This window comes from Boleophthalmus pectinirostris, unplaced genomic scaffold (genome assembly GCF_026225935.1).
Source record: "Boleophthalmus pectinirostris isolate CB_2022bp ecotype Guang Dong unplaced genomic scaffold, ASM2622593v1 HiC_scaffold_14, whole genome shotgun sequence".
Classification (NCBI taxonomy): Eukaryota; Metazoa; Chordata; class Actinopteri; order Gobiiformes; family Gobiidae; genus Boleophthalmus; species Boleophthalmus pectinirostris.
Genome location: NW_026571047.1, coordinates 16,592,015 through 16,877,497, shown reverse-complemented (window position 1 = coordinate 16,877,497; position 285,483 = coordinate 16,592,015). Strand labels below are relative to the sequence as shown.

At 40.5% G+C, this 285,483-nt stretch overlaps 18 protein-coding genes, 1 long non-coding RNA gene and 1 pseudogene across 28 annotated transcripts; 10 read left to right on the top strand and 10 right to left on the bottom strand.

Moving 5' to 3' along the window:
- The first annotated feature begins 14,086 nt into the window (after nt 1-14,086).
- On the top strand, nt 14,087-22,061 carry med1 (mediator complex subunit 1). The gene is given in 17 exon segments (XM_055150128.1): nt 14,087-14,245; nt 14,879-14,985; nt 15,105-15,183; nt 15,295-15,349; nt 15,613-15,745; nt 15,832-15,860; nt 15,938-16,009; nt 16,102-16,176; nt 16,247-16,398; nt 16,486-16,597; nt 16,685-16,809; nt 16,883-17,007; nt 17,097-17,298; nt 17,376-17,471; nt 17,551-17,656; nt 17,739-20,478; nt 20,481-22,061. Coding segments are annotated over 17 exon segments (5,367 nt in total). The 5' UTR covers nt 14,087-14,124; the 3' UTR covers nt 21,519-22,061.
- Nucleotides 22,062-35,902: 13,841 nt separating this feature from the next.
- LOC110154160 (SH3 and cysteine-rich domain-containing protein 2-like) lies at nt 35,903-63,729 on the top strand. The gene is made up of 11 exons (XM_020918107.2): nt 35,903-35,995; nt 52,131-52,479; nt 52,925-53,019; nt 56,761-56,845; nt 57,708-57,820; nt 57,908-57,968; nt 58,755-58,810; nt 59,405-59,493; nt 61,238-61,289; nt 62,539-62,676; nt 63,617-63,729. Exons 1-11 carry the CDS (start codon nt 35,903-35,905, stop codon nt 63,713-63,715), a joined length of 1,230 nt encoding a protein of 409 aa, XP_020773766.2. The 3' UTR covers nt 63,716-63,729.
- A 14,472-nt stretch (nt 63,730-78,201) lies between these two features.
- LOC110154194 (60S ribosomal protein L19) lies at nt 78,202-79,822 on the bottom strand. The gene is made up of 6 exons (XM_020918154.2): nt 79,680-79,822; nt 79,085-79,191; nt 78,883-79,005; nt 78,674-78,794; nt 78,479-78,589; nt 78,202-78,384 (listed from the first exon to the last, which is right to left on the bottom strand). Exons 1-6 carry the CDS (start codon nt 79,682-79,684, stop codon nt 78,258-78,260), a joined length of 594 nt encoding a protein of 197 aa, XP_020773813.2. The 5' UTR covers nt 79,685-79,822; the 3' UTR covers nt 78,202-78,257.
- Nucleotides 79,823-80,683: 861 nt separating this feature from the next.
- On the top strand, nt 80,684-97,327 carry gpam (glycerol-3-phosphate acyltransferase, mitochondrial). Of its 2 annotated transcripts, none has more exons than XM_020918227.2 (21): nt 80,684-80,905; nt 82,938-83,054; nt 83,582-83,701; nt 84,371-84,444; nt 85,659-85,772; nt 86,633-86,767; nt 86,848-86,947; nt 87,037-87,170; nt 87,635-87,734; nt 89,062-89,274; nt 89,606-89,719; nt 89,837-89,922; nt 90,733-90,845; nt 92,306-92,376; nt 93,018-93,285; nt 93,354-93,508; nt 93,821-93,898; nt 93,969-94,106; nt 94,420-94,609; nt 94,694-94,752; nt 95,171-97,327. In XM_020918227.2, exons 2-21 carry the CDS (start codon nt 82,971-82,973, stop codon nt 95,285-95,287), a joined length of 2,463 nt encoding a protein of 820 aa, XP_020773886.2. In that variant the 5' UTR covers nt 80,684-80,905; nt 82,938-82,970; the 3' UTR covers nt 95,288-97,327. The 2 variants fall into 2 exon arrangements, with proteins under 2 accessions (XP_020773886.2, XP_020773885.2); XM_020918226.2 differs by having other exon boundaries at nt 87,034-87,170.
- A 63-nt stretch (nt 97,328-97,390) lies between these two features.
- On the top strand, nt 97,391-103,211 carry LOC110154366 (FERM domain-containing protein 6-like; annotated as a pseudogene).
- ghdc (GH3 domain containing) lies at nt 103,068-109,623 on the top strand. The gene is made up of 11 exons (XM_055150131.1): nt 103,068-103,307; nt 103,487-103,774; nt 104,192-104,388; nt 105,060-105,254; nt 106,090-106,209; nt 106,725-107,022; nt 107,844-108,033; nt 108,418-108,489; nt 108,581-108,714; nt 108,960-109,048; nt 109,128-109,623. Exons 1-11 carry the CDS (start codon nt 103,223-103,225, stop codon nt 109,347-109,349), a joined length of 1,890 nt encoding a protein of 629 aa, XP_055006106.1. The 5' UTR covers nt 103,068-103,222; the 3' UTR covers nt 109,350-109,623.
- A 633-nt stretch (nt 109,624-110,256) lies between these two features.
- On the bottom strand, nt 110,257-122,043 carry plcd3b (phospholipase C, delta 3b). The gene is made up of 16 exons (XM_055150137.1): nt 121,841-122,043; nt 120,612-120,667; nt 119,852-119,963; nt 117,835-118,063; nt 117,540-117,669; nt 117,228-117,453; nt 116,708-116,909; nt 116,485-116,629; nt 116,261-116,413; nt 115,991-116,128; nt 115,739-115,889; nt 115,252-115,368; nt 114,579-114,757; nt 113,853-113,988; nt 113,344-113,490; nt 110,257-112,291 (listed from the first exon to the last, which is right to left on the bottom strand). Exons 1-16 carry the CDS (start codon nt 121,926-121,928, stop codon nt 112,143-112,145), a joined length of 2,358 nt encoding a protein of 785 aa, XP_055006112.1. The 5' UTR covers nt 121,929-122,043; the 3' UTR covers nt 110,257-112,142.
- LOC129407841 (uncharacterized) lies at nt 113,331-114,843 on the top strand. Its single transcript, XR_008631732.1, has 3 exons — nt 113,331-113,465; nt 114,358-114,495; nt 114,569-114,843. It is a non-coding gene; the product is annotated as an uncharacterized LOC129407841 (long non-coding RNA).
- Nucleotides 122,044-122,880: 837 nt separating the features above from the next.
- acbd4 (acyl-CoA binding domain containing 4) lies at nt 122,881-126,647 on the top strand. 3 transcript variants are annotated; one of them, XM_020918286.2, is made up of 11 exons: nt 122,881-123,062; nt 123,491-123,619; nt 123,799-123,919; nt 124,002-124,086; nt 124,229-124,349; nt 124,457-124,528; nt 124,914-125,008; nt 125,194-125,353; nt 125,736-125,965; nt 126,040-126,093; nt 126,196-126,647. In XM_020918286.2, exons 2-11 carry the CDS (start codon nt 123,529-123,531, stop codon nt 126,319-126,321), a joined length of 1,155 nt encoding a protein of 384 aa, XP_020773945.1. In that variant the 5' UTR covers nt 122,881-123,062; nt 123,491-123,528; the 3' UTR covers nt 126,322-126,647. The 3 variants fall into 3 exon arrangements, with proteins under 3 accessions (XP_020773945.1, XP_055006108.1, XP_055006109.1); XM_055150133.1 differs by having other exon boundaries at nt 124,878-125,008; XM_055150134.1 differs by lacking the exon at nt 122,881-123,062 and having other exon boundaries at nt 123,489-123,619; nt 123,803-123,919; nt 124,878-125,008.
- A 96-nt stretch (nt 126,648-126,743) lies between these two features.
- Nucleotides 126,744-143,245, bottom strand: arhgap23b (Rho GTPase activating protein 23b). 2 transcript variants are annotated; one of them, XM_055150129.1, is made up of 23 exons: nt 143,111-143,245; nt 135,695-135,886; nt 135,132-135,162; nt 134,964-135,056; nt 134,807-134,885; nt 134,623-134,677; nt 133,396-134,485; nt 133,047-133,155; nt 132,935-132,974; nt 132,727-132,864; nt 132,325-132,633; nt 132,186-132,247; nt 131,788-131,873; nt 131,537-131,649; nt 130,772-130,924; nt 130,439-130,517; nt 130,288-130,361; nt 130,105-130,194; nt 129,748-129,873; nt 129,521-129,565; nt 129,355-129,448; nt 128,701-128,729; nt 126,744-128,629 (listed from the first exon to the last, which is right to left on the bottom strand). In XM_055150129.1, the coding sequence occupies exons 1-23, from the start codon at nt 143,117-143,119 to the stop codon at nt 127,706-127,708; spliced, it is 4,020 nt and encodes a 1,339-aa protein (XP_055006104.1). In that variant the 5' UTR covers nt 143,120-143,245; the 3' UTR covers nt 126,744-127,705. The 2 variants fall into 2 exon arrangements, with proteins under 2 accessions (XP_055006104.1, XP_055006105.1); XM_055150130.1 differs by having other exon boundaries at nt 132,325-132,630.
- Nucleotides 143,246-145,240: 1,995 nt separating this feature from the next.
- LOC110154369 (zinc finger protein 568-like) lies at nt 145,241-147,014 on the top strand. Of its 2 annotated transcripts, XM_020918361.2 has the most exons (3): nt 145,241-145,440; nt 146,004-146,212; nt 146,280-147,014. In XM_020918361.2, the coding sequence occupies exons 2-3, from the start codon at nt 146,047-146,049 to the stop codon at nt 146,378-146,380; spliced, it is 267 nt and encodes an 88-aa protein (XP_020774020.2). In that variant the 5' UTR covers nt 145,241-145,440; nt 146,004-146,046; the 3' UTR covers nt 146,381-147,014. The 2 variants fall into 2 exon arrangements, with proteins under 2 accessions (XP_020774020.2, XP_055006110.1); XM_055150135.1 differs by having other exon boundaries at nt 146,004-147,014.
- A 345-nt stretch (nt 147,015-147,359) lies between these two features.
- On the bottom strand, nt 147,360-149,146 carry cabcoco1 (ciliary associated calcium binding coiled-coil 1). Its single transcript, XM_020918362.2, has 6 exons — nt 149,069-149,146; nt 148,896-148,987; nt 148,360-148,529; nt 148,001-148,145; nt 147,609-147,678; nt 147,360-147,452 (listed from the first exon to the last, which is right to left on the bottom strand). Exons 1-6 carry the CDS (start codon nt 149,135-149,137, stop codon nt 147,360-147,362), a joined length of 639 nt encoding a protein of 212 aa, XP_020774021.2. The 5' UTR covers nt 149,138-149,146.
- Nucleotides 149,147-151,803: 2,657 nt separating this feature from the next.
- Nucleotides 151,804-154,691, top strand: adgra1a (adhesion G protein-coupled receptor A1a). Its single transcript, XM_020918363.2, has 5 exons — nt 151,804-151,868; nt 152,482-152,605; nt 152,714-152,865; nt 152,967-153,062; nt 153,467-154,691. The coding sequence occupies exons 1-5, from the start codon at nt 151,819-151,821 to the stop codon at nt 154,689-154,691; spliced, it is 1,647 nt and encodes a 548-aa protein (XP_020774022.2). The 5' UTR covers nt 151,804-151,818.
- A 2,688-nt stretch (nt 154,692-157,379) lies between these two features.
- On the bottom strand, nt 157,380-165,249 carry si:ch211-214e3.5 (zinc finger protein 518A). The gene is made up of 3 exons (XM_055150384.1): nt 164,920-165,249; nt 163,401-163,452; nt 157,380-162,845 (listed from the first exon to the last, which is right to left on the bottom strand). Exon 3 carries the CDS (start codon nt 162,823-162,825, stop codon nt 159,097-159,099), a length of 3,729 nt encoding a protein of 1,242 aa, XP_055006359.1. The 5' UTR covers nt 162,826-162,845; nt 163,401-163,452; nt 164,920-165,249; the 3' UTR covers nt 157,380-159,096.
- A 7,011-nt stretch (nt 165,250-172,260) lies between these two features.
- Nucleotides 172,261-180,934, bottom strand: fmn2b (formin 2b). Its single transcript, XM_055150558.1, has 18 exons — nt 179,595-180,934; nt 179,281-179,513; nt 178,725-178,897; nt 178,152-178,370; nt 176,813-177,720; nt 176,147-176,291; nt 175,638-175,725; nt 175,477-175,538; nt 175,084-175,175; nt 174,058-174,187; nt 173,841-173,987; nt 173,706-173,765; nt 173,059-173,179; nt 172,888-172,980; nt 172,767-172,818; nt 172,530-172,679; nt 172,376-172,457; nt 172,261-172,287 (listed from the first exon to the last, which is right to left on the bottom strand). Exons 1-18 carry the CDS (start codon nt 180,932-180,934, stop codon nt 172,261-172,263), a joined length of 4,122 nt encoding a protein of 1,373 aa, XP_055006533.1.
- A 1,913-nt stretch (nt 180,935-182,847) lies between these two features.
- chrm3b (cholinergic receptor, muscarinic 3b) lies at nt 182,848-184,892 on the bottom strand. The gene is made up of 4 exons (XM_020918367.1): nt 184,686-184,892; nt 184,123-184,418; nt 183,386-183,972; nt 182,848-183,275 (listed from the first exon to the last, which is right to left on the bottom strand). Exons 1-4 carry the CDS (start codon nt 184,890-184,892, stop codon nt 182,848-182,850), a joined length of 1,518 nt encoding a protein of 505 aa, XP_020774026.1.
- Nucleotides 184,893-188,111: 3,219 nt separating this feature from the next.
- On the bottom strand, nt 188,112-252,457 carry ryr2a (ryanodine receptor 2a (cardiac)). Its single transcript, XM_055150557.1, has 114 exons — nt 252,410-252,457; nt 246,565-246,684; nt 246,092-246,196; nt 243,805-243,879; nt 243,590-243,668; nt 243,345-243,457; nt 243,015-243,114; nt 242,851-242,947; nt 242,627-242,701; nt 240,769-240,925; nt 240,423-240,587; nt 239,197-239,318; nt 229,664-229,847; nt 229,451-229,586; nt 229,057-229,152; nt 228,847-228,965; nt 228,355-228,488; nt 224,985-225,226; nt 224,511-224,703; nt 224,084-224,288; nt 223,904-224,008; nt 223,725-223,828; nt 223,560-223,643; nt 223,162-223,321; nt 222,572-222,727; nt 222,397-222,492; nt 222,217-222,321; nt 218,216-218,390; nt 217,596-217,804; nt 217,139-217,315; nt 216,769-216,914; nt 216,580-216,697; nt 215,968-216,128; nt 215,718-215,877; nt 215,541-215,627; nt 215,322-215,453; nt 215,043-215,137; nt 214,786-214,961; nt 214,076-214,665; nt 213,594-213,794; nt 213,333-213,438; nt 213,001-213,138; nt 212,314-212,441; nt 211,965-212,110; nt 211,565-211,679; nt 211,355-211,487; nt 210,977-211,080; nt 210,544-210,679; nt 209,897-210,083; nt 209,605-209,713; nt 209,408-209,528; nt 208,892-209,061; nt 208,528-208,748; nt 208,368-208,458; nt 207,961-208,101; nt 207,730-207,893; nt 207,579-207,657; nt 207,408-207,497; nt 207,195-207,332; nt 206,980-207,057; nt 206,818-206,893; nt 206,634-206,757; nt 206,436-206,551; nt 206,255-206,319; nt 206,045-206,166; nt 205,743-205,792; nt 205,477-205,537; nt 205,157-205,395; nt 205,002-205,083; nt 204,796-204,926; nt 204,341-204,468; nt 204,066-204,258; nt 203,910-203,992; nt 203,634-203,791; nt 203,253-203,340; nt 203,075-203,167; nt 202,799-202,969; nt 202,660-202,719; nt 202,407-202,577; nt 202,261-202,373; nt 202,096-202,192; nt 201,912-202,018; nt 201,621-201,672; nt 201,467-201,517; nt 201,288-201,387; nt 200,981-201,060; nt 200,835-200,911; nt 200,660-200,733; nt 198,335-198,415; nt 198,063-198,151; nt 197,861-197,989; nt 197,466-197,570; nt 197,315-197,396; nt 196,997-197,155; nt 196,772-196,926; nt 196,434-196,649; nt 195,955-196,227; nt 194,136-194,342; nt 193,349-193,636; nt 193,191-193,261; nt 192,826-192,979; nt 192,659-192,754; nt 192,141-192,338; nt 191,464-191,594; nt 191,341-191,383; nt 191,080-191,213; nt 190,950-191,010; nt 190,641-190,787; nt 190,347-190,481; nt 189,457-189,613; nt 189,157-189,221; nt 188,876-188,976; nt 188,628-188,679; nt 188,112-188,443 (listed from the first exon to the last, which is right to left on the bottom strand). The coding sequence occupies exons 1-114, from the start codon at nt 252,455-252,457 to the stop codon at nt 188,348-188,350; spliced, it is 14,784 nt and encodes a 4,927-aa protein (XP_055006532.1). The 3' UTR covers nt 188,112-188,347.
- Nucleotides 252,458-252,862: 405 nt separating this feature from the next.
- mtr (5-methyltetrahydrofolate-homocysteine methyltransferase) lies at nt 252,863-263,495 on the bottom strand. Of its 3 annotated transcripts, XM_020918127.2 has the most exons (33): nt 263,349-263,495; nt 262,584-262,795; nt 262,143-262,232; nt 261,650-261,719; nt 261,386-261,478; nt 261,199-261,305; nt 261,052-261,111; nt 260,889-260,983; nt 260,721-260,821; nt 260,574-260,635; nt 260,430-260,497; nt 260,275-260,354; nt 259,855-259,967; nt 259,635-259,775; nt 259,314-259,499; nt 259,018-259,197; nt 258,816-258,932; nt 258,185-258,325; nt 258,029-258,118; nt 257,615-257,764; nt 257,437-257,541; nt 257,117-257,217; nt 256,986-257,053; nt 256,787-256,907; nt 256,191-256,272; nt 256,022-256,120; nt 255,455-255,530; nt 255,196-255,351; nt 254,868-255,067; nt 254,590-254,790; nt 254,302-254,494; nt 253,928-254,040; nt 252,863-253,272 (listed from the first exon to the last, which is right to left on the bottom strand). In XM_020918127.2, the coding sequence occupies exons 1-33, from the start codon at nt 263,389-263,391 to the stop codon at nt 253,183-253,185; spliced, it is 3,804 nt and encodes a 1,267-aa protein (XP_020773786.2). In that variant the 5' UTR covers nt 263,392-263,495; the 3' UTR covers nt 252,863-253,182. The 3 variants fall into 3 exon arrangements, with proteins under 3 accessions (XP_020773786.2, XP_055006398.1, XP_055006397.1); XM_055150423.1 differs by lacking the exon at nt 262,584-262,795 and having other exon boundaries at nt 263,349-263,386; XM_055150422.1 differs by lacking the exon at nt 262,584-262,795 and having other exon boundaries at nt 261,386-261,719; nt 263,349-263,485.
- Nucleotides 263,496-267,017: 3,522 nt separating this feature from the next.
- bms1 (BMS1 ribosome biogenesis factor) lies at nt 267,018-274,643 on the bottom strand. Of its 3 annotated transcripts, none has more exons than XM_055150445.1 (23): nt 274,528-274,637; nt 274,217-274,448; nt 273,638-274,013; nt 273,485-273,564; nt 273,224-273,412; nt 272,887-273,029; nt 272,422-272,543; nt 272,149-272,342; nt 271,662-271,804; nt 271,193-271,575; nt 270,962-271,063; nt 270,716-270,873; nt 270,524-270,605; nt 270,329-270,405; nt 270,078-270,260; nt 269,816-270,004; nt 269,363-269,543; nt 269,085-269,143; nt 268,889-269,011; nt 268,672-268,819; nt 268,395-268,570; nt 268,005-268,166; nt 267,018-267,328 (listed from the first exon to the last, which is right to left on the bottom strand). In XM_055150445.1, exons 3-23 carry the CDS (start codon nt 273,999-274,001, stop codon nt 267,104-267,106), a joined length of 3,483 nt encoding a protein of 1,160 aa, XP_055006420.1. In that variant the 5' UTR covers nt 274,002-274,013; nt 274,217-274,448; nt 274,528-274,637; the 3' UTR covers nt 267,018-267,103. The 3 variants fall into 3 exon arrangements, with proteins under 3 accessions (XP_055006420.1, XP_055006418.1, XP_055006419.1); XM_055150443.1 differs by having other exon boundaries at nt 274,162-274,448; nt 274,528-274,636; XM_055150444.1 differs by lacking the exon at nt 274,217-274,448 and having other exon boundaries at nt 274,528-274,643.
- Nucleotides 274,644-281,852: 7,209 nt separating this feature from the next.
- adoa (2-aminoethanethiol (cysteamine) dioxygenase a) lies at nt 281,853-284,774 on the top strand. Its single transcript, XM_020918164.2, has 2 exons — nt 281,853-282,410; nt 283,925-284,774. Exons 1-2 carry the CDS (start codon nt 282,081-282,083, stop codon nt 284,330-284,332), a joined length of 738 nt encoding a protein of 245 aa, XP_020773823.1. The 5' UTR covers nt 281,853-282,080; the 3' UTR covers nt 284,333-284,774.
- The last annotated feature ends 709 nt before the right edge of the window (nt 284,775-285,483 follow it).

Here is a 285,483-nt window from a genome sequence, read left to right as displayed (position 1 = left end):
CAGTTTTCTACCATAAAATCATATCCTAGCAACTATGGGCCTTGAATGGAAAATGTCTGGTACAGTGACCAGTTAAAGGAATTATATGACCAAAAAAAACCCCATTCTCTTTCACATATTCACTATCAGCTTACAATACAACAGATTTTAAACTTTTATCTGGTGGTGTCTTTCTTATTAAAAGATTAGAGGCTCATTAAAGTGGTATTATAAAAGTCAAAATGGCTGACCACCGGAGCCAAAAACATCAGAGTGAATGAGCGAGTGCATCAGTATCCACCAGGATGAATAAATCAACACATTCCCCTGAATTAATCTCTCTCAAGTTGAAATTTGATCACCGATGAGCTTGGACATCGCCATGGTAACAGGAATTCCACCATCGGCATTCCCACGAGAATTCCGGGAACCAGCTTTCTATGTTCTGACAGCATGACAACGCTTTGCACCATCTCCACTGATCACTGTCATCTACCTAGAAAGAAAATGTAGCAATTTTTTTACATTTTAAATCTACTTTTTTTTCTCTTTTCATTTTACACTGATTATGTTTACACGCTAAAATCTGATCATTATCTGAATTCTGGAGTTATCTCATTATTGAAATGTCTGTAAACAGTTAAATCTGACGTGAGTAATCTGATTTCTTTCTGATTGTTTGTATCTGTGCAGGTTTTGACAAGGAAAATTAAGCAAAAAAGGGCAAACGAATGCAAAAAAATACAAAAATGAAAGAGAAAAAGCTAAAGATCACAAGATTTATTAAAAAATTCTATAAAAAGTCTTCCATTTACAACAGTTACTCTAATCCATTGATTAACTAACACATTATCAGATGTTTTTGCCGATCAGATTTCTTTCGTGCATATAAACACACAGAAATAATCAGGTCTTGTTACTGCATTATCTGATTATTCTAATTTGTCTGATTTTTACTAACCATGTAAATGTGCCCAATGACAGACAGTTAAAATTCTGAGGCGTAACGCAGGTAGGGCTACTCTCCTCCCAGACACAAAAGACTCGGGACACTTTAAATCTTCCTTTTTCCAGATTGGCGGTCAGACGCGGCAGAGTTGGCACAGCCAGAGTGGTAGCGCCAGGGGGAATGCGGCGCCACATGGCACGTTGATGCCGAGGCCAGCTGGGGGAGGGTGGGGGATGGGGAGGGGCCAGATTGCGCAAAAAAAAAAAAAAAAAAAAGCTACGCGCTGGTAGTTATGTGTGTATGTGCATGCGGGGCTTTTTGCATCTTAAATTCCACAACATCTGTTCATATAGGCTGGTGGATGGTCTGCTTACAGGACTCTGTGTAATTGGAAGGGTGTGCGTGTGTGTGCCCGTAAAGGTGTGGAAGAAGAAGAAAAATGGTTAGGGGGGTCTTGTATGTAAGCAAGGTGGGGGGTGATGCTGGAGATTGCAGGCTAGCGAACTTTCAATTTTGCTACTCTTGGCTCAGCAGTGCCCAATGCATGAAATATGAAATACAGCAATGGTTTTGGGGGGGAAGACAAAAGGAAAAGGCTCAAATGGGAGAGATTGAATTCCCATCACATATGGCCGTTTTGCTCCGGGCTGATTTATGGCATCTGACGTGAGGATCACAATTTGTGCTTCATCACAACAACTGGGTTAGGAGTGATTCCAGCGTCAACTCGTTTGGCAAACTGCAGACTGGGGTAGCGGGGTGTCCTCAGGTTATCCATAGATCTAAGAGTAGCTTTTACCCGGTGTCTGGGTGGCATTTATGTGGAAGGAAGTGTAAAAAAAACAGATTATAGACATCATTTCCTAGAATTGGGGAATTCAAAGCAAGGGTGCTATTTGTGTCAATCCTGAATGCAAATAAATGTTAACTGAGTTCACACACAATGCATCCAAACTGTGATTAAAGTAGGACTAGACTAAAACTAAACCAGGGCTAAAAAAAAAACTGGACCAGTCCTAGTCTACATCAGGTTTAAACTGATCTCAAACAAGAACCAAACCAGAAAAAGTGAACACATCCATAGGGGGTTTATGTGGATGAGCATCTGGCAAAATTATAAACTGCAAACTTGAAGCCAAATGATTTGCTATAAAGTGATGATAAAGTTACATAATGTCAAGCATGTTTTACTATACATTTGTTGTAATTGTTGTTTTTAATAATGAATTGATAAAAGTAGTAAATTCAAATATTTAGTTTGTATTACTATAGTTGGTTTGGTTAGTGTAATTGCAGAAAACTAGTGTAAATTACTGTAATTGCAGAAAACTATCATATTTCTTCACAAAAAAAAGTATATTTTGTTATTTTGTTTCATTTATTTAAGATGGATCTAAGATAATAATGATACACACACACAAATATAAAAATAAAGCTGAAATAAGCATATCTATGATCTATCAAATTTCTCATAACAGTCAACTCAGTAAACCATTTTTTAAACCCTCCATGCCATCCCTGCCGGCACTTCTGGGATCGACAAGTGAAGGGAAGAAGAAAGTACCCCGCCCACCGCACATGTATCTGCCCGGTCTCCAGTGTTACCCCCTCCCTAACCCTGTACCATCCTATACCCGTGGCAGCCGACGGCCCTCACAGCGTGCCGTACCATCTGTTGCCCCCCCTCCTCCCCACAATCTGCCCCCTTACCCCTCCTCCCCCCATCCCATAACAACAAGCATCATCAGCACTGCACACTTCCACGGATCTGCCCTAAACCTGAAACTACTGACACTAAACTGTAACTTAAAGGTCCTATATTACACAAAAGTGACTCTTGTGAGCTTTAATCCATGTTAGAATGTTCTTACCTCATCAAAAACATACCCAGACTTGTGTTTTGTTGTTTATTTTGTGTTTATTATTAGTCTATCTACATCTCCAAAGCTCAATATGTTCTGTTCCACCTTGTGATGTCATGAAGTGGTAATTTTCAAGTTAACAGCGATCTTGTACTTTTGGATGAGTAAAGATTGGCAATTCCTGGGCTGAAATTATCCAGTGTATGTGTACAAAACATAACTTCAGGTACGTTAGATCAGAAAATAGCATAATACGGGCCCTTTAAATAAAAAGAAATCTAAAGTTTAACATGTTTTTAATGTCTGAAATGTCAAGTTTCATGTTGGTGGATATCATAGGCAAACTGCACTCATAAATGTTTAATCCTCTAATAGGGATGTAAGTCTGTTAAAGCTCCTCCAGCACCTCCAGGCTAAAAAGGAGCCACTGCCAAACGCCTAATTAAATGTTTTTAAACCTTTCCCCTTGGAGAGGACATAGAGTAGTCTCCCCCATAGAAGCAAGCGAGAGGTGGGTTAACGCACGCACCTTCAGCCAAATGCAAAACTGGACTCACTTGGAATCAATTGGACCATAACTTATTTTACCTTTAATAACATTTAGCCTTTTAGAAATTGGATGTTTGCTCGTTTGTGGAAGCAAAATTAATCCAACGTTAAACTCAAGATTGAATATTAAAAACTTGGGTCCTACACCAAGTCACGACCTGTACAATATGGCAGTGCAGAAAAAAAAAAAAAAAACTTGCAAGGAGAGTAGGAGAGATGCTGGCAACTGAAGCTCAGGGTCATTCCACTTGATTCAACTGATTAAAGCAACAAATTAAAATTTATACGCCACATTGGGCAAATTAGAAAGTGCCCTGACCTTAGAGGACAGTCTTCAGATCGACAGGAGAAAAATCTGTTGTATATAGTATCACACAATGATGAATAGTGAGAATGTTAGTTGAAGCTACACTTCAACTTTTCTGATAGAGGGTCTGCTTTCTTGCTTTCAACTGCTTTGTCAGAATTGTTTGACCGTAAAGTATTAAAATGATTTTTCTCCATAGAGATAAGCAGGCAATACCGAGAGCATAAATTATATGTCAGATCAATGGAAAGGCAATCGTTACAATAAGAATGCATGACTTTAAAGGTACTAAAAACACCCAGAATATTAAAAAACACAAAGGGCAGGAGTAGCTCAGTTGGTAAGAGCATTTGTCCACTGATCGGCGATGCAATTCCAGCTCCCACAGATGAATGCTGTCGTTGTGTCAATGGGCAAGACACTTAACCCACCTCGTCCCCAGTGTAGGCGTACACTGGTGTATGAATGTGTATGTGAATGGGTGAGACGTTCCTTGTTGTAAAGCACTTTGAATGCCTTGAAAGTGGCAATTTTCTTTCTCTCCAGTGACTAGGTCAGGAATCGGAATACACCGTTTGCAAAAACCCCGGAAGTGTGAGTTCAGGCACCAGTCAATCAGCGAAGAGCCATACATTCTGTGTTGGCAACAATTCCCGAGGTCGAGGATTTAAAGCCGGAACAAAGATAATATTTGGTGAATTTTATCAAGGGGAAAGATCTTATTGCCTTTCTTCCTACGAGATTTGGGAAAAGCTTAATATACCAGTTAGCCCCATTAGCAGCACATTACATATGTCACGACCAACAGATTGGTTAAATAAAAAAGTACCTGTCTATTGTCGAGCGAATGAATTCTAATGCTGCGAGGTCAGACGAAGTGAAACCGGCTGATGAATCAGGCTAATGAGTCAGGACCCTGCAACAGAAAAGTACATATTTAAGAGAAAACTGCTTCTTTCAATGTGTCGCAGAGCCCTAAACCTTATGCATGAACAATAGGCAAATTCTTCAGCTATAAGGCATTTCTGCCCAAGCCCAGCTCAAGTTCCGGAGTTGGGACATTGGGCACTTTGCTGCAGTGGTCCACTGCTCCTGACAAGGTGCCCTAGTTCAGAGGCACCTGAAGCATGGGTCAGATGCAGAGAACATTTGTATCTTAACCTAACTGGTTATATGAATTCAAAAGTATTCTATAATTTTCGGTTAGTATTTTTGGCTTGCAATAATTACATCTTTTAAGGACCCGTAAGTTCTGAATCCAGGCCAAAATGAAAAAATTAAATAAAAATCTTCTTGACTTCAAACTGACCATTCTCAATAACCATACTGCCCATCCAACAAAATTGAGATGATTACTTTCTATTAAAAAGACACTGAGAGATTCCATTGCTTCAAAATGGACAAGCCTTTGTTCGACTTTTAAAACAAATGAACAACTGCCAGTTAATTCTCACTGGAGGATTGGGAGATAAAGTGTTCCAGCAACAATACCAATGTTCAAAATGTTGAACTGGTGCCACGTTTTGGCGATAATAAACGCTCACATTAAAATGCACTTCATTCTGGCACAAAAGGATCGCGTTACTGGCATCTCTTTGGTTTTAAAATAATGATATCGGAAAGTAAAAGCTCGTCATGTGGGAGTGTGTTGGCGTGTGCGCGTGGGTGGGACAAAGCAGATTGTAGCTAAACAGAGGAGAGATGGATAGACAGGGAAAGGGCCACTGCTGTTTGCCCATTCATCTCAGGTATTCGCCCAAAGAGCTCAAGCATGACAGCTCATCCATCAGCCACCGGGGGAAGCAGCGAGTCCTGGAACCGGACCAAAAAACGGAATATATCCATCAAGGGCCCCTCTGTTCTCCCACCGCTCAGATCTGCAGTTTAAGAAAAGAAAAGTGAAGATAACATGACTTAGAGGAGTATCATGCAAAATACACTGACTATGTTGCTGAGGCTATATTTAATGCACAACAATAGCAAGAATATGGCGAAGTGTTGACATGATACAGTAATAGGTTACATAGGCAGATTTTACAGTATGGCACAGCTAACACTCTCTTTTTAGGTGTGAACGCTATGCATACTTAATATATCAATACAATCTTATGCAAACTATCATATATTGAAACACTAAGAGCTGCACTGGGTACCTTCAATTTTACCTGATAGACCAAATAACTAAATCTAACCAGCTAAAATGTTATTGGCTGCCTATAATTCATGTATTTCTCTTATTGATTTTGTCTGTGTCTATGTGTCTCTAAAGATGAGGTTCTGTTTTTGCCTATAGATCTCCACTTACTTCATTTTGTTTGTTTGTTTCGTTGTCTTTTAGCAAAGTTACTATAATCATAACAATGACGTCAGGTGAGATGGTCATATTATAAAGTTTCAAGTATGATTTGCAGCCAAACACAAGTCTCAGGAAAGAGGAAGAAAACTTCAAAATATTTAAAAATAAATGTTGCATACACACACACACACACGTTAATTTTCCATTCCCTATATTGATTTATATTTCTTGATCCTGACTTCAACCACAGAATGTACTTTCCTACCTTTAAACTAAACCCTAACCTTAACAAATTTTAACCTGTATCTGAACTTTCAACCATATTTTGATCTAACAAAAAAGGATTACCATCATGAGGACCCAAAGACTGTATAAAGTGGTCTAAGTGATTGTGACATCACCTGTAGCATTCAGCTCCAGTCAAATGAAGCTCACCGAGGCTTGCAGTTATAGAATTTGGGGTCAGTTCCATAATAGGAATAGGAATTTATTTATGTACAAAATAGCAAAATAAAAACACCTGTATTATTAATAATATTAATATGAACATTTTAATATCAAAATTATGTTAAGTGAATTGGAGTCAGAGTCGATGGAGCTGAAAGTGCCCCCCCATTTTCACTTCTTATTTGGAACGTGGCAGCTAGCAGGTTAACTATGTCCATTTATATATACAGTCATTGTGGAGACCTCATTTTTGCCCCCATACAGGTGACAGGTCCCATGATGTGTGTATATTTAGATTTTTGTCACCATAATTTGATCACTACCTGCCCATACAACCACATGGCCTGGTTTCAAAAAAGATAATTCAAACACAGGTCAGCCTCCATCCATTTTGCTTACTACTTCTTGTGTACATTTAAAGAAAACTATACGAATGCAACTTTGTAATAAGCAATAACGGTGGTTTGCGATCATATGAAACACGTCTTTGTAAGCTATGTACTGTATATATTGTTGCCAGTAATCCTATATGGGATTGAGGTGAGATCACATCTTTGGTGTGAAGGGCTCTGGCCAAAACAGTGTGAAAATTATAAATGTAAATATAAATGTATGTAATGTTATGGGGTTGGGAGCTGTGAAAACAAACTCCCAAGACAGTTTCCCGATATCTCACATGATAGATTCAATACCCTGGAAACAAACTAGGAATCTAAATGTGGCATACATTTTGCCACAAAGCAAGTCACTTCAAGGAGGAAAATAGAAACTAAAATCAATCACAACATTTGACAAGAATTTGATGTCATAATCTGCGATGGAGAGCCTGTGACTCTATGGTCAATTTGTGTTTAGAAAGAAATACAAACTGAAAACGCTCATACGTAGAAACTTTTCCCTTTTGAAAGGTGCACTATGAAACTTTTTTGGTACAGGGTCTGTCACCTGCTTCTCTCTGTGGAGATGTTGCCTGGAATTTTCCATAGTATGTCATTATGCTTATTTATCTCTATGGAGACAACAGGTGACACCATAGGGCCAAGTTACATATCAGATCTTTGGAGAGGCAAGCCCACACAGAGTAAGAATGCATGTTTTTAACTCAATAAAAACCCATGTTATTGAGTAAATGCAAGATGGATAAATGCAGTGCCGTACAGGGACATGCCAGACAAAGCAACAACATCTCCATGGGGACAAGCAGATGGTGGACCTTCCCCAAGAAAAGTTACACAGTGCACTTTTAAGAATTGGCTCCATTAACTTGCCATATCAATCTTGGATCTTAAAGTTCTTACAACCGACAACAAGTGTATCTGAAAAGTGACAATATTTCAACTTTCATTTTTGCTGAATGAAAAGACAATGGGATTTATGCCAGTATTTGATTCATGTGGATATGTGCAGCAGTTACAGATGTATTAACAGTGAACCAAATTAGAATGATGCAATGTGACTTGAAAGCAGCCTATTACTTCCACTACTCATACTGATCACCTTTTTAAAGTATCTTTCTAAACTCACCAAGCCTGATTATTTTCTAATTACACACTAAAAACTAGTACTTAACCCTATCCTGAAATCCTATACAGTAATTACTTATTATGTAATCTATCAAAACCCAATCAAAACAAGCCAAGAAGCAAAACCAGAGTCAAATGAAACTACATTATGGTGTTTAAAAATAACGCAATTTCATCTTGAGTTTACTGTGTACATCATTAGGCTAATAGTGAAAAGTTTTGATAAAGTTAGAAGTTTGGAGCAGTTTGCGGCCTAAGCCAATAAGCGTAATGAGGGAGGAGAGGGCCCTAGGTGTAGAGCGACGGAGCAGCTGTCGACCTAATTCCTTCTTAACGCGGCGCTTGTGCTCTGATTAAGAAAGCGATCCGGCCTCTCATTTTCTCCTGACACTGGCTAATGCTGTGTGTCTCAATCGCCTCTCCGCTCCCTCCTAAGACCAATCGGCTACAAGGCAACCTGTACAACAAAGATGGACTGAATGAAAATACCTGGATCATTGTGTGAGAAAAAAATCTATCAAAAACAATGACACATAAAACCAAGAGCAAATCATTTTCACAGCTATCCCAGCAGATGACAAAACAGTGTCAGGGACGCAGCAGTGATTTTGGCATGACGGATAACAACATTAGGAACGGAGGTTGGTGGTATTTCTAAATCAGTATACGCAGCAGAAAGATGAAAAATATCTTTGACTATATGGTCGTACCCTTACAATTAGGGGGAATACTGTCATGGAAATTAGGGCAAAGTCTTTTCATTTTAACATATTTGGGTTTACACTATATAGATGTGTAAGCGACAAATGGGTCAGGTCCCATTTTAATTCTACTCAATACTATTTTTAATGTGCGTGGGGTTGAGGAACGTGGTGCCCTTAGGTATTTTCTTATCCAAAATGACCAATGGTTCACTATATTTCAGCAATCTGGTGCCATATGGACAGAATAAGGCTGGTTCAGCAGATAAAACAAGACACTGACAGATAATTCACTTCACTTGAAAGCACTTGGAGAGCACAGACCTCCCCAATGCAGTGACCTTATCTTGTAATGGTAAAGATATAGAACTGAACTAGAGATCTTTTAGCTTCTTAAGCCACAAAAGCCTTAACTCACTATGGGAAATAAACAACTTAAATGCTGTCATTTTTGGTCTTTGTGATAACTTTTTATTGTAAGTTCTACCAAAATCTTCTCAGTGTTTTTAGGGATGTATGGATACTGGCATCAGGTATTGGCTTTGATCCAGAAAATAATACTGTGTTAGGTATCGATTCCACAATTGGTTCATCTCTGTTTATGTTAGAATATATATAAAAAGATATTACTCATTTTATTTATATAAGATGTGGATCAGAGTTGAATTATTTGTGTTTTAAGAAAAGAAATATGCACTTCTAGTCTAAGCACTGTAATACTTAATGCCAAAGTATCGACATCAGGACAGAAAAAACTAAACTAAACTGATTTCATAGCCTAATTTAATATTTCTTCAGCACTTAACTCTCAAACAACAAATGTGTGTGATAATATAATTCTCATGACATATTAATTTTAGCTTATATCATTCTAAATGCATGTTCATTTGCATACAGTGACTGATTTGAATAATATAGTGAATATGCTGGTAGAAATAACAATATGCATCCCTCATAGCTCCCGTCCCCTGCTCTGCTTTGTATTGTTTCACTAGTATTAGCATGCAATGAATGCCCAGACCTTGTTACCCTCTGTGAACCCATGCTCCTGACTTCACCGTTTAAAGTCAAACATCTTACCACTGGTTAAATGTGTGTTTTAAAATCCAACTGTGGCCAATTAGGAACACATTAATGCGTAATAAGTTGAATGAAGCTATAATCTTAACATGTCTCGTGAATACATGATTAAGGCTGTTCAAAATAGCCTTGGGTAATAAAATGGGATGAGACGCATAATAATTGTCTGCCAAGTAGCGTTTGGACTATTTCAAACAAAGGTGCACTCTTTGGAGACCGCAAGCTCGGAGCTCCTGTCAGCTAAATTTGACTTTCTTATTGAATTTTGAAAGTAAACACCCATTGGATTTTATGTTGATACAAGGCTTTTATCGGGATATGTGTAAAAGTGGCATTGAAGCTTGTGTAAATATAAGATCTGTGACACATTCGGACCGTTTGCCATGTGGAGTGTGTGTGTGAGAGAGGTGGCGTTGCTAGGGAGCACCAGGTTGCGCGTAGAACGGGAGAAAGCGCGAGCGATGGAAGAGGAGAAGAAAGAAGTGGAGCAATGCCAAGAAGATGGTCCCAGGAGAGAGGGGACGCAGCGAGACAGTCAGAAAAGGATAGCTGTGATGGGGTGTTTACCACAGAAGCAGGCTGCTATTAGACTATATGGAGCATTGAGGAGGTCATTAAGGATCAGTATTTTAAAGGAGGAGATGGTGATGAGGGAACAGCAGGAGATGTTTGGGAGGCAAAAGCCAATCTGCTGCTAAGGGGCCTGTTTACCTATGAAACTTCAGCCATCAGTCGGTCAGGGCTATTTACAAGAACGTCATTTTCTCACCTCTACATGCCAGCTATGATCGCCCCCCACTTTTTTTTTTTTTTTTACCTCTCGTCCTATCCTGCTTTTAAAAAAACAGGGATTCGTGTGAACACTCTATGCAAATGAGATGGTTATTACCCCACTGCTCATCAAGCCGCGCAGAGGAGACATTAATAGGCTGATGAATATGCATGTGAATTTGTTAATTAAGTTAATTATTCTGCTGAAAATGCATTCGTCTTCCAAGGACATCTTCCCCAGGATTTCAACCTGCTCTGCTCATTAGTCATGCGATATTTCATACAGTGGGAGGGAGATTGAAGGGGAGAGAGGAGACAATGCTGCTTTTAGAAAGTGGGGGAACAGTTGGGGTTGTAAAAGTACGGGGGTAAAAAATAATGTATTTTTTATGTCGCGATGGGATGCAAAGCCGTTATAGGGAAACCACATCCCGCTTTCAGGATATGGCACATTATTCTCAAAAAGCCGGAGTTACCCGTTTTATTCTCTCCCATTCTACCTCACTGGTTACTTCTCCCTAATTGCTTATTAAAACCCCCTTAAATGAACTTTTTGTGCCAACTTTCCAACACATTAATTAATTGTTGTAGCCAATTAAGTGCCGTTGTGCAAATGAGCCTCATCACAAATGGTCCTATAGGGCTCACCCCTCCTCTTCTCTCCACGCTTCCTCCGTCTTCCACCGGCAGCCGCCAGTCTTTCCCAGCTGCCCTCGCACTTCCAAGACGATGCGTGCCAAAGAAGCAGAAACTGTGTCCCAATAACGCTGCACTGTTCGATGGAGCGCATCCAACATCCCTGGTCTCAAACTTGTACGAAACTGTAGGTACAAAGCAAAAGTCTATTCAAATCACAACCACCAATTCAGAACTAATTTGTTGTTTACTGTCTGAATAATTTGGCTGATATCTTTGCATTTTTCACCAAGAGAGATGCTAGAAAGAGGAGGGTAGGTTACTTCAAAGCGCTCAATGCACTTGCCAAGCTGTTATACGCCTCTTGTGTTTAAACTATGAATGCATGAATAAAAAAAACTGATTTAACTTTTAGGACTAAAACAAAGATATTGGAAAACTCTGCTGACAACAGAAATTTAAAAAAGGATTTGAATCCACCAGGTGTATGTTTAAAAAGAATCAGAGTTCATTCTTAAGTTATATTCTATACTTAATATATGTTTACATCTATTAGGTCTGTTGTTTCTAAACATTGGGGACCTCTTGGCTATCCATATACCTGCTCTTTATTATGCTTTAAGAGCTGCTTTGACAAATTAGTTTCTGAAATATCAGATCAGTAAAGTTCTATCGTATCTTAATGCTTGTGCACAGTCTTTCTAGTGGCTATATTTCTTACAACATACGGTGTAATCCTTCATTCTGCAAAGAACAGAGTAAGGATGCCCACCTTTGAAACCTTCTTACTACATCATATTATAATGAAAAAATAATAACAGACCAAATTTAGTTCTTATTTATGCCTCATGTAAATTTTACAGTTCTGGCGTGGTCTTGTGTCTAGACCTTTATAAAACTGAAGCTTAGACATGTTATTCCTAGTTTAGTAGCTGTTGTTCTGATTTGGAGCAAGTTCTTAAACTAAATATCACCAATATGTGTCTGTACTACAGATGGGAAGAGATACAATATCCACAAGACGAGATGAGACTTTCTGGAACTATAAGGGGATGTAATTCACAAGCACTTAACCTCTTTTTTCCAATCCAAATGTAAACACATGGGGAAAAATCTACAGTCAGTGTGTGCACAATCTTGTGGTAATTTTCTCTTGTGACATCTTGCAGCACAAGATCTTGTCCCATCCCTAGCCTTACAAAATAATAAAGTGATCATAAAATAACAAACTGGTTTAGTCCAAATTTAATCCTTATTTTAGTAAAATATGTATGTAAATCTTAGTTCTGGTATGATTTTATCTAGGCCTTCTTTTAAATACACAATTAGCCATCTTATTCCTAGTTTTGTAACTGATGTTCCAATTTCATATCTGAATTCTTAAACCTGTAGCAGTGTCAGAAACACTTAAGGTTGTGTAAGGGTACCCTTACACTTGTCATGATTGATCCTGGTTTAAGCCCTGTTTAGCCCTGATGTAGACTTGGTTTGGTCCTGGTCTAGTCAAGGTTTATATAGGTTTAGTCAGAATTTTGATGTGGTCTAGGTGCAACTGTGAAAATGACCAAAACAAAATCAGACCACCACTGTTCTGCATTACAATGAGCAGACTCTGAACTTTCCATCTTGTGCTTGTGTTCAGCTCTGCCCACTGTACAGACATGGCACTGATGCACCCACCGGGAGGATTAGAGAGAGGTTTAGTGCCAACCTCACTCCCAGTGCCACCCCTTCCCTGGGCACTGAGGGTCCCTTTTGGCATGGCAAGGTGAACTAGCCTCTGATTGATGGGCACTGTTTCAGCCCCGCTACTGCACTCCCTAAGGCCTCCCTTTGCCTTTCTCCTACTGAAGTCTTGGCAGCGGTGCCCACCTCCTCTTGATGCCAGGCAGCCAGCTAAAACTCCTGGTGGGCACATCAATTACATAGCGGCACCTCCCCTCTTTTCCTCATGTCTATCTGCGGGTCTGGACTGACTCAGACGGTGCCAATCTGGTCTCTCTCCATCCCCACTGCTGTGTATGGTGCGCATGCTCACTTACTGTATATATCATGATTTCACAAACACAAGAATAAATGCACAGCTCCTCTCATGAGCAAGTCAAGCTTGGTGGGAAAATCCTCCCCAGAGAGCCCTCACTCATCCAGACCCAGCTGTGTAGAAGGCTCAGGTGTGCACTCTAAAGAACAAGGCAAGAAAAAATACATGGTTAAAATAGCCTAAATGGTCTGCTATTTTCCCTCATGGTTATTTTATAAAAAAGGAATAAACAGAGCAATTAAAAAAACAAAAACAAAAACAAAGAAAAAAATCACTATTAAGGTTATAATAAGGCATAGTCGCTCTTTTGAAGTGATTTAACACAATTATTCTAATTGTGCAGTGGATTTTTGGCGCTCCATTGCTTTTGGCAAAACATGAATCATTTACTCGCGGCGATGCAACGCCATCTGGAGTATTTATTGGACCATTGTCTCTTCCACGCAGCGTAAATGAAGCTGAGATGATAAACCATATACTAGTAGTAATTCCAATTATTACAATGCGAACAAAAAGCTTTCTCACTAAAATATTATATAAACTTATATATATTATTATATATGATAATTATATATATAATTATAATAATATATATAAAATCTAAAACTTTAAAGAAGTAAAAAAACGTTTTAGGTTAGAACCTAAACCTAAAGCTATGTTTTATTGCTCTGTTAAACTAAATCTATAGAACTGTGAACGGAAATGTCATGATTTAGCTACTTTTCAAATACATATACATTCTACAAGTGTAACGCAGTTTTCTTTCTTTTCTTACTGTAAGCGAGAGATAGACTATACGGTCATATATCAAAAGTCGTATTGCAAGTTGTATTTTTGTTTCATAAGGCTTGATTTAGATGCTAAAAATACATTAGCGGTTTATTAATATATAATAAAGTAAAGACAACCCACTTGACCGGCAAAACAGACAAACTACGGAAGCCCGGACGGTGAAGCGAAGCAGGGACAGGAAATCAGGGACAATGGCGGCGGGGCCTGGAGTTTCAGTGCAAAGTAACAGTCCAGCGAGAGAACTAACTCTCTCTGTCTCACAAGGAGGCTTTCAGACTCATGTAGATCGGACAAAAACCGAGGATGTTTCAGGTAAGAGCACGCGTAGAAGCTTTAGTGTTTTTCTTTTCTCGAAATTCAACCATCTGCCAGGGCTAGGCAAACAGCTTAGGCTAAAAGCTAATAGTTCTCATTTGTACAGTCCGCCTCTGTTTATTACACCGTTATATCTAGGCTGTGGCGTGTAATAGGTTATTTTATGCCTTTAAGCACCTCAGACACCACGAGTATTTTATGTACATCAAAAAGCTTTGTTTTTAGAACTATCAGCGATTTTCATCTAGCATTTGGTGCTAACATAACAATCCATGGTAACAGTTATAAGTAATGTAGTAAAATAGACTTGTTACATGTAATGTTGTTTCAGTGTTGTCACTAACCTGAGGCATGACAGTTATGTTATACTTTCCACATTTGTCTAAATAAAGGCAGGAGGAATCATCTTGACACTTTTCACATTTGTTTACTCAACAATTTGCACTGGACACAAACGTCCCCGTACGTCACTCTCCAGGACGCTGCCATATGTCTTTAAAAAATCTTTCGTTTTCGATTAACGAAGGAATTAATACAATATCTATCTATCTATGAAATTACCATTATTCCTATTACTCCATTGTATGTCAGAATATATAAACATGTTTTACCTTTCATCTGCCTGTATAGAAGCAGAGAAGCAGAGCCGTGTCACTGCGTTGCTGGAGAGGCTTCATGCCAAACATAATGCCTCACGACCATGGCAGGAGACATCCAAAGTAGTCCGGCAAGCAATGGTAAAAAAAAGTTTGTCTTTACTATCAAACTATAACTTCATTCAGTAGATTTAAAGCATATTTAAAAATAAACCAGTATAGCAATGGTATATTTTTTTCTCAACTTACATGTTTTACAGGAAAAACGTGGCGTTATGAATGCTGCAGGTCACCAGCTTCTGCTGACCTGTCTGGAGACTCTGCAAAAGGCTTTGAAGGGTGAGGCAGCTCAACAGAACAACAACTATTCATCCCATTATTTTCTATGTGAAGATGTATTCTCAGTAATACTATGAAATATTATAATAATACATGTTTTTTTTTTCTCAGTGACATCTCTGTCTTCTATGACTGATCGATTAGAATCAATAGCCCGTCAAAACATGTGAGTAATTGTTATCTTAATGTAAAATTCTTTTTAATGTTTTCTAGATTGTCAAATGGATAATGTTTTTAGACTGATAGGGACTGGCTTTCCCTAACTTTCAGAATTGAGTAAACTACTTGGATGACATTTTCTCTATAAAAACTTTGTCCACATGACATAATTTAGCCTTCTTTTCCAATAGTATGTTTTATATAATTATATTTAAGATCTAACCAGTTTAATATGAAAAGTGTCAATGTAATGGTGTCTACTTTGTGCAGGCTGGGCTCACATCTCAGTCCATCAGGGACAGAGTGTTACATCACATCAGATATGTTTTATGTGGAGGTCCAGTTAGACACCACTGGTCAGCTAGTGGATGTCAAGGTGGCTCATCAGGGAGAAAATCCCACGGTTAGTACAGCTCATGACAGTGTAATTACAACAACTGTACAACTGACAATAAACAACTGGCAACTAACATGCTTAAATGTTCTTAGAGTTGTCCAGAGCTGATTAGACATCTGCGGTGAGTAAAATCCAGTATTCTTAATCTGAAGAATGTGTATTTTGTTTGTTGTATTACATTTATGTTTTTTGCTCTAGAGAGAAGAACTTTGAAGAATTTTCAAAACATTTAAAAGGACTTGTTGAGTTATATAAACTGCCAGGAGATAAGTACGTTTTAACAGTTTTTTGGAAGTTTGTAAATGTTATGCATTGAATATGTGTAGAATGTCTGTTAAGATTATCATTATTATTTTTCTCAGCAAATTGAAAACCAAGATGTATATTGCACTGCAGTCTTTGGAGCTTGATCTCACAAAGATGATGCACATGTTCAGGTAAATTTTTACAATAAAGTTAGCATTTTAGCATATCTAAAACAAAACTAAAAAGTCAGTTTTGCTTTAGGTTGGCAACTAATGCTACTACAGTGGAGACTATTCTTCATGGCAGCGTTGGACTTCTAACAGCCAGAAGTGGAGGACATCTTGTTACCCTTCAGTGTTATGTGTCTCCTTATGACATATTTGAGGAGGACCTGGACTTAACAGACAGCAATGGTAAGGAAGGCAGAAATGAATGTGAAACAAAAGAGTATACCTTGGCTTGTTATTTATTTGTTTTTATTGTAACCTTTGATATTGCAGTTCCAAGATCTCTGGGTATTAGTGTGTCTGTGACAATTGAAGGAACATCTGCTATATACAAGCTTCCAATTGCTCCTCTCATTACTGGATCCCACCCAGTGGACAATAAAGGGTAAGCACACTAATTACATTTCTGTGTATTTTACAAACACATGTCAGAGTGATGAAGAAAAGCTGAAGTTTAAATTTTATGTTGTAGGACCCCATCCTTTTCAAATGTATCCAACTCCAACAGTGTGGACTTGCCTGCTTGCTTTTTCCTGAAGATGAACCGGCCGATGCCTTTCTCTTTGTCCTTTATTCAAAGATTAGGAAATGCTACTTGTAAGTTAAGTAATATTACAATAAACTATTATTGTACCACTGTCAGTTCTATAAATTTTTCTTTTGTTTTCAGCAATTCCTGTGTTTGAGAGCCCTCCGAGCCTGTCTCCTCTTTATCAGCTAATTGTCCAAAGCCAGCTTCAGCTCCTGGAAGAAGGAAATGCCTCATCAGTACCACACAGCATGCATTTTTATTCAGTAAGTGAATTCTGTATACAAAAGAAACATGTTTCATTTCTAGAAAGGTCTGTAGTCGCCTGATATTAAGCTGAATTAATTGTTTACAGGTTTTGCCAGATCAGCAGCATTGTTACTTCTTAAATGGAGATGCCCCAGTGCAAGATGGTCATTGTCTCCAAGGTGCTCTGGTGACCAAGATCCCTTTTCGGCACCCGGCTCAGGTGCCCCTTCTTCTGGATATCATCCGCCACCAAGCTGCCTACAACACTCTGATTGGTAGCTGTGTCAAACAGACATCTTTCAAAGAGGGTGATTAAGTTTAACATTTGTAGTCAAGTTTATATATAAAGATTGTCTTGTAATATGGGTTTCTGTAATATTTTCAGATACAGCAGGGCTTTTACAGTTTGAAGTGTGTCCTCTCACTGACTCCAGTTTTAGTGTTTCATTCCAACATCCAGTGAATGAATCTTTGGTCTGTGGTAAGTCAAATACTCACAGTTGAAACCATAAAATATGCTGTTTCTTGTTAATCTAACACTTCTTTTCCTTTTTCTCTAGTTGTAATGGAAGTAATTGACTCTCGCCAAGTATCCTGCAAACTTTATAAAGGCCTCTCAGATGCCCTCATATGCACAGATGAATTCATTACCAAAGTTGTACAAAGGTAAGAAAGCAATGCTAATTTATCCATTCAATATAGTGAGTTAAATATTTTCAGTTTATTAATACATTTTGTTTTATTGTAGATGTATGTCTATTCCTGTAACCATGAGAGCCATAAGGAGGAAGGCAGAGACCATCCAGGCAGACACTCCAGCTCTTTCGTTGATTGCACAAACTGTGGAAACTATGGTGAAGAACAACCTGCCACCTTCAGGCAGTCCCACCTACAACATGGCAGCTGGGGACCCCATGGGACTTCCAGGACTCACCGGAGGGAACACACCCACTGGAGGAGGACCTGCTGGAGGGCCTAACTTTTCCGGTCCAATTACAACTTTATTTGGAATGAGAGAGCGACAGAGTCAAGGAGGGGAGTGTATGACGCCAGGCGGGGCAACTGCACAGCAACAGTTGCAACAACAACAAGCTGGTCATGGACATTCAGATGACTACAACAAAGTCACCCAGAATCCAATACTCACAAGTCTGTTACAGATACCAGGAAATGTAGGCTCCAGTCCCAGTTCCCAGAATGCACCACAACCTCACCAAACTCCTCCCCCCACATCCTCCCCAGCTAGCAATACTAAGAATCATCCTATGCTGATGAATTTACTCAAAGACAATCCGATACAAGACTTAACTGCGCTGTATGGCCCAAGTACTTTGGAGAGGCAGAATTCTTCTGGCTCTCCACGCACTGAGGGAGTGGGTACAAACTGCCCTGGAAGTGGCACCAAATTTAAGAAAAAGCGACGACCGACAGAAAAGAGTGGGGTGATGCCAGGAGCAGCTGCTGGTCCGGGAGCAGGAGGAGTGGCAGGTTTAGGTGTCAAGGGTTCACTGCCTTCACATCTCCAACACCATCAGGCCACTCATGAAGATGATTTCCACCGTGAACTGCTCTCCATGGATGTGGATGCTTCTCAGAATTCTATATTTGATGTGAATCTTGCTGGTGATGGATTAGATACTCCCCATAGCATCACGCCTGCACCCAGCCAGTGTGAGACTCCTCCCTCTGGCCCCAGTATACCCTACCCCCAATCTCATGTTCAGTCCCAACAGCAACAACCCCCAGGGCCTGTGCCACCACGTATAGGGCGCCTCTCGAGCTCTGACAGTATTGGGCCTGATATCACAGAAATATTATCAGATTTACCTGACCAAACAGGTAAAAGCAGTGGAGGGACTCAGCTTCCATTGGGTGGTGGAGAAGATGCTGGCCCCCTTGGTACTCCCATCCGTGATTCTTCTAGTTCAGGTCAAGGAAGTGCAGTCTTTGATTCAGATCTTTTCAACACCAACAGCAATGAAAATCCATTCACTGATGCTGCAGACCTGATTGCTGAGGCAACAGCAACAGCAGCCACTCCCACCAGTGACTCCTCCTCCACAAACTTCTTTCCAGATGCTGCTGACTTTAACCCTGACCTCTTGGCATCTGGTCATGGATTTTCCCAAAGCTACTTTGATGACAGTTCACCAAGTGCTGATGGAGACATGGATTTAGTGAAGTTTGGTGGAGGTAGCCAGCAGAATACACCATCCGGGACCCCCCAAAACCCAACCCCACATGGTCAGAGCACGCCAGACCCTTCCCTCAAAGATCCCTTTGACATGGGTGGGATTGTTTTTATAGGCAGTGGTGGAGGTAAACCACCTTTGGGTGCTCCAGATTTAGGAGACACTCACAGTGGCGGGTCCCAGAGCCCTATAATGATGGGAGTGGGACTTGGAACAGGCAGTGATTTTAAAAGTGGTGAAGCTAAAGTGAAACCACAACCATCCGGGGTGACCCGGCCAAAGGATGAGAATGGGAGCAGTGGTAACAGCAGTTCAGTGATGGGGAGTAGCTCATCAGAAGGAAAACAAGTGAAGCGCAGTCGGACACCCTCTAGTGAGGGGAAATCTAAAGACAAACCCCCAAAACGCAAAAAACCTGACACAGATGGAAAATCCCCATCCCATAGTTCAGGGGGGCGGCCTTACACCCCTCCAAGTGGAGGCCCAGGCTCTGGTGGGAGTGGAGGAGGCTCCAAGTCACCTGGTAGCTCAGGGCGCTCACAAACCCCTCCACGGATTCCTATCTTAACTATCCAAATTGGAAAAGGGACAATAACAGGCAGGAAAAGCTCCTCCCACAGCGGAGATAGCTCCAGTAGCTCCACCACAAGTAGCAGCGGGGGAGGAGGGGTGACAGGGAGCAGCAAAAGCCACCACTCTCACTCGTCCTCCTCGGGAAAGATCAAAACTAAGGAAGGATCTACACAGGGCAGCAGCTCCAAACCAGGAAGTACAGGCTCAGGAGGAGGAAGTGGGTCATCCCAGTCCAAAAGCTCCTCTCAGGGAATGGGAGTAGGCAAACCTGGCTCTTCGCCAATCACCAAACATGGACTGTCAGGACCAGGGGGCAGTGGCAGCAGTATGGGCAGTAGCAGTAAAATCAAAACACAGGGAGGCAAACCTTCTGGGTCTCTCATGAATCCTGGAATCAAGCCCAACATCTCCCCATCCCACTCTCGCTCTAGTAGTTCAGGTGACAAAATGTCCTCCCCTATGAAGTCCCAAGTGCCAGGAACACCTCCATCGTCAAAGGCAAAATCCCCCATAGGCTCTGGGGGCAGTGGGTCTGGTGGGTCAAAGTCTTCCTCAAGTAGTGGCATGGGCTCTCAAAAACCTATGGGAGGGGGCTCTTCGAGTGGGTCCGGATCTTCCTCAAGCTCTTCCTCTTCATCTAGTGGCGCTTCTTTTCCCGGAGGCTCACAGTCTCAGTATGGAGGCAGTGGAGGGGGGAGTGGAGGGGGTGGGGGTGGAGGGAGCGGGGCAGCGGCAGCAGCAGTGGTAGCTCGAACAGTGGAGCAAACAATCAAAACAACTCAAACAACCCCAATGCCAAAGGAAAGTCCCCAAGTCGCAACAAGAAGCCATCCCTCACAGCTGTCATTGACAAACTGAAGAGCGTTGGAGGAGTAGGAGAAGATGGGTGCGAGATTGGGCCACAGGGAGGGACGACTGGTCCTGGGACCACCCCTGGGAGCGGACCTGGAAGTGCCCCTAGCGGTGGAGTTCCAAACATTGGCCCGTCTAAACATGGCTCCTCATCCCAAAGCGGAGAATACAAGCGTGAGAAGTCAGACAAAGAAGCTAAAGCTAAAGTATCTGTGTCGGGTGGAAACAGCGGGGATAAAAAGATGATGGACTCGAAAAGCGGAGGAGTGGGTGGGAGTGGTTTGGCGAAAATAATTATTAGCAAACCTGATGGTGGTTCGCCTAGCATCAAAGCTAAAGTATCCCTCCAGAAAACTAGCGAAGGGTCTGGGGATTCAATGCGTCCCCAGATTTCCAGCCTCAAAGCTTCTCCCTTGTTCAGTGGATCAACACCCAAACATGATCGCTCGTCACCCAGCCACAGCCGCTCCCCAGGGTACACCCCACTCAACCATGACAGCGAGAGTGAGTCCGGGAGCAGCTCTGTGGCAGAAAAGTCCCACCAAAACAGCCCCAGCTCAGATGACGACCAAACCATGAGGCCTCTTCCTCCACAGGACTACATGAGCTCAATGAGTTCAGGAGAGAAACACAAGAAGCATAAGAAGGAGAAAAAGAAGCAAAAAGAAAGGGAGCGAGAGAGGGACAGAGACAGAGATCGAGACCGGGATAAAGAGAAAAAGAAGTCCTCTATGTCTATAAGCTCCTCCTCTCACCCCATTAAAGCTGACAGTTGGTCCCGCTCCCCGATCTCTGCATCTGATTCTAATCTGTCGATGATGGGCTCCGACCGCCCCTCCAGACCAAGCCCAATGTACATGAGAAATGAAGATGATGACCTCATGGACTCAGCTCTAACGGGAAACCTGTGATTTTATATATCAAAAAACATCTTGTCTTTCTGTATATTATTTCTGTTAACGCCTTTTACTCAAGTTTTATTTATTCAACACTGGCCAAAATCTGGACTGCAAATAGGATTGTTCAAGGAATCATTAACATGTGATTTTAAATATTTAACTGTCTCATCTGAATGTTGTTGTATTACGTCATTGGAGATTGCCATGGCATTTTTTTGAAGTATGTCCCTGAACCCTTACAACCATCTCAGTTTTAACATAAAACAGTATATTTTTATGTCCTTGTAAATTGCATTTCTTTGCTGTTCCTATGGAGCTTTCATTATCATATCTGATAATGTTTCATTTCCTCTGTATGTTGACAAAAAAGTTTTTTAAAGTATTGTACAGCTAGAAGGATTCCATGTTTAGTTGCCTTGTTTTGCAGAAACAACCAGGATTTTTATACGTGCGCATTTTATATGTAAATGATTTTGAATGAAAAGATGATGATGTTACAGTTGTTTATTCTAAATGCTAAAATTATCAAAGCTTGAAATAAATATTTCAAAGCTCTTTGTTGAGATTATGTACAGTCCTACTATATAAATACTAAAATTGCAAAGCTGATCAATTCTGATGTATTACGTTTTACCACCAGATGGCAGCAGCACTGCATAATGTTCAGAAGACTAAGTGGAGTGTGATCAGCTAAGATGGATTTTACACATTTAATTGTTTAGAAATGAGCAATTTTTATGCCATAGTTGAAGTTGTTTTAGCAGTAACTCTGTATTATTATACTGATGAGTAAAAGACAGTAGTTGTAGGAAACCAGTCATACTAGAAACAATATGGTAGCTGTATTATTATTATTATTATTATTGGAAGTATCGGCAGAGAAAGAGGGGTGATTTATGGACGTTTATAAAGACAATAAACCCTTCACATTGTATTATTGGTATTGGTCGTTATGGGGAGACAGCCATATTAATTCAAGATGGCTCACCTTTTCAATTATTCATTCCTTTGGGGCAGTGGCTGTCACTTTTCATCCACAACAAGAAGGACGGATTCTGGGCATTGCTGTAGTCAATACTGGCCTATAAAACAGTATCTCATTACAGAAAATCTAGATGGTATAGCAGATTCCTTTCCGGTGAGAACATATGAAACCTTATGTAAATGTCAAATGTGTTGCCTTATTTAGCCTCTCTCCAGTTCAGCTGACTCTGCATTTTATTTTCCCATAGGCCATGTCATAGCGCTCAGCTCACAAATACATTGAATCTCTATAGGATACAAACTGCTTCGTGAATGGTGTGTCATCAACTATTTACATTATATTGGCTGGCATCTGTTCAATGCAGCTGGTTGTTACAGTGTTTGGGAGGTGTCCTATTGTAACTGCATTCCCAAAGGCACCATATGTGCTATGCTATTATGAGAGGTCATTCTATCATAGCCACTGCAAGTTCTCATTTTCCACTGGTCAGGTTGCTGAAAAGTATATATTCATATTCATCTGCGTTTCAGCTCTGTGTTAGGTGAAGGGCATACAGGGCATGTGGATGTCTTTGTTACACATAGAGGGCCTGCGGGTAACATTTAGCAATATTATCTGATGTAAAATTAAAAGCAGGAAGTACGTCGTTAAGTGGATTTCATGGTCTAATTAAAGGTGCCCTATGTGACATTTTTTTGTGGAGGATATGACACCTGCTATTGCTTTGCTTGCAAAACTGTCTACAATTTATTTCATTATGGGTGTGTTTATTCATTTGCTCGTCTCCATGGAATTTAATGCAGTGCTATTTCCCTACTGTGGAACATTCCAGGCAAAGGTGAGCGATCATATTTCATTACGGCCGCTGCTCTGGGCAATAAACGTGTACTGGTGCGCGGGAGCGCGCGGGCTCCAAACACCGACAAACACTGGCGCACTGTGGCCAGGCCAGAAGGGCAAGACGAAACGCGAAGCAAAAACTCATCAAAATGTATGCTACATTGTCGGCACAGCAGGCCTACAGCACAGAGCAGGTCTACAGGTCTACAGCACAGAGCAGGTCTACAGCACAGAGCAGGTCTACTGCGATATGTCGGCTGAAGTTTGTCAAATAAAATACCAAATAAATCTGTGTTTGCCACGATGTACGTTTGGCTTGGTAAATGTGAAGAGGGTGCTATAAATACCACTGTAAAACAAGAGAGAGAGAGAGAGAATGTAACTAGGAATTTGAAAAAAAAAAACTGGTTTAAAAATCTTACCCACTTTATTCACTTTAAAGTAGTTTTCTGTAAACATTTATCAGATAAAATGGAGACAGATTTATAAAAACATTGATATATATGTGTCAAAATAACTGTAAAATACAAATAAATGTAGAAAATTACAAAGATGGTCTTGATTTGGTCTCGATGGGCTGTGGTCTCGGTCTTGTCTCAATCTCGACCCTCAGAGGTCTTGGTCTTGTCTTGGTCTTGGGACCCTGTAGTCTCGGGCAGGTCTTGATTAGTGCTCTTGACTACAACACTAGTGCATATACTGGTGAATCACCATTCATTTAGATAGGGCCTGGTCTTATTAACCCGAAATAGATGCCCCAGTGAACCCAGTTTGAGCACTCTTCTCACCTTTTTCACCCCTGACTCATTTTCATGCCTGTATATGGCAGGTGAGAAACTCTAATGACACAGTAATGACACAATACAATTTCATTAGTGAAAATGAAAAGAAATAAAAGTAAAATGTATAATCCAACCATTTCATATGCATTTTAAATAAAGTGATGACATCTTTAACTGTTTTAAGACAGGCTGAAATGAAACAGAAAATGCTAAAGGAGAGCACTTCATTGTCTGCGGAGAGGGAAACATTGTGGAGAAAAGGGAAGGAGAATGAAATATCTCTCCACAAAATTCTCACCAACCTCTAGAAGTTTGAGAGAAGCTTTTGAGACCTGTATGTGCTTTGAGAAACGAAGCAGACACCAAGAAGAGAGTATCTGAACTGGAGGTTGAGAATAGAAATCTGCAGGAATGACTGAAAGAGCAGATGGAGTCAGCTCCAGCAGGTCCAGAAACAGCTAGATCAAGATCCGCACGTGGCTAAGGTCCACTGTGAGGAGCAAATCAAAGCTAGCAACCTCCTCCAAGACCAAAAGGCTGTTCAGATGCTTAAGGACATGGACGCTCTTGCAAGTCAGAACCAGGAGCTCATGTGCACAAGAAAACCATGAACCAGCTCACTGACTATATAAAGGAGCTGGAAATGGAGCAGCAAAAGTCATAGGTCAAATATGTGCAATCCAGAAAAGCTTTTGAGAAAAAAATGGAGTTCATCATAAGAAAGAACCAAGAGAGGGTAAATAATGCTTTTATTTTTGTATATTTTGGGCAAAGAAAAAAAAAGTTACACACTGCACCTCAAAAATAACATAATTCTAGGTTAATAAAAAATAAAACATTTAAAATAAACACAACTTTTTTGTTTTGTTTTGTTTTGTTTGTTCAAGATGAGTTTGCAGTTCAGGTGTAGTTATTAGGGATGTAACAACCAAAATATCATGATCATGATATTCCAAAGTCTCACAATAATACCATGGGCTGTCACAATATATCGAATTACAAGTTTCTTTGCTTAAATGCATTTTTTTTTAATATAGTAGCAATAGCTAATAAATATTATGGGAACTACATATCCCATGATTCATTTCAGCACAGACAAGTTGAAGTTTGAGATGTAAAAAGATGTTTTTTACTTGAATTCTTGGGATTATGATGGTGATAATTCACATTAAATTCTTGTCAGGGTATTTTAAAAGCAAAAAAAAAAAAAAAAAAAAAGCAAAAAAGTGTCCTATCTACGGTTATATAAGCTTCTCCAAAATATTGCAATAAAAAGAGATTTGGATATCATTATATAGTTATTATGAAGTGGTTCCTGTTATTATTAAATTAATATTTTTATTGATTATTTATATTAGTCAATGCTGTAGCAGGATGTGAGAAATAAACTTAATTCTATGACTTATTTCAGACAGGAGGTGTTGGATCTGATTTCACTTGCACTGAAGAACCACTGAGCTCCACTGAAGACAACACAGAACAAAAAGCAGGTTAGACCTCGACTGTTGCCTCCATGAAGATAGAAATGGTCTTCTTTGTAAAGTGAAATATTCAATCAAAATTCCTAGAAAGCTAAAGAATAATTTGTTACATTTAAGTTATTGTGGTACAAAAGCGCATAGTATCTTATGCCTGTCATTGTCTGAAAGTGTGTAATTTCTAACCTGCCTGCCCTATAATGGTCTGATTTGGTTATTTTAAAATTTAATCCCCATTTAACAAATTAATTCCACCACACTTTCAAAGCAGAAATATCTTATTGTACTCCCCAGTGTGGTATAATCTCAGCCTTTTTACATTCTTCTCCATCCAGCCTGCCTACATTCAGAGACTGCCAAGCACTTCATTACAGTTGGTGTGTTCACTTGCGCCAGGTCTTCCCAACCAATTTGTCAAATGCCAAACAAAATAAAAGAAACCCTGAAAGTGCAAGTTCCTCCTGCCTCCAATTCTCTCTCTTCTTCCTCCGTCAACCTTTTCAAACTGCTGATGGACTCTTTCTCGCAAGCGAGGCTAATTTGTTCATTGTGTATACCGCCACTCAAAACTTCAGCCTGGCTCTTATAGGACGCACTAATGCTGGGAGCAGATTCACGGTGGTCCCTCCTCTCTTCTTTTCATCTCTTATTTCCTCTTTCATCATTCTTGTAACACACAGCCAAGCTCCTCTGCAGGTTTGTGATGTGAGTAGAATTTGACTTTTCTTCCCCCCTTAATTAAAAAAAAAAAAAAAAAAAAAAAAAACGCTTCTTGTATAATGCACAAAGTCAAATGAGCCAAGATTTGGGATTGTAGCTTCTTCTATACTGTAGAGTTATGTAATAGGTCTTGAACAATTTGACAGAGGAAAAATACTGGAGGTGGTGTGTGTGTGTAGACTTTATTTGACAGGACATATGTAAGTTTAAATGGAGGTAAAGAGTGGGAAGAAACATTAATTAAACCACTGAGTCCTTTTCACAATGCTGGGGTTCTCACAAAGCCGTTATGTAAACTGCAGCTCAAATTCCTTGGACAATACAGGACAGTGATAGCCAGGCTGGTGCCACCTAGTGCCTCCGCTCAATTATGTTTCTCTCCAGTGACTAGGTCAGGAATCAGAATACACTAGACGGTTTGCAAGACCCCCAGAAGTTGTAGACTGCACACCAATCAATCAGTGAAGAGCTAAACCAACCCGAGTTGTGATAGAAGACTACATACGCTATCCTCCTTTGGATTTCCTTTGTCAAATACAACCTTCACATTTTTTATTGCACCTTTAATTCGCAAGTTCACCTCGCAGAAACGACAATGATCGATGACAGACATGTTCACTCTCTGCTTTGTATGCTGTTGTGCCAGCAATTACTTGGACACCACTGAGCGTTCCGGTGCATTACATACATCACAACCATATAGTTAAATAAAAAAGTACCTGCCTACCGTCGAGCGAAAGAATCCTAATGCTGCGAGGTCAGACGATTTCTACGAAGTGAAACTGACAAATGAATCAGGCTACGAGAGTGAATCAATGTCAGAGAATTTTCTTGCAAACCTTTTCTGACCTATTGAAGATTAAAAGTTTGAGAGTGCTGAGTGAGAGTGTATGCTGAGGTGACCTGCACTATGGTCAACATGATTGGGTCCCTACAGTTCTGTCTGAAGTAGGTTAGCTGTCAATGAGAACTTTTTGGAGAGCTATGAATGATGAAAGATGAATATAGTGGAGAACTTGAGCCACTTTAAAAACTCTAGACTGTATAAAGAAGTGGACTAAGGGAATGTGACATCATCCATAGCATTCGGCTCCAGTCAAATGAAGCTCTATCTATATTAAGAATAGGAATAGGAATTGATTTACGGACAAAATAGCGAAATAAAAACACCAACAGAGATCAGAGCGCTGGTAAATATGAACATTTTAAGACCAAAATGGCAAGACTCACTGCAGCAGTTACAGAGAGAGAGGTGACAATTTTTCAATATAATGTCAGTTGAAGCCAGAGTCGATGGAGCTGGAACCACCTCCATGTTCACCTCCTATTTGGAACGTGTTAGTTACGTCCATTTATATAAACAGTCTATGTTAAGAACACACCACAATAGACATAAAGCATTAGTATCTACATTAGTAGATACATTAGTACATTAGTATCTCTTACCCCAAACTCCTAACCCTAATTAATTAATTGCTAAGCCTGAATCATTAACAAACTATTTAAGTATAAGCGATTAAGTCTTTGTCCATACTTTATTAAGATAGTTATAATAAAGTGGTCCCACAATAGATTTCCAGATTAAGTAAGAGTATAAGATGGTGGTCGCAAGTTCATTGAGTTCAGTACATTGTAATTGACACCTGGAGCAATAACCTAGTGCTGCTTTTGCACAGTCATGACTTCTGAAGAGCTCTCTCCAATGAAAACCCCCCCTGAGCCTATCCAGCTGATATGCAAGGAATAAGAGCCAGCCATTTGCCACATAGTTAAGTTTTATGGCGCTAATGTCGTCCGCTTTTGGAGAAGTGGAGAGAGAGTGCTGATGAGAGAGAAGTGAAAGAAAGAAATGTATTCGAGTATCATTATAATACTTAAGTCCTGAAGATGAAGACTGAACACCTCGCAGTGAGTTAACTGGGCAAGATTACAGGAAAGTTAGTTGAGTGTTTTAAGTCTTGTCTTAAGACCCATATTTATTCTCTGTACCATGTGAGTTTTGTGGTCCTCTGTGATTTTCATTTATTTTTATGGTTTTTGCCTTTTTATTTATTGATTAATTTGTTTTCTTTTTTGATTTGACTAGTTTTATTGTCTTAAAGAGGACTAGTGGTGTTAAAGATGCACTAACTTTTCAGTTGGGGGTCAGTCACATTCTTGTTTCTATGGCGATGTCATTGCTCTGCTTTGAATGTTCCACAAATATGATATTAAAAACGTATTCAATTCCAGGTGGTTTTATTGCTCAAAAATACCTGGAAAACAGGCATTCTGATTGTGGGTAGGGTTGCCTTTCCCTCTCCTCTGACCAGTAACCTGGCCTGGTTTGGTCTCCAAGATCAGAGAAAAGTTTAATGCCATACTGTGAAACATTTCAGACAAAGCAATAACGTCTCCATGGAGAAAAGTAGGTGAGGAACCCTCCATCAGGAAAGTTACACAAAGCTTTAAATAGAGCTTTATTTTATATTCCCATTGTATTGTGTGTGTGTGTGTGTGTTTGTGTTTTTTATCTGTATTGTGCAGCATAAAGTGGATTGGACTGGAGTATTTTTGCTTTGAGTCCAGACTGATAGTGTCACTGTGCCATTTGTTTGTGGAGCATAGCATCACTGTCCAAAATAGCACAAATGAATAGACTGCAAGTGCAATATATTTGAACTTCCTGCCAGTGAAGTGAGCCATGAAATGTAGTTCCCTTGAGGGTAAGAATTGTGTTTTATAAAGACATTTTACTAGCTGGTTTTTGAGTGTATGATTTGTTGCAGTGACAGTATAATCCTGTGTATTATTTCAAAATGCTTAGCCAGAGTGTATTTTATCAGAGTTGCTGAGGGTGACTGCTGTAAAGAGCTGTAAAATGTGCTGCTGGCAAAACATCAGCAAAAGTGAAGGGAGCCGACCAAGCTCAGGTTCATATCCGCAACTTTACTTAAGCATCTTTTGGACTGTATACTGTTACTTTTAATGTACCTGGTTTGATCGTACGCAACATGAATCTAATGTAACACATATGGGCTATGCTGTGAGAGGTTGTGGATTCAATCCCCAGTTGGCTGGGCCTAGGTAGTATTTGGATGGGAGATCACTGGGAATTCCAGGCGCCTGTTGTTGTGTCCTTAGGCAAGACTCTTCATCTAAATTGTAATAAAATGGAGTGTATGTGAGTGTTGGTGGTGGTCAGAGGAGCTGATGGCACAGATTGGCAGCATTGCTTTTGTCAGTCTGCCCCAGGGCAGTTGTGGCTACAACAGTAGCTTGCCATCACTGAGTGTGGGGTGAATGAATAATGAATTGTAAAGCTTTGGGTGTCTTGAATGGTGCTATATAAATGCAATGATTTATTAATTAATCATATTTAGGCTGAGCTCTTCTCTCAAACAGAAAACACTCTGTTCCACCTTGTGATATCATGTGGTGATATCAATAGTACTCCACCATGTTTTAAAACTCCATGCACCTTTACTATACTCATTAGGATCATTTCTGCTTTGGAATTGCCCATCTCTACTGTCAAAAGGTAAAATGTAGCTGTTATATTGAAAAATGCTACTACATGACATTACAAGGAAGAGAGTGATTTGAGCTTTGGAGATGTAGACAGACTAATAATAAAGCATTACTTAAGCATCAAGCATGTGTGAATGAAACAAAACAACTACAGGTATGTTTTTGAGGAGGTAACAACATTCTAACATAGCTTAAAACTCAATACTCAATACTCAATTTTGGGTAACATAGGACCTTTAAATAAGTATTATTGTAATACTGGTTATAGCCTCCAAAAAAATGTGAAATGATTATTTTAGCTCTAGCTCCCATCCCTATAGTTCCTTGCGACAGTAGCAGTTATTTCTGTGGTAGTACGTCAGTAAGGCACACTACTGGACTCATTATAAAGAAAGTCCATTGTGACTTAAATCCCAGTGGTGTGAGTCAGCAAATGGCAGCGTTGAACACAAACTCCGGTGTCGTCTTGGCCCTGTGCCTGCACCTCGTTCTATCTCTCCGTCTGTCATCCTCCACTTCCTCTTTCTCTCCTTCACCAACACTGCAGCTCATCATCCATCTTCCTCTAATGTGTAATAATGTCACTGCATTACCACAGTGGAGATAGAAGGGAGCAATATATATGAGAGCTCTGCTCCTGTGTGGATTTACTCAATGTTCCTTATTCTCATTCACCCATGGGACTAACTACTGTTCTGTATAGCAGTAAAATGTCTTGAATGAAAGCAAGTGTATTTTATAATATAGAAAACCATTCCCTAATTAAGTATCACATCAGCAAAAAGTCAAGTTCTGAATGAATTATATACTGTAATATGCTTTGTGTATTTTTCTCAAATTGGGCAAGACATATGTACTTTGTCTTATTACTGAGTTTTAACAACATACTTCTTAGTTTTAACAGCATTATATTCAATAGCTATAAAAACCTTTGGTCTGGTTTGGTCCATCTGTCAATGCCAGTGTTATGTAATTGCCTGTAATGTTCACATGTTTAAGGACAAGGATGCACAAGTTTGATGTGTGCATGATCCCGAGCATGCATATTACATGACTTAATGTTTGTACCGCCTGATGTCTCATATGGAAGAATACTATTTCAGTTGATTAAATGCAACAATGAATGTAATTTTGTCCCATGAATCTTATTTTTTATTGCTCTTCTAACAACAGGGTCAGGGGACTACAGATGAAAATAGCATCTTGGGTAATTCTGACTTTTTTACTCATTTTTAATCATATCTTTTATGAAATTGCCCTATCCATTTTCAAATAAACTAATCTAATCTAAAAATGTCTCATTTCCTTTGTAGATCCTTTTGCCAAAATGGCCGTCTTATTGTCAAAAATTCTCAACCTCAATCATCAAATTTTTAGAAAAGTCTTTCTAAAAAAAAGCTATATTAAATCTATAGTTAATTCAAAACTTGTGAAGTGTCAATGTCAATATAAACTGTACCATATGCAGCGTACTACATTCAGACAGAAATCCTCATATGAGCTTCTACTTACACTGCCCAGACTATGGCTAATGCATGGGAAAGTGGGGCATGTATTCCAGGAGGAGTCGGGTGTACGCTGAAAAACTCTTCAAAGTGATAAATAAAAAACAAGGGCTGTTTCACACACGAGCTAACATTTGCATGTTGCGTCATGAAAGAGTTTTGTCCTTCTATCACAAATTATTAGTATTTGACCCAGATAGAGACACTGTTCTTTACATCAAACACTTTTGCATGAAGATTCTTGTATTTTTAAATGGCTCCATGCTTTGGTTCAAAGCTTTTATCTATAATGTGTGATGGGACTATTGTTGGTGCTCTTGGGGAAGTCTTTCTGCCTCAGATTGGTTTGGTCACTAATCTTAATAAGCATGTTGTGCTTCACAGGTTTCTGAATGACTCCGTCCTGTACTCTTATATGCTTCAATGAACTTTAAAGTTAAGTACATGAAAAACAACTCAGTCTAACAATGTTAATAGTCTTCCACCACATTTCTACCCACATGAATGTTAAATAACATTTGTTTAACTGTAAGTAGTCAGCTTGGTCACAGTTTTCCTCCTAAACCCAACTGCATGACCAAATACCATGGTGACCATCCTCTGAGACCTGCACAGCTCTCACAATACTGCATGAAAAGAAAGGACTGAATGAACAAGAGTTTTTGTTGTCATAGAATGAGTCATTTTATCTTTCTGAATTCACAAAGGAGGTTTAGAGAAGTGGAAAGGACAGATTTAAAAGAACATCTGTAAAAGAAATAAAAAGTATGTAAAAATATTGGTCAACTGGATTAAAAAAACTTCACTTTACTTGGAAATGATGAACAGAATGTTGCAGACATACTCTAACAGACTGTGTGAACAATCAAACATGACTGCCCATTGAAATGCTGCTGAAATCCCCATTGGATTAATGGTCTTTATCTTGGTCATTGATTGTCACTAACTGCACCAGGTCTGAAACAGGAATCTGCTTCGTTGCCATATTGATATCACCTTTTGGTACAATCTGCTGAGCTTTCTCTCAAGAGACCTATTGTATGTTTCCACCATCAGCAGTAACAGGTTTGACTGCAATATAATAATGGACCTGATATATTACTATAATAAATGTACAAGAAACACTTTATACTTACGCTGCGGGTAGTAGTAATGACTTTTTACGAGTTACATAATGAGAGGTTTATGTGTGTGTATATTTTATAATACCATGGAATTGGATGTAGTTAATTTTGTAAGAATTCATGCTAAAGGTGCACTGTGTAACTTGTCCGGTGGTGGATCCATCATCTGATTGTCTCCATGAAGATGTACCTAGAATGTTCCACAGAATGGCCATGAATTTATGAATCTCCATGCAGAGTTTCAAGACAAATTACAGGTTAGGTCCATATTGTGGACAATTTTAACAAAAGCATTAACATCTCCATGGAGATAAAAAGGTTGTGGACCCTCTCCAGAAAAGTTACACAGTGCACCTTTAACCACTATTTGCTACAACACTATAAGATGTTTTCTGTTATTAATAGGGATGTAACAATAACCGAAATATCGTGATATGGTATTATGGTGTTCTCATAATAATATTGTGGACATCACAGTATATCAAATTACAAGTCTCTTTGCTTAAATTAAGAGTTATGGTGCAGCAATAGCTAAAAAAAACGGAACTACATAAACCATGATCCTTTGCTCCACTCAGTGTAGACTACAAGAAGAAATAACAGTTCTAAGCATTTTTAAGTCTTAGTTCTTTGGATTAAGTCATTTTAAGGCATTTTAAGAAGAAAAACAGTTAACAGTTTTGTTAGCCTCCACAAAATATTGCAATAAATATTGTACTGTGAGATGTATATCTTGAAATTATTGTACCGAGAGATTTGGATATTGTTACATTCCTAATCGTGAGCCTCCACACCATATCATGAGCTTTCCCTAAAATCACAATAAATATCATACCATGAGGTTCATACCATGATGAAATCGTATCGTGAAACTTGGATATCGTTACACCCCTAGTTATTAATAATTAAATTACATTTTTTTCAATCCTTTCTCAAACACAATGTTATTTTATTTTTGTATTTGTCCTTCACACTATTATTACACTCCAGAGAGCTCTGTGTTTTTGGGATTTTGACATCCGCCCCAACCCCTCAGCCCCATATCTGTCATGCTCCAAGAACACAGCAAGTCTTACCAAAGCGTTTCATAATGGCAAAAATCTCTGGCCCCTTGCACTGTAAAAATGCTGAAGTCAGCTCCTCTCTCCCCCTCACTACACTGCCACTCGTTGTGATACACAGCTCTGTTTCCTCTGAAAATAGATGAAAAATTAAAGCAGCATAGATGGTGTATGATAACAAGTAACCAAAAGCGTAGTGATGTTCTTTAAATTAGTGTCAAATAAAAAAAAAAAAATAGGGCAGTGTATATGCTAATTTGAAAGGATTTATCATAACAAACCAGGTTTCTTGCATTGTGAAGACAGAATCCTAATCCATGCCATTTTTACTTAGCTCTCTTCCACTGATATCCTTGTAGTGTGTATTTTCGATGACAGCTTAAGAAATCCAGTATGACACCTGCAAGCTGCACAAGGAAACAAGAAACATATAATCAGGAAATATGACATAACATCTTTTAGAGAACAATTTTGAAAGCATAGTGGATACTGTAAGGGTTGTGTAGAATAAGTAGAGCGAAAAAAGTTATCTTCAAAAGATTTAATAAAACATGATGCAAAACAGATAAACAGTAACAGCAAGGACGTGACTTAATAAAAAAGTGTAGCTTTATTGTCTGATGTTATGGGTCTGTTGTGTAAATTGAATGAGGTTTGACGTCAGAGTTTTAAAACCGGAAACCATTTTGTAAACTATCAATTAGGTTTAGTACAAGCAGGTGGGGAAAGTAATTGCGTAATATAATTTGTAGAAGGTCAAAAAAACGCTTGTCCTGCAGTTATGATTAAACTCTAGAGAAGCATCTTATCAGTGTCTCTATGAGGTTATGATAAAACAATACTATAGTTCCATTTGCATAATTACTTTGGTGCTAATGCTACAACTGTTAAACAGCTTTGAGAGCGCTCCTGCTTCTCAAGGCCACCCACTGTAAAAACGGTACACTGTGTACTCTACAATGAATTTTTAAAAATGGAAAATCGAATTTGACTTAAACATCAATCTATTTTTATATCCTGTTTATTTAGAATTGTATGCGTTTGGCTTTGACGCTGGAGTAATTGGCAGCTGGTATGATTTCATTGTTCTCCTATACGCTATTCTTAGTGCACAACAGCGTAGCACAATACATAGCACACGAGCCATTAAAGTAACATGAGCTGACCTGATAATGAAAATTCAATTCAAGGCTCGATGCTGAAAGTAAACCTAATTAGATGAGAATAAAGCCATGTAGTTTTTCATTCAGCGATGGTAAATAATTATTGAAATATAAGCAGGCTGAGCAGAGAGGAGGGGAGCTGTCCTTGGTGCTGAATCAGCCACCCATGTTTTGGCTATGGGCTCTATAACTGTACAGGGACTCTTCTGTCTGTCGACTCCACTAAAGCTCCCAGACAATTCTCTTTTTATTACCAGAGGCGGGGTTTTTTTTTTTTATTTTTTTTATCAGTATTATTTATTTTTTATTCTAAAATGAGTGTCAAGAGACCACTTTCTTTTATTTTTTACGAATATGTATAACAATTCGCTGAAGATCTATAACACCAGCATACTGCAATCTTGTGAAACGCTTAAAGAAAAACTCAGTTAACTTAGTTAGTCTTAATAAATCATAAACATAAGCCTATATTTGTTATTAAAAATGCGTTTCGGGAGGAAAGAGAAACAGAGACAACTATGCTAGCCAACTCCAAAAGAACAGTGTTTTAACCTAATTTTTGTTTAGGGTTATATGGGGAAAACCTGATATTCAGTCTTCAGTTATGAATTTCGCATTCTTTTAACTTTATTTGACATTGTTTACATCTTATATTAGTGGTGATATCGATGGCTTTTCTTTCTAAATTGCACTATAAACATTTTCGACTTTAGTTTAGCTTTAGCATATCTGCCCGCCGATTACCTGGCAGTCTGTGGTCCCGCCCTTTTTCTCTACGTTTCACATTTCAGCCAATCACGAAGCTCACATCGTTTGCTGTAACACTCCTCGACCAATCAGAGCGCGCCGAGCACTTGCCACGGTGAAATCAAAGTTCGTGTAGGAGCGCGGAGGAACGAGCGCGACGGGAGGCAGCGGACGGAGCACTGAAAGAACTGGGACAACAAGAAGAGGATGCTGTTCGCTGTGTGTACCCCTTTTTGGCACGGACTGGCTTTAATTTAGGTCAAGTTTAAGAGAAAACGTAGGTGTAATCCGATCTCACGGGAAACCGGGATGTGGACTTCTTATACGAGAAAATGACTTCACTTTCCCAGCATGCTCCGTCTGAAGAATATGCTGTTGTAGCGCGTTTTGGACCCCTGTTGTGAGCCATTAGATTAGAACGCCTCTACTGTGGACTTATTTTTCTTCTAGTGCTGCTACTGTAAAGCAGTTTGATGCCAAAATGACGGAAATAAATGAGAAGGAGAATGAACCATCGCAGAACCGGGACCTCCAGAGAGCGCAGGCTACTGTCCCCAGTCAACCCGAGTCCAAGGTAAAGAAAATAAAACCGGCATTTTGTTTTTACATGCTTGTTTTTACACTTTTTTAACGTTTTTACCACCAATATTTCTGTAAAAAAATTCCACCACGACAATGTGTACTGGAAAGCATTCATTTGCAAGCCATTCGCATACTGTAAGCTGGAGTGCTTTGTGGTTACAGGACTTACATAAGAGTCGTAATCCTCTTACTTGTTGTATTACACTGACCTAAAGTTAGAGGCCAAGAGATTAAAACAAGGTGTTTTGTCTGGCAAATATTGATACTGCTGTTGTATAGTGTGTGTCAGTTGGGATGAAAGAAATGCAAAGGGGCATGGATTTTGGTCTATTTGTTCAAATTTAAATGATTAAAGTTATTATTTATATTTTGTAATCTATAGTGTCCAGTTACATACCTAAACAGCATCTGTGAAAAAGCCAATTGGATTAAGCTCACTGTATTTATAAGACCCAAATGGAATCTGACAGTTCCTTGGCATTTAGTTCTGCCAGATCTTTTTGCTTCATCAACAGTTTAATCATTAAATTAAGGATAAAGGCAACATAAAGTAAACATTGACAGAGTTTAAGTGTGAAATAAATATTCTACGATCATGTGAAGCATATCAGATCATGTTGCAGCTTTCATTCGCACTCTGACTCAAATTACACACACTACACAGAGTACTTTTTGTGCCAGGAGGTACAAAGACATCAAGGGAAGTGTGCATGATTAGCAGGCTAGCTTCCAACCAGGGCACACAGGGCAGCTGCTACAGTCTAGAAGTAGCTTACCATGATCAGGTGCAGAGAATAGCTTAAGTATTTCTCTGCATGTGTCATTTTACAGGAAGACAGGAAGAATCTATACCAAAGCCTCACAAAAATAGATTAGAAAATAGATTTAAAAGTTGACAGAATGTGTACAATCTTCTTACATATCACATAAATCAGAGCAGAGGAGTTGGGGTCCCAGGGACTTAGGGGCCCAGAATTAGACCCCCCACTTATTAATTCATATTTGATTGGGGCCCATGTGATGCTGCTTGCCCCAGGCCCCCAAACTTCTGTTGATTGGCCTGCATCAGAGCAATGTATAGACCTTTTAACCATTTAATAAAGATGGGGTTACAGCTGAAATGACAAAGTTTTAGGACCTAGTGACTAATGATCAGGTTCATGTTAGATATTTTTATTACATATTTTTTGACCAGTTCTGTATAACCAATAGGAAAATCAGTTTTTCCCCCAGCTGGGAGTATGATGTCATCACAGTTAGAAACTGAAAATAACCACTGTGACGTTAATAGCCTTTTAGGGAGTAACGATATCCAAGTCTCATGATATGATATGGTCACGGTATGAACCTCACGGTATGATATTTATAATGATATCGTGGGAAAGCTCACGATATGAAGGGGAGTCTCACGATTAGGAATGTAACAATATCCAAATCTCTTGGTACAATATTTGCACAATATAAATCTCATGGTACAATATTTATTGTGATATTTTGTGGAGGCAAACAAAACTGTTAACATGCAACTTTTTCCTCTTAAAATGTCTTGACAAGATTTAATCCAAACAACAAAGACTTAAAAGTGCTTACAACTGTTATTTCTTCTTGTAGTCTACACTGAAATGGAGCAAAGGATCATGGTCTGTGTAGTTCCCTCTGTCTTTTTTTCACTATTGCTGCACCATAACTCTTAATTTAAGCAAAGAGACTTGTAATTCAATATATTGTGATGGTCCACGATATTATTGTGAGAACTTTGATGATACGATATCACGATATTTTGGTAATTGTTAAATCCCTATAGCTTTAAGTAATATTATATTGAACTAAGTCAACATTTTATATAGTTATAATAGAATTATATAATAGAATTATAATGGTGTTTTTGCTAATACCCTGCAGCTCTAATCAACACATTTTATGACACCTAGCGACCTCCCCTGGGCTGTAAAACTGTAACTCTGTGTCAGACTCCACACTGCTCCTCATCGATCCCTCCTGATGAAATTTTGGGCATTGTTTTACCAAACACCTGACCCAAATCCCTCCTCTGGCCTGTGTCTAATTGAGAACATAGAGCAGCCCTATAATTGCAGCTGCAGCCTTCTTCTGCCATCACAAATCTTCCTCTTCGCCTTTGTCATCCGGAGGGACCATAGGGAGCCTGGACAACAAGGCTGGCTGGAGCGGCTCCTTGTTGTATCTATGTGAGAACAGACAGCAGCGCACAATGGGGAGGGTGGATTTATGGAGCCAATCATTTAGCAGATGTTTGCTGTGTCTTGCAACGGGCTGGCTCATAATTCACACAAATAGCCATGTAAAAAGAAAGAAAAAACCTGGCTGCGTCATTTGTGTGTCTAGTATGTTGGTTAAAGCCCCTTGCTGAGGACATTGATTTCATTACACCAGACTAAACATTTGATGAGGTCATTTCTCGCTCTTGTCAGCACCTTTTGTCTCAGTTCTGTACCCTCCTTTATAGCTCCCTTATAGTGTATTTATAACAACAACCTCTGATCCAGGAGGGTACAATGAGAAACAGTGCATAATATTCGTCTCTTCCTAAAGGTAAGATGAAATCATATAGTACTACTTCAAGGCCTTACGATATACAAAACTGAACTTGTTTGAGCTTGCCGTATTGTTTCCCGCATTCAAACACATAATGTACTTGTTTTTATGTATTTTGTTGCATCTATTTTGATTAATCCAACAAATTAGACCATATACTTCCTCTTGATATTATCTTGTGGTTAGGTCTGTCATGATAATTACTATATCGACTTATCATTCAGTGTAGCAAAGCTGGAACAATATATTTTTGGGCTCAGTTTTTATCATGTGTTCTGTACATTTTCTTTGCGTTTATGGGAAATTTTGTGTTATTTTTTGTGACTATCTTATCGTTATCTATGTGGCAAGATTTGAGCCATAGTGCCACAATAATAATAACTTCTCTGACATAAATATGTCACCATGTTTAACCAAATTCCTTTTTTTTTTTTATATATATTGAGGGGTTGTTGGTTTAACTCTTTAACTCTTGCCCTTGAATTTCAAATGAGCAGTTTGAAATGAATTGCATGTATAGTGAGTATACAGTGAGTGTGTTGTATGTATTGTGAGTGTGCTGGTTTTATGCACTTTTGTGTGATTGTTGTTGTACTTTTCTCTGTCCTCTAGATGATTTTACATCAACATGCCGAGGGACTGAAGATGGAAATTAGCCACGCTTTTAAATGTTCATTAATATGTGCTGTCCCTTTACAAATAAATAAATAAGAAATAAGATGCAAACTAAATACTAAAGTGTTAAACTCTGCTGTTTATTTATTGCAGCAGGTTTTTAATCATATTGTAGATTTAGAACAGTTTTTGTGGTTCTGCTCTTGAGTTATTGTGTCAGTGACATACAAACAGTGAGTTTCAGTATTACTGTTTATCATCTATATTTATTTCAGCAACATATTGCATAAAATAAAATAAAATGCTTAGCTGACAGATTTAACTTTTGCTATGGACCCTATATATCTGCATGTATGAGGAATTGCACAGACATATTTTATACCTGTAGCTCCAACTTTGATGTTAGCAGCTAATCCTTCTTGCCAGATTCAAACTGCTTATAGTATAGCTGCAGATGGAGTCGTTTGTGATTGCTTTGGTTTAACACAAAGTTCTACGCAATCATTTTAAGTTTAATGTAGTTGGAAATAGAAACTAACTGCAGCATTAACTTTTGACAAAGTTGTAAAAGATGATTATGATATACTGAGCATCGCTGTGGGACAGGTCCTGGGCCAGAGCCATAAAAAACTCAGGGTAAATGAGTTTTTATGAGTCTATCACATGGTTCTCGCGTCCTCCACTCCTAAGGTTAAGGCTCTATTTCTTTTTAAGGAGTTGCTACATCAAATAATGTGGTATAGATATTAAGACAGATGCCCTTCCTTATGTACAGTAATACTCTTCAGCGTTTGGGACAGATACAGATTCAGACTACTTTATTAATCCTACCATGGGTAATTAGTTTGAGCAGTAAAGAGAAATATAGTGACAAAGAAATACTCAACACATGGAGCAACTCTGAACAAAGAGGAGCTCTGAGGACTAAGAAGCACTCAATAAATACATGAAAAAAAAATTCATCAGTTTTATATAGCACTTTTCTGGACACTCAAAGACACTTTACAGAGCATTATTCATTCACTCCACACTCAGTGGTGGTAAACTACTAGTCACAGCTGCCCTGGGACAGACTGATGGAAGCAAGGCTACCAATTTGCACCTTCTGCCCCTCTGACCACCACCATCATGCACACACCACTTTCATACTAGGCCATGAGGGTGAAGTGCCTTACCTAAGAACACAACTGGTGCCTCACTGTGGAACCAGATTTTCCCAGTGGTCTCCCATCCAAGTACTAACCAGTCCGGCCTTGCTTAGGTTCTGAGATCTGACGAGATCAGGCTCTGACAAGTTGGCATGGCGATCATCACATAGAATTTAAAAAGACAGGCAAAACTTGATTATTTAAATAACAGTAATGGACAGAATCATGTATGTGTTTATTTAGTAGAGACTAATCGAGTAATAATGACTTCTTTGATCTAATATTTCTCTTTGGGGGGATGTTGGCATAAATCGGGGAAAAGTTACACATAGAAGTTGTTGCTAATCACTATGGGAATCACAGGCCTGTCGTGATAATTACTATATTGACAAATGAAAGCTGGAAAAATGTTTTGTCATTCTTTATTTTGGTCAGTGTATGTACTTTTTCTTTGTTATTTTTGGCGAAATGATAAGATTTGAGCTGTAGAAGGGTGAGTTAATAACTTCTGTGACTCATTATAGATGCAAACTAATGACTAACGTTTCATTCTGCTATTTATTTCTTACAGCTCATTGTTTCATATTTACTAAAGCAATATACTCACAACCTTAGACTTGAGACAAACTGAAATTTAGCAATACAGCGTGTGTTTTTATTGGTTTTATTGGTTTAGACATGTTAGTGCATGTCCAAAGCCGAGGACTTCGTGTGGCTGGTATAGGTTGAGGGTGTAATGATAAATGAAGCAACCGCATTTAGGGCAAATACTATAAATCACTGTTTTCCAAATAGTGGGTCAGGAACCAGAAGTGGGTCACTGTGAGGCCGGAAATATTTTCAATGTTCAGCTTATTTTCAGCCTAAATATGAATCACAGTTTAAATACATGTGGCACTGTGTAAGAGTTATTAAAGTCATTTGGAAAAATAACTTTGTTCTTCTATTAAAAGTAGGTCACGATAAAGACAAGATCAGGCTGTAAAAGCAGCAGTTTTCAAACATGTAACAACTTAATTGCCCTAAATGCTTTCTTTTTACATGCAACACTCAGAAACCCACTCAGAAATCCAGAGAACGATTTACAAAAAGCCTTCATTTCAAATATAGTTAGTAAGTTTTTCACAACTATATTCTCAAGACTGATCAGTGCTAAAAGCCAAGATGCAATAAAAAAGAATTAAAAAATGCAAGATTACTAGAGCGATGCAGAGGCGAAGTAACAAGAACAGAGGGGACCAATTTTAGCAGTGCTATAAAAAGAGGCAGGTGAACAAACAGCCTATTTTTACTTTTCAAAGTATGATGCAACTTTAAAGTAATACATTCAAGAAACTCAAACACCTGCAATCTGTCTATTTTTTATCATTTCTAATAGCTTTTCGTCATTTGAAAATAATGTAGTTTGGGCAATATTGTTTTTTTGTTTTTGTTTTTAAATCTACTTAAAGGAGAGTATACAACTTTTCTGATGGAAGATATGCTAACTGCTTTTCTACATGATACAAGGTGTTATTGCTTTGCCTGGAATATTCCACAGTATCGCATTACTCATCTATCTCCATGGAGGCAAGCAGGCTATGTAACAGTCACATCAGTAGAGACGATGCTTCATGTAGAATACATGTTTTTCACAGTTCAGGAATAAAAACTGTAATCAGATATATGCAAGACAGACAGAAGTTAAATGTCATATTGTGGAACATTGCAGGCAAACCAATAACATCTCCATGGAGACCAGAAGCTAGCAGACCATCTGCCAGAAAAGTTGCAGAGTGTACCTTTGAGCATTGATTTCAAGGGAGACATTAACAATTTAGGTGATCATGTTTTTTCTTTTCTGTCTTTGCGCAGGATTGGAAAACTGATCATAAGGAGGGTAGAACAGAGAACAGTGTATAGGGGAAACATGACTGTACAAAAACAGCAGGAAGAGCATGTTCTTACAGCATGGTCACTTCGGTCCAGTGTTGACCAAGCATTGTTTTGATGAATGATGAGAGCTTTAATGACTGTCCTTGATTGAGTCAGAGGAGGTTGTGCTGAGGAGGCAGAGGGCAGTGTGGTGTCAGGGGGAGAGCAGGGTCTTTGGGGAATAACTTGTTTTACTGACCTTAATATAATGTTCCTATACGGCAAGCTTCATCACACAAAGGCATTGGGCTAAAGGAATGGACTATTGCTATGTGTATTTTTTGCTGTTTGTGTGTGTGCGTGTGCGTGTGTGTGTGTGTGCGTGTGTGTGTGGGTGTGTGTGTGTGTGCGTGTGTGCGTGTGTGTCTGTGAAAAGCTATATTCACCTTCATCTTCAGACTAAACAAATTCAATTATTTTTCAATCTTTTTTAAATAAATCGTGAGGTACATCATCGTTGTGACTCATAATTCCTTTGTGAAACCTCTGTTATTAGCTGTCCTTTAATTCAGATTGATATTTTTTAATCATATTTACCAGAGTGTTTAGGTCTATAACTTATACTTTTTCACTTGAATTTAATCTGATGTCAACTAAAAATACATGCATGAAATGATTTCAAAGAGCCTACATTAAATCTATATTAAAATGTGGTTTCCTCACCACAAACACAGCTGGGGTTGTATTTTGTTTCATTCACACATGTTTAACTCACAAACAGAAAGCACCCCACTTTGTGCCACATTGTGATGTTATGTAGTAATACAGGAAGTGCTCCACTGTGTTTTCAAACTCCATATAACTTCACTAGTGTCATTTGGATGATTTCAGCCCTGGAATTGTCCATCTCTTCTGAACAAAACGGCTACCACTACATGACATCACAAGGTGGAAAAGAGCATTTTGAGCTTTGGAGATGTAGACAGACTAATAATAAAGAGTGTCAAAGATCTAATTTTATTTTTTATTTTTTGGAAAGAGAGCCAAAAGCACAATAAAGGACCTTTAATGATTATTTTAATTATCAATTAGCTGTGTTTAATCAACCTGTTATAACCCTATTATCATGACTAATTATGTAATTAGTTAAATACACACATTTTCCACAGTATAACGGTCCCATATTGTCCCCATTTGTTCTCTGAATGTCCCAAACATGAAAGGGCTGCTGTGGCAGTCACCTTATGCTGAGCCTTATTGTGTGTCTAAGCCTTTAAATGGGAGGATTTAGAAACGCAAGACTCTTCTGCTCAGACCCAGACCAGACAGCTGCAGGAGGCTCTGCTCTCACTGGGGTTTAGCTGTTCTAGTCACATGACAATGCTGAAAAATGAAGAGACTCTATGTTACAGGCGCACTGTTTAACTTTTTGGATGGGGGTCCATCAACTGCTTTTTTCTATGGACATGTCATTGCTCTTTCTGGAATATTCCACAGTATGACATTAAATGGCTCTACCTTACATTTATTAAATTACAGGTGGTTTTAAAGCTTAGAAATATCTAGAAAAACAAGCATTCTGACTATAAGCAGGTTGTCCCTCCGCAGATCTGTCCTGTCACTTGGTCTGGTTTAGTCTTCATGAAGATAGAAAGGTTTAATGCCACACTGTTAAACATTCCAGACAAAGCAATAACATTTTCACTGAGAAAAGCATTTGACGGACCCTCCACCGGAAGGTTACACAACTTTGATCACGCCTTAAAAGATTTATATTTCTTTTAGCTACCTGTGTCTGTAGCATGCAAGGATCTTGGCATTATTATTGGCAACATTTGACTTCTTTCAGAGTAGGGATATGGCAAAAACTGAATGCTCTTTGCATTTTATTATTCATTCACTCCACACGGGGTGGTGAAAAGCCATAGCCATAGCTGCCCTGAGTTATACTGAAGGCTGCCAATCTGCGCCATCAGCAAAAAAGGATTTAGCTGGAACAACAGCCGAGAGGACAAGTGAGTGAGTTAGCTAAAGATGGATATATGTAAAATGGCAGATTAAAGTCCCTTTAATTTAGCTTCACACATTTTTACATGAACTCCCATGTAGTTGGTTGACAGTTTTAACTTTAACTTTTAACAGTTTTTATTTGACTAAATGATCGGCAGTGCATGTATTTGATCAACCATTAATTTTTTAGCCGACTATATCCCTACAAAGACTAAAGATAATGTAATAATTCTTCTTTTCACATACCAACCCAACATTTAAGCTGTTCCTCGACATCCAGCTAATTTCTCTTGGACCCCAGTGCAAAAGCAAAAGTATGTCAGAAAACATCATTGTGGCAGTGGGCACACATGAGCGAATACCACTCCCTCCTCACTAATCATTAATTTATCCACTTCTTCACAATAGACTATTTATAGAAGCTTCCACTACACATCTTAGCTTGGCCAAGATGCAGATTTGTTATAATTTTAGAGTGATATTGAAGGCATCTTTTCATTTCGGGGTCAAACACAGGTTATGTTGTCAGTATAGTATCCCTGCTGTTTGCTTTGAGCTAATTGCAGTCAGTAGTTCAGTGTGTGACAGCAGTGCAGAGCTGGTCATAAATAGTTCAAAGCCCTATAGAAGAGAAGACGAACGAGAAGTGGTATATAGGCTAATGCACAGGAGTGTCTGTGAGTATATTTAAAACAGTGTGAATGCAGGAAGGTGCTTTTGATCTCATAGTACTGCTTTGCACCAATCACTTAAATTTTATAAGTTATATGGTAAATATAAATACTTTTATGTATTCTTTATTTCAGACACAAACATTCAGTTCAAGAAGATTCCTTTGCTGTTAGCTGTGAATGTATTGACTTGAGTGACAGAAACTTAAAGCCTTATATGGCTTTGTTGTGAGAAGAAATTTAGTTTTTATGAGCTATAGATATAATTTTAACAGATCATTTTACCTCTATGGCAAACTATATGAAAAACTACTATATATGATGCCCATGATTTGCCCATATTGTTTCTACGATAATTTGACATTAAATTAGACATATTTTGACAAAAAACGTGTCCACTTGATGTCCCTGAATTAACTCTCTGTGTATATGTCATGATAGAAAGTCCATACCTGTACCCCTGCATTCATGTTGTCTAACTCTGAATAAGAGTAACCAAACTGAAGATTAGATTATTGATTCCTTTGGTCTCACAGTTTGACACTCCCTGTGGAGCAGTTTCCTATTTATTATGCAGCACTTGCAAATGAGAGGGTGATTTTAGAGAGTGTGTTAAAACATCAATTATTGATTAAAGAGAAGTAAATGTAAGGCAGCAAGGCCAGACTGGAGTATGTTGTCAAACTTGTCAAGAGGGCATGTTTTTGTGCAATGGGGTAAATCTGTGGACTAAACTTAAATTTAAAAGTAGGTTTAGAATTGTAAATAGCAACAAAGGCAAAGTACTTTTTTAGCTTGCCAATACCTCCTACATGGCTAGGGTTGTGGATATACTGTATTACTGACTTGTGTACAGCCATTTTAAAGGGACAGGCCAGAATTTTGGACATAGGACCTAATTTCTTCCATCCATCCATCCATTTTCGTCCGCTTATCCGGGGCCGGGTCGCGGGGGGAGCAGCCTAAGCAGGGACTCCCAGACTTCCTTCACCCCAGACACGTCCTCCAGCTCCTCCGGGGGGACCCCGAGGCGTTCCCAGGCCAGCCGAGAGACATAGTCCCTCCAGCGTGTCCTGGGTCTTCCCCGGGGCCTCCTCCCGGCGGGACATGCCCGGAACACCTCCCGAGGGAGGCGCCCAGGAGGCATCCGGAACAGATGCCCGAGCCACCTCAACTGGCTCCTCTCGACGTGGAGGAGCAGCGGCTCTACTCCGAGCTCCTCCCGTGTGACTGAGCTCCTCACCCTATCTCTAAGGGAGCGCCCAGCCACCCTGCGGAGGAAACTCATTTCGAGCGCTTGTATCCCGATCTCGTCCTTTCGGTCACTACCCAGAGCTCATGACCATAGGTGAGAGTAGGAACGAAGACTGACCGGTAAATCGAGAGCTTCGCCTTTCGACTCAGCTCCCTCTTCACCACAACGGTCCGATACAGCGACCGCATCACTGCCGAAGCTGCACCGATCCGCCTGTCAATCTCACGTTCCGTCCTTCCCTCACTCGTGAACAAGACCCCGAGATACTTGAACTCCTCCACTTGAGGCAAAGACTCCCCACCCACCCGGAGAGGGCAAGCCACCTTTTTCCGGTCGAGAACCATGGCCTCGGACTTGGAAGAGCTGATCTTCATCCCAGCCGCTTCACACTCGGCTGCAAACCGCCCCAGTGCACACTGCAGGTCCTGGCTCGATGAAGCCAACAGAACAACATCGTCCGCAAACAGCAGAGATGAAATCCTGTGGTCCCCGAAACCGGACCCCCTCCGGCCCCTGACTGCGCCTAGAAATTCTGTCCATAAATACAATGAACAGAACCGGTGACAAAGGGCAGCCCTGGCGGAGTCCAACATGCACCGGGAACAGGTCTGACTTACTGCTGGCAATGCGAACACAGCTCCTGCTCCAGTCATACAGGGACCGGACAGCCCTTAGCAAAGGGCCCCGGACCCCATACTCCCAGAGCACCCCCCACAGGACACCACGAGGGACATGGTCAAATGCCTTCTCCAGATCCACAAAACACATGTGGACTGGTTGGGCAAACTCCCATGAACCCACGAGCACCCTGATGGAGAGTGTAGAGAGCTGGTCCAGTGTTCCACGGCCAGGACGAAAACCACACACTGCTCCTCCTGAATCCGAGGTTCGACTACCGGCCGGATTCTCCTCTCCAGTACCCTGGCATAGACCTTACCGGGAAGGCTGAGAAGTGTGATCCCCCTATAGTTGGAACACACCCTCCGGTCCCCCTTCTTATACAGAGGGACCACCACCCCGGTTTGCCAGTCCAGAGGTACTGTCCCCGACCGCCACGCGATGTTGAAGAGGCGTGTCAGCCAAGACAGCCCCACAACATCCAGAGACTTCAGGTACTCAGGACGGATCTCATCCAACCCCGGAGCCTTGCCACCAAGGAGCTTGCCAACCACCTCAGTGACTTCGGCCAGGGTGATGGATGAGTCCGCCTCCGAGTCCCCAGCCTCGGCCTCCTCGGAGGAGGACGTGACGGTGGGATTGAGGAGATCCTCAAAGTATTCCTTCCACCGCCGGACAACGTCCCCAGTCGAGGTCAGCAGCTCTCCCCTGCACTGTAAACAGTGTTGGTGAAGAACTGCTTTCCCCTCCTGAGGCGCCGGACGGTTTGCCAGAATCTCTTTGAGGCCGTCCGATAGTCCTTCTCCATGGCCTCCCCGAACTCCTCCCAGCTCCGAGTTTTTGCCTCCGCGACCACACGGGCTGCAGCACGCTTGGCCCGCCGGTACCCGTCAGCTGCCTCAGGAGTCCCCCGAGCCAGCAAGGCCCGATAGGACTCCTTCTTCAGCTTGACAGCATCCCTTACTTCCGGTGTCCACCACCGGGTTCTGGGTTTGCCGCCGCGACAGGCACCACAGACCTTACGCCCACAGCTCCGAGCAGCTGCATTGACAATAGAGGCCGAGAATGAAGCCCACTCGGACTCCAAAATCCCTCTGACAGAGGGCTCTGCCAGACGTTCCCAAAAGACCCTCACTACACGCTTGGGCCTGCCAGGTCTTTCCGGCTTCCTCCTCCGCCAGCGAACCCAACTCACAACCAGGTGGTGATCAGTTGACAGCTCAGCCCCTCTCTTCACCCGAGTGTCCAAGACACGCGGCCGGAGATCAGATGACACGACGACAAAGTCGATCATCGACCTCCGGCCTAGGGTGTCCTGGTGCCACGTGCACTTATGGACACCCTTGTGCTCGAACATGGTGTTCGTTATGGACAAACTGTGACTAGCACAGAAGTCCAATAACAAAACACCGCTCGGGTTCAGATCGGGGAGGCCGTTCCTCCCAATCACCCCTCTCCAAGTGTCACTGTCGTTGCCCACGTGGGCGTTGAAGTCCCCCAGGAGAACAACGGAGTCCCCAGTCGGTGCACTGTCTAGTACCCCTCCCAAGGACTCCAAGAAGGCCGACACCACAGTGAGAGACCTGTCCCCGACCCGAAGGCGCAGGGACGCGACCCTCTCGTTCACCGGGGTGAACTCCAACACACAGCGACTGAGCTGTGGGGCAATGAGCAGGCCCACACCAGCCCGCCGCCGCTCCCCGCGGCCAACGCCAGAGAAATGGAGAGTCCAGCCCCTCTCAAGGAGTTGGGTTCCAGAGCCCAAACTGTGCGTGGAGGTGAGGCCGACTATATCTAGTCGGTAACGCTCAACCTCCCGCACAAGCTCAGGCTCCTTCCCCCCCAGCGAGGTGACATTCCATGTCCCCAGAGCTAGTCTCCATGTCCGGAGATCTGGTCGCCGAGGCCCCCGCCGTCGACTGCTGCCCAGATCTCTCTGCACCGGCCCCATATGGATCCTCCTGCGGGTGGTGGGCCCACGTGAGGACGGCCCCACGTCGCTCCTTCGGGCTGAGCCCGGCTGAGCCCCGTGGGGGGAGGCTCGGCCGCCAGGCGCTCGCTGGTGAGCACCCACCCCAGGCCTGGCTCCAGGGTGAGGCCCCGGTGACGCCAATCCGGGCGACGTAACTGGCCTTGTTGGTGTACTCATCATAGGGGCTTCTGAACCGTTCTTCGTCTGACCCGTCCCCCCGGACCTGTTTGCCTTGGGTGACCCTACCAGGGGCATGAAGCCCCCGACAACATAGCTCCTGGGATCATTCGGGCACTCAAACCCCTCCACCACGATAAGGTGACGGTTCAAGGAGGAGACCTAATTTCTTATGTTGGAGAATTGTGGAGACACTTTTTTAAATATTCCATCCAATCTTTGTATTTGCAGAGGTTGCTGGTGCTAGGCGAGTGCATGTCAATTATCATAGTTATCCTGCCACTAAAAACAGTCTTACCCACTCCACAAAGCACCCAGAGCAAAACAATTAGTACACCAGACTATTGATGTGAATGTCTGTGTCGATAGAATAATTAACCAACCTTGCATTTGAAGGATTTATGTCTGAGCAGCAGCAGTGAGTTTTACTTCCTGATAGAAAGCTTGGCAGCGGCGGACTGATATCACCTAGCACCTATCTTTCCGGAAAGTAAAATTCCACTGCTGCTGAGAAAATAGTCCATCAACTTGCGACGATTCATGCAATGCAAGGTTAGTTTTATTTCAAACATTATTCTATCAACACAGACTTTTACATCGACAGTCTGACATAATAATAGATTTGCTTCAGATGTTTTGTGTAGTGGGTAAGACTGTTTTTAGTGGCAGGCTAACTATGGCCAAAATTCCGGACTGTCCCTTTAAGGTGCATTGTGTAACTTTCCTGGTCAAGGGTCCGTCTCTTGCTTGTTTCTATGGATATGTCATTGTTCTGCTTGGAATGTTCCATAGATTGACATTAAACAGCTCTACCTTACATTTATTCAATTACAGGTGGTTTTATAGCTTGAAAATACCTAGAAAACAGGTATTCAGACTGTTGGCGGGGGTGCCTCTCCACAGATCTGACCTGTAAATTGGTGTGGTTTGGTCTACATGAAGATAGAAAGGTTTAATGCCATACTGTGAAATATTCCAGACAAAGCAATGACATTTCCATGGCGAAAAGCATTTTATGGGCCTTTCACGTTACGCAATGCACCTTTAAGGTAACAGGGTGCACGACTTACTATTCTTAGTTCATGTCCTTATTGTTTGTATGCTCCAACCAAAACCAGTGTTGTGATGAGTTTTGTCTACTCTTCTTAAAGGGCTTAAACTTGTGAAAGCTCCTTCTGTAGACAACAGTTCAAAGTTGGGGAAGTTAAAAAAAAGTACCTCCATTACTGAAAGGGCCACAGCTCGATCCAGGAGAGGGCTATTAAGCAGAGGAGGCCCCGCTCCCTGTAGAAACCGTTTACATGTGCCTCTCTGTAATGGGTCAGGCGAGAGGACTCTTTTCATCACTCAAACTAATTGGTATCTGTGAATGTGGGCCTTAAAGAGGGGAAAAGCTGGAACCTGCTCGATGCTATTGATTGAATGTACGTCGGAGGAGCACATGAGTGAGTCCAGAGCTCAAAGGGGCAATAAGCATCATGGCAGAGGCTGTCTTCAACCAAATCAATTAAGACTCTGCTGCTGTTAATGAATAATTATGAAAAAAGTAGTCACATTAGGAAGTATTAGGAAGTTATTTCAGGCATTTTAGTTTAATATAAGAAAAAAATTAAAGACACATTTTCAGCAACAATAAGTTCTGGAGACTAGCAGTTGGCGATATGGCAAACAATTTATGCTTCAGTTTCTTTTGAAAATTCACACATCGCTATGATTGGTTAATAGATTGGCAAACTAGAGAATCATAGTATGACAGATTTGTTATAGTGATTAAATCACAATTTTTCTTCTCGCACCATATTGCTCAGCCCAAGAAAAACAACAATTACACACATCTTTGCCCCAGTTAACGACACTGAAGGCAAGGTTGAAAGGAAGAATTGGACTGCCATGACCTGCTGGATATTAGTGAACAACTTCTGGCCCTTCTGACTTCGGCCCTTCTGACTACCCTAGTAGTCAGAAATCAGCAATAAAACTAATATCGAGACTAGATACTCATTTGAGCAAGTATCGAAACCAAAAAAGTCATATTCCAGGAGAGAAATGAACCTTTCCTGGATAATTTTATAATGATTTTGAGCTGTATCAGAACAAGTATAAGACCTGGATGACTGAGGGATTACATAGATATAAGGCCACATGATAACATAAAAGAAAGTGTAATCATTTAATATCATTGTATTGTTTAAATAAAGAGTGTGTTTTATTATCATTGTGGTAATGGAATCAGTATTGAGTATCAAGTCTTTTTTTCCTTAGTATTGAAATTAAGTTTGAACTTTTAGTATCGATACAATGCTACAAGTTACTACAAACACAAGTGTTTAAATATTATGTGGTGCTTTTATGCAGAATAGATTATCAAAACAACGCCACTTCTCCGACAGCTAACAAGCTCCTAGTAAATTGACTGTTGGGTGTTCAGAAGCTGTTACATTCTTGGCCTCATTCTTCAGGCCATTCTCTTGATGTATGAGCTCACAATCGTAATTATTCCCATATATCAGATCCTGCTTCACCTACTAACTGTTTGTCATCATCAGTCCCAATTTACTGTGCCCAGCAGCAGCAGAGGAAGTGTTAGACAAGAAGAGAGAAATACAGCCACATCACTGAAAACGCAAAGATGTAGGGGGCTCAATAAGTAATCACACATGAATTTTAAGAGCTATCGACTAGAGACGACCGATGTTGAGATCTAAGAAAAGAGGGATTGAGCCAAAGCAGGCCAAGGGCAGCCAGAGGTGGATGCTATCAGCTGATTTTCAAGGTTTCAAACAGTTTAACACTTTGCTCATTTTGTTTCTGGTAGATGAGAAGGTCTGCTTCCTGATTTTCTCAGGTGTTATTGCATTGCCTGGAATGTTGCACAGTATGGCATTAAATATCTATAATATCATATCAATTTTTATGAAAACAAGCAGGGTACAAAACAAAGCCAGGTTAAGTCAATGCGAGCCCACTCACAGTTTTTGAAGGTATTTTAGAGCAATAAGTATGCCTTGATGAAATAAATTATAAATAGATATATTTATGTCATACTGTGGAACATGCAGGCAAAGTGATAACAACTCCATGGAGAAAAAAATGTGGCATACGCTCCACCATAAAAGTTACATGGTGTATGTGAAAGTGTCTATGCTTTAAAATCGAGTATACCCCTATAATCATTAGAACAAATTAGTGACCATTTAATAGTTGCCTAATTAGTTTCTTTTTTCTCTTTGCAGTTGCAGAAGCTAAAGAGATCCCTGTCCTTTAAGTCTGTTATGCGCAGCAAAAGCATGGACAACTTCTTCCAGAGAAATGGCGACTCACGTCACCCCTCTGCCCTCATCACCACGTCTCACCCCATCTCTCCTCCTGCCCCCTCCTCGGACTCTCCTCTGGGGTATGAACGCTCGCCCTCCCTGTCCCCCTCCGCCAGCCCAAACCCCTCCCTCTCCTCGCACTCCCCCTCCATCAGCCCGTCGTCCGTGGGGTCCCAGGTCAAAGTTCTGTCCGTGAAGACCCACTGTTTCCAGGAGCATGTGTTTCGCAGGGCCACCAACTGTCAGAGATGCAAACACGTCATCCAAGGTGAGCCTCATTATACACTTGTGTTCAATTGTGTACTTTTCATGTCAATTATGCCCAATTATTGACTGAGAGATTGTTTGCCAATTTGTGATGTTAATTACACTTGACGCAATGCACGCAGCTAATGTAAGTGTATTTTCTAACATTATCGGTCATATAAGGTCCCAAGTCTATGTTTTAGTCCAATTCTTGAATAAATGTATGTAAAAATTACTGTGAAATATGCAATTGACTGCCCTTTGCAGTGGTGCAGAAACAATTAAATAAGACTGATAAATGATTCAGCCAATAAAACATTTACTTTCTCAACAATTATGGGAGAAAATGGGCAAGGATATAAATAAATTATTGCAGGCTGTTACTGTTGTCAAATGTGGAATATAATTATGTCAAGCAATCAAATTTAAGTGTGTTTTTGCTTTAGTTTAATGACTCATTTGTGCAGGAAACTCGAAGCAGGGGCTGCGATGTAAAGCCTGTAAGATGGCTGCCCACCTCTGGTGCTCCTCTGAGCTCTCTCAGCTGCCTTGTAATGGGAAGGTAAGTTATTGTAGCTCCACATTTCAGTATGCTCCTCCAAGTACTTAAGAGCTATACATTACTGCCCACACAGAGGCAACCATATGGCAGCAGGCTCTCAAGTCATAATCACTTTATGGTGAGGGGGTACAATATAATGCAATAATACAGGTCTCAAGTTCTTTAGCACTGCACAAGATACTTGAAGAAACTTGTATTGAATTAATGTATTTGAAAACTAAATAAAGAAAACACCTCTACTAAGGCACTAACCCTAACTCACAATCGATTGGAATGCACAACCACACAAATACATTCAACACAAGAGTATCTAAACCCTGTAATGTCATCAGTACTGAAATAGCCTTAACTGTAAACCTAAACCCCCGATTTTCTAAAAGAGGATAAAGTCCTTTTGTGAGGAGCTGCTATACCGCCGAGCCAAACATCTGAACAGAGGGAGATATGAGCACAGGGGTGAGCTGTGAGATCAGATTGTCCAAAGGCTAAAAATACCATCAAATCTGGGAAGACTGACGCTGATAAAAGTTCATTGCCAAGTGTTGCCTTTTTGTCCTTTTCCTACATGTGCTGTTCTTCTCACATATCACCCTCTGCTCTCTGGTCCGGTGCTACATTTCCTTCCTCTGCTCTAAACTCAGTAGGAAAATCAATATCTGCCTGTAGCAGCTGGTCGGCTAATTTGCTGTGAAATTCGGTGTGTTTGGGGCACACACAATCCCCAGAGGAGGCACCACAGAGTCCTGGGCAATGTCCCTTTCTCATCACTGCGCACTCATCGGAGCAGGCATTAGGCAAAAAAGAGGGAATGTTTAGGATTTTGCTTTGTAATTGCTATAAAACCTACAGTAGAATCTATAGTTATATAATGTGAACACAAATATTTTATATTTTGGACATCACAACAAACTGCTATTGTTCTCTCAAAACTATTATGTATTGCTGTGTATCTGAGCGAAAAGCACTGCACATGAGTTCGTGCAAAAATAACTATTTATACAGAAAAAGTATGAAAACACTATATTTATATAAAGACTTAATAATTAAACTTGATTAAACTAAATAATCAAGTTATATTGTTACCCCGTATAAATTCTTATCATCTAAAATTCTATCTAATCTAAATTCTAGTTGATATGATCAGTTGACATTTTTGTTGGAAATTTTGGTCGACTACAGCACCATCGACTAAACTAGATGATAATCAACGATAACGATCATATAAACAATTAATCGACTAACAATTGATCGACTAACAATTGATCGACTAAATGACTAAAGCCCTACACCTCTAGATTTTATAAAGTCATACCATTCATGAATTAATAATTTCTTGTTACTTTTTAATTCACCTTGCAGATTAAAAATTACCAAACCAACAGTCAGAAAAACTGGACTTATGATGAGTGCATTTCCTGCGTCACTGGCTCACGTTCAGCCCATTTGCTGAGTGCACCTGTTTATGACCAATTTGTTTTAAATACGCTTCAAATCCAAGTGCTTAGATTGCTTTGGAAACCTGACAAACATCTCTGGATCGATGTAATTAAATGTAAAGATGTATCACAGTTTGATTACAGCAGTGGGCAGCTGAGGTCTGCACTAAATAATTGGCTTTGCAGGAAATCGTCCACACATCGCCCTCACTGCGGGACATCAGGTTTAATTACTCAGGCTAATTTAAGGTGTGTCACCTTCAACTGGTTTGTCTTTCACCTTTATTTAGTCATACATCACAGTCCAATGATCTGTTTAATAGAGATGCACAACATTAGACAGAATATTATTACAATTTAAATATACTTTTCTATTTACTGCAATAGTTAAACAATTAAATTCAAATTTTAACCAAAACCAATCTATGACCAAAATAATCTAGATTAGGACGAACTAAACTTTTTGTATATTTATTTTAAAGTTGTAAAAGGTTTCCAGCTGCAGATATATTATGTCTGTAGTCTCTGTTTTCTAAAGCAGCAGAGCAGAGGGCTGTTGTGTTAAGGGTAAGATAAAAAGAGACCCAGGGCTAAAGCTTCTCTGTCAGTTAAACACGTAGCCATAACAGCTTACAGCCATCTTTCACTTTTGGATGACTTCGTTTGTTTAGACTTTTATGAATGTATTTGAAATGACTGCTGACAGTAGCTCAGTTGTTAGTGTTTGTCCACTGATCCAAAGATTTGGCAGTTTGAATCTCGCTCTCAACATAAACTTTGGTTGAGTGGTCAGATCCACTAACCCATAGGTTAGCAGTGAAATTCCAGCTTCCACAAATGAATGCTGTTATTGTGTCCTTGATTCACCTTGGCCCTAGTGTAAACGTACACTGGTGTATGAATGTGTGCATGTGATATAGGGTGCTTAGAGTGCCTTGAAGGTGAAAGTGCTGTATAAAAATGTGACCATTTATCATTTATTTCTAAAGTCCATTCATCTGCATGTTATGTATGCACTTTGGTTAGTAATATTTTGAAGAAAAAAGTTTAGTATAAGTAATAAATGTGAAATTCCATGTAATTTATCACTTTTAAAAGAGTACATGTGTAATGCTTAATCCTATTTGAGTCATATTTTGTGGGAATGCAAGATATGGCTTCACATAGTTATTCCAGCCATCAGAGGGCAGTACGCAAATGTGTTGTTACAGAGAACTTCAATCAAATAGAAAGGAGCTGTCACTCTTGAAATAAAAACACTGGTCTGTGTCCCCAAAGTAACATGATGTACTGTATTATCACCATATTTGTTGCTGTTGTTGTTGTTGTTAATTTTAGGACAGTTTCCAAATATAGTTCAAATAAAACTTAAATAAAGCGAAAAATAGAACATCAGAGTCGCTAAAATTAGACCTTTAAAACATGCATCGATATAAACACCTAAAAATACCAGTATGACACTTTAGTTTAAAATATCTGTGTCAACATGATTAAAATACATTGATGGACAGTTTCTTTGCTTCTTGGCTTGAAAGCAGTTTAGAAAAAGCTGTGCTCACTCAATGAAGCCTAGGGAAATGGTGTTTAAGCTAATGTGAAAACTAATGGAGAGTGCATTATTGGCAGCACTTTATGTTATGTAATACGAATAGTGTAATAATGCAGAAATAATGTCTTTACTGGGAATGGCATTTGCCTTGTAACACCTGGGACATAGTGACAGTGTCTGGCATATGTAAAAAAGACACTTTTTACATACTGCTCTTTGCCTTAATGTAATATGGTCAGTGTTGGAAGATAAAAAAATACAACAGTAAAAGTTCAATTAAGTACAATTTTTAGTACCTCTACATCACTTAAGTCATTTTTACAGTGGATACTTCTTACTTTTACTTCACTATGTTTGAGAGCATGAATCTATACTTTTTACTCCACTACATTTTTGAACTGTCCTGAAAAGTAAAAAGTACAGAAATGTCTGAGACTTATTTTTAGACTTATTTTTAGCACTTTCAATTGGAGTTAATGTCTCAGTTTTGAACAAACCAAATATACAACGCAAAAGTAAACACAAATGCAAAAATAGCTTGAAAAATTAATAAATCGATTGAATTTGAATGTGTTTTTGAATTGAATTTGATATTTTAAATGTTCTCAAAATCTTTCCAAAATACTAAAAATACTAAAAGCCCTGCTCTACAGAGATTTCCTTCAGCTTTTGTAAACTCAGATTGATTGATTTCACTTTGTCCTCTTTCTGCTTGGAGTAACATCTCCTCTGTGTCCTTGTGTTTAAATCCACCAGAGCGGAGCTTTTAAAAGAAACTTCAGCTCTCCTCTGCTCAGCATCGATCCTCTGGGCGTGGTCCGAGAGGCTCCTGCTGCCCAAGGTGAGTGACAGACCCCACCGTCAGATTTATCACTGCACAACAAAATAAAATATATAAATACATGGCTCCAGGAGTGACTGATGGCTGTGTCCATGGCCTTGAATTCTGACCGGAAACTGTTTGACCTGAAAAACTGCACAGACAGGGATCAGCCATGATAGGATGACAAGCTCCAGTCTGTGTCATGTTATATGCTGTGTCAGACCACATACTCAGGTTCATGATCCTATTCCCTTCTGCAATTTATGGACATAGAATAGAGATTGATCGATATAGGTTTTTTCATGGCCGATGTCCAGTTGTTTAGAATCAAGACCAACGATGGCCGATAAGCTCTGTCGATATTTTTGGGACAATATATAGTATAGGGCCGAGTTTCAATAATTTCCCCAAATTATGTCATTTAAATTGACAACAAACTCACCCACGGCCCCCTTTTTTTTACTACAAACCTTTAAGAGAGTGGTGTAGTCATGTTTTGTGCGGCTGTCTCTTCAAATTAAAGTGTTATTATGAAGCTCTATGTCTATTTTTTTAGGCAACAGATCGACCAAAACAAAATATCGGCCTATGCTGGAGATTTTAAGACTGATAGCTGACATGCTAAAAAGTCCAAATATTGGTGATATATTGGTCAGCTGTTATATCCATCTCGAATATAGAATGCCCAGTCTCGTCTAATCTCTGAAGTGAAGCAGAGTGCTGCAGTGGGAGTATTTGTACACCAGCCTGAAGGTCGGCAGATTGATTCCCACAGTAACAGGGGGACAGTAAAACAAAACAAAAAATTTATGTTGCAGCAATATCAAGAGCTATTCGCTATTCAGAATCTTACAGATATATATTTTTTGTCTATATGCAGAAGGAGAAACCAGCGTTGTTGACCCTGTGTACGAGGCGCTGCGCTATGGGACATCTCTGGCACAAATGAGTCGATCAAGCTTCAGCAGCATTTCTGAGTCTCCGTGTCACGAGGTAAAGATACAAGACAAGTCAAACCATCATCAATCTAGGAATGTACTGTAACCGTATTACACTGACTTATGCTTTATCTTATTCTAGGGGAAAGCTTTGGACAAACTAGAACACCAGCCCATTGCAGAAGAAGAGTCTATACCAGGAAGTAAGTCAGGAATCTTATCACCATATAACATGTAGTTCACTAATTCTAGATCTGGTATGAATGGAATCAAAAGTGAATGCCCTGCAGATTTTTCTATGTTATTATTATTATTATTTCATATTATTTTTTTAAACATTTCATTAATTAGTTTTAAACTTAACTCTTCTGTGTTTTACATACATTTACACATTTACACATCATTTCAGTTACTTTGTGCATTAGCCTGACATAAACCATACCTAAATTATGAAAATCCATAGCATTTACACTTCAATCTTCATAGAGATTTGGTACAGACTTGAGCACAGTTAAATCCTGATGTAGACTTGGATTGGTCCTGTCCTAATCTAGTCCAGAATTAGTTTAGAAGAACCAATTTAGTCTCAGGTTTGATGTGGTCTATGTTCAAAGTGAATATGCCCGTAATGGCACATAATAACAATAAGTGACCATCTTAAGTTTAAAATTCCTAAAATAATTATGTTTATACTGCATTTTATATTGATTTAACAGTATCAGCTCATATCTAATCAATTACATCTAATCCCTATTTTTACAAAGTGCAGCCTCAGCTAATTTCACAGGACTAATGTGCCCTCAGTCCCCTTGCCCCTGGAGATAGGACGCTCTGTTTATTCTGCTGCTCACATGACCTTGTCCACTGCCCCACTGCAGTCTGTGTCCTGTGTGTGTCCTCTATCTACCTTTCTCTCATTTTTGTCCAATAATCCCCCTCTCGTTCTCTCTTTCTCTCCTCTGTGTTATTTTATCTGTCTGATGTTCCAGTGCTCACGCCGCCTGAAAGTGAGAAGGCTGATTCAGAAGACAGGGTCAGTCTGAAGGTGTGTAGTCAGCATCTCTGTCTCCACTTTCAGCTTTTGCTTGATTAAACGGACACTGGCTACTCTTATAACATCTTCATCCTCTTCCTGAAGAGTGGGGTTAAATAAAACAAAAAAATAAATAAAGAGAAGTATAATGTAAAATATGATCAACCCAAGAACTACTCCTTTCACTACTACTTTTACAACTTCTACACACTGATCATTTAGAGCACATCTATTATTCACTAACTAAAGTGCAAATGAGCATAGTTGTGGATATTTTGTCTTTTTATTAGCATATAATTCATTTATTAATTCCAGATTCTATATTGGTTTATTCCACAATTAAGTAGTCATTAGTTAGTATTTGACTAACTTGACTGTTATTGATAGTTAGAGATTAAGGGCATTTCATCCACTAACTAGTATGCTCCTCACCACTGTTTCATAAGTCATAGATAAACATGATAATAGGTGATCCAACATTAATACTCAAATTGCAGCCAGAGCCTAAAAAGACTTTATGAAAGATCTATTTTCTAAAATGTGCAAATGTACAAGTTTAAGTATAGAAAGATGCTTTATATAATTCTGTTATATTTGTGCTTACAGACGCCGAAACGTGTTGAGATCCACTCCATCCACACATATGTAGCTCTGTACAAGTTTCTGCCCCAAGAGAAGAACGACCTTGAGCTCCAGTAAGTACAATAAAGTACAATATTAACACAGGCTTCTCACCATTACTTTAAAGTATTATATTAGAGAAACATTTCAGTGAACCAAATAAAGGTGCACTATGTAACATTTCTGGTGGACGGGGTGCCTGAAATTATTGCTTTGGTCACAATATTCCACAGAAGGGCAAACTTGTCTATCTGCAGAGATAAGCAGGTGACACCACCAAGCCAAGTTACAGATGTCCATGCATGACAAGCAGACAAGCAAGTGTACCTTTAAAGAAAAAAAAATACTGAGGAAAAAAAAGTTGGACCATTGCTATAGCAACTAATCAACCAATCTTTTGAATGGTGAAAAGTCTTCAAAATGTTACCTATAAAACGACCAACACCAAATGTGTTATATAAGAATGTTTACAAGTAACCAAACGTACTCCTTATTGTCCTTACTCATGTGGAAGATACCTGGGCACATTTTCACTGACATTCACACACCATCTGTCCCCCAGCGGGACAGTAAGGTGCAGGGGGTGCAGTGTTTGGAGAAGGAGGGGTGCGCCTGATAGGAGGGCCCAGAAGGACAAATGGCCATGCTGCGTTGACCAAAAGAATCTGTACTTGTCTGTCTGTGGGAGGCAGCAGCGCGGTGGGATGTCCGGAGCTAATCTAGACTGCAGCACGCCTTTAGTCAACACAGATATGCACTCCATGTAATCGCTGTAATGATATTTAAATTAGTATTTGAACTGGTAGATTTCTATGGTTCTGGAGTGTGCAGAGACAGAAAGACTTTTTTACTTCACCCACTTCAATGGTGCCTTTATGAAATAATACCAAAAAAAGGAAATGTTCAACTAATATGTGATATTTAAAGGTACACTATGAAATATTTGAGATTTTATTGCTTTGCTTGGAATGCTCCACAGTATGGCATTAACCAGGTAAGATCAGTGGAGAGGCAACCCCCTCACAATGTTAATGCATGTTTTTCAAGGTGTTTTAAGCTATAAAAATGTAATATAATGCAAGATAGATACGTTTAATGCCACATTTAATGGGGAGTAAATATATCTCATTTAAAAACACAGGAAAGGTGAGAGCTTCAGGTGGTTCTCTTACTGAAAAATACTGAACAGGTGCTCCTCAAGGACAGGGCTAGAAAGCAGTGAAAATGACCCTGTTTGTAGTATAAAAACTTAGTGAAACAAAGTTTTAAAAAGTGGTCAGAAAGCTCCAATGCCCTCTGTTAGAGAAGGTTAAAGCCCTTTACTGCTTACATGGGTTATTTAAAGGTGCACTATGTAACTTTTTGGTTGGGAGTCTGTCACCTGCTAGTTTCTGAGATGTCATTGCTCTGGCTGGAATATTCCAGAGTATGGGATTAAACAGCTCTACCTTACATTTATTAAAATAGAGGTTTTATAGCTCAAAAACACCTTAAAAAAACACACACACACACAAACCAAGCATTCTGACTGTGAGCGGTTGTCTCTCCACATGATCTGACCTGTAACTTGGACTGGTTTGGTCTAGATAGAAAGATAGAAAGGTTTAATACCATATTGTGAAACATTCCAGACAAAGCAATAATATTTCCATGGAGACAAGCATTTGACTGACCCTCCACCAGAAAAGTTACACAATGCACCTTTACTTTATTACCAAAAACTTTGCTTTAGCTTATACAATGCTATATTGAAACACTAAAAATAAATGTGAGTCACTATCATAAAACATCTACCAGATAATCTTATTCTTGTTTCAGGCCTGGTGACAGAATACAAGTGACTGACGACTCCAATGAGGACTGGTGGAAGGTGGGTTGGTTTCAAGTACTTTAATATACATTCATTGACTTCCCACTCACAGTTATAGTCATTTTTGTGCATTACGCAGCTCTTAAGTAACAATATGACAAGAGGCGCTCTGAAGGACGCTGTGTGGGTGTTTGAGCTGGTTACCATAGAAAAGAGAGACGATGCATCATAAACTGTATTTAATGAGACGAGAGCCAAGTCTTCACCTGTCTGTCAAATAGTCTCGCTTTTAAGTACTGTAAGGAAAATTACTAGAATATAGTTTCAACCACCCACAAAGTATTTATCGATGCAACTACAGATGCATATGGTGTATTTACATGGTACTACAACACAGATACTATTTACTAGCAAAAACATGTCCACAAGAACTATGTAATAAGCTCTAAGCATGGTGCACAATAAGTAGCTTCCTGTGCGTTTTAAGGGCTGAAAATTGGCTATGGGTAATTTAATTAAAGCAATTTAATTAATTAGCTACAAAAGCAACTACCATTCATTTTGGTAGATTATACATTTTATAATAACTACACCTTAAATGGCTTTAGTAAAACATAAAGACAGACTTAATTCACAATGAACAAATAGTTGATTAAGACTGATTCGGTTTAGTTACTGCTTAATTAATACCCTAATTCTTAACTCCTTAATTAACGTCTTATTAAGCCTAAGTCATTTTTACTAAACTATTAAATCTGTCTTTCAATCATGTTTTAAAGCAGTAAATACTATACTATACTGATACTATGGTTTCAGTTTGCTTACTCACAAAAATTAGTATATAGCAAAACAGACTAGACATGCCACTTACAGACAGCTACAGACAAACTGGCTATTGACTTTGTTCCAGGTTTGTTCCACAACCATCTGCCCACAACTGCACAGCTCAACATCATGTGGTACCCCCGTGGGCTTTGTTTTCTCTTCCTCCATGGTCCCAACAGACAATACCGGGGATTATAGCTCCACAAATACTTGAAATCGCTTTATGGAGCAGTGTTGCAGAAATGTTTTTTTGCTTTTTTGCATTTTTAGAAAGTAGATCATTCCAGGATGGTTAAGACTTGATTAAGCAAATTACAATGAAAACCTGAGCAATAGGTTGTCAGATACTCCACTCCTCAGAAGACATGTCCTCACTAAATAGGTCAACGTTCTAGACTGGGTTTTTAAATAGCTCATTACGAATCATATCTTTGTACCTCTCATGGACTAACAGTCTGTTGCCTCCATGTTTGTTTGTGTTCAGGGGAAAATTAGGGACAGGGTGGGCTTTTTCCCAGCCAACTTTGTGCAGCGGGTGCGTCCCGGAGAGAGGGTGTGGAAGGTCACTGCTGGTTTCCATGGCAACCGAGACAAAGGCCAGATGAGCGTCAAAGAGGCTCAGGTGAAACATGCACACAACACTAACAACAACTCTGTCTGTCTCTATCTCAAGTCTCTATGTATCTGTAGCAGTGGTAGAGTATTGTCTTGGTGGTTTAAACCCAACATCAACTGGTGCTTACTGTTGTTGTGTTCTTGAGCAAGACACATCACTCACCTTGAGTGATTGGTGGTGGTCGAAGAGGCTGTTACACCAGATCATTAGCCACACTTCTGTCAGTAAACCCCATGGCAGCTGTGGCTATAGTTGTTGCCTAGTGTGAAGAATGAAATGCAATATTAATAATAAAAAATATATAATATTAATATTTTTGAGGTTGTTACCAAATTATAAAGTACCTTTGTGTGCACCTCAACAAAAATGTACACAACCCACCCCTCCACACATTCCTCTCCATCCCTCTTTCTTTCTCTCTCTCCCCATCTCTCTCTCTCTTGCTTACATAAAGGTAATATGATGCAAATAGATGCAGGAAAATGCTGAAATAACAGAGGATGGAGTGCAACGGTTTTCTAAGCGTTTAGCCTCAATCTAAATGGCGTAATTGAGTATACTTTATATTTACTCAAGGTCAGCACTGTATTAACTGTACTACTGAGGACTAGTTTGAACTTTATAAGACTGTAGAAAATAAGTGATATCCATACTTTGATCTACTTCATTATTTTGTTTGAAACACATATAACTAATGGCAAAATGGCTGTGGAAGTGTGTGCTTAGCATGCTAGCTATTGTTAGTTTTAGCTTCATGGCTCTGTGAATAATGAGAATGCCCTGAATGCTTAATGCTAGTGAGGACTAACTTTGGACCACTGCAGACCGTTTAAAATGAACTAGTTCTGTTTTTTAAGACCTTTCATTAAATTTACTGTTATCCACATAATGTCGGTTTTTGAGCCTCTTAAAATCTGATGTTATTGGACCCTTCTGATTTCTGCAGATCTGCGTGGGGAAGAACGAGGAGATCGAAGGCTTTTTGCGACTGAGCAGTGGGAAAAAGCGAGGCATGGTCCCAGTCAAGAACATAGTGGAGATATGAAACTTTGTCAGTGCACACGTCTGTCCATGACCCCGGAAATGGTCACTCCCCTCAGGAGCTTTAAGCCGAAAACCTCACCGAAGCCAGCTATTTCAACATCGTCAGCTTGAGTGGACAACCGCGTAGCTCCTCCCACAAGTTTGCTTTTTCTGCCTGAAGACTTGATAGCGCAGTCTGCCAAGGGATTTCTTTTACATTTATTCAAGCTACTCTCTTTGTAGCATTCTCAACAGAAATGTAGCACGTGAACAGTGGATAGTCTGGCTACCTCAATAGCCGTCTCCAGTGGCCTGCGTAAGACTTAAATGATGTCAATATGTTGTTACTAAAGAGATGTGGGGACTTTGTGAGTATGCATTTCACTGTATCTCACCAAACATATATTTAATTTATGTATGTACAATATTTATTTATGTATCTATCAATTTATTTTTTCCATAAGCGTGTCTCAGAGTTTTAACACCAAGTTCAAAGATATTAATTACAAGGACATATTTGGCATTCAAAGTCATTATATTGATTATATAATCTAATTGGGTATTGACAATACCTTAAAAATCAGAAAACAGAGATTAAACAGAAACTAAACCTAAATTGAAATCCACTGTTCTCCAAGTCCACTTACCACAGTTTGAGAAGCACTGATTTTGCATGTATGTCTTTGTTTATTTTTTGCTATCATTTGTACTTAATGTAAGTCCACGTAAAGAAACACGTGTATATGTCTTTGACTCTATGGTCAAATGAAAGTCAAACAAATGCATCGTTTTGTTTGAAATCTCTGGTGATTATGTGATGTTCCACTCTGCTCTTCACAGCTCCAGAGCCTGGGGACTGTGCATTTTACCCTCAGTGTGCCCTCACTTCAGTCACACTGCGGTTCACAGACTTCACAGCCCTCTCTCTCTCCCTGCTTCAGTAGAAACAGCTTCCTGTCATTATATCCCTATCTATCTAACACTGTTTATCTCTATGTAATGTCCCGTAATACTCTTGTCATGTCTAATTGTGTACAGCAGAGCGAGGGTGACTGTTATCAAGGATCTCTGATGTGCTTGAACTATTTGAGTGGAAAAGACAGGGGGAAAACGTGACTCTTGTTGTCAATCACACTTATTTTTTTTAACTGATGTTTGCGCTTTGTTGTTGACATTCCCCATGGGGTTGTTCCAGAGTTATTCCACGTTTTATTATGATGGCAGAGGTAGGCCTGTCACGATTACAGATTTTGGGACACAATATTTTGCTACAGAGATACATCACAATAAACTATAACATTGAAACTAGGAAAAATAAAGCAGGATAATCCCAGTAAGCAATTTTAAATATAGAATCATTAAAAGACATTCTGAAGTGCAAAAATATATATATCACCTATTTAACGATAAGTCAATATAGTAATTACTGGGACTGGCCCAGGCATAGGTCTGCCCCACCAAATAGAAAGTCAGTGATACTGGTGGGTTGAAATAATTCTTGCCCTACTGTAATATATAGGTACTCCTCACTTTATGTCAGAAAAAGAATTGTATTGGTTTTGTTGTGTTGTTTTCCCTATAATAATAGCAATGTTTAGCTGTTTTTTTTTTTTTCTTCTTTTCACCAAATCCAAATGCTCCACTAAAAAGCTTCTTGGACTGATACTATGTCAGCACACTGTGGAGTTGCTTCGTCATTCAGACTTTTGCCAAGTTTTATCAAGTCTGGCAAATCTTGGAATGACTCTTGGAACAACCTTTCAGATGCTTGTGAAATGTCAGCAATATTTTAAGGGTGGACTATAACTTTTCAGGCGAGGGGTCTGCCAGGTGCTTGTCTCCATGGAGATGTTTGTGCTTTGCCTGAAATGTCCCACAGTATGAATCAGGTTGCTTCTCCACAAATCTAATGTGAAATAAAAGCATGTAGATCATCTAAAGCGGGTTAATACGAACATTATAAGATCAAAATGATGAGGCTCACTGTTACAGAGAGAGGGTGACACTTTTTCAATGAAAAGTGAATTAGACCCAGAATCGATGGAGCCGGAAGCGTCCCCATGCTCACTTCCCATTTGGAAACAATGTTCATTTATATATACAATCTATGGTTCCCATACCCACCAAAGCAATAACATCTCCCTGGAAATTACTAAGTGACAGACCCTCACCCAGAAAAGTTCCATAATGCAACTTTAAAGGAGAGGCACCACTCATCACTTGGTTTGGTATAAAACAGGAGACAGTGTCAGATAGACAGCTTTTCCCATGGCAATAAATGTAAATATGACACAGCTTTGTACATAGACTTCTACAGACTGTACGCACTCGGTTCTTGGTAGCGCTCTGACCACAGATTGCTATTCCAGAGCCATATAAGGGCATTACATTCTCTAAAAGTACAATAGGCCCCATATCCACTTAAAATGTATGCATTTCAAGTAACATCAGCACAAAAAGCAAAATACTATGCACAGTTCTAGTCACACTTTATTTTGTACTCCCAATAAAGATACAATTGAACATTATCTGCATTTATCTGTGCTTATAACATAAAACACTCTATACATGAGCGGCCATCTTGGATCTGAGTCTGTTTAATCTTAGACATTTCCTTCTGTGACTAGAATGAAGATTGGCTCAGGTCTTTGCTCACCTCAGTACACACCATCAGGCTAGTTCACTGCATGGCTAGCTGCTCTGTTATGCTCACCTGTCAATAAAGTCGCATCAACTATTCATGTGTGGCTTACAGTATTGTGTTTTTGTTGATTTCAGAGTGTTTAATCTTAGCAACTCAACTGTTTAAATGTTTAAACACCTTTGTGAAAGTGTTATCTTAGAAACTAATTCTGTTGTTGTGCCTCTAGTTTTGTAGCCAGGCTGGTGACACATAGTGCCTCCACTCAATTAAATTTCTCTCCAGCGACTAGGTCAGGAATCAGAATAAACTAGACGAGTTGCAAAAACACCAGAAGTGCGAGTTCAGGCACCAGCCAATCAGCGAAGAGCCATATATTCTGTTTTGTCAGTGATTCCTGAGATGGAGGATTTAAAACCTGAACAAAGTGAATGTTTGGTGAATTTTATCAATAGGAAAGTTGTTATTACCCTTCTTCCTACAGGATTTGGGAAAAGCTTAATATACCAGTTAGCCCCGTTAGCAATGCATTACATACATCATGACTAAATAGCAGCAATTGGTTAAATTTTTAAAAAAAGCAATGAAGTGAATAAATTCTAATGCTGCGAGGTCAGACAGTTTCTACGAAGTGAAACCGGCTGATGAATCAGGCTACTAGTTTTGGTGATAAGGTTGGAATCATTTAACATTTTCAAAATAATTAATTGAAAACGCAGTACAACATGCATCAATGAATGTATTTTATTGAGAGGTTTATGTTACCTACCTAAAACATAGACCGAGGCTAACAAATAGAAGTGTGTAGGAAAAGTGTGTGTTTGACTAAAGAGCTTGAACAAGAGCACATGACAATATATCATCTCGCCCTTGACAGTTTTAAAATTGTTTTTGCAGACAACACCACCTTCACACCACAATTTCTCTTGGATCATACCACCACTGTACACACACTGCTGCAGACGGGCAAAGTGCAGGCTCCTCACGAACTCTGTACCACTGTGTCATCTCACACTTTAATCCATAATCTCACCCCAAACAGAAACGGTCTCCCTTTGTAGCCAGAACTCAAATATTTCAGAGCCATTGCAGAGAAGCATGCACATCCCTAATGACCATAAATAATAAGATTAAGTATTTGTGAAATTAATTGGCAGCAGAAGAGCTAGTACTGGCAGCCCATAAACTACACTGGTACTGAGCGGTTTATGCGTGCTCTGTGAGAGACGAGCATTTCTCAAATCATGACTCAGTTCTGTTATCACATCAAATCTAATGTGATTTTTGGGTCTCAGAAGAAATAGGCAGAGAGGAGTGCAGCTGATGTGGTTAAAGCTCTCAGTGAATTTCAGACTCTGAAACTCAAATCTGCATTGTCCATTGTAAACCATTATATAAACCAGAATAAGAATGAAATGTTATTGCATTGCCCAGAATGTTACACAATATAACATTAAAGTCATCTGGAAACATCTAGACGAAGACAAGCAGATGACCAGAAACTTCTGATGGACAAAATGAACTGTTGCCCTTAGTGGATATCTCTGTATATGTCAGCCCTCTAGTATTAATGTTAAACCCACAGCAGCAATGTCACTCTAACCCCAGAAAAGTTTTTTTTTTGGAGGCCTGGTTTATTACATTACACCAGATGTCCTCACTTGCTGAAATATATTTATTTATTATGATTTTTTTTACAAAATAAATTCTTTATCCATTCAAATGTTTCAACTATGTATTAGCGTAAATCCGCAGTATGCCAATTTAAAGATTTATTCTGTTGAAATATGCATCTAAACAACCTTTTCATCAGTGATTAGACAAGCTCCTCAAACTCCATGCGAATTCTGACCCCAGCGTTAAACAAACAACCACCCACAGCAGAAGGTGGACTAAAACAAATCATTGAACGTGTGATTAGCTGCTCGATGCCTGGCTGTCATGTGATGGTTTGTGTGCGTTTTCCCCTCTCCAGCAGCCGGACACACTCATAGGGGGGTGAGGGAGCAGTGTTCGGGGTGTTAATACGTCAGGATAATGCAGCAACTATTCAACCCCATGAAAGAAAAACAATGCTGAAAATAGGACTTGATTACACAGGCGAGGAAGAAGCCGTCACCAGAGAACTGTGGTGTGGGGCTGGAAAACAAAAGGAGCAGCACCTTGAAGAAGTCAGATGCAAATGTAAAGGGCTATATGGAGGAATCTACAGGACCTAATCTTGTATGTAAATATTTAAATATGGTGAATGAAGATATGGCTAGTGTAGCACCTATGCTAGTAGGGAATAAGCTACTGGACCAGTTATAGGTTCGTAGGAGTGGTGAGTGACATGTAAAAGTCGCAGTCAGAATAATTTTGAATGGAAAGCCGGCAAACTTTAATAACAGTTGACAGACATACAATTAACAAGTACTGCAGGTGCTTAATTTATATAAGGTACCTTTAAAGACTCTGTATTGTTTCACCCTTAACATTTCAGGCTAAGTTCAACAATAGATTTTAGTTTTAGTTCTATTTGTGTCTTAATTTTTTCATTCCTTTAATATGACCGGTCATTTAATTTAGAAGGCTTTTGGTTGAGAATCTAATTTTACTGGCTTAATTTTAGGTTTAAGATCTAATTCCAGATCAATTTATCCACCCTGTGCACTTTTCAAATTATACCTTGTGTCCTTTTAAAGTTTACAAAATTGCCATAGATTCAAACAAAACGATACAGTATGCGTAGCAAAAACAGAACAGTTCTTTTAAATGTTCTTTAATTTAGCAAACGCTTTTAGTGCTCCTTAGCAACATTTCCCGTCAGTGGCAAAGTGCTCCTCAGTGTCTTTGAGATCCACGGGGAAAACGGTCAATCTCCTACCGCAACCTTGGTAGTGTTTGTGGGTGTGAAGGTGCTCTATGTGCCGTCCTTTCCCGCGCTTCCTGGGCAGGCTCGCCTTCCGTGTGTCTGTGTCTCCGTGTCTCTCTGCGGGAATTCAGGGTCCGGGGTTTTTCCCGGGGGGAATAAAACCTGGCCTGCAGGACAGGCCATGAAGAAATTAATTATAATTAGACTTTTGCTTTTAGTCCATGAAATAAAACTACTTTAAATAAAAACTGAGCCGTCTTAAAAGGCTACGTGACTCAACAAAAACTCAAAATGGCGGTGGCTCAACGTCCACACCGTTCAGTATTACTAGGAGTTAGCGTGTTCCACACCCAAATATTCACCCAAAATACATAACATAAAATACCTTTACAGTAAAATAAGATTCACATTTCCCAACAGAAATATAAACAGTAAAGATGTGCCGCTCTCTGCCGTCTGCGGCAAGTCCAATTCGGCCCCAGTCACACTGCTAGTCACGGCAAAGTGCACTCTACAAATGGGCAAAATATAATGCAATATATATATGAAACTCACAAAAAAAACTCATAGTAATTGTCGGAAACCGTGTAACTCCGAGTTTTGCTCACACCCCTCCTCCAGCCTGGTTAGACAACAGGTTTACGTCTCTGTAGCTTGCGCTAATAGCTGCTCCGCCGTGTGTGCTCGTTCGCTCTGTCGTAACAGGCCTTGCTCCCTGCTACGCAGCCTCTCGTGGGTGGGGGAGGGGCGTTCGAAAAACTTTATCGATAACAAAAAAGTTTACAATATTCTTTTTAAACTAAAATAAATTAAAAAAAACATGAATTTGTCTTTTAAATGTTATTTATATTTTTATCATGTTATTTATAACAGTTTTAATCCAGTTTTAAATCAAATTATTTATTAGTATTTATTGACCCTTTTTACTTTTTATCATGTAATGCTCTGTTACTATTGGGTCTAGCATATTGTTAAGTAATAGAGCAATTATCAGCGGCACTAAACCTAAAATGCACCATAGCCAAGTTAGTCCTGAGTGACTGGGCCTATAGCTCAAGACTTGGATATGGTCCTTGGGCACTGCATGATGGGGCCCATTGCTCCTGACAGGTTACCCTAGTATCATTGAAGGATGGATCAAATGCAGAGGACAAATTTCAATACAGGAATAATAAAGTACACATTCATCTTAACCTTAGCTAGCCAATGTAAAAAAATTTATTTCAATTGTGCATATGTTCTTGTTCTTCTTTGACAAAGCTTACCAGTGTTTTCTGTATTCCGTGCAGATTTATACTTAAATGGCTGCAAAACAAGAAAAAAATAAAAATAAAAAATTTAAATCACGCACTTACTTGCTTGCTTTCTTACTACCACCACCAGAAAAAAGTTACATTGTACTTTTAAGTTAGGTTGTAAAACATGTAAAACAAGTAAATTAATGGATTTCTGGTCTGGTGGAACCACATCTTGCATTGCATTTTTGTTCAATCTTAAATATACTAGTCGAGTGTAATTTTCAGTGTGTCATCATATAGTAGCAGTTAATATTTAGGAATATTTACATTATTTGCACAGTGTGTTTCTGTATCATTTGCTTTTCTTTTTCCTCCTGATTCAGCTCCATAAGCTCCAGTCTTAAGTGCAGCGTCACTGAGCTGCTGTGAGGCTGCTGCTGCTGGTTTCTTTTAATTAACAAAAACACTCCTAAATCCACTGGGGTTTATGAATAATGAAACACAAGGTCTGTCACCGCCACTGCTCCGCCTCAGGGTCCCCTCCACTAAACCTGGCCACGATTTTAGAAGAGCTGGAGATGTCTCATGTTTCTGTTTACATTACTCAATAGCTCTCAGCCAACTTCACCATTAAAGGCAATAAAAGGTAAGATACAGACTCCTATAGCCCGTGGGTAACACAGCCAAAGCTTTATAAATTGGAATAAGAGGAGACAAAAGTGATTTCAGCTCAAAAGGGACCTGTAGCAATTTTCCACAAGACTATAGAAATGCATATGTCTTTCTGATCAGACAAAACTTCTCAGCTTTACAATTCTGGATTGTTTCACTCCCATAATGCACTGCCATAATGGGACCTGTATTGGTTTACCTGCAGAGATGTCAAATCCACAATTACTGTTTAGGACAAGGGCACAAGGGCACAAGGACACACCTCTCAACTTAAGTGAGAGTGTTTATAAGAGCTGCTTGTCCAATCGGGGCATTTATTTGATCAAAAACGACATGAGGATGATTTGTTGACTTCAGCTTCTATGATGAATGAGCTTTAAAGTCGTCCTTAAGAAGATCTTGTAATCAAGGAAAAACTATAACCTATTTGATAGTTAGGCCACTCCTAGTCTAGACGATGTTAAGATGAAGGTTAAGACTTATGTGTTTCTATCCAAAATGCAAGATTAGGATTCATACACTTAACAATAATAAGCATAGTTAGAAATGCATGCTTCTTTTCATTTGCTTATTTTATAGTTTATTTTTGTAATAATATTAATGAAAAAATGCTGACTAGCCTGTGTTGTCTGTAAGATTTACAAGGTTGTCAAAATAATTGGTCTTTTCTGTTTGAAAAAAGATGCTTGGCTTGCTCTCAGCTGAAATTTTTATCTTGCACTGCTCAAATCAACAAAAACTCTGTACTCTGTTGTGACAAACAGAGACAAAGAGGAAGAAAATACTGAAGAATCAGCAGGACGCACTACAGGAGGCTTTCTTATAATAAATCTTAAAAGACTCACAAAAAGAACAAGGTAAAAAACTGACATAAGATCACTGCGGTGTAATAGATTATCTTGGTCCCTTCATCAATGCTCTAGTATGTATGTATGGTATATAAAGCCTATATTATAAATAGTATTACCTTATTATTCAATAGTGTTACACCCACCACACACTGGACATCAGCATTTGACCCATTCTTCACTCTCTGTGTCAACCTGTCTGGAGCAGAGGGCAGAGGACAGGTTTAATCTATACTGTGGAACATTCTAGACAAAATAATAACATTTCCATGGAGACAAACAGGTGGTGGATTGTCCACTTGAAATGTTACGCAATGCACCTTTAACTACTGCTATGCTCCTAACTAGAATCTGCATAAAATAGTAGTCAGCCAAGTAATATTTCAAAAGGTGCTAATAGACAATACAATGATAATGAATAATTGTCTATTTAGCATATTTCTTCGTTGTAACTTTGAAATTAATAGTTTTCCATTGTCCATTTATTTTGTTAACATGCTGAAATTACCTAACAATAAAAACAATCCATTGTCTCCTCTTTATTCAAGTGGCACTTCCTTGACCTTCTCTTAACCTCCGCACGCCCCATTCAGAGCTCATGATTTGACAATTGACCTTTACAAACCCACAACTAAATATTCAATATGAAATGTATGAAATATATAAAAAATTGTTGTGTGAAAATGCATTGCCACAGAAAAACAGACTAATTTTGCCATTTAATTGACTTTTGATGAATTGGGCGTCGCTGACTCATTTATTTTTAAATGAAGTGTTTAGTGCAGCTCAGTTTGCTGCTGTATTTGCTGTGGCCATAATTACATAGATTGATTTTTTGGGGTTGGTGTGAAATTGGGAGTGTGCTTTTTTAAATCCAATCTGACAAGAGTAAATGAGCTCAATTACACAAATAACAAGCAACCACATATGAATTTAAAACTGGAGTGAAATAGCATGTGCATAATAGGGTGTAACAGTATGTTTCATCTCTTTGTTTGATGTTAGAAGCAGGAAAAATCTACAAGGACATAATCTAAGGGAGTATGTTGTAGCCTGTAACAGTCAGAAAGTGCAATGTGGTACAACTGTCATAGTTTACTATGATGAGAATAATAATAAAAAGAAAAACTGATTCACAGATATTTTATTGATCCAGGGGGAAATAAAATTTTTGCTGCAGCAACATTTACACTGTGCTTTGTCTTTGTGTCTCAGTCAAAGTCTCAGTGCAGTTTAACAGGAGGACTGATCAGGTAGGGTCAGCAGATCTGTGTCAGGGCAGCTTGAGGAGAGGAAAAGCCAAAAGTGTCCCTACTTTGTGTCCTGCAGCATCACAGCAGGGTCCAGGAGGAGCCAGGTAAACACAACAAGAAAGGTGTCACTCCGCTGTGGTGCTTCAGTTGGTGATTGAATGGTTAATTTGCTCAGTGTTTCCACTGGAAGGTTTTCTACATGGTGTAAGAAGCCACATTTGTTGTAAATATGTAAATATAAATGTAGGTGTAGAATATGATGCAGGGACAAAACATTTTTTTTACACATCAGTTGGCATAATGTGATATTTCCTTTCTTCAGGATGTTAAAGTCTCAAGTAAAACATTCAGTGTAATAACACATTTATTATTATTTACACAATTATTTTACAAAAGTGAAAAGTTCTGAACACAACTTCAATTTGTGGGCCTTAAAATAGTAGTAGTATTAGTATCCATATCGGCCTCATCAACACAAAAAATAAAAAACCTTGAATATCTGAACTTCTGAGCAGATGGGCTCACTGTATTTATAAGGCTTGTTTTACATTGACCTTTAAATGATGTAAAACCACTGACACTTGAATGTACACAGGGGCATGTGACCATTGCTCTATAACCTTTTGTTCAGACATATGGACAAATATTTCATAGGCAAATATAATTTATGTCAAAGATGGACTAAGGCTGATAGTGTGGAAATTTAAATCCACAACAAATTAATAATGTATGATGCTTATTTGTTGATTGTTAGCAACACAGTGTCACAGGCCACTATGAGAAAAAAAATATAGCTTCCCTAAATAGCAAATTATGTAGGAAGAACTATCCTTATCTGATCACATGTTATAACAGCTTCTTTATTTAGCCATCTGCAACATGATTATGACCAAGGAGAAAAATCAGTCTTCCTTCCTCACGTGTGCACTCCAACCAAAACATAATTTTACACAAAACTCAATAAACAGGCTGGTAATGTGGAGTCAATATATATCTCTGTCTGATTATGTTAAGCCTTTAGTCTGTATCAGGTCTGTGAATGAACATTCAAAAAGCGCTTATTGCTCTACAGTGTCATTCAGAAAGATAGCCTATAACAAAAAATGGTTTAAGAAATCTGTAACTTTGTTAGATTTGTAAATCTCAAATTGTAATCTACAGTTTGAAAAGATCTTTAACTTTTGAGGCATACTTCATTTTTCTTTAGGTTGAAAGCCAGCTGTAATAAAGTCCCTATCTCAAACCATTAAGCCTCACGGTTCAGGAAATAGTGTGCCTCTCGGTAATGAAGAAATGCATTAACAGGGCTATGAAATGGCCAGTTTTCTCCTTCCCGCTGAGCTCCAACACTGTATATCCAAAGATTGGTTTTGTCCTCCACATATATAATCATTACATCCACTTGAATGGCCTATTTTATTATGATCTAAGTATTGCATGGGAAGCAGTGTGTGAAAATTAATTCAGGGTGTCAGGATAAACAGAGCATTATGCCACATTAGCTGTCAGCCCTGCTCCTCGGGGCCTTTGGAATCTAATATATTGTTAAAGTTGTGAGGGCTCTTACTTTGTTAAGTTTTGCTTGTATCTGTAGGACTTCACTTCCAGCTTACTTGGGTAATTAATTTATGGTTCATTAATTTAGATAAAACATAATGGTTTCCAGTTAATTTGCATGAGATCTACCAAGTTGCAGTTTTATAACAACATTTAATGAATGAATGAAAGTCTTCCTAACTGTGAGTGTATAACTGAGCATAACGAAAACATCGGAGTTGTTGTAGTTGTAGGACATTGCCCTCTGGCGGTAGTTTAGTGTATTTTCCTCATTTATCCGAATGTAATTGAATAATAATGGAGTATTTCAGACGATTCATTCATATTCATCTACTTAGTGCATTTAGATTTAACCAGCTATGTTACTCAAGCAAATTAATTTGTTTAATTAACTGACCACTTTTTGCAATAAAAGCCGCGGTCTTTTGTTCTCTACTCCTGCATATTTTCTTACTTGGCCAATAACGTAAATAAAAAAATGTATAACGATACACGTCATTATTGTTCAGTTTAATATCTTTATTGTCATTTTTATTTATAATTTCCTTCGCTTTTCGGCACTCTTACTTAGGTATCCTAGCAACGCGTACACATTCAAGGTAGCATCGGTATTTGAGCAGCGAGTTTAGACAACGGAGATAATCTCAGATCTGTAAGGTAACTGAATGTGTCAGTGTTGTGTTTTTGCTTCTTTATGCAAGTTGTTAATGTTAAAATATTTATTTTTGTTTTGCTGTCAAATGACTAGTAGTGGAGAAGTGAGGAGGAAAGGTGCAGTAGCCAAGTGTAGCTAAGTTTTCAGGTGGAGGGTCCATCACAGGCTTGTCCCATGAAAATGTTATTCTTTTGTCTGGAATTTTAAACAGTATAATATAAACTGTCTTGCATCTATTGAATAAATACAATATGGCAGAGTCTGGTGCTCGTCTCTGTGGAGATTGAAATGTTTTATGCCTTTTTTGGAACATTCCAGGCAAAACAACATCTTCATGGAGAATGATGGTTTTGGATCTTCCACCTAGAAAATTATACGCTACAGACTGTCGAGAAATTTTGTACCTCTTGTGGGATGGTGCTCAGATGAACTAGATAGAAGTGATGGACAATAACGTATTTTTATAGACTAATTTTTAACCATGTGTTTTTGTTCTTTCTATTGCTATAGCCACCTCCCATCATGTCTGGGGAAGTGATAACAAAACCTATGAAGTCAACTCTATTGTCTTCAGATTCTCAAAACTCCAACTTGAGGAAAACTTCAAAAACTCTCAAGCAACAGCCCAAAGAAACAGTGCAGTTTAAGGAGGAACAAAAGGTTTTAACCTTATTGGAAAACTGCTTCAGTCAAGTGGAAGTGGCATTGACTTTGCAGCCGGACCACGTAGCTGACATCAAGGACATTTCACTGTGTAGGGCACTTCAAACACATCAGTCATTATGTGAGAGATTAGAGAGAACGGAGGAGCAAAGCGGTATAGTGGGAAAAGATGGTAATGATGCACTATTTAAAAGTGAATTCAAAAGGTCCTACAAAAATGTGAAGAGGTGTTTTCGAAATGCTCCTGCTGATTTTGCTCAAATAAAACAAGGATTAGATACAGAAATGGGAAAAACGGAGCAGGTGTTCTACAAAAATCTCAACAATAATTCACTGTACACTTGAAGAAACCAAAGAAGAAGAAACCATGTTGAAGATCTCTCCTTTGCAAGATCCTAAAAGCGAGGTAGCACTAGATGAGAAAATTGCAAATTTGACCAAACTGATGAGCAGAATTGATGAAAAAGTAAAACACTTTCTAAGCGTTCTTATATAGGTTTCATAATGTATTACTATTAACTAACTTTAATTACGTCTTTGCTTTTCAGATAGAGGATTGTAAAGCCAGTATGGATAATTTGAAAATACCACAAGAATCTGAGACACCTCTCACAGATCAAGAATACCAGTCATACGTGAGCACACCAGAGCAGCAAAGACTTCAGCAAGAACTGGACCAACTCAATGCCCAGCTCAATAAGCTGTTTTTGGAGGACAGAATGAAAGAGAGAAACATTCAGGAGGTAATTAAAGGTGGACTTTGTAACTTTTTTGATGGAGGGGGTCTGTCACCTTATAGATTTTATTGCTTTGCTTAAAATGTTCACTGTATAATGCAGCTTTCATTAAATTAGAGATTTTTATTGCTAAAAATATCTTGAAAAACATGCATTCTTAAAGTGTTTGTATCTCTATGTACCCAAGCAGGTAGCAGATAGTCCATCAGTAAGGTTACCTGATAATGCCCCTTTAAGAATAATCTGTTTTAACACATGTTTATTCTTCAGGGAACTGATGTGCTGGAAGCAGATATTGAATATGTCACTGAGGGATTTGATGAAAAAATGGAAGAGATTCAGGTAAATTCATTTATATTTTATTGAGAAATCCTGATATATTACAAATTTAATACATGATGTTACTCAGAGTGCCCAGCATTTTAAAATTATAAACTGGGATATTATGTAGATCTATAGACCGTTAGTTGTTTAGTCAGTTAACTGGTCGAGGCTGTCTAGCTGAAGATTTAGTATTTGGTATTTAAATTGCATGGATTAAACTCATGATTCACAAGTTTAATTTAAATGTTTCTAGTACTTTTTTCAGTGGTTGTTTTTACATGAGCCTCTTGTGAGAGTGCAGTTAGAATCAGATACAGAGGCCTCTTTTTGGTCAACTAATCGATCGGCAGGACATGTCTTTAGTCCACCAAGAATTTCTTTAGGGGTCTACCTCTAACCCTAAAAAATCTATGATGGTATTTCAGGCTGATCTGGAGGCGAGAGAGGCTGAGCTGCATAAGAATGAGGAGGAGCTGAGCAGCCTGGCGGTACTGTACAATACTCTGGAGGTAGAGTATGATGAGGTGGTGGCCAAACGGCTGCTGGCAGAGGAGAGGATGAGAGAGGAGCAAAGGAGCAAAGAGCTCAAAACTAAAGCTGCCACCATCATCCAGGCCTGGTGGAGAGGGCACTGTGTCCGCAAAGTCATGAAAAACAAGGCCAAGAAGAAGGGTAAAAAGGGAAAAGGCAGGAAGAAATGAATGTGTACTGTAGGATTCTGCCAAAATGTTATTTCAGTATACCCATGTTTTTTTTTATTGTAATGGAAATGTTTGATAGTAAAGATACAATTTAACTTTTCACCCAAAGTGAGAATATACTGTACTCTTGCATGCATTCTACAGTCATAAGTGATGAGGTGTCAAAAATATTAATTGGTTGTTGGAAGAAATTGGTCATAAACACAAGGGAGGTCCACACTTGTAAGCAAGAATTAAAATTAAAACATTCATCATTTGCCATGGACTACAAATCTTGTTAACCACTGTTGCCCTCTTTTGGGATTATGGATAATATTATAAGTCAAAATAAGTCTATTAAGCAGAGAAAAAACTAACAAAAACAATATTTTTACTTAATTTATTTAACAAAAGGAGTATCACAAGAATATACACATTGAAATTACTTCTTTGTGGTTTCCTCCTCCTTTGACAAGTTCTTGATCATTTCTTCTTTCTTGGCCTGAAGACGTTCTTCTCTACGTTTGCGAGCTTCTTTAGTCTTAGTACGACGAGCCTCTGCCTGGTCACTGTAATGAGATCACAATAAGAAGTTACACATTGTGTTTACCACTGTAAAAAAAAGGCCTGATGATAATACATAGTTTAATACAAGAAACTTACGCAAGGAGCTTCTTGCGAGCCTTATCAGCCTTCAGTTTGTGGATGTGCTCCATCAGAATCCGTTTGTTTTTGAAGACGTTACCTTTGGCTTTCAGATACAGACTGTGGTACCTTAAAGTACAAAAATAAAATATGGATTAAAAGAGATTGTGGTGTTTAAAAACACTTTAGATTCAAATAATTTTGTATTCATACATGTGCCTGTCAATCTTCTTTGACTCCCTGTAGCGACGGAGAAGACGGCGAAGGATCCTCATGCGGCGCATCCAGGAGAGCTTCTCTGGCATACGAGCATTAGCGGTACCCTTCCTCTTACCTGCAGGGACCACAAGTCATTTATAACACTTGCATGACAAACAGAAAATCAAATCTAAGTTATCCATAAAGAAAAACATGACACTCACCATAACCTGTGTGACGCCCCTTGCGGCGAGCCAGGGTGTTCTTGCGGCAGCGTGCGCGTGAATGAACTGTCACCGGTTTTCTGATGATAAGACCATCTTTCACCAGTTTACGGATCTGCTGGCCTGATAATAAATACAGTATGAAATTCAGCAATTCAGAAATATCATCTAAAATTCGTTTCTTACAGCTATAATCACTCACGGGAGTTTGCATTGGCAATTTCATTGGTCTCATTTGGATCCAACCAGACTTTCTTTTTGCCACAGCGAAGGACGCTGGACGCCAAGCGTTTCTGGAGCCTGAGCATGCTGAGAATACAAGAAAACAGTGACAGGTGAGCCAATGGTCTGAAGAAGTGTCATTCCATAGACAGTGCATATGTGCCATTAGGATGTTTAGAAGAACACAAGGGAAAATGCGTACGTACACACGTAAGTAACTCCTTATCAACATAACTTGATCTTTATTTAGTTATATAATACAAGTACTGTCTGGAATTGATTGAAGGCTAAATCACCACCACAATGCTTTGGTAATCAAAAGTTGGCGTACATTCAAGTGTGCAAAGAACCATTGCCAACTTATTGGATTGCACCGAGGCCGAATTGCGGTGTTATGCTCTGACATGTCTCACTTTAGCTTACCCACTAATCTTAGACTGTGTGAGCGACTAATCTTACTGAAAAGCGACTAATTCTGTACATTTTTGTTTTGTTTGACGCTCACGAAACACAACAGCAGCAAAGTATCACGTTAAAATACGAAGAGCACTTTAAAAGTCAAACATTTAGCTCACCTCATGGCTGCAGCTAGTGGCTTGACGAATAGAGAGGAAATAGAAAGAAAGAGACGCTACCATTATATTAGTTTGTTGTAGGTGAACGCACAACAATCACTCTAACTTATTTTAACAGCAATTGAACACTTTATCATTTAATTTGATTGAAAATATGAATCTGACTTTAAAAGTAATGTTATACATGCGGGCATGCAGGCCTGAACATAAAAAGTAAATCGTTGCCCCCCATTTGAAAATATAGTGGTACGGTCCACAAGAATGTAATTCTAAAAATATCCACTAGATGCCGCTCAGCCCTCACAGTTATTATAGTTTTAATAATTCAGTCGCTTCTTTTGTAGTTTAATACAAGGTAAAGGCTAATACTGTTAATATGAACAATAATCAAATAATTATGCGATTATGTTATTTTCATGTCACATTTATTTTCAACCTATTCAAAGTGATTTTTAAAAAAAGCTGAAATGTTCACAAAACATCAGAAACACAAGATATGTGTTAGTATTATGTTTTTGTTATTTTAATGTAGTGTTTCTTAAAACTGTGGTATGTGTGAGGTCCTGTCCAGGTCTACTGTTTAAGTTAAAGTCCAGTTCATCCATATTTTAGTCTTTCTTTTGCTTAGTTTCTTATTTTAAACCACTGTAGTTCTATTTTAGTCTTGAATTAGCCATAGATCTGGAACATAAGTAAATGGTAAATGGTAAATGGTCACATTTTTCTATAGCGCTTTTCCACCTTCAAGGCACTCAAAGCGCTTTACAACAAGGAACCACTCACCCATTCACACACACATTCACACACCAGTGTACGCAGTCTTGGTTTAGATCTGGTGGTACTAGAAAGCCAGTTGTTTTCTTAGGTGGCACCTAATAATAACCTCTATAATATGATATTATTTATGATATGTTATTTTAATAGATCCATGTATGATATCAGTATACTTCCATGGGCGGTACGTGGTATGAAAGTGTCTCTAGCGCCGCGTGCCGGTCGTATGTGTAACTGCGCCCCCGACTTTCCGGTGCCGCCTGTCGACCAAAACATCAGCGCTCTCTCCTGGTCAGTCACACTCCTCTGCTGCATGGAGGAGCTGAGCCGTGTCCAGTCCACTCAACACGACCAGGCGCCGGTGAATGAAGCCGGGCCAGTGCTGCGGTACCGGACATTCGTGTGGACTTCGTAATTTTTGAGATATGAGTCAGCGTAACAGTATATTAGAGGTAAGTGATGATCTGACTCGAGCAAGCCGCAAAGCTAATGCTAAATGCGACTCGATCTATGCTAAATAAACCAGTATTCCGCCTCGTGGATTGGTATAAAGGCGTGAGTTATGATTACAGGCTTGCAGTCGTGATACTGATACTATTCTCTATGTTTAACCACTCAAAACAGCTTTAATTATATCGTTCTACGGCAGTGCAGTGACATTGAAGTTCGAGTGGAGCTCATTCAATGTTATGTACTAGCCCCCTGCGCATAAGGTCAGGCTAAATTGGGTTTCATTGAAAGCATGAGCGCTGCGTAAAGACACACTAGGGTCACTAATTGTAGTCCAGTTTCCCATTTTCTCATGTGCTTATCAAGTGCGGCGCCATTCAAATATGTTAAAAAACACTCACACATTTTATTGAACGGTAAGGCTTAATTGTCATACTGTAAGTGATGAGACTCCCCATTGGACAAACAAAACGCGGCCAGCTTGCCCAGTCAGTACGCTATTGTTGTCTGTACCGACCATCTGTCACTCCGACTGTAGTAGTGTATGACCCGCTTACCGCAGACAACCCTGTGTGTATGAGACGGATTAACCTAGTGCCCGTGTTTTGGTAAAATATTCGTTATCTTATTTTGGTATTAGACTGATGCTTATTGACCTTTACTGTCTCCAATAGCGTCGGGGCCAAACCATTGACTGTATACGTGGTTATATTCAGTATTGCAACAAAAGCAAGTCTCAACCTGCATTATTATCAATCACTTTTCGAGTCTAAGATTAGAAAGTACAAAGGTTTAAATTGGTGATCTCCCCTCTCCTCATTTGCTCTGCCATGGTCACTCCACTGAGAGGCACTTTCGGTCACTGACCCGTTGAAAACCCAGCAGCCTCACCAGTGTGCTTTTCACCTATTAACAACGGGACAATAGCTCAAAGGGTATCCATTCATAAAGACTCACACTAAGCCAGGTATATGTGTGTTAAAAACACGAATGCCCTCTCTAAATGTTCCTGAAAAGCTGTTAGGCAGCGCCTGTTATACAACTGACCCACTGCATTGGGTGTGAGCACATTCATTCATAAAAACGTGTCACTCTAAATTCTGGGACTGTTGTTTCCTAGAACTTTTTATGTGAAGACAAATATTCAAATGAGAAGTCTTTGAGGAAGTGCTTGTTAAGGAAACATGATAACCTAAGTAAAAGGTGCACTGTGTAACTTTTCTCCATGGAGATCTTATTGCTTTGTGTTGTAATATGTTTTTAGACTAGATTTCTTTTTTAAAAGCACATGATGCCACCAAGCTAAGTTACAGGCCAGATGTATGGAGAGGTAACCTCACTCATAGTAAGAAAGAAGAATGTATTTTAAGGCAATCAAAAAAAAAAAAAAACTTGAGTTGAATGAGTGCAAGATGCATACTTTTAATGCCATACTGTGGAATATTTCAGACAAAGCAATAACCTCGTCAAAGACAAGCAGGTGACAGACCCTCCTCCTGGAAAGTTACGCAGTGCACCTTTAACAGCAATATGTGTGAAAATTATATAGCCTAGTAGCAGTAGTTACTGTAGGAAAACAAATAAATATCAAGATTATTATCAGTGTTACTCAGCTGGTGTCAAGAAATGGAGGAGTGACTTTACCCTTTCACTATTTGGGCGTGTAAAGAGGCGTATTTGGCAGGTTTGATCAGGACTCATGGTAAAACAATGTGACCTTAAGTAAAATGCGATTGTAAAACTTGGTTATACAAAACATCAAACTTGACATTAAATACCCATTATAAGAGAGAAAGTCACATCTGGTAGGGTACCAGCTGAAAATAAACAAAAGTAACAATGATGCACTATCATTTAAATAAATGGGTTTTGCCTAAATAAATTGTTATGAATGCATGACTGTCTTATTAGGTGTGGCTGAGCCTGAATAAGTGATCAACATTACAAAAGAATGCCTCAGAAAAGTAACTTATATGAGAAAATGGCTTAAACTTCAAAAACTGTGTATGAATCATTTATGTTCTCTATTTTCAGCTGAGCAGTTAGTGGGGCCTGCTCTCTGGAGTCATGGAGCCCTCGGACGGCCTCCTGCTGCAGGTGAACAGCAGCGAGCAGTGGTGCAACCGCTGGAAGCACCCCAATGAGGACTCGGTCAGTGTCACAATTTGGGGTGAAAAATCATTGCTGTCTTCATCATTGTGTAATTTAATCTCTGTGTTTTGGGAGCAATGGGTTTATTTTACACTCTCTGCATGTTACACTTTTTTTATCCAATGAATTACGTGCATCTCAAAGATCCCATGTTATGTTCTTGGCACTTCCATTTTATTGTATATTCAGCTGTTAGAAGTGAATACAGTTTACCCATTGCAAGATTATCAATTGGACTGCACAGTAAAGTAAAAGTCACAATTTGTTGCAATTAGCAAAGGCTCCCATATCAAGATAATTTGTATAAACCTGCTCACCATGCAAGGCTACAAACATGTTCTGAAATGCATGGTATTTCTCTATTAGTGGAGCAGTTCATACATCAGTCTTACCTCAAGCTCAGTATTAGTGAGAAAAATCATAATTAGATATGAAGGTAACATACTTCAGGCTTATTAACATAGTTGAAGCTTCTCTAGTATATTTATGTATTCGTGATCTTACTAATAGCGTTATGTGTGAAACAGGACCGGAGTACCAGCCCGTCTGTACTGCGCTGTGTGACGAGCACGTGGAAGGAGGGACTACTCAACAGAAAGAGGCCTTTTGTAGGACGCTGCTGTCACTCCTGTACACCACAGAGCTGGGTAAAGTTACGCCAAATCTAATTAACTGTAACGCCAGGATATGTACTTGGGCTCAGTCTGGGAAGTGATAGTGGTAACATAAAGTGAACATTAGTGTCACATGTGGTATCTGAATTAAAAGTTCTAAGCAATTACAAGTGTACTCCTTGTGCATTGATCCAAGCTCAGATAACAGGAGAGGTAGGAATTTCATCTGATACAGGCTCTGCATATAAACTCAAAGATTCACAAAAAGACAAAGACAAGAAAAGAAAAACTCAAAGTTTAAAGAAACGAAATGTTGACCCTATTTAAATCCATGGTGTTAAGTTTTTCTGCTTCTAAAGAAGCCATGATAACTACAAATTTAATCAAAGATATAAAATAATAGATAATATAAAAATCCGTATACTCAATATTAGTTAAGTTATTTTTGTAGCAATGTCCTAACTGTTTCTTATCAGCACAGTTGCAATCGTAACCCTAAATAACCTTGTACTACTGATATTCCTTACACTTTCCCCAGGTTCATATTGATCATTTCAGGACTCAAAGTCAGTAGTCAAGGCAGAGGTCTTCAAAAGTAGTTCAAAAGCTGATTTTATGTATAATTGCTTTAATGTTGTCATATGAATGTAGATTTCAAAGTTAACATGATTGATCGTAATGTTCTTTCTATTTGTGTTACAGGAGAGACTGTTCAACTCCAGCATTCCTTCTCTGGGGCTGCGTAATGTCATCTACATCAATGAGACACACACCAGGTACAGGACTCACTCACACAAGGGAGATGTTGAATCTAATCTGATCTCTTTGAATGTATTGAAGTCAGATGGCCGTGTACAGTCAGATATTTTGAATTATTTTGAAATAACAAACTCAGTTAATCGTTGTAGGTGAAATGGTTTTGTGGTGCTGTTGAATGAGCTTCTACCCCTGCAGTAACAGTTGGAGATTATGAGTTTGATGCTGGTCTGGGCGCCGTGTCTTTATTATTGCAGTCAGTGCCTTGGAGTTAGTTCCATGAAACTATCGATAGTAGGTTCGATTTTGTGTTGTTTAATGAAGGTTTTTATGGATGAAGATTTCTCAGTTTATTGTTCTGTTTGCAGTCTATTACAGTATATGCAGAATATTAGATCATCTCTCTGGAACAAACTTGACACTGGGCCAATAATAAACCAGCAGGACAAGCACAATCTTGTGACAATTTTATCTTGCTGGATGATTCAATGTGACACAAAATCTTGTCCTGTTCCTATAAATCAGACACAGGGAATAAATGTCTATCTAAAAGTTTCAAACTTGCTGTAGCTGGTTGTCTTCCATTTGTCTCTTGCACCTCTGCTTCTGACAGCTGTGAAATTACACGGTCCAGTCAGTCATTTAGGTGCCTGAAGCTACAAGTCTACCCAACAACCTGTGTATAATAAATGGCTCTAGTTCAGTGGAAAGCTAGACGTCTGAATTATTCAAACTGTTTGTCAGAAGACACCAGTCACTGAATTCAAGAAGCCAGACAAGATGGCAGTAGAATTTTAAGCTTTAGTAAACCAGCATTGTTAGGCCTGTCACAATAACAAACTTTGAACTTTGAAGTACAATATATAGCTGAAGTAAATATAGATGATAAACAATAATAACGAAACTAAGTTGTTCACTGACACAATAACCAAAGAGGAGATTTAAACCACAAAAATATTCTAAATGTACAATTTTATTAAACAAAAAAAGAGCTGCAATAAATTTTAGAATAAACACTTTAGTACTTAGTTTGCATCTGTAATGAGTCATAGAAGTTATTAATACAATTTTATTATATAGCCAAAAAATAACCACGCAGCACAAAGAAAATGAACACACAATAAATATATTGTTCCAACTTTCATATAGTGAGCGATAAGTTGATATAGTAGTTATTGTGGCAGGTCTAAGTATTGTTAATATAATGTAATGTTTTATTTTCTTTTGCGTGCAGGCAGAGGGGCTGGTTGGCTCGCAGGCTGAGCTATGTCCTGTTTGTGATGGAAAGAGACGTGAATAAGGATATGTTCCCCAGAAATGTGGTGGACAATGTGCTCAACAACAGCAGGTAAGTGTCAGTGTAACCCAATACGTGTCAGAGAGGTCTGACTTTACATGTTCTCTATATACAGGATGCAGGAAGTTTTCAGACCCAGTTAAATCATTCAATTTCATTATGGTGTACCTGGAATGAAATTGAGTTAATTTGTATTATTCTACACCTGTTGCCAAACTATGAAAAATATTAAAGTGAATTTTAGAAAGTCTGTATACACTTTACATAAGTACAGACCCCACTAATAACATTTTTAGTTATTAATAATGACTAATAACAAGTATTTTGTTCTGTTTCTTTTGAAGTACATTATAGTCAAAACACATGTAAATTATGTGGATAACTGGTGTGATGCAAATGAGTGTCAGAGCTTAAGCAAATTTTCTGTGCTTATTTCATCTGGTGATCTCTCTGCATACCGGTATTATTTAATGGGCCCATATTACACTATTTTCTTATCTGTTATAATGTTTTCCTCATCACAATTATACCCGGAGTTTCATTTTCTTTAATTTACACATGTTTAACATGTACATGTTTAACACACAACCCTGAGTTATTTTCTCAAACACTCTGTTTCTACCTTGTAATGTCATGTGGTAATACAATGTGCTTTTTAAACTCCATACAGAGCATTTTGATCTTTGGAGATGTAGAGTACAGACTAATAATGCAGGATTTCTCAAACATGTGTGAATGAAACAAAACACAACTCCAGGTATGTTTTTGATGGGTAACACCATTCTAACATGGCATAAAGCTCACTAGAGTCAGTTTTGATGTATCCTAAACTTTTGGCCCATTTTAGATACCAAACACTGAATGAATATAGAATAGTTGTGAATAGATGTGTTGTCTTTTTGTGTGTTTAGAGTGGAGAGTGCTATTGTAGAGGTAGCTTCAGAGACTGATGCTGCTAACTCGTCCGGAGCTGCCAAAAAAGTTAAGCAGAAAGCACGGTCCTTCCTCCAAGAAATGGTGGCTAATGTTTCACCTGCTTTTATCAGGTATTTCACAAATTCACAAAAGCACACAAATTGTACCATTTTATTCATTCATTATTTTAAAAGCATACTTTTGTGTTCAGACTGACTGGATGGGTGTTACTAAGACTCTTCAATGGTTTCTTCTGGAGCATTCAGATCCACAAGGGCCAACTAGAAATGGTTAAGAAAGCTGCTTCGGAGGTCACCAGCTTAATTTTTTATTTTTTTTTATATTTCTGGGTCATATTTACTTTCTAAATTAAATGAGGATGTTTTTGTCCCTACAGCAGAACGTGCCCATGGTCTTCCTCCCAGTGCACAAATCACACATTGACTACCTGCTCATAACTCTGATCCTATTTTGTCATAATATCAAAGCTCCACACATTGCCGCCGGCAACAACCTGAGCATGCCCATCCTCAGGTAAAACACTCGCATTTGGTTTGATATGTTTCATCAATACAGTACAATACATTACAATACAATACAAATTTGTAGTATTTCAAATACTTAAAGGAGCACTTTGTAACTTTTCTGATGGGGGTCTGTTGCATGCTTGTGTTTCCGTAGTCTGGCATAAAGCTTAATTCAATTACAGGTGTTTTTTCTTGCCAAAAAAAACAATGGAAAACATGCATTCTCGCTGGTAACGGGTTCACTTCTCCTTATATCTGAACTGAAACTTGCCCTGATGGAATCACTTTCTTGTCCTCATGGAGATAGATAATTTTATTGCCATACTGTGGAATATTCTAGGTAAAGTATTAACATCTCAAAAGTATCAGCCCACCACCAGAAAAAATTACACAGTTTACTTTTTTAAGTTTATGATATGTTTACCAATTTACCTTAATACGATGTTACATTTTTAATGTATTTACTTTCAGCACCCTGATCCGTAAACTGGGAGGATTTTTCATCCGTAGGAGAATGGAGGAGACAAACAATGGGAAGAAAGATATTTTGTACAGATCGCTTTTACATGCAGTAAGTTTGTATTGTTTGTATTGAATTGCTTACTTTGTCTAATATAAATAGAGGAACCGAAAATTCTTGTTTTTATTATTAAACACAAGAGGTTTTCACACAGAAGCTTGTCATGTTTAGAAACAAAAAGTGCATTTTGTTTTAGTTTTTTATATTTAGTTTTAAATAGTTTAAGAAAGTTCCTCTCAAAGATAAATAGACCTGGATTTGACCTGATGTTAAATTATCTAATACAGAACTCAAACTAAACTGTTCTATCCAACAGTCTATTTCAGGATGTTGTCTCCTTTTAAAAGTTGTCTAAGCAAAGGGCAGCTGTGTATATTTTCCGAGCTACATGAGGCGTCACACAGCAGTACTTTTGGCCCCAGTCCAGTTCTTTTATGAGGGTCAAATAGTTCATTCACTGTAGACTTGTATCCGGTCTCAATATAGTCTAAGGGTGGGTGCTATGGCAAAATGTTAATATATTTAGATATTTGATACAATCACGATTCATGTACATTTATGTAAAAGTATGTATCTATATTGCCCTTAAGAGGTAAAGAAAGTGATCTTCTGCCTTTTTGTGAAACTTCACACTTGTCAGTCACTCAGAGCATGGCTTAAGCTGATTGGAGGTGTGGGGAAAGTGTCTTGGTTTGAAAATAGATCTACATTCACTAGCAAGGGCGATGCCACAACAATGGTATAGGATAAAGATATGTATTGGCAATTGATAGATTTGATGGCTGGTTGAAGACTTGGGATGGGGCTCTGTCTCAGATGTTTCACTGGAGAGGAGCAGGGGGAGGCTCCAGAATCTCAGTCCATCATATTAACTCCATTTTAAAAGAAAAATATGAGATTTTATATTGTGACTAGGCATGGGATGTTGTATCATTAATTAATGATATATGATATATAATTATTAAAGTTGCTGACATTTTAAAAATGTTATGGAAATGATTAACTATAAGTGTAATATTATGAATAAGTTCCATATTTAAACAACTGTTATAGAATTGTGATTGAAAAGTGAAAACAAAAATGAGGTAGAAGAGAACATCAAGGCTTCATGCATAATGAGCTTTTTTGTGCACATTCTGGAGATATAATGGCCATTATCACAATTATATACCGTAATTATTATTTATTGTCCCATCCCTAATAGATCATAAGAGATCATAATTAAATTTTATCACTGTATTGCCTTAATATAGTCTGCAGAATATATAATCTTTAGTTGATCCAATTTTTAAAAAAGCATCAAATGAACTTTATATTCTATACTCTCTATATAAAATGTTTTCTATATTCTCACGTGAATGACTTTGTGTATCCGCAGTACACAGAGGAGTTACTGCGGCAACAGCAGTTTTTGGAGGTCTTTCTGGAGGGGACTCGTTCTCGTAGTGGTAAAGTGTTCCCAGCGCGGGCCGGCATGTTGTCCATTGTGGTGGACACTCTGTGCAAAGGAACCATCCCAGACGTGCTCGTTGTCCCCGTAGGCATCTCCTACGACCGCATCATCGAAGGCAACTATAACAGTGAGCAGCTGGTAAGAGGTTTGACACTGTTACTGTGTGCAGAATGACTGAATCTTTTCACTTTTTGGACTTAATTCAGCTAACAGACAGAAAAGTGTAAACAAGTAGGTGTGTTAGTTTCAGTGTAGTTAGCTTCTCTCTTCAGGAAGATCTAAGGCAGTGTCCAGCGGCAATTTGACCAGAATTTGAGCTGTTGAACGTCTTCACTGAAAAAAAGCTTTTGTCCAGTTGACGGAATAGAATTTTTCTTTAGCTATAATATCACTTACATTGCAAATTAAATATCTAATTTATTAAAGTAACAATTTCATCATAATTTATCTATCATTTCTCTCTCTCCAGGGCAAGCCCAAAAAGAACGAGAGCTTGTGGGGAATCGCGTGTGGTGTGTTCAGAATGCTGAGGAAAAACTATGGATGTGTCAGAGTGGATTTCATTCAGCCGTTCTCCCTCAAGGTTATTTTGAAATTTTAGTTATAATTAGTGAAATACAATTTGCAAAAAAGGAGATGTTTTTTGTTTATAGACTGTAATATACATCGGCCTAAATGTGTGCATTTTTGTTAATTTTAGGAATACTTAGAGAATCACACCAGCCGCCACGTCCCTCCCCCTATGTCCCTGGAACACACCCTGATGCCCAGTATCATATCAGCACAGTATGTTTAAGCATTCACTACCTATCTCATTGTCTGCCTCTAATACAGGCTTGTGTCTTGTACTATGATAAAAGCACTGTGTTCAAGCTCTACATTTTTTATTTGTTAATTTGTTTCATTCATAAAATATGAAAAAGAGGTCAACAGTGTCATAACATTAAACATACAAGAAATTAATAAAAAGGAGCAGAAAGAAGAATTATCTTACTTTATCTGACCTTTTTTCAGACAATACATTAACACTGACAGTTACTTTACAACATACATTTCATACACATACTGTTAACACATCAGACAACTTTATAAACATCAAGGAATCTACTGTACCAAGAGCTAATCTAGTTTAGCTCCCTCTACTCCGACTGATATTTACACAAGGCTTTCACTCAGTAAGGAGTTTGCAGCAGCTGGAGTCAATTCTGTTATTCAGCAGATATTCAACATCATTACTGCTGACAGATGCAATTTCTATTTGTATCTTATTGTTGTAGATTACACAGTACAACAAACTGATAATGCTATAGATTACACAAGTACTTTGATATTTGTCATTTTGTAAACTAAGAAGTTTAAAAATATCAATTTAGTTATGTTTTATGTGAAGGATTAGTCAATATTTTGCATTTACTGCTGATGAATGTTCAAATGTATTAACAAAAACAAAACAGTTTTACTTACTTGGATCTAAATGATGGCTTAAAGGACAAACGTGAAATGCAAACTTGTCAGTTGTTGGAAAGCAGTGAAAATATGAGAAGCTTGCACAGCGCCTCTGTAGCGGTCGTGCTGAGTGTCCATTTTTGTTTTCAGACCGGACGCGGTGCCGTTCGATGGTGAAGGTGACGAACAGGACAACAGAGAGCTGCCCGATGAGATCTTTAGACGCCATCTGATCACGAATTTGGCCAAGCATGTTCTATACAGTAAGATTAAGATTAAGACACCTAAAGGCATTATGTCACTGGAGCCATGCATTATTCTACTGGGAAACATTTACTTTGCACATCAGATTCCAGCCTATTATGCTTATTCATGTTTGTGTCAAGGCTGCGTGATCATGGACATTTTTTTTTTTTAAATTTACATTTATTTGAACACTGTGAAAAAAATTATTTTTCATGGATTAGTTATAGTTTTATTTTGGGATACATGTTTCAAAAAACCTTGGATTTTTGTGGCTTTGCTTCCAGTTTTAATAGGCTGAATCAAGCACCCATTATTCATAGCAAAATTGAATCAAATGCTTTTTCAATTACACATTTTTTATAACTGATTGAAGCAATAATTATTGAAAGCAGACTACTGGGTACTGTCTGAAAAAATCTATAAATAAAAATCTAATATTGGACCCTGCTTTTTAAAAATAATGTAATATTTATTACCTTTCACCTACCACTACCACTCATGTAACCATTGATTGAAATTGATCTCTGCATCAGTCTTTTCCCTTAGCATCCCTTTAATCACTTAGAGCACAACACAAACCGGTTCTCCCCAGCTTTCTCCCCTCCATTCTCACACACTTTCATTTTTTTTTTTTTACTTCTGGACCAATCACAGAGCCTCCTGAAGGATGGCATGTTGTTTTTAGCCAATGGGAGGCAGGAGAGGACAGGGAAGCAGGACAGGGGTGGAATGCAGCACAAGTGTTCACTAATGTAGAACACTCCAGACCTGTATGACAAGGGAGGAGGATGAACTTTAGTAACCTCTGTAACCATGACAAATACTTGAGATGCTTTAGACTCGTCATTAGAAAACCATAACCACACTCTAGGTGAACCTGATAATTATTTAGTTATTGTCATTTGTAATTGCCTGATGTTATAAGATGAGAAGTTCAAAACGTAATATGGTTTCAAGTTATTTAAAAAGAGTAAAGCTTTTATAGTGTATAGATTCATTATAAATGTATATGAACACAAAGTTATTGCCCAGAATCTTGATCTCTGAGGACAATGTACAACTGGACAACTGTAATAATGGTTAATTGGTTCTAGTCAATTACAGTTAAATTTATATTTCTGCTCAATTACTAACGTAAAGTTTGTTGTTTTAGTTTAATAGTTGAAAAATGCATAATTAAAATTTTTACATTTTAGCCACTATATAGAAAAATTAAGGCATTTTTTTTTCCTGCAGTAAATCATTTATTGTGATGACAATGGACAATGATGAAGATATTAAGATGCAGAATTTGGGTCATTATAATTTTATGCACCTGTACTGTAGCTCAACCATTACATGTGTAAATGTCAAATCAAAAGTTTTTCTCCATAATCTTACTTTTTAATTTGTCCCCCAGAGTTTGAGAGTTAATCTTAACAATATGGAAGTCCATGTGGGCTCTGACAGTATGTCCTCTGGCTCTTGTCTCCCACAGCGGCGAATAAATCATCAGCCATCATGTCCACACACATCGTGGCCTGTCTCCTGCTCTACAGACACAGACAGGTACGCCCACATACACCACACATTCTTTGTTCTCCTTTATCTTTTAGTCTGGCAGAACACTACACCTGCTGCAGACAGAATCTAGTGAGCTACTGCCCCCTAAAGGACTATAGTGGGAAATATGGGACAATTCAAAACTCCATAGGTTACTTATAGTCCGAATACAGGATGTACTCACTTTAAATAAATGATTCTCCCAGGGTGTGTTTGTTCCTTGTGCAAAATGTATTAACTTATTAAAAGTTTACCAAATCAATATTCTGCTGCTGCCCTTACATCTTTTACATCACCACTGTTTATACAGCTATATCAAGATCTAACTTTTTATAATTTATATTTTTATTTTTTACAAAATATAGAACAAAATGAAAATGGCATGACATGACACAAAACAGAAAATAGATGGATAAATACGTAATTTATCCCAAAGGCTGCAACAGTGATACATATGGTAATAATAATAATACAGCAGTAATTGAATTCAAATAAAAACAGTGAGGATCGCAAAATCAAGATTGGAAAATCTAAATCGAAAAGCAAAACTAAGCCCAGCCAATTTTGTTGTAGTGACACTGATTTAACATACAACATCAAGCTATTCCATATTTGTTAAAATACTTAAGAGCTGTATTCTTCCTCAGGGGGTGGTGCTGTCCAAACTGGTGGAGGACTTCTTTAACATGAAGGAGGAGATTCTGTCCCGGGACTTTGACCTGGGCTTTTCGGGGAACTCAGAGGACGTGGTGATGAGAGCGCTCCATCTGCTGGGCAACTGTGTGAATGTCACCAGTGCTTCAAACCGTAATGGGGAGTTCACAATAGCGCCCAGCCAGACCGTCAATGCCCTCTTTGAGCTCAACTTCTACAGTAACGGCCTGTTTCATGTCTTCATTCCTGATGCAATCATTGGTCAGTACTTTTCAGACAGTAACATTTAATAGTGTACTTCTTTATTTAAAATCCTCTTTTGTTTTCAGCCTGTAGTATCCTGGCATTGCAGAGGGAGCTGTTAGTGGAGTCGGAGTCACAGATACATGAGAGCCCCTTTAACCTCCTCTTGAGTCAGGAGCGACTGATTCGAAAAGCTGCAGGACTGTCTCACTTTCTCATCAATGAAGTCAACGTGGCACCGGTGAGTTATGTACAAATTAAGTATTGTTAAATAAAGCTAGATATTGCGCACAAAACCACATTCAATTTGTGAAACTGTATACTGTGTGAATAAAACTGCAAATCTCTACATCTGCAGTTGTTTTATAAATATTGCATGAACTGTATTATTTGGTTATGTATTATTCTTTATTATAAAACTGTATTATTCAGTTGGTTGATTAACATACATAGATATCCTAATTCATTAATCAAATTTGCTAGTTTCTCTTTCTCTCTTTAAAGTTGGATTGTAATTTTTTTTTTACAACATTTTCCATCTGTCATTCCACAGCCATGTGTGACCATTTACCAAGTTTTTCTCGATGCTGTGAATAGACTCATCCAGTATGGAGTTCTGTATGTGGCAGAGGTCAGTCAATATTGAACCAAACAGGAAAACTGGAGAAAACATGTGCGCTAAATCAATGTTTGTCTTTCAGGAGGATCAGGAAGAGCTGAGCCCAAGTCCCACTGAGGAGCCATGGCCCAAGAAGTTTCCTGAGCCTCTCTCCTGGAGAAGTGATGAGGAAGATGAAGACAGCGACTTTGGAGAAGAGCAAAGAGTACGCTATCTGAAGGTCAGACATTAAAATTATTATACTACACTGGGTGAAAAAGACATATTTGGATTTTCATGATCATGATTTTCATAAAAATCACATAGTAAGAAGTGTGTTAAAATATGCTTCAAGATGTCTTGGTAAGTATTTGTTTGAAATATCAACTCTTCTTGCTACTTTTTTACATTTATTATCTCAATACCCATCTGAATCTTATATTTTTACACCTTCCAAACAACAATTTAGCTGTTATCTTGTACATAAGCCGATCTATTCCTATACATACACTAAAATCTCTTTAATCTCCCTATTTTCCTTTTCCTTTGAACAGGTGAGTGTTTCACCAGAGCATCAGGAGTTCTTCTTGTTCCTCCAGCGTCTCCTCAGCCCCGTCCTGGAGGCCTATGGTGGAGCGGCCATCTTTGTCCACAGCCTGAGTCAGCCCATGGCCGAGTCTGACTATACACTGCGTCTCTTCAAATACCTTCTCACGCGCACCGAGAAGGGGGTGGCAGCTTACGGTGAGGGAGGGTCTCAAAATGATTGTTTGGACTAACATTAGACTTTACAGAATTATTAAAATGACATTATTTTGTCCTGTGCAGGAGAAAGTGCAACTCACTATCTGGTGAAGAATACAGTGAAAACATTCAAAGAACTTGGGGTAAGTCCAGTAAAATATATTTTTGGTTGTAAAAATTGTTGTTTTTATACCACTTTCGAAAACATAATTACGAAGTGCTTCACTAGTTATCTGAACTAACCTGAGAACCATTCCCCTCATACTGAAGTAACTCAGTGCTTCAAGTTTATAGGAGGCTATATATGAACAGTGCGTTGTCTTAGACTGATCGATCTGATTGGAAATTGTTGAACAAATCAGCATTGCATTTGTTATCAGTAAATTATATTATTATATTTAATACAAACATGCATTTACCATGTCTGCATGCATGTCTCGGGACACAGATAGTTCATATTATAAACTGTAAAATCAAACCTTACATACAGTTCTTTTTTAAGTATTAGATGCTGTGGTATCACCTGAAAACCTGTCTAAAACCTACAATGTTTTGTCCCAGGTCCTAAAGGAGCGTAGAGAGAACAATATTACAACTTTGGAGCTGAGCAGCACCTTCCTACCTCAGGCCAACCGTAACAAACTTCTCCAGTACATCCTAGCCTTCACCTTACTGTGAACAGGACATGCTCCTTCTGAACCCTCTACAATCAAGGGCTTCTTCTGGTTCCTCCTGAAACAATCCCAGGTGCTACGCTGTGGAAAGCTTTACCAGGAAGTGCCTTTAAGTGACATGCTAACACCTCTCCACTGTTAGCAGAAAGACTTGAAGCTGTCTTCCTTTTCCGTTCCAGTCAAAAACTTGCCGATGTAGTGTTGCAGTAGTTAGTCATAAGGTTTTAATATCACAAATGTACTCAAGCAGGTCAGCTGTATCATTTTTGTAGCCTAACCAACAGAGCAAGATTCCTCCTGGCGATCCATTGCTTTCAGAATGATGAAAACTGTGGAAGGTTGCCATAGCGATTAACAATTTAAAAACAAAAAATGATATCGTCTCAATGGTAAAAAGTCCTCAAAATGTTGCCTATAACAGGAGGCTGAAACCCATGAATAGAAAATGAATATAAAATATGCATACTGAAAAAAAATAAATTAATAAGTAGTCAAATATTTTATTCACTCTAGTGCTGTATAAATAATAATTGTGTTTAAATATGAACAGTGTTTTCAATTTAATTAATGTGTACAATTATAGATAGTGGAAAACTAATATTTTGATACAAAATTTGCCAGTGCTGCTTTGTCAACTCTGTTTAACCTTCAAAATCACTTAAAAAGTGCATTTGAAAACATATAGAAGTGCACCTTTTCTCATATGTTTTATACATCATTTAAAAAAACAAACAGTTGTCATAATCAAAAACAGTTTTGTCACGCCTTTCAGGGGAAGCATTTTCTCTCACAACACCTTCAATAAAAGCCTTCACCACTTAGACTGAATGAGGCTGGTACGTGAAGGGCGCAGGTCCGCTATGGGCATATGAGCCAATGAAAAGTTGCTTTGTGGTACGCTGTCCAGACACTTGAAGATAACAGTATGCCTTCCTCTTTTAGATGTTTACTTTTTGATACATGGCTATAGATTGCAGGTCTTAACATTACTTTATTACATATTATATATTACAGAGGCATTAGAGGATGTGAAACTGTCATAGTTGAATAATCCTCGCAATTGTGATCGTACAATACCCCGGAAAACCATAACAATTTTTTCAAACCATTTTCTCTATTAAGTGTAACTTTCCAAGTCAGCTTTGAGGTTTATTGTGTTGGCAAATTGTATGCCTACTGAGGGCAGGAAGAGATGGACTGAAAAGATTTCTGGCAATAAGTGGTAAAAAAAAAAATCTATATTTATGTTAATACGCTGGTCAAAATGCTGCTTGATGTTACTCAAACTTTATTTAATTTTCCTGCATATTTTCAATGCAGTTTTCTCACCTATTTATGAAGCAAGATGATGAAAAGAAAAGCATGTTGGTGAAAAGAAACGTATGTTATTTAAATGCAGCAAAAAATACGCACAAAAGCTTTTTTATGCTGAAGTGGAGAGACAATGAAAAGGGTGTGAACGCATCTCTGAGCCTATGTCCCTATCTCGTCCCCAACCACTTGTACCACTAAGTACAGCATGTTTTACTACGGGCTGCCTTTAGTTAGCAGTTTTTGTATGTATAAGTGTATTTTGCAGCCTATAGAGAATAGAAAATAGCAGAAAGATAGCAGTTTGTTGTTACCTCTTGAATGTATATCACCCTCTACAAGTCATTGTAATATTCTTGGATACTGATGGTACAATTGGTCTAGATTTACATTGAAATGTTTATTTACATTACTGACATCCCATGATATGTAACTACTGTATAGGACTAATGCCTGTGTTTTGTGAAGCAGGTGCCTTTATAAATGCACTGTAGTGTTTATTTTGGTTGTTTTTTGTTTGTTTTTTTCATATTTTTTGTTGTGCATGTTACAGTTAATCTTGTGCGGAAATCGCTGTAGATTTTACGTTAAAGAAATAGACACAAAGATGGACTTGTGACACTGAGAAGAATCACCAGCTTCAGTCATAGTTTTGTTTTTGCTTTTTCAAAGCAAAGCACAATTGGCATTATGACATGTAGTTTTTAAATAAATGAACAGTAGACTAACAACATTATGTGGTTTGATGTCTTTATTTGGTGTAGTTCAACTTTGTTTTCATAATAAGAGGTAGGCTTGTTTTTGCAGGCTGGGGAGGACACGAGTGATTAAAAGGGCTGAGAGCCACTGAGGTTAATAGCAGGATGAAGTCCAAAGCAAAGCGAAAAGTGTGTGTCCTCCTGCCTAATAAGCAGCGTCTGGACTGCAGCTTAGGGGTGAGTAGCAGATTTTTCTTATAAATCATGATAGTGGATTTGGTGGATTATAAACTTTGACTTTAAAGGGTCCATGTTACGTTATTTTTTGATCTACGTATGTTATAATGTCTCTTCATCAAAAATATACTTGGAGTTTTGTTTAGTTGGATTCACACGTTTTACACAATAATCCTATATAGTTAGGTGGAGTTCTCTCAAACAGAAAATGCTCCGTTCCACCTTGTGATGTGGTAATACAGGAAGTGCTCCACTGTGTTTTAAACTCCATACATCTTCACTAGTTTCATTTTGATGATTTCTGCCCTGGAATTGCCAATCTCTACTGAACAAAAAGTAAAAAGTAGCTGTTAACCACTACATGAGGTGGAACAGCATTTTGGAGGTATAGACAGACTAATCATAAAGGGTTCCTCAAACATGTGAATGAAACAAAACACAGCTCCAGGTATGTTTTTGAGGAGGTAGCAACATTATAACATGTCTTAAAGCTTACAATAGTCAATTTTGTGTAATATGGGACCTTTAAAAACAGCAGTCTTAGTGTTCTTTATTACAACTATTCACATACAGTGTGAGTGTGCTCATTTGGACTTGTTTACCTTCTTATGGTGTTTTTATATCTTTTTCACCACCACCAATTTTGTGGCTCAAAATAGCTGTACTATCAAGCTATGGAAATGAAATAACTATGTTTTTTTTTTTTCAAATTGTTTCCAAATGGCAAATTCAAGTACTTATGAGGAACTTGCATACATTTAGTTTCATTATGACACAAAAACTTTATTTTGTCTTCATTTAAGATGAACGTTTAAACTATGCGAGCCATTAATTTTTATCTTTTAACTTTGATTCTTTGCAAAAAAATAAAAGTATTGAGTTGCATTTTCATGTGTATTCAGTTGAAAAGTCGGGGCCAGGATGTGTTGGCTGAAGTGTTGGAACAGCTGGAGATCAGTGGACTGCAGATCTTTGGCCTGGCTATTCTCAGAGGTGAGAGGGAGACCAGGGCCTAAGTGGAGGGAGGGTCAAAGCAAATGTTTTGAATCAATCTAACGCAGAGGAAACACTGATTAAACAAAACAGCAATTTCAACAGCCCTAAACAGCAATAAGTGTGTTTCTGCTTTTAGATAATGAATACCTCTTCATTGACTTGGAGCAAAGGTTATCAAAGTATATAGGGCAAAGATGGAGAAAAGCATCTAAAATTGTAAGTCTGTCTTTTTTTTTTTTTTACTTTGGAGTTTTTACAAATGCATTTCACATCACACTCACCATATTAACATTCAACTCTACTCTGGATTTTCACAATTACAGGACCCATCCATCTTATTTCTGAGAGTTCAGTACCATGTAGACAGTGGGCGACTGATACAGTAAGTTTGGATCAATGGTCGGAAGCTGCATGATTTAAGTTTTAGTTTATCATTGCAATATTCAAGATGATTTTTAGTTTTAACAAATTAGTTGTTATGAGGTAACCTTAATTCATTCTGTATTAACACTTCTTTAGTAAGATGATTTAAAAATCAAGTTTAAGTACAGATACTACAGATATATTGTCATCTGCTTCTTCACACAGTAACTGAGTCAAAGAAAGAACTCATCAATTCAGCACAAGATATTGAACACAAACAAAATCCTATTGTTTTCAAAGTAAATTTTGCTTTCTTGTATTATTACCTCTTTGGCTGACTGCATATGCAAACTCCCATATACTCCGAATGGACCGGTGCCTAAACAAATGTAATATTTCAAAACAAACACAGCTTTAGTGGCCCAGAGTTGATTGATTTGATATATTTTCAGGAGCGGGAGGGAGCTGCGGCTTTACTACGCGGCTCTGCGACAGAAGGTGCTGCGTTCACAGATCCGCCAGCAGGAGGCTCTCTTCTTCCAGCTGGCATCGCACGCGCTCCAGGCTGAAGTCGGAGATTTGGAGATCCAAGGAAAACACAAACATTACTTTCTTCCTGAAGATTATTTCCCCTCTTGGGTAAAACCACTACATAATCCTGATCACGTCAGTTCATTATTATGGGTGTAAATAAATTGACTGTACGGTAATATTGCGATATCAAAAGTTTGAGGGACGGTGATAGAGAAGGTTTGGGGTTAAACTCCAGCTCTGACCAGTGCCTGCCGTTGTGTCCTTGGGCAGAACACTGTGCATACCCATTAAATGTGGTGTTTGAGTAATTGTAGCAATATAATTTTTTGCATTATAATTTAACCATAAGCACTTGGGCCCACAGTGCATTGCTTTAGGTACAATAGCTGGTTATCCCCACATTTGACTACCCCAACTTTAAGACTTTTTAAAGACTAAGACCAACATCACAACCATTATGCAGGTGAAAAACACCAGGTCCAAATCTAATAATGAGCAACCAACTATTTAGAATTTAAGAGCCACTGTGGATTACACCTACACTTCCCCATAATCCATCCAACGTCTTCCTCTATTCTACTGATTCTTTATTCATTGCTGCTGGCGCCAGAAACCAAAGTATTGTGATTTCCCATTGTTGTTTTTTTTCCTCCCTCCATTTAACATTGCACTGCAGCCCGGTTGAGTACATAAAAAATAGACTAATGAAATTTAAGACCTTCGTGAAAAAATAGGACTTCGACAACATAATTTAAGACTTTTTAAGGCCTTAATTTAAGAACATGAAATTTAAGACCTTTTTAAGACTTTTAAGACCCCGCGGCTACCCTGAGTAAGTATAAAAACAACTACAAGAAATGACTGTTCTTCAACATTTATTTGTTACTCTAAACTAAATTTTGTCTCCAGGGATTTTTAAAGACTAGCAGTCATTCCACTGTAGCACAAGTCTTCTCACAATATGGCAGCTGTGTGTCAAAACTGTATGCCTTTGGGGGCTACTGAGATGAGATCTGAATACTGCTGCCCTAGGTATAAAATGCATTTGATTTTTGTGGTTTGTTGAAAGCTCATAAAAAGAAGAGGAAGAAACTACCTACTTCAGCATGGTCCAAAGTTGCACGAGGAGCTGAGAGGAGTGCCAAAAAGAGAGTCTGTTATGGAGTTTGTGAAGCTGGCCAGCACAGTGGAGGACGTGCCAGTGACTGTGTACAGGATGAGACAGGTACAAACAGGCATTTGCAAGATATTTTTAATTTGTGAAATTGAAATAACTGTGTATGAATGCATAGAACAAGAAAGAACAGAAATTTTCCATCATTTTTGGAGTATGTCCAAATGGAGTCTGTTTTTATCAGGTAAACTATACACAATCTACTTTGATTTGAAGTTGTTTTCTACTAAAACTAAACTTATTTCTGGATCAGGATGTAGAGGGGAAGCAGTGTTTGCTGCATGAGTTTACTTGGACAGATCTGGAGCATGTCTCTTTCCAAGTGAGTGTCAGTGCTATCCACATTCATACAGGAGCTTGTTCTGTCCATCAAATTAGTACTGACTGTTTGGGGGTAACCTGATTTTAGATTTCATTATTGTAAGAAGATTACTAATTTTCATTGTTGGTTAACTTGAAATTCATGATATCACAAGGTAGAGCAAAACATTTTGAGCTTTGACTGTGTAGACAGACTTCTATTAGACAATTACTCAAACATGTGAATGAACAATTCCAGGTATTTTCTTGATGAGGGAACAACATTATAAGATGGCTTAAAGAGTCATTTTAGTGTAATAAAGGACCTTTAAATCAGATATGTAAACATAGTGAATTGACATACCTAATATTGGTATTATTGAGACTTATTTGTCTGTCTCCAGGGTTGCCGGTTTGAGATCCATGCAGTGGGCTCCCTGTGCCTGCCTAAGCTGGTGTTTTACAGTCAGTCTGCCCTCCACAGCGCGCTCATCCTAAAGCACCTCAGAGACAGTCACCGCTTCACCATCTCAGTCAGAGATGCGCTGAGCCATGTCCGACAGATGGAGCAGATCCAAGGTCAGCACCAACCAAGGAGACAAAACCCACGGGAATATGCAATGACAAGCTGCAGGCCTATCACAAATGAAATGTTTTTAAACCAAAATAAGTGTTTTAATTGGTTGGGGTAAACAAGAAAGTGCAAAATCACAAAAATACCATTTTATTTCAGGCGTAAGCTATGCAGAGTGTTTGTCTACTACAGGGCTTTAATTATTTCTAAATATTTAATGTGTCTTATTAGTCAAATATTAGGGATTTAAAGGGTCAACAAGTTTGGTAATGATTAATTTTATAATGATAGCACATAAAACTGACTAGTACTCCAAACTAGAAATTGAGCAGCATATCTTATAGCTGTGTCTAGTTCTGTATTTGCTTATTAGACAGGCACATTATGCATGAGGGCAAGAAAATGTAAGCAAAAAAGGAAAGAAGAAGCAAAAACTCTCAATGACTTTTTGCTGAACTGGAGCATACCCTATAAGGTTACATACCATTTTAACAGTTTTAAGATAGGGCCAAAAGAAACTAACTTATCAGCCTACAAATTGTTAAGACATACATAATTTTCTTCTGTTCAGCCTGTTGTTTGTACAGGGAGGCTTACATCTGTGACTCAGCTCTTCTGATGCAGAAACTTCACTGTTCAACGCCCTCTTCGTCTTGCTGCTCCATTGAACTGGAAACCATCACAGAAGAGGAAGAGGAGCAGAGCTGTGAAGGTGGCTTCCTTTGACAGAGAAATATAGTGATGTTAAAAGTAGAAACTAAATATCTGAACTGTAATTACTACCCACAAATAAGAGAGTTTAAGTCAAATGAGGTACACTGAGAAAAAAAAAACAACTATAATTTTAGTACAAGGGGGCACTAGTGTAGTCCTAGCCAATTCATTATGATAATCACCGTAAACATGAACAGAGATAATTTGATGTTGTGTTCTGTGGCAGGCTATTAATGTTTTCCATCTTTACTATTCACTTTTAAACTTAGATATGATGTACCATTCAAACGTTGATTTTTTTTTTGTTTTTTTTTTTGCAGAGGACATGAGAGTGCAGGAGTCAGAGGAGGTTTTTGTTGATAGTCCAGATGAAGTGCTGTGGCTGGCTGAGTTGCTTTGTGGAGTCTCTGTGGACAGACCTTTAGTGTTACCCACATCGGATTGGACAGGTTAGGTCTAATGATAATGCTCTAATTCTAATGTATTCATCTCTGATCATCTGTTTGATTTTTGTTGCAGCTGTCACTATGGAAATGAAGCAGGTTAGTGCACAGACACTTTTTATTCATGTGATGATAAAAATAGAAAATAGATGTCAAAGTTAATGTCACTTTTGGTTTTACAGGTTTTGAAAAAAAGACCTGACATTGGGATTTCTGTCGACTAAGAAGACTAAGGAGCCTATCCAACAATATGTGTATTTGTAATCAGATGCATGTAATATTATGAAAGACCATTGATTTTCAGTAATTAATCATCTTAATTGTGTCTACATTGTTTTATTTAGTTTAATGCAAAAAACACATTGCATGTTACCTTATGAAAGCACTTTTGTAGGCCACTTTATACAGTCTACGTCAACTTTGTCTCAACCAATCAGTGAAGTCGGATGTGAACCAAACACGGAAGTAGACTAGCAAACCATGGAAACATGACTGTAACTTCTCCAGCGTTTTAACCTATAATTTAACTATTTGTGCGTTTGATTGAACATGTGAGGCAATAAAATTGCTACTGTCGTTACGAAGTATCTTTGTCATGGCGTTGAGTTGGTTTTATATTGTTTTGACTCTATGTTGCGCTGTTGCATCAGTTGGGATTGCCATTGTGGGCCAGGGTCAAAGTAAGTACATCGAGGACTTCACACAAATGAAACATTTGCTTTTGACAATAAATATAGTTTGGGATATTTGCCATTTTGTAACTGCATAACTAGAGGAAGAGAAAGTTAATATCAAATGAAATGTGAACTAATAGCGCCCTCTTTTGTCTAATACTTGTCATGTCCTTGTGTAACTTCAGTCATACCGTCTCTTGTTGCGGCTCTCGCCCTGAGCACCGCTACCGGAATGACATTGGTTTTGAAGGAGTTCAGCTCGAAATTAGGAGCTGAAATGCGGCCGGTGGGGAGTGTGCTGAGTCAGTATTTGGCGCTGAAGGTGGTGGGCTGGCTGGGCAGGAGACAAAGGCGAAAACTGGAGGAGGATACGCGGAAAGTGGAGCAGGTTCAGGAGGAGACTCTGCTGAAGCGCCTGCGTAAACACGGCGGCACCACTTATGGAAGGAAATACGACTTTAAGTCACTTAAAGGTGAGAGAAAACTGATTTCATTCATATATGTGGGAAAATTTTTGACTAATGTTATTGTCTATTTGGCTACTAAAGGCATAGTCGAGTGAAAGCACAGACCATTGTAATTAAGAAATAATAAGCATAATATAATAACATAATTTTTGGCTCTTTGAATCATGGCAATATTAAAAAAAGAGAACTAATAAGTTGTACGATTTTTTTTTTTTTTACATCAAATGAGTTACACTCTCTTCACTGAATGAATCTGAATTAGGCCTCTCTTTCCAATTCTGATAAGTTTAAATTAATGGGAATGATGAAAGCTTGCAACTTGAAAATCATATTCTTTTGTATTTTTTCAAGAAATTATTCAGTATAAAAATCACCAAACAAACACAATTTCAGTTGACCATATAAATTAACTGTACTTTCCAGACTCTGCTGAGTTCCGCGCACGTCACCCCATCACCACATATGAACACTACAGGGAGCTCATACAGAGGGTTGCAGCTGGAGAAGAAAAGGTGGTCATCTCTGAGAAGCCCCTCATTTTGGCCATGACGTCCGGGACGTCAGGGGCCAGTGCCATGCTCCTCAGCACCAAGGACACCAACACTGAGTTCTTCCTACTGGTAAGCTCAGTTACAGATTTGTGCTGTTTCTGTTTAGGCTGTTTTACAAGTTATCATCTGTTCATAGATAAATTACTGTCTTATGAAAGGTCCGAAATTACACAAAGCAGATTCTTGTGAGATTTAAGCCATGTTATAATGTTGCTACCTCCTCAAAAATATACCTAGAGCTGTGTGTATAGTAATCCTGGTTTATTAGTCTGTCCACATCTTCAAAGTACAAAATGTGGTAGTTTACATTTACCTTTTACCTCAGTAGAGATTGGCACTTCTGTGGCTGAAATTATTCAAATGATAGAGTGAAGGTTTATGAAGTTTAAAAACACAGTGGAGCACTTCCTGTATGAATGTTTTAAGTTTGAGAAAATAATTATGCAGGGTTTGTGTGTTAAATCTGTGAAACAAAACTTAACTCCGGGTATGTTTTTGATGATAAAACAACATTATAATCTTGAATAGAAAATAGCGTATCATGAGCCCTTTAAAAGTGAAATTTGAAGTTGCACTATGTAACTTTTCTGGTGGAAAGGTAGATAACGTATAATGGGCAATTGGACCTATAGTTGTCTAAATGATATAGTAATAGAAAGTTCATGTCCCTTTTTTTTTTTAAATTGAATTGATATCATCTTTAAGCAAAACATAATATGTGATCCTACTTCTTTCCCTAGGGAGTGACAGTGTGTTTAGACGCCATGAGAAAAGCGTTCCCAGCCACAGAGAGCCTCCAGCGAACCACCAAGTTTTTCTACACTCCCACCCTGCGTCAGTCAGAAGCTGGTCTTCCTATTGGTCCAAACTCCTCAACACCTGCCTCCTCTCGCCACATGCTCAACCTGTACACAACTCCAGCTCCGGCTTTTGAAGTAAGAGTAATACTTTGGTGACTTGTATTGGAAACATTGACATCGCTGACATTTATTTACACACATCAGTCCATACAAGAAGATGTATAGTATAGTATAACTAGAAAAGCACTCAGAGAGCGCAGACCTCCGCCATGGACTACCCCCATTTTTTATATAAATTGCGATAAAATCAGTCTTCTGGATCAGATCCGGATCAGCCTTTGGAATATGAAAGAGGATCCCATTGTCCATCCCTGAGTCAAATTTCATGGGGTTTGGTCAATAATTAACCAAGATATTGAGAAACAAAATTTTTGGCCCCATTTACCACAGGATTTCTTCCGGATCACCCACAAAATGAAATCACTTCTTCCTTTTCACATTTCCAACAAATCCTGAAAATTTCATCAAAATCGGTCCATAACTTTTTGAGTTATGTTGCTAACAGACAAACAAACAGACAAACGCCGGCAAAAACATAACCTCCTTGGCGGAGGTAATAAGACAGTTATAATTATAGTGGATTATATAGCATTTATAATTTACAATGTAGTAATGAAATAGACATAGGGCAGATATAGTCCACACACATACATCTTTTGTTTCTTTTCAGTGTAGCAAACAGCAAGAAATTCTGTTAAATGTTTTCTCTAGAAAGCCAAAATCATTTGAAATATGACCCATGATTACACAAAGAGCTCCATCAGGATATTATTGTTGCACACCTAGTCAAAAATATCACTATAGAAATTGTCCTGAGATCTTTGACTTGGATTTTATTAAATACATCCGTACACTTACTACTATACTGTATATACTGTAGAAAAGTGTGGCATCACATTTTGTTTTGTAGGTTCCTAGTGAGAAGGACACACTGTATCTTCACCTTCTCTTTGCACTGAAAGACCCCACCGTAGGAACTCTGGAGTCCAACTTTGCGTCTACAGTCTTTTATGCCTTTGTTTCATTACAGGTAAAGTAATTTTAGTAAACTATTTTCCACAATGACTTTGGTTAGGTTTTTGTTAATGTTTGGTGGTTACATGCTAGAAATACCTGTATTCAATTTATTATAGCACTTACCTAAATCACTGTAGCTGGTGTGAATTATGTACAGACAGGCAGTCTCATTAGAAATGTGTGGCATCACATTTTGTCTTGTAGGTTCCTAGTGAGAAGGACACATTGTATATTCATATTGTATCAATTATGCAAGATATTTATCACCATAACTATTGTAAATACACAAAAATATGAATTAATACATGTTTATAATGATCAAACTATTGTTGATAACATATTGCTTTTTGTTATTATGCTACCTCACATGTTATCTACTTTGGCTGTACAAAAATGCTTTAAGTCTTTAATTTAGTTTTCAAATTAATATTTTGGAAAAATACAGAATCCAAGCTGTGACCAAAATTAACTTTATTTTGCCTGATGAACTGAGGATTAACAAACTAATTCCTCCTGGCTTTCCTGTAGGAGCATTGGCAGGAGCTGGTGGGGGACATAGAGCGTGGGACAGTCAGTAAAGCTTTGGCTCTAGATCCCAAAGTACGGTCCAGTCTGGAGGCTCTGATGAAGCCGGACCCAAAGAGGGCATCCCAGATACAGGCGGAGATCCAGGATGGGTTCAGGGGCATTGCAAAACGACTTTGGCCAAACCTTAACCTGGTGCTGGCTGTGGACTCTGGCTCCAATCAAATTTACGGAGAGATGCTGAGAGAGAGCTACTGCCAAGGCGTGCCCTTCTACTCACCTTTTTATGCTGCTACAGAAGGTATAAAAAACTGTTGGGTTTCTCATGACTTCAATTAATTCTATTGGATTCTGGTGGGGGGGTCTGTTATCATGAAGATGTTCGTTTTGTTTTCATGGGTGATATTAAATTTATCTAACATCTGTTTCTTCTATCATCGGTGTTTGTAGTGCTCAAACACACCTTTAAAAACACCTTTGTTAGCAAGGTCACTTCTCCACAGATATGACTTGTAAATTGACCTAACGGTGTCTCCTGCTTGCCTGTATGGACAGATAATTTGTTTAATGACATACACTGGAATATTCAAGGCAAAGTAATGAAATCTCCATGGTGACAGGTGGCAGGTGGTGGGCCCTCCTCCAGAAAAGTTAAGTAAATAAAACAAATTCTCGACTAGAATCTGACAAACAAACAAACTGCTAACCTCTTGTCCATGGAGATATGTGATTGGATTGTTCCACAATATGGCCTTAAACTTGGCTATCTTGCATTTATTCAGTTACAGAAGTGTTTTTTCTATGGCTAAAGACATATTGTACCTTGCAAAACATATGTTCTTACTGTGAGCAAGGTTGGCTCTCCATTGATTTAAATTTGGTATGAGCTGCTTGTTTCCATGGAGATAAATAGGTTTTAAAGCCATACTGTGGAACTTTACAGACAAATCAATAAAGTCTCCATCAGAACAAACAGAAAGGTCACACAGTGCACCTTTTAAGTAACAATTTGAATGGCATATCTATTTTTAAACCATTTCTAGACCATTTTGAACAGTACACTATTTTGAGATCTGTAAGTGTTGACATCCATTCTTGATTTGTGAATGAATTCTTGTGCAGGCCTCATTGGGGTGAACCTGTGGCCAGAGGAGACCAGCAGACGTTACCTCTTGTGCCCACGCTCCATGTTCTGTGAGTTCCTCCCTGAGCACAGTCTGGAGCAGGACGACCCACCCACTCTGTTAATGCAGGAGGTGAAGGAGGGCCACAACTACGAGCTGGTCATCACAAACGCCTCTGGGCTGTACAGGTGAAAGATATTTTCAAAAATAACAAAAATATCTGTTCGACTTTTCTTTCATATTAAACAAAGACAAAACACAACAAAAGGATGTATCATATTTTAGTATGTAACGTCTCAGTATTAGTTTCAGTATTAAATTCAATTGTCCACAAGGCTGTCTTCCAGTTCCTCTGAATATGGTTAGAGAATATTTAAATATGTTTATGAATTTTATTTTTAGCACTAGTCTTTCAAATAATTTCAAAAAAGTACAGAAGAATTGTATTTTAATTACATCTGGAATTGTACAAGAGCAAAATAAAAAGTAAGGTTTATTAGTTGTTTGAAAATGAATTACATATAAATAACGTACACTTAGGATTGACATGGTTTATCTTTACATTGTTACAGATACCGCATTGGAGACATTGTGAAGGTGGTTGGATTCCATAATCAGTGCCCTATCATTGAGTTTCAGTACAGGTATGAGACATATGGGCTACTTCCTGTGTTTTGTAACTATGCGTTTTTAACTAATCAAGAGTTATATTTCCCTTCTCTCTCTTTGTGTTAGGCGCGGTCAGATGTTGAATGTTCGAGGGGAGAAAGTGTCTGAGCATTTGTTCCTTGGAGCTTTAAAGAACGCGCTCTCTCAGTGGCCTGGGGCTCAGCTGGTGGACTACTGCTGTGCTGAGAGTGGAATTATGGGTAAACACATTGTACCTGTTTAGCATTTTGTTCAGTAGTTAAGGTTGCTCATCTTATTCTAGTTCTAACCATGTACTGTCATTGTATCCTTGGCTTTTCTCACCTGGCGTTTATATTAATGAATTGTTGGCAGCTTACCACAAGTTGAGAGTGAATGGGTAATGGTCTGCTGTAGCACTTTGAGTAGCTAGTGAAGTAAAATAATAAATATAAATAATTAATCCATATTATGTACATTTTTATAGGTGACTCCAGTGGTGGCTCAGACCCTCATTACCAGGTGTTTTTGGAGCTCAAAGGAGTCAGAAATCTCACAGAAGAACAGCGCTACAAGGTAAAAAACAATTCACTTTAAATATTTCTATAAATTAGTATATTTTTAAAAACACATTTTTCTCTCTCCGTAAATCTAGTTGGACATATGTCTGCAACAGGACTCTGCGGTGTACAAGTCTTTCCGGATCAAAGGCAGTATTGGACCAATGCGAGTGCAGCTGGTGGCACCTGGAGCCTTTAACGAACTCTCCAAGAAAATGATGTCCTTTTCTGAGACAACACCAAATACGTTCAAAATGCACAGAGTTATTCGAAGGAAAGAGTATGCGGACTTCCTTTTGGGCAAAACACTTTCCTAAAACTTTCTGTGGAAGTACACACAAACTGCGATATGTACTGACTGAATATTTGAAGTGCCATTTGTAAAGCAGCAATTATATTATTGACCTCCGCAAGGTTAAAAGGTTCATATTACACTTTTCTGATATGTTATAATGTTTGTTTCCTCATTAGTTTTGTTGCATTCACACGTGTATTTTTAAACTCCTTACACCTTCGCATTTAAACAATTTCAGGCCTGGAATTGCCAGTCTCTGCTGAATAAAAATTAAAAAGTAGCTGTTAACTTGAAAACTATCACTTCATGACATCACAAGGTGGAACAGAGCTTTTTGAGTGTTGGAGATGTAGACAGACTAATAATAAAGGATTACTGAAACGTGTGAATGAAATGAAATACAACTCCAGGAATGTTTCTGACGAGCACCTTTCTAACAAGACTAAAAGCTCGCAAGAGTCAATTTTGCATAATTTAGAACCTCTAATCATATTTTATAATAAATAAAACTTCATGTGACTATGTATTTATAACGCTGTCTCTTAGGGCAAATGAACTTGCGCTAGTATTTTGCTAAATACTAATCTGTATGATTTAGAAAAATTACAGCAGCGAAAGTGCCTTAAGTATAGAAAAACAAATCAGCCACACATTCATATATGAGTGAAAATAATCTTTATTTGAAGATAAAAAGCAAGTGCAAACTCAAGATTATTGCCATGAACTGATGACGACAGCTTCATATCTGTTGATTGTCTTCAAACATATTTATAAAAGCTCATAATAAAACTAAATAATTGTCACAGATGCTTCTTTTAAATATCCAAAGTACATTGTATAACTTCCCCTCCCCACTTAGTGCTTTCTTTTCTCTTATCTCCGTACAGCAAATCAGATGTAATATTAGCATTGATGAAAACATAAAACATATAAATAATACTAATCAAGATATGGTGATTATACATACAGTGTAATGCTGCCAGTGGTGTAAATATAAAATTAGCTGTATCGCCTTGCAACAGGAAAAATATCAATGTTTGATTTGATATGAAAGTATGTAGTTACATGATAAAGACCTTTCCATGCAAAAAATGTAATGTTATCAACATGTTATTTTAATTATTTATTATTAACTTTGTGATAATTTCATATGAATATCAAGGAATTTCGTGAGAGTTTGGGTGTTAAAATGTGATACAGCTGATTTTTTGAGTACACATGTGACAGCACTGTGATGGTTTATTTTCTATATTTTTATAAACCATACTGACCATATCTGACAACTGTGAATGCATTTAGCCTCTAAGTAAATGACAAAGACCTTAAACATAAAACTTATATTATTCAATTGCAAGACATTTTCCTTTTGTATTATTTGTACTTTATATGCTATCATATTTATCATATTTGACTCTTTATAATATATATAAAAACTAACCACACTACAAACATTAGAAAAGTTAGTAATTGACAGGTTAAGGTAGAATATATTAGTTAAATGTACTGGTTAAAAAATGATTTTGATTAAAAAAAGAAAAAATGTTAGTTGCTGAATAGATATAGCATAAGTGCTGAGTTTTTAAAAGAGTAAAGCTACATCTGTCATGCTATGGTGCTACATGACACTACAAATCTAATTGCTAATTACTACTTTATGCTGATACAAAAACATCTCTACAGCAGCTGGACAGAGCAGACCATTAAAGAGAATAGGATTTCATAACACAAATATGCAATAAGCAGCTAATTTCAAACCAGCAGCACCATCTTAAAGAAAATATATTTAACTGATAACTTAGTTGGACGGATATTAAAATTGTAAACCACTGACTTCACACTAAAGCTGCCTCTTTTGTTAGTGGTTTTATTTACTGAGTTTGTTCAAAGGTTAGTTAGAGACAAGCTTGCTTCAGAGTTTTTTTAAAAATACAGTAAATATAAATGCCACATTAAAATAACTACCTCCTCGTAACACTGCGTTATCTGTGTGTTTGTGTGGTAATACCTTTTGTGTTAGAGTATGTGTAGTGTGTCTGATCTTCAAGTTCAAAGTAGGAAACCACTGGTATAGCCTGACAGTGTTAGGCTTCATAGTTTTTTTATCCCTTTAAAATAAATACATTAAATAAAAAAGTATATTTTTTCAGCAGATATTCGGAATAACTGATATTCAATGAAAGAAAAACTGTAAAAGTGCACCATGCCATGTTTTTTTTAAATTGGTCAATTTGAAGCCACTTCAGACCTGCCACTTCCATTATATCAGTGTTATTGGCCACTACTGTAAAATGTGCATAGAGAGTACTGACATCTTCTTTGGTGAAGTCTTAAGGTAGTCTGGGATCCAGACCTGCACTCTCTGTATATTTTATACAGAAGATCTTCAGTCTGATCACCACCTCCTCCTCTGCGTCTCAGGCCAAACTCAAATGAAGCATCCAATCAGGTTTGTTTATTTCATTGATGCAGAGAGAACGGAGGATCTTATTTATTATCTGCCAGTTATAACAAAATAAAACTTCTCTCACCTTAGATTAACAGTATTTAGTGCTTCACTTGTGGACTCTGCAGAAATGCATATTGTTTTTCAGTCCTTCCTTATTTTGTTTTCAAAGGATTTGTTTGTTTTGATACAGGTGGGCAATGCATGTCTTTGACTGGTTAATCCATCAGTCATGTGTAATCGTAAAATCGATGCCCAGGCTGCACGTACTCTTAAGTTTTGGAGAAGCGTGTATTCTTGGCTGACTGTTCAGGACAGGTACTCAGAGTGCCTCACGCCCCTCACAGAGTCTGTTAAAAATCCTTTTGTTTTTTAGTGTTTAGCAGCTAAGCTCTTGGATGGAGACCTGCAGGGACTCCTGGTGCTGCTGTTGCACGGGGAGATTTTAGCGTGAATGAAGAGAGAGGCAGGGGACAGACTAGAGCCATCTGACTTCAGCAGGCGCACATGTCGGTAACCTGGTGAAAATCAAAAACATGGTCAGCTTTGTTGTTTCTTACTCACTGTAAAAACTCAATATTTGCATGTCTTTAAATCTTTTGTATTTAGTATGTGTATAAAGATTGAAGTGTTTCAAATGAATTCATTTGTAGATCTTGAGAATTTTTTTAAATTTGTTTTTCGGTTATATCTCAGTTTTGTTTCAAGAAAAAATATCTGTCCAGGTATTTTTTTTTTTTTTATTATTTTGTTGATTCATTCTTTTTTTTTCTTATATCCTACTGACATTTTTTTCTTGAAATAATGAAACTAGTCTAAAATACCTTGAAACTATTCCAAAGATCCACACCAAGTAGTTAAAACACTAAGCAAAAGATGTTCATTTTGTCTTCTTATATACTTTAACTTCTTGGGTTCTTTTTAAAGACAATGCAGTAAAGTGTGTTTACCTTGTTGACATGTTTCGGCTGCTCCAGAGAACACCGGGTGACGGGAGGCGTGGTCAGTCTGAGCGACCTGCCAGGTCCATCAGGCTGACCACGCCTACAGGAAGTAACAACAGCTGATATACGACACGTCATCACCAACACCGGTGACAGTTCTGAAGATGGCTTGCAGCTAGCAGCCGAAACATGTCAACAAGGTAAACACACTTTACTGCATTGTCTTTAAAAAGAACCCAAGAAGTTAGTTAAAACACTACCGGGAACTGGGACTAAACCTGTAATTAAACCCAGACTAGACAAGGACTAAGAAGAAGACTAGATGAAGACAAAACCAGGTCTATATATCATAGATAAGCTTGAGCCAAATCCAGGAAGATCAGCTGATAAGTGACACGTCACAGCAGTCAGATGATGCTTTGAGGAAGAGGGCAGATGCTCACCAAAGCATGTCAAAGTAGAAGACAACCTTTTTTGTCTTTAGGCCCAAACAAAGGCATGTATGTATGCAGTCTAAATAAATCCTAACTAGACAAAATAATCAAAACATTGTAATTCAGCATTTAAGACAATTTAGTAATGTAGTTTGTCCAGTGTTAATCTTCCCATTTGGAGTTTTGACACAAACCTGTGCGTACTCATGAAGGGCAGAGTGAACTGTCCTAAGAAGTCATTGGCTGATGTGTAATCATGGTCCTCCACCATGAACCGAACCAAGGCCAAGTCTGGAGCGTGAACCGTGAAGTTAAAGGTACAGTCCCACCGAGGATTAAAACCTGGAGGAATGTTTGGAAAAAAATAACTGATTACAACGTACCCATAACAACTGCATATTAGTGTATGATTGAAAACAAGATGTATTTTTCATTACACTTCCACATTTAACTACTTATTATAGTACCTTCATAACAGATATGTACATGGAATAACTGAGTTCAAACTAAATCACTAAACTAAAATACTTATTTCACATCATCTGTTGTTATTAATGACAAATTGCACATTTCAGATTTGTTGGTTTGGGTTTATCTTTCAATCATGCATTCTAAAGTAATTGTATTGCCAGAAGAAATTACTGCATTTGTGTAAGTAAATGCAAGACCTAAAATTAATCAAAATGGACTTTATCAGTACATACCGTTATTCTCCACATAATGAGTCTTTTTCTTATTGTTGTCTATTGGAACACCGTGTATTTCAACCCACACCTGCGGGTCCACTATAGATGTAGGCTTATCCCATTCTGGTTTAGGCAGTTGCTGAGCTGAAATAATCTGGAGTAAAAAACACACACACAAATAATAAGTGTACCAGCCTGTATTTCTGCATATTTACTCTTATTTGTCTTTTTTTCTAAATAACATTATTTTATTTTTATTAAGAATTATTCAGGGTTAGTCAATACTTCATTAATACACAAATTCTTCTTCTTCTAGCCCCTTCTAACCCCTTAATTAAGTAGTTACTAACCCTGAATCATTCATAATAAACAATGTGTACATTATTAAATAAGTTGTTCATGTTTTATTAAGGTTATTATAAAGGGTTTTTAACGCTACAGTCTGTAAATATGTTGGCCAACCTGTCTCCCGTTGTATTTTCACATATCACCATATGCAATGTAAATAACTGTTGTCTGATAGTGTGGCAGGTTTGACCTGACAGAAGAAGACCTGAGGGGAGGGGGAACAGGTTTCACATCGGCCATTGACCGGTAGAAAAAAATCTAATACACTTGCAGACAGTAACTTGTAAAAACGAGGATTATTGAGCTAATTCGTGTAAGTAATTTCTATGTAGATCAATCAAAGTTTAATAAATTCAGTTATTATACATCCTGTTGATGATACACAGGAGATCTTACCCGGATGGTGAGAAGGAAAGGTTTGTGGCCCGGACCTCCCCCAACATTTTCAGGGTTAAAGGTCGTGTCAGGGCAGCACATGAAGGGGGGCTTCAGGACATATCCACACTGACCATTTTGGAGAAACCTGCCCCGGTTCAAGTCCATCTGCTCACCTGGAGTCTGGAAGTTTAGAGCCACTACAAAATACACACAATCGTTTCATACACCAAGATGTGTACCTAGGCTTATCACTGTGATGTTATATTAAATGAAAGAAAAACAATGCTATTTTGGACTTTATTTTCATTAGTGCATAACTTTCTCTGCAATATGTTATGAGCTATACAGGGTCACATCATTACCCTATTCATTACTTACAGATGTTAACTAACAACTAAAGCACTTCATAGCGCTATATATTCATTATAGATCATGATTAATTTACAATGTGGTTCATTTTAAAAGGGTTAACTGGTATTATCATACTTTAGATTTAGATTTATGTTATTGTGTCATAGACATAAAATGGTCCTCAATGTTATTATTAACATATTTTTAGCAATATATCACACTTCAAACCATGACAGGTCTGTGTATATATATATATATATATATATATATATATATATATATATATATATATATATATATATATATATATAGGTGTTTTCATAGTATATATTTTGCTCACCCATATGACAGCCTCCATTCCACATGTCCTGGGGGTTGTAGTTGGATGACTGGAGGCGCTGGCCTGAGGGGTAGATTCTGCTGAGCTGGTGACTGTTGTGGCGGACAAAGTGCATCCCTGTGAAAGATAAGTTTTGTTATGAGTTGATATGTCAAATATATATGATGAATATACTTTAAAGGGGGACAGAGTAACTTTTCAGGTGAAGTGATATACCAACTGCTTGTCTCCATGCCTAAAATGTTCCACACAATGGCAATAAACTTTTCTATCTAGTGTTTACTTCATTTCTGGTGTTTTAATTAATCAAAAATCCCCTGACCTGTAGTGCCACGTATTTGTTTCCATGGTAATGAGAATATGTTAATGCCATATTGTGAAACATTTTAGGCAAAGCAATAACATTGACATGAGGAAAAACAGGTAGGCGTACCCTCTATTGGAAAGGTTACACAATGCACCTTTAAATAAGATTCAAATGTCAGACCTGCTTCTTTGATGAGTCTTAATGCCTCACTCTCAGAGAATGAGGATATGTGGCTCTCTGGAGCTGGAGCCTGTTGAAACCCTTTAAAAGGAACACTGCGCGTGTACAACACCAACTCTGACAGCTCAGGGCTCAGTTTGGAGGCTCCTGCCTGAGATCACACACAAATACATTAGTTGTGTATGTGAATATATGTGATGTGATATAAAGGTCACCCTTGGTCATACCCCAGGGCCCCAAACAGGCTTTTACCTTCTGCTCTGCTCTCTGTGTTTTAGACCTGGCATCCCTTTGACTCTCTTCATCTGAGGAGCTGAAGTCCGAGGCACTGTAGTGGTCCTCACCTGAGCCCTCCCTTTTCCCTTTTATCAAAATTTTCCCTTTAAGATCCTGTAAAGCAAAAGCATCAACTGTGAGTATTACAAGTGAAAACATGTAAATAGTCAGTAACATTTCTGCAATCAGCATTTAGATGATTATAAATATTACACCAGTGAGGAGTATCTGCATGGACAGAGTTACCTCAGGAGAAGGCAGGTAGCGGATGTCCCAGCCCTTGAGGGGCTTGGTGAGCAGTTTGTCTCCCAGGATGGTGCGCAGGTGTCGGGCCATCACAGTCTGCTGATCCACACTGCAGTGGTTCTCCAGTGACAGAATCAGGGGATAAGGCGAAGCCTGTGTGACATATAAAGGTTCTTTTACACGCACTTGTGAAGTGAAATTTTTTCTTGATGTGGTCCACTCACTTTGAAGGCATACTCATTGATAGTTTCAATAACTTCATCAAAGGGCACTTTGGAAGTCAGTGTGTGTCCGTGGTAGATGACTGGCTCTCCCTTCTCTCCATCCCAACAGTCCAGCTCCACACAACGACAGCCTTGGTTCAAAGCTCTGTGAAACATACATGATTTACTGATTTATGATATAAAAAGGGATATGAAAGTGCTGGTCCAAATATCTGTAACTGACCGAATATAAGGCTCTGTGCTGCTGTCCCCAGTCAGCTGGTCCTTGGTGAGGTAGGTGTTGTGTGAGGAGGAGATGAAGTAGTGAGACAGAGGGTGGTTCATGTCCTGGTAAACCCGAGCATGGGCGGGGTCAAACACACAGTTCTCTTTGGACAGCATGTACATGGTGAAGCCATTAGGGGTCATGAAGTGGTTCTTCTGAGCTGTCACAGCAAAATGCATGTTTCATGTTTGTTATATCTACTTCTGTAAATGACCTCTTCCTGAAATTAATGAAGTCAACTGTGTTCAAATGACAACAATCTAGGTACAACAAAGGTCATGTGCTGGAAATGTCTTGCTTCACATTGCAAAACACATCATACACAACACATGATATAATGAATGAGGATTCATTTACTTAAGTCAGTGAGAGTACTTTACAAATCTAGTCTATTATATTTTTTCTACCATCATGAGTTTAAATTGCCTGTTGTACATATTCTCTTGGGCCCATGGATTGTATATATAAATGGCCCTACCCCAGGGGTTGAGCTCATAGGTGAGAATGAGGCTCTGAGCGTGAGTCACAGAGGCGTCCTCCTCCTGGTCCCTGAGGAAGTCTCTCAGGTCCACAGTGGAGAGCACACAGTCATTTGCAGAATACTGAATGAAGACCGCGTCCAGCTCTGGTCTCCGGAGCAGCTCCCTGCAGAAGATTTCAATTTCCCCGTGGTCCAAGCGTCCGTCAGCTGAGCGGTCACACTTCTATGGAACACAAACAGTAAACAAACATTACAGAGAGTGCAGTACAAGGAACACTTGAAATGACCCTACAGAGTGTGAGTGAGCACCTGAAAGAGGCTGCGTGCGTACTGTTCGTTGAGGTCGATGTTGATCATCTGCAGTAGGTTTTGCACTTCGTCGTAGCTCATCTTATCATCATGGTTCTGGTCAGCTCGGTTCAAGTAAGCATGGATCCAGGTGAAAAACGGCATTAAGGGAATATATCTATTCCAGGCCACTATAAATATGAAATTATATAAAACTGAATAATACATAGATCTCAAATAGTTAAACATTCATAATATCTGCCCGTTTGTGATCTTATATTATCTATATTATCACATGGTGAGTTGAAAAAGATATTGGTCAAGTTTCTCCTTCTGTGTCATGTTTTCCACTCGTTCTTGGAGAGTACGGATGCCCCGAGCCCAGCGCCGGGCCTCCTCGGCACTGGCACACAGTAGATCCAGACTTTTGCGTGGTCCTTTGAAAACCACTGTAAGGCACTGGTTTTCAGGGACAGAGCCAACCATGCGACGCAGCACCTCAGACTGACAGCCTTCACGCACACACTCCACATCCAGGACAGAGACTGAAGATACAAAAGAAAGAAAAACTATAAACAGCCTATCAATATGTCATTGTTAGTGCTCATGACATTAGGGTGAATGACATCAACATAAAAAGCTGAGGTACCAGATTTTCAAACCATAAAATGAAAAAGTATGTATTTAAACCTATCTGACTAATTCCTAGCTTTGGCACATTGCCAGTTTATACATGCATTTTCTGACCACCAGCATATCTTTAGAACAGCTTGTTCAGACAGAAAAGAAGATTGTGAAACACATGGCTTTTTCTTACAAGTTTGCGATAGACAAATATTTCTAATCAAATCAAATATAGAGGTCTGATTTTTGTCACAAAGTTCTGCTCTTACAATACAATTTATGAGTACTTTAGTTTTACTTCAGGTTTAATAACTGATAATATGTCAATATATATTTAACTGTAACTGTTTATGTTGTTGTTTTCTTCCTTTTATTTATTAATAATTTTGAGCATTTCTGCGTGTAGAACGCCCATTGTTTTCTGTTGTTCTGCAAATTAAAATCAGTGGCTTAATGATTAAGTGTAGGTTAGTTTATTTGCCATCTGTAGTTAAAAAACACATTAGAAAAACATTGCAAGAAGTTCAAAGTGCACTATGAGACTTTAAATACAACTACCTAAACAACAATACACGATCATTCCAAACTAAATAATGATGCTGTGAAATAGACAAGCTACAAAGATGCCATCCATCCATCCATCCATTTTCGTCCGCTTATCCGGGGCCAGGTCGCAGGGGCAGCAGCCTAAGCAGGGACTCCCAGACTTCCCTCACCCCAGACACGTCCTCCAGCTCCTCCGGGGGAACCCCGAGGTGTTCCCAGCCCAGCCGAGAGACATAGTCCCTCCAGCATGTCCTGGGTCTTCCCCGGGGCCTCCTCCCAGTGAGACATGCCCGGAACACCTCCTGAGGGAGACGTCCAGGAGGCATCCGGAACAGATGCCTGAGCCACCTCAACTGGCTCCTCTCGACATGGAGGAGCAGCGGCTCTACTCCGTGTGACTGAGCTCCTCACCCTATCTCTTAGTGAGCGCCCAGCCACCCTGCGGAGGAAACTCATTTCGAGCGCTTGTAGACAAGCTACAAAGATGAAGTAGCCAAAATATAACTGCTACTTTAGAGTGTTTGACATGGCAGGAGCATTACATTTTGGAGATTAGGTAGAGTATCTTTGTTATTAACGATTCTTATTTTGATATTTTTAAATTGTTCCTTTATGTCCAGTTGTGTGTATGTAAGATGTAGTCCGTTAACCTGCAGAAAGTGAAGAGAACAAGACTCCAGGGCTGGTACATGAGCCACATCACAGTAACATCTGCTCATTACATCTGCCACAATCACAGACCACTCCCTGCAGCATCTCCTATAATCTAACCATTCAAACCAAAGCATCATTCAGGATTTAGGCTGGAAATAGCCACTCTGCCTCTGTAATCAAGTGTGAACGCAGGCAGACTCTGCACTAACTCTAAGTAGTGGCTTTTCTTTACACACCCACACCCACAAACTGTATTCTAAAAACAGATCGATTCTAATTTTGTAGAAAGTTTTGTGGCTGGGACCTCACACAGTCTGTTGGATAGCACATTTGAGTGTCCTGAAAAGCACAATATAACATTACCAAATATATGTGAAGAATCCCTCAGTCATCCAGGTAGAGTCCCTGGCGAGGAGAAAATTCAGTTTGTCGACTGGACAAAACTTTTGTCTGAATTTTGAGGGATTCTTCACACATTAACAAATATAATATAACAAATTATTACTCACATGACTGCTGCTCTTTGGCTCGACTGGAGGTTTTATGAGACTGGCACCAAACTGTGACCCCATCCTCCAGCAGTCGGACACTCCTGTGCTTCTGCCACCGAGGTGATCGCACCTGGACATATACTGTACATTTTAACATGCTCTTCACAAGAATTCAAAACACTTGCTATGGTTACATGCACACAAAAATCTGATCATTATCTGATTTCAGATTGTGATTCAGTTTATTGAAAGGTAATGTGAATAAATGACATCTGATATGAGTATTCGGATTTCTTTTTATCAAGGGTCTGACAAATTTACGCCAAAAAAAAAACGAATGTGGCAAAAAAAAAAAAGGGAAGATAACATGTTAAAGACTGAAAGAGTTCTTTAAAAAAAATTAATTGCACTTCCAGTTACACCACTCTTCGACTGACATGTGTTTTGCATTATCTGATTTCTTTCATTCTTGTAAATACAAACCAATAATAAAATGTAATTTTTGAGTTATCCGCTTATTCTATTTCTGATCACATTTACTCTACTCATTGTAAATTTGTGTTGATAATCAATCATGGGTTGGTTAAAAACAGAAAATTGTATAAATTATTTAATTCGGCTAGTTGTGAGTGTGGAAAACAACATGTATGTGCCAAATATTTCAAGCAGGGTTGGTATATGATGCCATGTTTTCGTATTAGCAGCAGGTTCCTAAAATGTGACTGTGTGTGTGAATGATGCAGTCTTCATAAATTTGTATCATCTTAATATCAGTAACCTTGACCAGACTCGAGCCCTGGAGCATGTGCTTCACGTCTTCATCGTCCTGGACTCCTGTATGGAGACACACACAAGAGTAAAACTGCACAATGTGTTCAAATATTGATATCGCAATAACCAATAAGAAAATAAACATATTGCAACAGTGTTTCACAGAAAAGTTTTACCAAACGGTTTACAGAAATGTACCTTTTTGGAAGAACAAAAGGAAGATTTTATTCATTTTTTGTTTTGTTGGTTTTTGTGATTAAAATTATTGTACAGTAAAGTATATGAAAATTTAATAAAACTGTTATCGCAATAAGAAAATATTGCATCTTTTTCTGATAAGGTACAACTCTACATAAGGCATGGGTGAAGGGGGGCAGGGCGGTCCCAAGCAGAGTCCGCTCCTGCTCTACTTCATATTTTGAGAGGGAAGAGAGGGGTGGGGTTCTGCTGCCGTTGATGACAAGGTTTAGAGACTAAAACAGAACAGGCAGTTCTGAGAGACCACAAAGAACCATCTCATTAGGTCAAACTAAACGCTTTCATCAAGAAAACCCATGTAAGTAGGACGCTGCAGTTTAAGTTTGGCATATAAAATAACTTTAGTAAATAAAAAACTCCAATCACAACATGATTTTTATTGTTTTGGTTCATGCTGTTCCAAAACCCAGTAAACTGTTTGCAAAAAAAATCCTAAATTGTAGAAAGCATAAAGAATGTATGTTATTGTGATCAGGGTTAAGGTATTCTCTGGAAACATAAGGGGTAGAAAACATAAGAATGCACTTCTTTCTGACACCTTTTCATTCATTTTTGACACTTGATGTCATTCATATTTTAAGAATAAATTAAACAAATAATTAAAACTAATGAAAGTAAATAAGAATGGCAGAGAAAGCTTATTTATAGCCTAATACTTTTTCAGCAGTTGTAGCCCAGCTGTAGCCACAGAAATAAATGGAAGAATAAATATTTATTCTAACCATTCACACCAGATTTCTACAGAATGGTTGCGCCATGATCTTATTCTTAATCTTCTATAACATTAAGGACCACTCACTCACAATAGACGGGAATGCATTTCCAATCTGAATGTGAGTACTTCAAACAATTGGCGTCATTTGCTCCTGTCCTTATCGGAGGCAAAGTGGAGCGAGGGGGCGGGGAAGATAACGGGACCAGGATAGACTAAACCCAGCTTTCCTCCGCTCCCCGGGCCCCGTCTCTGCAAAAACTCACCCAGGTTTCGTAGAGGATCAATGGCCTTCTGGGACGTCCCGGTTCCGTCTTTAAGGGCTGATGCCGCTTTCTTTTTATTTCCCAGCATTATTCCTGACTGCGTGTTAAATTTGAAGAGGGTGAGCCGCTGAAAAACATGCAGGCTCGCCGAGGTCCTGTGCGCTGGGGCGGGATTAGCGCATGAGGTCCCTGTGGCACCCCGACTCTTGTGTGGGGGCCCTGGGTTTTATTGTAGACGCCAAACCCACAGCTGATGTCAAAGATTTACGCACAGCCACTAGATAAACCGCGACAACCCAGCGCATCCGGGACTGGGCTTTCACAATAATACACTCCAAGAGAAAGAGAGAGGAAAACTTAATTTATTTATTATTTATTTTAAAAACACACAACACGCGCTTTTATTAAAGATGGAAAAATATACAGTGGTAACTTAGCTTAATCAAATGTTGGCCTTAATTAAAATATATATTTCTGTGAAACTAAAGAGGCTAATTTAACTACACTCTAACGGTCTCTGCTGCTGGGCCATTTTTTCTGCAACTGTAGATGTATTCAGCCTAATAAATAATCTGCTGCTGCATGATTGCCAGAGAGATTTATTTGACAGGTCCATGGCTCCTGGACAGGCCATAAACCACCTTTTATATTAGTATTTTATTCTGAAGCATTTCCTGTTTTCTTACATGTACAAAATGCAAAACGGATTAACCGAGGCGCATCCATGGTGCATGGTCAGTCTCGTCTTCTCAAACCATTATTAGACTAATCTTTTCAGCCACTTTGTATGCATTTACCGGCACAAGCACAAGCAGGTTGTTGTTCATTCATAAAAATAATCCTGCAGCTGTCTTTGCAATTGCTATGAAACCTACAGATGCGTCATATGGTCGCAATAAATAGATAATAAATAAATAAATAAATAATAATAAATAGTTAATTAGCCTTTGTTATAAGCATAGACTGTATTATATATTTTTTCTATTACACAGTTATAACTTGGTATTAAGAGTTTGGGGTCATGTGGCGGTCACGTGACGTGACAGACACGGAAGTGTTGACCATAGACGCCTAAACAGAAAAGATCAGCTGAAGTTCAAACTGTTTCTCAAAGTGTACATTAGGCCCCGTTTATCTAATAGTGTATTGATTATAATTAAATAGAGCTGTGAACAGTGGGGTTGATCAGCAATGAGTGGAAACAAAACCTGCAGCCAGTGAGGTGAGAGAAGGTTATTGCTCACACAAGCTAAAACCATATGCTAAACACCGGGACAAATCAAATAGATTGTAGTTATGCGCAGTTGTGCATTGTGTAGTCACTTTTTACCTCCCTACTTTTTAAAGAAAGTGTCTGTCAGGCTGATTACTGAAAGTTGTGGACTTTAGTCGGATTACTGCATTCCGGAGCAGCTGATGAAGGGCAACTCATTTGCCTATGATATTTCCTCTCTAAATCCTTTTACAGTCATTTTATTGTTATGTGTTTGATTAGAAATATTTTTTTATGCTTATTACATGTCTCTGTCACTTAATGTTTCATGGACAGTATGTTTGATGCTTGTATTCACACAATCACAATTGACTGATCACTAGGCCACACATATAATTGTATAATTTAATCTTCTTTGTTTTCTTTGTTTCTCTTAGGGCCTGATGAGCTGCTCTATTCAGGCCTCCCCTGTGTCATGCCTGTGCCAACGATGTCAGAGCCTGCACTCGACCACGAGCGGCGCTTCCAGGCTGCCGTGGATGTCATCCACAACCTCCCTAAAAATGGTATTTGCCCAGTCCTGTCCTTAGACTCAGCGTACTCAGTGTGTCCTTATGTAACATCGGATTCATCAATAGTTGATCTCCAAAATTAGACACTCTAAAAACGTATACATTCTGCATGTGAACTTAAATATGCAATATGTGAGTGAACTGCTAAGACCAATACGGTTGGTTTTGTTCAGGTAGCTACCGGCCATCATATGAGGTAATGCTGCGTTTCTACAGTCTGTACAAGCAGGCTGTGTGTGGACCATGTAAAGTACCTCGCCCGGGCTTCTGGGACCCTGTTGGGCGATACAAATGGTATGCCAAGACCCCCTTTCCTAATATCACAGGCTCAATTGTTCAACCAGCTAACGAGGTCCTCTTCGTTATGTTTGTGCAGGGACGCATGGAACAAACTGGGTGAGATGAAGAGAGAAAGTGCCATGGCGGCTTATGTGGACGAGATGAAAAACGTGGCTCAGGAGGTATTTGTCATGATACAAATGTATTAAAAGTGCAGTAAACAGCAGGGAAGGCTGTTATATATTGTAAAAAAATAAATAAATATTTAAATTTAAAAGTGCAGTAACCAGGAGAGGAGTGTTAACTGTGCATCTTTTGGCTCAGGTCATTGACACAATGCCCATGGATGAGAAGACAGCTTCTCTTTTCCACCACTTTGAGCCTCTCTACCACGTGATCCATGACATGCCCAGGCCCCCAGAGTCTCTGCTTGTGTTACGAGAAGGTCACAACTTTATTACATAACTTCAGTTTAAATACCGTTCATACAGCATACGCAAAAAAGTACAATATCGATCGAATATGACCTTTTATGGATTTGTTTTGCTTCAGATCTGATGGAAAAAAAAGACAGAACCAAAGACGAGTCTGAAACTGTGCCTCTTATTGACAGTGTGTGCCATGGTAAGGTTTGCCAGCTCATCTTCTAAGGGTCCTGAATCCCATGAGCGAGGTCTAGTTTTATGAACGGTTGTCTAGGGAATAATACATTTGATGAGCACTTTCTCACAAAGCCTTTGGGACATTGTTAATATTCACATGCATTAATTTTTGGGTACATACAAGGGTTTAGAATAGCTTTTTTCATATGACGAAGTAAAAGTTAAAGATAAAATACTTTATTATTAGATGCTGGCAGTTAGCAGTGCTGCTTTTATTTATTTTTTTAATGTGTACTCAAATATGAGTACCCCAGTTAGTTACAACTACTGTATCTTATTTTGTGTCAAATCTTCATCATTGCTGTCATTAGAAGGACCACTCTTACCAGTGTTCTTGTATGGTGCAGACTCGGGTCTGTCCGAGCCCCTGGTCCTGACGAGTGACTCTGAGAATGAGATTTTCTGTGACTCAGTGGACTCAGTGGAGCAGCTGAACACAAAGGTAAGAAATGTGGGATTGGCAATAGGACAGCTTTACACACTTATTTTTGTTTTGCTTTAATTAGCTGACAATATACCCAATAATGTAATTTTGCATGTTACCAAAACTGCAATTGCAATAGTTCGTTTAATTTTTAGTGTATTGATCAACCTTGTGCGTATAACTAAATGTCCCTACTTTAACAGGTCTTAAATGGCTTCTGTGAGAGCCACCCACAAAGCTCAGTGGAGAAGAGAACAGACGGTCGACAGGCAGGGGCCGGTCAGGGAGGAGAGGGCGCCCACGACAAAAGGGGACCAATGAGGAGCCGGGACAGTGGACGAGACGCTTCTCACTGGAGGCAACGTAAGCTGCAGATTGATTTTACTGAAGCAAACTTGGGTGGTTCAGAGGCAAGCTTTTGGTGTCACAGTGTGTGCTCAGGGGAAATGGGCCAGGTCTCCTGTCAATTATTTTCACACAAACAATTCTCACAAATCTGGAGTTAATTGTTAAATAAAAACATATCAGCAGATAGGACTACAACAATTGCAATCAAGTTGAAATCATGATTTATGAATGAGCGCAAATGGCACATTGCAAAGGTTGAAAAGTAACAAAATATCATCTCTTTCTAGGAAACTAACTGTGAAGACAGTAATGTATAAAACACATCAGCAGTGAGGGTGTAGTTAGTAGCTACAGTATGTGTTTTGTAAATGTAACTAACTATCTGTGGTGTTTGCAGGTGGACTGGCAGAGGGTGGTATGAGGCGTCCAGGTGTCGATGGAAACAGGGGCGCGGGTGGAGCAGGCAGAGGGGGTGGAGGGGGTGATGGAGGGGACCAAAGAGGGTCCTTGGGCGTCCATGAGGCTCAACTCCAGCAGCAGATCGTACTGGCCCTGCACAGGCTCCGAGAAGATATGAGGAGCGTGGGGCAGCGTCTAGAGATGCTGGAGCGGCTGGCAGCATCAAATGTGAGAATTGTATACTTTTGCTTGACTGTGATATTGTTGTTTATGGAGATAATGACTTAACTTTGTTGTTTCAGGCACTGAGTTCAGAAGAGCCTCCATGTTGGCACTGTCCAGGTTGTACATGTGAGGTAAGAGGGACTTTTTACTATACTATTTGAAAATTGTATATTAATGTTGATTCTCTGATCTGCTTTGCTCCTCTGGTTTGATTTATGGTTTGTTTTTATTAGGAGAAATGGTGGCCTTTCGATGTGTCCTTCCCAACGCTACTGGTTTTCCTGGTGTGGCCCTTTGTCGCTCAGGGACTCCTGTCCCTGCTCAGAAAAGGAAATCACCGAAGAGGAATCTCTTCATGAAACAATTATATTGTCATGAATCTGAAAGAACTGGTCCATTTAAACAGTCTGAGTTTGTTCACCAACATAGGAAATTAATGATTGAAGAGAATAGTAGCTTTTGGACATTTATACCACTGACTTTTGAAGTTTAAAAAAGGATCATCGCAATAAGCTGACTATGGCTGGCAGTTCTGTAAATATCTCTATCTATATGATTTGTGTTAATGGGCACAGCTCATGCTAAGAGTACTCATGACATTTCAATACAGTGCCCTGGTGTAAGGCTATAGTGTGGGTGATTTTGAAATATACGACACTGCTGATTAAAAATTAAGTTAAGCTGAGTGTTATTGTTATATTTTTGCAAATATATTCAGATTTTCCTTGTGTGATGGGCATTTGGTGACTTGACAAACTTAAAAGATCAATCACAACAAAAATAATTTGAAAAAGACAAAGATAATAATTTAATATTTATATACATGTATAACATTTACATAGTACAATAGGTTAATTTCTCAAGGCTTTGTACAAGGGTTACAAAACATGCCCACGCACAGGGCACAATATTCAGACAGTTCAACACATGGAAGGAGCACTGGTCACTGGGGCTTGCATTGGCAATGCACAGTGATTGTACAAAGGATAGAAAACTGATTTGGCATGACTTCACATAGCTGCCTCGTGTCCTTACTGTCCCAGATATTTAGTACATCACGGTTACTTGCCACAACCTTTGGGCAGAAGGCTTTAGGTTAACTCCATTGGGATGATTTGAGGGTTACGTCCAAGGCAGAGGAGAAAGCTACTGTGGGCAGCGACACACTGATGAGCCTGACAGCCTGCATAGATTTAGTTAGTCTTGGCCATGGTCATAGCTTGAAGTATTGACAGACATTTTGGAAAGATGTTGGAAAAGTAGGTCAACTAAAGATACTGAATCTGTTACTCTGAGAAGCCAAAACAATTATGCATAGTCATGTAAAACATCTTTTACAATGTTTCCTTAATTTAAGAGTCACTTAAATGTAATGCTGTAATTGGCCTATGTGAGCATATAACTAGTCAAATGTTACAAACTCACAGGTCAACAGAGGATCAGAGGATCTTGACAACATGCTTCCACTAACCATCTTCCTCTCATCCCATCACCCTCTATGAACAGTATATTAGAAGCTCCCAGACCTGGACTCTTCTGGGCCCCCACACTGACCAGAGTGGAGGGGCTCTTCTCTACTTTAGTGTTTGCCACTATACAAGAGTACACAGGTTGGTGTATGACTGTGTTCTGTGGCTAACCTGGTCACTGACTGGAATATGTAAAATAGATCATTTTAAAGTTAAAATTGGCTGTTGTAGTTTAAACTTGGATTAAAATCTTGGTGTGTTGCGTTGCAACATTTCATACCACCACTGTGTGGCGCCGCCATCCCCGGTTCTGCACCTGTGGTTTTGTTAGTCTTCTAAGAACCACTGAGGACCTCGAGAGGCTGGGTTCTGACCAGGGACAAGTCCCAACAACCACCCAGGAGACTGGAGGGCCCTGCTGATAAGACACTGTTGCTATAGCAGATCCCTGTGGAACTCCACTCTCATTGACCCGTATGACCTCCACCTTGTCTGTTCTCCAACCTCTGGCTCTGTCCTCTAGTTCAAGGGTCATGGACAAAGCCCTGGTTCGAGCAGTGAAGCTTTTCTTACAACGCAGTGGAACTGCTGGAGTCCAGTTGCCCGACTGGGTCCCATAGAAACTAGAGGTGTGAGCAGGAGGGAGCCTGGAGAGAGATACCCAGGCTGGGCTCCCTGATCTGGAAGTGTATGTGTGCAGTGGGACAAGAGCCTCAGGTGGAGGCTGGAGGAGATGGAAACTGTGAGGACGCAGAAGCCTGCGCCCCCTTCTCATACCCACACTCTGCCTCAGCGGCCTGGGCATTGTCAGTGCCTCCAGCTGTGGTCTGTCAGGCATTTCAAACTTTACTTTGACTTCTCTTTCCACCTCTTCTTTGCTGGAAACCTTCTCCAAATCCGTGCCCTCCTGCAAGGTTTGACCCTCCTGTAAGGTTTGACCCTCCTGTAAGGTTTGACCCTCCTGTAAGGTTTGACCCTCCTGTAAGGTCTGACCCTCCTTTGGGACCTCACTCTCTGATTCAATGCTGTCTCTGTCTTCTGCATTCTGTCTCCTCAAGTTGCTGGATTTGACTGGCTCATGCTCCAGGTTTTCCTCTGAGCTGGTTCCTGGAAGACGGTCAGGTGATATCTTGCGTTTGCGGGTTACAGAGGAGATTAATTCCTTGGCATTTGGGTCCTTCTTAGGGCTCAAAGAAATCTGTAAAACATGTGTTTGTATTACACAACTTTTCTATATGTTCTGCTGAGTTGCAGCAAAGTTTAGATTACCTTTAGTTTAAGTGAATCGATGGTGGAATCTAGAAGAAAGATACAAACATATTAGATTCAAGAGACTATTCAATGCCAGTATCACTCACAGCACAGGTTGTTATGGTAAACTATTGATAGACACTAATGCAAAATACATATTTTAAATAAAAAGAGGGCCTCAAAATGTCCCTCCAATCAGGAAGAAGTGGTGTCAGTGATTCGAGATCTAAACCTCCAAAATATACTGAAATTGTATTGTTCATTCTCCACTACTCATTTATCACCTTTCATTTTCCCTCCAAAATTAAAATACAAGAACAAATGTTCAAACTAAAGATGACATAACTGACTTAAAAGGTAATCTGCAATCAAGGCTTTCCATGTCTATCAATAATATTACACCCATTGGATAAAATGGTCAAAATTCACAATTGACTTCAGGACAGGACGACAATGTAAAAACAATCAGGTGGGGGCACAGAGTCACAAACACAGAGGTCCTACCGCAGTGGTGCCTCCACTTTTTCAGCTGCAGCGCACAGAAAAGGACACAAACCATTAAAGATACACAACTATATCATTCCTCTGAACACAGCCTATTGTAAAAGAGCTGACTGTGGCTCTGTGTCTGTGCTGGTCACAGAGCAGAGGGTGTGTAGGGCAGACTCTCACCTGGGCAGTCTCCGGGCCCCCCTGTGCGGCCGATGTTACACAGTAGGTGGTCGATGTTGGGCACTGGAGAAGAGTCGCTCTCATGATCAGGGGCCTTCACAAACAAAAGAAGTGTGAGATGTCATGAACCCAAAGAGAAATAAAGGTCTGGACTTGCCACATTTACCTTGTCTTCTTTGTCCAGAGGTCCGTCTGAGAAGAACCAGTCACACTGAAACACAAACAACATTTTAACAGGCTGGATCTGTTTTAACCTCATCAAAGTGTCAACATCTGTTATTATGAACTCCGATCAAAATCAAAAAGATATTCAATGCTGCTTTTGGATTTAGCATGTCTCTAGAGTAAATGTGTAGCAAGATTTAGTGTTTTTGCACAGAGACAGTTTCTTACATGCAGGATCAGAGTCTCTATGATCTTGTAGCGGTCAGGCATGTGCGTCACCATGTCCATCATGTTGTCCTCAGATGTTCTGACCAGAGTGGGTCCAAACACCAGGGCCAGGTTCCGGGGCTCCATCTGAAAAATTGTCACACAAAACATGAGTTTTGGACTCTTGAACAGAATCACACAGAATCTATTCCACTTAGTGTTTAAGACATGTAATATAAAGTGCAATTATAAAGTGTATTTTTGTGCCTTTTTGCCTTTATTGCCTTCACACCCTTAACATGATCTCAAGCAGATACTTGTAAACTATTCACACAGGTTATCCACTCCCCAACTAGTGAGTGGCCTTTGAACCTGTACCTTATTCTTTTCTGAGTAATCAGCCACTCTTCTGAGGTGTTCCACCAAGAACTTGAGCGTGTGAAAGTAGTGATCTGGGAGACTGTGGATCTACAACAAAAAGTATTTGGTTTAAATCAAATAAATAAACAGAGAGAAAAAATAAAATAAGGATTGGGGGTTAGGGTTGTACATTACACTGACCAGTTTCTTCATAGTTTTGAGTCTGCTGTCTGTGTCTTCTATCCGATTGGCTTCAATGAAGGAACTGTACTTATCTATGCACAAAAACAATGATAAAATATTGAAGCATTCATGTGTGTCTGCATTTGCATATAGTTAGTTCTGCACCTACCATCCGTAAACAGTGGCTCTGGAAGTTTCCTGAAAAATGATTTTAGCAGACTACTGATGACGTTCAGGTCCTGGAACCTCTAAAACAAAAGGCAGGACAGATTATGGTCACAAATGTGTTTTTATTCCACTAGTTTTCTATACAGCCTTTACCAAGGGAAAGCATATGCACTGTTGCTACAGCCGCAACAGATATTCTACAGTTTTTGAATGGGCTGCGATATGACTGTGTTAGTATTTATGGAGAAAGAATCCCACATTGCAGAACTGCGTCTAATATTGTTATCTTTTTCTACTGGTCTGTTAGTTCTGTCTTGTGAGAAAATGTCCATACCTCATCTCCTGTGTTGATATCAAGCCCTTTGTTGAGGTGCTCCTGCAGACTGGACACCAGCGCATTGTTTCCTGGGACTCTGTAGATGCCAGTGTATTCTAGACCCGTGCCCTCCACCACACCACAACACATCTCCACAATTAGAGGCACAAACTGTTGGAAAAATAGGGGAAAAGAGGATTTTAATTTAAAGGTCAAATACAGAAACAGATAAGTAAGTAATATGAGCGTAGTTGGTTCATTGAGCAACACAGGACCCTTTTTACTGAGGATGTACCGATGCAGCTTTTTCAGTTCCAATACCAATAGATTTAAGTATCTGTGGATACCTGATAATAACAGATACCAGTGCAGAGACTGAAAACAACATTTATATCCTCTAAACAAACATAAAATAAGACAAAGCTGCTCCAAATCTAGCTGTTATTTATCTCTGAAGTAACTACAGAACAGCTTTTTTTTTTTTAAAGTTCAATCACTATGAGACTTTCTGGGCCAACTATGACCAGTAGTCTTAATACATGAATTTATATGTTAAACCACGATATTAGCTGAACCGCTTTTTAAAAGCCAGTATCCAATCCTGCAAAGCTTTCTATATTGGCATCAATATCTGAAGCCATTATCGGATTGGTGCATCACTACTTTTTACATTGTCCATTTTCAATTTTTTTTCACTTGCATAATATAAACTACATGACTTTACATACAAACAACAGTGTAAGATATACAGTAGTTGTATGTATTTTTATGCTGAGTGCTCACTTTATGGTTGATGGCAGGTTGGCAGTCCTCTAGTCGCACTCCAAAAGCCTTGGGATTATTGCTCTTCTTGCTTCTTTTCATGAGATTGATGGCCCATGGGGTCTTGTTGTCATCTGCAACACAGAGAAGTGACCAGAACTCAGTGGGATGGGGACTCTGCCACAAAAAACACCCCCACTTGATCTAGAGGCCCCCCCATCCTCACATGGCCTAGGGTCCCACCTCCTGATCGATGCTCACCACACTCTTACCTGATTTGTTGTCTGTCTTGGAAAGAAGTGAAGGCGGCACAATCCGATGGCTTTTGGGAGAGGAGTCTTGCCTGTGACCTGTCAGACTGCACACACAAGTACACATTGGCCCAACTCATTCAAAAACCACAGTAATTACATCTGGTTGTCACACTGACAACGTGAAACTGTCATCTGAACATAGTAAACGGTTGAGGACAGATCCACAGTAAAAGTTTCATAATAAATCTGGAAATGTTTTTTGAAAATTCTATGGGACTATTTACACAGATACAAAACACAAACTGTTACAGACACTCAAGTGTAAATGAACTTTTCTTTTCCAACAATTCTATGATGATCTTACAATATAAATTGTATATCCATTCTAGAGGCCTGCTTCTTTGCCATAGACTGACCTGTGTTTTCTGTAGTCATTCAGCTTCTTATTAATCAAAGCTTGTCTGGAGAATCCAATATCCTACAACACAGAAATGACCAAAGATTTAGAGTTTCTTATTAGCCAATACTCTCCATATAAATTACATAAACCCTCACCTCACTCTCACTCTTGCTGTGGTCTCGGATGGCTTTAATCCAGCTGAGCATGTCCTCACGGCTCTCTGCCTGCAGAAGGTATTCACAGAAGTCTTGAGTGGTGAGGCGCAGCACGTGTTTGCGTTTGGTCTCGCTGTAGGCGATGTCAATGAGGCAGCCACGGACACTGATAGGACAATGGTCTTCTTGCCCTGGAACAGCTCCTGCCCCGTGAAGAACTGCCTCCCTCTTATCTTTATAGAGGAACAGTGAGTGTGAACGTAGCACTGAAAAAACACGCTTCCATGGCCGAATGCCACCCCCTAACTTCTGCAAAAGCAAAATCAACAGGGGACATTTAAGCTTATGTAAAATTATATACTTTGTACTGGTAAAAAGCTTTCCATAGTGACACAGTCGTACCTTGCCCTTCTCACTGAGCACCTGTTTGCAGTGCAGCCAGCCCTCTTTGCGGACATCGCTGACCACAGTAGTGCCAAGCTCAGAGGTGGAATGGCGTTTGGAGCGGGCTTCTTCCTGGGCACGCAGACTGTCCAGAGACTACACAGGCACAGTTTTAACACACTCAGTCAATTCACTAAAACCATTTAGGCAAATTGTTTACACTCACCCCATCCAGGAAGAAGCTTTTCACTCTTTTTGGAAGTTTTCTAAAAAGAAGCACAGTATTGTTTGTTAGACAAAATGTAATTTCACAGCTAAATATTGTACAGGTGTCTTACGAGAAAACTCGGCCTTCATCTTTGAAAATGTTGAGCCCTTCATCGCAGGATTTGGATCTTTCTGTGGTGACCGCCAGCAAGTATGACGAGCGGCGATTCTTCATACTGGCTGGGTTCCACAAAGAACAACATGAAAACGGGACATGTTTAGATAGATATTAAATTAACAAGCCCTAAAAGTGATAGGTGACCATTTAACTTAAAGGGAATAGGACATCATATAAACATAGAAACAATGACAATCTATGAGAAGTGAGGATGCTCCACAGTGCACAAAAAGGAAAGCCCCAAAGTCCGGACCAAAGGTTGAAAGTATGAAAGTACTGTACTGGGTGCAGAGGAGCCTTACCTATGAAAGGGATGGAGGACAGTGATTCGAAGGCTTGCTGTGCCAAACTGCCATTTGCCCTGCTGTTAGCAGCTGAAGGCTTCTTTCTCAGGATGACTTCCTGCTTTAAGGGTGTTGTCCCCTCCTCTGCAGGAGACAGGGCAGGGGAGGAGAGCGGCTTCTGGGGCCCCTCACTGTCACAGGGACTCAGCTCGGCTGTACTGTGGCTGTCTTCTCTGAAAGTGTGAGCATGTTGGAGCAGGTAAGTGCTCTTTCTGCTGAAGGATGGGCTATAGCTACTGTAGCCAACATCACTTATACTGCGTGGAGCCTGGGGTTCTGCTACCTGCTGACGCCCCTGTCGGCCTGTAGGCGGCGCAGAGGTGGACAGTTCTCTCTGGGACTCAGGATCTTTGTGCTGAGGGTGCTGGCTGTGTGATGATAAAAATGTGGAGGCTTGTTTCAGTGTTTCTACAGAGCGACCATAGTTGTGCTCATAATCTGCGTAGGCAGCTAATAGGTTTTGGGAGCATGCTCTACTTCTTGTATCAGGAACATCTCTACCACCTCCCAGTCTATAGGAGTCTTGAAATGTGGCTGTAGCCACATGCCGATGGTGCTGCAAGCTGTCTGTGTGGTGTGGCTCACCAAAGCTGGAGTCCACTCCCAGTGCTATGCCCAGCCCGGCCAGCCGGTCCTGGGACACTCCGCGGCTGCGGGGGGACAAGTGCTCTGCAGCCTGAGCCTGGCTGTAGTACCATTCAGACAGGGCCTGTCGGCACAGGGCCTCGGCCCGGGTAGAGGCAGCCAGACTACTTTTACGAGGGGGTGGGAGTGTCGCCGAGGCAATGGCGGCATGGTGGTTTGCAAAGTGAAACTCCAAAGCATTGAGAGCTGAGGAAGAACGGATCTTGTTTGTGCTTGGCACATAGTCCTGACCAGTGTCTGAGTTGTCCAGGGGAGAGAAGGCAGCTCGACAGGGGCAGTTGTCCAGTGTGCTGAGGGGGCGGGGTCTGGAGCAGGAGTCACAGAGAGCTGAGGGTCCTGGCGGAATGTGTGCCTCTCCACTGTGGGGATGATTTCTCCTGAGATAGGGGTCCTGGGAGCAAGCCTACAGAGAGATGGTAAATAGTACTGTATGTGTATTCAATTAAATAGTAACACTACGTGATTAAATTAATATTAAGAGGGATAGCATGGCAACCATTTTGTGTGTTGCATGTGCATTGCTCAAATCCTCAAACTTACCAGCTGTAGAATGTCTTGGTCTTTGGGCACAATGGACAGCTCCAGCACACTGTCACTGCAACAGAAAAACACAGCTTCTGTTAGTGCACCCCCAAAGCCATAGAACTATGGTCCTATGGGCTGCCCATGCAGTATTTTTTTTTATACTCTTATATAATTTATTTTAAATGTGGTTTGAATGTACCTGTTCTGGATGAGTGCAATGACTTGAGAGTACGTTTTGCCCAAAATGCTCTCTCCATTGACTTTAACCAGGCGGTCCCCTAAAAAGCACAAAAATATTATACATAAATTATACATTTCTTTTAAGAGTACAGTCTAGCGCTGCTTTAGTCTTTTACCTGTGCATAGTCCTGCCATCTGAGCTGGACCATTCTCCCGAACACTTTTCACAAAGATGGTGTCCATAGGCTCCAGACGTGAGTGCACACATCCTACAAAATGTCCTAATGATTAGTATTTAAACATTCATTCATCCTCATTTATTCAGTATGAGCAGAAACCGTCACCTTTCACTGGTGTGTTCCCGTTCTCTTTGTCCTGTCCAGACAAATAGACAACTAGATGTCAATGTTACATATATCTCAGAGCAATAATCTGCATTATATTAAAACCAAGATATATTAGACAATGGTTTACAAAGAAAGTCAAAAGTTTAAGCATTAAGCTCCTCTTCATGAATCTCCTAGCATGCTTCATTGCCTCACATACCTCAACACTAATTACTTAATGCTCATTCATTTATAGAGCAATTTTTATCAAAGTCTCTAGAGAATGTGGTTATATCATACTTCCAGATGGGCAGCAAGGGCCTGATTTCCCTATTGATTACGCTTTATTTTGCCAGAAAGTTCCCAAATAGTACATTCAAATCCTGATTATTTCTTTAATTTATTAGACCCAATAACTCGCTGCTTCACAATAAAAATCTGCATTTAAAAATATTCATTCATTAATCTGTAACATTGGTCTATAGAATGTTATGAACTGCCAAATAACCTGTGATGATGTTCTTAATTTGGTGGTAATTTTGTTGTAATTTTTTTAACCATTATAAGACTGGACAATGTACCTTGAGAGAGTGGAGAGATGACTCTGGTGGATAGACAATAAAATGGCGAAGAGTGAAGCCAAAGCCCTGGGAGTTTTTCTGGAGCACAATGGTCCTGGGTCCCCGCCATGAAAACCCCTCTACCTCACCTGAAGACAGGGGGCGCCGTCGGTTCTTATTGGACAATGTAATGCCATCCCTCTCCCCCTTAACCTGTGTTCAAACAAAAGTAGGAGAAGAAAAAAAAAAAAAAAAGAAAAAAAAGGAAATGGGTGTAGGCCCGATGCAACAGAATACCATCAATGCCATACATTTGACTCAGTTCCTCTCTAAAGAGCATTGTCTGAAACTATTCATTTGTTGATGCATAATGAGTTATAAATATGATACCTATTAATAACAACAGGAATCAGGCCTCATAATCAGTATTATAATCAAGCATGTACTGGTTTGAGTGAAACTTCGGCAGGTCAGTGAGTGCAGGAAATGCTGAGCTGAACCCAAGCAAAGATCTAGTACTGAGCTGTATATTAAACAATGCACACTCAAATCTATGCATAGGCGAAATAACAGGAAGTCTGTTTGTGCACATAGGAAGTGTAGGGCCCTGCCCATTAAAGACAGCTTGAAGGGTAGTTTTAAGAGCTTAGGTTTCTAGTTCACTCTGGACCTTAGTAATGTGTAGTGCACTCAGAAAAACAAATAAGTGCTGAAGTGCCACTATAAAAGGCACACACACCGGCACCCTCCATCAGGCTCAAAGCTCCAGTGCTTTTATTTAGACACCGATGTATAATGGTTAAAACAAGGTTTTACCAGATGAAGAATTTTCTTCCTCGTCTAACAAGACCAGTATTCATACCTCTACTCAAAAAAGACAATATATTATAATTAAATCACAGATAGAGATCAAAATGTGGGACCTGAGACCCAGGTCCAAAAAGACCGAACATGCAAAGCAAAGAAGATATGAGAGCTGCACCATTCATAATACTAGAGACCCACTATTTTTCAGGTGGTGTAAATTTGATGTAAACATTAATTATACTATTCTATGATTCAAGCAAAAAAATGTGTCAGAATAGAGTAATTCTTTGTAGCCCTAACTCACCCCTGTCATGTGATGGTGCAGGAGCCTGCGAGACCCCTGTAGTTGACGTGACTTTGGAGGAGTGGGCTCAAAACTTGGTGAGGCGCTCAGAGCAGCCAGCCAAATGCAGCGTGGTTCTACATCACTACAGTCCACTCCCACAGAACACTGGAAGCTCCACTGTGGTCCCATAGAAACCGGGGCCAGGTCTCCCTCCAGCATACTCACAAGTATCAGTACAGTCTACGCACTCACATACCAGTCCAGACACTTTCACATGCATCTGGACAAGTGAACACCATCCTTTATGGTTATGGCTAACAGCTAATATCCAACTGATCCTGGAGTTACAAAACAACTCATATAAAAACACCAGCTCCTTATCCACACAAGGTTGAGGACATCATCTTCTGTTTGTGAATTGGTTCTGTCAGGAAGACCAGACATGACTGGACATAAAGTAAAGAAAGTGCCTTCACTGTTCATGTATTTTCTGATTGCTCTTCAAGGAAAACATGTCAAAACATTGCTGGGTTTTGCTGAATTGTTCCACAGCAGTCCTGAGAAATCCATGTAGTTATGCAACAGGAAATCAGTCTTTCAGCCATGATTTTTCCAGACCAGCGAATGTTGAGTTCTTTGTGTCCACAATACACTCCACTGAGTATGTTGAGTCTTCACCTTTGTCACGAGTCAGTGGCGCTGGCCGTGGATGATGCTGTTATCTGTGCTGTGGGTGGACTGCAGGAGAAGACCATCTTGATGCTTCGTTGGTAATGTTCCAGAGCATGCTCCTTCTCCCATGGGTGACATCTCCCTCTCTGTTTGTTCCAGCGCTCACTCTGTCCTGTTCTCTCCAGAGCAGCGCCTGTCACCTCCATTTACACTCAGCCAAATGCCACAGCTGAGGAACATTCCTGACTCTATCGCACTAAACATCTATAAGGTCTTGGTTCATCAGTATACAGAAAATAAAGAAAATAACAAAAACACTTTGCTCAACACAGAAGCACAAAAAAAAAACACTACTGTGATTCTCTACTGCTGTACAAATTCTGACTGAGTGTACGAGGGCATAGATGTTGTGTTGGGGTAAAAATAAGCACACTGACTCACATCTCTTCTGCCCTGATTCTTCCTCCTCTCAGTGCCTCTGCTCAGGGCCACCACATGACCACTGTGTGCATAACAGCTTCCATGTCATCAAACAGCATTCGAATTAACTGAATCAACTCTTCATTATTCCGGTGATGTGGGGTCTTTACTTAATTACATTTTCATTAAAAAACAGATCTCAGTAATTCTAGGCCTTCTTCCTCAAACATCTCCATACATCTCCATGCAATTATTCTTATTATCATTGCTCATCATGCTCACAACATAATTGTTACATAAAATCAAACTATTTAAAACCATTTATCATCAGATGTGACAGTTTGAGAGAACATATGCTGATGCTGAGGGAATGGAGAGAACGACCTATTTTTAGTCAGCTGTGAAGATGGAGCTAAAAATATGCACAGCCTCAGTGTATTCTGCTACGCTCTGACAAACAGAAATGAGTCCAGATCTACTTTTGGCAAAGATGAGCTTGAGCTGCCAACAACATAGAAGAATGAAAAAAAAGCAATAACAATACACCACAGCTCTTCAGATGAGGCCCAAATATACTTGAGTAATAAAAAAAATCATAATTTATCATAAGATGCAGTACTAACGTAGACTATGTCCAAGGTCTAAGTAAAACCAAAACCATTAAGACCCCCCCTAATTGATTTCATAATTTCAAAGTAAAATACACTGCCCATTGTTCAAGCTGTTTCCCATGACATGATAATGAGTAAATGTTGCAACAATAAACCCATCATTACAGTGTCGTAACATGCTAACATAAATTAATCCAGTCTCTGTTTACAATTAGATTAAACTGATGTTAGAAGATGTGAAAAGAGATGCCCTGTTATAGTATCACAACAAACATGTATCTTTTGTCACTAGTCACAAGAGCCAAAACACCAGTGTCACCTGTAAAAAGCATGTCTTCACTGTAGAGACACAGAAGTAAAACCCTGTCAGAGCCACAGCAGCAGTGGGTGTATCAGAGAGGAGCAGGAGCCAAGCAGGAGGCAGCAGTGCTCCATAATGGACACTCTGTGAGGAGTGCGTGTGGGCTACAGTTTGGAGGTCCATGCATTCCATTCTGAATTCTCATTGTCTGAGTGCCCAGTGCCCACTCAGCCGCACCCCTCTGCCACCGCACTTAGAGCACTGACTCTGCCATGGTCCCAGATGCTGAAGAACTCTTCCCCTGATGTGAGGAATGTATAACCATCATTGTGTGGGCTGCTCTCCAGGGCACGCCTTTCCCAGCACTCACACAACACTACAGTACTTCTGCAGCGAATAAAAAAACAAAACATAGCATATTGTGGTATAATAGTATTATAAGTATGCTGAACAAAATACGTCTAGGTACAAGCTCATTCTTTACGAAAGCAAACATCACATTTCACTTTACCATCCATTTCCACAGAAGAAAATACACTATCTATTGCTTGTTCTATGGTTTGTTTTTGTTCAGTGTAAACATGAGTAGGACTATTCTAAATCCACATGAACCTGGCCGAAATGTTGAAGGTGGATGACAAATGCCATGCCCCTCTTATATTTTGCCCCGTGAGCGCGTTCTTCTCGGACTTACTTCAGAGACAGGTGGGATCCCAACAAGACAAAAAACAACTCCATCTCCACTCATTGGATTCGCAGTAGTAGACCAGACACCGGAGCCCTTCAAAAGAACCGGAGCATTGTCACAAAGGCTAGACGTCCTGACACTCTTGTTAAGGTTCACACGGACCGCTCTGCGCTGCAACGTCCTTACCTCCCCGCGACGTGTCGCGTCAGTGCGCGCAGTCATCACACCGCGTCACGACGCTGTTTGTCAAACCCACACATATAATGGCAATGGAACATTTTGTGATAAAGTATCCTGTGGAGTAGCTCAAAAACACAATTCTTTGTTATGATTTCTCCCTCTGCGCGCGCGCACATTGTTAATTCTCAGCTACTACAATCCACGGCTCAGCACTTCACTGCTGCCACTGCACCAAACAAAGACATAGTCACATGACCCGCATGTTTTTGGGACAGGACAGTGATTATGTGTTGGGGAACACATTAGGCTAACCAGCCCTTTACAGAATAAATTAATCCTTCTGTGATCCCACAGCAGGGGGCACGGGCAGTGGCAACTTTTTTGACAAGATGAACAATGAACGCAGATTCTTGGACCCGTGTCAGCCTGGTTCCGTCCAGACTCAGAGGGCACTTCAACTGAACCAACCGTGATGTTATGCAAATGTGTATGCCGTGGCAGCACAATGTTTTGTTCTATCATGTAGATCTATGTCTTATATCCAGGGCAACGGGGTTGTGTTATGTTTGTGAGGAGTGGAATCTTTGATTTTTGGATTTAAAGTCTTAAACTGTCAAACATCTGTCAGCTCCACTACAGAGGGCATGTGCTGTGTGCATGTGGGGGAGGCCACACTCACCCTTATCTATTTACGGCACTACAGAGATTTGTCTAATCCATGTAATCTGCTGGGGCCCACAGAGTCACAATCAGACACTAGAGGGCGCTGCATAGAGCAAGACTACTGAATGAATAAACGTCCACTTCTATTTATTTCGCTGCGCACTGCACACCCATGAATAAGGACAATAATCGTGATTATAGTCATACATTAGTCACACATTAATCATACATACCTTAACCTAATTTTTTTCTGTTTCTGTTTTGTTTAAAAAAAAAAAAAAAAAGGGTATTGTAGAGTTTTAGGTTTGGTGTAGTTTTTGGATGTACTTACTCTCAGGCCACCAGTGTAACAGGGTGGACAGAGTGGGGACATGGGGCACCTCTGATTATGTAGCGGTGTTTGTCACAGTTGAGCACAATCCCCAGGGTGTTACACAACTGGCCACATGTGCACCCAGCCCTGTGCCACAAAGCTCAGGCGTCAGAGACCCAAACTCACACAGAGCTGGGACAAGGCTAAACGGTCCTATTTAAAGCTCAAACAAGCAGAGCAGAAAATGGCACATACATCTCTCCAGAGCTGCACATGGGGCACAATGTGATGATGTCATACAATACTCACTATGATTGGGTAATCCTGAAAGCTTGCAAAGATACATTTTAAGTCTGAATGATCAAAATCCATTCTCACTCCTAATTTCACAAAAATATATTGATTTCACATTATTTTGAAAAGCCACTGTGACTTTTGAAAGTGTATCTTAGTTGACTACAAATGTGCAATGATTATTCAGCTAGAAGGGAGTGTGGAGTTGCACTGACTAAAGTTCTCAAAATAATACAGAACTTGCGCTGTGAAAAAGCAAATTTTTCCAATTTCCAGTCACTCCTAAAATTCCGGTCTTTGCCTCTAAATTTAAGTGTATATTAAATTTTTATAATCCTAATCCTAAAATTTTAAATATAAAAAATCTAAACCACCATTGGCCAATTAATAAACTAAATGACTAAAGGAAACAGCTACAGCCTTAGTTTATAGATAATCACTAAACAGAATACCTCTCTCTTTGTAAACTGTGCCCAAGACTTATAGTAAACACAAAAGTATAATTGGATCCACAACTCCCACAATGGGGTACAAGTCAATGCTTTAGCTGTAAGAAAAGAACAAGAACCAGCAGAGCCATGGCACTAATGCAGCTGTGCCATACAGATACACTGACCACTGTAGAGTTAAACTGCTCGCTACATCTTCCTTTATTAATGCAGATAGAACAAAAACACCAAGAACAAAGATATCACACAAAGACTGAATTGAAAAAGACAACTAGTGCACAGACATCATAAACCCATTTTGCAGTTCTTGGCACATGCAGCCCTACAACTAAATACTGCTTAATTGAACAAAAGCATGGAACAGTTTTACAATAAACCTGGAAAATAATAATATGGTATCATTTGTTTTTGTTATTGTTTGTTTTTTATGCAACTTCAGCTCCCAATCTTTTCTGCTATTATTTGTCCATTATATATTTATGCTACAAAATACAGGATTTAAAGAAAAAGATGCCCAAAAGATAATAGAATAGACAATTACTACTCATTTTCTCAAAGTTTGTTAAACCATAATCCATATTGCAAATAAATACATTAAGTCAAATGCTAAGATCTATTTTATATTTATTTTTAAGGTTTATTTTTCTGCCACTGCCTAAAATGAAAAGCAGTAGAGACAAATTTAAACTTGTGATCCTTGTTTGCATATACTGTGATGTAATGATGTGCCTCTATCTGATAGACTGACTGGAATGTGTTTTATAAGAACATTCAGGGTTTGTTTTTTTGTTTTGTTTTTTTTGCCTAACCTGGTCCTTTTTGAAATGTTAATAGTGAACAAATGTAATTAAACCTGTATGTTAATTTATTTGATTTGTCACATCATGCAGATTTATTGAACACTACCTTTGGTTCTATACTCTCACTACCAGCAGACCTAATTTAGTTAGTGGGTCATTTCACAATATTATATTCAGATGGGGGATCCCCTCTGGTTCAGTTTCAGTCTCTATTTCTAGCTAGAAATGGTGTCAAAGAAGAAAGAAGCAAAGGACATAGGAAAAGAGAGCAAAGGATCCATGGGTTTCAGAATGATGAAAAATGAGAACACTTGACATAACAATTAACAATTCAAAGCAAAATATTTTATGTTTTGATTGGGAAAAGGCCCTCAAAATGTTGCAGATAGCTTTGTTAAACATGGAAACTGTGTGTGTTAAACTAGGATAAATCCATGGGCAGAATTGTGTCCCTAAAGAGTGATAGACCCCCACAGCCCCCTCCTTTCAGTGTGTGGCAGGATATCCTCTCATTCACCAGCTTTGCCACCGAGAGCCCCTTCACGCGCATATGTACACACTGGCTCACTGCTGGAAAATAACTGACCACAATAACTGATCACGGTTACAGAATGATGACAATCTAGCACTGTTGCTATAGCAATTAATACACCAAAACAAAATACCATATATTTTGAATGGGAAATAAAACATATAAACAAGAATCTGAAACACATGCATACACTAAAAATATTTAGATATAGCACCAACAATTTTGAGCAGGGCCCACCTCTAATATGTGCTGCCTCTGTACTCAGTTGATTTTTTTGCAATTGTCATATAAAACAATTAAATTAGTTTTCATATAAAGTGCAATACCTAAGGTACAAGACCACATTCAATAACCCCATAAAGAACTCTGCTACACAAAATAGTAACAGTTTTGTGGTGTGTGTAAAGAGAGAGTGTGTCACCTGCTTCATGATGCTCAGGACCAGTGCATGGTTCCTCTGTTCTCCTGGCTCCTGCTGCTCTCCTGACTCTCTCGTGCTGGTCTCTTCTGGTTTCAGTGCTGGGCTTGTTGTGTTGAGTTCATGTGCTGCCTGAACGTGAGCCTGCTCTAATCTGCTCTGTGGGCTGTACGCAGCATTAGAGCCGGAGCGGAGGGAGGATCAGAGGTGGTCATGTGACCCGCTGTAGTACAATCAGCAGCTGTCGCTTCCACACGCTGATCCAGGAGGATTCTCAATGACACTTCCATACCCCCGGCACAAAGGCTTTAAAATAAGAATAAAACAGAGAAGCTTACAGAGTCGATTTAGCATGTTCTCCTTTCTGTCAGTGTTCACTTCTGGTAGGAAGTGGGAAGGCCTAGATATAAGACCAATAATGAGGAATCTAGATTTACCACTGCATTTGAAGAGTATCATTCCTTGTGACTATTGCATACATTTAAAATTCTTGCTTATATAATCTGGAGACCCACTGAAATCATTTTACGGCCCCCAGGTTGAGAGTCAATGCTTTCATAATAAATAAATAATTTTAATAATAATAATTTACTCCATCAAGCTTAAATATCTATCTAGGTTTAAACTAAATCTTGGCAAAAAGCTAAATTCTCTAGGTGCTGAGACCTGGAGATGTGTCTCTGGGCACTGCAGAAAGGAGACCCAAGTCCTGCTCTGGCGGAAGGACAGGACATGCCAGATGTTTAACCTTTACTGCCTGCATGTCACATTGGCCTCACATTGAGCTCCTGCATCATTACAGTGTGATAATTGTTCATGTGTCTTTTGACTCTCCTTATTTTTAAGAGCAAATAAGCATTGCCCAGAGCATCGCTGAGTATGAAGCTCCCAACAGTGTTTCATCAGGAGCAAATACAGTAGATGGTAAAGTACAATATATACAGATTTTACTGTGGTGGCATCATCCCCTCCACTGAGATGCCTACCTCTGGGTAGAGGAGAAAAAGTATGGACTTATAAGCATAGGCATGGTCACAGCGCTGGATGTGGGTGGTGTTAGCTCTTCCTGTTGTTGTGGCTCCACAGGATGTCCTTTTCCTCATTCCTTCTGAAGCGTGAATTCTCACCTCTTGCAATAGCTAAATGTTTTAAACATTTAAAAAAATATGTTAGAGTAGACATGGTCTGTTATATTAGCCTAAATAGACCTATCATTTTTCAAATTCCCTGCAGTGACATTTCTTTGACTATCTAGAGTTAGAGTCATGTAACTAATTCTGTTTGTTGCATGACTCATTCGAAGAAAGTTCACTTAACAATTGAATTAATGATTATATCAGCAGGGGAAAGGAAAATGGAAAGTCTAATACATTGATACAGTAGTGAACAGGATCCACCATTGTCTGAAAACATGATTCTATTCTGGCACTTGCATGGATCAAGGTTAGAGTTATGTGTGTGTGTGTTAATGGTCCACTCTGGGGGGCAGGCGCCACCATTTCTGTTTCAAGGGAGGTAATATAATAGGTATTTCCTAAAAATAAATATCCAGAAGGAAAACCCACAAATGACAAATGTTAATGATTAAAGTCATTCTCAGACTATATTTATTTGCAACCCCTCCCCAACCCCACCACAATATCTCCATCTGAACTTGGATTTGTTCCTCAATTGCATTGCCTGACCCCAAAGAAGAGGTCCGAAGGGGTCAGGTGTTGTACACCCGTACAACATATTGGAAGATGTGACACAATGAGATTAGCATTTGTGGTGAAATCCCAGCTGCAAACAGTGCATTCTGTTGTTGTGGCCATGTGCAAAACACTTCATCCACCAGGCAAATGAAGCAACTGAGTGAATGAAAAATTTAAAACTTTGTCATCTTTTATGTAACATATGAAATAACACAACACCAAGTTCTGTTATTTCTCAAAGTAGTAGCTGTACAGCTGTGTTTTACTGATATACCTGCATTTGGTATGCTAGTTTACCATAGTTTACCTATCCATTGGTTGTAATTTTGGTTTATCAACCTGATGTTCTGGCTGGCCAGGTCTTCAGATTATTATCCTCTTTGTATATCCAGTGGAGGGCAGCATTGCTTTGAGCTCGGTTTTGAGTCTGTCGCGAATCAAGAAGAAGAACGTTGTCTTTGTTGTTGTCAACCTGCCAGGTGCTCTATCTGTGGGCCTAAAATAAAACTCTGTTGTTGCAGGAGCGCAGAGCCCGAAGAGAAGCGCACACGGCTCAGTGTGTGGAGACGAGACGCGGGACAAGAGAAGCGGTGGGAGTGGACTGCTCTGTACCTTTGAGTGATCGGGCGGAGTGGTAACGTAAGGATTCTGATTTAGGGAAACAAAATCTGAAAAACACACGTGTTCCTTATTACTGACAGCATGGACTTTTACTGCTTTTCTAAATAGCGTTACATTAATATGCTACATTAATATGCAGTGGGGCGCCAGTGGCCAAAACTGTCGTTGTGACCTTAGGCAAGATACTTTACCCACATTGCCTAATATGAAAGTGGTGTGTGCATGAGTGATGATGGTGGTCGGGGGGCCGATGGCGCAGATTGGCAGCCTCGCTTCCGCCAAGGTGCCCCAGGGCAGCTGTGGCTCCAGTAGTAGCTTACCACCACTGAGTGTCGAGTGAATGAATAATGAACTGTAAAGCGCTTTGGGTATCTTGAAAGGCGCTATATAAATGCAATGATTAATTAAAATAATAATATGCTTCTGTGTAGTGGTGGTACTCTCTGTATTTTCTCTAGCTCTAATTCACACAACAATATAGCCTATTGCTAAATTACCTACCTTATTTATCTGACAATAAAAAAAGTATAATAATAACTTATAAGTTGTTTATTTTTCCTCTGTTTCGATGGCCTTTTTAGAGTACAAACCTGTGGAACGTCAGTGGCGGACACCCCCTGGAGGATGAACAGTGCGGTACAGATGCACTTGCTCCGTGCTCTGGTCACAGAGTGTTTGTCCACAGCAGCAGAAGAGATCCTGCGGCTGGTGCACAGTACCCTGCTGCCAGACGGACAGCCCTGTACCAAGTGGGTGGTGGACAGTCAGCAGCTGGATGCAGCGCACGGAGGTAATACGGAGTCCTGCTATCTCATATATGTCTCATTTGAAGATTCAGTGATCTTAATGTGCTTCAGAATCGGAGCCCGTAGGGCCACAATCCAATGTAGAAGATGTGAAACTGTGTTGGGAGCTCCACGTAGAGGACCAGCTTGCATCTTCTACAGACACACCATGAAGAAAATGAGAAGATGAAGTCTCACAAAACCACAAAGTGCAGCCCTGATCACACAGACTGTGGAGCAGACAGGAGTGCTGAGTCCAGATCTGGGGCTCTGGCTTGTGAATCTCCACGACCATTATGTCTCTTCAGAGTCCAGCCAGTCTCTCCTGAACGCAGGTGTCTAACTCTCATAAAGTCCAAAGCAGCGCGTTATGCAGGGTCTAACCAACCATTGAGCCATTCACAGAATCTGCCTAAAAAGATCAGCCGTCTTAAAGCAGGCACAGAGCTGAAGCCCTATAAGTGCCCCTGCTGCCCCAGGGCCTACTCTCTGACCAAGACTCTGATCCGACACATGAAGGTGCACGCAGAGTCATACCAGTGCAGCGTGTGTGGGAAGTGCTTCTGTCAGAAGTCCCACCTGGCGAGACACATGCGGCTACACACTGGGGAGAGGTCCTTCCACTGTCAGCTCTGCCCAGAGACATTCTCACATAAGAGGAGCATGGAGAAGCATATGAATAAGTGCCATTTGGAAGGAATTTAAGCCTTTGGTCGCTTCAGTTACACAGCCGATGGTGTTTCAGTCGACCCAGTTTTGAAAACTTTGTAACATCTTGTGTAATTACAATTTTTCTTTGAACAGCAACAGACTGTGTCCATATTTTTTTTTTTAAGTCTATGTAGTTTCAGAACAGATACATTTTTCCACCCAAATGCATGTATTTAAATTTTTCTATGGTAAACTTTAAATACACATATGGCGGTGTGAAATACAGTACATGTACTAAAATGAACTGTATGTGTCAGTATCTTCAATCATCATCGAGACATGGCTCGCTAAACTGTAATGCAAATAACCCGCTATAAAGTCCATAAAGAATTTATTGATTGGCATTGGAAAAGATTTTTTAAAATAAATTCCTCTTGGACACAAACACGTAGGTTTTTATCTATATGGCTAAAATCACCAGTGCTATCTGAAGATAGTTTGTTATTGGTTAATGTCAGGGGTAACCAGGTGTGTGGGGATGCCCTCCTCCAATACTGTAAGAGCATCTTGACTCCAGGGCAGGTCCACTGTCTCCTGCAAACATGACATCATTATTAATCACAAAACAAGGATTTTTATACTACTTTTTTTTAAATAGATTTTTAATATCGCTTTTTGTACTACATTTAATATCCTATGATCAGGTAATCAGTAATATCCCCTACAAACAATGAATGAGAAGGGTCTGACCTGAGCACCTAGCAACAGCTCCTCTTGCCCTGAGCTCAGAGCCTTGAACAGCCGGTATTTCTGAAACAAACTGTTTGGACAACATGAATATCATACAGAACAATGTCTTTCCTCTAACAAATTTTAAGCCCCACTATGTAAAAATAGACTACAGATTTTTTTTTTATTATTATTATTATGTTGAATGTTTTTGAACTGATTTAATTAATAAACTTCTTTTCTTGAATTAAATGATGACAACTGATACTGGCCTGAAGCAACATGCTAATGTTAGCAATAACAAATATATAATCCTGCAATTTTATACTTTTTTATATATATTCACAACATGTTTGCCCTGACATAAAAAACCTCAAAGTAGTCAAAGAAGTCATTTGTAACTTGATACACACGTGTCTCTGATGAGTCTGATGAGACCCTTCGCCTCCTTGGGACTCAGGAGAGGAGAGGGACCCTCAGCACCAGAAGGGCAATGGCAGGCTACAGCCAGTGCTTTGGCGAACTCCAGCACATTGTCGACAAAGTCCATACCCTTCTCTGTTCAACACACACAGTTCTTGTTGTTGCAAGATTCATGTCTGATCCAAAAATACCCTCACTACTTGGATTATTCATAAGCATTTCAGAGATCAAGGAATTATCTTATGACAGATCATGCAAGTACCCATTTAATAGAATTAACCAATAGCACACTCTGTGATGTCAGAATTATATTCCTCAACTTTGAGTCTTAAGAGGAAGGTTCTCTGACCTGTAATATTGTGGAACAGTGTGTCCAACACTGCCATACTGAAAGATGTTTGGAGGGAGCTGAAGTGAGTGTCCTGGGCCCAGCACAGCCCCTGGAGGTAGTATTGGAGCAGGGCAGCCTCCCTCATACAGATATCTGAGTTGGTCAGGTGCAGCTTGTCCAACAGAAGTCTGTGAATAGCCAGAATGTATGCTATTTTATCAACTATGGTCTGGATCTCTAAGTACTGAACAATATGCCAAAGACTGAATAACAGACCATAGGAACACATTACTACAGACGAAGTCATTAGGTCAGACTAGTAGAATACAAATGTGATATAGCTTATTGGCTATAGCAGCAGTAAAAAAGTGAAATAGGCCCATTTGGACTGCTACTTTTCTCAGTAACTGACATTATAAACCTATGAGTTAATATATTTAGTTTTGTACTGTCAAAGACTTTGTGTTGGCAGCCTATGGCTAATAACTTAAAAAGATTCCTAAATTGTAGTCAGCAGTGGGACACGTGTTGTTACGAGTGGGAAGCCTACTCACAACTGCAGCTCCTCCTCGCTCTTTCCCAGCGCGACTTCAAGCTGCTCCAGCGACATCACGCCCCATTGGAGAAACGGAATCGCCTCTTCTTTCTAGGCAAATTTATGAGGATTTTTAAAAATTTATTTCGGCTAATTTAAGCAGATAAATGTGACTGACTTGAGATGGTTTACATTAGTCCTTGAATCACTTTCTTTTGACAGATATTTGTTAGTACGTCTTCCTCCCGCAGACATGTCCATGCCGTGGGTGTTGTGTACGCGTTGTCATGACAACATCTCCTCCTCATCATCCAAGATAATGGAGATGGAACAACAGCGGCCACTACTGGCCACCTCCTTCACCTGCGGTAGTGATCTTTTATTGGCTTACTGTCCAATGATCATAAAATGAACAGGCTACGTAAATCGGCAGATAAATCAAGTGGCTCACACCAGTGTATTTATTAGTCTGATACGGTCCAGTCCTTTTTGCGATTGTAGCCTATAGACCTGTGGTAGATAAAATAATCATGTTGCAAATCTTTTACACTGTGCACAAGCGCTAATTGCACAGTAGGCTAACCCATTTTTCGTCTGGGCGTTTTTTTTAAGTGGCAGACTGCTGTAAGCACGAATAGGCTACACCTCTTTTTTCATGGCTATTTAGGTCCTCACCATCCTGTGCTTCCCAATGCCCTTTTGTGGTGATTTGTTCAAGCAGGAAAACAGTTCAATAGTTCCTAGTATTTCTCTTAATCCTGGTAGTTTGCCAGGTGATGGAGCAGCCTGGTGACGTCAAGGTTGTCCCACGTGCCGCGTGGGTAACCGCTACGTCATAAGATGCTGTGAGCGCGCGGCAGAACGGAGGAGCGTCATTCCTCTGTCTCCGCCGAACTAGAGCAGTCCTGCCGCGCAGGTAAGCGCATTCTCCCTCAACTTCCATATGTGATGCTCCGACAATTTTCACTAGATTATCTGCGGCTGCCGGCATTGCACGAGGATCTTTTGATGTTGCCGCGTAAAACTAAATGCCCGCGAGGTTCGAGTAATGTGTATTTAACAGACCTCAAAACATTCTGTGTGAAAGTTATGCTGTCTTTGTTTTATGTCATTTGGGAACATTTTAAGACAATTTAATATTCACTGCATCGTTTTGCAGTTACAGGAGTTGCATTACTTACATTGTCCAATGTTTGAATAAAATCAAACTTCGGACAGCACAGTTTTATGAGCCAAAGATTTTATTACATTTTTGATTGTGTATTTGTGCTTTTAGGATGGAGGCAGTGAGACTCAGTCGCTCCAGCCTCCCATGGATGGTCCAGGACAGAGTTTTCCAGAGCTGAACGGACTCCAGTAACACAGATGGTGAGTGCAGTGTAGTCCGCGGTTCTACTTAAATCTGTCCTATGTTGTTTGTGCATATTAGCCTTTGTCTAACCATTACAAATGCAGTTCAGTGCAGTGTTGACCTTTGGTGCAGGTTATGTTCCCTGATCATGAGGTGCATAGAAATCACATGTACTCTGTCCCTCTCAGGGTGACCAGTGGAGACCCCTCTGTGTGCGTCCTTATGTTCACGCTGTTTGTTGCAAATATGAGGCTCTGTACAATGGGGGTGGACAGAGCATGATGCATAGACTAAAAGCTTAATTACATCCTCCAGCTTGTCAGGATTTTACAAGCCCTAGCTGAGAGTTCAGTGGTCAGAGCTTTCTTTCTCAATTTTAATTTGTAAACATTGTAATATAGCAATTAGACTCAACTATTTCAGCCATCATGTGACAAGCCTCTTGGTCTCTTGTAACAATGATTATTAACATCAACAAGTCATATACTCCTCTGCCTTTTCTGTATTATTTATGAAGACATGGTGGCGGCTGGAGCAGTGGGCTTTCAGCGCGTGGAGGAGCTGAGAGTTAGTCAGCCATGCTGCGTCTAATAGATAGTGGTTCAGTGGAGCGCGATGAGATGTGTGTTCTGTAGAGGCATCTCCACACAGAGCTCCGGAGCAGAATTGGCTGTGGGCACTCGGAGCCTCTGAGTCAGCCTGCTGCCCCCACACACGGCCTGGCTTACACACTCACACACACATGCACGCACACACAGAGACTACACGCGCTTGGAACGCCAACTGTATTCAGGTCAGCTTTACATGAAAGTCCTCAGCCCTTGGGTCTGCTCCCTCCCACTGTCCCCACTCATCATTCAGAGCTCATAGTGCTCATGTGCACGCCGTCTGAGCGATGTGCGGGACAGGTGTGTGAGAAAGACATTAGACAGTACATCAGAAAAGGAAGAGCGTAGAGCAAGTGCATGGAGGACTTCAGGCCTTACTTACAATTTAAACAAATGTTAAAGCAACTTTCATCACCATAAAATTGTCAAAGCTTGTCTTGTCTGAGCATGTATCATCAGCCATAAACTGGCTTGGACTGACTGGTTAGCCTTTAGGAGTTGTGGTGAATACTGTAGGAGGTCTGTCAAAATTTATAAATAAAAATAACTGACATGACTGGTTTCAAACAAAAGCGGACTTTTAGTTGACCTTTTTGAAAATGAAATGCCTCTAACTCTGGAAGGGCCAATCTGGCTCTGGCTCTGAGCTGGTGCTTGTGGCAGTCTCAGAGACCCGTCAGAGCCTTATCCATGTTTAATGATGTGCATAGAGTTATTTTAAGGAACTGATGTCAACACCACACTTACAGTGCACAACATCAGCTGAGGACCTGCACATGCGTGTGGCCTCATTATGTCTGTCTGTGTGTCTTCTTTAAATGCACATCAGAGATTCTAAAGCTCATATGTGGAGTGTGGACTGAGCTGCTCACTGATATAGCCTGTTTAATGCTCTTGTTCTGCAGGACCTAAAGCGGGTGCTGTCTTTCCCACCATACCCCGGGGACTACCTCCACCCGGTGGTGTATGCCTGCACAGCTGTCATGCTGCTATGTCTGCTCGTGTCCGTCTTCACCTATATTGTGCATCACAGGTAAGATATCATCCCCATAAGCCTGGGCCCAGACTGTAAGACCATATCCAGGCACTAAAGTTTTGGACACCTGAAGAGATGCTCCAGGACTGATCTGTTCTGTTCTAAAGACTGGACACTGTTGCCTCTCTCATATCTCATTTCATTTATGCGTTGCACTTATGTTTATACTATGCTGTTGCAGAGTCATTGATTACAAGATTCTGTGCATATTTAGAACAGACTGTTAAATTCACCTTGTTTTAAGCATCAGCAGATATTGATAACGATTGATAACGGGTATCAGGACTACAAAAAAACTCTCTTTGCCCATCTCTGCTGTAAACCATTTCTGCTCAACTGTTTAAGTATTACTCTATGATTAATAGTCCAATACAGCAAAACACAGATGTTTGCCAAAGAGGGAGGCTATTATTATTTTATTGGCTCTAGGCTACAACAACCTAAGGGAAAGCAAACCTGCTGCAGCACTTGCGCATTTCAGATATAGGTTGTTCACTCATATGACAGTCTAATGCTACTGCTTTTAAGCTTTGATTTTTGCCATATTTTTTTGAGTGAATAGTATGCATAGTGACTTGTTGTCACACATCCTCTACTGAATGTCCCACAGTGTGATCCGCATCAACAGAAATGGGTGGCACATGCTGCTAAACTTCCTCTTTCATACTGGTCTCACGTTTGGAGTCTTCACTGGAGGCATCAATCAGATCAACATGCCCTTTGTCTGTCAGATGGTGAGATTATTAATTCAAAATATCCCCTATCATCTTATGTACATAAGAAGAAACAGCTGGGATAATATTTTCATGTTCTCTCTAAGATCTGTGTTTGATCTCTGTCAGGTTGGTATGCTCTTGCAGTATGCATCTCTGTCCACCATGCTATGGCTGATGTTTACTGCTCGAAACATTTACAAAGATGTTTCTAAAGACCCTCTGAAGGCCTCAGACAGGACTGGTACGGCCAAAGCCCACTCCAAACCCACAATACTTAGGTAAGATAAGGAAGGACAGCTTTCTTCATCATACATCGTAATTATTTATTTTTTGGAGCACACGATAACTCAGCCTAAATAGACATGACTATATGTTTCAGATTCTACATTGTGAGTGATGGGTTCCCGTTGATAACTGTGGGAGTGACAGCTGCTTTTGATGTCAACAACTATGGGAGCAGAGATGGTGCTCAATAGTAAGTGACTCGCCACACAGCAAATATAAAACTTATTTTTGATATCATAATAATAACTTACAATAATAATGATAAATACTTTACAGTTTTGCAAAGCTTCTCAAAACACTACACTTTTACTTACTGTTACACTTTTATTCACTCCATACTCTGTGGTGGTGAAGTACTACTGTAGTACTGTTCTAGGGTAAACTGCCAGAAGCAAGGCAGCCAATCTGTGCCATCAGCCCCTTTGGCAAATCATTTACATACTTACCTCACACCTCATTCATACTAGGTGAAGTGTTTTGCCTAAGGGGGCTGCCGAGCTTTGGGTTGGTGGATGAGTGCTCTAACCACTGAGCCAGCTGCAATATTACCGTACAACTTGTTTAGTGAGTGTCTCTGTTCTTGTTTTTATTCAGTTGTTGGATGGCCTGGGAGCCCAGTCTGGGAGGGTTCTTCTGTCCAGTGGCATTGGTGGTCCTGGTCATGTGTGTGTACTTCATGTGCACTTACATCCAGCTCAAACGTCACCCTGAGAGGAAGTATGAGCTGTGCCTCCTGAGTGAGGAGCAACAACAGATGGACTCCAGGGGTGCCCCAGGGGACCCTCTGCCTTTCTCTCCGGGCATCTCCATGCTGGCCAATGAGCACTCCTTCAAATCCCAGTTGCGGGCCACAGCCTTCACACTCTTCCTGTTCCTGTCCACATGGGCGCTTGGGGCACTGGCTGTGTCCTTGGGGCACTTCCTGGACATGGTTTTCAGCTGTCTGTATGGAGCCTTCTGTGTCACACTGGGCCTTTTCCTCCTCATCCAGCACTGCGCTAAACGGGATGATGTGTGGCACCGCTGGTGGGCCTGCTGCCCCTCCAAGGACAAGGACAGTTGTAAAAATGGGGCAATGTTGGGTCCTGCAGATGAGGTACATCAGCCCATCTGTCAGATCAGCTCTTCTTGCCCTGCTCCCCTTATACAGACCGTCTATTCTCCACCCAGTCCCAAAGCCAACCATTCCCCTCAGTGCTGTGGGACCATTCTGAGCCCAGACACACTTCAAGATGACCTCCCACGACCCGCGCTCCCCTTACAAAGTTGCCTTATGGATCGCGCCAAATCTCGCTCCTTTAATCGACCTCGACCGTATTTACAGGATTACCGCTCACACTTCAACTCCACCAGCATGGACAACTCGCTCTTGAGCGCCCCTGACCCTAGTCTGCGGCTGCAGAGACAGGATTCAGTCACTTCCTCCCATAGCCACGCCCATAACATGGCTGACAGCACCACGTCCTTCCACAGTCATGGTCCCAATATGGCTGACAGCATCATGTCCTGTGCCAGCCTCCTGCTGCCCTCTCACAGCCCGCACACATGTCAGTGGCACCTGTATGGCCCCCAGGAGCCCTGCTCAGAGGACATGGAGCCCTACAACAGCACACCGCAGAACTCAGACAAACAGAACCGCCTTTGTGTAGAAGTTGAACCAAAATCTTTTCCTAGAAATACACTTCCACGACAGCATGGTACCATGGGCCGGCGTGGACCCATCGGTCGAAACCGCAGCCTACAGGAAGATGGGATTTTTGGATCAGACTCCACGGGGAACATAAGAACAGGGCCATGGAAGAATGAGACTACTGTATAGTAAACTGCAGTGCCATACACTGCATTGTGCCATACACCTCTGCTTCCCTGTGCCCAGTTCTTTTGCTAAACACTCAAGTTGGGCTTTTTCACTAAAGCAAAGTTAGAAGTAACTCAAAGATGGTTTTAGAGACCATCAGCCATAAACCATAAGTGGTCCAAATAAAAGGCTTTTCTGTCTAGATCAGCAACAGAAAAGGGCAGCCCCCTGTAAGACATATGCCTAGATGGGCTTCTATGAGAAATACGACATAGAAAGTAGACAATAGGTTGGTAATACGTCACTTTGTTTACAGTGGAGGTGCTGGTGACCTCGAGTGGGGCTGTTTTCAGGCATGCAATGCATAATGGAAGCAAAGGCAAAGGACTTAAGTGAGCCAACGTCACAAGGCATGTTTCTATAGTGCACACTGAACACCAAGGTTGTCCTTTCTCACTGTTCTATTCCTTTATTTTTAGACAGGAAAGTGTTAGAATGATGTTAAACAGATCATTAACAGTGTAAAAAAAAAAAAAAACAGCAGTAAACTTTACAGAACAGGTCTACCTACCGTATCTACACATCTCCATCAAATTTATTATAGAAAGGCTGTTAACTATGAGGTTTAATGCCCCAAGACATCAAGTTCCCTTTCTCAACGTCTTTTAACTCTTTTAGAATAATTTGTGCAACCAAATCTTTTCATCTCAGCTAATGTATACGAAGGATTAACATATGTGTTGACATATTTACATCAAAACTTTCCCTTACAAGTCTAAGGTTCATGAAAATGGGACATCCAATGCATTTGTGAGAAATGCTCCAGTGCACTGATCTGCACTAGTTGTTTTCTCTTTGCACTTAGATAAACCAAAATAGAGCCAGCACTCATACTGCTGAAAATAGTCTTAGATTTACCTAAAAGGTTCATGTTTTTCATCTATATTTTACCTCCCAAATTTAAATATTAATTAAAGGCTGCACATATCCAACTATAAAGTTCACAAAACACCAGTGAGGAGAGCCTTGGGTGAGTGCAGTTTGTTCTGTGACATTGTAGTGGTTCTCTGTATTTATGACATGCACATGTGTCAGTCAGAGCATGCGTTTAGTAGCATATTAATGTGATTCTGTGCATTCTGTGGTCTGCATATTTAATACTGTTTAATGAGGTGTTGCATCTGTTTCTAAACATAAAGAATTAAAATAGTACTTTTTGTACACTTTCTGATGTTGACAGTGAAGTCCCATTGTCCCCAGTGTTTCTGAACTGTACCTCACAGCAAACCTTTACTGTGTGGGCTGTGCACCATCTCTGCTCAGTGCCAGTTAATACACAACACACTCAAGCGATGTACAATCCCTGAACTCAGGTTTACAGCACAAATGTGTGAAGGCCCACATCCAGCAGCTCTGGAAACCTAGCCATTATTGAAAATTAGTTTTGTTCTTACCATTGCCACTATTTCTGTAAAGGAGTCCATAGCCATTACTGTAGTGGTACCTCTCTCTTGATCCATGTTCCATGTAGTGTAAGTTTTTTTTTTTTTTTTTTTTTTTTTTAGTATAAATTACTAATATTGTGAAGAATAACAATACAAACTTTGACTAAAAATAAAAAAAGAACACTTTTTCGTGTATCATATGAAAGCTTTACAGAAGGCACCTTTGAGGTCATTTTGTGAAGGCTGCTGCTATGCAAAACAACTGTTTGATTTGTTTTTGTTTTGTTTTTTTGTTGTTGTTTTTTGTATTGTTTTGTTTTTTTGTTTTGCTTTGTTTTTTTAATGTTGAACGTGGAACAAAACTTTTATATGAAATAATAAAGCTCACCATGACCACCTTGAGTTATTTTCTCAATGATTTGAATTTAGTCTGGTCTAGTCATTCATTGATATTAAATAGGAAAACAAAATATTATAGGCTAATTAAGAGTGTTCTTTTTGTGTCCTACTTCATTAGCTAATATATAGACATAGGCAACATTAATTAGAATGTAAGGGCCTGAAGGACTGTGTATATTTGTATGCACATTGCGCACACACATACTCTCTTGGTCTAAACCCGTCCAGCAGCAGTCAGAAAAATCAGGCCCGTGTCTTTGATATGACCTATTTAAAGTCAGAGGCCTCCACACAGGGCCCGCTGCCTGCACCTGCCCCAGGCCCCCGTGACGATGCAGATGAGCCCCCACCACGCACGCACGCACCCACCCACCACACCCCCACCCCCAATGTGCCCCTTATTTTAATGGGATTCTAAGTTCAAGCGCTGCCCTCTGGTGGCTAAATAACCTTCCACTAAACATGTAAAGGCCATTTTGTGGAGGATGGATTATGTTTAACACTGAGAGGCCACAAAGTAAAACAATTAAAAATACCTAATAATAACTATTATCATGAGAATTTTAGAAACAAAAATGTAATGAGATTTTATATCCATTAGTTTATGTCATATTAACTTCTGATGACTGAGCACCACCACAGGCTCCACATAGTAACTCTATTATTGTGACATACACAGATTTTCACTGTTCACTCATGGTGATGGTGTCACTAAATCTAATTGTAAAATAGTATCCTCTCACTACAATTACAGCATAAAAAATATATATATATTGTGACATTTCAAGTCACAAGGACAGAAAGGCCATCTGGATAAAAAAAAAAGAAAAAATTCACCTTTAGGTCAAGAAACAGCACAAAAATGTAGGGAGGTCTGTACATTTATTAAACAAGAGCATAAGGTCAGACAAAATACAGAAGATGTGTCGACCAGTCCAGGGGACGCAGAGGCACTTGGAGAGGACAGAGGTACCTGCACAAAGGAGGACAAGCTACACCTCAGAGTGCACGCAAACACATTCATCCATTCAGAAGTCAAAGGCTGCTTTTCAAAGAACCTGCTCACCACACCTGATTTACTCTCATTTAGTGGAGTCATTTAAAAATGAAAAGCTTTTAGTACACTATATACAATGTATTATGAATGACTGGCCATTCAAACTCAACAATAAATTCCAACATGATTTAGGCAAAAAATGTACAAAGTAAAAATACAGAATTATATTTAAAACTTTTTTGATTTCACCAAACAAAACAGCACTGCAGAGTAAGTAATGTTTTGGTTTTGAGTGATGCCCAAATTCAAATGAATGTTCACAGAAAGAAGACAGGCAACAGAACATTGTCCCATAGATGTCATGTTTGTACCAGTTCTTAGAAAAAATATCTGGGCTTAGGTTTAAGTTATAAAAATGTTTTCATATAACTGAATTAACATCAAAGTGGTGACCACGACATGTTACTCAAATATTGATTGTCCATTATTGATTTATGGCTCTAGTGGAGAGTTAAATTATACGTTGCCATATATCATTGCTCTAAACCAAACCTCTTTCAAAAAAAGATGCATTAATGATGATTAACTATCGGAAGGTTGCTTTCAGAAGTTCAGTAGTGGAAAAGTGGGCAGATAACATGCAGTTACAGTGCAACAGTGATTGACAGCTGTCAGACCATTATAAACCCCCTCTACAGCAGAATCATCTAACACAACAGTGAGGGACAAGAGTCAGTAAGGAGAGGGGTGGAGGACGCATGACACTGTTTTTAGAATATTGTTTTATGTTTGTGCAGTGCCTATATGCGTGTCTGTTACATTTGGAAATTACCTCAAGAAAACGTCAATAAACAGTGCTGAGGCTTTGAGGGAGTATTTTTGGAGCCCTGGATGAAGGCATTTCTTCTGTGAAAGTTTCTTTGAAATGATGATAGAGGAAAGTGTTAGGAAAAATAGGGAGAGCATTGGCTGCAGTGTTTCTGCAGTGCTTTGTACACTTTTGCATATTGGGGAATGACACATTCATTACAACAGCACCTTTTTGGTAAACAATCATGAAATAATGAGAAATAAGCATCTTGCCACTAAACAAATACTATAAAATTATACATTTACTGAACAGCTACAGGGTGTTACAGCAAGTAGATTTTACAGTTACTATAAAGAAAAGGTAAAACAGAGTGAGTGAATAAATAACAGATTATGGAGTTTGTACCCTGCAATCAGAGTGTGGTCCATTTGGCCACTTGAGGGGCAGGACATGGGAATGTAAATTAAACAGGACCTACACATTGTTCGTAACACACGTGGTGTATAACCACGTTTAGCAAAAATAGACCGGAATTTGGAGTTACCTGAGCAGTGTATTGATGTGCATATTAAAGATGTGTCCCTCTGTAACAGTGTTCTGAAACGAGGGTACGATTTCAGTTAAATCTGACCTGTGCATGCATGCAACATCCACACTTTTCATTTGCATTATAATTTACTGGAATATGCACTATTGAAAAGATGAAAATCAAATAAAAATCAGTATTTACAGTACAGAATATTTCACAATTTCAGGTCCTTAAAAATGTTGTGTTTACACTAGAGTGTTCCAGTCTCTTGTGGCCTCCAACAGATGGCGCTGTCCATGGCCGATCCAGGCCTCCTGACTGTTAAAGTGTCGGCCACAGAACCAACAGGTAAACACTACAGACTGCTGAGGGTCCGGAACAGTGCGCACCAGCCGATACTTCTTTCGGCTTTTTCTCCTCAACTTTAGCTTGAGAAGATACCTCTCACGGACCGAGCTCTGCACTGTGCGAGGCTGAGGGCAGTCACTTTGAGATGAGTTATCTTTGGTTGAGGATTTAGTGGCTGAAATATCAATGAGAGCTTGGATAGTTTTCTGAGAGAGGCTGACTTTGGTGACAGCTCCTCTGTGCCGCTGAACCACCTTCATGATGTTAGCCACCTCAGGAATGTCCACGTCCGGATGATTGAGCACCACTACAGGCTGGCACCGTCGAGGCCATTTAATGTGCTGCTCAGAGCTCAGGGGAGAGAGCCTCAGGGTCCTCTCTTGGTCTTTGGCTACAGGCCTCCATAGAACAACAGGCTCCTTTTCAGGCAAAGCTTTGTTGGAGAGCTTTCGAACTTTATGGCTAGTCGCAGGCAGTTCATCAAATAACAGTTTCCGACGTCTCTTCCTTTGACTTGGTGGTCGAATCGGACGAGGGGCTAGAATAGGTTTATCAGCTTCACAAGGCTGAACCTTCACTGGAGAGTGAAAAACACTTGCCTTTCTTACAATGTTCTGTGATGAGTTTTGTACTGCAATAAATTTCTTTATACCAGCAGAATGATTGTTTGGTGATAACAGGAAACATTGTGTCTGAGGTCTTGTGGCCAAAAGCACAGGGTGACTGCGAGACGCAGGAGAGGCATTAGAAAGAAGACTATTTGGAGGACTTACAATTTTAAAAATCAATTTGTTCCCTGCATTGTCAGTTGGTTGGGTATGTGGTCCGGTAGGTTTTGTCCCCTTTGTTTCCTCATTGGACACCGGTAAGCCTGATTTATTAGGAGAAACATATCGAAGCAAGAATGTTTGGCGACCACTTTGCAGATTGCCTGTACTTTCTGCCGAACTTGCTGGCATAGCCAGAAGCGGACGTGAGTTAAGAGAAAGTTGTGTACCGGCAAGCCTAAGTCCTGGAGCAGGCGAGGTTTGAGCCACCGGTAATGCTGACCTTTGGAGCACGTAGCAAGTCTTTGTGGTTTTGTCAGCAGGTGTGCTATTTAATGTTCTAGGAAGGAGTAAAGGGCGCTTCAAGTCTGATGTGATTAGGTAGTGGTTGGAGGAACTGCTAATGCCTTGTTTAGATGCAGTTAAAAGTGCTGCACCTTTCCCTGAAGGGACACCTATTATCTTGCTGTTTGAGCCTAGTACAATCCCAGAATTAGCTGGTTTTTCACCTGCTGGTTTCATGTAGGACACATTGATCTGGGGATTTGTTGAGTTTGTGATGAGTTTAAACCCAGGTGATGCTTTGACATGCAGTGGGACAGCAAAGCGACTTTCTGCGGTCCTCAATAATACAGATTGCTTGCCCTCTGGTAACTGAAGGATTCTTAATGTTGTTTTGTTTTGCTTTGTTGTGTCAGTGTTTTCTGAACAACCTGCAGATTCTGATTTTTCTTTATTGGGTTGTTGGATTGAAACAGTTTCAGTATGTTCATTTAATGCTGGACTAGGATGATTTAATGGTGGATTAGATATGGGAATGTTATCTTCTTCTATTTTAATAATGTTAAAGTCTTGCAGCACAGACTCTGGGTTTTCCTCCAGTTCTACATCAGCAATGCATCCATCTATTTCTACATTACTACTGCCCTCTCTGTTCCTTTCTTCACATCTATTCACATCTACATCTGCCTCCACTCCACCCTTCTCTGCCTCATGAGACTCAGTCAATGCCAACCTAAACTGTGGTGACACATCCTTTTCAGCTGAAAGCTCAAATGAACTGCTGGAACCAAAATCAAGTGAAGAGCTAGTGGTCTCCTTTGAATAATTATGAAAAGTGAAGACCTCTTGTGTTGGAAGAGAGCCATTTCCTGCATCTCTGCAGGAACTGGAAGAAGCTGAAACTAAGTTTTGGTCTCTTTCTGTAGCAGCAGTGCCTACGGATGAGTCTCCTGCAAGGACAAGCTTGTCTGTTGCTAATGAATGAGACAATAATGCATTTATACACTCACCATTCTCAATATGAGAATTCTTTGATGGTAGAGCTGGGGATACACAGGAGTTTGTAGCATTGCTAAGCAGCTGAGTAGTAAGAGAATTTATGTCTTTAAAGGTTCTTTTACTGCGAGCAGGTGGCAGAGAGGGACTAGTATCCTGATCAAAGCTTTTTGTTATATGATGTTCCTCTGAAATGGAACTACTACATGCATGATTACTAACATCTGTATCATTTGAACTTGAATCTAAATTGGAAACCAAGGTTTCTTCCTCTTCTACTTTTACCTTTACGGTCATTATATCATCTGCCTGCAGGCTGTCCAGTGTTGAATTTCTACCATTGGAAAACTCTCCATGATCTAGCTGGGCACAAGAATCAGATGCTGTTGATGCTTGTATTACTTTAAGAACTAAGTGCTTTTTACCATCTACCATTTTGAAACCAATGACTTTGGTGGTGCAGTTAGGAGGAAGAGAGAGTTTGTTTTTTACTCTCACAACAGTCATGCCATTGGGACTGTTCTGACTTGAATCAGAACTCTGAGACTGCTCTGCCTCCTGTAACACATCTGCCGCTGCTGATGTTTCTAGCTTATTGCAGTTTTTGCCGTTTCTATTGTCCTTTTTTGCCAATGTGTCTTGAGATAACTGGTTAGCTTCATCAGAAGTTGATAGTAACTTGTCATTTGTGTGCAGTTTACTCCCAGAAATTACGTTCACTTTAGGCATTTGATGATCTTCCTTTGAGTCTTCAGATGGAGGTGAGGTCTTTTTAAGTAGAAGTTTGAGACTTGCAGGTGAATTTAAATCCCCATTGTCTTCTATGGCAGTCCAGACACTCCTTTTCTCTGATTTGTGAATAGCTGCTATGTGGTTCTTGAGGTATTCTTTTTTTGCAGCTCCATATCCACAGATGTCACAGGTGAAGGGAAACGTACCAGAGTGTCCTTTCAAATGCTTTTGGTGTTCCGCTTCACTCAGGCTCACGTGAGAGCACTTTGAACATTTCCAGGAGGTCTCTTTATGGTGATGGATGTGCTGCACAAACGTGCCTGCATCCACAGTGGAGAACTGGCACCAGTCACAGGTGAAGTGTCCATTTAGGCTGTGACACATGGTGTAGTGCCTGGTAAGGAGGAGCAGAGAGTACTGGACCCCATCCTGACACAGCTCACAGGTCACCAAGGTGTTCCTGTGCTCGATGCGATGGCGCTGCAGGACGGAGAACTCATTGGTGACAAAGCCACACAGATCACATGGGTAAGTTGGAAGGGCCCCTCTGTGAGCTAATCTGAAGTGTTTTAGAAGATCATTAGGGCTGTAAGTGAAACAGTCTTTACATACAGAACATCCAAAACTGAGAATCTTCCCAGAGAAAAATGCCCCCTGCTGAACCCTACAGTGGCTTTTGCTCCGCACTATCCTCTCGTTCCGGGCACTTCCATCCTCCATCAGCACTGGGTGATCAGTGACCTCTCGGAAATGCTTGTAGACAAAGTCCTTCATCTTTTCCCGCTCGTCCTCCTTTGAAACAATCCCACAGCTTTTGACAGAATCCTGAGTTATGATGTGATCCTCCATACTATTAGGTCCACAGATATCTGAAACAACATGAATATGCAATGAATATAACATAAAAGCACAATATCTAATAAAAAAGCAAAGGCATATTGGGTTGGCATCTGTTCTTAAAGGATATGTTAAACTGGCTTTTTCAGATTTATACCATGTAATTATATTTAATGTAGTCTTCTCATCAAATGGAGTTGTGTTTGTGGCAGAAACTAGACGAAATGAGACTGACTGACTGACTACTACAACATAATTTGCACATTATATACTTTTAAAAATGTTAGTTTATCAATAAAATAAAATTAAAATAACTGAATAAAAGGCTATTTAAAGTAGATAAAGTTAGGTTCATTTCGAAATTACAAAACTTTGCAACAGTGGCTGTTATAATTTTAAAAACATATTACTGATTATTATTGAACCCGTGAAGGCTGGATTAGGTTTAACGTTCACTGATAAGGCTTTACATTTCCATGGTAAAAAATCTGAAGTAAAGAAGCTCATATGGCATTTTAGGGCAAACAATTTAGGGCAAACATTTTTAGCACAAAAGAGATAAACAGAAAATGTGTGTAAGCAGTTACCTGTATTTTCAGACAACAGATCTCAAATATTTTTCAGACCCCAGACCTGCACCTGTGAACAAAGACGATCAGATCAGATCAGGGAAAAATACAATGACAAAAATAAAACAACATGTCAGATGTATCCCAATCTAATGGTGCAGGGATATGTAAAAGCTGCATCATTTAAGATAACTACTGCTTTTATCCATTCACCAATTCACACTGGCAAATAGAAATATATTTTTTTTTATCTAAAAAGTGCCATCACTACTAAATATTAATACACTAACAAAAACAAAACATCATAGAGGTCTACATGGAGAGCACAATGGACATTAAATAATTATTTAAAACACTGAAACATTCTAATGTTTTTAATTTAACATTTTTAACTTTGTTGAGGAAAGTCTGACTCAAAATATATTGGCTTTCAGATGCTGTAGTAGGATGATAAAAACCACAGTCTTATATGAGGGGGCAAAAGCAAGTTTTTCCATTGATTACATGTTATTTCAATACCAATACATAGATTTCAACATTTATTTTCAAACCCAACTACTTTAACTCACTATAATACAACATAGATATCCATATTAATGGTAATTTTGCATCCCCTCCACCTCCTTTCCTATTATATGCCTAGAGAATGTTGTGTTGATTGTTCTGAGTAGTTTTCTGAGTCCAATAGATTAGAGTAAAAAAATTTCAGACTCCTATTCTGGGTGTAATCTAGTCTGGTGCACTTCCTCAGTTGATGAGGACAGACTGTAAACACTTGAATTACTCATAGTAAAAATAGTATTCTCTTGGGTTAGTGAGACATTACACGTACCTATAGCATTAACTGTGAATCCTGCTTTTAGAAAATGAGTTGGATCGAGTCTCTTGTCTGCTGTCAGCTGTGAGCTCTGTGGAGCGGCAGCCATATTGGATGGAAAAAATGGCTGCCATGATTTTAGGCTTTAACCACTTCAGGCTGTATACTGAACTCCACAAATGTAATTACACAGTCAAGTACTTGGATGTTATTCACTCCTATTGACTCACATCTAAAATAATTGTAGATATGGCCATAAGGACCACATGTAAAATAATAATAACACAGTAGTGATTAAATTCACATGGCAACTCTCTGTGTGGGTGAACACACAGGTAGGATTTACTGGGACAGCCCAGATGGGACAGTGAGACAGGGGCTACCCTGGCACAAACACCAATGAAGCTTGCTCAACTAAAGGTCAAGGTGCCTCCCTGATGCGGACAAAAACTTAAAACTGTTTCACGTCTCGTGTGAATGCTGTTTGATAGCACTTTATGTACTGTTGGTTACATAGTTTTTCCCTGAGTTTGATAATGGTGACAGACATTGCATAAATAAGTAATAGATAAATAGAGACGCGTCCCGAAAGAGGAAGTGCGCTCATCTTGAAGACAGACATTTATTAAAGCGATAGTTATTAGTTAGTTATTCTACACCTAACATTCCCCCCGCCCACACCAACATGTTTAAAGTTATGGAACAACAAGCAAATCTTACGAAGAACTCGATGTAGGTCTAGGTGGTGTGGCGCTGTCGTCCTACATTGTAAAAACAATGTTGAGCTCGGAAAAATCTCCAGCTGAGACATTCGCCTTGCTCCTCTCCTCTCTGTGGAACCACAGCGACGGCGGCCATGACACTTCATCCGGGTACTGTCGTGCTACACTCCAGCACCGGCGGAGGAATATGGAGCTGTTCCCCAATACCAAACTAGTCCCAAGAACAGAAAGTAATGGCCAACAGAAAGTACTCTATTTAACAATGAAAAACAGTATATTGCTCACGCAGTTATAGGGAACATGTATTGCTCAAGCACCTGAATGTCAGATAGTTGAACGTGTGTGTCTTTGAGCGTAGGTGGAAGAAGAAGGCTGACTGAGCTGCCATGGCGGATGTACGCCATTTCCTCTCGATGGTGTTTTGCGGACGAGATGCTGTTGGCTTTTGTTGTTGTCCTAATCTGAAAATCTACTGCATTACCTCTAGCTGAGAAGCATTCATTTAACCAATGTGCGGTACAAGTCTGTGAGTCTCAACAAAAAAACTTAAGCCTTTACTATGTGTTTATGACTCACTCTCTGTAGGATGTGATGATTAAATCAGCCAGGGTGCACTACTTTTACACAATTTAAGAATAGACGTGGATCACTCAATGCAATACTCATGGGAGCATTTCTGTTTTTATTTCTATATGAGCTTTCCCAAGCATCCTAAAAAGAATCCAGATGTCCTAACTAGACCAATTTCAGATGCATTCAAGACCAATATGAAAGAGAGCCATGTCTGGATCAATGGTTCTCAAAGTGTGACACTAGTAGGGGTCCTCTGTCAATGTAGTACTCATAGAACTATTATAAATAGGCCAATGTCCATGGTTGAGAATCTCATAAATTTAGCATAATGTAAACGTATTGGCATTTTCTGTGTTTATTAGTTAACACACTTTTACACTTAACACCTCAAGTTTGTTCTAACAGCACAAAGATGAGAGACTCCTTCAACCCACACTTTTTGCTCCCTCACCTTTGGCTTGACTCTTTTAACCACTGGCTGAATGTAATGCCATAGTGCCCATACCAGCTTGTCAAAGCTTGATCTTGTCAGTTCTCGGAAGCTAAGCTAGGCCGGGCCTGGGTAGTACTTGGATGGGAGACAACTGGGAACACCAGGTGTTAATTGCTGCTGTGTCCTTAGGCAAGACTCTTCACCTGCGTTGCCTAGTAAGAAAGTGGAGTGAGTGTTGGTTGTGGTCGGAGGGGTCGATGGTGCAGATTGACAGCCTTGCTTTTGTATGTCTGCCTCAGGGCAGCTACAACAGTGGCTTGCCACCACTGAGTGTGGAGTGAATGAACAATGAACTGTAAAGTGCTATAAATCCAATGACTGATTAATTAATTAATTAATAGCGTGGAACTACATTCCATGTGAAGCATGGAAATCCTCATGGAGTCTCCCACATGAACAGTAGCGCTGCATTAATCTTTGTATAAGCTATCCCATTCATGGGATTGCACATAGTCCTTCCAGCATGTCCTGGGACCCTGGGGAAGACCCAGGACACGATGGAGGCACTATGTCTCTTGGCTGTCTGGGAACAGCTTGGGGTCCCCCCAGAAGAGTTGGAGGAAGTGTGACTGCTGCCTCCCTGACCCGGCCCCAGATAAGCAGAAGAAAATGCATGGATGGATGTTTTGCACATGCCCTTCATTTACAGAAAAACACATATACATACCCATCACAATTTTCTTACAAGAACTAACTTTTACCACCTCACTCAAAGTCGTACTATGTACATTTTCTGGCAATATCTCAAGATGTTAACCTGGAACACTGTATGTACTTTCAACATGGAGATAAGCAGGTCACCAGGCCAATTTACAGGTCAGATCTGTTGAGAAGTGAGCCCTGTCAGAGTAAACATGCTTTCAAAATGCATCAATGGGTGAATAAATGGAAGATTGGAAAGTTTAATACTGGGTAACATTCCACATGAAGCCTGAGACATGAGAACATGCAAATTCCAAACAGAAAGGACCAGGTGCCCCAGGATCAAACCAAGAACCTTCTTGCTGTGAAGCGAGAGTGCTATCCACTCAACCACTGTGGACTTAATATGGTAAAATTTGGTAGAACTGTTCAAAAACATTACTAGAACCTGTTTATTTACTAGATGCTACATTTTGGTTGCCTCCAGCCTTTGTCAGAAGATTGATGGTACTGTGATGTCTTGGCAGATGGTTTTAATTTTAAAGGTCCTATATTATCAAAATTAATTCTTGTGAGCTTAAAGCCATGCTATAATGTTGTTATCAGCAAAAACATACCTGGAATTGTATTTTGTTTCATTCACACATGTTTAAGTAATCCTTGTGTATTAGTCTGTCCACATCTTCAAAGCTCAAAATGCTCTGTTTCACCATGTGATGTTATGAAGCGGTAGATTTCAGATTCAACTACCCTTTACCTTACATTCAGTAGTTACTAGAAATTCCAGGACTGAGATTATCCAAATGATTCTAATGATGGTGTATGGAGATTAAACACAGTGGAGCACCTCCTGTACTACCACATTACATCACAAGGTGGAACAGAGTATTTTCAGACTGAGAGAAGAACACTGCCTAAACATTGCAGGGTTTCTGTGTTAAACATGTGTGAATGAAACAAAACACAACTGCAGGTTTTTTTTTAGATGTGGAAACAACATTATAACAGAGATCAGAAAATAGTGTGAATAGTGTGAGGAAATTACAGAGTTGTGACAGAAAATACAAGACAGCAGGATAATTAAAAATATGCATTCCGAATCAAAAGTAAAAGGCCAAAACAATACAATAAGTGGTAACATGTAAGTTGCACAATTCAGCATATGGACAACATTAAATAGCTGTACAGGTGGTGAATACTAATAGTAATACTACTACTACTAATAATAAGAAGAAGAAGAAGAAGAAGGAGAAGCTGACCTGGGGTAGACTGACATAGTTATGGCTGTCTATCTGCTCCACCAACTCCTCCAACAATATCTCTCACACACACATACACGCACGCACACACACCTGCACACACTCACACACACACATCTACACACACAAAAACACACTCACCTACTGTTCCCAGTGGTAGAATGTTATAAAGTAAAAGTAGTACTATATAAGTAAAAGTTGTAAAAAGTAAGTAAAAATTTTAGGTACTTTATCTAAGTACAGTTTAAAGCTGATAACTTTTAATTCTATGTTACATTTGAGAGCAGGTATCTGTACTTTCTATTTCACTATATTTTTGAACAAGACCGAAAAGGAAAAGTATTTTGGGTCCGGTTAAGCGGTAACGGAGGGAAGCAGGGGCAGATTTTTTTACATTCAAATAGCTCTTATTCAGAAACTAGAGGGACTATTGAAATAAGTAAGGTATCAGAATGTAGGAAAGAGTTAACACTCCAACAGGGTAAAGTTAAACCGCGATATTCTTTCAAGTTGTTGACAAATTTAAAAACTCATGTCGGTAACGGAGGGAATGAAATATGTAGCACTTTTTGGGCAATAAATACAAACAACGATGACTACCGGTTCTCACTTACATATCCTTAACAAACTGGTTTGAATATTTGCTTAATATAGTTTTCTACCATATGGTACAAGATTAGGTTGAAAAACCTCTTACTTTTTGAGTAATGAGATTTTTTATTAAGAAAGGTCATGGTAACGGAGGGAAAAGTAACGGAGGGAAAATTGTGCAAACAAGTAGAAGGTGCATGATTTTGCATAATTTGTCAGCTTTTTTCTTTTGAATACTTTAATATTACTTCAAAATGAAAGGTAACTATTTCTATAAAATATGTCTGTCCTTCCAAGCAAATTTTTATCATTTTAAATACTTCTTTTTTTTTAAGACATGTACCTTCATCAGCAGTTCAAAGATCGAATGACACAAGATATGATGAAATACATCAATTTATTTACATAATTTGCAGGTCTTTGAAATTTGGGAAATAATTTTTGTTCCATGTTTCATACATGGTCTGTTTAAAACGTATGTAACTTTAGAACCAAAAATGGTACAGAAAAAAGGTAAACAGTTTCATAAACTAGAGTACATATGCTATCTGTTGAATACATTTTTATATCAGTTGTATTAACTTGAATTTTTGGCCTTGGTGTATACTTCTGCTTGACCGGGCCCTTTTTCATTATTGTTTGAGACCTGCTGAAAAGACTGCAGGATTTTTTTTTTTTTTTAAATCAAGTTCATAGTTTGAGCAAACTAAAATATAAAAATAAAAACAGCTATCAATCAAATCAGTCAATAAATTCAGTTGTTTCTGTCATCACTACATTTGAAGCTTTATTAAATCTCAAAATCTGCGTGAAATACTTTTACTTTTATACTCTTTAAGTACATTTTTTAAGCAGGTACTTTGATAGCAATTTAGTAGATTTTTTTTCATGTGATACTTTTACTGAACAAAATTTAGTACTTCTTCCACCACTGGTTGTTTCAGAGGTCCCCATCCCAGTAACCATGATTGAGCATTCTTAAGGTGGTTTGAGTGTGATGTTATTTCTCACCCAGTTCATCCCCTCCCACCTCCTGCTCTTTGTTTACTGTCTCCACTGTTTGGGCAGAGCAGTGCTGATTACTGAAGAGGCAGCCACCTTGGTGGCATCTTGCCCCCCTCCAGTCCTCACTTTTTTCTGTCTGGAATGCCAGGAGGGGGTCTCGTCCAGGGTGCCAATCAGTGTAGGATCGCCACTGCTCACAAGCATCTGTATGTAAGTATCTGTATGTATAATATAGAATCTTTAAAAATTCAAGATGCTGGTAAAATCCCTCGGTCGTCCAGGTAGTATCCATGGCAAAGGATTCTGTTCAAAACAAAATATTATCTTTTGAAGGGTCAACAGTCTAACAGAAATACAACAGAATGCTGAGACCTATGAGCAGTACTTACACTTCTTGAAGCCACCAGGTCTTTACTTATTTAATTTACAACTTGTATCCAAAATAATTAATTTATGTTTTTATAACAGTTGTGGAGGAGTTCAGTTAGAATACACTTGATATATTTCCCAGTAAATTTGCCACCACAAAGCCCAAACCTTAACCCCACTGAGGGTACAAACTGGTCAAAAAAAAAAAAGAAAAAAAAGTGGTACATGTTCAGAGTGGCATGTTGGTTTATTTTGATAATCTTTTGAAATATCAAACCATGTATTTCAAATTTTCTCTCATTTTCAGTTGCTAATGAGAGAGTTGTATTACAATTTAAAGTACTCTGCAGCACAACCAGACTCCTATTTGGGTTAGATTTGAGATTTTATGATGACCAATCTATGTAGAAAATTATCTCTTGTATCACAGGCATTCATATAAGCATTTAGTTCAGCTCTCTCTTGGAGAGAAAGTGTGAAATAGTGAAATATTCTATAGATCATGTAAAAAGCATGTGAATTGTAAGCCCACTGTTCACTCAAGAACTGTTGTCATGGAAATATGTTTGGCAAGTTGAATGGTGAATTACAAATGATAATATGTGTGCACACAAAGCTGGAGAGTAGCTGAACACAGAACAGAATCTCCGAATCAGTGATCGAGCTGGGCGAGGTATGTGGACTTTAAACCCAGAGCTGAACACTTGAATAAAAAACTCCAGGTGTTTTTGATAAGGGTTGAAGCTATTAAAGATACTCTCCATCTGTTTTCTCGAGCTGTTTTTATCTTGGCCATTGTATTGATGTGCCCAATAACACTAGCATTTTGAACTTCTATTTAAGTTTTATGAAGATTACTTTGAATTTTTGCCTACTCTACCTGTGGAAGACATCACCCAGAAAACTGCCCATTGACCAAAGTCCACTGACATTACTCAAAACAAGTTGCAATTTTTTTTTCTAAAAAACTACAAACATAAAGATATATAATTTATGTGTAAAAGCTTTAGTGCTTATTTACAATTGTCTGATTGAACTAGCTGAAGTGAGGTGATCTGCATGCAAAAGCAGGCACACACGCACAGAGGACACATTTTAGACATTTTATTACTTTACATTGATGAGGTCTGCTATATACAATACATTTGCACAGATTCATATTTACACGGTAAAACCCAGCTGAGCACCATTCTTCCATATTTCTCCCTCTGTTGTACCTGGACACATCTAATGACATTCAGGAAACAAGGTCTAAAGCACTGAATACTGAAAACATACATTCATGAATGAGAGAAGTTTTTCATGTGGTTGCTGATGGCTGGCTTTAGACTCTGTTTCAGTAGTGCACTATGAACAAAATTTCTATGTGTCATTCATGGCACTGCAAGTGTTGCTGGTAAATCACTTTAAAATGTGTATGAATATTCTTTTGGTAACAGACAGTTTTTGTGACTGAACCTTAAATTTCCAGTCACATTATGAATTTACGTAATTTATTCTCAAAAGTGAAAGTGATAGCTGAAATTATTATTATTCTTTCTTTTTTCTTTTTTTTTTTTGGAGAGTACTGGATCAAACTACAGCTTTAGTCGATATGGGCATGTTTCTGTCACTTCCCTATGGTGTTTAGGGCAGAACTATAATAGCGCTTTTGGTTCCACCTGACATCTTTCACATTTGCATCGGTGTGTGTGAAAAAGTTGTACATCTAGTGGGTGGTTTTTGTAATAGTTAGTGTTTCTTGATTGATCCACTTGTGAATGTGTGAAACTTTAATAAAGTGTGTATTGTGAAGATGCGGTAGTAGTAGTAGAGTATAATGGACTGTAACTGTTTTTATATGAGTCTGAGGGACATAATCCGGCGTGTTTACATTAATGTGATGCCCTCATGTATGTTCATTAACATGCACTGTCCCTGCTGAATAAATTGAATGGAAGGGGTTGCCTATGAGCCACTATTTCATCAACGTGGTCCTCTGATTAGGTCTCCATAATAAAAAAAGAGGTGATGAAAAATACTTAATTTAATTTAAGACGAGAAGTTCACTGGAAAATCAGACTCATGTGCTTTGAAAAAGAAAGCAGGAAGGGCTGGCTGGCGATATTACAGTGTTTCAGTAAACAGAATTGTTTAATTGAAAGTTATTGTCATTATTTCTTTTTTTAAGAGCCATGTGTGCTTTTTTAGAACATTATATGTAGTGTAGCATAGTGTGGTTGCAGGCACTAAGACATTTGTATGGTATTACATCCATTCAAAAATAAAAATAAAGGCAAATCAGCATCCTACTTTCAGATCATGAGCAGACAGGTGTCCTGGCCCCAGACACGTATAATATGTGTGTAATGCCTGTGATGAACTCTCTCATTTATTCTTTTCCAGTGTCCGTTATGGTCCCTTCATGTCAGATTTTCATTCCCAGTTTAGCTTTCTGTGAGGAGATATAACATTGTTATTATAAGTGGTATGTATTTCCTGTGGGAGCAGAAAGCCACTGGAGTAGTCACAATTAAACATACAATGCCAGATGACTGCTTGGGTTTGACGCTGTACGATGCCTTCTCTTTAACTTGTCGAAAACTCTCCTCTGCTGCCTTGAGCCTGAAACAGACACAGAGCTTAGTGTGGAGTCTGTAGTTAGGACCGTGCTCTCAAAGGATGCTGTAGTGACACCTCTCTTTTAGGATGGCTCTGTTCTCCCTCTTCCACTGGTCTTTGAGGTCAGAGGAGAACTCATGCCACACGCTGAAGAAGGTCTGCAGGGACACCTCCTTCTCTCCAGCTTTGGCCTTCACCGAGAAGAAGACAGTGAGCTCCAGGAAGCTGAGAACACAAATTTGGGCTAGTAAAGATTTATTTATTTATCTAGATCTAGTATAGATTTGTTTGTAATGTGCACAAAAGACTTACAGAGTGTGTGTGCTGCTGAGCTGAGAGTCAAGGGTTTCCAATTCATTTTTAGCTGAAAAGAAAATAGGCTTAAAGTTATTGTTTAACATTAAACTCTAAATTAAAATATAGCAGAACTTACCCTGCGAAAGGAACTCCTCCATCTTATCTTTGAATGGCTGTAGATGCTCCTCTTCAGACACGCTGCAAACCTTTTCCACCTCTGTTGTGCACGCTGACACAACACACAGGTCACAAGTTTAAATCTGTTCATGAAATCAGTTTGTAGAAAAGCACAGGGAGTGAGTAGTACCTCTCAGATCCTTGCGAAGTCGCAGCAGGTCTTTTTGAAAATCTTCAAACTTCATCTGTGAAGCCTGGAAGAGCTCATGAGGCTCTGGGAGAGGAAAGAGACAGGTTTCTCGGCCAGCGTCCTGCCATACACAAGACCAGACAGAAACCACAGTGTTAAACCACACTGTTATGAATAATGACTCATATTTCTCTCTTTCTTTTTTGAAACCATATGAATAAATGACATCGGAGTTAAGAACATATTTTGTTTGAACTTTGAGCCCTGTCCACTTGACACACAAACAACTGTCTGATACAGTGTTCCTCTTGAAAATGCACCATGACAGAGAATGAATTTGTCTGGTACAGTGTCAGGCAGTTGGTTTCCTGTGTTTCTTAGTAATCCTATGCCTGATTGGGTGAAAAAGGTGAACCTGTTTTCTGTATGTGCCCCTCTGTAGTTATTACGTGCAATGTAAAATGAATAGATTCTATTTTAAGGTCTCTTTTTTCTTATTTAGCAGCTTTTACCATACAATGCATGATGTAAAGAGCATTTACTTTAACAAGAATAATTTACAGGTACACACTCTTTAACTGGGTATATTATAAATGAGTCAAGACAAGACTCACACACACATAAAGAGGGACAGATCATGGACATACCTCAGTGAAGTGTTGGAGGAAGTATCTTACGATGTAGGACAACAGGCTCTTGCTCCCATCCTGGAACCAAAACACAGTGTTTGATTAAGACGTTTTGCATATATTATAAAGAAATTCATGATACGCTGTACTCACACTGCTCTTAACATCTTTTAGTTTGGGAAGAATATCAAGTGTGAAACCATCCGCCTGGCCTCGAGTTCGATTTCCACCATTCATAAAGTTCCCAAAAACCAAAACTAGCCCCAAGACCTGCTTTACGGTCTCGCTGTCCTTCAGAGCCTACAGCACAGTTCAGTGGTTATAGAGTTTTGTACTTTTGTACAACACATATAAATAATATAAATATTACCGTGCACATTCTCTGCAGTACCTCCAGCTTCCTCATTATTGAACTCATGCATTCATTGAAACTGCTCTGAAACAGGATACAGAAGACTCGCCCGGAGAAGTTTGGTATAAGGGAGAGCTCAAACAAAAACCTGTAAAAGTGGTATATAGTTTCAAGTTGTATGTGTGTGAGTGAGCAATAGAAGTTATGGGAATGTGTATTAGTATTAATGCATCTAAGGTGTACAATGTAATTTTTCTACTGGACCCTGAAATGTTACACAGTATGTCATTACATCGATCTAGTTTGCATTTATATTTATTTAATTGCAGTTTTAATTATTATAAAAATGCCTTGAGATGTAAACATGTATTCTTATTGTAAGCGGGACAGTCATCCCATGCCTGTTGCCACGGTTTAGGTTTAATGACACCATGGAACATTCCAAAGCAATAACATCTCCATAGAGACAAGTGGCAGACCCTCCACCAGAAATGTTACCAAGGGCACAGTTAATCAAAAAAGATTCACTGAGTTACATTCTCCTATATACAGTCCAGCCCTGGCGCATTAGGGCAATAATACTAAAATTTCACACTGTATTTACAAAAGACCTGATACTACCAATTTTGATGCCACAATGATATAAAAACACAATGCTTTGGACAATTAAATGTAATTGTCAACACAAAATATCAGTAGTACTTTCTTTCTAATAGTAATAATTCAGAAAGGTCACAATGATTATAGATCTATTCGGGAAATGTCCAGTTTTGTCTTTTGTATGTAACTTTTGTATTGATATGGATATTTGTTTCAGTATTGATTAGTTTCTGGGTATACATTTTTTGACAACCCTAGGGCCCAGCGTATATTTTTCAGTGGTATGTAGGAACACCAGGGTAGGATTGAGAGTATCCAAACTCCAAACTCACACTAACTGGGAATTGAACTCATTACCTTCATGCTGTGAGGCAGAGGTGCAGAGGTAACAGCCCTACCCCAGTGTGAGTGGGACAGTTTTTGAGCAGCAGGTGAATTACTCACTGCTCAGGTTTATCCAGGGGCTTGGTGCTGTCCTTGTCTTTGGCAGTCTTCACATGTTTTTGAATCTTGTCCAGCTCTTCTTGCTGTGCCCTCTGTCAGAGCAAAAATACACAAGGAGCTTGTCATCATACCATTGAAAAACTGGGTACCACTTTATAATAAATACACCTTAATTACCCTTATAATGCATTAACAAAGACTTCATAATGAACAAATAGTTTATAAAGAATGATTCAGGCTTAGAAACTACTTAATTAAGGGGTTATGGTTAGCATTTAGCGATAAGGTATGAATAACGTGGTTTCTAAGCCTGAATCTTTCTTAATAATGTTAATGTTTTATTAAGGCTCATTACCAAATACCAAAAAAATGAAATACATTTCAGTAGCTCACATTCTCATAGAGAGCCTGCAGTGTCTCCAAGTCAACCACAGTGTAGTCCAGGTTGAGCACGGCTGGTTGGAGCAAAGTGAAGCACATGAGTGACAAACAGAGCTTTTCGCATGAACTTTATTTTAGTACATTATATATGTATGGAGTATTTACAAACTGACCGTGCTGAATGTCCTTCATATCCAGGTGCAGTGACGACATGAAGATTCCTACTGCCTGAGAGCGCTTGTTGTTAAGAAGTTTTACAACCTAAAAAAATTGCATGAAAACTGCATGAAATATTGGCATGTTCTCAAAAAATATATGAAATGTAAAATCTAACCTTTATTTAGTGTGAAACTGTACACAATTGTACAGTTTCACTGTCTGAATCTTATGTATATCACAAGTAAAAGGCAGGCTACATCCTTTTTTTGTTTTGTTTTTTTAGGTCTGAAAGTGTGGTAGTGAAGAGTGGGAAGAGACATTTAGTAAACTGTCTGAGCCCCTCAAACCTCTATGTAATTATTTTGGAACACACAGATCTGACAGGACAAAGTATGTATAATTTTGTGCATTACACATTCTAGCAGCATGATCATTTCACATAGACTCTCAAACTGAAATAGGCCCACAACGCTTACAACCACACATCTCCTTTTAGAAAAAATAACAATCCTGGAAAACTGACCTGCTTAGCCTTGGACTTGGTGATGGTATCAGAGAGAGGCTGTTTCTTCACCTTCACCGCAGTCTTGGAGAACAATTCCACAAATTCCTCAAAGTCGACTTCAGGCTCTTCGATGGTTTCCCACACTGATGACGTGGAGACTTCCCTAGGAAGAAGTAACTTTACTGAATCTGCAATGTATGGCTCCAGACATAAAACCCCACTACTCTCATCAAACTTCATTGAGGCTTTTATTTTCACATTTTTGTACCTTGCTAAATAAATTCACTATATAGAACTTAGAAGTTAGAATGATTGAAGCAACCAGGTATTATTCTCAACTTTGCCTGGTCTATAGAATGCCTAGAGATTTAGGCAAAGTAGAGAAGTATAGTCTACCATTTGAATGCAAATGGGATGCAAATACACAAGAACCCACCAAAAGTAGAATTTAATGCTTAGCCTTACTTTTAATGCATTTAATCCATGAGTCATTGTTTTGGATATCTGCTTGCTCTATTCTCCAAAAATCTCTATTATCTACACGTCATACCGGTTTTCTTGCTTTAGATTTTCTTTAACACAACCTTCTTCCATCTTGTGAAGTCATTCTACCAGATGCGGGCAAAAGCAATTTTTTCCTATGGATGCATTGCATGCACATGCATTATTTAAAAGATTGCATACTTTTTGGTGTGCAGCTGAATCCTGGTCCAGTATAAGGGCTTCATTGGTTTGGGGGGCTCCACTACTGCTTTTCGAGGAGGCTTTTCTTGGGTCAGACCCAAAGAGTATAGTCCCAAAGGCAGAGGAGGAGGAAGAGAGCCGAAAACTGGGGGGAGAGGAGGGGGTATGCACACTGCACCTGGAAGAACGCCACCCGGGAGAGGGGGAGGAGGCGGAGGAGCAGCCCCAGGGAGAGGGGGAGGAGGGGGAGGAGGAGGAGCAGTACCAGGTAGAGGTGGAGGAGGCGGTGGAGGAGCAGCACCTGGAAGTGGAGGTGGAGGGGGAGGAGGAGCTGCCCCTGGAAGTGGAGGAGGAGGGGGAGGAGCCCCAGGTAGAGGGGGAGGAGGGGGAGGCACAGCAGCTCCAGGTAGTGGAGGAGGTGGAGGGGGTAGAGGAGCAGTCCCAGGGAGTGGGGGCGGTAGGGGTGGAGGAGGAGGAGGAGCGAGACCAGAGAGTGTGGTTGGTGGAGTGGAAGCGGCATCTGAAAGTCCTAGCGGAGGAGGCGGCTGCATCTGACAGGAGCAGACGGGTGCACCTGTCCCGGCAGGTTGCTGTAGGAGACCACTGACTGCAGTTGTGTTACAGGAAGGTACTTTGAAGCTGAATTTCTCATCTATTGGAGATGTCTGCACTGATTTCACCTGAAGGCAGCACGGGCTGGTTTGTAGGTGGGCATCACACAGAGGCATGAGGGCTGGCTCACACCCCCCACACTCCCGCTCCACAGTGATAACTTTAGTGTCCAGCAGGGGGGGCTGTCGCTCCAGCTCAGCAATCTTAGTGCGGAGGTCCTCTATGGTTTGCTCCAGTTGTTGAATCACATTCACATGTTTCTCTTTCAGGTTTGCTGCCTTCAGGGCATGTTCCTCCTAAAAGAAAGGATTTCAGAAAGAACTTTGCTGAACTACTCAATCCTCAAAGACACTGGTAAATTAGGTAACTGCACCTTTGAAAATCTTGTTTCAAATGTAGGACTGACCTGACATTCTTGGCTCTCCTGTTGAGTTGAACTGGATGAGTGCTCTGTAAAAAAATATAAAGCAGAGGGTTTTGAATCTGCACTGTCACTGAGAGGCCTGCAGTGTGTTATAAACAGGTTTATAAAATGAACATGTACCATAAACACTTAAAGCAATATATCTGATTTTATCCTATGTAATTTTTTTCAATATTAAATTAATAATTAACTCACCCTGGCTAGGAAAAGTGTAACAAACATCATGACAGTGTACATACACCTCTGCACATTAATACTATTGTCAATTTGGAGTTAACAACATATCTACTAAGGTTAAGGTACCTCAACCTTAACCATAACATCTTTGGAAACATCATCGTATGGCTGCTGTGTAATATACGGTATTGAAGAGCTCATACCAGCCTCTGTGGCGGTGCTCGGCCTCCTGCTGTCCCCTGGTCGCACTGGGCTGAATGCTGCTCGGAGATGGCCCTTCATCTCCAGAGCCTCCAGAGAGAGTGGAGGCTGGCTCACTGCTGCCCAAGTGTACAGCTGGTCATGCTGTGGGCACAGAGAAACTAAATGGAATGGACTTAGAAACAGTTTGATAAGTGTTTTCACAAAAATACTATTACCAAATTTCTGGATGATAGTTTTATTTGGTTTGGTGCTAGAGTTGGGGTGAATTGTGACTTATAAACACAGATATGTTCTGTTTTCATTATTAATTTAATTTCTATATAATTATTTGTATGTAATTTCTATGTAATTACATATAATTGCACTTCGTTATCATGTTCTTACTCTGTTGTAAAGATCTACATTTTACAATATGTAACAATTTCATTATAATGTCTCATTAGAGAGAAGAAGTAAAGATTGATGTTTGACGATGTAACGAGCACTGTCACCTACGTGGAACTTGGCTGCTGTGGGCAGCTGGCCCATGCTGTCCCCCAGAGGTTCTCTGAAGCAGTCAGTGAAGGGCTGCAGCAGTCCCATGGCCAGGATTTTGGAGCAGAGCTGCTCAGCCTCCTCGGGCTGCTCCTGCTGCTGCTGATGGAAGAGCTTCTCCAAGAGAGTCCTCCCTGCACACACACAGCATCAAACCCAAATCAGTTTAATAGCTCTCTTACAGTCCTGATTAGAGAAGTGTGGACCTGCGGCACACTCAGTATGAGGATTACCCCGTAACTATTCTGTCATTGCTTTAGTGTAGCAGTATATAGGACAAATATGATATACAAAATTTACAAAATATACAAAACATAATTTTTACTTAATTCAATAATGCTATTCTAATTTTTAAAATAACTATTTGAACATGATCTCAGTTGGACCATGTATATTAATTATAAGTAAAGAAACAAACAAATAAAGGAATAAATTACATTTGGTTAACATAAGACATATTAGGGTATGTTCTGACAAAGCTGCAGTGAAGCATCATGCTGAAGGACATTCCTCTCACCTGTGAAAACATCTGGGTACATGCAGATGCTGCTCTGACAGGAGGACCTCCGCGTGGGGCAGAGAGGCTGGCTGCCACCCCTGTGGGCCTCAAGAAAGTCTCTGGAAACTCCAGAGACTTCATCGTGCTCACGGGACACCCTCAGCTCCTCTGTCCAGTCTGCAGACCGGCTCAGGGGCCTCCCACTGCTGCGAGAGCGGTGTCTGTGCAGTCTGCGGCTTTCTACTAGTGTCCTGCAACAAGCAAAGAGTGGATGGAAGGTTAACAGATAGAAATAGTAAAATGAATAGTGTGGCGGTAAATAATAAATATACCTGTGCAGCATATGGGTGTCTCGTCGGGGGGACAGTGGGCTGTGACAGGGGGAGTGTCCTGGGGAGCTGAGCTGTCTTGTGGTGGTCTTGATGTATGAAGGGATGATGGCTGGATAGGGTTTCACTACAGGACTGGGGGGTTGGCTGGGCCTGAGGCCTCTCTTGGCCAAAGAGGGGCTCTCGTGTGGGGTCACAGGGCTCCTGCGGTGCTGTGGAGTGGAGGTGGCTGTGTGGTCGGTCACAGAGAGGTTGTGTTCAGATTCTGTAGTAACACTGTCGTCCAAAGACTCAGCGCTCATCCCTGACCCCACATGACCTTTAGCCCCTGAGCTGAGTTCTTCCAGGGGACCGTCCTGACTGATACACATCGTTACCACAGGAGCACCCCACTCTTCAAGTTGCCCCACGTGTTCCTCCGGAGCTGCTTCATCAGCACTGACAAACGTGAAGCCAGCGGTTGTCATAGTGACAGGGCTGCCTATGGACCCTCCACATGTTGTCATGGTAACAGTGGTGTGAAGGGACAGATCGGGTGCAGCACAAACAGGGGCTTCTGTGTCCGCACACTCGTCCTCAGTCCGTGCCAAGTCCGGGTGTAAAATGGGGGAGAGTTTCTCCTGACAGGGCAGCAGGGTCTCTACAGTCTCCTCAGGGGGGTGTCCCACCCCAGTGTCCAGAAAGGACAGTGCATCAGAGCCCAATTCCAGCTCTGGGGTCAAGTCCACAGCTTCAGGAGGTGTGAGGTAGACACCTCCATTGCTCTGCCCTCCGATGCCCACTCCTATGCCTCGCTCAGTGTCTGGGTCAGTGGGGGTGTGAGCACTGCTCCGGACTCCCCCATGCTGCTGGTGCTGGAGGCGGATGGTGAGCTGGATGTCTGCGAGCAGGTCCTGGTGGTCAGCGGCCGAGTGAAAGCTGTAGATGTCGGTGTCGGAGCCTGAGCTGCCCCCCTTGTGACCTGCCTCCTCCTGGTTTGGCTTTCCATGGGTCTCTTGGGCAAGACCCTCATTGTCAGACTGCCCCAGCTCATCAGCGGACAGGTCTGGGGTCTTGGTGGGGTCCTGGCTGTGCTGTGGAGTTGCCAACACATCTTCCTTGGAGCCATTCACAGACGAACAGCCTTTGCCTTTGAGCTGGCCTCTCTTCTTACGGATGGAGAACACAGACTTGGACTCAGATTTGTTTTTCCTCTTGTTGGCAGTGCCATGTGGGCCCCCTCCTCCCTGTTTACCATGGTTCTTCTTTCCTCCTTTGCGCTCTCCTGATAAATCCTTGGTTCCATCGTCCAAAGAAGGGCAACTTCCATTAGCTCTGCGCTGTTTTGCCTCCTGGTTTCCCATGCTGACGTTGTGAGGCAAATAAAGACTGGTGGCTCAGGCCATGGCTGTCCCCTCCACCACAGTGCAGCCTCTGAAGCACTGCAGCTCAGGCTGTGATGCTAGGCTGTGGTTACGTCTGCTGTGTTCCGGTGACGAGGCTGTGAGGTTGTGATGCTCTCACTGATGCAGACACTGCTGTCTTCAGCCCCTTCTACCTCCCCACCCCCACTGCCTGCTCTGGGGACAGGGCTGGGGGTCTCTGTGACTGGTACAGCCGCTAAGGAGCACAAAGGCCTGTGATGGGAGGAGATGCTGCTGGAGGAAACACAGGGGTCTGGGTGGGGGAAGCTCACAGACACACTGCAGTCAGCTTCTACTACATTTCCCATCATACTCACACAAGAGCATACATTACCCAGAGTGCACTGAGAGCCCATTCTTAAAGTATCAGGACACACAATCAGAGGACCAACCCAGAGTACATGCAAAATCACCACAACTTGTTCATGTTATTTTATCATCACTGACCGGACAACAAAGGTGCCCGCTCATGCACATGCTACAGATGCGGAACAAAGAGCAACCCTCATCCACGCGGCTCGCAGCGCCCTCGTGTGACATGGAACGGGACTGCGTCTTTCAATGTAAAATAATTAAAATAATGTAGATGTGTGCGCTCACTGACGTTGCTTTCATGAAATACCGTTAACAGTACACTACACTGACTCTAAGACGCTAGTCTTCATCCCCATATATATATATATATATATATATATATATATATATATATATATATATATATATATATATATATATATATATACATACACACACACACACACACACATATATATATATATATATATATATATATATATATATATATATATATATATATATATATATATATATATATATATATACACACATATATATTTATATATATATATATATACACACATATATATTTATATATTTATATATATATTTATACAGAATTGATAGTCTAACACATTTTTTTTTACCCAAATCTTTATTATAAAAGCACTGTGTGCTGGGAATTGACAGAAAAGGATCATGGAGTAATTTACAATTTAGAGGCTGTTTACGCAGTGCTGTAAGAACTCTTGGGCCTCAGAACATGCATGTTATATGTAGCAAAATGTAAATAATTTAAATAAAACATCTCATGTGTAGTATGAAATTATGGTTTAACAAAGTCTCACAGCAACAACAAACAGGCTTGTACCATATTGAAGTGTTAAGTTATGACTGAAGAAACTAGTCCACTATGTACCATAAAAAATAATAATAATTAAAAAAAAACAACATTCAGACAATGTATATCCACACAGCCCCACACATTTGTTTTTATGGTGAAAATAAAAATGACTTTCTGTTAGCTGTAGCCAGGTACTGGTTTGGGCCCATAACAGAGAATGCCCTGCTGTAATGTCAGGTAATGTAGCATTTCAAAAGTATAACTTTAAGTACAACAGTCACATTACACCACTTTTCCGTATTGATTAAGAATTAAATTATTCTGTTTTAGTAGTAAGTTAATATCAAGACTGGTGTTAATTCCAAACACCATTTACAATAGAAACCCTTTAATAATTATAAGCTACTTTAGTATCATTACTCCTTTGTTGTAGTCAATAGTTACTGCTTAGTCAATGAAAATTCCTACTATATTGAAGCTGTATAATTGGCCAAAGGAGAGTCTGTTCTCTGAGGGCTCCTAATGGTAAAACAGAGGGGCCCTGAGCAGTTATCTAGTCTGGTGGAACGCAACACCTCTGAACTCAAATTGGAAATTAATTTCTGCCCAGACAAACATAAAGTTCATGTGACCCTGACAAATTAATGCTCTCTTTCAGCTAATTGCTCAAAACAGCATTATTAGAACACAGTCTAAATTTTCACAGTGGCTTTTATCTGCGGAAGACTGCTGCTCTGGCCTTCTTGCGCTGACTCCATTGACACAGCAAAATGTCCCTGAAAGTGTCCCTGAAGGTTTTGTTGCAGAGAGCGTAGCACATGGGGTTGATGGTGCTGTTGACGTAGCAGAGCCAGTAGCCCAGGGCCCACAGACTGTCAGGGATACAGTCCTGGCAGAAGGTGTTCACCAGCACCATGATGTTGTATGGCAGCCATGTGGTCACAAACGCCAGGAGGATGGCGCTGAGAGTCCGAGCTGCCTTCTTCTCATTGGCCTTCTTCTCGTTTTTTCGCTTGTTGATCTCACTCTTGGCTTTGGATGCCAAACGTTTGGCTACTGCTGCTTCCTTTATGCTGATGGAGGGGGCCTGCACACTCTGGATCCCTGAAGAGGGCTGTTTCTCCAGGCTCCTGGTTTTGTCTAGAAAGGTGATAATTCGTATGAGTAAACCTATAATAACAAATATAACTATCATTGTTTAAACTTTCTGAATCTCTTTTGTGGCAGTGAACAGAATGTGGTGTCCTGACCTGGTTGGGCTGCTGGAGGCCGGGGGGTGTCTCTCCCTGTGGACACTCTGTTGACAGTGTCAGAGCTGCTGTGCTCGACTGCTCTCAGAGCATGGGGGGACCTTTTGGGAAAGACAGGGCAACAGGAAGCCCTCAGTGCGTGGCCACTGCTTCTGGGGTGGCCCTGTCTGGACTCCTCCTGGCTCTGGTTCAGCTCTACACTGCTGCAGCTCTGGGAGCTCATCTGGCGCAGCACGGCCTTCTCTGTTTGTGGGGGTCTCGGAGCAGACCCAGAGCCCTTAAGACTCTGCACATCTTTGGCCCTCTTCTCTGTTTCCTGGTAAATTCTCCAGAAGAGAACACTCATGATGCACACGGGGAGGTAGAAGGCAGCAATGGCTGTGCAGAAGGTGATGATGGGCTCTGAGAGGAACTGTATGTAGCACTCTTTGGGCTGCACTGTTCGCTCTCCCACAATGTACTGCCAAAACAAGATGGCTGGAGCCCAGAGCACCAAGGAGACGGACCAGGCCAGGCAAATCATCACCATCGCCCGCTTTGTGGTGCGCTTGGCCATGTAGGTCAAAGGTCGAGTCACAGAGAAGTATCTAAACACACACACACAAAGCAATATCAGAGCTGGCTGCAGTGTGTCAAGAAGTGAACAAACTAAGAATTCATTTTCATTTGAACATAATTGTACTGATTTGAACCAGAATGTACAGTTGAGAAAAGAGACAGCATTGTGAGTCTCTCACCTGTCGAAGCTGATGACCAGCAGGTTCATAACAGATGCGTTACTCGCCACATAGTCAATGGCAAGCCACACATCGCACACAAGAGGACCCAGAGCCCACTGATCCATGATGATGTAGGTGGTGTACAAGTTCATAGAGAGGGTGCCGATGGTCAGGTCTGCAAAGGCCAGACTCAGGAGGTAGTAGTTGTTCACAGTTTTCAGAGCTTTGTTGATTTTGAATGAGACCAGAACAAGAATATTACCAACCACGGTGACAAGGGACAGCGAGCCAGTCAGGAAGACTATTATTATAACCTGCATGCACAGTCAAGAGAGAGTTTGAAGTCAGCACTGAGGCTTCCAGATCATACAGATAAAAAGATAAGGAAGTACAGGGAAGGCTGTTAAAAGTCTCAGCTCTTTAGAACAGTCACCTCTATCAAAGCTTTACATTCAAAATCACAGTAATTTAGAAAACTATGAATCTTTTATGTTGATATTCATTATATTTTGTGAATTTTGTCTCCAATATAATTAAAATTTGTGTTATAATTAAAAAAGCAGAAGACATTGGTGCTCTACCTGCCAGATTGTGTGCCCACCTAGTGGGTCAAAGTCTTGGGGGGCAGGTGCTGTAGTGTGGTTCAGATAACTCATGTTCCCTCTCTGATCAGACTGGCTCCATTCTTCCACAGCAACCTGATCATCCAACGACAGGGGTCTGACACGTGCGGTCTCACCTGGGGGACTGGGGTAGGCTTGGGGCACCAAACTCAAGCTGCTGGTCATGTTTCAGACAACACTGGACATCTACAAACAAATGCATGCTGTGAGTGGTGTCACTTCTCCACAGATCTGACCGGTAAATTGGCCTTGTGGTTTCACCCACTTGTCCATGTGGAAATATGTTTAAGGCCATACTGTGGAACAATGGACAAAGCAAGACCATGAATACAAGCAGGTGCGAGCAACAGGGTCTCTCAAGGTACTTTGATCTATAAGTGTTTAAATTATAACATAGAGTATTATTGAAGGACATGAAAAGATGCCATTCACTACATACTTCCACCCATTACCTCTGCTCTCATTCATCAATACAGTTCTAAATGTTTGTTTCCCTCCTACAGCAGGTCTGCAGACTCAGGGTTTTGCTGGTTCTGGCATAGATTAGCATAGCCTGTAAAGAAGTGCATGTTCACTAATACAGGCTGTACTAATTAAAGCCACAACCACCGCTCTTGTCGTACATGTCCACTTAGCAGGAACCATGTCCTTTTCCAATCTGCAGTTACATTGATAAATAAATAAATATATAAATATATATATATATATATATATAGGAGATGAAGTGGGAGTCTTTCTTCACTTGGATGGAAATATTTTTAATCTACGCAGTAAAAGGCTGCAGGGCTGTTCAAGAGTACATCAGAAATTATTATTATTATGTACCCTACCTTATTTTTTCTTGCAGAAAGAAGGTGTGTGACCCAGCCTATCCCATCCTCCCTCACTGATAAAAGAATCCATCAAAGCCATAGTATATAACTTATTGCCAAAAGCCAAAAGCCAAAAACAAAAAAAACTAAAAAAAGTGAGTGAATGAGTGAGCGTGTGGGATAGAGCCTCTTGTTCCTTTGGTTAGAATATTTCACAGTATGGAATAAAACCTACTTATGAATATGGAGAATGTTCCAAAGTACTAGTTTAACTTTTTGGAATTCACTTGACTTTCCATCTCCAGAAAGTTACGTACTATCACCATAAGATACATTCAAATATTAACTATGGCTTTTCAACCCCCAAATAAATAATAATAATAATAGTAAATATTTTTGTAGAGACTTAGAATATATTCCTAAAATGTCCCGATGAGTATCCGTGTAGTTTTGTGATAGTAAATTGAGATGTGTGGACTCACCTGGGCTGGTCAGCGTCGCTCTCACTCTGAGCTTAGAGGACTGATTTGGAAAACTCTGAACCAGAGCTCCTCCTCCCTCCGTCCAACCACAACATTGGAACCAGTTAAGGTCAAATAGGCAACTTAAGCATGCTTATTTAACAATTATATAGACTATAAATAGGTACTAGTTCTATTGGTGATTATAAAGCGATGATGTTGTGACTAGAATATGCATGGCCAGATCTTGCCATCAGTGATCAAATGTTATTGCACATTCAGATATGGTATAAGGTACTGTCTCCCTCCATGTGTTCTCATTGTATGGACAGCTTTTGATTCATATAATTACTTGTAGCTCAAATAGGTTGTGTGTGGATGGTGCATCTACCTATGACAGAAGTTGAAATCAAATGTCATAACAATCAAAAGTTTTGTATTTTTATTAATTGAATAAATACATGAATAAAAAGATCATGAATAATAAATGCATATTTAAATTTCTGTTTTAATAAGCAAGCTTGAATAGATTACAATGGCCATTCCCTGCATACATCCTGAAACATTGCTGGAGCAACCACAGAAAAAGGATGCACTTAAAACCAAACCTGTGAGATTTCAAGATTACAAACATTTTATCCTAAATATACACTCACTATCCAATTACTCTGTGCATGGTGTACTTTTGATTGTTTGGTCATTTGGGCTGATTGGACAGGACAACAAAGAAACAAGAGGTTAAAGGTTAAAGGTGAGCAGAGGCGGAGTCCAGACTTGAACCTACAGCACTGCAGTGGGCAGTCTGTAAATGTGCTCTGTATGTGCCACATGCTCTACCAACTGAATATACAAAAGGCTCATTTTAGAACATTATCATAAACCTGCAGGAAACATGCAAAGTGTTCCTAGGCTACTAAGAACACAATTTTTTTCAACACAGCATTCCTCAAAATGTCTAAAAAAAATACATCTGAACGCATGCCCAAGGTCGTGTAAACTGCTCTGGGCTCATCCCCGGTTGAGGGCTGCTGTCACAAAGGGTCAGTGCGGCTGCAGCGTGGACACAGACAGAACAACTCTCACTTTCACAGTAAATACCACCAGAAAGTGTGAAAACTAGAGCAACGATTTTATTTCTGGTAACCTCCACAATGTTCATGTTTATTTGGTGGTGGGTGTTCAAGCAGTGGAGTTCATTCATACTGGCATTGCGCAGTAAGCTGATGGAGGTGCCTGTTACTTTGGATGTTTCTGCTGTGATGAGGACATGCTCCATCTAGAGGCCACTGCTGTTACTGTAGGGTTCTCACGCCCACGTCAACTGGAAGACATCTGTAGTGAAGAGGGTGTGAAGACATAAGGTTCAAATACTTCACTGCACATCTAAGTGTCCAGGCCAAAGGGGGAGTGTAGAGTGGCCACAGAGGAGTGGACGTGTCCATCTGCACCGAGAGCCCCTGGCGTAAGGCACTGGTTCCTGTCCTTGAATCTATACCGCCCCCATTACCGATACATTTGGATGCACAATCGTCTCACTTGGTAACTTTGGTATTGCTTTCTATCACTTATCCATCAGCCAAACATGTCAGCACCAGGAGAACGCATGCATCCACATGAGCCAATCTTGGCTCTTCACTATTAGAACAGTGTGTCAGGTACATTGATAGCAGTGACCTCAGTTAAAGTGCACATTGTTAATTAAATGATACAAAGTGAAAATAAGATGCTTTCTGTCACTAGTAATAGTTGAGCGTCTGAGTGTACTTTGTTTTTGAACGCTTTACATGAAAAATACCAACTTAATACTGGAGTTTATTGCAGAAAGCAATGACTAGACAATGGTTTATCCATTCATCAACAGTCAAAAGGTTGTGAATTGGGATTGTGATCACCTCTCTGTGGTCCTGAGTGCACAGGCACTATATAAAACCAATGTTGCACATATGACCTTGAACTTGGCAGTTCATTTTTATGAAAGTTGTAGTTGTGACAGCTCCTCTCCTGTTCTCTAGGATACTCAGGAGCAGAGTATAACCAGTCTCAGAATGGACACAGGAGCAAAACTGTCCTGGAGGAGGGGGTCGTGCTGGTTCTGGGGCGGGCCTGAGGCGATGGATGGGTTATTGCGAAATGCTTCATTGGAGCTCAACATGTGAGCTCACATGCAACGTGCATTAAACACAAGAGTTGAGAAGCTCCCAGAGCAGCAGTGAGTTTGTCCAGCTGTGAGCTATGAACCCTGGTCCGTGTCTGTGCTGTTCAGAGCATGTCAGTCAAGTCAGTGTGCTGCCCCACCAGGGCCTTCACTGGAGGAGGAGACTGGAACAGATTTTGTGTTAACGAGGACTCAATTGAGCTGATCCTCATATTGTTTACGGAAACAGTCTCCAGCAGGAAAGAATTCCCAGCAGCGCTCCTGGTACATCTTCCACACATAGGACTCCTGTGGACAGAGGGCATTTAGATCAGGCTCTGTATGTGGCACTTAAAGCTCTACACCTGCGCAGCATTGTTTTTATTTCACAATCTTGTTACACTACTTTGCCCTCTGCTCATGGGATGAACTCCATGCATTAAACAAATGATAACACTAATGCACGATAGTTGTTCTCTTGCAATGAGTTTACCTGGCCAGTGTGCTCTGTCTCATCTTTGTTGATCAAATACATCACAAAGAATCTGTCAAAAAACAGTTCAAAGATAGAAATTTAAAACACAGATTAACACAGGATTTCACTGAAAAATCATTTTTAACAAAAGGATGATTTAATATTACTCTGAATGACAAATTAATTAACAAATTGTCTCAAAGTAAATAAAATAGCCATATATCAAACAGTGTGTATTCAGATCATGTTATGTGACTGATACTCACAGGTAGTTGGCCAAGTTGTGCTCCTGAAGAGTGTGTGTTTCAAATCCATGAGGCACTGTGTCGAAATAATCATTTCCAATTCCACAGATAAAGCATTTAGTCTGAAAGAAACACCTCAATGTGAAATCATCATATATATGAAAGAGAGAGTGAAAATCACTCAATTCCTCCTTTCAGTAATATAGGGAGGAGATTCTCAAGGAGGCATCAGCATTGGCCACTGTGTATCCTCAAGGAGTATTTATAACTCATGGAATATGTTAAATAAAGGAAAAACTCACCTCCATGTCTTCTTTCACCTGCTCCTGTTGGTCTCTCAATTCTCCAAAAGCGTCAATGATTAGACCTGCACAAGAGATAATCTGAATCAAGTATTTTGCCAAGCCTTGACTTCAGTCAGGGATGGTGTCATGTAAATGTCCAAGTTTTCCTACAGACCTTTTTCTAAGGCATTCTCCAATAAGATTTTTGCATTGGCTCCATTCACAATACTAAACTATGTGAGGCGTTGTATGCTGTATTATTCATAAACTGCTGTACATTGAGAGTCCAAGTTAATCACTGAAAGGGAAGGAGCATACCCTGGATGATTGCCAGCAGGATGACGATGACAAAAAAGAAGAAAGTGATATCAAAGATGATTCGGTAGATCTCATATTCGTCTCCGGCCGGGTCCTCAATCTGGTCCCCGATGCCTCCACCCGCACGCACACCCACATACATGTGGAACATGTAGCACTGCACAACAAAGGGACACACTGAGCACAGTGGAGAGTGTAGAGAACCCAGAAGGGGGTACAGAGGGTAAAGTACAGTACAGTGAATACGTTTGACTTTCTGTATATAGATGAAAGCTTTTTGCTAATAAACACTGCTTATGCTGAGCACCATGACAAAGTCCTAAAGGAAATGGGCCATGATGTGGTTTTCACATTATGCCAGTGGTTATTGTGAGGAATGCTTTTGGCTACAGTCTGGTGTTGCCCACACACATGCATCCACCAGCCCCTTAGAAGGACAGGAGCAGAGGAGCTGTTCCGGGTGGCTGGCTGAGAAGATTACAATCCGTTCTGGGCTTTCCGGGTGACTCCTTCCCACTGCAACCCCCTGTTCACCTCTGCACCACGGCCTTATATAGTGTACTGTGAAGGGAGCAGTTGCTCCCACTGCTCTCCAGTCAGACACATTGGTCTAGTCTACTTATGATATAGTGTGATGTATGTTCATAGACTATTGTTTTTACAAGTAGAACATACTCTTCATTTATGTTATTTACATCCAATCAAGTTATTTCATTGTTTTGTTCAGTAAAGACAAACCATGATTGGCACAGTTCCTTTGAACAATATAAAATACATGTTCTTGAATGAGGTGAAGTCAGTAAAGTCATATGATACTATATTATATGTAGTGTATGGATGTGCACTGAGCCCAGACCTCTGCCCATAGAAGGAGTCCCAGCACAGCTCACCGTCAGCATGTCGTCACACTTCATGTCCGGCAGCTCCCCATCCTCACTCTTGTTGTAAAACTTTCTGAAGAAGTTAAAGGCCACCACAGTGTAGAGGTAGACCACCACCGCCAGGAGCCCCACCGTCAACACCAGCTGCAGAGGAGGGGCATAGCACAGACAGGATAAGAGTCAGGAACCTCAAGACTGTGAGATATTCTGAAGATTAAATTGAACAAAATCTATCATAGCAACTCAAAACTATTTATACACACATAAGTTAAATGAGGTTAAGCTAGTGTTTGCCCTTCTTACCTGCTTCCCGTTGTGAGTGACAGAGGAGAGGATTGTGCGCAGAGTTTTGAATCCCATGGCAATGTCAAGCAGGTGAGCCGCAAAGAAAAAGTTGTTGTAGTGTCCGAGGATAGACATGCTCATGTACCAGGCGAGGTAGAGAAAGGACTGAGGAACAGCACACATAGTTAGAGACTGTCACCCCATTCAACCACTGCATAGGATTTAGCAGCTCCATATATTGTAACTCAGTGTTACTACAAAAATGATATGAATGTATGAGTGTATACAGATTCATGGGGAGGCATCAGTGAGATTCTCTGCACTTACATTGTCAGTGAAAACAACTCCCAGCTTCCAAATCTGGTACTTAACATCAATCGAGTTGAGTCTAGAAAAAGACATTTAAAGTCAGTTTGTCATTGCATGTGGTGCCCTCTGGTGGTAGAGCAGTACTCACACAGCAGCAAGTGAGCTGTCTCTACGAGGCTTCCTCTTCTTCTGAGAGTCACTGAAGTCCAGTGCTGCCTTGTCCATCCCCAAGAGCTCACTGATGCGGTCATGACCATAGAACTCTCCATATTTATCCATCACCTGGCAACAATGTATCACAAATCCTATACAATCTTATGCTTTTCTTTTCTAATAGATCATGAAAATAGGTAACTGTAATATCACATATCATAAATTTAGTATAGTAGTAATTTCAAAGCAAACATACCTTTCTTTTTACAAACTTGTCCCAGTAGTTGTTTGGAAATGACCTACACAACACAAAATCCAACTTATATTATGATCTATATTTTTTAAAGAATAATATTTGAGAGGAAAAGGTGCTACTTACTGGGTGTTTATGACCAGCCGGTCCCACTGTCCCTTTATGTCATCTTCTGATGGTTGTTCTGTTATGTAAAGACCATCAAATTCTAACTTCCGGGCCACCTCTTTTTCCCTCTTAAAGATAACCAGGGGAACCTGAAATGGACCAGCCAAGATATAGAAATGCAGTGAGAAGCACAGTTACATTTTATACTATATGCATACTATAGGTTCTGGTCTTATTTAAAGGTCCAATATCCAAGTTGACTCTTGTAAGCTTTAAGCTATGATACAATGTCGTTACTTCCTCTAAAGCATACCTGGAGTTGTGTTTTGTTTCATTTACATATGTTTGACTAACCCTTTATTATTAGTCTGTCTACATCTCCAAAGCTCAAAATGCTGTGTTCCTCATTCTGATTTCCTGAAGTAGAAGTTTTCATGTTAACAGCTACCTTTTACCTCAAAAGTAGAAAACATAGAGAAAATGGATCACTTCCTGTTGTGTTTTCCGTTTGATAGAAGAACTTAGTCTATATATACAGGACATTTTGAATTTTGTTTGAATGAAACAAAACACAACCCCAGGTATATTTGTGATGAGGAAACTATGGTATAACATAAATCAGAAAATCGTATCTACTCACACAAAGATTTTAATGTTTATACAGCAGGTGGACAGAATGTGTTACATGGACTTGCCTTTAGACAGTAGTATCCAATGATGCAGAAAAAGGAGATGACCGTGTGCAGAATGGCCAAGATTCTCAGTGTGGGCTCCATGTATCCGCTGCTCTCCTCCAGAACAAAACGCACAGTGGCCGGTTTGCGGGACAGTCCAGAGTCGGACAGCACCTCTGTCTGAGCTGCTCCCAGGATCTGTCCCTCCACAGAGTCTTCCTGAAGCGTGCTGTCAGGAGGGCCGGGGGCCACTCTCTCCTCCACCACTGAGGCCGAGGCTGTGGACACCTGCAGCAAAGGGGCCAAATGTCTCACCACCAAAACTAAAGCCACCAACATCACATTAAACATTTCAAATGCAGCAAGCAAGTGTATGTTTAATGCCATTCTGAGGAAGATTCCAGTCAATAAATAATATCTCCCTGGAGACAAGTGGTGATGGACCTGCCCACCAGAAAAGTTACATGATTTTAAGAAAAAGACCATGTGCTGTTTTAACATTACCTGCCGTGAACAAACTCAAGTCAACATACTTCAACTTGCCTTACCTTGTAGAAAAGGAGGATAAAGTTGATGGCAAACGCCACTAGAAGAGCAAGCATCCTCATGTTGTAAAAGTTTCTGGCAAAGTAGTTCTGAGCAAAGACAGAACAGTGTAAACAAACAGCTATATGAGGCATGGCCTGAATATGGTCGCAGCACTTACCAGCATCTTCCTCTGGTAGGCCAAGATCTTCTTCCAAAACGCAGACTCCTGTTGGTCCCCATCATCTGATCTGGAGACACGCTGCCGCCTCACTTTGGGCTTTTCCTTCATGTTCTTCACAATCTGTTGTTTGTCTTTTTCCACATGCTCAGTCCTACTTTCAAAACAAATTCAGAATTAATATCTGTGCACTTGGAGTATTTCTATGTGCTTCCATTTTCTCATGATTAACATTCATAATAAGGCTCATGATTTGCCAACTTCCCTCACCAAATTATAACTCTAAGAATTCATTAATAAATCATGAATATAATAATGATAATAATAATAATAATAATAATAATGAAAATAAAAGGGGAACATACTCAGATTTATTCTCTGTCTCACATGAGGGATCAGGGCTCGGATCCTTTCCTTCGGGAGGTGAGCTCTGGGACTAAAACAAGGTCAGAAAAGAGATTTTTGAATGTGTGTGAACACATTGTTGTAAAAAAAAAAAAAATGATTATGGTCCTCAGCTCACCAGGTGGCGCTGTCTGAGTTCTGTCGGGGGAGTGGATGGGGGTGCAGGGGTGTTGAGCAGTTGGGTTAGGCTGGCGTTGGGGTTGTGGGGGGTGATCTTGTACTGGCCTCCTTCACGTCTCAGGTCTAGGCCGAAGATGTCCGACAGCAACTCGGTCTCATTAGTGTTCACCACCAGATCAGCCAGATCCTCTTTAGCAGAGCTTCTTTCAGACCTCCTGTCCCGCTCCCCCTCACCTCGCACCTCATCCTGGGTGGGGTCTGGCATGTTGGCTAATAGCTCTGATACCTAGAGGAGCCATTCACCACATTATATTTATTAACATATGCACACTACTTCCAAAGGCATACACAACAAGCACGGTAACTAGCACTGTGTCTCAAAGCTGACAGTCACTTTTATTAAAATTGTAAAACATAAAATAAACAACCTATTCAATTTCTAATTCATTAAAAATAAAGACTACCCAATTTTTTTTTTTTTATAGAAATAGAATACTTCATTTTGTTAGAATTGAGACACAAACATCTCTCTTTCTAAACACAGAAGTACAGGGAAAGAAGAACTTTTTAACATCAGTCAGTGACATCAACCTGCAGCTTCCTGTTCAGTGCCTTATCTTTAAATATTTATTCATTTAACATGACTCAGCAAAAACCACAGAGAGATAATAGACAGGAAGTAGTGGCGCTAACAGTGAAGTTGGGTTGTTGGATCCTGCCGTGCACAGAGCTTATTATGATGGCAAGAAATAAACTATGAAGAAATTGGCTTTTTATAAACTCACCTTGATGGTCTTGGCACCCTCCACCAGGTTTCCACCCATGAATGTGTTGTAGAAGATCCGACAGAAGCCTCTGGCCACGCTGAAGGCCACGTGGAGCAGGCCCAGGAGGATGGCACAGTAACAGGACAACAGTGTACCCACCAGCTCCTTCAGAGTCATGTTCTTCACCCTTTTCATCTGCTTCTTCAGGCTCTTCACAGACAGCACCTGCACACGTAACAAACATAATACACACTATCTCTGTCTACCAAAAGTACCGAAAATCAGATCGATATGAAAAAGAAGCAATGAAACTCGTTACTTACACGCATCAATACTAGGGATGTAACAATAACCAAAATATTGTCTCACAGTAATATCATGGGCTGTCACAATATATCGAATTACAAGTTCCTTTTACTGCAGCAACAGCTTATAAACATCGGGAACTACATATCCCATTATTCATTTCAGTGCAAACAACATGAAGAAATATATTTTTTACTTTAATTCTTGGGATTATGATGAAAATAATTCACATCAAAATCTTGTTAAGGTATTTTAAAAGCAAAAACGTGTCCTATCTACAATTATATTAGCCTCTCCAAAATATTGCAATAAATATCGTACCGTGAGATGCATATCATGATAATATCGTACCGAGAGATGTAGATATCATTATATCCCTAATCAATACTAAAAATGTCACTTTCACAGGAATGAAATTAACCTTTCTTGAATGGCTTTAGAATGATCTTTAGCTGTATCAGACCACATAGTCTAGTACTAATAAATGCCCATCGAACACTATGGAACCTATTTGGACATCTGAGGGATTACAGAGATATAAAACTGGATAGTAAGGGGCTCGGTCAAGCAGAAGTATACAGCAAGGCCAAAAATTCAAGTTAATGCATCTGATATAAAGATGTATTCAACAGATAGCATATGTACTCTAGTTTATGAAACAGTTTACCTTTTTTTTGAACCATTTTTGGTTCTAAAGTTACATATGTTTCAAACATAGTATGTATGCAACATGGAACAAAAATTATTTCCCAAATTTCAAAGACCTGCAAATCATGTAAATAAATTGATGTATTTCATCATATCTTGTGTTATTCGATCTTTGAACTGTTGATGAAGGTACATATGATGTATTAAAAAAGATGACAAATTATGCAAAATCATGCACCTTCTACTTGCTTGCACAATTTTCCTTCCGTTACTTTTCCCTCCGTTACATGACCTTTCTTAATAAAAAATCTCATTACTCAAAAAGTAAGAGGTTTTTCAACCTAATCTTGTACCATATGGTAGAAAACTATATTAAGCAAATATTCAAACCAGTTTGTTAAGGATATGTAAGTGAGAACCGGTAGTCATCGCTGTTTGTATTTATTGCCCAAAAAATGCTACATATTTCATTCCCTCCGTTACACAACATGAGTTTTTAAATTTTTTGTCAACAACTTGAAAGAATATCGCAGGGTTAACTTTACCCTGTTGGAGTGCTAACTCTTTCCTACATTCTGATACCTTACTTATTTCAATAGTCCCTCTAGTTTCTGAATAAGAGCTATTTGAATGTAAAAAATCTGCCCCTGTTTCCCTCCGTTACCGCTTGACCGGACCCTAATATAAAAGAAAGTACTATGATTTAATGATGAAAATCCCATACTATTGGTTAAAGAATGTTTTTTTAAATTATCATTGTAGTATCAAAATTAGTATTAAGTATCAAGTCTATTATTTATCAAAATCAAGTTTGAAATGTTACACTAGTCTACCAATGACAAAGATCTGCCCACTTACATAGTTAGATGTTGTGAGACTCTACCTTGATAAGCAGAAGTAGGTTGTAGCGAAGAGTGACCAGAGCCATACAGACTGTATTAAGGGTGAAGAAGCCCAGGTCAGAGGTGTCTTCGTCAGGCCGTTCTTTCTCACTCTCCTCTTTCACCATGGAGCGCTCTCCTGCATCAGACATCTGCGCAGCAAGCTGCATCTCGAAGATTGTGTCCTCACAGAAGTTCACAAAAAGCTCCATCTTCTCCTTCTCTCCACCTTCATTCACCACGTCAAAGATGAACTGTCGCTTGGACTCTTTCACCTGGTCAGACACAACATTCAATAGTAGCGCGAAAGTAAGAAGTAGTAGTATATTCTATTTTGAGGAAAAAAATACAAGCAGGCAATCAAGTTCTTGTCCTGACTATATATCACAAAACACAGAGTAAGAATATGTATGATACGGTCACAGAAAGAAGAAGGCCAGGTAATCTCTAGCTCTAGAGCTAAATGTTTTCTTGTGAATACCTGTGGTTTCTCCCATTGTGTGCGGCTAGACTCGCTGATCTCAAAGTACACCCTCTCGATGCGTTTGGCACTGCCCATTATTTCAATCCTGCCCAGAAATGGCTGGAAGTAGTGAAGCACACTGTCTGCCAACTCCAGGAAAGTCTGCAGGCGACAGTCATGGGGCATGTGCTCCGACAGGTTGGTCAGCAGGACGGCTACATTGAAGCCGATGTCCTTCAAAACAAACAGCAATATTTCAAAGGCTTGACAGGCTAAGTGACATCCTGATTATTATTATTACAATATTTACTTATTATGAATGTTAATCTCAGAAAGAGTCAACAAGAGTAGTGTACCTTTGCCGGCTCGTGGAAGCGCTGCACAAACTCCTCATAATCGAGCAGTTCATTTTCATCGGTCTCAGCACAAGACAGCAGGAAGTCAGTCTCTGATGGAGTGTAATGCTTATGGCTCTCCATGGCCTTGTGAAAGTCCCTTTTTGAGATCACACCTGTAATTCAGCACAATTACAAGTCTTATACTCTGGGATGAGCAACAGCAATCCAATCAGTCATACACACCTTTTCCATCCTGGTCATACTCCTTGAAGGCATCAGAGGAAGTAAGGTCCTTCAGTTTGAGGAACATGTCAAAAAATTTGAGGATCATCTCCACATTATTGGAGGACTCCACCAGCATGTCCACCATCTGCTTACCAATGGTGCCATTCACCACATTACCTGAAAGTTCAAATCAAACAGTCTGAGTCGGTATATGCTATGTGCTCTACCAGGTGAGCCACTGAGGCACCCTGAGGAGCTGGATGAGCTAAGAAGTGAGTCTTGGTGTCTCACTTCTACTTAGATAGATAAGTAGATAGATATTAATGACAGATGCACCTTCGAGCATGGAGAGCAGCATGACCACCATGTCCTTCTGAAGATCCATCAGTTCTTTCAGTAGGTCAATTTGACTGGAGTCCTGTTATTATCAAATCAAATCTCATTTTTATTTTACAGATTTGTTCTACTTTTTATGAGAGGCACTGACCTGGGACAGCTTCATCTGCATATGAGCAAAGACATGCAAGAAGCCCACCACGGCATCCCACAGACGACTGTGAGCCAAGCTCTGCTGGTTTCCTGTGCATGGTCCCTATAAAGGTCAGAGGAAACACATCATAATACCAAAAATATAATATATAATCTACTGCAAAAGGAAATTCATTTCCATCAACTGGACAAAAGTGAATACGTTTTGCCACTCATCCAAGCAGGTTCTTGTGTACTTTCCTCTGCAATGGAACCTACCTGGACATCTGAGAGATTACACGGACAACATACTCTGCTTATAAAAAATGATAGTAATGCTTTTATTAATATTGCTAATAGTTGTGCTTTTAGTTATTTTAAATGAGTTCCACTCACGTAAAGCTTGCCATGTACCTGGATATACTCTGTGAGTGTGTTGAAGACTTGTTTGGCAACATTTATGGCTTTGGAGAAGTTCCTCTGGCCCTGCTCATCGATTACATCTTTGCCTGAATAATACCAGTAGAAGTCACTGATGGACTCCTGGAGAGACACCAGACTCATCAGACATACAGCTATTGCACTGCGCAGATCTTTCAGAGGTCAGCAATCAGACCTGTACTCGCAGGAGATAGTCCACTGTCGAGATGATGATGTTGACAGTCGTATTGTTTCCTGTTTGTGTTCGCAGGTAGTTCTGGAAATCTAAAACACACACCTCCTTTAGAATATGCAGATTTAAGATGACAACTGACTGATTGAATTCATCTGCAGAAGTTTTAAACGTTGACGCAAGTTCTAGGCCAAAACAGTGGTTAAGGTGGTATATTTTTCAAGATGGCATTGAAGCCTAAAATAGCATGGCTGTGGAATGGATTTCTTACAAACCTGAATTATGTCCTTCACAGAGCAGCTGCAGGAAGCGGAACAGGTCACACGTGAACTGATCATCCTGCATGACCTTCTCTCCTGGAGGTGGAAAACACAGCCAAACAGGCAGACAGAGCCCATGCACAAGCAGGACAGCCAGGGAGGGGGTACAGGAAGATGAGAGTGAACAACAATTCAGAAGAGATGGGCCAAGTCCAGGAGCACACACTTCCTCATGAGCAGAAACCACAGCACTCTGAGAACTCACCAAGCAGCACCAACGCTTTGCTTCCACTGGGCAGAGGGCATGAGCTAGTGTCTGCTGGCACAAACTCCACAGACACATTACATTTAGATTTATTTAAAGGGACAATGCGTATCACTGTAATGAACATACAATGTGTAAACATGCCAGAATTATCTGTAGTCCCTTTAAGTAGTAAATCTTTCTAATAAAAATCAGTATAGTGTTCATAGAGGATAGGACAGCAGTTGAACTGCCAAGTCTACTGCGCTAGCCCAATCACATCCCCATGGAAGCATGCCTTAATGCTGACTTTCTCTGTAGAAGAAAACTAAGAGCTGAATATATAGTTGTAGGGTCTGAGAATATGAGGCCTTGACCCAGAAAATGGAGGAGAAAACACAATGAAAGAAAGGTAAGACACCAAAAGGACTGTAATACAGTATACACACAGTATACAAACAAATGTGCACAGGACAGCAAACAAAGAGGAAGAAGTATCTGCAGTGAAAAATCTCACCCTGCGCTGACACTGGGACACTGAGGTGTAACCAGGGCTGTGATGACTAGGTGAAAGTGCTGTGCATTAAACAAAATCTACAGTGAAGGGGGCGAGCTTGTCTTTGAATACAAAGAAATCAAGCTTATGAAACATAAAAAGGATTTTTGAAACACTAAATGATTTTTGCAATCACAATGAGAGAATTTTACAATTGACGTATGTCCTCAATCTGTAGTAGTAGCACTAGGGGCTGTTTTTTGTGGTGATGAAACAGGAAGAATTTGAAACCTTCTGTGGCACAGTGAGAACATGCAAACTCCACAAACAACCTCCACAGTTCAGGAATGAACCCCAGAACTCATGAGGCAGCACAGCAAACCTGGATGCAACAGTGAAATATGCTATTTGAATTTATTTTAGGACTGGTGGAACTCACTCTACACATTAGAGAGATTTCTGACCATTAACCAAGAGTTGCTTTTTGTTAGTTAAGATTTTCAGGATAGAAAACAGAAAACTTAGAAAAGTAATTTTGAACAGACAAACACCAACACATGACCAGATTCAGACACAAGAGCTGTGACGGAGCGGAGGAGGACAGAGGGAAGGCTCCTCTGGGTTAGTATTTTTCCTGTACCAGACGTGCTTTGCATCCTGAGCTGAGTTTGACATAACATGATAAAATATAAGAAGTGCATAACCTGGAAAGATCTTTCATACATAAAATGTTTTTGAATTTGTGTAGTTATCTGTTGTAATATAATGTTAGGACTGAGAGACAGCAGGTCTGTCTGATTATAAGTTACAATTTAATTTTGAAGTAAATCAGAGCAGACCATTTGAAAATAGTATCGGTGAATATGTGTGTGAGTGAATGAGTGAGCTTGAATGATGTTTTATATACTTTTGTATTTTATATCATTCAAATTAGCCTGTGTTTAGAAGCAGTATTAACCTGCTGTATTAATTTGAATACTGTATATGTGAAAGAGGAAGTACAATAACTTGAAGCCATCATGTGTACTGCCATGACAAGACTCAGGACTTGAGCACAACTGACATAAACCAGAGAAGAGGAAGAGAGAGACCAACCAATCAACACACAGCAAAATGGCAGAGGCATAATTACCACGCTCATGACTGGTGACTGAGGAAAGTGCCCAAAACAAACATGAGAAAAGAAAGACAACAGAGGAAAGAAAGAGTGTAAGAAACAAAGAGAACGGTCAGAACCAGGACCAGAGCTGGAGGTCCAGTGCTGGTCAGAGCTCACAATCTGAGTGTTCACAGACGGTGAGGTCCAGGTCTCATTTATAAAGCTCTGCGTGACATCATCACTAAGTGTCCGCTGCAAGCCCAAAGAGTCATACAAGAAAATATTCAGACACATGAGAGTGAGTCGATGGCACCAGGAAAAAAGACAATTAAACTAAAGCACATAATGTCATTATTAGTGAACCCAAATTTAGACGTACTATGGTACCTGAAGTTTCACCCAAAAGAATAAGTTAGAGTTATGAACATGGACAACATATAAAATGGGGGGCGCATATTGTGAGGCGCATATGGACATGTGAGACATAGTCTAAACAGTTACCTGATCCTTCCTCTGTCACCATTCCCAGACCTTCGGCTTTGTTCTGTCGCTCAAATGCATTTAGGTCCAAAACACTGAAGAGAATCAAGTTATTAAATGATTGTAAACACATACCAGCTAGAAAACTAATTTGACAAAGCTAAGCTGTCTGCTTAGTGTAAAAGGTAAGATCTACCTGCACGACTGCATGAGTCTTGCTAGACTCTGGAAAAAACCAACATCCTTTTTGTCCTTGAGATAATCCAGCATTTTCTGAGAAGAAGAGAGAGAAGACTCAGTACCCCTGTGAGACCTCAGTCCCAGAATAGGGGTGGAACAGACCTGCTGCACTGTGGAGTTCCCTCCATTCAAAATGGCTATGCCCAGCTTCAGAGTGGAAGCCACCATCAGACCCATCTCACCTGAGGGACCAAGACATCTCAGTTCAACAAACCAATTTCACATGGAATAAAGCTCTATGCTTTATATCATGATAACATATCAAATACCCCCAAACCTCTCTCACCTCCATCTTTTAATGAGAAAGATGTATTTGATATCAAAATTGATTCATTCACTTTGATATCAAAATTCACTTCTATTCATTCAATGTGAAAGATGTAATGCAATTTAAGAAAACATCTGGCACCTTTGCTCGCACTCAGAGTTTGGAGCACCATCTCTGCAGCTCCACGGTCGTGCAATCTAGCCTGTTGGTACAACAGCTTCTGCTTCTCCATCTCCTTCTCCTGTTACACAAACAAACCACAGACAGCTCAGACAGACAGGCAGAGCACAGTGCATAGTTCAGACCAAAACAGGACCAACCTCAAACGTCTTCACCTCTTCACCATCTTCGTCTTCTTCATCGTGGCAACTCTGAGGAGAACCAACATATCGTTGACAACATATCAGACATTTTCTACAGAGGTCACTGTAACCCAACCTAAAGAATTATGCAATAAGTACAACAAATGAATACCTTAGCCATAATATCTGCATAAGCCATGTACAGCAGATCCTCATCCAGTTTACTGCCACCAACACACACAAAGACAGAAAGTTCAGAGATTACACTGCACTTTGCCTACAAGATTCTCCTGTTCACATTCTTTAAAATGAAGAGCAAAACTATAAATTTTCTAAGTAAGTAAATAAGAATAGTAAATACATCTATAAATTTTACAATTTTCTATACATCACATTTCATGTATAGAAAAGTGATTGGAAATTAGATTCCTACATGACATGAGAGGGAATATGAGCATTATACCATTTCTCAGTGAGAGCCGTTCTGCTGAAAAGCTGAATGAGCTGATGCAGAGGATCAATGAGCTTTACTCCTTCTTCCTCATCTATCGACTCCTGTTCACCTGGTTTCTGTCAACAGCAATTAGAAAATATTACATAGCTTTATTGTACCAGAGCACAAAGGACAGTCTGGAATGAGTACTTACTGCCAGATCCTCTATGAGCTTATCCTCAAAGTAGTGCTCTTCTGCTTCTATCCAGGACTTCTCATAGCCCTGCAGGAACAGGTTCACCGCACGGTGCCTGCACAGACAGCAGTCAATAAAAACAGTTGTAAGCGTTGGTGCAGTCTCTTGGTGTCGGGACTTTACCTTGGTAAGTTGTAAAGAGGTGCCATTCGGAAACATGCCACCACTGCTCTCTTCCTCTGTTTGGAGAGCAGCTTGTGCCACACAGCCTTCTTACTGCGTTGAGGATGCTCCACCTGAGGAGAGAAAGACTGAAGTCATCTATAGACATACTCACTGTGTGGAAAGACATGCTTGAGACAGACCTGGTCCAGATGAAAAAGCACATGAGCAATGTCCAGGACCCGGTCCACAGTTTTGTCTGGGTCTGAGAAGTCCTCACAGTGACTAGGGAGCTCTCGATATAAGGCTCTCTGCCAGCGGATGGCTGGGTCCTCCAGCTATAGGACAAACAGTACAATGAGTAACAGGACGAAGGAGTCTGTTCATGCGCTCTTTAAACATTCAGTGAACTAAAGTCACCTTGCCCTGCAGGTGGAGGTTGTTCCTGATGATCTCTCGGACTTCATCCTCTGTGTCCTTCTATAAACAAAGATCTGCGTGGTTAGATGTCTAGAGTGAGTGCGCTAGGTGATGCTGGGTGCTGTGTGTCCAGTTGTACCTGAGTGAAGCGGTTCTTGGCCAGTGCGATCAGCTCCTGTTCCCCTGGAGCACACATGTTAAGCCCCACAGGCAGCAGCCTCTTCAGGGTGGCCACAATCAGGCTAGTCTGCATTGTGTAGCGGTCTCCTTTCCTCTTCATCTTCTTCCTTTCCTGGTCTGAAACTAAGCCCTAGACAAGACCAACACAACAGCAGTGAACCACACTGACAGTGGATTATGTTATTGTTAACATTATGATTATGTTATGTAAACATTGTGACCTCAGATATTTTACCTTGGACATCTTACACTTGGTGTCAGAGATGAGGAACGACATGTTGTTGATTTCATTCTGAACCACAAAGTTCTGCTCCTCTCTCTTGAAGTTCTGTAGATTAAAGATCAGACTGTGAGGACATTGTTTGCTTTCAAAACAACAACATATGGATTAATACGTCTGAAATATATCTTACATGTGATTTGGCCCAAAAAATAAACACCTCAGCCACCATCCGGAACAGCTCCTCAGCGTCAGTGTTTGACTCTTTCAACCATCGAGCCCTGTCACAGTCCACAGTCTTTCACTTCTTACAGCCAGTAATAAGGTTTACGATATTCAAATAATAATAATGAATTGTAATGAAATAAACATTATTATGTTTCTTCAATTTGTAGGAAGAAAAAAATGCACAATTGTAAACTTTACATGGATTCAAACCAGAGCTACATAAGAGCTGCAAAAAATAAATAAATAAAATAAAAACTATATGCAATAACTAAATAAATACAGCAAAGTTGTAATACAAGGAGGACTTTTGCATCTGAAAACCCAAGCCCCTCTCTGTGGTCTGTACCTGTTGTAGTCCACAAATCGGATGAGCAGAGGGTAGAAGGCATATAGGTCCCGCACCAGGATGGTGAACTGGTCCATGATGAGCAGCTCAGTCTCAGACATCTCCCCTCTGCCCTCAGCTTTACTGTGCTCCTCATCCAGGAGAACCACTGATGCTTTCTGAGCACAACACACACAGACCAAAACACACACAATCACTACTACTGCATGCACTCATTATTTTAATGTCTAATATTATGTATTGTCATTTTAAAGAGAACACACTACTGATACTTACTTTCTTGAGTTTGTCCATGAGAGGCAGAAAGTGGGTCTTGAGAAGTTCTGGTTGAGCCTTACTGATGATGGGCTGAGAAAAGACTTTAGGACAGTGGAAGAGGCATGAGCACAGGTCTTTAACCAAACAGATGGATAAGGTTTGAGGAGGTCATACCTGCCAGCCTTTTCATCCATGCTCCTTCATCAATGCCCAGGTTGTTGTAAATGATCTTCAGGATGTTTCCCAGTAGAGCATTCATGTGCTGAGAGGTGACCGCTGTGCAGCAGCCCTCTGCTCGCTCCACTGTGTTCTCAGGGCCATGCTCCCACCAGTGAGACATGTAGTTACACAGCATAGGCAGCACCACCTGTAGCAGAAGCAGAGCTGACCCCTGCAGGCTGTGTGGTGCATGTAAGGGGGACGGACATATGAGAGGGGAACGCTCTTACCTCCATGACATGGGGCATCTGCGTGTACCTCATGCCTGATTGTGCCAGCTCAGTGATTTCCTGCAGACACGTGTCCAGGTTTGGGAGGAGCGGACACACTTGGCTCACCTGTCCCTGGAGGCCAAGAGCTAAATAAAAAAAAATAATATTGGCACAAAGTTAGGACTGGAATCTTCTTTATTTTATTTTTTTCCTTGTTATGCATAATAAAGCTTCATTTTGATAATCAAATCATTTGGTTTCTACTTTAGATTACATTAAACTCTTATGATCATGTTAGGGCTGCAACAATATGCCTGTCACTGTAGCTATAACAGCAATGTTTTCATGCTTTTATCAACACCAACAAGACATAATTTGTGCTTAATAAAGGTTCTTCTTGAGTGTAATTTACTGTTGAGTCTCAAGACTCTAACTAATTTCTTTGTTAGCATGCACCACACACATAAACTCACCAGTGCGATCTTTAGTAGCTCTGCTGTTGTAGATGGAAAAGGGGTTGAACTTGTTCAGGTGAGGCTCCAGGAAAGCAACAGGGAATGCAGCAGAAAACGCTGCCAGACACTTGCCTAAAGCAGGCCGCTGTCTGAACACAGAGACATCAGGATGTTATCAGGCAGAAAACGAGAGTCCACTGAACTACAGCCATAGAGATACACACCTCTCCACATAGATGCTTGTGTTGGTGCCCAGCAGGTACAGACTGTTGAGAATTCTGTAGCAGGAAACCTGAACGTCATCCACTGCAAGAGAAGATCAGAGTCACCTTTATAAACCTGCTCAGACAGTGGAAGGGGCTGTGTGTGAGGAGCATACAGATCAAGTCCTCTCCAAAGGCGTTCTGCCCAATGTGCTCATACAGGGATGAGAGAACGGGCAGCAGAGCCACAGTGGTGTAGTTGATAATCTGGGTGACTCCACGCGGCTGCTCTCGGCTGTGGCTGAACTGACCCAGCTGCAGGTTTTCTTGGGTCTTTTCCAAATCCTCAGCGGCATTCACGAAGTAGCACCTGAGGGCCGCTTTTACTGACTCCAGACCGGTCTTCATCACTGTCCTATAACATGCACACACAATCAGATAATGACAGCACTACCTCTGTTACTTACTATAAACATTCAGAGACTGGGGGTCTGACCTGGCATCCAGGCTCTGGCCCAGGATCTGCAGACAGTTCACAATGGAGCTTGCATTGTTCCCTGTTAAAGAGACACAGCAGTTGAATGGGCTTTCTGTATAAGTTGAAGTTGTGATATTAAAACACAGCACGTCATTCAGAGTAAACTAAAACCAGTTGTTCAGGGGGGAAAAAAACATTGACCATTCCATGTGCTGTCTAACACAAGCTTCTGCAGAAAACAGAGTGCCATTAATACATGCAAGACCACACACAAGTGCCCTTACCAAATAAGGATATCCTGTGTCTGACCAGAACGCCCAGTTTGCAGAAAAGGCTGGACAGTTTCAAAAGGAGCATGTAGAAAATGAGAGGAGAAGAATGGGAGGGGGTATCAGAGGATGGGTTAAGGTTATTTTTCTGTGCGTCTGACCCATCCTTCAATACTGCTGTAGCAACTCGTCAGAAGGAGTGGGCGCCAAATCCTAAACAATTTTATTTCGAACATTTTTACACTCATCTACTTGATACCCTTTGAAGCATTGGACCAAGTATATGCAGTCAATCCATTTTAAATACAGTTGCTGACCTGGTGACCATCTCCTTCTCCTTGTTGGAGGCGTGGCCACCGCTGCTGATTGGATGGATGGCTGTAGACAGGAAGTAGAGCCTGTGGTTTTTGAAGTACTGATCCAATAAAGGCAGAACTACCTGAGTGCAGAATCATAAAATTGTTTGGTGAGCAAACAGGCTAACTGGTCTGGATAAAGTGTGATTTGTACAGTAGTTTTGAGATTACCTTCCCAAAGAATTTGATCTGTTGTTCATGTGGAATCTTCTCTCCCTTTTGTCTTATTCCTACATCTGACAAGAGAAAATACATATTCTATTTGTCATATTCTATTTAGGTAAACTATAATATCGAAGCAAAATAATTAAATATGTATGCAAATCTTTGACGCATTTATTGTTGCTCTCACCAAAGTCCATCATGTGCTGGTGTGCCTGGTCCACATATGTGATAAGTTGCTGCAGGAAAGTATAGGCAAAGCGCTTCTCTATGGCAGGGGTGTCCAACTCTGGAGACTTCACTCCCCTAAGTGAAAAATCTAAATTATTCACACAAAATAGATCTAAAAAGAATATTTATTTTGTATTATCTCAAGTGCTAATTTTACCTGGATACAGTGTACCCATTAATCTGCAGGAACTTGAGGATATCCTGTGCCTTTTCTCTGTCTTTGGCCTTTTCTTTAGCAGTCAGTGTGTCATAGGGGACCAACAGTGGGTGGTTCCCTCCTCCTGTACAGAGACAACAGTCAGTTTAAAACCTAAAGATTCCTGATGAAGTCTACAATGTACCTTTAGCTTCCAGCTCCAGTTTCTTTTTCCTGGCCCAAATATTATGGTAATTCTCAGCAAGCAGCTCGGCCATGGACTGAAGACACAGAGTGAAAGCATGTGATGGTATTAGTAATCCAGCCATGTACACATATCATTATGTCTGCAATGTAGGGTGTGTACCTGCATATCTCTGGACAGTGTTACATTGCTCATATCAATAGGCCTCGGGATGAAAGTTGGACCACCTTCAAATGATAACTGTGAAGGGCAAACATTTGTTTGATGGCAGCCTCATGCATTATGTATGCATCGTCTTCTGGTTAAAAGTTTCCCTGAGCAGCTCTGAACTTTAAACCCCACTTAAAAGAAGGCACAGCATTAACCCCTGCACTGACCTGGCTGACCTGAGAAGTCCTCCTGGACTTGTTGCTGAGACTGGCTGGGTCCGGCTCTTTAATGCGCTCGATGCTCCAGCCCCAGGAGAGCATGGTTTTCAGAGACTCAGTGACAGGCCACCTGTACGCCTCCCTGTCCTGCACACAGATGCACACAGCATCAGGCACACATGCACGCACACACATGAACACACATATACATACACTGTGTACCTTCTCGGAGAGGCTTTTATAAGGCTTCAGTAAGAGGTGTGTTTTGGAGATTTCACAGGTCTGATCTCCATGGGACCAGCCAATGGAAAACTTGAACAAATATATAGACAAGTCACATATTATTGTAGATTTAGTTAATATGTTACAAAAATGAAAAAAATCAGTTCTCACCTTTTCTGTGCACCACTTCTCGTGGTTGTGTTCTGCATATCGTGTAATGAAACAGTCCAGTTTTTCAGGCACCGTAACACTTTGGGCAAATGATTACAGTTTAGATAATAGACTATATTCAGGACACATAACCTCTTTTTGTGCACTTTACCTGGTGGTGTCTGCAGGCTGAGGAGTGAAGTTCCCCTCTGAGTCCATGGAAGACTGTTTCTCCATCAAAGTCATGTAGTTGGACTCCATGTAATCTGGAGGGAGGGCCCCTGCCACAGCACTGAGGCAAGGCAGGGCCAGCTTAAACAGCTCCTGCTCGTACGGCTGCACACAAATGACACACTGTGAACACTGGAGTCTGAATCACTTCAACTGCGTAACCGTGACTCACCTTACGGGACAGAGCATCAAAGATCCCCCAGAATAGTTTCCTGGAAAGGTGCAGCTCCTCGTCTGATGCTGCCCCGAAGCTGCCCCAGCCTCCGGACAGACAGTAGTACTTCCAGCAGCGCTCGTAGTGGTTGGTCAGTAGCTGAAAAAGACGGCCACTCACAGGGTCATAACATACAATGTTTCAAAGAATTGCAGTTGTAGTATGCAGTCTTAAATCAGTCTGGGTTTTAGAATAATAATAGTTTTGTCAGTGGAGAGACAAGAAAATTATACACAATCATTACCAGACCACAAACAAACAACATAGTGACAACACAGAATAAAAATGAATATGAAGTACAAATCGCAAAGTCATGTATAACACCTACTGCTTTAGGCCAGTATTATAAGGCCTGGGTTCTTTACCTTTAAAGGCATCTTGGTGTGTTCATTGAGCAGCGGAACATCAAACACCAGCCTCCTCAACAGATGCTGCATCATGGAAGGCCTCAGCTTTCTGTACAAGAGGGTCCCAGTCACACACAGCTCCTCAGAGAAAAAGATGACAATCTGAGGTTTGACCTACCCACACACAGAGAGCAGGCACTCTTCGATGGCATCTCGCTGAGCCTTGGTTAGACAGCAGCCTCTGGAGAGACGGTACACAGTGTGGAGCAGGGAGTCTATCAGGGAAGCAAAAGGCTCCGTGCCCGCGAACAGAGGAGCACATTTAGTGAGCAGGGGCAACACAGCCGTGCAGAGGTACCGATTCAGAGCCAGTGCCATGTCTGTAGCACTGAGAGCCACCTGGCACAGAAAAGGATGCACAATATATTTAGATTCATTTTGATATTTGTAGTCCCTTGGCTACTCCAACCTCTGAATCTCATTGTCCATTCATATACAGCAAACACACCAATCTGCTTCTGTTCAATAATATTGGATCTTACCGTATCCAGAGAAGCTGCAGCTCTCAGATCAGGTAAAAATCCAATCTCGAGTAAATGCAGGAGGAAGTTTTGGTCTTCAATCCCATAGACCCGGTCCAGGAACAGCACCATGGCCGCTTTGTGGTCCGGACAAAAGCCAGCCGACATGTCAGGCTCCAAAACTACACCATCTGTCAACATGTGAAACATGTTAGTATTACAACTACACTTTTAATATGACTTTAATATGGCTTTCTTAAGGCTTTTAATAGCCATAATAAAGCATGAATAAAGAGTTCATTAATAATGAACAAAGTGGTTTATTAAGATTGATTATATTTTAATAATCACATTTTTAACTGCAACTCCTAACTCTAACCCCTTAAATAAGTATTTACTAAGACTGAATAATTTTTAATGAACAATTTCATTATTATGAATTAAGTCCTAATTAGGCGTAATGATTATAATACTCATATATATTTCACATCTCACCCATGCACCAACTATCATTAGACACTGATCCTAATGGCTGACCTTTGGTGAGGCTGGGCATGGAGAAGGGGATGCTGATGACCCCCACCAGGTCCTCAATGGGAATAAGAGAGCGCAGGATGGCTCTGATCCGAATAGCTTCACCTTTGCCCGCATGGATCAGCTAAAAGGGAAAAAACAAAACAAAGTGAATGTGAGGAACGCAGATCCTGGTTCTGTGTGTATATGCAATTTCTCACATGCATCTCGGGGGCGCAGCGGCCCAGCAAGTCAATCAATGCTGAGTAGAAGGTCATGATGGCGTTTCCCATGTGAATCGTGTCATCCTCCTCATCCTCCATGAGGTCACTGTACACACCACACACAAAACTTTTATATTCCAGTAGTCCAGTTATGTTTATCTCAAGGTTTTAAATTTAGTATATTGCTGCAAATGCCACACAAGTGGAAGTATTGTTGCGAAGGGTTTAACTGAAGTAACTTACACATTATAATCTGTCTTGTAAAAAATATAAGAACAAGTCATCTTACAAGGTCCGATTGCTCTCAGATGTGGGTGAGGGGCCATCTCTGCAGGGATCCTCAGAAATCCTGATGGCTTCTTCCATGGCTGATAACAGACCATCTCCACCTTCCCCTCGGAGTGCGGGACCAAAACACTCTGGTCTGCGGATCAGAAGTCTCACCACCACATTGGCATTTTCCTCCACACTTTCCCCTGCACAGAAACATGATTATATTTAGGGCTGTCAAGATAATTACTGTATTGACTTGTCATTCAATATCTGACAGAAAGACAATATTTTTAAGGCTCAGTATTCATATGTATATTTTCTTTGAACTAGGAATTTTAGTTCTTAATTTGATGTAGTATGTCGCCTGTATGATAACATTCGAGTTGTAGATTGTAGAATAGTTCATATACATGATACATGCAATAGCTAAATACTAAAAACTTTAATTGTTCCATGTTTTTGCCAGAGAGTTCACTTTGAAAATTATTCACTGGAGAATGCTAGTCTGCTTTAGGGTTATTGTGTCAGTTACATAAAGTAGTTTTAAAATTATCGGTTATCATGATATTTTTCTGAAGCAGTATCTCGCACTTCAGAATTTGTTATCGTGACAAGCCTATCTATATTGTCCACAGACTAGTTATATAATACTTAATATTTTACCATTGCAAAACACAGCAAAACGCAGGAAGTCCAAGTAGCGCTCTCCCTCTACGGGGTTCCAGCCAATATCAGGGTACCCTTTCCGCACCAGCATCGCACAGCTCTGCAGGCCACAGCCAGCCAGGTAACGCACCACCTGGAATGAAACATATACATAATGATCATGTTCTGGTGGTTAAATTATAGGACTTATTAGAGACTCAAACTCAGTTAAAGGGCCCATATTGCACTATTTGATCTGTTATAATGTTTCCTAATCACAACTTGGAAGAGTCAAGTTTGTGTAATATTGAACCTAATAATATTGCATTGTTCATTCACTGCACACACTCGGTGATAAGCTATTGCCCTGGTAACCAATGAACACTGTCTTTCCAATCATAATCAATATCTCACATATCACATTCATATCTAGGCTGTATAGGCTCTGTACCTTCTCCAGGTCCGGCTCCCTCAAGGCCAAGGCAAGCTCGTTGTTGTCCATAACAGAAGCCGCTGCCACATCCAAGGGAGTTGAACCACGCATTGAAGGAGATGCTGAAAAGACAATATGTGAAAGATGTGCTACAGTAGAAAGCTGTTCGCTGTTTAGTAAAGTAACAGAAAATTGTATGAGAATTGTCTAAACCACCCATTAACATTAGGGATGTTACAATAATAATAAATATTATTCATAATTTTGTTAATCTCCACAAAATATCGTAATAATTACGGTACCGTGCGATGCATATCAAGAACATATCGTCTGAAGAGTTTTGGATATTGTTACATCCCTAATTAACATCAGGTCCTCCTTTGGATTTGTGCCTACCTAGCCCCACGCTGCTGTTTTCCAGGAGGTAACTGAGGTGATCAAACATCGCCTTCTGATTCTGCCGGCTGATTCGACAGAAGTAACAGAGAAATCGACAACAGTTGGCCACCATTTTGGGGAAAGTAATTTCCTGTATGACATATTCACAGGAGAAGATGGTGTCATTATTTAGAAAGCACAGACATGGCAGAGAAGAACCGATGATACCTTGGAGTCTCCTCCGCTCAGGACGTTGACCATCACCTCCATAACAGTCTCATGCATGCCCAGTGCTCTCATCAGGTTTGGGTGCTGGTAGAAGACCTTATTATTCATGATGTCACTGCACAGAATGGAAATGTACTGTATTGATTTATTGTTCAATATTTAAAAGCTGGAACAATTATAGTTTCAGTCTTATTATTTATTATGTGCACATTGTAATAATGGGAAGATTTTTTATTTCAGTTGTAATAAAACACAAGATATCTAACTGCACCTTACATAGCGAGAAAAGCAAGTTATGCAAGATATGTGAGTCTACCACATACAGTATCATGGTTAAAAGGAGGTCCCTGTCAAACACTACTCATTTAGGATAGATAATGACATAATAATATGCACTCACCCAAGTCCTCGAATCATAAGTTTCTCCTCTTCTCGTCCCATGCGGACACTCAGCAGGGAGCGGATCTGACCCAAAGCAGCCAGGAGTGTTATAGTGTCCTCTATTGACACAGAGTTTATGGTGTAGGTCTTGGGAAGAGCTCGAACCTGAAAATAGGAGTAGGAGGTAAAAGAAATAGATGAATCAACAAAGTCTTACATACATCAGCAAAGTTTTAAATACATCTTAACCAAAGAATGAATACTGATATTTGAAATACACAATTATTATCAAGTCCTATATTAGATTGGAAGAAGAGGCTTGCAAATTTTTGCTGTTCCAGTAAAAAGATGAGAAGACCAGTACTCACCAAGCCTCCAATGCCATCATATTGCCGATGGAGTAAGACAAACATGGCCCGCACCAGCTCTGGGTCCTCTATAACTGCCTCCTGAGCCCAGCGCACCATAGTGTCTGAGATAAGCTGCTGAAGAGTGCCTGCAGAAGAGGACATCCAAACAAGTTTTATTTACTGCCAGTACCAAATCATGGGAAGGACAACAGGACAGGGCGATCGCCAGTCCCTGCACAGTGATTTAGATTTGTCTCTCATTTCAGTTATTTAGAGAATAGACTTTTTCATTGTTTTCTTAAAAATAAGGGTTTAATCTTGGATTTACTTGTTTTTATGATTGTAATATGTTAGCACCTACGGCTATTTCAATTGTTCCACCCAAGTCTGCCTCACTATGTCTAACCACACTCATCAATGTGCACCTCTGTTTTTGCTATTTAATGCGGTTAGTCTAGACAAGAGGGAAGAACAGAGAAAGGAAACCCCAAACAGGATAAAAAAAATAGGAAGAGCAGCGGACTCTAGCTCAACTTTTGCATCACTTGAGTTATTCATAAAACAGCACTGATTTGCAAAACAGTGTGAGGACAGGTTTGACAGAGACAGGACAGACTGAGGAAAACTGGCTGAGATTAAACATAAAGTACAAAGTTCAGGCTGTGTTAGGGTCACATCTCCATCTCTGGAGTAGACCACACTCACTCATTTTCCTCCCATGAGTCTCCAAAGGCAGATGGGCCATCTTCTTCTTCAAATTTGACACTTTCTCAACTAATGACATGAGGCGCCCCCTGATGGTGACATCAGTACCGCGGTCCATGGATCTATCTTCATCCAGTTCTGTACCAGACAAAACAAACCATGACCTGTAAATGATTTTTGTTAACCAATATGGTATGGTCAGTTTTATGGTTTGTGGTTCTGCTGTCTGAAAACAATAAAAGTTGTTGGCACATACAAGTTGTTGACACCATATCTCAAAAAAAAAAAAAAAAAAAAAAAAAAAAAAAAAATAGGTGGTACAAGAAGTTTACCACAGTGCCTCATGAGGTCGTCATGGAAGTCCAGTAGTTGCTCCCGGATGTCTGGGGGGCAAGGACACTCCTGCTTCTCATCCTTAAAATTTAGCAGCATGTTGATCTGCAGAATACATTTCAAGTAATTTTAGTTTTAATTAAAAATCATACTTTTGTAAGATATTGAATTGACATGACAAATTATCAAGGCAAACACAACCAGCTAAATAGTATAGAAAAAACAGAGAAATGAAGACAAGCATCAAACATATGGTGTACCTGTTCCTGGGGAGGAGAGCGAAACTCTTTGGTTTTCTTGGCTGTGAGGGCAGCGGACATGTTAAGAGCTAGCATAACTTCATTGTACCGAAAACGCTGATTGTCCTGAAGACATGCCACAAAGTCATCGGAGAAGGCCACCACAGCCTCAATCCGATGGCGAAGCTGGCAGTCACACAGGAAGCAAAGCACGTGGCACATCTACAGACAGGGAAAGAAGCAGAAAAACATATTAGATAGAGTAAAATTGTACAGCACTCACTACCATACTACAGCTGACCATTGAGATCATTTCACTGAATCTTGTGTAACAGAAACTTAAAAGGTATGCGTAAGCAATGTAAATGTTAAATGTAGCTATGCAGTACCCAAATGAACAATGTATGAACAAATGTAAACACCGTATAAAATAAATGGTTAAATTTCTGCAACATTGTGTCAATAAAAAGCCCCTGATATGAGCAGATGGAGGACATAGTTACCTGTAGTTTGACAGACTCTGGGAGCTTCATCTGTAACAGCCCCTCTTTGTTAGCAAGCCGGTGCTTCTCAGGTTCCTCCTCTGAAAACACATTTGGTTCAATCAGGCGGAGAATCCTCTTCAGGTCTCCGTTCTGGAACAGTCCCATGATGAGCATGGTGTACACCAGTTTGATGACAGGCACAAATAGGAACTCTGTGCTCCCTCCAATGGGATCCCGCACATGCTTGTTCCCCTCCTGAACTGCCTCTGTCAGCATCTCTATGGTTTTCTCCTTCAGGATGTGCAGGGGGAACTCAGGGCTGTACTGGAAGCAGTCCCCTGAGAGTGTGCTGTCAGTGCTGTGGTTGTAGTGTGCAGAGCGGTTACAGATGAAGTTAGGGGATGAGAAGAGCATTCGGGGCTGGAGCGAGGTGCTCAGGCCGATCCCAGGGAGCCCTTGTTCATCAGTGTCTTCAGGAAACAGTGTGATGCTCTTGGTTGCCTCTGTCATGGGGACAATGTACTCGTTGTTCATCATGAGGCGTGCTGTGGCATAGCTGCTCAGGTGGATATCAATAAGGAGTTCATAGTAACCGACTCTCAACAGCCCTGTACAGTCACACAGCACAGAGTTGTCAGTACTAATAATGAATACATAAATAAAATAAACTGAATTTTTGAGTGTTTGTTAACAGATTACTAGAGTAAACAGACATGAATCAGACGTACCAGGCATGTACTTGTCCTCAATGGCTTGCAGCAACTGAGCCTCGTCCACGTGGGAGCACAGGGCATGGGCCACACGGCGGTTGCCCAGAGCACAGATGGCAGAGTAGAGTCTGAGCGTGTGGTAGTGAAACCGCAGCAGCTCCTTTCGCTCGGACAGCTCTAGGATGTCCACCGACCTGCAGCAGAGATGGTACACAAAAGAATGAATGGGGAAGCTATAGACCTTGGTACCAAAGCACAAAGAGTGCTCTACCCACCTGTTCTCCTCTGGGATGTGCAGAGACATGAACTGTAGAGCGTCGGAGCACTGCACCAGCCAGCCATGTCTGTCATTGACCCGGGACACACCCACCTACACAACAGAGTACACAACAAATCAGCACACACACCGCTCAGGCGCAAGAAGAATAAAGAGCAGTCCCATGAAAAAACAGCTCCACATATTGTCTTAGGGCAAGTGAAATGGACAGTTTAGCACAACACTGACATGTCACCAACTACCAATGTTATAAATGTGCAGTTAGAACATGCAGTACTTTGAGAAAGTGGTTGGGTACTCGGCTCCATAAAACCGGAGTGAGGAATTGGACATGGAGGCGTGGAGGGCACTGAGGAGAGGGGTTCTTCCGCTCATTTCGGAACAGAGCCGCAGACAGAGGCATGATGTTCTGTCAATGAAAACCATCAAAGGAAAAAAACAACATGAGTGCTGTCTATCTTTTTTGATCTTTTGTTTTTTTAATCTAAGAGTTTACCTTCATGCGGCCCAACTCAAACTGGAAAACATTGGGACTTGTGGCCTTGGCAAACACAGCAGGGAACAGCTTGGTGCTGGGCTCAACCTGGAGGAATATGACAGAAGTTACATGAATGTGTAACTGTATGTAACATCCCAAACAAATAGAATAACATTAAAATCCTGAAAAACTAACCTGATAGAAGGTGCTGAGCTCTTTGCCATTGGCAGTGAAGCTCAAAAGACCGGAGGTTGTGTCCAGCAAACAGCCGATCTCTAACCCATTGTTGTTCCTGCCCTGACCTGGACTGCTGCTTTCTCCGGCCCACACCATGTAGCAGTTACTGCGCTTTATACTGGAGCAGAACGTGACCATTAAAAAATACACCCAGAGTACAATAAACCTGATCTGTTTGCCTCTAAAAACATAAGTGACACTGGCTCACCTCTCATGCACTTTGCCCTTCTCGTCACCCAGGGTTACAGTGACTGTGCGCACCTTCAGCAGGTCAAAGCCAGGGTCATACTGATGAAAGTCTGAGGTGACCCAGCCCACCCACACACTGCTGGGCTCCTGTCCCGGGAAGATCCTCACCGAGTAGTAGTACTGTACACAGAAGAGCACAGCAGCTATGAAATATGTCTTTGCTCCATTTTATAAGAGATTTTATAGTGCTACTTTAATTTCAAGAAATTAAAGTAGCACTATAATATAACACATTTATATCGCTCAAAGAATACACAAGGATACAAAATTTATTATTTTCTCTCATTTAATACAAAGGCAGGGCTTCCTAAACTTCTAAGGCCAAGACCGCCAAAATGACCACACAGGCATTTGCATTTTGCATTTTTTAATAAAGTTTTGTACTATTTAACTTTGAAATTATCTTGATCATCTTGTGACCCTCAGCACAATGCCTGTGCCACGAAACCCTAATTTTGGGAACTACTGGTTTAGAAAATATAAATGTTTGCGATCAGCGTTGACACAAATTTCACTGCTCAGTTGTCAACAACACTGTACATGTGTCTTATGTGCTGTAGGTGAAGCTTACAGTAGAGGCGTGCATCTCGTACTCTTCCTTGTCTTCTCTGTCCTCGGTCATCTCTTCTTCGGGCAGAGGGGTCACTGGAGGGCAACTGTTGTCCGGCTTATTCCTCTTCAGCATGAATCTGTGAGGCAGCGTAAGAGATTAGTCACCAGACACAATGCCCTGTCTGCTTCAGTGAGGAATGGTCAACACCTCTGCTTGAGCTTGGAGGGCTTCTCTTGGGTGTAATCTTTGTGGTTGTTGAACTCATCTCTCTCAGGACCGTTGGGACCACTGTAGCTATGTGACGTCTTCATCAGAACCTCAAAATCTGACACGGTTTCAAAGTCCTCTAGTTCCTACAATAATCCATAAAAACATTCAAAAAAGAGACAGTGACTATATCGGCCTATCCTGGTTTCATTCTGGTTTAGTCCTTAACTAGACTTGGTTTGGTCCTTCTCTACTCCTGGTCCAAGTTTAGTATCTGGTTTAGTCACAGTTTTGATGTGGTAAATGTGCAAATATGAACGCAACATTAATCAAATTGTACAAGCCATTGCTGTAAAGCTGTTCACAGTACCTTTTTTGGTGAGAAAAAGCTGCTGTTGGTTGGACTTCTTGAGAAAGACTCTGCGCACTCTACGGGCATGCTCAACCTGTAAAACATGATGTCAGGGTTGTTGTTCTGGGACCCAAAGGACTTCTGGGTGACCTTCATACAGGGACAGGACTCTACACTCCCATTAATCCGTGTCACCTGAAAACATACATAGCAGGAACAAAATAAGTCATATATTTAGTTTCTTACTGTGTGGCGAATACTATATGTATTTCACATACAAAAGGGACTGAGACAGGTTGAGGATGAGAGGGATGAGAGATGTTGTTGTTCATATATTACTGTTGACTTATTTGTTCATGGGGGAAGTTAAAATAAAAAGCAGAGACACTCCTCTGGCCTCTTTTTTTACACAACTTTACTTTTACTGTATTGATTGTATACTGTTTGCATTGGGGGGCAGGGGTGTAGTATGTACCTCAATGTGCTGGTGGTGGGGTGGTACGGGGACAAATTGGGGCAGTCTCTTGCTCAGCCACATAGTGACGTCACGGTTCATGTTGACGGCAAATGGCTCATAACCTTCCTGCAGCCCACAGATGGTGAAGTACTTCAGCGAGCTCACATCTTTGCCAAAGTTCATACGGCCCACCTGACAGACCCCCAGACTACACACAGGGATAAAGCCTGGAAGAGCATGCAATGGGAAAATATGTAATTGTCTGAATCCACTTAAACTTAGGGGTGGAAAGTAATAAATCCTTATGTTTCTGTAGATGTTTCTGAGCATGTTTTTTGTCAATGTTAATGTGCGTGTCATTGAGAGTACTTTTAGCAAGTATTTGTATTTAGAACAATTAATAGAAGTTACTGAGTCCATAATGTCATAATTCACAACTGCATTGCCTGCAAATTTTGTATAAAAGCGTGATATAAAATGCTTCTAATAAATGTGTGAAAAAGTAACTACTACTTAGAGTAGAATTTTTCATGTGAACTTTTTACTTTTACAATATTTGACAGCAGTACTTGTACTTATAATAGAGTGCATATTAGCCATGTAACTGTAGTTTTAATTTTCAGGACTGAAAAACTTACCATCTCCAACTTCAAAGTCTTTGAAGGCCAGCTCTGAGCCCGAGTCGTCCAGCATGACTTCTCCATTGAGAGTGAACATCATGGTGTGTTCATTGAGGTCTACCATACAGCCTACCACATCTCCAGTCTGCCAGGCCCGCCCAAAGTGCTCGTTACCCTGGTGCCAGCGCTGAACCTGCAAACATTGTGTCACTCTATTACCATATTATAAAAGAAATTGGTTAAAGGTGCACTATGTAAAAAGTGGGGGGATTCGCCATCAGGGGGATGTTGCTATGCCTGAAATGTGCCACAGTAAGGCTAGCAGCAGCTGGCCGCTGGGCTTTCTTCACCAGTAATGCAGTGTTGATGGTCAGGAGAGGTCCTCACTGATGTGCACCCCTAGGAATTTAGCACTGCTCACTCTCTTCATAGCAGCACCCTCAATGGTCAGTGGTGGATGTTGGGTGTGGCCTCTGGAAGTCAACAACAATCTCCTTAGTCTTGTCGACATTCAGCTCCAGGTTGTTGTCTCTCCACCACGTGGTCAGAAGGTCTACCTTTTTCCTGTGGTGGATCTCGTCACCCTTGGTGATGAGACCCATCAGAATTGTGTCATCCACAAACTTCACAAGGTGGTTGGTGCTGTAGGTTGTTGTGCAGTCATGTGTCAGCAGGGTAAAGAGGAGAGGACAGAGCACTCAGCCTTGGGGAACCCCCGTGCTCAGAGTGATGGTGCCTGAAGTAATGTTTCCAACACGTACTGCTTGTGGTCTCTGGCTGAGGAAGTCTAGCAGCCAGTTGCAAAGGGAGGTGCTGAGACCCCGCTTGTGAAGTTTGCCGATGAGATCTTGTGGTATTATGGTGCTGAATGCTGACCTGAAGTCTATGAACAGCCCAAGCAAATTCAGAATTGTTAAATTCATGGTGTTGGAGTTATTGTGAGTAAAGTGAAGAAAAGTAAGATATGTTTCAACATAGTCAAAAGTTATTTCAACTATGACAGTGCTGTAGAGAAAAATAAGACGTTGTTTATTCATAGTGTTGACTTAAACCCTCACTCTCTCCTCGGGGTCACATTGACTCGAAGATTTATTTATTTTTCCTTCACGCTCTTTTGGGGCAGGTCAATCAGACCCAAAAAATAATTTTCAAATAAATTCTCGCCAGGCGAGAAAATATTTTTTTGGATCTGATTGACTCTTATACTCCGACGTAACCCTTCCCAAGAGAGCGGGAAGGGGAAAAAAAATCTCCTCAGGGTCAGAACGTGAGGAATAAAATGAGTAGCTGTTGATTCACAGTGTTAGCGTCAAACACTTATAAAGTGTCTATTGTGATTATTACACTACATCAGTGTTGGACTTTTGTAACGTTTCCAACAGGACAGCTACAGTCCAAGAGAGAAGCCACATTTCACCCTCCGAAGCTAACGGCGTTTGTTTTTCAGCAGAACCTGAAGTCAACGAGCCTCAAGTCCAACCACCTGAGCTCTCACATGCCCCGGGTCAGACACTCTGCAGTTAATTTAATTCATAAAAATACCAAATATATTTGGTATAATGCTCGTAGTAGTAAGCTAACTAACTTAGCCATGACAGTCAATGTTGCTGTCACTGATGTCCATGAAAATTGGGTAAAATAAGCCTAAACCAGGTGAGTCCGGCTCTGCCTCTGCTCCGTCTCGAGGAGACCGCAAACAGCCGATCCACGATCTCACGCAGCCTCGATCCAAACGCCCTCACATGGTCCTATCTCTGCCTGCACCCGGTACTTATTCCCCATTTCCAAACGAAAATCTAATGGCCGCGACACGGACCCCCGGTCTATACTGAAGTGAAGGACAGGTTAGCATTCGTTAGCTTAGCTCTTCCGAGTTTTCAGTGTATTCACATTTCTGTTCAAATTTCTTTTAATAATAGCTTATAAACGTGCACACGTATGTGGTGTGTTGAGGTAGGATATTGTATCAAGTGGAGAAGTTTAAAAAATTATTTGAATGAAAAGGTTAGCAGTATTCTGTAAAAATGAAATATCTTCAAGGATGATTAGTCTTGAAGGTGAAGGGGTGAAGGAAGTCCGGGCGTCCCTGCTTAAACTGCTGCCCCCCAGACCCGGCCCCGGATAAGCGGAAGAAAATGGAGGATGGATGGATATCTTACCCAATACAATGTCTTAACATGCTATTGACCTTTAGTTCAAAAGAGTAAAGATACATTCTTTTTTTAGCATTTTCTTTAGGGTGAGTGTCTTGCTGTTGGTTCACATGCATCCCCAGCTCCTAAAGGCTACAGTGGAAAGATAAAGGCTCAAGCCATTAACCATCTCGTCAGAAATTTGCAGGTATGCCATGAAATTGTTAAATGTAGAACTTAAATGTAACCTCACCTATAATTTCGTAATTGATTAATTGAATTTGGTATATGGCTAAGTAGATGCAATTTTTGCATTAATCTCATTCTATTTTCATGATTAATGGCATTTAGGTGTTTTGTTTCATGTGGGTCTTGCATTTAAAAATAATATTTTCTAAGGAGCTACATTTTTTCAAATTATACTTCAAGTTATTTATTTCAACAGTTCCTGTATACAAAAACATACAGCTCATGCAACAATATGATACATGCACCATAATATATTTACTATATATTTAATTTTTTATTTTTATTCATGTCTCATTAAATATTGCATAGCCCATTTTGCAAGGTGGCTACTTGAATATGTTATATTTTATTCTATTCTCTATTTTATTTTACAGATCAGTATGGACACATTTCTTGCTAGTTGAGCCTGGACGGCCTTTCTACCTGTGACTGAAGTGGCAAGGAAACTGAAGGAATCTGGTGAACCCTTCAAGGCACTTGGTCCTCAGATTCTCACAAACTTTACACCTGTATTCAAAGAGCTGTCTACAACATGGACGTTGGATGTGTCAAAAGAAACCCCAAGAGTGAAAGACTGACTCTTGAGGTAAAAAGTTTCTCCAATGTTAATGTTTCATAATTGGCAGGACTGCCTCTATTGTGAACATTGTTATGTTTATATAATGGAGAGAGGATCTTGTTTCAAACAGTCAGACATGCTCCTCTCATTTTTGGAGATGAGCCTGAATTCCATTCAAAACAAGATCTTGATTCATCCATCAACAGCTTGCATTGAAAAATCAACTTTAAATTAAATGACAATCATTGTGGACACAGAGAATTCCTGCTGTCAGTTGGATTTAGCAAAAATAGTATTGTGTCATATGACTTATTTAAATTGTGTTGATTGTATGATCTGCATTGTTTTAATACAAGTTAAGCTGAAATTTGAGCTGGAATTTTGTGGTGGTTTTCATTGTTTTACATTTGTGAAAGGAATTATGAACTTGAATGACCACAGCATTTACACTGTATTTAGTGAAGAAAGAGTTACTATAGAATAGTGTAACATGAAGAACACTACACTATTTGTACTTCATAAAGTGTTTAAACATAGCAATATAGAGTTATAGTTTAATCAAATCTTAATCAGTGTCAAATTCAACTATGAGAAGTGTGGTTGCATCACTTTACCAGTGTTGAGCCTTCTACACTTTGGAAAGTACAGTTTTAACTCATTTTGTTGTGGACCCCATATGACATGGTAAAAGTGTTAAAATGAACAATATACGAGTTGAATTAACACTCTTGAATTTGCTGGGTGAGAGCTGGGTGTAAGGCAAAGCAGATCGCATCCTCTGTATAACATTTAGCTCGGTATGCAAATATTATTCTATTGTAGTTTTTTATTGCTCAAAAATACCTTGAAAAATATAGATTCTTGCTGTGAGTTTAATGCCATACTATGGAAGATTTTCGGGACAACAAAATTGTGACAAGCTGATGGTGGTCCCATCACCAGAAAAGTTATTATTTTGGCAGAGACATATGCTACAAAATGGAAATAATAAAGCATCAAGAAACACTGTATTACTTATGTAGTGTACACACATGCTCATACTGCTGCTGTATTTAATAAAAGCCATAATAAAGTTGTACCTTGAACCCATCAAAGACAAAAGCCTGGTCATCGGAGCCCAGTTCTTGGTCTGGGAGGCAACCTGGTCTGGCCCAGCCTACTCTCATCTGTCCAGCAGAGAGCACCTGCACCAGGAGATAGCCTTAGGTGAGGATGGTCTCAGTGTCTTTGGTCAATATCACTATGTTACATTTCATTACCTCCAGTTCAAAGTACCACTTCCCAGCATTCACACAGTAGGTTTTCTCTGCTCTGAAGATGCGGAACCTCTCAGCTGACATGCTGCTGAGGTCAGACTGGGCTAAATGTGAAATATCAGACACATTATTAGAATTACTATAATACCATTATTATATTAAACAGAATGAGTGAGGCAGCCATACTGTGGTCCTGGTCCTGAGCCTCCAGGTTGTAGCCGTAGCCCAGCAGAGTGCGCACAGCTTCTCGAAGACTGTCCTTGTTTGATTTCTTGGTTCTTTCATCCAGCAGTACATATGGGACCAGCCGAGGGTTTCTGCGATTCTTCACATCCTAAATATGAACAGGAGGGTTTAGTTTTATATGACAATGAATATATTTATTATTTGTTCTTTTTGTTTGGGTTGACAATACAGCTGCTGATCTTCATATCATTCAGACAGTGAGCAGTCTTAGATCTACTCACTGGTAAACTATTCTAAGAGTACCTAGACTGAGAATGTTGATCTATATATTGTATGTTGTATTGCCAAGAACAGGCACAGTTCACTAGGCTAGTGACTGTAATTTCCATTGATAAACATGCGTCTTTGGGGACAGAAATGTCTGTGAAAGCGCTATATACATAAAGACTTACTTACTTACTTACTTATATTCATATTTCTATCAAAATGTCACTCATGAGCCTGTTATAGTGATATTTGCATTCATGAATCAATCAAAATAACAATCATCATATTACTATAGTTGAGTATTGGATCTGTGACCTGCTGGATGCCGTAGGTCCAGCCCTGACGTATGCGGTCTCTGGCCCAGACATTGTGAGCGTTCTCAGCCAGTTTGTCCACCATGGCCTCTTGTGTGGAGGTCAGTCTGATGTGGCTGAGGTCCAGAGGAGCTGGCTTGTACCCACTGGACAGTTCATAACTGCACACACACACCACAGTTGACAAACCTAACAAACATTGAACTAACAGGTTTTTAACACTGAAATAAATCTTGAATCTAGTGTATGCAGCCAACTGATTAACAATATTGCACACATCCACATTATAAGTCAATGTACACAGATGAACTGCTACTTATACACTTTATAAGATATTGGAATGGTTTCAAAGTACAGAAATCTTGCAGTCTGTAGTTCTATCTGCTCAGAAAAACTTACGTTGAAGACAGTTTCATGCTTCGGACCTTTTCCACAGCGTGCTCATCAGCTAGGCCAACATGGCACCCCAGAGCCAGGAGGGTCCTGTGCAAACAGACCAAAACCTCAAAGTCTATTGACATTTGTCCCATATATAAAATGTATGCAACTTAAACTAAGTCTTACTTCAAAGTCTCTAGAGACATCTGGAGGTTGTAGCTGCGCTCTTGCTCCGGGAGCTTGGAGAACTCCACTAAACAAGGATGTTGACGCTTGTTATCATCTCGTACCTTTAAACACACAACAAAACATTACAGATTTCTGCTGAGAACTAGACACATGAAACAAACACAATTTGAACTCACTGCTCCGAAAGTCCATCCCAGTTCGATCTTGTTCATAACCCACAGCTCATGGATGTTTTCTGCCAGTTTTTCACGGATTCTTTCCAAATGAGGTGGGAGTACAATCTGAAAACAAATCCATCTCATGTTATAACACTTATTATTTTTTTTTTTTTTTCATATCACTGGGGGAGTTCGTACCTGGCTGGTATCTACAGGGGTGGGAGTGAAAGCTGCTTGGCTTAATGTAACTGTAGGTCCCACCAGGTCTTGTGCAGCTGTTTGGTCAGCACTGGCTTCTAGTTTTAGCTTTTCTCGTGGCAAAACAGCTTCATAACATGGAGCATATCCAGGAGGAGGAAGGAACTTAAACTCTCCATGACGACCACCCAGGAGGAATCGAATCCTGCATGATACCATCCCATTATATATTACCATATTTCTCTTATTTTTAGTTTGTTATTTCTAAAAACAAAAACAGCAAGGACCCAAAAGTCAAACAGAAAAAGCAACAACTTACACACACAAAAACTATTCTACCACAGCCCCCTCTCCACCACCCAGTCATCCCATCATTCCAAAAATATCTCTTAATACCTTCTGATTTTATATTTAGATGAATACTCACTTGACTCCAGCCGAGAAGCTTGCCACAGGGAAAAAAAGGCCATCTGCATTGAAGTTCTCAAACATGCCTTGGACTGGCTGCCCATTGATCCTGAAGGAGATACTGGGCACGCTCAGATCGAGACAGCAGCTCACCACGTCTTCAGCCTTTAGCAGATGCTGGTTTGGAGAGCTGACTGTTCGAGCAACGCAACCTGTGCAGAAGACAAGATATAATTCCATCTGTTTCTAGTTATGCTCACAGCAGGCTGGGAGAGACTGAAGCCTATTTTTGCAATATCAGTATGAAGTAAGAGAAGTATGAAGGTTTCTATCTCTACATGGTAATATTTTAATTCTAGAGGGACTTAATATGTTGTATGAATGTCATGACACAAAATATATAATTACAAAATTAATTACACTAATTATAACACTAGAATGATATTCTAATAAGCAGTAATGAAATCTCTTCATATAGCAAATTAACTCTTACCTGACCAAAGGTGGAGCCCATCAAATCCATAGGAGTACAGGTCATCTCCCACTCCATTAGCCCCCCAGCCCTCCCCTCCACTGGGGCAGGGGCCATACCCGCTGGTGTTGGCCCAACCCACCCTAAGGTGAGTGGCCTCAGCAGTGATGAAAGCTGTGGCCTGGTCAACAATCAATTCATAATACCATTTCTTATACTGAGCTGAACCCTCACTGACCCCCAAGAAGATGTTGGGACGTATGCTGAGAAGGAGAGACAGAAGATGAAACGAGGTTTTAAATGTATTGATCCACAAAGAGAAATTACTTCAACACTGCTCACATTCTACACTGTGAGCATAATTATTAGGCAAGTTGTATTTATGAGGATTCATTTTGACACAAAATGACACAGTTATTAGGCAAAATACCCACCATGTGATTTTTATGCATATTCTCCGACTCCAGGCTATATAAACTTAGTTTTATATTTAAGCATATATGGTAATGTGTATTTCCCTAGCGAGGGAGGGTGTGGCCTAAGGAAATCAACACTCTATATCAAGGTGTGCAGAATTATTAGGCAGCTTCTTTTCCTCAGGCAAAATAAGCTAAAAAGAGATTTAACTAACTCTGAAAAGTCAAAAATTGTAAAATGTCTTTCTTGAAATTGCAAAGATATTGGGACGCACTGTTGGGCAAGTTACTTTAAAACTGTAATGTGTTATTTATTACTTGTTACTGTCATTTTAAAGTAATTCGTTACATTACTAATATTACTGCATTTAAAATGTAAGACACTACTGTTGTATTACTTTTAAGTTACTCTCACCAAAATAGCTGTGAAGATGCTGAACTTTTGCACCGTATATGAACTGAACCAGGACTAAACCAGGACTAAACCAAAACTGAACCAGAGCTGAACCCGGACTGAACCAGGACTAAACCAGGACTACACCAGAACTGAACCAGGACTACACCAGAACTGAACCAGGACTAAATCAGGACTAAACCAGAACTGAACCAGGACTACACCAGAACTGAACCAGGACTAAACAAGGACTAAACCAGAACTGAACCAGGACTACACCAGAACTGAACCAGGACTAAACTAGGTCTAAACTAGGTCTAAACCAGGACTAAACTAGGACTAAACCAGAGCTGAACCAGGACTGAACCAGGTCTAAGCCAGAACTGACCTAGGTCTAAACCAGGTCTAAACAAGGACTAATCCAGGACTAAACTAGATCTAAACCAGGACTAAACCAAGACTAAACCAGGACCAAACCAGGACTTATCTTGGACTTGAACTTGGAATCTTGGACCGCCCCTGAGGGAACCCCGAGGTCGTGAAACAGGAAGCCTGTAAGTCACGTTCAGGCGTCAGCTGTGGTTAGTCCCGTGGAGCGCGGTGTTCTGCGCCGGTCCTTTCCCGACGGTCTACACTGGCGCATCTCTGGTGTTTCACCGCTGCTGATATCGCGGTCATTTTAGCGAATTTGTATGACGAAAAAAACACCACTTCAATCCAGGTTAAAAAAGCATTGTAACGCGCGTTACTGACATTTGTACCAAGTAAAATATTACTATTTTTTCCCTGTAATGCCTGACATTACTGCGTAACAGCAAAAAGCAATGTATTACAGTAATTCGTTACTTTTATAACGCGTTACTCCCAACACCGTTGGGACGTGATCACAGAACCATCAACTGTTTTGTTCCAAATACTCAAGAGTTTAGAATGCTGAGAAAAAAAGACACAAATTAACTGCAAGAGATCTGAGAAGCATCAAAGCTACCAGGAACCCATTATCCTTCAGCGCTGTCATACTCCAAAACTGCAACTTACCTAGAGTGCCCAGAAGTACAAGGTGTTTAGTGCTCAGAGACATGGCCAAAAGTAAGGAAGGCTGAAACCTGACCACCACTGAACAAGAAACACAAGCTGAAATGTCAAGACTGGGCCAAGAAACATCTGAAGACAGATTTTTCAAAGGTTATATGGACTGATGACATGAGAATGACTCTTGACGGACCAGATGGATCATGAATATGGCTGGATCAGTAATGGGCACAGAGCTCCACTTCGACTCAGACACCAGCAAGGTGGAGGTGGGGTACTGGTATGAGCTGGTATTACTAAAGATGAGTTTGTTGGACCTTTTAGGTTTGAAGATGGACTTAAAATGAACTCCAAAGCCTACTGCCAGTTTTTAGAAGATACTTTCTTCAAGCAGTGGTACAGGGAAAAGTCTGCATCTTTCAAGAGGACCATGATTTTTATGCAGGACAATGCTCCATCACATTTATAGAAGTATTCCACTGTGTGGCTAGCCAGTAAAAGCCTTAAAGATGAAAAATAATGGTATGTCCCCCTTTCTCACCTGTCCTAAACCCTACTGAGAACTTGTGGGCCCTTCTTAAGCAGGAGATTTACAGTGAAGGAAAACAGTACACTTCTCTGAACAGCATCCGGGAGGCTGTGGCTGCTGCTGCACAAAAAGTTGATCATCAACAGATCAAGAAACTGGCCGACTCAGTGAATGGAAGGTTTATGACCATTATTGAGAAAAAGGGTGGCTATATTGGTCACTGATATATATATATATATATATATATATATATATATATATATATATATATATATATATATATATATATATATATGTATATATATATTTTTTTTTTTTTGAAATGTCAGAAATGTTTATTTGTACATTTTGAGTTGTTTACTGTTCTGACAGATGAAAATAAATTAGTGAGAATGGAAAATGTAAATTTCTCATTTAGTTGTGTAATATTTTTGCACATTAATAGTTGCTCAGTAACTGTGCACACAGATTTTCCCCTCAGAAAGTCAAAACGTCACTTTTACTTTCTTAAATATTCATGTTTGAGATTTATTAACATTTTGGGTTGACCAAGAGCACTGTAGTTGTTCAATTATAAAATAAATCTTCATAAATACAACTTGCCTAATAATTTTGCACACAGTGTACAGTATAAAAACAATTATAAAGCAGACAGAGAACTGCACATGCTCAGAAGTATGCCTGGGTGCCGTTTGGCCACAATACAAAAATTTCCAACCTTATTTTGATACTAAGGACAGTTCAGTACTCCATGTCCATCCACAATGATGATTAATATTTTTTTTTTTGACAAAATAATAGTACATTCTTGTGGTACCATGTGGTCTTATATGAGTTCTTTTATTCAGTAAAGGGCATACTTCTTCCTGTTTAGATGATTTTTCTCATTATCAATACTTTGAATTAGTCAAATTCTGAGCAATTATCATTTAGGGTCTGGGTACTGATTCCTCTGACAACCCTCATCGCTGTTTGGTGCTAGTCTGCCCATTGGGTGTCAACATGATATTATGTATGAACCTGCTGACGTGGTTGGTGAGCCTGGTCTGCAGCAGCAAGTCTCGTCCTGGGAGCAGGTTATCACAGATGAGGTGTTGGTTGGAGCGCACTGCCACACCATTACACACACAGAGAGAGCACAGCACATCCAAGACCTACAGTCACAGAGCGAAGCTGTAAGAAGACTGAGAAGGAGTGCCCGCATGACACGAACAAGATCAGCAGCTTTTTATCCGGAACATTTTGTGTGTCTTCCTTTGTCAAATGTTTTTACAAGCATTTTTCTAGACATTCATCCAATTAATTAAGTAATCTCATTTTAATGGGATGTGGCTCTATTGTAGGTAGTATACAGATACTACATGCATATGTGTGAGTCAATGTTCAGGGTATGGGAGTATCTATAATATGTGATTTTTTTTTTGACAGTAGCACTTTGAGATTTGTTTTTCAAATGTTGTCAAAAATTCTAAGTGCAAAACAAATAAAATCTATTACTATTATTATTTTTACCTTATGATTGCGTCCGTGCTTATCCAGCAGTGATATGATGGATTTAATATGGCCTTCTTTTATTATATTCAGAGCCTCAGGACTCTCCACCAACACACAGTGAAGCACCTCTAATATCCCTGAAATGATTTGAAATTATTGCATTACAGCCTGATACCACGGAGATTAAAAGTTCATCAAACAATCTATATGTGTATCTATATGACCTACCAGATGAAGCCTCCAGTCTCTCAAGCCTGCTGATGAGCCAGTCCAGTGAGCTGGAGAATTGGGCACAGTTCTTTCTGTTCCCCCTGATCAGAGCAGCTGCAGAAGAGACATTTTAGGAAGAATGAGGGAGGTGGTGAATGTGAAAGAGAGAGAGAGAGAAGAGAGAGAGAGATCAACTAATGACTGGCGTCCTTCTTTTATACAAATAAAGACTGTAATTTAATGTTAGCACCAGAGTAAAATGATGCTTTTGCATTAAGTTTTAGAAAGTAGCAGGAGGAGTGGGTGTTTGAATTTTACGCTCAAGGCAATAGTCTCATTGTTAAAAACAGTAGCTGCCCTGCATTTCATCAAAACAAATTTTACAAAGCACTATTTAAGATCACAAATGTACCCAGCAGCTCATAGAGGGAGTTGAGAATGGAGCTCCAGGCCTCTCCAGCTGCTTGTCCAACAGCTTCAGCAAAATGTGCCGCGCTATTGTAGACATGAAGGTGGTCTATACACTCTAGCACCAGGCTGATCATCCCCTGAGGGAATATCACACAATATTCACAGGTAACAACATCGGGAAAAAAATCAAGGTTTTTAAAAACAGGCAAATTACCTCCTCCTGGAAGAGGTTCTGTCGATTCTTAAGAGCTCTGAGACGATTCTGCTTGACTTCATGTTCAAGCTGCTCATCAGGGGGCTGGAAGTAGCCAATCAGGTCCTGCAGACTAAGGCTGACCGAGTCTATGGGCAGCTCTGAGCTGGAACTCTTCCCTTTTCTCCTCAGAGTGTCCAGATCCCTGTGAGACAGAAAGGCATACATTACCACATCAAATATATGGCCTGACAAAGACAGAACCTGTGTTGAAATGTAATGGCTCATTCCATAAAAGCAATAAAGGACTTTTACCTGTGCGCTGTGACCGCTTTTTAAACTTTGTAGGTAAGTTTTTATACTGCAAGTATGTTCATTTTTACTGTTAGCTACCGTTTGAGCCCTGTCCTTGAGGAGCACTTGTTAAAAAATTTTCACTAAAAGAACCCTCTGAAGCGCTCACCTTTGCTGTTTTTTTTAATCACCATTTCAAACTAAATTGGGACTAATCACAGAACTAAACGAAGATTAGAACCAGAATAAACCTAATCTATATTCTCAGACACATGCAGGTTCAGGTGCCTGTCCATTAATGTAATATTGCTTTGCACTCTGACATGGCTGAAAATTTAAGATAAGTTGATTTCTCAACATGAATCTAAGTAAAAGATATAGACTCATATACATATAGAGATTGTAAATCTAAGGTTAAATCTATTCCACTTGTTTCACCAGATAGTAGTTAAATGTTGTATTATAGCTGTTTTCACAAACCGGATAAAGAGGTTGAAGAGGAAGGCCGAGCTGCGGATGACCCTGGCAGCACGGCTCTCCTCGTGCTGAGACCGAGACAGCGTCAGCCCATCGTCCATGTGGCCCTCGTGGTGCATGATGGCCTGTACATTAAGAGATTATACTGGAATGACTCAACAACACAGTACCATTTGTGCCTACACTGCCAGTGCAAGTGTTTTGTGATATTATGTATGGAACATTTTGTCATGTAGAGCATTGTATTTATTATCATATACTGTATTTATTATCATCTACATTAATTTCCTTTGTATTCTGAATTCTATTTACTAGGGAGTTTAGGTCAACATAACCAGGATTATTGTATTTCACTTTAGAGATTTAAAGGTGCTTTGTGATTGTTTCTATGGATATGTCTTTGCTCTGAATAAAATGATCCACAGTATAACATTAAACAGCTCTACCTTACATTTATTTAATTACAGGTGGTTTTATTGCTCAAAAATACCTAGAAAAACTGTTCTTCTGACTGTAAGCAGTGTTGCCTTTCCAAAGATTTGACCTGTAACTTGGTCTGGTGTGGTTTCCACGAAGATAGAAAAGTTTAATACCATACAGTAAAACATTCCAGACAAAGCACTAAAATCTTCATGAAAAGCATTTGAAGGAAAGCTACACTTTAATATAAATTTTTAATTTTTTTAGCTTTATTTCTCTGGTTGTATTTTTATTTGTTTCATTTATGTTTGGTAATTTGCTAGCCAGGCTAGGGCCACCTAGTGCCTCTGCTCAATTTCATTTCTCTCCAGCAACTAGGTCAGGAATCGAAATACACTAGACAGTTTGCAAAAAACCACGGAAGTGCGAGTTCAGACACCAGCCAATCAGCGAAGAGTCATACATTCTGTATTGGCAACCAAGATCGAGGATTTAAAACTGGAACAAAATAATGTTTGGTGAATGGTATCAAGGGGAAAGACATTATTGCCCTTCTTCCTACGGGATTTGGGAAAAGCTTAATATACCAGTTTGCCCCATTAGCGGTGACATACGTCACGACCAAATAGCAGCAATGAAATAAATGAAAAAAGTACCCATCTAACGTCGAGGGAGCAAATTCTAAATTTTAGAAAGTGAAACCGGCTGATGAATCAAGCTAGTAACTTCTACTTAAATAATTGTGCTTCTAATTTGTGAAGTCTGTGTTGTTTGTTATTAAGAGAGTGGAGAGAACAGTAGTCACCTCACCTTTCTCTGTACTCCTCCCATGCGTGCACACTTGGCATCCACTGTCTGGTAGGTGAGCCACAGACAGGTGTCAACATGCTGAATGTAACACACTGAGTCTCCATATTTAATATCTGGAGTGCCCATCCCATCCACCTCCTTCCTCACTGCAGGGTCAAGCTTTTCCTATGAGCACCACAGCACAGCATATTTAAGATACAACAATCACTCACTATAATGTAGGTATATAAGATTGCTATCCAATTGAAAGGCCTTCCACACACGCAAACGACAATTTAATGTACAGAGTGGAGTGAGTTTATGCTAGGCATGTCTGTGTGTTTTACAGTGTGTAGTGTTGTTGTACCTTGGATGACCTAAAGCAGAAGGCAGTAGACTTGATGTCAGCCCTGTCTTTGTCCATGAGCAGTAGAACGCGGTCATGGGTCAGACTCAGGTACTTCCCTGTGGTCACATGACGCAGTCGGAAAGGCTGGCCCCAGCGGATATGGCTCCCACTCCACCTGAGGACCGTAAGGTTTGAGTGTGATCACAGACTTGCTTTTTCTAAATGATTTAACTTTTAAGGGGATATATTATGAAAAATGTGTGGTACAGTGCTAACATGGCACAATGGTTCCCTCAACAATAGATTACAAAGTTGGATTCTGATTCATGCATTTTTGAGTTATTCTGTATTATTCTATATTTGAATGCTGAGAAAATATTGCTTTTGCCTAGCCCATATCCCCATCCACACCCCTTTACTGACTGTAAGACTTTGATTCATGCATCTGGAGTTAAAAATGTTCAGTAGCCATTTTTCAAACATAAAAACACATGAAATCCCACGACAGTCAAGTGTACCATTTTTCTATTATTAACCCATTTTAGGTCACATTTTTATATAGTGCTTTTCCACCTTTGAGGTACTCAGAGCACTTTAAATCAAGGAACCACTGATCCATTCACACACACTCACTCACAATGTACACAGACATTAGGAGCAAGGTGGGTTAAGTGTCTTGCCCAAGGACACAACAACAGCATCCATCTGTGGGTGCTGGAATCTCACCACCAATCTTGGACAAACTACCAACTGAGTAGAGGAAAAAAAACATAATATATCTTCTATAAATAATATTTCAAACTCTTTTAGATCTGCTGAACATTCACCCCTCTTTTAGCACACCACCTGAGAGCCCTGGATAGGTGCCAAACTGAATATCTTTGAACAAACTGAACAGGAGAGTGTGATTTCCTCTCACAGATGTACTGGAGATGGGCAACACAGTAAGAGCTGATTCACACTGACTCTTTTCACTAATACATGTGTCAGTCATATCTGTTCCAGTGTTGCTCCCTGAGGTCTCATCATGTGTACGCTCCACTTCACCCAGCTGGATGCATACACTCTGCACTGTCCCTCTCTGTATCACACATTTTGGATCACTGAAAAAGAACTCCTGAAAAAGAAATACTGAAAATCAAGGATCCTGCTCTGACCAGGACATACTGCGGTGGTAAATGCAAGATAGTGTGCTCTGGAGGGACAGTGTGCCGGTGTAGGTAATTCAAAGTGATGAAATTTAGGAACAGAGCAATAATTTTGGTTACAAAACCTGTTGTGGTTAAGGTTAAGAAAAGGCTTAGGTTAGTTAATGTATTAGCAGCAAATTTAAAAAAATGAATTTGTCACCTACTGGTCCTAAAATGAAACATAAAACAAATCAGCCCTGTTCATAGACTAACCAGAGCTACATCATCACTTCAGTCCCTCCAGAGCCCATTCTCCAGCACTAACCTACTGCGACTGGGCAAGACAATTCTCCTGTTTGCCTCTATGGTTTGTGTGGGCGTATTTTTATCACATTCTGGGGAATGAAATCTGCAAACACAGTCACTTTATGGGAACATGCCTCCCTTGTGGGTGACAAAGGCAGGTCACCGTGATGCCTCAATATTAGATCAACAACATGGTTTAAATTTAAGATACATGTTAATGTAGTTTACAGTTGGGGTTTAGTTTAAGGTTCAGCAAGTTATAATTATGGTTAAGCTTTGGATCAGTCTCCAAATAAGAAATTAAGATTGTGTGGACAAGTGTAATGTTCACACAAAGTATGGAAACCCCAGTGCACGAGTATATATGTATGTGTGTAAGTAAGCACAAAAGAAGACAAGCAATGGATATAAGCCTTACTGCTGTGTATCATATACTCACATAACTCGGAGGGTCTCCAGTCTCCACAAAGATCGGGCATGACTGGACACAGCTCCTCCTTCATAATGTACAGACCTGAAGATCATAAACCATCACGTTATTTTTCACATCAGTCAAGACAAAGTTCATCCCTGCCTCAGACACTCATGCTTGAGGCATACAAGGATTCACTAGATTNTTTTATTTTGGATCTGAACATTCTCCTTATTGTTGTTGTGGGTTAGGGTTATTTCTTGTGAGAAATGTGTTACTGAGTTTTGAGCATTTTTCATGGTTTAATTAAAGAACAACATTATATTAGGGCAGAAACACTCCTTCTGGTGAGCTTCGTGCTTGCCCTCTTAAATTCACCATACTCTCTGTAGCCTAATGGTTCACTGGAAAACATCTCATCACACGCGAGAGTTACAATGACGCTTTACAGCACTACATTCTCAGAGATGAGCCATAATATTGGCTCCTGTAACTTTTAAAATGGCCTAAGTGTGTGTAGAGCGTTGCATAACACTAAAGCCCATTATTTTCGAACGCACTTGGCAGTTCTGTGTGGTCCAAATGCAGCTGATAAATGAAAATCCTTTTGATTTTTTAAACTTATTTTTTTGTGCAAGACCACCACAATAAACATGTAAATTTAAGGGCTAAAACTAAAATTTTAAGTCCATATTTTCTAATAGAAAAGTAACTTAGATGTACCTGTCATTTAATCCGTTCTAGTTCCTGATATCTGCCGCCACACGAGAGGGCTGTCCAGTTAAACAAGACTGTTTTCCACCAATCAGCATGATTGTGACCATGCACAGAACAAAAGCGTGAATATCCATTTCCAAGCAAAAGGGTGAGTGCCCTCTCCATGCCCCCTCGCCCTCCTCACCCTAGAGCATACTGTACCTGTTGCCCTGGTAACCCCATGGGCAGAATGCAGATCAGGACAAATGCAATGGCTCCTTGTCTACCCTCCTCACAATTGACCCTGATGATGACTAATACTTTTGTTCCTGGAGAGGGCAGGTGGGAGTTACAATGATCTCCATTGCCCACCCGAAATCACCCTGTCCTCTACTTTTACACACCCATCTATCCTTTTTAGTTTGTCTTTAAACCCATCTCTTTATTAATTTCCCTCTGCATCCTCTCAGAGATGAGTCAGTAGCAGCAGATGCGGCAGTGTGGGGAGAGGTCAGTGTTATCTAAACAGACCCATTGGGCTATTTGCTTTAGCACCCTCCATCAGCCGGGGAGCCCTGAGGAATCAGCCATCACTTCACTTCAATCAGCCCTGACAGCATACAATGAATTCACAATAGGCCAGTGCAGGGCCGGGCAAGAAATCAGAAGAAAAGAGAGAATAGGAGAGGGACAGTGCAGGACAAGAGGGCAGAGGACAAGATGTGCCACATGAGGGGTTTACATGTGTTTGAGCGAGCACTGTGTATGCGTATGTGGTTTGTTTGTTATGTGAAACAAACATGTCAGTGCTGGGAGCAGTGGGATGGGCTTGAACCATGTTAAACATGCAGCAGTACTGTACATATGAGCTGAGGTCTTCCATACAGTAGGTTCTTACGTGCAGCTGGACACATGAATGCTTTTGTCTATGTTCGGGTGGGTATCTTTATTGCCCTGTGAGCAAAGAGGTAGTAATCTTATCAGTGCTGTGAGGCTAAGTACATGTGACAGTAGATATATACAAACTCCTGATTGATATCTTGATAGATTGTCCGATAATGACTCTTCAAGCTGATATGGACAATTGCTTCAATGTGTATGTTTTTCTGGCTTGTGTGCCGACGGCTTGGCTTACTGCCAGCTTCTACAATTCATGGTCCAAAGCTTAGTGCTGTCCAGTCTAGGCTAGGCCCCTTACTCCCTGTCTGAGCCTCTGCCCTTTGACCACATTAACCAGTGCAGTCAGACTCATCTGTGCGTCTTCTTTTATCACCTGAATCAAACATTAAAAGAGGGAGGGAGACACCTCCTCATAAAGTCAGAGAAATATTGGAGGGGAAGATAAAGCTGATGAGAGAAGAACATAAAACATAGGGAGGAAGTTAAGGCAGATACCATGTTCATAATCAAAATCAGAACAAAGCAGATGAGGAGAAAATACAAAGTTATACAATGTCACCTCCTACTTTGGGCTTCTATTTCCTGTCAGTTTGTCATTGAAAAGACCAGGGTGGAGTCCAGCGTTGGGTAAACAGTCTATTTTACGAGGACCATTCTACAATTAGCCGTTACCTTGACTGTTGTGGTTTTAAGAGCTGTCTGGCCTTGGAGTTACCTGGATACACCTGGAGGAGGGCGATAAAAGCATCCAATGGTGTTGAAAAGACAGCTCCTATCTGAGTGAGCACTATCTGCCCCAAAAGTCTCATCTGTGTTGAGCAGCAGGATCAGTGGCGCCGGGGAATTATCTGCACAGGTCCCTGTCCACCCGCCGCTCTGTCTGACGGACTGTTCTGATGAAGCCCATTGTCTCAGTAATTTCATCACCTACATATATTGCCCGGCCACCTTCTCCTCTGTGCAAACATCTCATGTGCACACAGTTAAAGATTTCAGACGGGCCGTTTGCTGATAGTGATGGGTAGGAAAATATTTGATCTCCTGAGCTTGGCCATTTAACATTCTCACCCCATGCTCTGACCTTAAAGACTGTGCATGCGTGTGGCAGTGTCTGATTTGTGCACACTGCACAGATGTTTGTTCACTTAGCTTTACCCTGTATTAGCACATTGGCACCTGCATTTTTGATTCCCACATGCTCAAATAGACATAGAGCAGGACCTATCACAGCCCATGTGACCTCCACCTTCTCCCTGACCTCCAGGTCCATCCCTCAGGACAGGGGTCAGAGGGAGGGACTGATCATGATCAAACACTGATGGTCAATCGCATGGCCATTTCCTGGTATTTTTAATAGTTCTACTAAAGGGACTAGTAAAACTCTAAATAATAATGCACAAATAACCCACCATTGCACCAACCCCAACTGTGTGCATTGTATGTGCGACTAACTTTTTCATCAGTTTTTACAGTGGGCATTTGGTAATTATTGTAAAATTGTAAATTGTAATTTAACTACAAAATTACAATTTACAATTATGAGCTACGATTATGCTTATTATTTCCATAATTATATAGTCGAGAAACAAAGTGAAACAATAAAAACACATGTGCAATATCAGATTAGGAAATTATTGCTATCTGCATTTGGCCAGCATTATTCTTCACAGTCAGCTCCATGTAATAAAGTTACTTGCATGATTTGATAAATAGACAAGACGTGGACTTTGGCTACTACTACTAAAATTATGTAATGCTCAGTGGCTTCTAAACTCTCGAGAAAATACCCTTCTTTCACGCTGTGTTGACACAACTTGGCCAAAGATTATGGCGTATACTGTAATTCATCATTCTGTTTCAAGTGGTTATGACAAGGAACCCAAAAACAATTGGTAAAGAACAATCAACACTGAACTCGGTTAATTTAAATTTTAATATTTCCACTGTTCATCAAATGATTCAGTTCTTGCTTTGATTCTACAAACATAGGAAGGGCTGGCTCAATGAAGACCTGTGGGTTTCTCAGTTGTTCCAGTATTAATAGCAGATTCAATTCTCCCACAACACAGTCCTGTTGTTATTGCTGGATGTCATTGTATTTTTAGAAGCATTCATATCAAAAATAAGGATTAACCATTATTTAAAAAAAAACAGAAATGCTCTGAGCGAGTGCTGATAACAGTTCCACATTTGAACCAAATTGGGGTTTGTATTATTTGTAACCTGGAGCTTTTTTCCAAAACTCTAAATTTCTAGAATCCAAATAATTTCAGGAGTTTTTACAATGTGCGACAAAGTACTTTGTAAAAACTGCTTTGCTATTGCTTTTTCAGTCTTGGTTCTTCAGTGCTGAATTTCATGATTCTACATCCACATTTGTTTTGCCACATTCCTATGTTGCAATGTAAAATTCATAATTGCTAGGATTTTTAAATATATATAGATATATATAAGAAGATATGAGAGAAAAAACAAGTTTAAAATTTTTGCACTTTTTCATCAGTTCTCATATGGGGTCAGAGGGTTAAAATTCAGGAGGTTGGTGTTAAGAAAAATAATTAAGAAAAAGAAATACTAATATAATATTTCAAACTTGCTCTTTGTATATTCTGGAAAAGCACACGTGTATTCCCACATCATGGCAGGGTCCTGGAGTTCCTGTGTTGCGTGACTGCTTTAAGGCTCTGTTTCATCATAAATGTACAGCTTTGCATGACTTAGTTGTGTGCATTTAGATTTAAAAACAACAACAAGTGTTACACAACTCTGCCACTAACAAAACAGTGCTAAGTTCTGGGGCCCAGTGCATTTTCTTCACACTCCTCCAGGGAACCAGGTTTTGTACTTAAGGCGGACAATAGTGTCTTAATCAGTGAACCTTTCTTGCTTTGCCTGTTTCCGGGTCAAATGATGCTCCATATTTCTTTGTATCTGACAAACAAGGTAAAATATATGTTTATAGAAAGAAGAATTAAGCACAGTGGGTATCTTTGGATAAAGTCATATTTGTTTTTTATGTCCTTTCTCCAGCTTGGCCTACAAGGGCTTTCATGTTTCTGTAATTACCATATTTCATTAGTGTGTGTAGTGTCACCACTGGAGCATCAAAGCGCTTTGGCTCCTTTCGCATGTGCGCCGACCACTGCCCGGGAAGTACACACACAACTATCTGTTTTTTCCCTCAAATAAATTCGCCTGTGCCTGTTTTTGAGTGCACTCTCTGCCTCAAGCTGCTGTCGATATCAAAGAGAACCCATTCCGCATGTGAAGTGCCCCTTGTGCAGAATAATAAAGCAGTGCATCATGGCAGAAAACTGTGAAACACAACACTCTGGCCACGATGCACACACAAGCACACACACAAGAGTCACACTCACACATACACAATACAGTGCAAAAATACACACTGTGCAAACAAGACTTCAGCTCACATGCATATTCACACTACCTTACTTAAACTATTTTCTTCACTATGTGTGGCAAAGAACATACTATAGCATTTGGGTCAGTGGAATAATATACCACCTTGTAATATCATATTATTACATGGCTCTAATCTATATTCTCAGACACATGCAGGTTCAGGTGCCTGTCCATTAATGTAATATTGCTTTGCACTCTGACATGGCTGAAAATTTAAGATAAGTTGATTTCTCAACATGAATCTAAGTAAAAGATATAGACTCATATACATATAGAGATTGTAAATCTAAGGTTAAATCTATTCCACTTGTTTCACCAGATAGTAGTTAAATGTTGTATTATAGCTGTTTTCACAAACCGGATAAAGAGGTTGAAGAGGAAGGCCGAGCTGCGGATGACCCTGGCAGCACGGCTCTCCTCGTGCTGAGACCGAGACAGCGTCAGCCCATCGTCCATGTGGCCCTCGTGGTGCATGATGGCCTGTACATTAAGAGATTATACTGGAATGACTCAACAACACAGTACCATTTGTGCCTACACTGCCAGTGCAAGTGTTTTGTGATATTATGTATGGAACATTTTGTCATGTAGAGCATTGTATTTATTATCATATACTGTATTTATTATCATCTACATTAATTTCCTTTGTATTCTGAATTCTATTTACTAGGGAGTTTAGGTCAACATAACCAGGATTATTGTATTTCACTTTAGAGATTTAAAGGTGCTTTGTGATTGTTTCTATGGATATGTCTTTGCTCTGAATAAAATGATCCACAGTATAACATTAAACAGCTCTACCTTACATTTATTTAATTACAGGTGGTTTTATTGCTCAAAAAATACCTAGAAAAACTGTTCTTCTGACTGTAAGCAGTGTTGCCTTTCCAAAGATTTGACCTGTAACTTGGTCTGGTGTGGTTTCCACGAAGATAGAAAAGTTTAATACCATACAGTAAAACATTCCAGACAAAGCACTAAAATCTTCATGAAAAGCATTTGAAGGAAAGCTACACTTTAATATAAATTTTTAATTTTTTAGCTTTATTTCTCTGGTTGTATTTTTATTTGTTTCATTTATGTTTGGTAATTTGCTAGCCAGGCTAGGGCCACCTAGTGCCTCTGCTCAATTTCATTTCTCTCCAGCAACTAGGTCAGGAATCGAAATACACTAGACAGTTTGCAAAAACCACGGAAGTGCGAGTTCAGACACCAGCCAATCAGCGAAGAGTCATACATTCTGTATTGGCAACCAAGATCGAGGATTTAAAACTGGAACAAAATAATGTTTGGTGAATGGTATCAAGGGGAAAGACATTATTGCCCTTCTTCCTACGGGATTTGGGAAAAGCTTAATATACCAGTTTGCCCCATTAGCGGTGACATACGTCACGACCAAATAGCAGCAATGAAATAAATGAAAAAAGTACCCATCTAACGTCGAGGGAGCAAATTCTAAATTTTAGAAAGTGAAACCGGCTGATGAATCAAGCTAGTAACTTCTACTTAAATAATTGTGCTTCTAATTTGTGAAGTCTGTGTTGTTTGTTATTAAGAGAGTGGAGAGAACAGTAGTCACCTCACCTTTCTCTGTACTCCTCCCATGCGTGCACACTTGGCATCCACTGTCTGGTAGGTGAGCCACAGACAGGTGTCAACATGCTGAATGTAACACACTGAGTCTCCATATTTAATATCTGGAGTGCCCATCCCATCCACCTCCTTCCTCACTGCAGGGTCAAGCTTTTCCTATGAGCACCACAGCACAGCATATTTAAGATACAACAATCACTCACTATAATGTAGGTATATAAGATTGCTATCCAATTGAAAGGCCTTCCACACACGCAAACGACAATTTAATGTACAGAGTGGAGTGAGTTTATGCTAGGCATGTCTGTGTGTTTTACAGTGTGTAGTGTTGTTGTACCTTGGATGACCTAAAGCAGAAGGCAGTAGACTTGATGTCAGCCCTGTCTTTGTCCATGAGCAGTAGAACGCGGTCATGGGTCAGACTCAGGTACTTCCCTGTGGTCACATGACGCAGTCGGAAAGGCTGGCCCCAGCGGATATGGCTCCCACTCCACCTGAGGACCGTAAGGTTTGAGTGTGATCACAGACTTGCTTTTTCTAAATGATTTAACTTTTAAGGGGATATATTATGAAAAATGTGTGGTACAGTGCTAACATGGCACAATGGTTCCCTCAACAATAGATTACAAAGTTGGATTCTGATTCATGCATTTTTGAGTTATTCTGTATTATTCTATATTTGAATGCTGAGAAAATATTGCTTTTGCCTAGCCCATATCCCCATCCACACCCCTTTACTGACTGTAAGACTTTGATTCATGCATCTGGAGTTAAAAATGTTCAGTAGCCATTTTTCAAACATAAAAACACATGAAATCCCACGACAGTCAAGTGTACCATTTTTCTATTATTAACCCATTTTAGGTCACATTTTTATATAGTGCTTTTCCACCTTTGAGGTACTCAGAGCACTTTAAATCAAGGAACCACTGATCCATTCACACACACTCACTCACAATGTACACAGACATTAGGAGCAAGGTGGGTTAAGTGTCTTGCCCAAGGACACAACAACAGCATCCATCTGTGTGGGTGCTGGAATCTCACCACCAATCTTGGACAAACTACCAACTGAGTAGAGGAAAAAAAACATAATATATCTTCTATAAATAATATTTCAAACTCTTTTAGATCTGCTGAACATTCACCCCTCTTTTAGCACACCACCTGAGAGCCCTGGATAGGTGCCAAACTGAATATCTTTGAACAAACTGAACAGGAGAGTGTGATTTCCTCTCACAGATGTACTGGAGATGGGCAACACAGTAAGAGCTGATTCACACTGACTCTTTTCACTAATACATGTGTCAGTCATATCTGTTCCAGTGTTGCTCCCTGAGGTCTCATCATGTGTACGCTCCACTTCACCCAGCTGGATGCATACACTCTGCACTGTCCCTCTCTGTATCACACATTTTGGATCACTGAAAAAGAACTCCTGAAAAAGAAATACTGAAAATCAAGGATCCTGCTCTGACCAGGACATACTGCGGTGGTAAATGCAAGATAGTGTGCTCTGGAGGGACAGTGTGCCGGTGTAGGTAATTCAAAGTGATGAAATTTAGGAACAGAGCAATAATTTTGGTTACAAAACCTGTTGTGGTTAAGGTTAAGAAAAGGCTTAGGTTAGTTAATGTATTAGCAGCAAATTTAAAAAAATGAATTTGTCACCTACTGGTCCTAAAATGAAACATAAAACAAATCAGCCCTGTTCATAGACTAACCAGAGCTACATCATCACTTCAGTCCCTCCAGAGCCCATTCTCCAGCACTAACCTACTGCGACTGGGCAAGACAATTCTCCTGTTTGCCTCTATGGTTTGTGTGGGCGTATTTTTATCACATTCTGGGGAATGAAATCTGCAAACACAGTCACTTTATGGGAACATGCCTCCCTTGTGGTGACAAAGGCAGGTCACCGTGATGCCTCAATATTAGATCAACAACATGGTTTAAATTTAAGATACATGTTAATGTAGTTTACAGTTGGGGTTTAGTTTAAGGTTCAGCAAGTTATAATTATGGTTAAGCTTTGGATCAGTCTCCAAATAAGAAATTAAGATTGTGTGGACAAGTGTAATGTTCACACAAAGTATGGAAACCCCAGTGCACGAGTATATATGTATGTGTGTAAGTAAGCACAAAAGAAGACAAGCAATGGATATAAGCCTTACTGCTGTGTATCATATACTCACATAACTCGGAGGGTCTCCAGTCTCCACAAAGATCGGGCATGACTGGACACAGCTCCTCCTTCATAATGTACAGACCTGAAGATCATAAACCATCACGTTATTTTTCACATCAGTCAAGACAAAGTTCATCCCTGCCTCAGACACTCATGCTTGAGGCATACAAGGATTCACTAGATTCACCAAATGGCTTTTGTGTTCTGTTCTGAGAGTAGGGTGGTCTTTACCGTCTGTGCTCATTCCCATGCTCTCCAGACGGGACAGTTAGACACTCGTCCATGTGGCCGTGAAGAAGGCGCATGACATCCCCTCCAATCAGATAACCTATGATGGACACAGCACATGTAAGACAGGTGTGCATACTGTGTAGAGATGTGGAGGACACTGTTACCTTGAGCCACCTCGCTGCCGGAGCAGATGGGAGCCACACTCCACAGCGTCTGCTGGAAGGCTGCATCCACATGGAGACTGTCTGTGCCATAGGACAGGTGCTGCACAACACACATCAACCAAGGAGTTTAGTTCACACATGTTAACTCAATAACCTGTTTGCATCAGACCTGAGGCTCTAACTAGAAAATGAGTGTGTCTGAATAAGCAAAAATGTGAGCATGACATTTTTAAATAATAATATTAGTTAAATATTACAAATATCCCTTTGAAATGATTACATATATTAAATGGTATTGTTTTACAATATGCAGTGCCATGTGCCACTCACCAGGTATCTCTCAGATGAGACACTGACCAGGATCAGGTCGTCCCCAACTCTGACCTTTTCTCCCTCAGAGCGCTGCTTTGAGGCTGGATGGATGGTCCACCAGCAGGCCTCCCCTGGATTCACATATTTGTGTGAAACATACATGTGAACACTCTGCAGTGCATACTGCAGCCTGTGGGTCAATAGCTTGACTCTGTCTGATAGACATTCGATAGTCATGTAAGATTGTCCAGGTGAGTCCTTACCTGTGGTGTCCTCCTGCAGCCCCACGTCAAAAGCCAGCTTGTCTGTGGATGAGCGCGACGTGGATAGACAGCACAGGTACTGCAAAAACATGCATTCTTAGCACAACTCAAAACAACAGTGGAGGTAATATTGTATACTACACATAAGTATCCTGCACAACCATTATCTCTAAACTTCAACATATTTTATTTAACCGTATGGTGCTTTCACTGACCATTGAGCTGTAGGAGTGACGCAGCAGTACTGCGTGTCCATAGAGGAGAGTGCGATGACCCCCGCCCTGTGCAGTCTGAAAGTACAATAAGATGCAGGTGGAGATGCACATTATTAAAAACATGAGTTTAGGAAGAGTTACCAGAGAAAAGCAACCAATGCTACAAAAATACCACTGAACACAAAAGCACAGCCTGAGATGAGAAGACAATAATAATCACTTGTGGTGTCAGTTGATATTTGTTATTTATCAAGCAAAACTTCACATTTAGACTTGCAGGGAAGCATTGTTGCACACACAGAAAATACCAGACACACAAACAGTAGCCAGTTTTCTGAAACAAATGTGTTAAGCCAATGATTCCCAAACTATGATCAGGGTCCTCCAGCCTGGGATTTCCTAAAAAAAGGTCCAAATTACTTGTTAATTATTATAGAATATAGAATTATTATAGAAGGGATGGCATATATTATGTTGTATAGAAAATGTATTATAAAATTTATGGTTCCAAAACATGATGATAACTTTAATAGCCATAATAAAGCAAGAAGATGAGGATTCAGGCTTAGTAACTCTAATACTCCAACTCTAATGTTGAGGAATCCCCTGCATAAGCTTAGCAAAGACACCTCCAGTTCATTATTGACAATTCTCTGTGGTTAGCTCTGATGTCATCCAACTATTACAGAATTTGTCCTTCTTCAACATTTTCAGTTTCCTTGGTCAACTTGTCTCAAAGAAGCAGTGTGCTATGCTCTTTTTATTTTATCTCGGCCAGCTTGTCTCCAAGCTGTTCTTCTTAGTTCCTCTTTAAACCTCCTTGTGTGAAAGCATAGTCAGGCTTGAATTGCCAATACTAATGCACAGTGTTGAGTATTCAAGTTCACTGGGTCCCGGACTGATGGTAAACAAACTTCTCCTGCCTCAAACATCTAGAGTCTCTGCCTCTCTGTACAACTCTAGGACTCGTTAGGACAACACTTATTTTCCCTAACACCCAGCTCCTATCCTTTTAATTGAGCAGTTACTAAGCCTGAATCATTATTAATAAACTTCATATTGAGTGTAAGTAGTTTATTTATTACCAGCATGTTTATTAGCCATTCTATGTACAGAGAAAGTAGTTTGTCAGATGGGAGAAAGATGTCCTCAAAAGTACCATTTGGGAAAATAGGGGTCACTGGTTTACACACCGATGAGCCCACTTATTACAACATAACTGTTGAAGTGCAGTTATCATCAAATCTTCTACTGTAGTAAGACTAACTAAGGACAACTAATTTGTATCAGGATAAAAACAGTTGTAGTGACTGAGCACACTTTAGCAACACACAGCGTGCAATAAGACAACAATGAGCAGAGTGCCTGGAGAGTGTGACTTAGAAGTGTCACTATCTGAAATATCACATCAACAGACAGTAAGAGCTAACATTTATGAGTTAGTATTAACATTAGAGCCACTGTGCCAAGGGCTGCATTTAACTAGCTCCCTACAGAGACAAACACCAAACACAGGCACAAAGAGAGGCCGGGACCTACCCACACTTCCACATCTACATGCTGTGTGCAAACAAGAGAGAATAGAATTGTTTCAGAGAGAGGAACTGAGCACCAAGGACCAAGCATGTCCACACATAGCAGCAGGAGTATCTCTATCCAGAAAGTATTCTCACACTATCAACTGTATGAGCCACAATGGTGTGGGTGATCATTCCGCACATGAGAGACAGTGGAATGATGTGATGTCCCTGCATGTTCAGAATGTGTTTCAGAGTCCAGCATTAACAATAATATAAAGGTTTCAAAAGCAGATTTTGATTGTTCAGTTCTGACACCAAACTTCAAAATGTCCCGGTAGGATCCATAGCAAAAGGGAAATTAAATTCTGTCAACTGGTCTTTTTTTCCTGATGTAGTTTTTATGCTGGGATTGCCTTGAAACTTTGTATATCACTGTCTCAGAATCAACCAGGCATTCAAACATGAGTATCAAAAGAAAATGATTATTATTACCAGTTTCAAGTACCAAAATATTTTTGATACCATGATAGTCTCATTACTTTCCCATGATAGCCTACAGCACCCAGCTCTAGTCCAGTTTGGCTAAAATGTTATGTTGTACCATTTTCACAACACATCTGAATTCACTGATTTAGAAAAAATCTCCTCACTGTTAGCATTCTGGCATTAGCTTGCTTCACATAGTGCTAATCTGAAATGCACTGAGCATTCATGTGTTAGCGTGTATATGTGTGTAGGTGTGAGAGAGTGTTGATCCTTGGACTCACCGCATCCGCCTTGTCTTCCGTGTTGGCGAGCATCTCCTGCAGCGCTCGCACAGACAGAGACTGCTCCAGCACAAAGGTGCAAATGGACAGGTCTGGAGGCACATTCTGAGCACAAATCACAGCAGAATTAGGCAGGCAACAGCAATTCACAACAAATTAAATGATAGTTGCACATGAATGAACAATTTTTGAAAAATTTAGTTTGTTGTTTTATAAAGATAAGACATGATTGGTTGTCTGTAAGAGTGCTAGGTGCTGGCTTAGCAGTTACACATCCCAAATGTGTAAATCAGGATAAATGTGTGCAGATAATTGAATTAAACTCTGTCTTTTCATTAGAACTAAACTCCACTAACTTTTTTCCTGTGGCATGTGAGTTCTGAACATGTTATACAACAACATCTTATACTTCCAGAGTTCTGAATTAGCATTAGCAATTAGCATGTGGAGGGGGCTCTGAGTGCTGGTCGAACCTTGGAGTTGGAGATGGACTCAAGGAAGCACAGTCTGTTACCGAAGCCTTCAGCCGCCAGGCACAGCTTCTGCTGCTCTTTGTGCAGAGTGGCCGAGCACTGCAGGACCACCTCATCATCCTACACACAGAGAGAGGGCCCACTGTGAGGACAGGAGGCCACAAACACACACACTATGATCTATGATATGATAGATGAACCTGGTCATATTGTTTGACGACATTGCATGAGATTAATACTGATGACTCACAGTATTATAAAGTATACTTGTACACACATAGTGCCACATGTCCTCACAAACACCCATTTAAGGGCCCGGGCAGACCAGAACAGCCCACCCACAGCTCTGTGTACAGTCTGAGGGCCTTGTAAGGAAGAGTGACCCAGAGCCAGGAGCATGGAGCACATCCACACATCCACACACCACAGGCAGCCTCACTGCACCCACTCACAGGGCTACAGTCTGTCAGTGCTCAGATCAGCTCCTAGAACATGGTGGACATGTTTTCTGTGTATTCAATATGTGCACAGAATCCCAGAAGCTGTTATAGTTTGAATGTTTAGCCCCACCTACTTAGTCCTTTCTGCCATAGTGTTATTGCGCCATGACACAGAAACAACAGTCTGATACAGTGTTTCCTTGTAGTTCTCTCATCTCTGTTTATTATTTGTGTTTTGTCACTTTCATAAATGTACCATGACAGAGAATCAAGTGTCTGAGATAGTGTCAGACAGTTGGTTTCTCATGGTTTTGGGTAACAATGTGACTGATTGGGAAAGTGAAATTCAGAAGTGACCCTGCAGAAGCTTCTGTATTCATTATAAGCTGAAAACATACCCTTGTCAAATTAAGGGATATATTTTACAGTCTCAATGTATTTCTTATTTATCATACATGACCATAATATAGCAATAACCAGGCATAATGTAAAAAGCTTTTATCTTGTCAAGGACAATTTTAAATCAGGTACAGACCCTTTAAAGAGTGTCTTTAAATGCTCTGGGCTCTAAATTTCATGCTCCCTCTCCTCCCTGATCAGAGCTAGGGGCTTAGAGCTGCCCCCAGCGCTGACCTGCTACAAGGATCAGTCCAGGACAGCCTCTGGTGCAGCCACGCCGCAGCCTAAATCCTCTGAATCCTGTCCTCTGCCTGCACTCCCTTACTCTACTTACACTTACATTTTGTTTAAGACCTATCCCAAAACCCACACAGCTTGAGACAAACCAGTCCAAAATCATGCATCAGACTCTGGGGTGACAAAGTTGTTGAAGTTTGGATTTTAAGGGATTTAAGCTAATGTAGATAACAATTGCAGTTTTTACCTTTCATGATGCACAGAGAGAGATTAGAAAAGCAATGCATGCCAATGGAGGCCTATTACAACCCTGAAAGTCACTGCACACAAAGACACTGTATTTCTGTATTTCTTTATGAGTAAGAATCTATCACTTCTAATACATTTACTATTCATGTGGAATAAACAAATGTGGACATCCTATAAATAAGTAGGACTATATGAACAAGCTGTGTAAACATATAAGAAGTGTTTTGAACTAAGACACGGAAACAAGTGTAGCCTACACAGCAGCCAGGACAGAGGACAGGTCATTCCAGTGCTGCAGAGAGCACACTTTCTATATGGGACACAGGAGAAAGTTTAGGAAGTTTGTTAGTGAGGCCATGGGCTCCTCTGGGAGTGACACGGGCCGCAGCAGAACTGTCAGAGAGTGGAGCTAAACCCTGCTCCAGAAAGTCTGCCTCAGTCAGCACTGTGATGAATGAGAGAGCTCCCTGTCTATATAGGCCAAAACATAAGCTCACAACTCAAGAAGAAACTTAACTTATGAGTCACAGTCTCTTTCAGAAGCAAGACAAACTCACAACATACAACTGCACTTTCACTTCAAATGGAACCCACCCCATCCTGCTCTGAATCGCACTATTGTGCTCAGAAGTTAAGGACACCTCCTCCCTCCTTCCTTATCTCTCTCTCTCTGAACAGCTATTTTCTTCAAAAGCACATTTTGAGTAGGGATATGACATGAAAAGGAGGTGCTGTTGACAAAAATACTAAAATGGTGATCAGATTCTAGGACAGAGGTGTCTGCAAAGGAATAGTTTTTTGCAGGACAGCATTCAGGCTCCACCTGTGCTGGGCCTTTGAACCTCCTAAAGGTCATCTTCAAAAAGGCTTTAGCTTCAAAGGTAGAGGCACCATCTACACGTGACCCTCTCCTAATATCCATTCCCAACAATGAATGTAATCCTTATATCGCAATAGTAAAATCAGTAAGACAATATAGGCCATTTTGACTAGACATGTTAACTGAAAATTTTAACCATGTGGCAACAAGAGACAATAAAAAAGGGTGGAAAAAAGACATTGTGAAACAGTAAAATAGATTTTCTGTTAGTAGGTTCTCTAACCTAAAGAAGATTTATTCAATGTGGACAGTGATTCATGTCTCTGCAGCATGATGCACTGTCCTCTGTCTGTATGGATGTGCTGTGCGGTCCATAGAGCGGACATATAATGGCCGTTGGACATGTATGCTCTTCTTTCATGCTATGCACATATTCATGTAAATCAAATTAGCACTGCATAGGCCAACTACACTCACAATATAGGCTACTAATGTATACAACTCAAGTGTGGATGTGGCTACCCCTTTTGACCAAACACATTCATTAGGGCAAGGTGTGTTGCTTTTAAGGACACAAACCCATAATTTTACAGGACACAGCTTTAGTCTGGTTAGTGGAGACTGAACCATCAACTAGACTCTAGAGAAATGAACCAATCTGAAATTTTATGATACAATTACTGAGAAGAATGATTTGACACTTATTCACGATTATTGACTCCATGAAAAAATGTGATGGCAAAAACTGAATGATAAAGTACAGTTAGTGTGGCATAAACAGACAGATAAAAAGAACTTTATATTTGATTCCTTTTAGACAGGATTAGGATAGGATTATAGATTGGATTGAAATTTCTTATTTATCTTCTAAAATTCTCACAGCTGTTATTTTTGAGTCTTTACAATTTTTTATTTGGTCCATATTGAGAATAATCTTGAAATTACTACTATTAACTTTCAGGTTTTAGAGAATGCTTTTACCACTGTGACATTCCCAATGTATGACTACATCACCAGACCAATTAAAATACAGCAGTCCCCCACACTAGTCTCTCTGTTTTAACAAACCGTGCTTCAGTATAGACAAAAGAACGGAGAGGATAGCTTTGTCACATTGTCAGTCGTGTATTTAAGATGATGCTGATGTTGCAGTTTTAGTAATGATGAGCATGTATTAGGAGGTCTGCAGTTGCTCTGTGCACAGTAAAGACACAGAACCCTGAGCTTGTATCGATCTGCATTTTTAAAGTGCACTTACCCAGAAAGCCGCAGGGTTGAGGAGGAGGGGGTGGACACACATGCCCCCCCGAGAGGCCAATTCACTAACCTCTTGCACACCAGCCTGTAGGCTCGGAGACACAACTCCAGCCTGAGAATGACCATCCAGACTCAAAGGCTTTCAGAGCTCATCCTCACCCCTGAGACCACACAGGAAACTACAGACTCTATTGGTATATCAGCAGATAAATCAGCAGACCCTCTCCCCATCTCCCCAGCCCACAGACACCTTCTTCCAGTAACATAAAAACACATATTCACACAGAGTCCAGTCATAATATACAGCAGTGTTTGGACCCAGCACTGACAGTCCTTGACCCAGCAGAGAAATGCTCTGCCAATAAGGATTTGCAAAAGACAAAACAAGACATGAGATTGGAACCAAGGCAAATCAAGATTTTAACATAATTTCTAATATATAAATTAGAGAACAACCAATATTTGTTTTTTTTCATGGCCGATTCCAGTACCGGTTGTTTTGAATTCAGAGAAACCGATGGCTGATAAGCAGATGGCTGATGGCAGATATGGGACAGATTTTGGTCATTTTTCCCAGATTTTGTCATTTAAATTCAGTACAAACTCATTCACAACCTTGCTTTACTACAAACAGGACAAGAGAGCACTGTAGTCATATTTTTTGCAGCACCTCTTTGGACTCAAACTAAATATTTACCTCTGCTTGATACCCTAAAAAGAGCAAATATCTCTAATATAATTTATGTGTTTGAGTGTTTTTTGTTTGTTTGTTTGTTTGTTTGTCTGTTATTCTAGCACTGCCTTTTGTAACTATAAGAGGTATAACTCAAAAGCTCAAAAAAAAAATCTAATGCAAATGTAAACAGTAAACACATGAGAAAAAAAAATCCTCTATCTGCCAGCCAAGTCTGTAAGATTCAAAACAGTCTCATCTCCTCTGCCTTAAGGACTTAATCAAGCTCTGGATTGCATAAGCCATTTTGATGTACAGTTGTATGTTTATATGTTATGTGATCATAAATAAAGATTCAGATTCTGGTTGTAGGAAAGGTAACAGAGATAATGACTGAAAGGCTACAGCCATGCAAAAAATAATATTAACATCCTCAAAAGAATGGATCCTTTATTTATTTATCGCATGCTTAATTTTTGGATGTAGATATAAACACGCACAAGCAAGACGATGGAGCTTGTTCTGGGGTCAAATAGTGAAATCCACAATTGGGAACTCCAAAGAACTGCTGTGTTATTCTACTTTCTTTCTCCACACTCCAAAAGAAATGGCTAAGTGCAGGATGAAGACTTTAACCAATTATCTGTAGCCCTATAGACTTATTGCAATGGCTGCACATTTAATGCCAGAATGGGAAATAAAACAAGACTGAACTCTCTGCTGCTCACATTATGAACAGAGATGAACATTTCTTTCCAAAAATGCTCCTCCTGTTTTGTATTGCATTATTGCGTAACAGAGCATCACTCCTACTGGGTCCTAACATCCTCACAGTAGCCCACAGCAATAGACCATGAACCAGGTCTGTGTGTGGACTGGACTGTGGATACCGGGTGGTCACATGTTTCTGCAGCACCGCTCTGCAGCACCCTCCTCCGGCCCCCACCCGTCCCACAGCCCGTGGCCTGATGGGAGACAGTCTGTGCACCCCTTACCTGTCACTAGACACACCGACATGAATATGAGCAGTCTTCTTAACTGACACAACAGTATATGCACAGAACTCCTCACGTCTCCACGCACTTACATAACAGTTTTTAGTGCTTTGTGTATTTCCCCTTTGAAGAAAAATGGATGACAGAATTGTAATTTGTTATGCACTGCTGCTCTATTTGGGAGTAACACAAATTTCAGTCGGTCAGCTGTGGATGCGCATTGCTGGTCTATCCCTTTGATTTTTACATCATCCTTGGCCACACTGGCATGCATTATGTTTGCGTGCAGAGGGGATGTCATAAATTTAACGGCTCAGCATGTGTGCCAAATGTTTGGGCCGGATTCCATATGCTGTGGTCTTAATTGAGCTGTACAAAGACAAATGCAACAGTTCATCAAGCCGCTGACTCTAAAGTGACAAATAGCCGAGCTTCAGCGGAGTATGAGCCAGGATGAACCGCACTGCGCCCGCATCCACCCAGCACCAACATCGCACACAAAACGCCTCTGCGAACGAATGACAGCATCTCTGGGACTACACTGCCCACCTCCCTGCCGCGTCTCTGCCGCGTCTCTGCCGCCAGTCTGCCGCCTGTGTGCCACTTGTCTGCGGTCAGGGCTCCATCAGCGCGCTGCGGATCACTGACCACAGAAGATGGAGCACTGACCACAGAGAGTAGCCTACCGGAGCGTTCTGTAATGCGGTAAAGTCCCAGCCCTGAGCGCGCGCACGAAAGCCGCAGTAGCGCAGCATCATTACAGCGGGAGACTTACGGTCCTGAGGAACTGGATCTCGTCCTCTGCCTCCCCGCCCTCGGCCATACTGAGCTCCGGTGAAGATGCTCCTGTCGCAACGGAGAGCCCGGGCGCGTGCTCCTGTATGGCTCGTGAGGCTGAAGACGGAGAATCAGATGAAGAGTGGAACTGGAATCTCATTGGGCGCCTCACGCACGCGGAGGGAGGAGCTGCAGGCGGCACAGGTATCTGCGCGTGTGAGCGTGGAGGAGATTGTACGTCTTGTCATTGAGCAATTTAAGGCTTTACAACTATCTCAAAAGAGCAAGTCATGAAGTTGTGTTCAAATGCCCACTCCAGAGCCACAGCATATTTGATTTATTTTGGTCCAAATTCTCAATTATACATTATCCCCATCTATGTCAAGAAATGGCTTTCAGCAACTCTATCCATCTATCAATCACTGAAGAAAGAAAGAATGAGTGAAGCAAATGATGGAAGCTGATTTAATTACTTTTATTTTATAACACAATTTCACACGTAAAAACCTTTAAAATTTACTAAACATGCACAATAGAAATCTAAAATCGGAGCATAATTAGGGCACAGTTTTGCTTTTCATATTGCATAAACTGATTCTAGTTTGTTTGACACCAACTCCACTGAACAAAAATAGTGCTTGTGGTTTATTTATATCAGTCTGATAAAGATAAAAGCTCAGATCGTGAATAAAAGTCCATTGTAGTGAATATAGTCCATATTAGGGCAGACATGAGTCCAGTGTAGCACCTGTGGGTGACTTAGGGCCAGGGTCAAAGTTCAGGGTCATAGGCCAGAATGGGAGCGAGCCACCTCTCCACCTCACACACATCCATGCTTTTCCGCTGGGCATAGTCTTCCACCTGAGAACAATAACAAAAACGGAGATGGTAAATATAGCATTCAAATATCTCAGTCAACCAGTGAACTTATACTTTCAGGGTCCTAGAATACAATGTCATTCTTCCATACTGCATATTGATCTTGTAGTACGTATATGTGAAAATTACACAAATGTTAAACTTAATATAAATCATTTGTGATTTTCCCTTTGAAATTGCTATCAAACAACAATATGCATATCAACAACAGTAATTTTACATATTCCCGTCTTTAGTAAATAAATATTATAGACATTTAAAATATTTTGAAGGCAGTTGGGGGATAGGGTGAATGTGGCACTATAACTGCACTGTAAAGTTCTTTAGGTTACTTTTTTTGTATGAAAGCGTTTTATCAGTAAAGTTTGACTAATTGAATGTTCTAATCTGAAACGCATAAGTCAATGTAAGTATCCAAGTCTCTTCAATTTTTAGTTGTGCGAGTTGGTTCATTGATGTTTAAATGAAGGCTGATGCAGATTATTTAAAAAACAGAAGTCAACTGCTTCTCTCTCAGATTCTGTTCCAGATTCTGTTACAGCTGCAGTGATCTTCCTTGAGCAGTGACACAAATCTTTGCCCACACAAGATCCCACACTGCATTTGATCAGAGGACCAACTGAGCATGTCCTGGTACCTGCTCCTTTGTGATCTTTCCCACAGCGAAGTACGAGGCCTGGGGGTGTGACAGGTACAGTCCTGACACAGATGCTGCAGGTGTCATCGCCAAAGACTCTGTTAGATTGATGCCTGCACACAACAGGTAGTCAAAGAAAACATTTTATTGGAGTTACAACTTGGGTAATTATGTGTGAGCACACTTTTAAGGGGGTTAAGCCAAGGAGAGCATCACACAAAGGACAATGTTGATTAGAGAAGAATACAACTTCCCTCCGGCCTAATTTTAACAAAGTGGCTGCATCTCCAGAAACCAGATCAGCTCTAATCATAAACATAATACTGTCTACCCCTTTATCTCATTGCAGTAATATGCAGATATGAAAGCGTTACCAGTGTTCTGTTGGATGTTGGCCAGGCTCCACATGGTCCTCTTCTCGGTGTGGTCGGGTTGGCTGGGGTAGCCTGCAGCTGGCCTGATGCCCCGGTATTGAATCTTAAGCATCTCTGAGGTCTGGAGGGCTTCCTCTGTGCTGTAGCCCCACAGATCTTTCCTGACGCGGGCATGGAGCTGCTCTGCAAAGGCCTGGATACAGGATTGGAGGAGCAGTACCCATAAACATCATTATTTATATTAGAGGGTACTTCTTGTTAAACATGTACAATAATAAAGTAGCTTACCTCAGCCAGTCGGTCTGCCAGAGCCTTGACCATGATGCTGCTATAGTCATCGCCTTTGCCTTGGAACTGCTGGCTCAGCTCCTCTGCCCCAAACACAGCCACAGAAAAAAGCCCCAGGTAGTCCTTTACACCTGAGTCCAGGGGGGCAATAAAGTCAGACAGGCAGAAGTATGGCTCTGGGCTGGAGGGGTCCTTCTCCGCCTGTCACACAACACATGCTCAGTAAGAGGATAAGCAGCACTCCTGTGTGCTGCAGGGAGGTCCAGATGGAGAGGTACCTGCTGCCGCAGACCATGGAACACAGCTGTTGGCTCAGTCTCTCCAGAAACCTGAACGTCTTCTCTGTACAAGCAGATGTCATCTCCTCGACTCTGAGCCCGCCAGAATCCTACCAAGCCCCGCCCCTTCAGAGTGGATCTGTCAATCATCTGCTGAAGCATCTTCTGGGCGTCATTGAAAAGACGCCGAGCCTCTGAGCCTGCAAAGAACCGGCATCAGTAACAGAGAGCATTTCTCAAGGTCATAGTACCTGGCCAACTAACATACAGGCTCTATTTAAATCAACCTATTAGTCAAATAAACGAGGCCCACAGCCCTGGTACTAACCAACAGTCTTGTCATTGAAGATTTTGGGGTAACCTCTGTTGGGGTACTTCCCTCTGAGCTGCCAAACGTCAAAGAAAGGTTTCCAATCAATGTAGTCCAGGAGACTTTTGAGGTCATAATCATCAAAGACACGAGTGCCAAGGAACTGGGGCTGCACTGTACACACACAACCACAACCCCAGCAGAAAAAGTTATTTATGGCTCAAAGAGTTTAAAGGAGCATGCTTCTGTGACCTAAAACAGAACTTGCGTGAGTCACCTGGTTGTGGTGTGGACTGCCAGTCGATGTGTAAACCATTTTCTCTGGCTTTACTCAGAGACAGATACCGGCGATCCTAAATCCAACAAAGATAAATTGTATACATATAATATAAAATTCTTATTTCATACCATAAATTGTCATTTATAGTTACAGTCAACCACAAAGCTCAGTAACTCCCCAATAACTGTCTTTACATCGATAACGACATTGTGAATAGTGTAAATTAATGGCACTGTACCAGAGTTTTCTTAAAAAGGTGAAAAACAAAACTGGTTCATTTAAAATGATTTGCAATAGTCAAAAGTTATATCTCAGTTACTTTATGAATTCAGATCAGAGACCAGAGCAGAGTTTTGCCATCACGGAAAAGGTAACAGTCTCGGACAATTAAATGCTTTATAAAACTGCTTATGCAATACATCTGTAGTTCTCAGCTACACAGGGAAAAACATCTGGTACAGGGCCCTTGAATATTTCATCAATCAACATCAATAGTTATGATTTCCACAGTTGATAAGTCAGAACCAAATAATTTATTTTGCAATTGATTTAAAACAACAGTACCTTTAAAGAGTCGTAGTGATCCTGTCTGATGTCCTCATACTCCTCTTTGAGCTCATCGAAATACTCATCCTTCTGAGAATCATCCAAGAGCTGTGTGCACTAAATATACATTCCACCCGTCAGTCCCAGGAACTTTACAACAAACATTCATATAAAAATGCGTCCTTACCACCAGCACGGCGCGGGAAGCATCCAAAACATGGACCACAGGAGAGCTGTAGCGAGGGGCAATCTTCACAGCGGTGTGGGTCCTACAGAACAATACAGCTTTACACAGACCAGACACCACACATAATTGGATGTCTATGACTGTAACTTCTATAGACCTGTAGTGCTTATTTTACATAAAGGCCAAGATCTCATCACATTTATTCAGATCACGAAATCCGCACATTAATTAAAGGTGCACTGCGCAACTTTTCTGGTGGTGGGTCTGCTACCTACTTGTCTCCATGAAGATGTTATTGCTTTGCCCGGAATGTTCCAGACAAAGCAATAACATATCATTCAGTATATCTAGCTAGCATTTATTCATTACAGGTGTTTCTATAATTCAAAAATAATATAATTCCTTCTGTGAATAGTGGCGATGCTGTACTGTAGTGCTGCAACCAGCTTGTCTCCCTTGTGATAGATAGATTATATATAATTATATACATAATTATAGACTATGTACTCTGAAACAGGAGTGACAACAATCCCTTTATGTGCTCTGGGACTCTGAGTTGACAGAGAAAGTCTGATAGTGTTAAGACTGGACTTTACTTTGATGTGGTGGCGCCCCCTATCAGCAGGGGTGTACTCATTCCCAGCCGTTCCATCTCTTTGGCCACATGGATCATCTCGTCCAGGGATGGAGTGATGAGTCCAGACAGTCCAATGATGTCTGCACAATGCCAAACACAGGATGTATGACACCAGGGAGTTCATAGTAGCCATACACTTTCCACACCTGCGCGGTTACCTGCACGGTGAGTCATGGCCTCTCGGAGGATCTGATCACATGGAACCATCACACCCAGGTCCACCACTCTGAAAGCACACAAAACTCAAACACATTCTGGGACAGGACAAGCTGACACAGACACACAGTACCTGAAGTTATTACAGCCGAGGACAACACCAACAATGTTTTTGCCAATATCATGAACATCCCCCTTTACTGTGGCTAGGACAATTGTGCCCTGATAGGGATCCTGCATAAGAACAGTCATAAATTATTTTCTGGTGCATTTTAAAGAAGCTTTATTTTATCCATATTCCATAACTAAACTCTTTCAATCATACACCCAAAAAAGAAAAGAAAAACAAAAAAATAGGAGAATTTGTACACTTCTAGGTGCAATGTATTATAGCAAACCTCATGGATCAATATTCCTGTAACAGTCTAATTACTTAAAAAGGCCCAGACTCACAGTTTCCGTAGTTACTCCTGAAGACTTCATCTCCTCTCTCTCCTTTTCCATGAATGGGATCAGATATCCCACAGCCTTCTTCATCACACGAGCAGATTTAATAACCTAAAAACAAAAATTTCAGTCTATAAACTGTGTCTTGATTGTGTCCACTCTCACACTTGAGGACAGTGCCAACCTGAGGCAAAAACATCTTGCCCGCTCCAAACAGGTCCCCCACCACCTTCATGCCATTCATTAGGGGCCCCTCAATGATGTGGAGGGGCCTTGTGTAGTATTCCAGGCACCGGCACTCCTCCACGTCCTCCACAACATATTTCTCCACCCCCTGAGCACACATAATCTTAAGATGAGAACTATTTATTTTCCTTTGCTGCCCTTTCAGAGATTGATAGGCTTCTTGTGCTTTGGTTCATTATTTATTGTCTCAAACTGATGGTAAAAGACTACGGCACATCAACCTACAATATTTCAGCCATTTTACAAGTTTCAAACAGATCTAAGACCATCTATTAAATAACTCAAAATGAAGTAGTGCTGTGTGCTGCTTCTGGACTCCTCTATGGTGATGTGTAGTGTTCTGTGCTCATACTTTGATGAGTGCGTATTCTAGCCTCTCCTCCACTGTGCCCTCTCTCCACTCTTCGCTCTGAACGGTCTTTTTGGCTCCTTTCACATGGTTCTGTTAAAAAGTTCATGGTTAGAGATGGATAGACAGAGCTCTATAGACTCAGACAGTTCCTGCTACCTGTGCGTAGGTCAGCAGCTTCTCTGTGGCCTCAGGGTCTTTGTTCCAAATCAGGTTCTCACAGAGTTCTAACAGTTCTTTGTCAATGTCATCATACACCGGCAGGTTCCCAGCATTCACTATGCCCATATCCAGTCCGTGCTGCAGATGGAGGTATAATTTATAAGTAGCAAGGGCACACTCATCACACGGTTTAAAGGTGTACTAGGTTACTGTTGTGGAGGGGGGTCTGCTGCCTGTTTGCCTCCATATATTTTATTGGTTTTCCTGGACAGTATGGCATTAAGGCTATAGCTGCATTAATTCAATTAGGTATATTTACTCTCCAAAATTGCCTTGAAAAAGCAAGTGGGCTTGCCACCCCTCAGATCTAACCTGCAACTTGGCTTGGTGGTGTCAACTTTGTCTCCATGTAGGTAAGTAGCTTCAATGCCATTTTTGTCAAAAAAATAATATCCCCATGGAGAAAAGCAGGTGTCAAGCACTCCACAATAAAATGTAACATATTACACCTTTAAATACCTATTTAAACAAACAAAAGAAGGAAAAAAGCCTATGCCAGGTCCATGCCAAGCTTTAAGACTTTCAGACAAATTGCAATTCTAGGTCAGTTACACCCAAGCGTATGTACCTTGATGGCATGATAGAGAAAGGCCCCATGCATGGCTTCTCTAATCGCCTCCATCCCACGAAAGGAAAAGGACAGGTTGGACAGTCCTCCACTGACTCTGGCTCTGGGTAATGACTCCTACAAGAATGTAACACTATTAGATTTGTAAACATGAATGAACAAAGGCCTTGACAGTGTTGATCATTAAAGGCAATGGATTTACTTTGATCAGCTGAGTGGCCCTTATAAAGTTGACAGCGTAGTGGTTGTGTTCCTCCATCCCTGTGCCAATGGTCAGAATGTTTGGGTCAAAGATGATGTCATTGGGGTCATATCCCACTTTGTTGACTAACAGCCAGTATGCACGAGAGCAAATCTCCACTTTTCGCTCGGTGTCTGTGGCCTATGGAAACACAACAGATAAGGCTCAGGAGATTTTTAATCACACTTTCAGACAGTTGCTAAAACACTGCACTAAAGAAGAAGGAACAGGGAGTCTGATGAGTGAGTGGAGCAGACCTGTCCCTCCTCATCAAAGGCCATGACAACCACTGCAGCCCCGTAGCGTTTCACTGTGGCAGCTCTCTTAAGGAAGTCCTGCTCCCCCTCTTTCAGACTGATGCTGTTCACGATGCACTTCCCCTGACAGCACTTGAGCCCAGCCTCAATCACAGCAAAATTGGATGAATCTATGCACAAAGGAACCTGAAAGAGAAGAATGTTAATGCTATGGTACAGGAATGGTATAGGTATTGGAATACCAAATGATTATTACTTTATATCCTTGTCATTTGTGCAATCCACAACACATTATGTGCCCTGAAAATCTACATGCCTTACCCTTGCGATATCTGGCTCTGAAGCAATAAAGTTGCAAAATCGAGCCATTGCAGCAGGACCCTCCAGCATGCCTTCATCCATATTTATATCCAAGATCTGAGCCCCCATCTCCACTTGAGCTTTAGCAATGCTTAGAGCCTCCTGAACAGCAGGGGGCAGGCAATTTAGAAAAAAAAGCTCAAAAATGAAATCGGAAAAAACATTAGAAAACATCTCTGACCTCATAGTTTCCTGCCATAATCAGCTTGGCAAACTTGCGTGATCCAGCTACGTTACAGCGTTCACCTATGTTCACAAAGTTGGTGTGTGGGCCTATCCTGAAGGGCTCTAAACCTGAAAAATAAAACATGTTTTTAAAGACGTGGCACAGGGATAACTGGCATAACTGAAAACAATGCGTAAACCTTTGGGAATAAGTGGAACAATTGCTTTAAAGTATTACTGTCAAAACCTTTAGTCATACATGTGAAAGTCAATATAGTGAGACTACAGTTACTACAGTACTATAGTTTGATGTATTAAGTGATAACTGTGTAGGTGTGGCTTGGTTACAGTGAAATAGTAGTTGGCAAGAAATGTATGTTTGGTATAGACAAAATGTTATTGTCAGGTCACAGGGGAGGTCTGAAGGAGAGGGTACCTGAGAGCTGGAGGTACTCCTGATAGAGCTGAGAAGGAGGAGCTCTGGGCACAATGTGTCGCACTGCTTCACTGATGGCTCTGCATGACAGAAGACCACTGTTAGAGATACTCCCCTAGAGGCTGCACCTGGTACTGCAATCTATAATGCGTAACCTGATGTGAGCTGGAGTGGTTCCACAGCAGCCTCCTACGACATTCACCAGTCCATCAACAGCAAACTCCTGCTCACAGGGGTCAAAAACAGTGTGTGAGTTTATACAGCACAGAATACACTTTTTAACTGTTGGGCCACATTACCTTTAAACTGGAAGCAGTCACCTCAGGCGTCTCATCATAGCCCCCAAATGTGTTGGGCAGACCTGACAGCATCATAAGAGGTCATACAGACTTTATACAGACTTCATACACGTTTAATACATCTGATTTATGAATGTTTAAATTCACCTGCATTAGGATAGCACAGCACAAACGCAGATGTGCTCTTGCCAATAGCCTCAATGAATGGTCTCATCTCTGTCGCCCCCAAGGCACAGTTCAGACCCAAACTAGAGACAGAAGACAAACAGTGAGAAGGGCAGGTACACACTGAGGTACAAGTGCAATACAACTCACCAAAGAGGTCTGGAGTGTGCCACACTGACCACAAAGGCCTCACTGGTCTGACCTGACAGCGTCCGGCCACTCCGGTCCACAATAGTCCCTGAAATCTGAAATCCACCACATACAATTAGAACAAATATCTGCACAGAAACCACATCTGAGAGAAGAAACTTACAAAGATAGGCCTCCTCTCATACTTCTCCTCAAATAGTAAATCAATGGCAAATAAGGCAGCCTGGAAGCAAACACACAACTACATAACTGGAAACACTCGTAGGACATGATACGAATATTAAATAGGTAAGCAAGTTAACTAAATTACCTTAGCATTGGCAGTGTCAAAGATTGTTTCCACCAAAAGGATGTCCACTCCTCCATCCAACAGCCCTCGGACCTGCTCAGAATAGGCCTCCACAAGCTCATCAAATGCTGTTCATAATTCAAACTATATGACACAGGTCAAAGGCAAACAGCACATTCTTTTCTGTTCATAATTGAGCAATTCTTACTGATATTCCTGAAGTCTGGCTTTTCCACTGAGGGGGAGACAGACAGCGTTTTGTTGGTGGGGCCCAATGCTCCTGCCACATACCGCTTAGAACCTGATAAAACAGCAGAAAACATGTGAAAACAATAGCAAACTATGTTATTAGGTTCTTTTTCAGACCATACAAGAGCCTAATAACATAAATTATCAGAAGACCAAATGAACCTCATCGGACTACAACAGAAAAGAATCAGAAGGGCACTGCCAGGGCAAAACTGGCTGTTACCACTGTGTCTGAAAACATCGTCTACAGCCTTCCTCGCCAGTTCAGCAGACGCCTTATTCAGTCGATAAGCCTGAACACACAACACAGAGCAACTGTCATTCAACTTGAGTACAGTACAAAGATACAGACTACTGGTCTCACAAACCACACTCTGGAGGCATAATACCATTAAGACTGCATAATTAACAAAAAAATCTAATAAAATTATATTTACTTCTATAAAAGGAAATACCTTTATGACATGAAAATAAATGCATCTCAAAACTGTTAAGAACTAAAGTTATCAGACAGAAAATAACAGTTTGTACAATGCAAGTCAGCTCGTGTCCAAGTTAAAATATAACCAAAATATATGAAGATATATAGAAAATATCTTTCTCATTTTGGAGAGCCATTTCATAGATGGGAGAAACAGTTGATAGCACATTGTTTTAATCTGACATTAAATCAATATTTTGTGTGTGGACACAGAGACAGAGTGCTGAGAGCGTACCAGGTGTTCCAGTCGGTAGTCGGCCTGTGCCACAGACGTGCTGCTGAATGTGTTGGTCTCAATGATGTCGGCTCCAGCCTCAAGGTATTCCTGTCAGAAGAACAAATACCATCACTCCAACACATGCACAGTCTCAGCACCAAATCCCCACTGGTGCCCACACTGGGTACAGTCAAAACAAACTGGACACAACTTTTTGGGGCCATTAGAACCCAGAGAAGCCTCTTTTGTGGGCTTCTGCAACAACTAAGCAGATACACAGATTTTAATTCATTACTAAAAGATAATGAAAGAATCATTAAGTTGGGCTGGAAAGGTGTGAAATTATCAGTATTTAGACTTGGAAAAAAAACTGTTTTCCATAACACATCAGACTGATAACATAAAGCCAGCTAAAATTAAAATATTTTGAGTGGCTGGGTTGAGTGAGCTCTGTAGTACCTTGTGTATTTGATAGATGATGCGTGGCTGTGTTATGCTAAGCAGGTCATTGTTCCCCTTTAGAGGGACAGGGTGGTCTATGAACTCATCCCCTCTGAAGTGCTCCTCCTCCAGCCTGTGCTGCTGGATCATGGTGCCCATGGCTCCGTCCAGGACCAGGATCCTTCGCTGAAGCACCGCACGCAACTCATGCTCCAGAGGACACTGAGACACTGCGGTTTAAAACAGTAATCACTTTAACTCTATCGTAGGCAGATGAGTGTAGTACTCTGCTACTTTTACTGAAGTGCAGTCACTCATATATTTTATATACTAATATATTTTACAGTGTAACAGTAGACTAGTCTAGTAGGCCTACTGTAGTCTACTAGTTAACATTTAATACAAATGTAAAATGTTAACTTGATTAACATGACTGACTGGTGTTCCACCCAAAACATGTCATGTAGCAATGTATTTTAATCAAGAAGAGAACTGTGATAATGACACGGCCTTCAGAACAAATTACTTTGTTATAGGTATTACAATTGATCATCTGAATGCACACGTAGACGTCTGAAGTCTCTTCTAGACCACAGTAACCTCAGATAACCTTATGGGGTGATCGGCGCACTGGCGTGTGCAGTCAGATCGGCATACAAGAGTGCATCAAAGGCCAAATCTCCATATCTTACGACCGGCGTGATTCGCTCAATCTGTCTGCATCATGTTCTATGTCCGAACCACATGTGGATGTAGCCACTTCACTCATTAAACGACTTTTACCTGCGTTTGGAGACAACTCCTGTACCACGTTTGTCGGAGCCATGATCTGCACCCTCCTAGAAAACTGCCCCGCGACTCTTTTGAGGAACACGCTGTAAATGTTGAGGAAAACTTTCACAACTTTAGTATTTCATGAGCCGGCGTTTACGAAACATCCACTTCCGGCCAGGGCATTTCAGAATAAAGGCTCAATTTCTTTGGCACACTCACGGGTTGATTTTTCGCGTTGCATTGTAGCAAAGTAAAAGTAGTAAAGTACTGTACTTAAGTACAGCTACTTAAAAAATGTAGTTAAGTACATTATAAAGTGGATACTTTTTAATTTGTCTTCGCTACAATTGAGAGGAGAAAAACTATTAATTCAGTTGTTTCTGCTGAACGAAATTCACAAATCTGTATCAAAATCACAAAATTTGAAGCTTTATTAGATCTCTTTAGATTAGATTAGATTAGATTATTTTAAATTGATTTTTTCATGTGATCTTATACTTAATATTTTTTTTGTTCTGGTATCTGTAATTTTACTTAAGTGACAAAAATGAGAACTTTTTCCACCACTGATAGTAGCCACATATGCAGCTCCAATTGCAATGTTAAAAAATAAATAAATAAATAAATCAACCTACATACATAATTAACAATACTTCCCAAATTACCTTCTGTTGCTCATCTGATCAAAGACGATCCTGACACCTCAGGATGGAAAGAGAGTGGTCAAGAGAGTAGACAAAGATTAGTCTGCTCTGACAGGCCAAATCCAAGGGTAACCTATGTTTCATGTATAAGTATATGTATATGTTTGCATCCATCCATCCATCCATCCATCCATTTTCGTCCGCTTATCCGGGGCCGGGTCGCGGGGGCAGCAGCCTAAGCAGGGACTCCCAGACTTCCTTCACCCCAGACACGTCCTCCAGCTCCTCCGGGGGGACCCCGAGGCGTTCCCAGGCCAGCCGAGAGACATAGTCCCTCCAGCGTGTCCTGGGTCTTCCCCGGGGCCTCCTCCCGGTGGGACATGCCCGGAACACCTCCCTAGGGAGGCGCCCAGGAGGCATCCGGAACAGATGCCCGAGCCACCTCAACTGGCTCCTCTCGATGTGGAGGAGCAGCGGCTCTACTCCGAGCTCCTCCCGTGTGACTGAGCTCCTCACCCTATCTCTAAGGGAGCGCCCAGCCACCCTACGGAGGAAACTCATTTCGAGCGCTTGTATCCGCGATCTCGTCCTTTCGGTCACTACCCAGAGCTCATGACCATAGGTGAGAGTAGGAACGAAGACTGACCGGTAAATCGAGAGCTTCGCCTTTCGGCTCAGCTCCCTCTTCACCACAACGGTCCGATACAGCGACCGCATCACTGCCGAAGCTGCACCGATCCGCCTGTCAATCTCCCGTTCCGTCCTTCCCTCACTCGTGAACAAGACCCCGAGATACTTGAACTCCTCCACTTGAGGCAAAGACTCCCCACCCACCCGGAGAGGGCAAGCCACCTTTTTCCGGTCGAGAACCATGGCCTCAGACTTAGAAGAGCTGATCTTCATCCCAGCCGCTTCACACTCGGCTGCAAACCGCCCCAGTGCACACTGCAGGTCCTGGCTCGATGAAGCCAACAGGACAACATCATCCGCAAACAGCAGAGATGAAATCCTGTGGTCCCCAAACCGGACCCCCTCCGGCCCCTGACTGCGCCTAGAAATTCTGTCCATAAATACAATGAACAGAACCGGTGACAAAGGGCAGCCCTGGCGGAGTCCAACATGCACCGGGAACAGGTCTGACTTACTGCTGGCAATGCGAACACAGCTCCTGCTCCGGTCATACAGGGACCGGACAGCCCTTAGCAAAGGGCCCCGGACCCCATACTCCCAGAGCACCCCCCACAGGACACCACGAGGGACATGGTCGAATGCCTTCTCCAGATCCACAAAACACATGTGGACTGGTTGGGCAAACTCCCATGAACCCTCGAGCGCCTGATGGAGAGTGTAGAGCTGGTCCAGTGTTCCACGGCCAGGACGAAAACCACACTGCTCTTCCTGGATCCGAGGTTCGACTATCGGCCGGATTCTCCTCTCCAGTACCCTGGCATAGACCTTACCGGGAAGGCTGAGGAGTGTGATCCCCCTATAGTTGGAACACACCCTCCGGTCCCCCGTCTTATACAGAGGGACCACCACCCCGGTTTGCCAGTCCAGAGGTACTGTCCCCGACCGCCACGCGATGTTGAAGAGGCGTGTCAGCCAAGACAGCCCCACAACATCCAGAGACTTAAGGTACTCAGGACGGATCTCATCCAATCCCGGAGCCTTGCCACCAAGGAGCTTTCCAACCACCTCAGTGACTTCAGCCAGGGTGATGGACGAGTCCACCTCCGAGTCCCCAGCCTCGGCCTCCTCGGAGGAGGACGTGACGGTGGGATTGAGGAGATCCTCAAAGTATTCCTTCCACCGCTGGACAACGTCCCCAGTCGAGGTCAGCAGCTCTCCCCCCGCACTGTAAACAGTGTTGGTGAAGAACTTCTTCCCCCTCCTGAGGCGCCGGACGGTTTGCCAGAATCTCTTTGAGGCCGTCCGATAGTCCTCCTCCATGGCCTCCCCGAACTCCTCCCAGCTCCGAGTTTTTGCCTCCGCAACCGCACGGGCTGCAGCACGCTTGGCCCGCCGGTACCCGTCAGCTGCTTTAGGAGTCCCCCGAGCCAGCAAGGCCCGATAGGACTCCTTCAGCTTGACGGCATCCCTTACTTCCGGTGTCCACCACCGGGTTCGGGGATTGCCGCCGCGACAGGCACCACAGACCTTACGCCCACAGCTCCGAGCAGCCGCATCGACAATAGAGGCCGAGAATGAAGCCCACTCGGACTCCATATCTCCAGCCTCCCCCGGAATCCGGGAGAAGTCCTCCCGGAGGTGCGAGTTGAAGGTCCCTCTGACAGAGGGCTCCGCCAGACGTTCCCAACAGACCCTCACTACACGCTTGGGCCTGCCAGGTCTTTCCGGCTTCCTCCTCCGCCAGCGAACCCAACTCACAACCAGGTGGTGATCAGTTGACAGCTCAGCCCCTCTCTTCACCCGAGTATCCAAGACACGCGGCCGGAGATCAGATGACATGACTACAAAGTCGATCATCGACCTCCGGCCTAGGGTGTCCTGGTGCCACGTGCACTTATGGACACCCTTGTGCTCGAACATGGTGTTCGTTATGGACAAACTGTGACTAGCACAGAAGTCCAATAACAAAACACCGCTCGGGTTCAGATCGGGGAGGCCGTTCCTCCCAATCACCCCTCTCCAAGTGTCACTGTCATTGCCCACGTGGGCGTTGAAGTCCCCCAGGAGAACAACGGAGTCCCCGGTCGGTGCACTGTCTAGTACCCCTCCCAAGGACTCCAAGAAGGCCGGGTACTCAGCACTGCTGTTCGGCCCGTAGGCCGACACCACAGTGAGAGACCTGTCCCCGACCCGAAGGCGCAGGGACGCGACCGTCTCGTTCACCGGGGTGAACTCCAACACACGGCGGCTGAGCTGTGGGGCAATGAGCCCACACCAGCCCGCCGCCGCTCCCCGCGGCCAATGCCAGAGAAATGGAGAGTCCAACCCCTCTCAAGGAGTTGGGTTCCAGAGCCCAAACTGTGTGTGGAGGTGTATGTTTGCATACAGACAACCAATTATCAAGTTACATGTGACAATGGTGTTTATTTAAAACAAATAAAACATTTTTTAAAGTGGATAATACAAAGATTGTTGTCTGTCACTATAAGATCAGTCCTCAGTGTTGCCCTTTAGACTTGAGCGTGCGCTCTTCTTCTCTGACTGTCCCATGGCTTTGTACAATTTCTTGCGCAGCTCCCGCTGCCGCTTGGATTTGGCTTCCTCCTGCTGGTTTTTCTGCTGAAGGAACTCTTTGTGCTTGGCATGTTTCATTGTTTGGGCCTTTTTAGTTTTGTAATTATGAACTGTGCCCAGGGCCTGGAGGAGGGCCATCACCTGTAAAAAATCAGCATTGATGAGAGCAGATTCATAGGTTGCTGCAGATGTTTTGACAGCCAAGCTAAGTTCAGTTTAAAACTAAAATTAAAAATACATATAGGCGGACATTTATCAACAAAGCTAATGAGCATGCAGCCTGAGTGCAGAAAGCGCCACTGTCTCTGCGGTTAACATGAAGCTGATAGACATGTCAGCGGACTAAAACAGTTCATCACCGTGTGATATAAAAAGTTATGATGCTAAATTAACATTAGTGAGGGGGATATGTCTTAATAACCCATATAGGTTAAATGCAGGTGAGTGCGCAAATGAAGAGAAGAAATAGCTCAAACTTCAGTAGCTAGACATCTCATATCTGATCGACACAACTAGCCTAGCCCCCGAGAGAGCCTGAAATCCTGATGAAATCCTACAAGACACTGCATGATAAAAGATAGCACAGCGGCTCTTTCTACAGGGTACACGTGCAGTACAACGCGAAGTGATGAAGTCTGATAATTCCCATATATATATGTATATGTTATTTGTGATATGTATATTATACTAAAAAGTACAGGGCTAATAATGAACACCAGAAAAAAAAAAAAAAAAAGCCTCAGAGCATTTGGCTGGATATTGTGGGAAAATATACACAACACAATATAAATAATGCATGTCTCTGTTTTAGACTTGCCTTCCTCTCGTGCGGTTCCCGAATCACACCAGGCCTCTGGAGGTCTCTAGGGGTCTTTCCTTTAGGCTGCTGCTGCTTGGGCTTGCTCTTGAAGGGAAGGGCTTTTTGGAGCTCTTTTGGGATGTGGAGTTTGTTGAAGCGTCTGGGAGCACGCGAAACAGGCTGAAAATACAAACATTCACTGTCATGAACTGTAGTTTATAATAGCATGCACTGGTTTTTAGCTAAAGTGGAACTAAATGTCCACCCACAGCTTGCAAACCCTAGTTTGCATCTAGGGTTGCACAAAAATGCACTAAAATGACCATGTACACAGTTTAGAAGCAAAAAAAAAAGTGTCAAGTCCCAGTTTGCTGAATACAGAGGGCAGTACATGTTAGCAGTGCATACCTTGTACAGAGAGTCTGTGTTAGGCTTATTGCGAATGCCGAGGTCATGTTTGAGCTGGCCCAAGGTCCTCATGCCCGCCCAGCTATCCTTCTGTCCCACAGGCAGCAGCAAATTCGTGATGGCGTTGTACAACTGAGGGACAGTCACTGGATACCAGGAGCGCAGGAAAACTATGTCTGCACAAAACATGATAGAATCACATTTGTTCAACAGGATTGTGCAGGATACATATAACCAGATAGTACTTTTCTCAACAAATTAAAAATAACTTTCTCACCACTCATTAGAAGACGGTCCTCAAAGGTAGCCCTAAAGGCTCCAGGGGGAGTGGACAGGGCCTTTTTGATCTGACCTCTGACCCCTGAGACAGTTCGAATGGAGGCCCCTTCAAACTTGGCCACTTCAAGCACAGTGTTAAACATGCCCTGCCACAACATACACAATCATGTTAATATGACCTCAAAAGTCAGAGCAATGGGGAGTCATAGTATCACCTTAATGAAACAGGTGTTTTTGAAAATCTTGTAAGGGTAACCTAGGAGTTTGAGCTTCTTCACTATAGTTACAGACTTGTCCACATCTAAAATGACTCCTGTGGCTGCAATACGAAAATTAGCCTACAAACATAACACTGTATTAGTACAAAGTGCAATTTTATTAGATACTGCCCAATGAATTAGCACAGCCTACCTTTGTTCCAGCCACAGACTGTAGAGCAATAAAACCGGTTCCCTGTGGAGTGACTGGTCCTAGAGGAATACACATGACACACTTTTAGTTGCAGCATGTAGTTAGTTTACATACATACATACATACGTACATACATTCATACATTCATACAGGACAGAACATATTACATCAATAAATAAGCATAATTCTAGTGGCATTTTGGCTGTGTGATGAAACAAAAAAAAATCTTCAAAAATTATGCTTGAATGTTGTTTTGTTCTTCTGAGGTTGTGTCTCACCCCAGATGGAGGCCCCACAGTGCATGTGCTGTGGAGTGTACTTGAGCAGGCGGTGGCGCCCGTTGTGGTCCTCGATGTGGTACAAGGGGATGGTCTGGAAGCGCCGCCAGCCCAGGGACAGGATCAGGGGGTCCCGAGTCTTCAGGATACGATCATACCAACGATGCTTCTTGAGGCGCATCTGAGGGTCATGTCAACACTTACATTACAATATATACAAAACAATTACATACCTTCTGCATTAAAAGCCAATAATAATTGTGTGGACCAGTCAAATGGGCTCATTCCCAATTTACACTAAAGCTTTAACTACAGAGCACCTACAGTTGCATTACACAGGCAAGATCGGTTTTGTTTTGATATGCATATGCAGCCTGCACTCAATACTGACATCAAGTTGTAAAGTTGACCCTTTTTCAGTTCTAATGACACTTGTGGCATCAGAGGACTGACCTGTAGGTATCCCACGTTGCCTTCACTGGAGCTAAGCCCTCCGAGGATGATGGGATAGTGTGGGTCAAAGTTGGTCACAAACTCACAAGGCAGAGAGGGGATTTCCAGTCGCACATACATGCCCGGTCGGAAGCCTTCATACTGTACTCTGGTCTCATCGTCCATCGCCTCAAACTCGGCACGGTTCAGCTGCACAAAATACATTTACTTCAGAAGGATTCATAAGATAAGAGTCATACAAGCAGTCTTCTTTATAGGGCACCTCAGCCTGTTTTTGCATCTCCTCTTTAAGGTCATCCAAGTACGTGGCTTCTCCGTCATCATACTCTGAGTCGAAACGCTCTTTAAGTCGTCTCTTCTTCTCCAGACGTTTGTTCCTCTGCTCCTCTTCATCAGTCTGCACCAGTGGCTGCTCCTCGTCATCTGCTTCGCTATTACTCTCCACCTACAAAACAACCGGAACATTAACAACAAACATGCACACACACTAGAAACAGACAAACAAAATCAAACCTGTTCCTCTTCCTCTACACTCTGGTTCTTATGGACTTCTCCTGTTTCCAAATCCTCAAAGTCGCCATACAACTCCTCTGAAAATACAACTCAGTTAGTACAAACCATAATCACAGAATTAAACATTAGCCTGTACTATGTGTTGGTGAATGCTTCATCTAAACAGGAACTTGTTGTATTCAATGGTTAGCATACCATCCTCTTTGAGCAGAGTGGCGGCATCCTCACTTTGCTCCCATTTTCCGGTCACAAAGCAGTCCCTGATAGAGTCTAATACCTGCGCATACACACCACCAGACCTTTAGTGACTGAAATGTTCCTTGTCACCTCATTTGCAGAGTGACTCATATCAAGCCAGAGCTGGGAATATTTTGGGGATGCTCTAACCTCCTGTGAATCCCAGTCTTGAGTAGCATTTGGATGGAAGCGTGAGCAGTCCACAGCATCGGCCTGGACTCTTTTATTGTTCTGAGGGCGACTGACTCTGAACAATCCACCAAGCTCCTCATCCACCTCACCATCTTGTGCAGCAGCAGCTTCCACCACTGCAGTCAAACAGTAAACAGGTTAAATACAGAAAAATAAAACAGGTCTTGAGTATTGCAAAGATGTGTGTGACGTGAAAGACTGTACCTGTACCATACACCAGTTTACGAAGATTAGGGGCAGCTTCTTGTTGTCGCAGAAAAGCTTCTGATGCTTTCTGCTGGAGGTCCTCTTTCCAGCGTAAGGCCCCTGCTCAGAATGTTACACAGTTATTATTTAGAAAAGGTAATGACCAAAAAAAAAGGAAATGATTTCTATACTATAAAACTTGGTTTAATCACAAAGGGATGAGGTTTCATAGCCTGAGCAGAGCCTCACCTTGCTCCTCTTCTGAGCCCTCCTCTTCTTCAGAGCCTTGTTCCTCATCTTCTTCTTCTGAGTCTTCCTCATCATCTGAGTCTTCCTCTTCTGAGTCCTCCTCACTCTTCTCCAACTCATCCTCGCTGTCGGCGAATGCTGGGAGCTCTGACGGTGCCTGCTCCACTTTCTGTTTCTTCTGTGGGGGTCCGCTCCCCTCTCTTGTCTGTCTCAAAAACTTGTTTATGTCATCATCTTCCTCATCCTTCTCCTTCTCTTCCTCATCTTGTTCTTCATCTTCCTCCTCATCACTGGAGCTGCTGGCCTGGTCCTGGTTGTCATTGAAGACCACTCTCCTCCTGCTGCGGCCATTCTGTTCGTCCCACACAGTCTCCTCCTGGAGCCTACACAATACACATCATTTGCTTTTAATAATATACAATTTTCATTAATTGGGTAGACTAAGTAAAATAATCTTCACAAGTCTCACCGCTCTTGTTCTACTAAGTCCTCAGAGTTGAGAGTTGCTGAACCACTAAATAGGGAAACCTTACTTGCAGCCATCTTCGCATCTAAAGTGGCATGTGTGTCAAGAAGAGACTGGACAAGCTCTGTAGTAGGACGCACCTCCTCCTGCAAGAACATGACCATATCAAACCAATTAAGAAATACAGAACTAAAAACTAAAATATACCTTAATCTCAACAACACAAATACAACAGTAAAATCAGCAAACACAGCATTATAATCTCCTAACAGCCCTGACAGTTTAGTCTGTTGTGAGCTTTGGTTCTTAGAAATGTACAAAATGCATACATACAATATTTTTGAAACGTGTTTAAAATAAGTCTTTATTTAGCAAGTAGAAATATAATAATGTGCGTTTGTTACTAACGTGCATTACAATCTGGCTACTGCAACTGTTCAATCAGTTTAAATAAATTATATATTTTGCCTTACAGTGTTGTTAGGTTCACCTGTTGTTGCTTGACATGACTTGCAGGCAGGTCCACATAAACTGCATCTTTGTCATAGACCACGCCCCCCACTCCTGCCATGGGGGCATACAGTAGCCGCTCCTTCTCATTCAGAGCCCTCTTCTTTTGTGCGTCTGGCAGCGAGCAGGGGTCCGGAAGAAAGTTCACATCTGACACCTGGTAATCCCCTACTCCTGTCACCCAAAACACAAACTCTTTAGTCACATGAAATGGGACACTTATAGTAACTTATACCACATTCAAGAGATTCACCAGCAATATGAATGTGGCTCTTGTTCTTTAGATATGTCCCTCGCAGGTAGCCGTAGAGAGAAATGGTTCGGTCACACTTTGGTTCAGTCCTGACCTTCTCGGGGTCAGTCAGGTCTTCCATCCTGTCAACACAGGACTATATAATTAAACATAACCAAAAAAACAGTCAGACAGTATGAGACCACATAATATACATCAAATATAGCCAGTTTAGTTATGGCAGACCCCATTATCAAACAAATTTAAGTGTTTCCATGGTAATTTACAGATGTCCCTGAAATCATCCTGCTATGTTCTCTCCCATGCAGTGTGTTGAATGAGTTCAGTCTTTGCACAATAATCATACACTATAACTGTGCCACAGATATTTATTTATTTGTTTATTTAAATAAATAAATATTTATTTATCACAAGAAGACTTTAACCAATAAACTAATCAATATGTGGCTATATGCCCATACTTACCGATCTACTAAGACATAAGGATGGGATGTCTGCCACACCAGAGGACGAAACTTCATCACAGAGATGAAGCGACCAAGATTCTTCACCTCCTGCGTCTGGTACTCCCCGTACACCATACCAGACAAGTAAAACAGCTTGGCACCCTGCACAAGCCATCATGAATCATTGCTACAATACAACCAATAGCCACACAATTTGGTCTTAATGCTGCTCTCTGGATAGCCGTATATGGTAAGAGAATTATGTTTGTTGTCATTGGTTGTATGTATTGGTATCATATGCGCAAAGCCTTTATTAGAGTAGTAGTGAAAGTAGGAAATTTTGAAAAAGAGATTACCTGGTAGACTTCAGTCCAGAAGCGGTGCTTAAGGTTCTTTTTGGTTTTGCGCAGTGTCTTGTTGTTCTTGAAGGCATCAAGGTGAGTGAGCACTCCCATAATGCGAGGGAAGCCATGAACCTGACAAATGTTTAGGAACTCAAAAGTCTCCATCTCAAAACCAAAGCTGGCATCTATGAGCATCAATACCTACAACAATACAAAAAACATTTAGAGATTTGGAAATGTAAACCTCCTCATAACTGAAATCAATAATCTCACTAGGTCAGCAACTTTAGCCAGATCAATCATGGTGTTGATGTCATTGGTGCACTCCATGAAAGTGAGCCGACGCTTCTTCCCTGTAGAGCAGAGATGCACACATGATCAGCACCCCACATCTGCTGACTGGACATGCCAAAACAGCACACGCACCTGAAACAATAGTCACAGGCCCACAGATATCCCCCAGCTTTTGCCTGGTGAAGTTCTTGATCAAACATCGAATCAGTGTAGTTTTGCCCACTTTGGGGGGTCCCATCACCACTATGACCACAGGAGGGGGCTCAAGTGGAGTGCGGTCTACTAAAGGTATGTGGTGCTTCTTAGTCTTTATATCCTGGGCCCTGTGGAAAGTCTTGGCCATGCGGACGGCCGACTGCACACCAAATGCCTTGGGGTTACGCCTGCGCTCATCTTCTTCTGTGGAGGGGCCCTGCTTCCTCAGCTTCTTCTTCTCGGCTTTGGGTCCACTATGTTTTTGCTGGTGCTTCCTCTGTTTCTTCACCTTGCCATCCATTTTGGCCAAGAGCTGCAAAACACAAATACGACGATTGCAGAACAGACAGCTTTATGGATTCAACACTAAACTGTCTCAGTCTCCCTCCAGCTGTGGGGTACACTCATGTCATATCTTCCTCATTATTACTATAAATTAATATGCAGAATTATAACCTTACCAAATGTTGTACAAGCTCTAACTGCCCCGGGATTAATTCTGGAAAGTTCACTCACAATAGTGGAGGCACTGGGCTCAAAACGTCTTGTACATTTTATTGAAGCTGGTAGGTCTGTAGGCTGGTAGGCCCTTTCAGTAAATTTAAAATTTGGGGTTATTAGTTGCTCCTTCACTCTTGTTTGAAGTCTAAAACAGCATCAAACAGAGGTGGACGGGTTGGTGAACGATGCTCCTGCTGTCCTCCCCGTGAACACTGCAGGAGAAACTCCCCTCAACAGCGCTGAAAGGCTTTGCCAAAGCAAACATTATAGTATTATATCAGTACTGTTTAGTCTCTTACCACTGGATAAAACATACTAGATCGTACCTTGGGTTCAGCTGTGGCTCCGGCGGCGTCTTGTTTTCACTGTTCACGTGTGGCTCGGAGCCGGAAGCACATTGTGCAAAGTACAACCGTGTTCGGAGGAAACAAATGTGGTCAATGGTTCCGCCATCTGTGGATTATAGATCTGTGGGACGGGAGACTCGACAACGCTACCTGTGTGACACGTACAACTATAGTTTGTAATACTGATGGCCTGAATAGTATCAACCTCAACCTGTGATCTCCCCATTAATTTGATCGCCAAATGTAGTGCCCATATGATCATCCTCCTCTTCCTCTTATGTTTATGATAAGCCCCCACTAGATGGTAGTCGTGAGTCTGAAATCTTTTGTGGGCTTATATTTTGTCACTCATTTATGTTTATGCATATTGAGTTGATAACAGGTCTTGAGTCATAAAAGTAAGAATCAAAACGTCAATAAGCCTTTTAGCGAGACAGGCTGTAAACAGTCTGGATGGTGTTATTTGGTTCACATATGCAGGCTTTCAAAAATACTGGAACGTTTTATGCTTTTTCCATTTTTAGAACAGTCTTCAGTTTGAATTTACAGTCAAATCAGGGTGCACAGCACCACTTTGGTCTAACAAATAGACCAGTTATTGCGAAGGATGTGTCCTGAACATGAGCAAGTAAGTGAAAGAGGAGAATGTGCTCAAAGTTACTGTAGAGCAGATGAAAGAACTGTCAGAGAAAGCCTGGGTGAAGTCTGGGAGGGCTTGTGTTTAATGGTGTCAGCTGGCAGCAGTTCACAGAAACAGTGCACAACAGTGTAGTGTCTGCTCCACACTTTTATTTAGAGACAGCTTCAACAGAGAAACTTCACAAATGACCCCTCACCTCAGAGTCTGTGTGCCAAGTCCTCTCAAAAGGCTTCATCAGGGCTTCAATAGGAGTAGGCCTAGTATTGACCTGCACGCATTTGACCACATGGTGTAAGGACTGTATTTTGTTTTGTTAGATAGTTTAAAATGACGCTGATCCATCCCTGGAATGGAAACAGGATACGAAGTAACATCCACATGTTCCAGGGAGGTTACATCTATGAGTTGTGCCTGTGCTAATGCAGGAGCTCTTGTGTCTGGGTCTGTAGAGCTCTTGAGAGCCTCTGAACTGCTCCCCACGTCATTCTCACCTGCCTCATAACTACAGAAGACCAACAACAGGTCTGGTTCATATGAGCCCATTATTCATTTCATTCACCTTCCACACTTAGTGGTGGAAAGCTCTCATAGCCATAGCTGCGCCATGGCAGACTTTTAGTCGTCTATCAAATGTAGACAGATTGAACCACCAATCTTTGGGTACACAGTTGGAGTCAGCTGGAAATTGACTGTCATTGATAAAGAACCCATGAAGTGACTCACTAATATAAGATTGTACTAAACAGTCAGGGCTTGGCTCTTTTTGACATCAAATAGACTATCCAAATACATTCTATTTAATGAAAGGAAATGGCATACTTTATCAGCACCTATATTTAAATTTATGACAGATGAGAGTCCAAGGCCTGACCACGCTGCCATAATGTAACCGAACAGATCGAAGCTTCTCTGTTGGTGTGTGTAGGTTGTTACTAATAGCTATGAGCAGTTGTGGTTTGAATTAATGTGGTTTCACAGTCACAAAAAAACTGCAGCTGGCATTGATAAGGAATAATCGTTGATTAGCATAAATGCTCTCCTGTGTGAACATGAGGATATATAGGAAGGACATAGAGAATTACAGAAGCTTGTTTATGGAGTTAGGGCATTGGTGCTTGGTGAGATTTGGGGATGAGAGTGATTTTGGACCTGTGTCATTGGGCAGAGCATCGCAGTCCTCGGCAGATGAATGAGGCTATAACACACAAGCAGGTTTCCACCCCATTGCCTCGGGCAAACCCACTCACTTCTTCATACGCATCATTCAACTGAAGCCAGTTTTACACAAAATAAAGTAGACGTGTGAAACTTGCTTTCCCAATATACAGCCTGCCACATATATATAGCCTATATTATATAAAAATTGCAAATAGGTCATAGGTATTGTTTTCACATAAAGACAGAACCGAACAACAAAAATAAAAACAAAATATACAAATAATTAAAAAACTGTGAGAGTATAAATTACATTCTAAATGATTAAACATTTATATAGACAACAAAAAAAAAACACTGTCTCACTACTCAGTCCAAGTTTCATTCCTCACTCTCCCCAAGTATCTTATAGCACGCAGCACTTTAATCCTCTGTCTCCACAGGTTTACTGTGTTTTAGGTTCCTTCCCCAACTTCAAAATGAGCCAGGCACATGCCACCAGCACATTACACAGTAATTATACACACTGTCATTACTCTGATTTCTCAGAAATGGCACTTGTCCCTTGTCCCCAGCAGACAAAGTCTGACTGATATGGTAACCAGCCCTGCAGTATAGAATTTTTTTTTTTCATATTGGAAAAAACAAAACAAAACAAAGGGCAGTCACATAAAGCATGTATTAAAGTAGATTTTTATGGAGCCTTGACTGGGTGTAATCTTTTATTCCAAGTTTCCCTGATGTACTGCCCATTGTTTCATCTTCACATATAAAACTGAAAAAAATATTTCTCCCTCTTTTTTAGAGATGCCATTTTAACCCATGGGGTTAAAAAAAACTGCAACAAACAATGTTCTAATTAAAAAGTGTTGTGTAGAGACAGACTTTAGTTGGGTGAGCTTTGTTGTTTAAAAAAAACATGTATAAATATATATATATATATATATATATATATATATATATATATATATATATATATATATATATATATATATATATATATATATATATATATATATATATATATATATAAAGTCTATATTATAATGTTGACAGGAATTGGAGCATTTCTAGCCTACAGCACAGTGACCACCAAGAACCTAACCAAGTGACTCCTAATACTTAAAACAGAAATGTATTGAATGAATTAAAGAGTGATATTGTAAGACCTGGGCAGTAGCAGAAATATTTTTAACAGACAGAGCCACATGATCCCTACACTAGGACAATGTTCTGTGCGGCGCACGCTGAAGATTCTTATATGGTCCACATGAGGAATCAGGATTTGATTGAAGGGAATAGGATAATACCACTCATTGAGCAGAGACAGATGATGCTTTTTCATGATACAGACACATCAACACTGTAAATGTGGGGATTATTGCCGGTGCTGCTGTACCAGGAGTATATAGAGTTTGATGTCACTACATGTCTCTGTTATTGTCTGAATGTGTTGACATGTGTGTCACTACACTAAGTATCACTTCAAACTAAATATGTCCATTTGAATTCTCAAGTGAGCAGGGGCCCTGGTGAACCCCAGATCTGAATATTACTGTTCTGGTTCATACCTGAGTCCAGCCATTATGATGACAGCAGGTGTAAAGCCAAAGGTACAGTATAGAACCTTGTCAGATTACGCCGTGACACTGACAGCTGACACTTCCATAGTTATGTCAGGAATGTGTGCTAGGAGCCCTTCACTTCCACTGTCCCATTACTGTACCCCCTCATGCCCTCGTATGTCATCTATCTGTCCGTTCCCCCGCCAGGAAAGAGCAGCTTCCACACGTAAGCTGCCAGGGCCACACTGCTGCACTACGAGGGCCCCTGTCAGAACCTGGAGGGCCCCTGACAGAGCCTGGAGGGCTGCGCTGACTCGGTGTGGTATGGACAAAGTGAGCCGTCGCATCAGTCTCCATTATGGCCCTGTGTTGGCGCTGCTGTCGTGTTCCTGTGGTACGCCAATGGAGAGCCTGTCTCATACATCATCAGGGACAAAGGCCAGGCTGTGGGGAGAAGTCCCCGGGGGGAGGGCCCTTCCTGCCCCCTCCCCCTCCTCAGCATCTCCTGAGCACAGTTCAGACAGTGCTGCCTCATTTGGTCACTTACATGTTTGCTTTGTGTCATGATCAATATATTTATTAATATATGATTATAGGAAACCTATGGCAGAAGGAGCCCTCAGTTATTAATCATCAAATACATATTTACTCCAGTGATTGAGTGACTTTATGACTAGTACACACCTCTGATTATTATTCATTAGCTATATACGTATGTCTAGCTTTTAGACAATCCCTACTGCTTAAAAATGACTTACACAATTCATTTACCCTTCAGACACAGCTGGCACAGTCATTTCTGCATTTGCCTCAGTGCTATAAGGTCCTGTGTTCAATATACAGACCAACATGGCCTTTCTTTCTAGGGATGTATCAGATATCGGTTTCCAAATATCAGTTCAGCTGATATCTTGGTTGGGCCTTTAATTGGATTTAATAAGACTGTTTATGGATTGATTTTGGCCTAGAACATAGCATAATGTTTGAACTTTTATACTCACAAAATGTAAGGATAAATAAGTGTTACATAACACAATTGGATCTCCTGTGCAAAATGTTAACTGTGTTTTAAAGAAATGTGTAATTTTCCCTCCCTGCACTGGTACTGGATAATGTCGGGTATAGGCAGATGCTCAAAGTGAAAGTGTTGTTATCGGTATCAAAACTGAAAAACTGGAAAAGCTGGGATGAACATTTTTACTGATAGACCTATTGGCATCTTTCATTGTTCATGGGACCCTCACATGAGCGTGGAGGTGCAGGAGCCCACAATTGTAGAGGTAATAGCCTCTGCAGCAAAGTCCTAAACAGAGACAAATGAGCCAGTTCCAGCCCATTGTCCCCGGCTGCTCTTGGACTCAGGAGCCCACAGTGATGGAGGGCCATGGGACACAGTTTACCCTGATGACTTTTGGAGCACTGGCCCCTGACAAACACTTAGTATTTGTGTTGCAGGTGCAGATCAAACACAAGCACAAGTGTAGTCTGACCCATGTGAGAGGTGGGACATGAAGATATTTGAGAGGTCAACTCTGTGTTCTCCTAATCCCCTCTGTCCTCTCTTTGTTCGTTGGGACAAACATTAACATAGCTTTATGCAAATATTTTTTCCAGCAGTCTAATGAATTTTGATCTTTGGCTCATGTTGTAGACATTCTTGGCAGGGCGGGCCCCAGGGCCCACATACAGGCTCTTATTGTCAGCTCGTAATAATGATGGGTGTGATGAGAACTGGGCACAAAGGCATCAGTGACAGTTTCTTCATAAACTGCAGGAGAAGATCTTCAGTTTGGTACAGTTTTACCTTTATTTATTTATTTAGCTCAGCTGGGAACAGGTGTTTCCACCTATTGACTATTGACTCCTACAAGTCAATAGCCACACTCTTGCAGATAATGGAAACTAAAAGTGTATCATGATACAATGATAGACAAGATGACACAGTGTGTAACTGGAAGGATGCCCAGCATAACACTGCTTATTTCACTTTTGCCAGGTGACAAATAATGATCTCCCAAAAAAATCTAAAAAACAAAGCGCCTCTGAGACCCGCTGGTATGTGATTATGCAAATATTGGACACACAATCAGTACTTCAGTCAGATCTTTGGCTGCCACTCTGAGGAAGCTATGATAAATGTCCCTTGACTTTTCTGCAATGTGAGTCATGCACATTTTTAAACAGTCAGAATAATGATGGCTTTATGTTTATCCAATAAACACAGCACACATTCACTTATCCAGCATTCATCTCAACATGAACTGATGGAGATCAATGCCATTCAGAGTGCATACAGCAGGCGTCATGGTTATTCACTTCTACTCAACAGTCTTATGCTTCAGACACAAAACAACATAAGTTCATAGGCCGAGGCCTGATTCTCTAAGCCGTGGGCGTGGCTCGAGGCAGAATATTGCAGAAGCAAGAAAAATAATAACATTCTCAAGTCAAGTTTCATACTTTCATACATCTGGCTGTCACAAGTTTGTCTTTTAGGCTTCAATGACTGTGTTAAATATGTCCTCAACAGAGCCAATATTAAAGAGGGGGTATTATGCAAAATCAGCTTTTGGAGCTTTCTGTCATGTTATTGCTGAGTTTCAGATGACAACACAGCATTCTTTAGACCAGTATTAATTAATACAAATGGGGGGCAGTTAAAATTTATATTGTTAAATTTCAGAAATAAGTTGCAATACATTAAGTTCTTGGGTTTGGTCAATAACTGAAAATACCAGGTACAATGTTTTTAATAACAGGAAAATCTGTCTCTGGCCCCAATTTCGGACTATGACATCATCACAAAGAGTCTGCAAACTGCAAACTGTGATAAGACTGTGAAGGGAGTTTGACTCAGAGGTCAGCAACGAATGTTTAAAACCATGTTAATACCTTGTTTTCCTAAACAACGTATTAAAACATGTTAATATGTTGTTTTCAGCAAATTTAGCATTTTCAAAAAAGTAAAGTAAAAGTAAAAGATAACATGGTGATCTAAATGTGTTGTGTTAGTAAATAATAATACCCTATAGAAGTAAAATAACCCCTCTTTAATCTGTGAGAAAATGGTACAGAAAATGACGCGAAAACATAGGCCGAAATTTGAAATATGAACCACAGAGCAGATCAGGCTATTTGGTGGAGAAAGGTCTCTAAGCAACACGTGTGAGCATGAGCCTCATTATTTCCAAAGAGGATGTGGATTCTTTTTGTTCTAAAGCCTCCTATAAAGCAACCCTCAAGCCACACACACACTCACACATGTGAAATCAAACTGCAGCATGTGAAGAGGTGCTTCAGCCGTGGTCCACAGTGCGCACAAGCACCGTGCGTAACCGGAGCGCGCACATCCATTTTTGGTGTGCGCATAGGAAGTGGCTGAGTTGAGTTTTCCCAAAAGGTTTTATTCTCCTGGAGATTACTAGTTTTCTTTGAGCCACATTTGCAGGCATTAACATCATCAGTGATCTAACATTGAAAACAGTTTTTTGTTTGTATGTTTGTTTGTTTTGTTTTAATTAGACCACTAAATGAAAACTGTAACTTGCAGCAGAATCAACAGAGACGTAGTGTTTGTCCACTGGCCCTGGAATAACAGCAACAGTGGGAAATGACACATACAGACTTGGGCTGAAGAGTTCAGTGTCCGAACGGTCCTAACTGCTCGAGCTGGCCTTTCCCTCTTTAAATCATCAGCTCTCACAAAGGCCTTCGGGAAATGTAGTCTTCGTTAGAAAAGTCTTGTGATTGTAGTTGTATTTCAGTCATGGGTCTTTTAGATTTTCGTGCACCACCAGTATTTATATTTAGACGAATTATTTCAGACAACATTCAATTCGTGGACTGTTATAAATACAAACATGGGTGGCTTAATGTTTTGGCGCTTGACGCTTACAAAACTTGTATTCCCATGCTCCTTTGCGGATGCTGCGCAGTGCGCAGACGCTTTGGTCTGGTCACCACCAGAGGGACAGTAGACTGAGGAAAATGATTAGCGTGGACAGCCTTCTCCGCCAAAAGATGAATTCCTTTACCAGTAACATAGACTGGATGATACAGAAGTTTTAATGTTCTGAGACGTAAACGAGAACGCGTCGAAGCACTCTGTGGACAACGGTGGGAAAACGGAACGGTACGCGTCAGTGCCAGGAATACCGTTAACTGTCTGCAGGATGCCGCGGGACAGAACTCCTCTCATCCAGAAGATCGCCAAACAGGCTTCTATCACCTTTAAAGACTGTCTGTCCAAAGACAATGGAGAGCACAAGCCGCTCCCCGAACAACACAAACAGCTCATCTCCCTCGTAACCGCGCTCAGAGCTGCGGATCTCAAATTAGCTCCCCGGAAAAGCAACCGCCCTGGACCAGAAGGGGCCCAGAGCCCGCCCGTGACTTACATGCACATCTGTGAAACCCCAGTGTTTAGCATGGGCGTGTTTATCCTCCGCACAGGCACCTCTATCCCACTGCACGACCACCCGGGAATGAACGGCATGATAAAGGTAGTCACTAGACTACAACTTTGGCTATGCATGATCTCACTGTAAGACCCAAACCAGACCTTGCCGTAATAATGCACTGTTAACCTAGTTTGACCTTGTTTTAAGCTACCATTTAATAAAGGTTGCTTTATTATCCAAATATAATGTATTAGAGTACCTTTCAGATGGATGTACATATATTTTGAATGAATTACTACAGTACAAGAACCAAAACACTGCGTACTCTTGTTTGGAAGGTGTACAGAAAGCTTGTTTCATCCAGTCATGCCAGAAACTGTTGAAACAAAAGCTACATTTTCACTAGTGGGTTCCATTGGCAGAGATGTGGACTTGCAAGTCTGGACTCAGAAAGAAACTATTTTGATATGAGACTTGACTTGATCAAATGGAAAACATCTTCAACTTGAATGTCAGTGGCATATAACTTGACCTGTAACCTCTTTCTATACAGTTAATAGTCAGATGCACTTTCAGTGCTGGAACATGCCTCTTGTGACTTCTGTACTCTAAATAATTTGTAAAATGTACTTGAAATTCACAGCAGAGGACTTATGACTTAACTTGGGGTTGTGGGCCAATGACTTGACACTTGACTCGAACTTGAGGACAAAGTGTACCAGTACTTTCTTGTATTGATGATGATCTACGATCATGATCGATAACAATGGGGACCTCAAAGGTTGTCCACACAACAAGCATAAAAGAAAATTGTGTTGGAAATTAACTTCACATAATTTATTTGCATCATTTACTACTCTGAATCAGCACTGACACACATGACATATTCTTTTGAACTGAGAATGACGATTCTGTGGCCATACCAGCTTGTCAAAGCCTGAATCTGTCAGATCTCAGAAGCTAAGCAGGCTGGGCCTCGGTAGTACTTGGATGGGAGGAATTCCAGGTGCCACAGTGGGGAGCCAGTGGCAAAAACTGTCATTGTGTCCTTAGGCAAGACACTTCACCCACATTGCCTAGTATTAAAGTGGTGTGTGTGTGTGAGTGATGGTGGTGGTCGGAGGGGCCGATGGCGCAGATTGGCAGCCTCGCTTCTGTCAGTCTGTCCCAGGGCAGCTGTGGCTACAGTAGTAGCTTACCACCACTGAGTGTGAAGTGACTGAATAATGAACTGTAAAGCGCTTTGGGTATCTTGAAAGGCGTTATATAAATGCAATCAATCAATGAACTGAGAATGACGATTATACACAGGCACAGTATAATTTTTGGATAAATAGGGCTGTGCAGACTTTGGGAATGACTAATCTAGAAGAATAATGCCTTATACCTGACACTTGTAATGCACTTTACAGACTCAAGGCCTCTCAAAGTGCTACACTGAAGTCATTATTCATTTATTCCATACTCTCTTGCCGTAAGCTACTATTGTAACCCACACTTTGCCTTGTGGAAACAAGTCAACACTTCATGTTCACATGTTCATTATTTTACATATTCAGTGTTTTTTTGTGTGTACTTGAATGGTGCAGTAACACTTGTATGATCTTTATGTTTAGGTGCTGTATGGGAAGGTGGGTGTGCGCTGCTTTGACAAACTGGACTCTGATGGAGCGGTGCCCCCTGTGTTTGAGCCGCCCCTGAGTCATTCACAGGTCCCGTCTCTTTGCCGCTCTATGCTGCACTGTGTGTCTGAGTACTCTGCCAGCAGTCCCCCCTGTCTACTCACTCCCCAACGAGACAACTTGCACCAGATTGAAGCATTAGGGGGGCCTGCTGCCTTCCTGGACATCTTGGCACCCCCCTATGACCCTGACAATAACCGAGACTGTCACTACTACAGAGTCCTGCAGGTCTCAGCCCCAAGCTCTGAGTCTCCAGAGGAAACATGGCTTTTAGAGATTCCTCAGCCAGAGGACTTCTGGTGTGGGGGCCAGGCTTACCCCGGGCCCCCAGTGTCAGTGTGAGGAGTGACTTGTGTCTCAGAATGCACCCTGCAGCTCGGTGCGTCTGGGTAAGTGGATGTGAAGACGAGTGCTTACAGTTGGATAATGCAACAGGGTTTGGACAGAGTTTTTCCTGGACCTCATAAACACTAATATCAGACTTAAATGTTACAGTATTCATTTTCTAAAGCAACTATTCCATCTTCTCTGATTAAAATTCAATGCAATGTGCATTAAATGTTTTAATTTGAAGCAAGAGCTAACATTCCAAAGCAGCTTGCTTTATTCAGTGCAGTGTTTTCAGAAAGACTGTTAGCGGTTGGAATGACAGAAAAGCACACGTTTGGTTTACCCAGCTAGAGCCGACTGGACCAAGCTATGACATATCTAGAGCTGCTGACAAGTTCAGGTCTGGACATGTTATTGATTGTAATGATTATTAATCAATAAATAATGTCATACATCCATTTCCTATCTGTGCCTTTACACCCGGAATGTTAATGGTCATCATTCACCAATCATCAGGTAAATCTGAGATTCGTACATGTTGAAACAGACGACTGTTGAATGGACTGGAACATAAGTATCAAGAGGTCAGTATCAATACTGTTTACTTCAAATTGCCAGAACATACTGAAAATTATTCCATTAACCGAACAGGATCAGGAAGAAATGAGTGCTTTGCAGAGCAGACTCCAGTAAGATGTATTTTGACACAATGTATTTCATGGATTTATTTTTAATTACTGCGGTAGCTTTTTTTTTTTTTTTTTTTTTTTTTACATAAAAATTTTAAACACAGATACAGAGCTTTACAAGATAATGTAAGAAAACCATCCATTTCTACTTGGGTAAAAGTACACATAAATTATATTTCAAACATTCATCTTAATAAATCATTAAACCATTTAAACATCCAAGATTTAATTAAAGGCAACTGGTGCTAAGAACAATTTGTTATTGGTTTATAATTCTGGGGAACTCATCATTTAGGCCTTGTACTATCAGGGTAATAAAATAAAAAATAAAAAAAGCAACCAACTTGTCTGCTCAAAATGTAATATAAGTACCCACTCTAAATACTGTAAAGTTAAAGAGGGGAAACAATTGCGACATACTGGAGGACAGCAGCACTAACCTAATTTGAGCTTGACACCACTGAAATGTGTTTT

Bases quoted from the DNA above. Each gene is read 5' to 3' on its own strand.
- acbd4 (XM_055150133.1), top strand. From the start codon at position 123,529: ATGCCTGTGCCAACGATGTCAGAGCCTGCACTCGACCACGAGCGGCGC. The intron at 124,350-124,456 runs GTCACAACTTTA...GTTTTGCTTCAG, and splicing joins TCTGCTTGTGTTACGAGAAG to ATCTGATGGAAAAAAAAGAC. The intron at 126,094-126,195 runs GTAAGAGGGACT...TGTTTTTATTAG, and splicing joins GTCCAGGTTGTACATGTGAG to GAGAAATGGTGGCCTTTCGA.
- gpam (XM_020918226.2), top strand. From the start codon at position 82,971: ATGGAGCCCTCGGACGGCCTCCTGCTGCAGGTGAACAGCAGCGAGCAG. The intron at 93,509-93,820 runs GTGAGTTATGTA...GTCATTCCACAG, and splicing joins ATGAAGTCAACGTGGCACCG to CCATGTGTGACCATTTACCA. The intron at 94,610-94,693 runs GTGAGGGAGGGT...TGTCCTGTGCAG, and splicing joins GAAGGGGGTGGCAGCTTACG to GAGAAAGTGCAACTCACTAT.
- ryr2a (XM_055150557.1), bottom strand. From the start codon at position 252,457: ATGGCCGAGGGCGGGGAGGCAGAGGACGAGATCCAGTTCCTCAGGACC. The intron at 197,156-197,314 runs GTGCATCTGTCA...TTGAACTTTCAG, and splicing joins GCTGCTCTCCATGCTCGAAG to GTAATGTGGTGAATGGCACC. The intron at 192,755-192,825 runs GTAAGTGCTGCG...GTCTTTGCTCAG, and splicing joins CCTACCAGAGGAAGATGCTG to AACTACTTTGCCAGAAACTT.
- bms1 (XM_055150444.1), bottom strand. From the start codon at position 274,001: ATGGATGGCAAGGTGAAGAAACAGAGGAAGCACCAGCAAAAACATAGT. The intron at 270,874-270,961 runs GTACAGTCTTTC...GTTTGACTGCAG, and splicing joins TAAACTGGTGTATGGTACAG to TGGTGGAAGCTGCTGCTGCA. The intron at 268,167-268,394 runs GTATGCACTGCT...TTGTATTTTCAG, and splicing joins ACACAGACTCTCTGTACAAG to CCTGTTTCGCGTGCTCCCAG.
- LOC110154160 (XM_020918107.2), top strand. From the start codon at position 35,903: ATGACGGAAATAAATGAGAAGGAGAATGAACCATCGCAGAACCGGGAC. The intron at 57,821-57,907 runs GTAAAGATACAA...ATCTTATTCTAG, and splicing joins CTGAGTCTCCGTGTCACGAG to GGGAAAGCTTTGGACAAACT. The intron at 59,494-61,237 runs GTAAGTACAATA...TTCTTGTTTCAG, and splicing joins AAGAACGACCTTGAGCTCCA to GCCTGGTGACAGAATACAAG.
- si:ch211-214e3.5 (XM_055150384.1), bottom strand. From the start codon at position 162,825: ATGGAGGATCACATCATAACTCAGGATTCTGTCAAAAGCTGTGGGATT.
- LOC110154369 (XM_055150135.1), top strand. From the start codon at position 146,394: ATGAAGTCTCACAAAACCACAAAGTGCAGCCCTGATCACACAGACTGT.
- mtr (XM_020918127.2), bottom strand. From the start codon at position 263,391: ATGGCTCCGACAAACGTGGTACAGGAGTTGTCTCCAAACGCAG. The intron at 260,498-260,573 runs GTAATGTGGCCC...CCCTGTGAGCAG, and splicing joins TGACTGCTTCCAGTTTAAAG to GAGTTTGCTGTTGATGGACT. The intron at 254,041-254,301 runs GTAACGCTTTCA...TGTTGTGTGCAG, and splicing joins CAACATCCAACAGAACACTG to GCATCAATCTAACAGAGTCT.
- LOC110154194 (XM_020918154.2), bottom strand. The intron at 79,006-79,084 runs GTGAGTGATTAT...ATTTATTATCAG, and splicing joins AATTGCCAATGCAAACTCCC to GCCAGCAGATCCGTAAACTG. The intron at 78,795-78,882 runs GTGAGTGTCATG...TGGTCCCTGCAG, and splicing joins GGGGCGTCACACAGGTTATG to GTAAGAGGAAGGGTACCGCT.
- plcd3b (XM_055150137.1), bottom strand. From the start codon at position 121,928: ATGCTGGGAAATAAAAAGAAAGCGGCATCAGCCCTTAAAGACGGAACC. The intron at 114,758-115,251 runs GTGAGCAAAATA...TGTATTTTGTAG, and splicing joins GAATGGAGGCTGTCATATGG to TGGCTCTAAACTTCCAGACT. The intron at 113,491-113,852 runs GTATGTACTGAT...ACATTCCTCCAG, and splicing joins TCATTATGTGGAGAATAACG to GTTTTAATCCTCGGTGGGAC.
- cabcoco1 (XM_020918362.2), bottom strand. From the start codon at position 149,137: ATGGACATGTCTGCGGGAGGAAGACGTACTAACAAATATCTGTCAAAA. The intron at 148,988-149,068 runs GTAAACCATCTC...AAATTTGCCTAG, and splicing joins AAAGTGATTCAAGGACTAAT to AAAGAAGAGGCGATTCCGTT. The intron at 148,146-148,359 runs GTCAGAGAACCT...TGTGTTGAACAG, and splicing joins ACTGTTCCACAATATTACAG to AGAAGGGTATGGACTTTGTC.
- adoa (XM_020918164.2), top strand. From the start codon at position 282,081: ATGCCGCGGGACAGAACTCCTCTCATCCAGAAGATCGCCAAACAGGCT. The intron at 282,411-283,924 runs GTAGTCACTAGA...CTTTATGTTTAG, and splicing joins GAATGAACGGCATGATAAAG to GTGCTGTATGGGAAGGTGGG.
- adgra1a (XM_020918363.2), top strand. From the start codon at position 151,819: ATGCTGCTATGTCTGCTCGTGTCCGTCTTCACCTATATTGTGCATCAC. The intron at 151,869-152,481 runs GTAAGATATCAT...AATGTCCCACAG, and splicing joins ACCTATATTGTGCATCACAG to TGTGATCCGCATCAACAGAA. The intron at 152,606-152,713 runs GTGAGATTATTA...GATCTCTGTCAG, and splicing joins TGCCCTTTGTCTGTCAGATG to GTTGGTATGCTCTTGCAGTA.
- arhgap23b (XM_055150129.1), bottom strand. The intron at 128,730-129,354 runs GTGAGAGTCTGC...TCTTTCTTCTAG, and splicing joins GGGGCCCGGAGACTGCCCAG to ATTCCACCATCGATTCACTT. The intron at 128,630-128,700 runs GTAATCTAAACT...CATGTTTTACAG, and splicing joins TCGATTCACTTAAACTAAAG to ATTTCTTTGAGCCCTAAGAA.
- ghdc (XM_055150131.1), top strand. From the start codon at position 103,223: ATGGCGTTGAGTTGGTTTTATATTGTTTTGACTCTATGTTGCGCTGTT. The intron at 104,389-105,059 runs GTAAGCTCAGTT...TTCTTTCCCTAG, and splicing joins ACACTGAGTTCTTCCTACTG to GGAGTGACAGTGTGTTTAGA. The intron at 108,490-108,580 runs GTATGAGACATA...TCTTTGTGTTAG, and splicing joins ATCATTGAGTTTCAGTACAG to GCGCGGTCAGATGTTGAATG.
- fmn2b (XM_055150558.1), bottom strand. From the start codon at position 180,934: ATGGGAAACCAGGAGGCAAAACAGCGCAGAGCTAATGGAAGTTGCCCT. The intron at 174,188-175,083 runs GTGAGTAATTCA...CCACTTTTACAG, and splicing joins CCCCTGGATAAACCTGAGCA to GTTTTTGTTTGAGCTCTCCC. The intron at 172,288-172,375 runs GTATGTTTAATT...ATCTCCTCACAG, and splicing joins CCAAGCAGTCATCTGGCATT to AAAGCTAAACTGGGAATGAA.
- chrm3b (XM_020918367.1), bottom strand. From the start codon at position 184,892: ATGACCAGCAGCTTGAGTTTGGTGCCCCAAGCCTACCCCAGTCCCCCA. The intron at 183,973-184,122 runs GTGAGAGACTCA...GTGTGTGTTTAG, and splicing joins CTGGTCATCAGCTTCGACAG to ATACTTCTCTGTGACTCGAC. The intron at 183,276-183,385 runs GTCAGGACACCA...TCACCTTTCTAG, and splicing joins GCCTCCAGCAGCCCAACCAG to ACAAAACCAGGAGCCTGGAG.